Below are 226,357 nucleotides of genomic sequence, written 5' to 3'. Positions count from 1 at the left end.
TATTTCTTGCTTAGTAGTAATAATTAAGTCATATTCACAGATCTGGTTTAGCCCTAATTAAGACTGAAATAGTGGACCAGGTGGTTTTCTTAGGTGCCCCTTGTTTTGAAAAGATAACCTCTGTTCTGTGAGTCTGCTCTTAAAATCTGTTTTTGGGTTTAATCAAAACATCTGCAGTTGTAACTTCGTGAGGACGACTTTCACATTTCAACAAAACATGCACATCTGAGTCACTAAATTAAATTCCAGCTCTTTTCGTGCAGAATAAATCCATTTCCATCCAGTATCACTGACCACTGTTCAAAGCAGCGTGACAGTTTTAAGACATCTCAGACATGCACTTTCCAATTATCTTTAAATTATTTAGACCTGGCAGGATTGTGCTGTGGGTACAGTTAAAAATAACAAACCTTTGTGAGAATGATCAAGTGTAGCCTAGATACCACCTTTATTAATTCATGAATTTAAGTCATTTTTCAGTTTTGACACATTTGGACCTTTGGTATGTCAGGCTAATTATGTTTGAGTACAGTGTGTCCCAAAAAGTAACCAAAAAACAAGCAATTGTTATTGTTTACTGCAAAAACTAATTAAGTTATTTTGACCAATGGTTCCCAAACGGTGTTTAGTGACCCACACATAAGCCAAGAATGAAAGGCTTCTATTTATAGTGGTCAGTAGCAGGCCAATAGGGAAACCATAGTTTTGAAGACTTTGTACAAATGAAAGAAAAGATAGTTAACTCCAGTAACAAGAGAATAAAGAAACAAACTTTACACTGTATGTTTAAAAGAAAGCAACTCTGTGAATTATGGGTTAACTGATTGTTGTCCCTTATTTTCCCTATAGAGAATATTGTTAAAGTTGCACGGTGATAAAGAAGAGTATTGGTGGTTCACCCTTGATTTATGTCACTATCTTGGAAAAGATTCATGCACGTGAACACTATGCACCAAAGAGTTGGTGAGAGCTAAATTGGATAGACTTTAATACCTACTTCCTTCTGATTTGAGAATCAGGTACCTCAGTTTTAAGCAGCATTTACCTTTAGACTAAAAGATGCACACTGTAAATGAAAGCAGCTTTTACAATACATTATACAGTCAGCTTTGTTGGTGATTTGATTGTTGCAATCATGTAATTGATTACGATTGATGAAATCATAATCCAAGTAAAACAATTTGCAGTGTAAGTGGATCCAATCATTATCCCAGGAGGCAATCACACTTAATATTTAGTATCTGAAAGTTTTAATATGGAGTAGTTAGTTTGATTCTCTTAATATTTTCCAGTCCATAAACACACCATCGGGCAGTTTCGCTCAAAGCCACTGCAGTGTCTGACAGGTTGGGAGAAAACTGCCAGGTCAAATCTATACTGGAGCTCCATGCAGTCCCTGAGGAGTGAGAGCTAAAAATGACAGAAAAACACTTATTTTTTTATACATTTGTAAATGCAAAGTCAACATAAGCAATACAGGGGCCATTTTTGTTTAATTTGTCAGATCATTGAAGCAGCAGACAAATGGAAAAACAGTGAGGAGTCCAAGGACAGATGGATGGCTCATATGTGAAGGGTCTGTGCAGCCATTGTGTGTCAGCTGCCTGTCACATACTGGCTCGGGTTTGCCTCTTTTCTTGCCTGACAGAACGTATTTAAACAGAGAAAATGGATTTCATATAAGCCATGACAAGCGCTGAAGAATAAGTGACAGTGGCATTTCACTGCTGCTCGGGCCCTGACAGAGGAACCAGTGGTCAAATGTCAGGCTGTCCCGCGCCTGGCTCCTATAAACACCACGCCTGGTTAATAATGTGAAAATACGCACCGATGATCACACATATAAATACAACATTCACCAGACTGTGGACGGGTAGATATTAAATGCTTCATGTCACAAGAAAATGTAAAGATAAACTATTTCTTTCTGTTATGTGCTTTCCTGGTAGCTGGGGTTAACTCATTTGCAATATGTGAAGACTTTGGGGTTTTACCAGATGCCTTTCCAGTTGAAATATTTTTCATTTGTCCTTGTTCTTTGTGTTTCTGTTATTACCGAACTGCATCTCCCGAGAATAAATTATCTTCACATACCGTATAATACCATATTTTTTTTGTCTCAAAGGTCCTACATTATGCAAAAGTGCCTCTTGTGAGCTTTAAGCCATGGTAGAATATTGTTACCTCATCAAAAACACACCCAGAGTCGTGTTTTGTTTCATTCGCACACATTTGAGCAATCGTTTGTTGTTAGTCTGTTTACATCTCCAAAGCTCAAAATGCTCTGTTCCACATTATGATAGTAGTTTTCAAGTTAACAGCTTCTTTTACCTTTTGTTTTGTAGACATGGGCAATTCTAGGGGGTGAAATTATCGAAATGATTCCAGTGAAGGTGTATGGAATTTAAAAACACAGTGGAGTACGTCTTGTATTACCGCATGACATCACAAAGTGGAACAGAGTGTTTTCAGTCTGAGAAAAGAACTCGCAGGGTTTGTGTGTTAAATATGTGTGAATGAATGTACATTTATAAATGATAAGTGCATCCACTTCCACTTTTACAGCATATGGAGTACAGTTATTTTTACAAAGTGTCAAAACTGTCAGTGTCAATAGGATGAGTTTCAGAAAGATGCTGAGCTAATAATGTCTTGGATGGATACTTGTGGTATAGTCGCCCAAGTTTTTTTTTTTGTAATTATGTGGATTTATTTTATAAAGCACATATTTTTACATAAACATTAAAAAGTAAAGCTCTAAAGTTCAGCCAAAGTGAATAACAAATCATGAATCACTGCACAGTTAAATGTGTTTAAAATCTGAGACCTTGAAGGAACTTAGGTGTAAGCCAACTTTAACTGCATGTGTCAAAAAAGTCGGTGACAGTGATAGCACAGAAACTGGCAAACTCAATGATAAAAATGACTCATGTGGTGAATATTTAAAATAACGCACAACCATTTCTGAACCATATTGTGAAAATAAAAGAACCTCAAAATGTAATATTTAAAAACCATGCATATATTCATTGAATACCATAGTGACTAAGCAGTTGGATAGACTGCATTGTCTTTAGCATAACATTTGAAATTCACCACTAACATTTCCAGTTCATAATCTGTTCCCACATTAATATTACTAATGACTTTTATATCTTTTTCCATCCTCTCATTAGCCCGTATCATTGAGCCTGCTAACCTGGGTGTGAATTGCAACAGGAAGTCAAAAGAAACGAATACAAAAGGAGCTGAGCGAGGACAAAACATGAATGCACTAAAGAAGCCCTGTTGTCTGTGTGCCAGCTGTGAGGCCACAAAAGACAGACACCTGTAAAGAGCAAAACAAATCAGCCACTGTATTTTATTTTATAACACTGCTCTGAAGTCTCATTCTGCTGTGTGTTGTCTTTGTGAGTCTACTCTTGTTAAAGCAAAATGTCAATGAATGCCCAGGTGCTTCAGATTATATTTTTGTATTCATCAATCTGGGAGAAAATAACTGTATGGAAGATTTACTGTTTTGAAAGAAATATCAAAATTTTTGTAACTTGCTATTTGTTGAGATGGATTTGCTACACAAATCATATTATGGACACCAGTCTCCTGCTATTTTTGCTACTTATTTTCAATGTATTATTATATACTGCGATGAGTGAGCTACTGTGAGCAAACAATTTCCCTTGTGGCTCAAAAAAGTTTGTCTAAGTCTAAGTCCAAGGATTCAAGTTCTTTCCTTACGTAAATCCCCACTGTGTAACTTTTAAGCAATAAAATAAAATAACTTGTTTTCCATTTTGGATGTTTTTATTTCACTCAAAAAAACTTGGGGGAAAAAAAAGTGTCCATACTGTACAGCTTGACTGATCCAGAAAATCCAGATCACGAGATTTGTTAGACAGTTAAACGACAACTTTTTCCTCAAAATTCTGATCTCGAGCACAGTTTTACACAGAACATGCTCCTTGTTTCTCTTTCTAACTGGAGGAGGAGCGAAACGTCTTGACTTTAAAACCTTTGTCCAGTTGACAGAATTTTCTTTTTCTAACTGGATTATCTTTTGATTTAAAATATTCACCATTGTTTCCAATCTTCCTAAGAAGCAGACCAACATTTGTTACATTTGTTAAGTAATTTTAAAATGTGCTACAAAAATGATGAAACAATTTAAATCACATTTTAAATATGACATTTCACTAGTTATTGAATATTTGAGGTACTTTACATCCCAGCATCTGTTTTTACTTTACTTGGACCCAAAGCGACCAGCGCGCTTCCTGCCAGGAGAGTCATCAAAAGCCTCTCTCCAGTGAATTACATTTATGCAGCAGAAAGTGTGTGTGAATTTCAATGGTAACCTTGAGTTTAAAATGTCTTTCCAATGAACTCACATTATAGGGATTCAATTGTGCAAGTCAATAGCAAATGATGCAAAACCGAACTGATGGCTCTGACGGCTCTGATGGCTATGACAGTGTGACTTGTATTCTTTATTATTCTGGCGAGGTGTCAAATGATAAAACGTAAGAGGTGGACCAAGGCTTTTGGTGTAGAAGGTCAGACTGCATTTAAAGCCAAGCAGGCATGCCATTTTTTACAATGGGAGAAGTGAGGTGTGATGGACTGAGATTAAAAGAAGAGTAGTACAATATGCTATAGAGATTAGTACGTCAAGACACTAAAATTTCTGAGGAATAGACACTCGATATTGATTCTGATACCATAATGATAATAACAACATATAAAAGCACAACAAAATGTGATTTTCAACATTAAATTGTAGGGCTTTCTTTTACATTACCATGTGGTCCTCAGTTGTTCAGGTAGGTTCCTTAGTGGTCCATGGGCGTGTACTGTCAGTGTTGGGGAGTAACGGATTACATGTACCGAACTTACGTAATCAGAGTACAAATTATGAGTAACTGTATTCGGTTACAGTTACTGTTTCAGTGAGTGGTAATTGTATTACAGTTACTTTGTTGAAATAAATGGATTACATGGTGATATTTTCCTGTTGTTTTTTTTTCCCCCGGTAATTCTACTCATTGCCGGAAACTATACCAGGTCTAAACTAGATCTAAAACAGGTCTAAAACAGGACTAAACCAGGACTAAAACAGGACTAAAACCAGGTCTAAACCAGGTCTAAACTAGGACTAAAACAGGACTAAAATAGGATTTAACAGGATTTAACAGGACTAAACCATGCTGCGTGGACGTGTCTCCTCCTCTATCAATAATATTTTAAATACGGTTAAGTAAAGTCTGGTCTTTTTATTTTCTTTTAGCAGACAAAACATCTTATGTTACGATATCTTAGTCTTTGCTACTCTACTGCAAGTCAGGTTATCCAAAGTATTACGTTACTCACCTTAAATAACTTAATGGATTCCGTTACACACTACATTTTGGGGGTATGTAATCTATAATCTGTGGGGGTATACATTTTAAAAGTAACCTTCCCAACACTGTGTACTGTTTATGTGCTCTTATACTTGTTCTGACAGAATTTAAGATTATTCTAAAGATATCCAGGGCTACATTCATCGGATATCCGGATATCTGATGAATGTAGCCCTTTAGTATCAATAACTGCCCAAATGAGCATCTAGTTTTGATATTAGTTTTAGTTTTCAATACATTTGACAACCCCACCCAAAGTGTGTTTGGTGTAATTGATTAGTTGACATAATTTACTTTTGTTTTTTTGGTAATTGTGCACATTATTCTGTACCATTGCGAGATAAGGCTGTGTTGTTTAGATCTACAGGGTTGGAGAATTAAGATACACCCCCAGTCACAAATATGAATACTTTTCACTGTGGCTATATTGTTTGCATATCCTCTATATAATTTTAATCCAGATCACTGCTTTATATGTACCAAAAATAATATAATTTTCACTGCTTTTCTTTTTAATTTCATTTAAGGGTGAGAAAATGGTGGCGTTATGGAGCTGAAGTAGTGAACAGTGAGCAGAGGAAGTGTGGCCCAAACCAAGATGAAAGTGCAGGATTTCAAGGCCTGTCAGAAGTGAATACATGCACCTTAGTTTAAATGAGATGGACCGCAGATATCAGTATGTTTTTCTAATGCTGCTGCTCTGGTTTCCGGGGAGACGGTTTAGTGAAATTCACTCAAGAGTCGAGCACAAAACGTCGAGATGCAGAGAAGAGTTTGGGTCATTTATCAGTCAGTGACATCTGAAGTGAGTGATGCCGCCGTCTGAATACAAACATGGTACAAGTCGTGACAACTGTAGAGCACAGCTGCAGGCTGGAGATGACCAGTGGTAAGTTTATCTTGAATTCATTTCATCTTATTGAGTATGGCTCCAGCAGGAAAGTCTCCACTGAAAAACCTGAACAATAATTGTGCGATTTATCAAAGCTACACTATGGAACTTTTTTGGTGGATATTAGACTCCTGCTTCTTATCCTCATTGAGATGTTAATGCTTTGCATTATAGCATTGAGGTAGCCAGACATGTGACACCTAGTGCTTCTGCTCAAGAACCCTGGAAGTTGTAGACCACACACCTGCCAGGGACGTCAAACTCAAGTGCCTGTCTGGGTCCCTTTTGTGGTACAGCACAACAGTAAACAAAGTGGATGAGATGGATGTAGACGAAGCCGTACATTCTGTGTTGGCAACGATTCTGGAGATCGAGGAGTTAAAGCTGGAACAAAGAGAATGTTTGGTGAATTTTATCAAAGGGAAAGACGTTATTGCCCTTCTTCCTACGGGATTTGGCGCATTACATACGTCACGACCAAATAGCAGCGATTGGTTAAATAAAAAAGTACCCGTCTACCGTCAAGCGAACAAATCCTAATGGTGCGAGGTCAGGCAGTTTCCACGAAGTGAAACCTGCTGATGAATCAGGCTAGCATTAAGGTGCACTGTGTAACATTTCTTTTGCTTGTCTCTATGAAAATGTTATTGACTGATTCAGATTTGCGTACAGTCACCCTTATTTACAGATGACATTAATATATTATTGAGCAATAGAAACACCCTTAATGAATAAATGCTAGATGAATATGTATAATGTCATACTATACTAATATTGCAGACAAAGCAATAACATCTCCATGGAGACAAGCAGGTAGTGAACCCACCACCAGAAATGTTGCGCAGTTCACCTTTAAACCTGTACAACTGATGCCACCAGGTCAGGAGAAAAGTGTCTGCCCATAATAGTTTTTCAAAATATTTTTGAGCAAGAAAAAATAAATAAATCTGTAATTAAATAAAAGCCTGATAAATTACTTTAATGCCCTACTCTAGAACATTCCAGGCAGAATAACATTTCCATCAAGACAATCAGATGATGAATGCCTCTCCAAAAGTGCCCCTTTTAATATTGTTTCTGGCTTAAAATCAATTTGCCGAATATGAATACAGCTCTACATTTTGGTGAATGACATATTTTTCATACGTATTTATTTATACTTGTATACAACTGATTGAAATGTTGAATGATTCTGAAATATCCTTGATTTTATTTCTCCAGTGCCTCTGCTCCTCCTCCACATTCCACACTGTGAAAATAGAGGTAAAACTCACTAAGTACATAAATAAATAAGTCCGTCCTTGGACATGCCAGTAAGATGACACAAATCCCCTCAATGCACCACTAAGAGTATTTTCAGTATGTCTTCAATGGACAACTTAAGCAGCTACCAACACACACAAACGCCATGTTATAATTCACAGGACAGGCTCGCTCAATCATATGCTCCGATAGCATCACATTTGGCCCCTCCCCTTTGGACGTGTGCTGAGCGAGAGCTACTTCCTGCTCTCCATGCATGATAACGCTTCCAAAATGTCAGCGCCTCGTGATTTATAATGCACTGCTTAACGGAGAGGCTGTACATCACGGGCCAAACATTTCCTTGACAAGATGAAATGCCACATATTAACTGATTGCTCATAAGCTCAGTTTTTTCAATATTTCATACAGTGTCTCTCAAAGTCATTCAAATATTCAGATTCGCATTGTGACTGGGCATCTTTCCACGTAGAATATAAAGATGAGAAAGTATGAGTCACTGATACTGAAAAGAATAATGTGGTTGAATGGACATTTTAAAGAGACTATATTACACTAGTTTCTGTTATAATGTTGTTTCCTCATCAAAAACATATCCGGAGTTATGTTTTTCTTTATTTACACGTTAAACACACACACACACACACACACACTGCATATTTAGACTGAGTTGTTCTCTCAAACGGAAAACACTCTGTTGCACCTTGTGATGTGGTAATAAAGGAAGCTCTTCAATGTGTTTTTAAACACCATACACCTTCACCAGAATTATTTGGATAATTTTAGCCCTGGAAATGCCATTCTGTACTGAACAAAAGTTTTCATGACATCACAAGGTGGAAAAGAGCATTTTAAGTTTTGAAGATGTAGACAGACTAATAATAAAGGGTTACTCAAACAAGCATGAATGAAATGAAACACAACTCTGGGTATGTTTTTGAGATGGTAACAACATTCTGGCATGACTAAAAGCTCACAACAGTCAGACTTTGTGTAATATAGGAAGGATATAAAGTAAGAAAATATAGTAAAAGGGGAAAACATAGATTTTTTTTTTTTTACTTTGGCAATTTCTTTCAACCTTTTTGATCCAGTAATGGGTCAGAAGAGAATAAAAGGAGAAAAGGTCTGGGTAAATTTTTTGGGTGAAAGAAATCTAATTTGGAGTTCCTCAGAGGATGCCACTCAAGAAACTCACAAAAAAGTACCAAAAATGAAATATTTAGGGTATTCAACGGATTCTTGCAAATGTGACAGTATGTTGGCAGCCAGCTGTTTGAGTCTTTTGTCCAGGCCAAAATCTTGAGTCTGTTCTAAAATGATCACAAAATGAACAGCAAAATGTTATAAATTCATAACTGAAAACTTTTGGAACAATGTTTTCAAATAGACCAAAACTTTAAAATTATTGTTAATGAAACAGAAAAGCACCTTTAAAAATGTAATATTTTTATAGCATTCTTCCACTATCAAGGCAATCAAAGTGCTTTACGCCAAGGAACCACTCACAGACACATTTACAGACACAGTACACACACACATTAGGTGAGCTAAGTGTCTTACCCAAGGACACAACATTAGCATTCATTTGAGGGAGCTGGAATTGCAACGCCAACCTAGGGACCAGTAGCCAGGCTGGCGCCACCTAGTGCCTCAGCTCAATTTCATTTCTCTCCAGTGACTCTGGAATTGGAATACAATAGAAGGTTCTCAAAAACCCCGGAAGTGTGAGTTCGGGCACCAGCCAATCGGTGACATTCTGTGTTGTCAATGATTCCTGAGATCAAGGATTTAAAGCCGGAACAAAGAGAATGTTTGATGAATTTTATCAAGGGGAAAGACGCTGTTGCCCTTCTTCTTACAGGATTTTGGAAAAGCTTAATATACCAGTTAGCCCCGTTAGCGTTGCATTACATACGTCACGACCAAAGAACAGCGATTGGTTAAAAATAAAAAAGTACCTGCCTACCATCAAGAGAAACAATTTTAACACTGCGAGGTCAGACGGTTTCTACGAGGTGAAACTGGCTAATGAATCAGGCTAGTGGGCCAGTGGATCTGACTGCTCAGACAGTGTTATCTTTATGGAATCTGTTTATTTGGTGCATCAAAGACTCTTCATCCTCCAAAAAATTTACATACCCTGACAAGTCATCTACACAGCAAATTCAAAAGTGTTAAATTCACATTGTTGGTGTTGTTGTGAGTAAAGTGAAGAAAATCCAGATATGTTTCAACATAGTAAAGACTTATTTCAACTATGACACTGCTGTAGAGTAAAATAAGTAGTTGTTGATTCACTGTGTTAATGTCAAACACTTAGAAAGTGTCTATTTTGATTATTACACTACATCAGTGTTGGACTTTTGTAACGTTTCCAGTGGGAGAACTACAGTCCGAGAGAAAAGCCATATTTCACCGTCCGAAGCTAAGCGAAGCTAACAGCTTATAGCGTCTGTTTTTCAGCCGAACCTGAAGTCAACGACCCTCAAGTCCAACCACCTGAGCTCTCACAGGCCCCGGGTCAGATTATTTTACCTTTTTAGGACACTCTGCAGTTAATTTAATTCATAAAAATACTAAATATATTTAGTTTAATGCTAGTAGTAGTAAGCTAACAAACTTAGCTGTGACAGTCAATGTTGCCGTCACTGATGTTCATAAAACTTGGGTAAAATAGCCACAAATTGTACTAAATTAAGAGTAGTGTTACTTCAAAAAATATTTCTCAAGTTTAAGTAAACAGTAGAAGTCCAAAAAAATGTGTTAAGGAGCAAAGAGTAAAAGTATTTGGGGAAACTACTTCTCAAGTAACTTAAGTTAAAAGTAACTGGACGAAACATCTGATTTGTCATTTAAAGTTAATGCAGTTACGAGGATGAAACATGAAATAGTACTCATGTCTGGTATTTTCACAGTCGGAAGAAAGTACAATATCTGTAAATAGTTACTCAAGTAAATGTATTACGTCATAATACATGAGGTCATTGTAACGCTTGTGACACCTGCCCTACACTCTGTATGTTATGCAATGATTTAGGACAGTTATGACCTACTTATGAGCTATTTCAAGTGATAAATACAAACATATTGGTGGTAAAATAATGTCTCCTACATTTATTTCATTGTTTTTTTTTGTTTTTTTTTACATGGTTTTACAGCGCCTTTCTCCTCAAATGAAATATAAAGATAAATCAAAACAAGTTTATATCTCTTATGGCAATGCACAGACATTCCACGGTTGCCAGTAGTTGCATATATAAACCCCAAAATTTGAATTTTCTGCCATTCTCCGTCTGCGCTCCCAGAGGGAAGACACATTTCACCGGCAGAAGCTAAGCTAACAGCTAACAGCTAATAGCGTCTATTTTTCAGCCGAACCTGAAGTCAACAAGCCTCAACAAACCTTCACTATAGGCGAGTTTCAGCTGACGTCATTGTTATTAAAAGCCCGCGTTGCATGTTGGGAAATATTTGGTCGGAGGCAAGAAACACGATAGCGGTCAAACACAGTGCGTAACCTCGTGTATTTATCCCCAATAATGGTAAATTCCTGCTGCATTATCGGATGCACAAATAGAAGCACGGAAGAAGGAAAATGTCTTTTTCATATTCTGAGTGAAAAGAACCGCTAACGGCGAATTAAATGGATTTTAAACATTCGCAGAGCAAACGTAGAAGATCCTAGCAAACCGTGGACTCCAACCAGTTGAACAACGCATCAAGACTCTTGGAGGCTTTCATCTTTTCTGCTGTGAATGGCCCAGGAGTTTCCACCAAGTCATTGTGAATATCGCCAAAGTGAATATTTAGCCAGGTAGTTTGCGATTCTGACCAGAAATTAGGTTTTGTCCACCTTTTGTAGGGGTTGAAAAGGGTGATTTGGCGTCCATCGATGCTTATGATCAATTTCTGGTCAAATCGTCTTCGGTCCTCTGCCGTTAGAGTGGATAAATAACCGGGATCAATACCCTTTACGTGCTTTCTCACTCTGTCCGTCATGTTGAATTAGTGTTTCTTGCCGCCGACCAAAATAATTCCCAGCATGCAAAGCATGCTTTTGTCAACAATGAAACTCGTCTATACACTAGTGTAAAAAAATCAAATCTTAATCAGTGTCAAATTCAACTATGAGGAGTGTGGTTACATCACTCAACCTGTTGCACCCTTCTACACTTTCGTTTTAACTCATTTTATTGTGGACCCCATATGACATGGTAAAAGTGTTAAAATTTACAATATACGAGTTGAATTAACACTCTTGAATTTGCTGTGTAGTGTGTTTCTTCTTTACAATTCCTAGTATATATACACCACTGTTAAACAAGAATTTATACTTCCTACTTTTTATGCCACCACAGTTGTTGGAATTTCAAGTAGACTTAATTTATTTGCGCAAACTCTTCTAATTTTCTTGTAGATGTTGGCAAAATAATCACAGTGTTTGGCTCTGCGATGGACTGTTACTTAAAATTTCTGTCATGTTTGTGTTGATTAAGACAACAGAGGAGGCGGGAAACATTAAAGGAAAACCAAGTGTCAAAATGTCGCTCTGTTTCTCCAGTCTCCTGAATAAAATATCACATGTGCTCTTTCAATTATATTCAATTACTCTGAAACAAGCTGAAGTGATCAAATGTGGTCTGCTTTGTGTGCCTTTTTTCCATGAATTTTCCTAAGGGCAGTTGTTGTTGTTGCGTAGGAGTTTTTATTTTTGAGAGCTGATGAAATGACTAAAATGTGTGTATTTTAAAAAATTCTTTAAAATCCATATCACTTTAATGAAATGTGTTAATCATTGCTCTTGCATGCAAAGGGAATTGTTTGTGTGAGTGTGGTGTGATTGACATGTATCAGGACAAAAGAGCCCCTTTAAAAACATGAACAGACTTGTGTGTGGAAGGCATATTAGAGATATTTATATGAAGCCTGAATGAACATGAGAGCTAAGTGTTGTGTCGCTTTTCAGAATCTGCTAAACAAACACTTTGCAGGAATAAAGCCCATACCGGAAGCAGCCAATGAACTTCCTGAACAGAATGAAATAAATACATAAACTGCTCAAAAATGATCTAACTTGTTATTTTACTTTCCATCATTTTTAAATAAATATAATAATGTATTCTATTCACAGTGGGTGAATTCTCTTGCCCAAGGACACAATAGTAACCTACGCGCTGACCGAAGCTAAGATGTGCCAACCTTTGAAATTGTGGATAACTACTGAAACACTCCATTATAATGATCAAAAATGAACAAAAATAACAAATAACAGCTACTAAAAGGTTCTATATTAAGCCATGTTAAAATGTTGTTATCTCCTCAAAAACATATCTGGAGTTGTAGTCCATTGAGGTTCTTTTGGTCTTTCGATATTTTATGTTACTAGGTTCTTTTTTCAGATCAAGAGTTTGTTTTCATACCTGACAGTTTCGACTGCTCACTAGAGGTCTTCCTCAGAGTGGTCACATGATGTTGCTGTGACGTGTCCGGTCAGCTGATTTATACAGGTTTTGTCTTCCTACCCGTGGAGGCAGGACGCCAATGCCACCTGCAGTCCGAATTCCTCAGGACAGTATCTCAGGTGTGTAAGAGTAAAGTCCTTTGCCCACGGGACTATTAACCGGGACAAGGGGGCTTTTTTACTCTCACACACCTGGGATACTGTCCTGAAGAAGTCGGACAGATGGCGCTGTCATCTTGCCTCCACAGAACCTGTATAAATCAACTGACCAGACATGTCACAGCAACATCACATGACCACTCTGAGGAAGACCACAGGAAGCAGTCGAAACTGTCAGGTATGAAAACAAACTCTTGGTCTGAAAAATGAACCTAGTAACATAAAATATCTGGAGTTGTGTTTTGTTTCATTCACACATGTTTGAATAACCCTTTGTTATTAGGCTATCAACATCTCCAAAACTAAAATTGCTCTGTTCCACCTTGAGATGTCATGAAGCGGTATTTTTTTAAGTTAACAGCTACTTTTTTACCTTTTGTTGTGTAGAGACAGGCAATTCCAGGAAATTATCTAAATGATTCTGGTGAAGGAGTATGAAGTTTGTGCACTTCCTGTATTATCACGCAACATAACAAGAAAAAGAATTCAACCTAACGATGCAAGGTTTGTGTGAAACAAAAGACAACTTCAGATATGTTTTAATAAGGAAACAATAGATCAGAAATTATAGGCTACTATAGACCCTTTAAAAACTCTGTGCATACTTTTAGATGATCAACATGTTTACTGTTTGAGAGTTTTCTTATGGATTTACCCTTTGAAAAGCCAAAATAGAGGGGCACTTGGCTCTTCCTCTCCTCAAACTGCCCCGACACAGATCTGACCCTACTTGATCAGTCCTCCCTAAACTGCACTGAGACATTTGACTGAGACACAAAGGCAACCAAGAGGCGCAGTGTAAATGCTACTGCAGCAAAACTTGAATTTCCCTCGGGATCAATACAGTCTCTCTCTCTCTTCCACTGACTTGTGATAGCCACGATGGACTCCTTCTCCGACTCCTTTAAACCATCCTCGTGTGCAGTGGCTCATCTCACATCACACTGCAGCTCCTTCCTTTAGACGAGTGTCACAAGGCATTAGCGGCTAATTTAAAACATTTCCTCCATTAATTGCTGCAGACAGGGGGGCTATTAAAAGGAGCGCCCCGTGAGCAATTAAATCTACGTTGTCATATGTTGATAGCGACGCTGGCTGTCTCCTCGCTGTGGGGATGGTGCACTATATGCCAAGGTCAAACGGATCGGCCACATTACACTCATTATTCCCCCAATTCTGCTCATCTGCATGTCCAGGAAATTAAGGCTGCGACGCTAAGAGCAGGTGGCATTCAGTTTGCATATAGTTAGCATGAGTTATGATCAGACAGTGCACTTTAGGCTAAAAGCTGTTACAGGCTCTTCACCCACCTAGCATGAAGTCATCAGCAGAAATTAAGTCGTTTGTCAGCATGCCTCTTCACTATGTAGTGCACAACTACTGAAAGAGCTCACATAAAAGTTTAAACTTGGAGTAACTATTGGGCACAGTGGTGTATCTGCTTGGTTTGTGATTAAAGGGACTATATTACGCAAAACTGACTCCTGTGAGCTTTAAGTCATGTTATAATGTTGTTACCTATTCAATAATAATAATAATTTAAAAAAAAACAACAACACAATTCCAGGTATGTTTTTGATGAGAAAACAACATTATAACAAAGATCAGAAAATAGTGTAATATAGGCTCTTTAAGTGGCATTCTTTCTTCACCAAGAAGTGAACAATTTCATAAAAATCATAGTTTCAATAGTTGTCAAAGACTGTATGCAGAATATCCAGTGCATCTAGTCGTCTGATATACCACCTCTATGCCTGTCACTGATCCTCTGGCTCTTCTGCACTACCTACTGTTCACCACACTTGCTTTTCTGTGCATATGCCCATTTATGTAATGAATGGCTTTTATAATAAACTCTTTTACAATGAGCATAAAACCCTTGACGTGCGTGCTTTCTTCTCCTTTCTGTTGTGCTGATAACACAACTGCGACTGTAGTATCCATTATTCAGACATGGAATAAAAATTGGTGCTGTTGCTTTTGGATGTGTGGATGTGTGGAGCCTCTTTTTCTGCAAGGGAGCTGGCATTATGGTGGAAACATTATTTTTTTTTCCTGGTAAAGAATAAATAAATAAATAATAATGATAATTAAAGCCACCTGCAGCGATGATGGCCCTTGCCACAGATCCTCCATCAGAGGCATTACACAGTGCAGCTTTAAATGTTTTTTGGTTTTTTTTGACTGACACCCCTACTGTTCAACCATGAAAAATACCCCATGTCTGTAATACACCTTTTTTGCTTATAGTCATTCATAGAATTTAATCCCCGAATTTGTAACACATACGGTAATGTTGATGTTTCATGTCTATGGTAGGGGGTGCTACAGTGTCATCCTCATTCAGGGGGTGAAAAATGCGATTTTCTACCGAGAAAAAAAATAATAAGAAGAAACCAGCGAAGAACAATAGCCTTGGCTAGTCGCCAGTTACTCTGTTATTGGCTCGGGCCAATAAATAGAAAACATTAGCCATGTGTATTAATAATATTTATACATACTGTACATACATAGGGGACACATTTTTTTCAACATAGATGAATGTAGATTATCTTAAATGCTGTCCTCACCCTTACCCTAACAGATGGATAATGATGCATTTTTAGTCTAATCATTTAATACAGTCTTACGTACAAAAGAACTCAGAGCTTCTCTTCAGAAGAAAGACAAAGAGCTGAAGACCCAAATGAATGCATACAAGGAGTACCGATATCTGTATAACAGTCCAGTGAGAGGAAGTGTCCAGTTTTAACAAGAGCTATCCAGCACCAGTAAAGTCCTTGAAAAGATGAAGGAACAACTTAAAGCACAGGACAATATAATTGCTGAGATGACAAACACAAACAGGTCGGATCCAGAAGCCTGCAGAGACTCTCTAACCACTGGTATTGGAGTCGGTGGAGATACAATCCACAGAGACAATGAGAAACTGTCCAGGGAGGTGTAGGAGCTGTATTCTCAATTCTTCTCAGCCCATTAGGAGATACGTCTCCTGAAGTTGTGTTGTGAAAGTGAAAGAGCACCAGCCACCCAAAAGGAGCGGCCGTAGTGAAGGAGCAGAGGAAGGTGCTCCAGTGCCACTGCCAGCGCAAAAGCACCTCCAAACTTTACCCTTTACCCTTTGCATTATGAAAACTTAAACAAAAACTGCTTTAATATTATGTGGTTCTCTTAAATGTCTGTGGTATTCATTCATGTTTATTGTTTCAAATGTCAAAACTTGAATTCACGTCAGCCACAGCTGCAGATGCTTGATTTGTATTAACTGGTGAAGTTGAAATAGAAAAAAAAAATAAAATAAATATATATATATATATATATATATATATATATATATATATATATATATATATATATATATATATATATATATATATATATATATATATATGTGTGTGTGTGTGTGTATATGTATATGTGTGTGTGTGTGTGTATATATATATATATATATATATATATATATATATATATATATATATATATATATATATATATATATACATATATACACACACATATACATATACACACACACACACACACACATATATATATATATACACACTCTTCCTTTACTCTTAATGGTTCATTTGCATTTGTACGGGAGGGGGCACTCTAGAGTACACTTTTCATATGCTTCATAGTATATTATATTTAAGCTGAGATCACGCATTAGTGATTTAAATTTCAGCACGATCGGACTAAGTATGTGCATGTAAGATTTAATTGTGTAGGGGGGTGGGGAGCAATCCTGAAAAATGCCCCATGTCAGTAATATGTTTTTATGCTTTTTTCGTCATGCATAGAATTGAATCCCCAAATTTGCTACAAATCCGATAATGCTGACATTTCGTGGCTATGGTAGGGGGCGCTATAGTGTTCAGTTGTATTTGACTTCATAGTCATTTACATTCAGGCCAGGATCACCCCTGTGGCCGTGAGAAGTCATCAAAGAAACAGGAAATGAAGTTTGTTTTTGTTTTTTTATGCCAGTGCGCTACGGGGAAACTGTAAGGAAAATCTAAAATCAGATATTTTTTTGTGAACCTATGTCTCTAGATGTGAAGTGTCAAATCTGAGCTCATTTGAACCAAAACAACAGGGACTAGTATGTTTTACAAACACGCAGTCAACCTTGGCTAATTTTTTATCCAATATGGACAACTTTCTGTTCTCAACTTTTGTCGGGTCTTATTATTCACTATCACTGTTTCAAATTTCGCTTGCCTACCCCAAACTTTGCTTGTCCCTACTCCAGTAGGGTTCCACTTCTAGGCAGCGCTGTCAAGTTGGGTCATTTTGGGCATTGTCGCAATTCCCGCTTTATAACATTTTTCACCGGACCAGTCAATCCCATACCCAGTTTGGGGACTTTTTGTCGACGTTTAGGCACTCTAAATCTCGATTGTTTGCAAGAAAAAATAATAATAGAGAAGATGAAACGGTTGAAGAACAATAGCCCTCGCCAATTACTCTGTTACGGGCTCAGGCCAATAATAATATATCAGACTTATATAGCGGCTTTTTTGACACGCAAACAATAGGAGATGGAAACAGTAGTAAACAGCGGTGGAAATCATGGGAGTGAAGCCAGTTTAAACAGGTGAGTTTTTAGTAGTGATCTGAAGTGCTGTAATGAGTCCGAGTTCCTGTATTTGATTGCATCATCAAAGTACTGAAATCCAATCCAATCTAGCAGCATGGTTGGGACTTCTACTTTTGCATGACGTCCTTCAAACCAACGTTACGGCTGAATTATCACATTTATGACTTTTTCATACAACAGAGTGATGTAGTAGGACTCATGGTGACTATACAGACTGTGGGGGCGGTTCAAGAAATATCAAATTGCGTTTCTTGTGATGCAATGTAAGGAAAAGTCTTATTATGCAGATTCTTCCCTTTAATGTGTGGACTGATAGTGAGTAAGAGGCTTAAAGTGTTGCAGGCACAGAGCTCATCATATGTTTTTCAAAGGATAGAAATGAGGGTTACATACAATGCATGTTTGCACTTCATTAAAATGCACATAATACTGCAGAAGCGAACAGACAGTTGCAGAACAGACAGAAAATAATGGGCATATAAAGGAAGAAAACCCTGGCATTGCTTAACCTGCCTGAAATGTATGGGCAAACAAACTGATTCGACTGAAATGTGCCACAAACCTTTACTTAAGACACTTTCTAAGGCCAGTCCAAATTGAGTGACAAGCTGTGTTAACAGTGGTTTGGCAGTGGTGCAGGTGTCCTATTATTTGAAGGTTGGTGGTTATATTCTTTATTCTCAGAACATTCAGAATCTATGCATATGTAAAACTGATGCAATAAAAGAATGGGACAAGGGAATACTGTATATTCTATATTTTATAATGTAAGATTTTATAGCAACTTATTTGAGAAGTCACATTTAAAAAAGAAATGAACCAGTTTTTCAAATATTCCTCTCACGAAAAATCCTTTGACCCACATTTAATATTCCCATCAAACCCAGTCTATCTTTGACCCCCCCCAGTGTGCACATGATTAACCATAGGTTAAAAATTTATTTTGTTTAAATGATCACAGAAAGATATACATTATTCATCCAGCCCAAGATTAAAAAGCCCATATTACACTCCATAAGTCGTCTGGATCCTTCTGTCTGAGCAGTTGGAAGCAACAAAATGATTCCTTTTCATGTGGTTTTCATAGATTACTGCTGTTTTCTTTGTGGAATTTGTCTTTTTAATACAGACTGTTTCAAGTTGTTGACATATTTCTTGTATGAAAAGATAAAGATAATTAGGAAACATTAGAAGCACTGAACGCAGTGAAATTAGTTTTCTAAACAAGCCAATCAAATAAAAGGCTTATTATATTTGTCAGATTTGCACTAAAATAATCATTGTAAGTGTTTTACTTTTAGCATAGCCTTTAGATGGCTGAGATTCTCTCCTTGTTGAGTCCATACTTTGTCTCAGATGGTGAATAATCAATAACACATTTCTTTCTTCATGACCTTTCTGCATGACAAAGATTCATAACTGCCTGGACTGGAGCCGCACTACACACTGAATGTTAATTGGGGATAAGTTGACTAAACTTTGTCTCTAATAATCCAACATGGTCTGTTTATGGATGTCTTGTGGGTGGGCTATCGCATTTCTGTTTTACAATGACCTAGAATTTAAATTGTTGGACTCAAACAGTGATGAAAATATATTCTGTCCTTGGTCCATGACAGATTTTTCGTTCAAATCTCACTGAAATGTGATCATTAACTTCAATGTGCTTTGCAATCAAAACACAACCAACAGACAACCTTTGGTAAATATTTTTTTCTTTTTGGTAAAACAATAATGCTTGACATTCAGAGAGCATCATAAACACTCAAAATCAATACGCTATATTTCCTCTGAGGTTTGTCTCTTCCCAATCCATGTTCAAACGTGCTTTTTCCTGAATATCCACGCCAATAAGAAAACCGTGGAAAAACTTGCCTCATTAGACAGAGCCTAAAATATGCAGGGTGCAGGATGCTAGTTAGTCAACAAACAATTGCGCACATTAGAGAGTCAAACATTCATGATACCCTCTCATGTCATTATGCTCCACCACGCAGACCAAAAACCAACTTCTTGTGCAGCTCACCCATCTCCTGGTAAACATGACGAATTGTACACGGCAGCGGTGGAGATCAATAAGACTCTCCTGATCTTTTATGCACTGGAGCGAAAGAAAAAAACACCATTCGCTTAGGTTACAAAAGCGTGCCCTTCCATCTTTATGCAGCATGTCAATAACTGGGGCTGTGATGTTGTGGGAATGATTTCACAGTAACAAACCAGAGCTGCCTGATGAAAGTGTAGAATGGCCACAGGGCATCAGAGCATCAGAGAGCGGGTAAAACTTCTCCACATTGTACCTCCACAAACGGATTCTGTCCAGCACGTGTCTCCGATAAGCTCAGGCGCCCTCTCACGCTCCATCTCCTCATCCACTATCCATTAGATATTTGTAACACGCTGTGGAGTAACCTGGAGGGGGGAGAATGCTATACTCAGTCCCTCAAACCATTTTAGATATGTGGGCGGAGAGGTCAAAAAAAGGCCTGAATCCTATAAGGGAGCCATTAGGGAAGTGTAAACAGAATCAGATGAGTTGAGTGCAGTATATGAAAGAATTTTAAATGATGGTAGAAAAACATGATATAATTAAATTAAATAAATCTAATTCACTAGTTGGTTTGATCGCAGGAAGCACCCAAATGAACCAAAACAAACAAGGGGACCCCAAAGGATACACACAGATGGTGCTATGGACTTTAGCACAATTAGATCCTATTTGGTATTGATATAGAAAAGTGCCTTGAGCATTTGTGGATGGGAAAAAAATATGTGCTTTTAAATGAATTAAAATTAAATATGCTATTGCTCTGCTGCTCATTGTGACTCTTTGTCCAATCAGTTTGTTGTTTGTTTGTTCCCGTCTCTTTCTGAAAGCTTCACAGTGGCCACCCCAGACTGAGAACAGAAAATGTAACTAATTCTAATTACTAGTACATGCTACTACTTTACTCACAAGTATATCTACTAGGGATGTAACAATAACCAAAATATCATGATATCATATCGTCAAAAGTCTCACAATAATATCGTGGGCTGTTACAATATATCGAATCACAAGTTTCTTTGCTTAAATGCATGGTTTTATAGAAGCTTATAAACATAGAGAACTACATATCCCATGATTCATTTCAGTACAGACAACATGAATATGAAATATGTTTTTTACTTGAATTCTTGGGATTATGACACTAATAATTAACACCAAAATCTGGTCAAGGTATTTTAAAAGCAAAAAAGTGTCATATCTTTAATTATTAGCCTCTTCAATATATCTCAATAAATATTGTACCGTGGGATGCATATGGTGATAATATGGTACTGTGAGATTTAGATGTTGTTACATCCCTAGAATATGACAATAAATGTTGTACCAAATGACAGGCCAAAGCATTTTATAATGTCAGTATTGTTATTATGTATAATATCGTAATATTGTCACCTTTCCCATGATATCGCAATAAATATACTGTGAGGTTCATACGTGAAAATATCGTATCTTGAGACTTGGATATCATTATACCCCTAATATATACTGAAAATTTTTTTTCAATTACAGTAACAAGAGTATTTGTAAATACTGTATTTTTCAGACTGTAAAGTGCATGGGATTATGAGGCACAATATCAATAATGTTGAATTCTTTCATCTATTTTCATACATACTGTAAGGCACACAGGATTGTAAGGTGCATTAAGTGAAACAAAACAGTGAGCTAAGTCAAACTTTATTTTATTGGGCGATTTTGGCATCAAGCATGCTCAGATCCCTCTCGTCATTATCTGAGTCAGTCTCGTTGCTGTTATTTAGCTGTTCAATTATGATTCCGGCCTTTGTGAAAGCTTGGACAACACGTGAGACTGACACCTTAGCCCAGACATCCACGATCCATTGGCAGATCTTGGCGTATCTCGCCCAGTGTTGCTCCAACAATCCATCAAGTGGTGTGACTTTGTATCTTACCAAAGTTTTGGTTTTGACAGATTTTTGAGCACCATGTACCACATAATATTGGTTTGAAGTCAGTAAGCACAACCAGAATTAATACATAAGCCACACTGGATTATAAAGTGCACTGTTGAATTTTGTTTAATGCACTGAAAATTTGTTTAATTATTTCACATTTTTATGCTTGTGTTTTTGTCAGTGCAAAAATGGATTGCATTAAGGCCACATTATAATAAGACAGAATACATACACATATACATTTTCTCCTATCAATTAAATGTGTACTGAAGACATTTTCAGATCATCTGTTTTTCTTGGAGTCCAACAGAGATAAACAACATAAGCCTTTGAAAACCCCTCCTCCTCCCTTAGTCACTGCACATATCCACCTTTGGACCAAAATCTGCTTGATGATGCTTCTGACGAGTTTCAATGTCAAATCCTTCCGGCAAATATTTATAATCCATACATAAATCCGGGGCTCAGAGACTGAAGCTCAAACTTAACCTGACTCTGGGATCGACCCATTTCCTGCCAGTCAACAGTTGTTTGATTCATGGAGAGACGATGTGTGTCTGCTCCCGTGTTAATAATCCACTGCACTCTTGTGATTCATCTTGTTTGGTTATATAACGCCTCAAGAAAATGACTTGGCAAATATAGGACAACACTGGCAACACTTGAGCTATGGCAACAAGAAGAAACTGACTAACACTTTACAATAACTACACCTAATTATCCTAATAAAGCATGAAGAAAGGCAGCATTGTGTAACTTTTCAGGTAGACCGTCCATCAGTCAGCAGGCTGTCCTCAACACAGATCTTGGTCTGGTGGCATCTCCTGCTTGTTTCCATGGAAATAGTTAAGTTTAATACCATACTATGATCATCATGGAGACAAAAATGTAGGCAGACCCTCCACCAGAAAAGTTAGTAGTACATCTTTGATTCATAGCTAACAAATATTTATTAAGAATGGTTCAGGCTTAGTAAATACTTAATTTAGTTATTAAAGGGCCCAATTACACTTTTTTCTGATCTGTGTTATAATGTTATTTCCTCATCACAAACATATCTGGGGTTGTGTTTTATTTCATTCACATGTTTAATGCACAAATCCTGCAAATTTAGGCTTCTCCCAAACAGAAAACACTCAGTTCCACCTTGTGGAACTGAGTGCTCCATCATTTGGATAATTTCAGCCCTGGAAATGGCGCTCCACATACAAAATGTTCACTGCAAACTCGAGATGATTTCTTAGGCAGCCAAAGGTTACCTTTTTTGTCCTTCCTGTGTGTCAGTAATGCTCTTCACTTTCGCCTTTCACTATTTTTCAATTCTGCTGGGAGGGGGAACAGTTTGATCAGAGATTTGCAGTCACACAGATCTGATTCCCTTTTGCATTTATGGAGTTCGCAAACTTCCCAAGCTCATTTCTTGAGTCGTTTTTCACCGTTAGGATATCCAACAACCACACAATTACGATGTCTGAATCCCATAACTGAAATATGACAATATCAGAACCAGAAATCAAAGACATATGGTTCAAAAGACTAGACAAGATTGGCTTTGTCAATAGACGCATCCCACTGGGAAAAATGAAATGTGAAATGTGGCGGTTTGACGCTCACTTTTTCGGAAAATCCTTCCCAGTATGCATTGGGTGATGACCGGAAGTCCGGCATTCGTGATGCATGTATTGCCAATCTCTAAAGAGCTAAAGGCTCAAGCTAACAAGACTGGCACTAAAGCTAACGATCCAGGATTACTCAAACATGTATTTTCTAACATGGCTTAAAGCTCACAAGAGTCAGTTTGGCTTTATACAGGACCTTTAAATCTGTACCATTCTTAATCAACTACAAAAAAAAACAACAAAAAAACAAAACAAAACAAACAAAAAAAACAGACAAAAAAAAAACAAACCAATATGTTAATTATAATTTAACAGTTTTTTCATGCTTTATTACCAGTAAGGCTAACTGAGGTGTACTTATGTGTAACCAGAAATGTATTAAAAAGTGCAAAAACCCAATCTTCAATCATGTTTTTGAAATATATTTTTTAATCTGTTAATGAATTTTCACATATTTACCAAAAATGTTGACTTCCCAGTAAAAGGTTACTTCAAGTTCAGGGACAAAATTTCAGTCTGTGGTCTCAAAATGAATATAGTGAAAAGTAAAATCACTGTTTTAATGCCCCTTGTGGTTAAAGTTACTACGTTGGACTCTCTTGCACTGGTAGATATTTTACACATTCAAACCCTCACAAAGCAGTTAGTCTTCTTTGTTGCTGTAATATCATAAATAGTTCTGTTGTGCCTTTGATTTCTATCTCTGTCATAGTTTTACCAAGGTTTTCAGTGACCTCAAAAAACCTTCTACAAGTTTAAATACACAATAATGTCTGTTTTTTTTGCCTTAGCATGTCAAGACATTTCTTCACTTCAGTCATCTTACAGTCTGCAAGCTCTAGCCCAATGATCCCAAATTCACTCAGATGAAATGGTAAATGGGGCACATTTAAGGTACTTTTCTACCTGATTGCTACCCAGAGTGCTTTGCAATAACCTCATTCCTCCTTTTCACACAAATTCACACACTATTAAGGGTTTGTGGATGGGCCAGTCTAAGCACTACTCTTAAAAATGTTTTTCACACATCCATCATCTCACACATGCTGGGTTTCAATACTTTTTGGAGACAATATATTGATTTACATTCATTTCATGGAGATTCCAATTACTACTTACCTAACCTGAACCTAAATCCTCATCCTAACCTATTTCAATTCATAATTTAAGTATTTTTGTGAGAAGATACAGATATGAGTGCACTCCAATAAAGCCAATTCAGTGTAAGAAAGTAGGCTGATGTTTGTCACAATTAAACCTGGAGAGACTCAAAAGAAGACAATATGCATTAGTTGATACTGAATGTCATACAATTATGAATTATGCAGAAAATGATATACTGTATATAATGAGCAGGCTCAGGTGGGCAGCAGAGTTGGCTTCATTTCCCTCTATTCATGGATACCTGCCTCTCTTATGGGACAAAAATCAGGTGTGAGTGTGCATACAGATTTTAGTCCCCAAATAGACATTTTGAGTAGAGGAGACATACAATTTTATCAAAAATATTCATCATTAACAAGACAGTTTTTAGCAAGTTTTTTTTTTTTTTTTTAACTACATTATAGTCTTGATGTAGAGGTGGATAAAAAAAAAGAGTATATCTCTGACATGTCTGCTGAAGTGAGTTGAGTTGGACAAGACTCCCAAAGGACCTGTAGCTTATGTAAAAGCTGCAGTTTATTGGAAAGTGTTGCTTCGGAGTTGTACTGAAGGAGGAACAGATCCCCCTGAGCCTCAGACAGGACTCAACAGGTCAAAGAAGAGCGGACTGCCCAGAGTCACTGACACAAATGGTACAACTCTATAGCTGTATTTAAAGTCTTATTTTCTATAGTATAGCTTTAGAAATAATGGAAAATGTTACAAACAAAATTTCAGTTGGTGTTAGTACTGGAGTTTAGCATTAGTAGTAATGTGGAAATAAAGCTACTCGCATTATGGTTGTATTCACAAACTACCAAATATGGTATATCTGTAAAAAAAAATCATCTAAATGTGACTACAAAACAATTGACTATTGGTAAATTTTAGGCAATGATACTTAACTTTACCAAGTCTGTACCTTACCCAGAAATCCAAACACATAGACACACTAGGCTAAACCCAAAATGTGACAAAAATGAACAACAACATATAGTTTCATGATTTTTATATTTTATATATAAATTAAGGATTTATACATTGTTGATAAAGAAAAAATACAAAACATTTTTGATTTTACATGACATTTACATGTGAAATTTTACACAACATATTTAATAACTTACAAACTCTTTAATTTCCATAAAAAATATATCTCTTTACAAAACATTTTTCCTATGTACATTGATTTACATGTTTTTAATGGGCAAATAAAAGTGTGTTACATTTAAAAGCTTTCTAGTCTACTCTGGAGCTGGGGTGAAACAATAAATGATGTCAATTGCGCTTTTCTCTTTGTAACAAATATGAACTTGCAAAATATATTACATATATTTAACACAAGACATCTCCCAAAGGAATTCCATTAAGTATCAAAACTGTATAAATGTACAAAATGTAACCGCAATGACAACAACCAATGACATGGAACAACAGCAGCAGAGCTATATTCACTTTTTGCTAACATGCGCAGATATGAACGTCATCAGCACCCGCGGATGTTACTTCTCTGATCAGACTGTGTGGATCAATTACAATGAAGTGGTGGCTGACGAATGCAGTAAAAACATATGCCCATACAGTATTCAAGGCACTGCAATGTAGAGAATGAGAGTGCTGCTGAATCTGGTCCATCAATGATAATATAATAACTCTGGAAAGATGTGTGTGCAAACTTTTTCATGTTTACTGTACATTTGTTGGCAGAAGCTGACGGGTAAAAATCAAAATAAAGATGATACTTTTATCATAAAGAGTCAATAAAATTAGCCAGTAGTTATTTGTGTATCTCAGAGTAAGAGAGGAGAGCAAGGTTTTATTGATTCAAACAAGGTGTTCCAAAAGAATACACAAAAGATTGTAATATGAGTCTGTGGTAAAGTGCAGATGGTGTTAGTCTTTGAATGGCTCAAAAGGAGGATTAAATAACAACATAACCTCTAATCACTGTGTGTTTTGATTTGGGAAAAAAACACTTCAGGGAAAGTCACATGCTGATGTTTGGTCTCCTGCTGTGGGAGATGGGACATCGGCTAAAGTTGGAGATCATTTGGTTTAGTGTGAGATTATGCACCCCTTTTAAAGGTTAACAAACACAAATAAGAGTCATGAACGACATTACACAGAAGCATTATCCTAAAATGTACAGTACAGTGTGCAGGGCCTGTATAGTCCACAGGCCAGTCAGCAATTTAAACTCGCATATTTAAACAGGACCATTTCTGTCAAATAAAAAAGATCATTGCACACAGCTTGATAATAAACGCTAATGGTGAGCATAGCTCATTGGCAGAAAATGCACTGTTCTGTGGTCAACAATCTGCACTGGTACAATAAAACCCTCATTTGCAGCAGCTAACCAAAAACTGTCCTGCACTTCACAAATGAAATCCCCAGCTGTATTTCCCAACACGAGGAGGTAACACCCAATTAAGAGGTGTAAAGGACCATACGTTTAAACAGCCTTCATCACTCGCACTTTCCTCCTCTGTTCATAAATTTGCTGCTAAAAATAGACCCTGAACATTATATTGGTCAACACACAAAAGCTCTGCACTCCTTTAGAGAAAATAACTCATTATTATGAATGTAAGACATGGGGCCCAGTTTTGGGATGTTTTTCCATTGTATTTATCCATTTGGCTTTGTCACGAAGCCTCACTATATTTGTACTAGAGAGTATAAAATACTCTATTTTATCTATATGCCAGAGGCTTTGTCTCCCACACCAACACTCACAGAGTGTAGAGCACTTTCTCCGCTGAGATGTGCGGAGATTTCCCTCTAATCTGGATAAGATCCTTTGTAACTGCCATAATCTGAAAATGTGCTTTGTATTTCTGAGCAGTTCTGCTTTCTCAGACATGTACATAAAGTATTTGCATGTATAGTTGTGTAGAGTCACACCATAGTGCAGATGGTGTTGAGGTTGGGGTCGAAGCGGACCACTTTGCCCTCTGTTGACTTAGTGTTGGTGTTGTACATGGGGTTTTCAAAGGTGGCCTGTCCATTGTTGTTCTCATGCACTGAGCAGCCGGTGTACTGCGCTTTGTCAGTTTTCCTGCAGAAACAAACACAGGTGCTCATTAGTCAAAACTCCACATGTATCTCTCCTTTCTATTCAGTAAATAATATTGTGTGTGTAGTTCATTAAATCTTCAGAACCCAACAATACCTATAGGATGTGTATGGACCACATGCATTCATATTGTATGGGTATTTATTTGTGCTGTGCTGTGTGACTTTCAGCCAATTTGTTCTGATTTGAAGGCTGACGTATGGTGTTACATAATAAAGTGAACGCAGTAACTGCTTATGTGATATTTCATCAGTCTTTGATGCCTCGTATAGAGCGTATCCAGAGAGGGACACACACTCAGCCAGAGGAAGTGGGCCACAGTCTACCGCTGATCTCCCTCTCCTTCAGCTGCCTGTCCTCACATGAGCACAAATCCAGGTTTCTAAAACTTTCTTAACATTCACCAGGGAGAAAGGATACATGCCTCCTGTTTTTTCAGGGAGGACCAAACTCAGAAAACAACAAGAGTCTATATTTAGTCTGCAACAGTGGAGTTTGTGGATATGATGCATACCTCTGTTTGTAGAGATAAAAGCCAAGGCCTGCAAAGATGAGAGCGAAGAAAGGCACAAGGATGGCCACAGCCACAGAGCTGCTGTTACTGGAACCAGAGGACTCGGGGTCTGGGAGTGTCACGTTCTCTCTCACACTCAAACCTGCACAAAGATACTTCATTGATCCAGAGGAAAATCCAACTGTTCATTTCTGTAGTGGTCCTGATTACAATTTGTTATACTTTTGAACTATGAACACAATGAAACAAACTAAAATATTAAACTGCATTGTGAGATACGACGGTCTTGTAATTCTGTAGAGAAAAAAAAACAGATATGTTGTACCACATCACACCCCCACACTTTTGACCAGTACTAAAACATTAAAATGTTTCTGTGTTGACAGTGCAATTAAAAAGGGGAAACTAAAGTCATACGTATCATTGGCTGGAGCTGATGGCGAAGCAAACTGTGACAATGATGATGATGTTGATGAAGGCTATGACAGCGAGCAGCAGGACACAGTTCACACAGACGACAAGTGTAAATGACCAAAGAGCAAATGATTAGCACGTCAGGGAGATGGCCGTGGTAATGAGATAGGACAATCTAGGTCACAACAACACGCAAAATGAATTCAAGTCTTTCACACATCAAAAAACTACGCAAAACACACCGTACATTTAATGAGCAGGGCTAGCAACAGTTATAGACAGGCATTTAAAACATACATTTATAGTTTGACACTATAAAGCTATATCATTGCTGTATGGTAGACATGGGAGCTCATACCAGTATCTTTTAACCTAGAATTATTATCTATTTTCAGTCAAATATTTAAAGGCTTTGCCAATCTAAAATATTCATAACTGTTTTATTATATATGTGAAGGACTTAAACAAAGGCATAGTTTTTTAACAGCTGGACTGAGGCAAATAGAAGCACAGTTTTATCTTTCCCAAATGTCATATTTTCAGTTACTAATAAACACATTAATCCTTTAACATTTTTTAAACTGATTTAAGTTAAGATTCTTGGTTACTTATTTGCCATGGGAAATAGATAATATGGAAACAGTATATGTCAATCCATTTAAATTTTTATTACAGGACTTAAGCTTTGGGAAACACAGCAATACTAATATTTGTGTAGTTATATCTCTATGTATAATTCTCAGTACAGGGGATTGGAAAAGCAAAAACAAACAAACAAAATGAAATGAAGTGAATATAAGAAGGTGATATACCAAGTCGCTGCAGGCCAAACTGTCCGTAGTCTTTACCCCGTATAGAGCCTTGGAAAACATAACTGCCTCCCTCCGGCTCAGCTGAGACCTGGAACACAGAAGCACAAAGCGCCTCTATTCAAGTGCACGTAAAACTCTGTGTTTTTGCACTGAAGACATGAAATCAAGTATCCCACAACACTTCACCTGTTACATACACTGCATTTAACACAAGAGCCAGATCTGTGTTTGCCTCAGTCACAAATAAAGCTTTTGTCTTTGAACCTCATAGTTGCCAGTACTATCAATATCTCACCAGTGTGTGTTAGCATGTCGTGTGCAGTTTTATTAAGTGATACTTGAAGTTAATTGAAGCAAAATAACCCTAATAGCGCCAACACAATAACTCAGCAGTCCACTTGTTGCGGATTGGTTCAAAATTTCCCAAAGGCAGAAAAGCAAGGAGACAACACACGATTGCTATAGCCAGTGTAATATAACAATAAGTAACACATGCGGAAAAATCATTGCCCATTTATTTGCCTGGGAAGCTTTTGTCAGACTAAATGAAATGAATAGAGTTGTAATAACGGGGAAATATTAGTTTGGATATTGTTGAGAGATGTCTTAATGGAATCGAAGTTCTAACGACAAAACTAACTGCACAAACACAACCCCCAATACTACAAGCAGGGCAAAATTACGAGAATATTTTTCTTATTACATCCAAAAAGAAACTTTCATTTTCATAATACAAATTGAAAATTGCAGAAGATTGCTTTGAGCAGAGCAAATATCACATTAAGTGGGCTCTTGTATTCTTTTATTTCCACTTTTCTCTCAATAATTTTATTTATGTAAAGGGCACGCACATTGGACATACTCGACAATAAGCAGATGAAATTGAAAATGTGTTTTTTTACTCACACATTAAGAACTGAAAAAACAAAACAAAAAAATTACACTTTTCATCTGAATATTTAGCATCCTTTCAAGTAGCGTCTCATTTTGGCAGTGTGTTAATCTAAGTAATAACTATACAACACTCACCACATTTATTTTGGTGCAAAAAAAATTACCCAAATCTCCTTTCAATGGCACTATTATAAGGTTTAAAAATAGGTCTAATATTTTAGGCCACCATTACCCATGACTAAACCCCTAATACTTTTGTCAGTTCTTTCAATGATCATCTTTAATTCCCTGTGTACAACTCACAAATCCGTCCATAGCCCAGGTCTCTTCAGTAATCCGACCCAAGGAGCTGTGGGCCAGAGCTCTCATCTGGTACAGCAGCAGCGCTAACCGTGCCTCCTGGCGCTTGTACACTCCTGCAAAGTAGAAAATGATACAAAATGAGAGGCACACAGAGAAATGATGTGAATAAAGAGATTGAGCAATGAGGCCGCGCCATAAACAGGACAAAAAGACAAATGGAAAGCAGCGGGGAGGACACACTGGCAAACAGGGCGAGCTAAGGAGGGAACAGCAGAGTGCACATACATCACTTTAGATACTAAAGAATACACAAGGTCTAAAGTAGCTACTGTAGGTCTGTCACAGTAAATACTATTTCGACTTAACGTTCACTACATGACAGATGGAGCACTACTTTTTGGGAGTCAATATTTATCGTGGGTACTTTTTCTTTGTACTAATGGGAAATTTTTATTCATTTTCTGTAATAAGATGAGAATTGTGCCGCAAGGTTGAATTATGACCTTCTGTGGCTCATTATCGATACAAACTAATTACTAAAGTGTTTCATTCTATTATTTATTTATAGCAGCTCATATTTTTAACAATATTGTTCTAAATGTAATCCTTTTTGGGGTGATAATTTATTTTATTTATTCATGGTTTGGTCAATATTATCATTTATCATCTATATTTAACAATGTATCGCACATCAAGTTTTTTATCGTGACAGGTCTAATGGGCAAAACTATTATGTTGATGATAGTCAGGTTTATATTGCATTCAAGGAATCAAGCATTCGATTGTAGAGAAAACTTAACAGATTCACAATGGAAATGTGTCATTACTAATAATAGTAATAACTGGTTGAAGACTTTGTAGAGTGGTGTGACAGCTAAATTTTGCAACAGAAGAATGCCAAACAAAGAATATGTTTGTAGGCTGCCAACACCATTACACTGTCAATGTGTCTTTGCGCAAGACACTACACCCACATTTGCTGCGTGAGTATGTGATTATAAGTAGTCAAAAAGGCTGAGAGAACAGACTGCAGGCCACATTTGCCACATGTAACTCAGAGATGAATGTACCGCATAATGGGTTTAGAGATACTTTCAGTGCCTAGAAAAGGGCTGCATAAACACCAGTGCTTCATCATAGCTATATACTATGACAATATTATGTACTAATGTTTAAAGTCTGTAGAAAACTCACAGTGGGACAAAGAAACAAGTATAATGTAGATTATCGCTTCTTGCTGATGCATCAGTGAAGGCGACAATAGTTAATTTACACTGCCATGCTTGAGATGGCTCTGAGAGATTGACTGATTGACACAAGGCGTTCTCCACATACATGAAAAAGACAGAGGTACAAGGAAACAGTGCAATGATTTATAGATGACTCACCGGAGAGCAGAAACTCCACACTACTGTCACTTAAAGTTACATTGACTTTTCCTGTTGAGGCATTAAAGCTGGTGACTGTCAAAGTCAGAGGCTGTTTCTGGCCCTTGTAATCATAGGAGCCCTTCCACACAAAATCAGGTGCGAAGACATCATCAGGGACTACAAGGGATGAAACAAAGTATATATCATTTTATGACATTAATAAAAAAAACATGTTACCCTAAATTCCAGTCCAAGCAGTAGCATTATACTTAAAGGTGCATTATGTAAATTTACTGGTGGAGTTTGCCGCCTGCTTGTCTCTATGGAGATGCTATTGGTTTGTAAGTAACCTCTCCAAGGAGACAAGCAAGTAACACCACCAAAGTGACCAGACCAAATTACAGGTCAAATCTATGGAGAGGCAGCCTGCTCTCATTAAGAATGCATATTTTTCAAGGTATTTCTTTGTCTATAAAAACCTGTAATACAATAAAATGCAAAATAATGTTAATGCTATACTTCGGAATATACTAGGGAAAAGAATAAGATCTCCACGGAAACAATCAGGTTACAGACCCCCAGAAACACTGCATGGATAGTTCATCTTTAACTTTTGAATGCATCCACATTGTCTATAAGGTTTGCAGTACAGTCTCTGCAACCTAAATTTGTGTTCTTGGACAAGAGTGAAGAGAAAAGAATAACACATGACCTATCAGTTCTATTTTTAATTTTTTTCATTTTAAATCATGGAGTGGAATACTCATTAATCATACTGTATTTTTGAGGTGTATCTATTGTTTATTTTTTAAGTTAAATCCAGTACAGACTTCATGGCATGCTCATTAGTGCAAAAGTAGCCAAGCCGGATGAGGCCAAAACAAAAAAATTAAAAGAGCGAAAAATATAATAGCACTAAAAATGTGACAGCAAAATAAGCAATAGCCAAAACTATTGCACTTGCTGTGGGTTCATAAATGTCTAAAGCAAATGTCATGGCTATTAATCCTGCTGCTAAACCAAATACCACACAGGAGGAGGGGCCAGAACCAGATCAGGCATGGAGAGGCTGCGTGGGCTTTCTTATATCCCACATATTACTGCTTTGAAGTATGTAACCTTCATATAACATTTGCATTCAGTTTGAAGATACTGCATGTAATTACGTTTGCATATTGACAGAGACATAGATCAATTAGGCACATTATGACAGAATAACAATATCTGTAGGCAACTACACAATTATTGTAATTATTTTATTACTGTAAAACGGAGAAAGGATCAGATAAGTCTGACTTCTTGTTTCTTGCATTTGAAAATTCTGAACAGTCAACTATATCATTTGATTTACTGACTTGCATATTTTTATACCTACATGACAATATAAATAATTTCAGTTGGTAAATTGGCTGAAAAAAAATTTATGTTGGTTTTCTCCTATGCAGATAAGGAAGTCCAGAATGCTAAAGTGGGCCTACAAAGCAATATGAGATTTTTCAAACTGTGAATCAAGATTTTTAAAATATTTTTTTACATACATGGTTAAATGTTTCATGAAGATTCTCCAACCTACCATTTATTTTGGGGCTTGGTGTTCCTGGTATGGGTTTGACAGTTTTCTCGTATGATTTGGAGCCAGCTGAAATAAAGCATGAATATGTAAGGCACAGAAACGTGGCGTTACACAGACCTGCATAACAGCGGGGGGACGGTGGAGGAGTAAAAACGACTCAACTGAAACATCGCGCTGGAGTGGAGTGTGGAACATTAACATATCAAAGTTTAACTGTGGCTCTTAGCTCGGAGACGGAGAGGGCAATACCACGGAAACAGCTCCACAAGTGCATTTGATTAGCTTTTAATTGGACACTACAATAGGCACAGTAATAGAATGTCAAAGGCAGTTTGTACAACATGTGGTGAAATTAAACAGTTTAATTTTAATCATCGTTTTCTCAGGTTCCAAATCATTTATCAGGCGATGATAAAAAGATGTTTCAGCATATTTTCAAAGTAAACTTGAAAAACTGAAGTAAATTACTGAATGTTGGTTGTGATGCCTTGGCTGCAGGAGACAGAGGATGGACACTTTTGTCCTCAGGGCTGTAACTCTTCTTGAACTGCCCTGACACATGATCTGCTGACCAGTCCTCTTGGTAAACTGCACCTTTGTTTGAGTTCTCCTATTTATTCTTGTGTTTAACTGCTAATTGTGCCCATTACGGATAAATAAAGTTATATTGATTGACCGACTGATTGATAGTTACTTAGAAAGTTCTCAGTTGGGGTACAGCTTTCCCATACAAAAGCAGGATTACTGCTATCACTATATTTTGGAATACTTTGAAATAAGACAAAGCAGTGAAAATATTTTAATTATTGAAAAGTTAATTAGCTTTCAGAATCTAGTTTCTTTCCTCCTGTGCACATTAGTTGTTCTCTGTGGGAGGTTTTTAGTAGTTTTTAGTTTTAAGGAGAGCCTTAGAAGAGGGCAGCAGGGACAAGGTGCCCACGGGGAAAAGAATATCAGTAACAACGCATATAATCATTCAAATCCTAACAGCAAAAACTAGAAGTCAAAGTGGACAAAGCTCTGACCTAACATAAATCTTTCCTCAGGATGGAAGTTATTTCACACTTCTACCCTATTTCCAGGCCTCCTTCTCGGGCGGGCATGCTATTTGGGAGACCTGTGTTGTCCACGTACCTCTGCAGACAGGCACCTTGCCCGTCCAGCTGCCATCAGAGCGGCACACGCGGTGCTCCGATCCCCCTGAGAGGAAGTAGCCACGCTGACAGCTGTACACCAGAGTGTAGCCGTACGAGGGCAGGTCCAGACCCACCACATCAGCATTAGCCGGGCTGCGGGGCTGTTTGCACGAGTGAGCTGGAGGGAGAGACAGAGACAGCAGGACAGAAAGAAAGAGGGAGAGAGAGATGGAGGGAGAGAGAGACAAGTAGAGGGCACACTTGTTAGTGCAGGCACATCCACGCACACACACAAACACACACACATCCACGCAAACACTCAAAGGACTAACTAATCAAAGAAAAAGATAAAGAGAAGCCAAAAAGTAATTACGTAAAAACAACTAAAATAGAGAAAAACATATAACATATACTACCAAAATAAAAGTATAGGAAATACATAGTATCTAATAGCAAATACACAAAGTCTAAAATTCATAGTTAGAAAACAGAGAAGACAAAACTGTGCTTAATTATGGAAATCTGAGTTTCCATAATTAAGCACAGCAGCAGGATCTGGTGAGAGCACACACAAGTGTGTCTCCATTCTTCACAGTCAGTCCACAATATTCATACTTTGATAATTCCAACAGCTTTTCAGACACAATCATGTTTTCCTGAGGACCAATCTGTTCAAAATAAGGAACTGGGGTTCAGTCAATTAAATTCTAACTTTAACTGTTTTGGATGCATTTTGCGATAGCCAAAGACAAAACTAACACATTTCATAAAAATGAAATGCTGATTTCCTGTGCATCATGCATATTTACAAATGTAATCTAATATGGTTTTAATTGCTGTGTTTATACCACTGAATGCATTAAATGATTTGCCTTTGATCCTTTTAGAATTGAAATAGAAGTTAGTCATTATGTTTAATTACGAAGATTAAGGTATGTTCATTTCAAAACGCTATAGACTTTGGCAGCTACAAAAGGTTCGTAAATGGTGTTTTTCTTTGCCAAAATATATTCTTTTTAATCCATATCTAACAGTTTAATTTCTTCACCAAACTGAGCGGAAATACCTTCATCAACAAAAATAAACAAGATCTACACTAAACAAAACCTATGCAAATGAGTTTGCACCAGGAAGGCACCAAGGACTAAGAAATATTCCGATGCAGAGTCGTCGACAAAAATGTGAACTGGCAAAATAATTCTGCATCTTTTCAGGGAGAGAATGTGTTGCCAGCCGTCAAATGGGAGACAGCTGCAAGTGAGTCACAAGTAAATTGGTTCTTCATGGAGACTTAATGACATTAGGGGTAACACGAAGCAAGATCAAACCTAAAACTTGAGCTAGTGCTAATAATTCTACACCTGTCTGACATTTTTAGCATGTTTCTGACCTAGAAGACAAACTGCTCTGTCTGGCAGTGGGATTTCAAACCAGCAGCGCAGTAAATTATCAGAACTATAGTTTGGTAAGGATTTATCTACTTTGGAAACATGCAAAAGTTTTGCGGGAAGAGCAAAGACAGGGACAGTCATAAAGAAAAAGATGTTTTGCACCAGTCCAGATATATGATAAAAAAGCTCAAATAAGGCCACTGTGTGCTGTCTGCATCTAATTACAAAGCATTTTATACTCTGAAAACAAAGAAGTAGTGCTGTTAGCTTGCTAGTTGTTTTGAGCATTACTACAAAACTCTGCTCTAGTCCCTGAAAGTTGGAAAATGTACTTGGAAAATGTAAAATGTAAAAGGCATCACTGTGAATAACTAGGATGCTAAGTAGCGTTGTTAATAGCAGTCGCAGTAGTAGTAGTAGTAGTAGTAGTTGTAGTATTAGTGTTATAAAATTCTGCTCTGGTCTCTGAAAGTTGTGAAATACTAAAAAAATGATTTAGGAAAGAGGAAAAACTGTTTAAAATGAATTAATTACATCGTTCACATTTTAAGGCAGTACAAATAAGGTACAGGGCCTTTAAGCTATGAAACTAAGCCTTACTACTTCATAAAAAGGGCATCGCTACAGAATACATAATTACTGATACAAGTGTGGATAAAACAAAAACTACGCAACTTAAGGCGACATGCTGAAAAATTTTTCAATGGCACCTATTTCGCTTGGACTTCTGGTAACAATTCTGACAAAAGCGACATATAAGGCAATGCGAGGAAGGTGTGAATGAAGGATATCTTACTTCTGGGTACTGAGAGTGCAATGTGATTTAGCCCTCCCCCGTAGAGATTAATGGAGAAGTTTTTGGTTAACTGCAAAAGCCACTCAACATTTTTCAGAGCCCTGACAGATCAATCTTGCCTAATCTATAAATAAGTTTCTAAATATTAAATAAATCTCTCTTCTGGCTGTCGAAGCACAAGCGTGTGTAACCCATTTAAGATGACAAACTGTCTGCACATGTCCAGGGCTGGTTGTAGTGTCTGTGGAGCGTGACTACTGACGACACTTACAATGCCTGCGAATTGTCTTATCAAAGCCACGTCTTATCCCTCATCAAATTCAGCTGCCATGTTTATTTACACTTCAAGAAGGACTTTTTTTCTTCCCGGATTTCAAGGAGCCCCGACAAAGACATTTTCACTTTTGTGTCACACCGCTACATGTAATGCTCTTAGTTCAAAGCCCTGATAGAGACAGAGAGCCCTGGTTAGGAACAAAGACAGCAGCGGCAGATAGAGGCAGCAGCTCTGATTGATTTATGTGGGAGCCAAAGGGAATGGCCAGCATCACAACAACACAACAATACAACAGTATAAATAAGAACATTAAAATGGTTGCACACAGGTGAATCAGATCAATATTTTGTATATTTGCATCTTTAAAAGGCCCACATTACAATATTTTCTGATCTATATTATGTTTCATCATAAACATACCTGGAGTTGTGTCTTGTTTCATTCACACGTTTAACATAGAAATCCTTCTCTCACACAGAAAATACCATGTTCCACCTTGGTAACAAGAACTGCTCTACTGTGTTTTTAAACTCTATCCACCTTCACTAGATTCATTTGGATGATTTCAAAAGGTAAAATGTAGCTGTTCATTTGGAAACTACCGCTTCATGACATCACAAGGTGGAACAAAATACAACTCCTGGTAGGTTTTTGCAGGGTAACAGCATTAAAACATGGCTTAAAGCTTACAAGAGTCAATTCTGCGTAATATAGGGCCTTTCAGCATTAATACACAAACTGCATATTAATATTACACTTTCGTGGGTGAATGTTATTTTGCCTGGAAGGTTCACAATATGGCATTACACATATCAACCGCCATGGAGACAAAACTCCACCAGGCCAATTTACATGTCATATCTGTGGTTTGCTGACTGCACACACTAAAAATTAGGTTTTAAATGTATTTTTTGAGCAAATGAAACATGTATAATTAAACAAATGCAAGCTATATCCACCAAACCCCTACGTGTGTGGTGTTTGTTAATGATGGTTTGTTATGGTATTTATTATTCAGTTGACATGTTGAGATTGCCTAGTGTTTCATCCTAAACACATAAACGGTATAGACCTGAGTGAGTTCACTGCAGCTAAACTGTAGAGCACTTGGTTCAGAGTCTAATAAAAAGGATATGATAATTGGATGACGGCTAAACGTGATTAAACTCCAATAATATCACACTTTGACTTATGGATATTTAATCTCTATTGTGTCAATATGTTTCCTCAGCGATACAGAAGGCGGGCCTGTGTCTAAATCCAGTTAAGTGGGGTTCACAATAACAAAAGAGCATTTAATCATAGAGAAAGGTATTTTAGAGGATTTATGTGGCTGTTTTGACCAAGGGTTGCAGGTGTCAGGTGCCAGACAAAAGCACTTGTGCTTAAACATATATACATAAGCACAATATAAGCACAATGCTGGTGGGTGCACACTGGACACTCTCAATGGCACAAATAAGGTGAGTAAAGTATAACGATACACTGGCAAAATGCTGACAGTCCATTTTTCTAGGCCACAAAATGCAGTGTCTCTAAAAGCTGTTTTATACATTTTATGGGCCTGATTTAGTGAATAAAAAGCACACACATGATTTTCTTTGGAGACGTAATTAATGTGTGAATCAACGGTCCTTTCATCAAATCATTTTATGGTTATTGTGCAAGTGGGACGATAGTGGCTCAGTGGTTACAGCAGTGGTCCCCCAGCACGAAGGTCAGGATGGCCAAGTGTGAGGCATTAATATTATTACTATTATAAATACATCTTTACTATTGCACTCATTATGACTTTAACTATACACTGTCATCATTAGCACTACCACTTTGCTTTACTTACTCTTACTTAAATTGCATGGTGCAACTCTCTTGTAAATTGCGTGATGCAGTTGCTGAAACCTAAATTTCCTTTGAGATCAATAAAATATGTATCTAATCTTATCGGGTCCTGCATGCATACTATAATATAAAACTCACCAAGGGCACTTTCGCACAACTGCAACTTTTACAGACAAGATTTGACTGTATATGAACTTCCTGTTTGTTCTGTTACTTTTTGGGTAGAAATGAACACGTGATTTGTCATAGAAACTAACAGAAACATAGGCAAGAATAGTAGTAAAAGCAATTGTATTGTATTTATGTTATATAGAAGTGAAAGTTATTCTTAGTTACACATACATTATATAGTGCATGGCAAACACATCTGAAGTGGCCTCTTTCCTTCTGCACCTGTAAGAATTTTACAAATGTACTCCTCAGCATTTTTTTCAGCACATTTTCAGTCGAATGACCTCCAGGAAAACACCTGTTCACTTTATTTTGGTGATAAAAAGTAACATATTGAACAAAATGGAAATGCTTGAGGGCCAAACACAAACATATAGCCACATTATTGTCTACTCTACAGAACAAACATATGCTGCCTCTAAGTGATTCATTAATTTGTGAAGTGAAGTTGTGATATTTCATGGGGGAAATGTGTGAACCCAGAAACATGAATACACAGAGGTTAAATGATTAAACTGGTTAACAATAGTGTTTGATGTGTTGATACATAATGGATTTGGAAAAGCTGTTGACCTGTTAGCCTAAGATTTTTCCCATCAGCATTATGAAAAAAACGCCACAGCTCAAGGCCGGATACATCAACTGAATCTTAACTATTTCCACCACAATGCAGGCCATATTATTATGCATTACAGCAATACACCAAAGACCTTTTGGGAACTCATTTTAAATTTTAAAGGTGACTGGAAGGAAATGCAATTTGAAAGGTTAAGGTTTATCTTTTGCAATTATTATTTTGCGAATTATTGTAGAAGCAATGCGTGAGACATACATGATCTTGTTTGACCTAGGAAAGGTATGTCAACTCATGTCTCCTTTGGGTTGCTTGCATTAACAGCTCAATTACCAAAGCTGTGGAATACATGGTATGGCAGACTAAGTACTTGTATACAATACTGAATGCATGATCAGTTTAGTCTGACAGTTCACCTGCCTACCTACATATTCATATATTCAGTTTCCTGTTTATAGGTATCATTTTGAAGACTTTTCACCAAGCCAAAGCTAGACTATTTAGTTTTGAATTGTTAACTGCTATGGAAACAGTGCTATTTTTCATCACTCAACATGGACAGTGAGCTTAAAAAAAAAAAAAAAAATCTTATGATTAGCATATAGGCCGAGGTGAATTAAATATATTACCATACACAATGACAAAAAATAATGCACTTTTACAGCTGAAACTTCAACTTACGTGTTCATTTCACATGCTGAACATAAAGCTTGAATTTACAAAGGGCACAGTAACTATAGTAAAGATGTAAGTAACAATAGTAAAGATGTTTGTTCAGCGATTTAAAACTTGGAGCCCTACAGTGTGATTAAGTGTATCTGATAATCCTCCTGAAAGGTCCTAGAGCTAAAAAAGGATTGTACAATGCACTCTTTTAGACAGTTCAAAGCAGCACTTGGCGTCTCTGAACTACTCCTGCAAGTCTGTCCTAGTTTTGTGTGGGGTTGGTATTGGAGCACTTCAAAACCAAATTACTGTAATCGCCGACAGTATAAGTGACAGACTGATTGAGGTGAGAGCTGCAATTTAGTACAGGTTAAAGGTTACACAGGGAAAGTGTGGATTAATATAAAATAGAGATTAATAGAGCCTTCCGGTGATTGTACACAGAACTCATGCATTCTAAAGGCTACTGTTCCATACATTGGCTCCAGTGCATTTTCAAAAGGGTAGATACCCACAAAACATTACAAACTCTAAAAACCCAGGGCTGTTTTGGAGACTGACAACCACTCAACCACATAAAGTAGTGAGTAGTAGAGTAAAACCAGTCCCCATTGGCATAATTTATTGATTTAGAAATTTGCTGCAAAATTAGCATAGGTGATAAAACATTTCTTAAATTTAACGTTATGCTGGACAAACCATATTTAAAAAATATAATGAGTCACAGTTTAAGAAGTGAACTTCATAAAATTAAGATGGAAGTTAACTTAATGACTCTAAATACTCAGTGGCTAATGTAAGAAATATACATACATAAATACATACATACATGCATACATACATGCATACATGCATGCATACATAATACATAGAATTAATGTTTGCATAAATTATGAGATCTAATAAAGCTTGAAATTAATTAATTAATTTTGATTTGTTCTGTTTTTGTTTGTTTTTTCCATAGCTGTTTTTGTTCGCTCAAACTATAAACACACAGACACATTATTGTCTGAGACCTTTCTATAGGTCTCAGACAATAATAAAAAAAATACTTTTACTTTTCAGTCCAGTTAAAAAATGTAGTGGAGTAGAAAGTGCAGATACCTTCTCTCAAATGTAGTAAAGTCAAAGTGAAAAGTATCTACTTTAAAACCTACCTAAGTATACATACTTAAAATGTGTATTATGAAACTTTTCTGGTGGAGGGTCCGTCAAATGCTTTACTCCATTGAGATGTTATTGCTTTGCCTGGAATGTTTCACAGTATGACATTAAACCTATTTCTATTTTCATGGACCAATCTTTCAACCTTTCTATCTTCTAGGTATTTTTGAGCTGTAAAACCAAATGCAAGGTAAAGCTGTTTAATGTCAGATCATGGAACATGCTAGGCAGAGCAATGACATATTCAGTAACAAGCAGATGACAGACTCTCCATTAGAAAAGTTACACAATGTACCTTTAAGCACAGCATTTTACCACTTTTACTTTGCTACATTCAATAACTGCTACAGAGACGGTCTAAAGAGATGGGGAGAATAGAGGAGGCTTATAGGATGCTAGCAGAAATAGCCAGCAGGAGGGCAAGCAAAACAGAGGGGATATAATGATGAAACAGTGAGTAAACATGTTTCTATTCTGTACTCACGGCTGCAGGTAGGCTGAGTGCCGCTCCAGGTGAGGTCGACCAAACAGAGGCGTGTGGTGGAGCCCTGCAGTAGGTGTCCTTGTTGGCACTGAAAGTCCACTCTGCTGCCCACCTGTCCACAAACAAACAGCCGCACAAAGGAGAACCGGTCAATACGGTGATGCAAATGCCAATACGCTCCAAGCATCACATTTAAAGAGCCCACAAAGAGATACGGCGCATTCATGTTTTTTTTACCCGCATTTTAATGATTAGCTGTACAGCGTGGAGGCAGGTGGGGTATAATTCCTACTGGCTAGAACATGGACTCGAGTGATGCAAGCATTTGAAGTGAATAGGATTAATTTCAAGGTGGAAATTTTGACCAAATGGGTTTTCTTTTATTTTCATCTAAACTAATGGAAAAAGAAAAGATAACACAGGTACTGGACTAAACCTCATTAATCAGGTCTAACAGGGTCTGCACCCAATTCAAACCAAACAAAACAAACTAAATCAAAACAAAATTTGAAATAAACAAAGGAAACTCAAAAGGCAAAGAAGGATAACCATAAACCATGGCACAGACACAGTACTGATGATACTTCAATTTGTAATCTTGGTTCCATCCTGGTTGGCTGTTTTGTGACACCACTTAAAGTTTGCTTTCTTTACTTTCTTGGTTTTATTAATACACAAATAGCAACATTATAATGATGTTATAGTAATAAAAAGTTGGAGAAACTGAAGAGATATTCACATCAGCAACACTCCCAGGGCCACAGAAATAAAACCAACTCCTCTAGGGACCTGTACAGGACTGGCCTTATTCATTTCATTGACTGGAGCACAAAGAACCATGGCTGCAGTGCACACACAAAGAGCATACATTACTTACATTAGGAATATATCCTCATGACTTTTACAGTTACAGAGAGCAGCAGGAGCTCCCCTTTTGTTGTGGCCACCTGGGATAGTCCTACTCTCTCACACCTTGCCCTGGCTCATGGTTCAGGAAAAAGAATAATTTCTGGTACAGCTAAAAGTTGTGATACTGCAGCTGATGATGATAGCCTGTCACTGTGGAAAAAAGTTTTAGTAAAGGGTTTTGTAGCCTTTTGAAATACACCCACTGCACTCATAACAACATGTTTTACCAGATCCTTTAACAATGTGAGATAGAAGGATTGTGTGGCACCACACAATTGATTCATGCACTATTATTTTCACTATTGTAAGAGAAGTATGGATTCATGCTGGAATGCTAGGCTTTGTATTATTTTTTTGTTCTTAGACTTATTAAAAGGTGCATTAGTAACTTTTTTGCAACCTACCCATCACCCATCTGCTTGAAGATGTTCAAGCTGTGCCTGGAATGTTCCACAGTATGGCATTACACATCTATCTTGCATTTATTAATTTACAAGTGTTGTTATTACTTCATTGTCATGAAAAATCTGCATACATAAAGTGAGCAGCGTCACCTCTCCACAGATCTGACCTGTAACTTCATCAGCCTCCATGTAGATATTTTTAAGTTTTATTCGTTACTGTGGAATATTCCGTGCGGCAGGCAGTGGTCTGAACACCAGAAAAGTTGCAGCTACTTTTATAAAATGTCCAAGATTCAGCAATAGTATCATATTTATACAGACTCACTTTCTAATTTAAATTTGAAACTGCTCTGACAATGGTACTAAGAGTTAATGTGTCTTGCATATTGCATTTTAAAAAGCCTCTTTCAGATGTTGCTCTATCTTACCTTAAAGCCTGTTGTGTAATTCATGAAACCATGCTCAGGTGTCCCCGGGTTTTCACAGGTGCTTCTAGTAGGCTCTGGAACAAGAAATCACTGTCATGATGAGGAGGGGGACACCACGAGAATAAAAATGAGACCACCACACCGAGGCAATCATTGGTAATGACAATGCAATTTTCTACTGGTGTAACACGTACAGACGAACAATTACTAGAGAGGCTGGACAACAGCACAATCAAACTGATGAGTTTTCAGCCCACGTTTATAACTATCTAAAGTGCTATGCAAATGGTGTAAAGTACTGTTCCATAGACGGGGTGCCCAAAAGTTGGCACATTGTAAAGAGACTGGACACGGTGGAAATGGACTCAAATAAAGCAGAAATTATAAATGGCAGGAAGAGCGGAAATTGAAGGTGTTGAGCCGATATATATTGCTGTGGTTATTAGAGTGTTTGAGTGCTTCCGAGGACTGAGGCACTTATGAAGAAACATAAATCACACATGTGCACGTGCCTCTTCAGATGGAACAGGTCAGGACACATAGGACCGAGAGGAGCCAATACAGCCACTGACAATACCGCTGCTGTGTTCCTAATTATTTTATTTATTTGTTCTTTTAGTATACAATCAGTGCTCTTTCTCTTATGTAGACACTGGAATCATCTTCCACCTAATCAAATCAAGACGTTTTTTTATTTTCATATTCAAGTAGCAGTGGATGTGAGTCAGCTATTTGTTTCTTTATTTAAGTATAATTTGAAGGAACAATAAGTCATATCTTTTTTCTTGACATATTAGCATGCTATAGATTCCCAGTGACAACAAAGTCTGTTTAAAAAAAATCTTTCATCTCTTGTGCTGTGGACATCCTGAATATTGGAGATAAAATGTTTGAGTCACTGAAATGAATTGATGTTTTATAATGTACTTGCTGTATTTATAGGGCTACAACTGCTTCTATGCTATTTATGTTGTCCTTGTACTGTTTTATGAGGTGGTTAGCCAAGATGAATTCCTATCTCTGTAGACCATAAAGCTATTCTACTCTATAATTTTGTACCAAGAAAACCCCTGCATACTATGTGCAAATCTAACTGCTGCACCAATAGAAATAAGACAAATGTACCAGGCACCACTGACTACACACACTTACACTGGGGTTATAAAGAGGTCTCCAGTTTTTGAATAATTACTCAGATATTCACCTATACAGCGGGGTTGAGATCCACTCCATGTTCCATCATCCTGGCACATTCTGGTTGAGGACCCCACCAGCACATAGGGGGCGCCGCAGCTGAACGTCACCTCAGATTTGAAGATGAAACTTTGCCCTTCTCTGCGTCCTTTGGCAGGCACTCCTGGGTCCCCACAGAATTTTGCTATAGAGGAAGAACAAAAGGGAAAAAAAAATCAATATAATATTTGAAAATGTAATTAGAGTAGCTGCTTTTGAATCGTCTCTGTGGTATGTTCATATGTATATTCAACCTTGCTACACTTGAAAACAGAAGAAAGCAGGAATGTGAGTGTCAGATTGAGTTGACATTCAGTTCAGAAATAATAAGCTGTGTGGGCTGCAGCTTCACCCATACAGGATCTTACCATTGAAAGAAGTGTCTCTATACTGCTATAAAACAGCGCCTCTCTCCTCTTCATTATTTTTATTATGCCACTGAGTTCTCTCTAGCATTTCAGTTCAGTATATGAGGTTAAATTATTAAGCACTCGCAATCAGTTTTCATGTAAGAAGTCTATGTTTTACTGAATATATGAAGAATGGCATTATTTTGTTATTTTGAACAATTAACCCTGTGTGTGAGTGGGAGTAGTATAGCAGTTTTTCTAATTATTTTGCAGGCAGAAAAATAGAAAAGAAGGTCAATGCACTCAATTTTATAAATAAATAATTAATCATTTTAAACCCCCCCCCCAAAAAAAACTAGAGCCTCTTGGTTACCACAACTCGAGTAAACTGGCTACAATTTTTCCCTTTTCCAGAGCGTAGAAGTCAACAAACACAGTAAGAGTAAAAGCAAAAATACATACAAACATTCTGCTCTTGCAACAGCACTGTTTCATCTTAAAAGTTTTGCTCCATCAGTATGATAATGATTGTAAATGTTAACTATATCTTTCCTAGGGGTATAGGCAACTCCATAGGTATTTGTAATTAGAGGTGAGTAATATGCAAAGCTATACAATCGTTTTCTAGAGATTTCTGGATTATATCATAATTCAAGCAGCGTTTAGTATCTTTATCTTTATATACATTAAAAAAGTAACAAATCTTCTACAGCTCTTGAGACACACGATTGGCTAAATCTACCTGTCACTCAGTATGAGCCTGGCAAAAGATGAAAACGCAGGGAAAAAATGTCTATATTTGACCATAGAATAAACAGAAACAAGCAATATGATGATAACATAGCAGATCAGATCAGGTCACTTGGGTCAGACAATAATTGTATTCATATTGCCATACTGCACAGCCCTATTTGAAAATCTCAAGACTTTTCTGTTAAAATAAAGGTTCACAAAATAGTACAATCCATTAAAAACAACCATCAAGACACTTGGACATATAGAGCACCCGCACAATGGTGTATTTAATCAGCCGAACATAACCATAGCCCTGTACATGTCTGCTCTGAACCCTCTGATGTGAAGTCTTGTTTGCAGAGAGAGGCAGACCTAGAGCAGGGCTATAGATGAGAGAGCTGCTTCAGTCACGCAGCCTGAGCTCCACAGGATGAGGCTAATAACACTCAGACCTGACATATGTTACAGCTAAAGCTCTGATAAGTTCTGCTCTTTCCTCCATGTCAGAAATCACACACTCACACTCACACAGCTGACCCCCCAACATGACTGACAGCCCTGAGAAGACATGTAATCCCCAATACTAATACTTCCAGTCATATCAGTAGGAAAATATACTTATTACAGCGGATAGTTGAGAAAAGTTGTACAGAATTAACAAAAAATAATGTCATAAGAATATTTATGGTGCATAAGTCTCAAAATCGCTTCATGATTTCATGCATAATTCATTTACTCCTCACACTCAGTGGTGTTAAGCTACTTTGAGTTTGGGGGCGAATGTGCTACCACTTAGGCTAGTGCATTTTTTTATTTTATGAATATGTTAAGTATCTTGAAATATTTATCAGCACAATCCCTCATTCATCGACTAGTGGTCCAAAGAAGAGGTTTCAGAGATAGCAATCTGGACTATAGGTTTTAAGATCCAGTTTTGACTCTCACCCAGTCTTTTTAAATTTCTAACTGGGGAAAAATAGGTTCATATAAATTTGAAATATATCTGTATCTGCACTATGTAAACTAAAAGTGCAGTAGACATGACAAACAAATATTTACGAAAACTTCAAAAGTAATCCAGAGTATACTTTAGCTGGTGTTAGAACTATCCTAAGTTAGTATTCTAAGAGCATTTGTTTAGAGTACTGACAATACAGGCCAAACAGGTGACACGCACATCAATCATACACTTGGGGCCTGAGGGAAATAATGTAGTGTTTTATGGATATGTAAGAGAAAAGCCCCAGGCCAAACCAAGCTCAGCATATTCAATGTGCCCCCTGCATGTGTATGTGGGAGTAAGGGAGTATGCAAAGGCAGGCCAGAGACGAGAGGATCACAGACAGCCAAAGTTTTCCCACTCTGTCTTAAAGCCCTGACTCTTCTCTTGATGAATTATCAATGCTTTGAAGTAATCAGTATGCACAGGCCCGATCCAGAGTGAGATCACGGCTCTCCCCCACAGACACATGGACTGGCATCCTCAGTCTTATTTCTGGAGCCTGCACTGTTTTCCCTCATGTGTAGCACAACAAAATTGAATATGGATTTTAATTTTGTTGGTTACACATAGGAAATGAGAATCCTTTTTGCATTTAAAATAATGTGGAGTTGGCTAAGTAGAAGTGCTGAGTTTACTGCATTGGTGTCTACTGTCTAATATTGCTGTTTTAACACTCTTTAGTCATAATTGTGCAAGAAATATTCAAACAGAGCTAATCATTGTTAACACAACAGTTAACCTTATGTACTTGCAGTATACTAAATGTATTTTGTACGTGTAGCTTCAAGAGATCCATAAATGAATATGATCACAAAGTAGAAGCTATAGAAATGTACCCGGTGTCTATCTTCACTTGTAATTTCAGAGAATCATTGGTATAAGCTTCTTGGAAAATACTTCCTTTGGCAGTACTCCGTATAGGCCTTGGACTGTGCTGACATCACTTTGGTATTTGTAATTGGTTTACAACCAAGATATTTGGTTGCTGAGTTTTTAATGCATGTGTAATAGGTCCTCTTCTCAAAATATGCTCAGCACTCTTTTCTTATTTTCTGGCCCATTTGTCTGCCTTTGGATCAGGCTGATAAAATATGACACTGCCATGAGAAAATGTTACCTGTGTTTCTTATTGATTAGAAGTGAAGATAATTATAGAACACAGCATTCATTAGTGTTTGATTTGCTCTATTGGCATTTGTATGTCCGGTTAGGTGGATGTGACATATAAAATGTAATTACAACATCAGAGGCACTTGTGGCTCAAAGACATTAAACATGGACATCACATGAGTGAACATAAAGGTTACACAGCGCCAGGCTGTTTTGGGGGTGGCCATGTGGAAATGATTGCTTTGTGTGGGATGACACTCCTTGTCATAATGACAGTCGACTGAACGTAGACACACCACATTTACCAGCTTCAGATTCATTTTGTAACCACTAAACTAACGGTGACTACAGCTGTGCAAACAGTACAATACAATGTATTTCATTTATTGCAGAGCACATGGAACACAAATTATTCATCACCTAATACCATTGGGTTACCGACAATGGGCTACGTATACCCAACCCATTATTTGCATAGTTGATGATAGTTCAATACAGGTTATATTAACCATGTCACCAGCAATACATATCTGTATTTTTAACACAAGGTATAACCTAAAATCTTTGGTGGAAGCAGAAGGGCTATTCAATCTAACTTTCCCACATTAAATATTCTGCTCCATTTTACATAGTGTCAAACGTGAGCACAGAAATGTAACTTTATTTGTACAAGGCCAGAGAACTATAGACTGCATTCATGTTTTGAGCACAACTGATATTTTAAATAACATGTCCCTATTTTCCCTTTTTTCTGACTGACATACTGAAGGTTGACCCTGATCACAGCAGCACACACTCCAGTCCTTTGGGTTATTATTATGTTTGCTATGAACATTTCAGCTTTGTCTTAAGATGGCATGGAGTATCTGGCAACCCACTTGATCTGCCACTTACAACCTAATGTTCATCATCTCTATTGTATTGTTGCCTTAAGAATTAGAGGTCAAAGCAATAGATCGAAGATTACAGCTTTATACTGTCACAGTGAAGTGATATTCGGCTACCTCACCTCAACACATCCTCATATAACCTTTAGGTTTTCATACAAATCTCGATAATATGCTAATATGCTACACCAATCATCTTCTTTTGTTCCACTGCAGAGTATAATTTCATTTAACTACCCCACCCACTGTCTGTTGAATAATCTTTGATCTATTCATTTCATAATCCTGGCTGCAATATTTTTATTAAGTAAGATTTGCTTAAATGAATTGTCATGTTTCTCCACTGTCATCTGTTTGAGTAGTATTACAAAAAAAATCCAATTACTGAGGTGCATTGGAGGCATAATGGGCTATGGGTATTTTGGCCTTACTATTTCTTTCCTAGTGTTGATTAATATATTTTGTGCTGTGGTTATTTTAAGCATTGGAGATGTAAACAGACTAATTCCTAAACGAATTACTCAAACATGTGTGAATGAAACAAAACACAACTCCAGGTCTGCTTTTGATGAGGTAACAGCATTATAACATAGCAAAGGAGAAATCCAATTCTGCCAACTGGACAAAGGTTTTTTGATCGAATATGTTTCACAGCTCATCGAAAAGTATTTGAAAAACTTTTGTCCAGTTGACAGTATTGAATTTCTCCTTTGCTATGGATCCTACCGGGATGACTGAGGGATTTCACGAATAGCACTATAACATGTCTAGAATCCATTTTGTGTAGTATAAGACCTGTAAAATACAACTTACGCAGGCACTGAGGTAGTTCCCCGGTCCATGTCCCATTGCCGGTGCAGGTGAGGACAGCAGGAAAGGAGAGTTCATATCCAGGCAGACAGCTATAACTCACACTGCTCCCCCACTCCAGGACTGTCCCTTCCAGGAGCCCATTTGGGATGGGAGGAGGTGTGGGACACATCACCACTGTGGACAAAGCAATGGCACAGGGTTAGAGCAGTGGATAATTATTATACACTTATAATTGTACCCTTACTAATAAAGCAAGGTTTAATTTTAATTGACCTTTAAATTATAGTTATCCACTGAACTGCAATCAGACCTAACATTAGGTGCAGATTAAGCCTCAGCACTAGAGGTAATAGAACAGTGGATGCTTTAGATTGTGCTCTTTTATTGTTATCAAGAGGAAGCAAAGGATCAAATGCACCATTTTACCATGTGGGTGTATGAAATCATGAGTTTTTAGCCCTGAGAGATGGTTAAAGAGAAAGCACAGGGATTTTGTAGAAGACTTAAAGGGCCCATATTACACTACTTTCTGATCTATGGTATAATGTTTCCTCATCAAAAACATAACTGGAGTTGTGTTTTGTTTTGTTTGTCATTCACACAAGTTGAATGCATAAACCCTGCATATATTAGTACTTCTCTCAAACAGAAAACACTCACACACAGTTCCACACACAGTGTCCTTTCCACTCCATTTTCCCACTCTATACTGAACAAAAGGTAAAAGGTAGGTGTTAAATTCAAGACTACCGCTTCATGACCTCACAAGGTGGTGGTTGGAAATATTATTAGACAGACTAATAATAAAGGATTACTCAAACGTGTAAATGAATTAAACACAACTCCAGTTCTGTTTGTGAGGAGGAACAACATTCCAACATGGCTTAGAGGAAATTTTGTGTAATATAGGATCTTTAAAGAGAAAGCAGAGGGATTTTGCATAACACTTAATTGAATGGAATTTGTGCAAGAACAAGAAATGAAAAAATACCATTATTATTATATATATGTAAGGCAAAAGAGGTGTTAGTATGTGTGTAGAATAAAGAGTGGAGTTCTGACATACTTTGAAATGAACCTGTGGGGAGATGGGATATGGGTTTTAGGGACATGACTAAATTAGAACAGTAGCTTTGTACCATTACTCTTCTTTCTCACCTCATCTTTAAGTCTCTCTCAAGTCTTTACACACATTCACTTTCATGATGCAACATTGAACACACACAGATATATTGAATATAGCCCAGTGTTATGCAAGACTCTTTAATAAATTGAGTTGTTTTAAATGTGCTAATATCATTGCTCTAATGTGGTCAGTTTTGCATATAAAGAACAGTATGTAAATGCATGGAACTAAAGTTATGTCTCACTGTAGTTCTGTTCATGGAGCAGTAATTAAAAAATGTCCAAGGTGAATAAATTAAGGATAAAGACAAAAATGAAATGTCAAATGGAAGTCAATGCTGTATAAATGAGGTACTGATTACTGTACTGTATTACTGTAAAGATTGGTGCATATAATGAATATGTATTGCTTTTGTGCATGTATCCTTTTTCTTTGATTTCAATAAATCTGGAGCATGCCACAGTGGAATATTCACAATTTTTCCTCAAAGGTGAAACAAATCTTTTGTTCTTGGAAGTGAATCTGCAAGACTCCCATGTAGACAGGGAGAAGAGTATACAGTATCAAATATCTATGTTAAGGCACACTTTATGACAAAATGACACATATCTGCCTACTTCTTCTGACAAAAAATAAAAAAAATCAGCCTGTAGGAAAATACTGCTGTTAGTGTCTTATGCTCACTAATTTCCCAGCGCTGTGGCAATAGAAAATTGTTGAAAAACGTAAAATAGTATATAAACTAACTGAAGGCCTCGGTGGCAAGAGAGAGTTGAATGGAAAGCAGTGAGTGCCCCATTTTCATAAGTACTTCTAAGCAGCATTAGTGCCTCTCAGCTGAACACGCCAAACCTGGAGTCTTTTTGAATCTGTGCGGCGTGAGGCTTAGGCTGTGTCATCGCACCACACACACAAACACACACACACGCACGTGCACACGCACACACACACACACACACACACACACAAATGCACCGGTGCATTAGAAGCAAATGTACCCATATACAGCACTTCAGGATCACTCGCCCTGTAGCCCACTGCTGCAATGTCACTTCTCTGAAATGGCTCATATCACACAAATCTCTGACAGAATGACACCCGCTGCTCACCCTGTCCGCACCACTCTCGACCTTCAACATAAACCCAATCATGCAAAAGACAAGTCAAGTCATTTTATTGCCACTATATATTCGCAACATCTAAAGTGAAGGAAGGCATATTGCTCCATTGGTTTAGGGCTGTAAATACAAAATGTGATTGTATATAATATATTATTGACAGTTTTACAGTGTAAAAATTGACTAATCCAGGAGTTATAAGCCTGTTTTTATTCTTTATATTTTATTCTTTCTTTTAAATAAAAAAGGGAGACATTTAGTTTAAACCTATTTCCAAATCACTGCATGTTGTGGCAGTTGCTGGTACACAACTGTAATGGTAGAAAAAGGTTACAATGGTTTCAGGACAATGTTTTTGAAAATTGTGACATTTCAGCTGCGATCCAAAAGCCATTACCAATCTGAAAGTACTGCTCTAATCAAGTTAGATTTATGATGACTTCTGGATGGCAGCCAAAACATCTCTAGTCCAGATGAATGCCTCTGGAACCTTTTCCACCATGGACCACTCCGAGACAAATGCGGGATTACATTGCCTAGCAACCATGATGATATTTGGTGCAGGTCAAAAGATGTAGAATTAGGACTGAAGTAGGCGTGAGCAATAACGACTCACTAATCTCAATATGTTATATGTTGTTTCCAATAGGAAATATGGTATAACCTGTTTTTAATAAATCAGCTATTATATCTGCAACCCGCCCCTGGATAAAGCAGAAGAAAAGCAGAACTGTATTAGCTAAGATAGAACTATCAGACAAATATGAATGGACTTTGAAATTCCCCAAAACAGTGCAGAAATGATCAGTTTATTCCCATTTTTTCTCAATAACACGAAAAGAACAAACATATTAATAATTAAACGAATTAAACGAAAAGAAAATAATGGCATGTGTACTGTGAAATATGGCTATTACAACAGAATTGTATAACAAAACAACTCCTCAACCTTGTGTAGTGTTATCCAATTACCTCACACGAGAAAACCGCCATGTTGCAGTAGGGGAGCAGTGGCGCAGTGAAATTGAGCCCCCACCCTCGGCCTCCCTGACTAATGCACAGGTCAAAGTGGTCTGACAGCATTTAGACAGTGACAGCTCCAGCCAAGGGAGCCAGATTGGAGGTGTGTGAGCATCTTTATATGCATGAGTGACGTAAGGGTCTAATTGAATGTCCTCACTTGATTTTAAGAGCACTTTGCTGGGCAAGTGTTAGTGGCACGAGAGGACCACGCTCCCGGGTTTCGTTGCTTTCCTGCTCACCGCCTTCATCAGACCACAACCACGCTGGCGTCCAGGAGTCGGTAGCTGTCAAGGCTTAAGGCTAAGAGGTTAGATAGTAACACAGGGACATGCACACTCCAAAGAGCACACACCACCACACACGGACTCGGGCTTATGCTCCACATTTTAAAATGCCTTGAGTGAAATGGTGTGTCCATTGATTTTCCCCGGCAGTTTCAACATGTCAAGGAACAGGATCCATCAATAATAAAGCACACACGTGAAATATTACGAATGTGTGTCACTTTGAAGGATTTGAACTTTCTGCCAAGGTTAAACTGGTAATCTACACAGAGCAGGCTTGATGATTAAACGTTACATTATGTATTATTCAGGTTTTTTTTAACTACTAGACACCATAGCCTTGGCTATTCTACTTGTACTGTATAACTTAAAATGTGTGTGTATGGAAAACAACCAAAGTGGCTTAATCTTTACTTACACAGAACACAAGCAGAAGGTGCAAAGACTCCATTTGCTAGGGCAATGAGGAGTGAGGCGATGCAAAACTAAGCTAAAAGCAATAGCTGCTAACATTGAATTGGTTGGTTAGTTGCATATTAAAATTGGGATCCATCTCCTAATCTTGAGCCACCATGAAATCATACGACCTTTTTGCTTTGAAGCAAGCACTAGCACTCAGCCACCTTGCCTCTGATTTTTGAGCTCTAATTCAATATCATCATGTTCCGGTGAATATATCCATATTATATATTTAAAGGTTTGACTCTTGTGAGCTTTAAGTCATCTAAAGGCCGCAACACACTACAGGATTTATTGGTCTTAAACGATTTCTAAACCTGCGACAAAAAGTGCACACCACAGATACAAGGAGAATCTTATGAGATTTTAAATCTTCAATCGCAGAGACTGCTGTGGGATATGGCTGTGTATCACAGGCTACACAGTTGTGAGTTGCGTCAGCTGTTTCCTGTCTAGAATAAAATCACTCGCTTTAAGTTTTCAAAGGACCAGAGGATTGCACTACTGGTTTAGAAGTCAAAACTGTGTTATGATTTGAGAAACATTGTGAAAAATTTCAGATACGTGATTTTTAATTAACATAAACTTGGTGATAAAGACCACAGGAAGTAAAATCACTATCGCTAATCTGCAGCTTCATCCCGATCCACACACTGTGTGGATGTAAACAGGTACACATGAGGAACTACTCTCGCCTTTTGACTTTTGAAGAATGCCTCAAACTGATTTTCACAAAACAGCGCTGTTTTGTGGACTGGATGTCATTATTTGTGTAGGACAAATACTATAGATAATGTGTACGAGATGCTGCAGTTTATATTTACAACTTTTCGAGTGAGTAATAATTATTTTTGCTGTTTACTGATTTTGTATGTTGCGCCTCTCTGTCTGTCACTCTGTCTGCCCCTGGGCTCTGTTATTGGCTGTAGAATTGTTAATGTTTGGAGGTTACAATCTGACAGAGCAGTTCAGAGTCACTGACACCACACATGAAGAGCAAAGTGGCATAATCACACACGAAGACACAAAGTTGGGTCACGCCTCCACGAACTCAGGGAGAAGAAAATCACAACCTAAATCAAATAAAGTCTAAAGTCTCTAGTGGTTCTTTTTATGTTAACAGCTATCGTTAACCTTTAGTTTAATATAGATTCAAATGATGGTGAAGGTGAATGGAGTTTAAAAACACAGTGGAGAAATTCCTGTAAAATTACTGTATCCTGTATAGTTTTCTGTTTGAGAGACGAACTTAGCCTAAATATGCAGGGTTTGTGTGTTAAACATATGTGAATGAAACAAAACACAATTGATGAGGAATTACATTATAACATAGATCAGACAATAGCGTAATATGGGCCCTTTAAATTAACTTTCACTGAGACTCAGCCATGTTAAAACTAGAGCCCGACCGATATATCGGCTGGCCGATATTATCGGCCAATATGGGCACCTGGATACATTTCGGCTATCGGCCGATATGCTTGCTGATATGGGCCGATATTTCACGTGGGCATGTTATACCTCGTTATAAAGCTTAGACTCTCTACATTATGTTCATTTAATCCAATTTACAGACAGATAAGTGTCCTAATATGTGGCTCCGCATCAGTATTTATCTGCGGTGTAATTTGTCTGTGTCCGTACTGTCCCTGAACACACCCCCAGAGTGACGTCACTTCACTCGTGTGTGTTTGTTTACACCCACAGCGGTGCGCAACACTGAGATTATATTCTTTTTCGGACAATCGGTTTGAGTCTGGATTAAAAGGACATTTATTAGTGCAGACTTGTGATGTGAGGAGGAGCTTGTGTGAGCGGTGAGTGTTGGAAATATGTTAACTTTGAAGCTAGTTTAGGTTTTGTTAGCGGTTAGCTGCTGTAGCTCCCGCACATAAACAGGCTGTTTTCTATTGGTCTATTATAAAGTGACTACATTGGCCGTATATTTGTTACTGGACCTGCATTGATATGTAAATGAGCTGTGAATAGACGTGTGAATGATCCACATTTATGCATATAATTAACTACCGCGGTGTGCAGCATTTACGGCTAAAGGCTAATAGCGATAGTTTACTAGCTTGGAGTTATGGGTCGGTCGCGATCGAAGCGGCTCTTTGAGCGAACAACAGGAGCCTGCTTCTTATTGGGAGCCGTGTTTTATCTTTTTCTCATTTTTCTTTTTCTCACTTTTTCTCTTCATGCCGCATGTAGACCCGTAGTTTGACAGCAGCAGCGGCTGAAAACGAAACTTTCAGAAATCTGCGTGTGCATAGGATAAAAAAAGTGCATATTTGGCTGCAGTTCAGCATAAAATGAATAAACCAGGACTAATCTTGGGCTCGAGTGCAGAAAAGAGATAGAAACCGAGTCCCGACACTCAGTCCTGGTTCAGTTCTGGTTTAGTCCTGCTTGCAACAAAACAATCTCAAGAGTCGCTTGGGAGCCGAAAGAGCCAGCTGCTTTAGTGAGCCGAGCCAAAAGAGCCGGTTCTCCAAAAAAAAAACAAAAAACTGGAATACCCATCACTAGTAGCTAGAATGTGATGCAAAAATGCCATTAGGCCAATCTACTGTATGTAAATATGATGTAAAGAGTCAAAATAACAATAAATGTTGCCTAAATAAACCCAATTTAGAATCCACTAGAGCCAAACCTAAGTTTTTTAATCAATTCAAGATTTACAGTGAATTTTTACATCACTAAATATATCGGTGATTATATCGGCTATCGGCAGCTCCAACTCCCATTATATCGGTTTCATATCGGCCACAACAAAATCCATATCGGTCGGGCTCTAGTTAAAACCAGGACGAAAACCAGGATGAAAACAAGTCTGAATGCTGTTCTAAATCAGGACTAAAAATAGAACTGAATACCACTCCAGATCCACCCCCTGTACTCAGGCCAAAGTTTGAGAACCAGTGCACAAAAGCACTGTCATGTATTTGAAAGGACTGTCAAAAATAGGCCTCTAGTGCAATCATCCACAGAGGGTATACATTAGAAGATGTATAATGTTGCTTTAGGAGACCATTTCTATACATTCCTAGACAGACCCTGTCTTCACAAGAGCACACAGTTCCACATACACATGCTGGTGAAGCTGCTTCTGTCACACAGCTCTCTCTTTCTCTCTCTCTGAATGAGGAGCGAAGTGGTTCCTTAGCAACAATGAGCCATCATTTGCCTCATGGGCTCCTCCTTTTCCCCAAGTACTTTTGAACTGTCGCCTGCACCACTTAATCTGCCCCACAATACTCACTTTTGGGAAATGAACAAATCGTGCTAATCTCTACCTCCATTCAAGCATCATGAATCACAGAAGGATGTACTGATATTGGACAGCCACCAGTGTTACGACATGTCTATGCCTTATTTAGTCTTTTCTTTTAGAAATGCCCTAGTTTTCACAGAAATCTCTCTGGAGAGGACATTTACAATAATGGGACATATGGTAGCCTGTACAGATATCAGAAATGACTATGTGCCTACAGAACATGAACACAACTAACTTCATTGAAAATATGACACAAAAAACATCTATTAAGAAGAAACTCATATAACACTCAGATAACATAGATAACAGACGACATCAATAAAGGTGTAGCCAAAACAACAGCATCATGATGATTTTCGAGAAATGTGCTTTTCTGTTGTTCACAATGTGTATGTAGTATATATGATTATTGTTTCTCTCTTGGCACAAACTCGAAATAAAAACGAATCAATCAATCAATCAATCAGTCAATCAATGGTGAGGGTATATGTATAAATATATGAATGTACCAAAATGTGTCAGAGGAAAAGGTGCATTTATACACAATGCAAGTAAGAAACTAAACATATGGAAATATCTAATAAGGTGGCAAGATATTCACCATCTCTGAAAAGGTCACAAACAGACAGACAACTTTAAAAAACAACACTCGCAAAGATAAAAACATCTTATTAGAGGAAGACGAGACTAGTGCCAAGGACAAGAACTAGTGCAGAAGGATACTTTCCTTCTTTGTGCCACCTGATCGCACAGGGAGCTGCACATGATTTGTCTTATAAGTACACTTAAGTAAACAACATACCTTTAGTGACCACAGAGGAAGTTGTATGTCACCTTGCTCGCTAATCTCATTAGATCTGTGGGTGCAAGCATGTTGTTTGTGCATAGAATGAGAATGTGTACTTCTGCCAAGGTTGGAACATCTCGGTGTGATAGTTATCAAGGTCCTTTATAACATGTGAACAATGCCATATGTTTTTGTGTACAATGCTTTACCTTGGCATGCTGGTATTGTTCCACTCCAGGTGCCATTGTTAGTGCAGGTTCTTGTGAGACCGGAATCCACAGCGGCCATGACAAATCCAGGCTGGCACATGAATGTCACATTCTGTCCCACTGTGAAGTCATCCCCAAAACGAAGGCCATTGGCAGGTATCCCAGGGTCTCCACAAGTGATTACTGTCAGGAGAGGGAGCGAACAAGTGAGTATTCAGAAAACATACAAATGGAGCGTAAACAAGCTGTTGACTGGTTTAATACTACCAATGGGGATTACTGTTTAACTATGTTGGCCCTTGTGCTATATGCAAGCATGGAAAAAGTGGTTTTGGAAATTTAAGTTATGTTTTTCATAATTATTATTACTAATTTCAAATCTGTGGCAAATAATTATAGTAAATCAATAATGAGGAACAACTTTAAATGTAACATGAGTTGAACTCCAAGGCTTTAGTTATATATACTGTAGGTTTCAACAGTGTATGATACATAGATTTTAGTCAATAATTATGCTGAATCTCAACAAAAGGTATTCAAATAATGACATTAGAGTAAAAATGTAATCCTTAATAATGATTTCCTTTTTTACTACAGTATGCATTTTGACATGTATCACCTGTCACTGTCCAATGTAGCCATGTTTGAAAATTGTAGACGGTGTGACTTAACAAAAAACTGGTCTTCAAATATGTTGCTTCAATTAAAAAAACAAAAAACTTTAATTTTACACAAAGGAAGAGCTAAGAATGTCAGTCTAAAATTATAGAAAAAAAAACTGTTGAAGCTTCAAAACAAATCATCAGTATGGTGGCAAGTACATGGGAAAAATTCATGCTGACTAATCACTGTTTACTGTATATTTTGGAACTTCATGCCACAGTTCACTGGGCAAATCTCCCTGGTGTACTTCAGTTAATTTGCTAATTCCTCTTCTGCTCTATAAACCCTATTCTTCAGCCACTAAGCAAGTCAGGAAAAACAACTCAAAATGTCTGTGTAGTCGCTTGAAAAGCTTGTGATGACTTTGGGCTGGTGACCTACAGGATTGATTATCTGTGGACTGTGACAAACATTTCCCCTTTAATGAAGACAATCATCAAAGGTGCTAATGTCCCTGAACTCAGCACAGAAAAAAAAAAATAAAATCAGAGAAGTGGGTGTGAGGTTAATGTGATGATGAGCCGTTGGGCAGGTGAGAGCAACCCCATAGGGACAATGGATCATTAATATTTAATTTCATTTTTGATCTTTGATATCTGTTCTCTCCCTTGTCTTCCAGTAAATCCCAAGACTCATTTCATGTGAAAACTGAAAAATTATTCCCACACCATTTTACTCTAGATTTAATAGCAAGCAAAAGAGATGGCGAAAAAAGAATAATGGTATTTTTTGAGAAAGGAATGTGACGTAATTTTGTTTGATAGCCATCCCTCTGCAAATTGAATTTAGACTTCGTCATGTGTCTTAATTACTCCCAGCCTCATTTACAGAGAGATCCAGGCAATATAAAAAGATGACTGAGCCTTTAGATGCCTTGGAATGAGAGACAGGATTTATGTGGTATTTAATAATCTGTATAATGCTATTTTCTTTCACAGTGGGAGCAAAATATAGATATAGATTTTTCAGAGAAATTCACTTTGTGAGGCCACATTGCTCATGAAGCGTCACAGGGGAACTGATTAATAGAATTGGGTTTGAGTCATTGCATGTGCAGGTAATCTTGTTAAACATTACAGCATATGTTCCCAAGTATGCCCCAACATTTACAACAATAACAGTGTCAGTGGTGAGGAAAAACATGCTTTTAGAAGTAAAACACAATCACAATCTTGTTTAGCATATTCTAAAGGCATAATCATTTTGTAACAGAAAACATTTTATTGCTTTCATGACAAATTCGAATATGTAAGTCTAGAATTGGTCCTAAACACTTACAAGTGCAGTTTGGAGCTGTGCCAGACCAAGTGCCGTTGGCCAGGCACTGGCGTGTGGGTGAGCCACTGAGGAAATAGCCCTCCATACACGAGTACACGATGGAGTGGGAGAACGTGGTGCCGTCCACACGAGAGATCCGTCCATGAGCCGGAGTACCAGGATTTCCACACTGCACCGCTACAACACACAGATCAGGAATGCTTTCAAGTAACATTTTCTATCAACCTTACATCAGTTGCAGTCAAAGCTATTTCAAATATGCAAAATGACACAAAAGCTTCCAAACAGCTGCATCCTGTATCTGTGAACTAAGAGACTTCTGTACCAAATCACTTCTAATTGTCAAAACAATGCTCACTCAATCAGCTAATTGGCTGGAAAATCTGAACGTGGCTCTAGTTTGCAACAGACGTTTTAGGGGCACTGGTGATTTCTCAATTACCAAAAGCTAATAGAGGTGCAGACCTGTAACTCGGAGGCATCCATAATAAACCAGGTGCACCACACAGTTCAAATCTATTTGCCCGCTGGGATAACGTTTTTGTTCTTTAATGTTACATTATATGTGAAAATGAATAAGGATAAGAATGACTAAGGAAACTACTTAAGTTTTCAGTTTATTCTTTCACTTCCTGGTGCGAGCAGACTACTGTATAATACCAGACCTCTGAAGTCAGATTGAAAGATAAGATGAAAGGCAAAGTTTTAGGTAAATAAAAGTGAATAAAGTGAATAGAAGGGACAGATGGTGGAGTGGACAGGCCCTGGGAGACAGAGCCAGAACAAGATTATGATGAAGAAATCAGCAGAGAAGCAACAGGAGGGGAATGAAAGAGAAGAGAGACACATCAAGGAAAACAAGACAGACACAGTAAAGGCAGGCGTATAAAGAACAGTTCAGTGGATCTGGTCCAGCTTATTAAAATGGCACTGGCTTTGTGCCAAGTGGGCAGACAGTAAGTACGAGTGCCGAGCAGTGAAACATTGGCCTCAATATCCGGTTGACCCCTGGAGGTAATTTATGCAGAATATAGCACAGCCATTCTCTGAACTAATATCTGCAAAATCCACAATGATTCATTCATTACAACCCAAAGATGACTTGGCTTTAGGTGCTGAGAATAATGAATTTTTGGGTGCAATCTGGGAGTGAGTTACCACACCACAGGCAGTCACAGAGAGCAGGCAAAAGCAGACAGACACTTATCCATCTGCTGCTGCTCTGTGTTTGTGCACAGTGTGCCATACTGATCCAACTGCAATTCTGACTGCATCTGAGCTGCAGCCAGTCTGTTTCTTTTCAACAGGGAACACAGTAAGGCTATAGACTATAGCACAGAAAATCACGTCCAAGAGCTGTGAGCTGTAGCTTTTCATAAGCTTCTAAAGAAATCCAGCACTTTTTACTGCAGGGATGGGAGGGAAGGAGAAAATGCACCTACTTTGAGTTAGACTACAGTTTTATGTGAGTCTTCAAGCTCTACATTTAGTTAAATACATGAATATATTTTTTGTGTTTTTGGGAGTAATAGACACTTTTGTGTACTACATGTTATGTATATATCTTATTATATGCATGTTTGTGAACTATATACATTCTCATCCATTGCTTCCTCTACATTGAGACACAGCAGGCCAAACTTACGTTTGCAGAAGGGCTGTCTCCCAGACCAGGTGCCATTGGGGAAGCAGATCCTCTCTGCAGAGCCGTACAGAGTGTGTCCCACTGAGCAGGTGAAGCGGACCTTGCTGCGCACTTTAAAGTTGCCTGCCTCCCTGCTGGCGTGGGCAGGTGTCCCCGGGTCTCCACAGGTGCCCGTTGTGTCACCTGCAACAAGAGATAACCGCGGTGAAGCCAGTGAACACAAGAGAGTGCGAATGTGATCACTCTGAACTATGTGTGTGTCGGATGGTAATGTCAGTGAATTACAGCACAGTGCTCCAGTCTGTAAAGCTAAGGGACAATACAGGGAGGCTCAAAGTGCACAGCTCCAGAGACCTGCACAAAGCTATAAAACACACAATGCACCAATGAGCAGTTGTCACCCAGCCAACAAGCACAGGCACCATTTTTCATAAGGTTGACACCAGAAGCTTTGTGTTCATAAAACACTAAGGCTAGCATTAAAAGGCAACCAGCTGTGGGTCTGACAAACGATGAATATAGTTTGACCTCTGGACTTAAATGCATTTCTGTTTAACAACATTTTTTTTGTTCATAGAAGGTACAACCCTGGCCTGCACTGTGCAACCTTTTATATGAGCAAGTAATTTCACCCCATGTTTTAAGAAATATTTACTCTGAGTGGAGAAAGAAATGTGAGTAATGACAAGTGTAGAGCCAGTGCTGAGTGTGCTACACAATTTATGTAGTGATAAAAAGCCCCGCAACCTGAGTGGAGTGAGTGAGCGTAAAAGGGCTTGGCTTGTATACACATGGGACCTCCAAAAATGGAAAGAGGAAAAAGAACATGATCCAATGTGCATGCTTCATGCAGTGCTCAGGAAATCAAAGGAGAGACATGTGAAGGCTTATCAGATAAATATATTCACTCTGATGTTGTAGAGAGAAACTGTTGCTCTGCTTGTGTCTCCACATGACAAAGGCTGCCTATCTCAACTTATGGGCTTTAGATTTTATATACTAGATATACGTACATGAACAAGATTGACATTTCTTAAAAGTGCTTAATGTAATTTTTTTTAGTGAAGGGTGCGCCATCCACTTGTCTCCACAGAGATACTATTGCTCTGCCTTGAATGCTCCACATTACATCTGTTATTAAACCTATTCTTCTATAATTTGTTTAATGTCAGATTGTGGAACATTACAAGCATAACATTTCAATGAAGACAAGCAGGCAGACCCCTACTAGAAATGCTTCACAGTGCCTCTTGTTACGGCCCAGACAGTATTATGCTATGCCCTCCTGCCACTCGCCTCCTCTCTCTGTGCAGTTGTCCTCACCTGCCTGCTGCTCCTCTCACCTGTGACGCGCACATAAAAATGGTGCACTGATGTGCGCGCACTCTCTCCATGCTACCCTCAGGCCCGTCCATCCCTGCATGCACTTTTAGTTTGTCTTTTTGTTTTACACACCACACTCATATCGCACATCACACCGCTTTCATTTCATCACATGAACTACACCACCAATATTTACAGGATTCACAACCCAATACCTTATTTTTTGTAAATGTCTCCGTTGATCATGATTTGTAAATTAAACCTTATTTTTGAGCATATTACCTCTCATGTGGTCTCCCTCTTTGTTATGGCGTTGAGCCAGTCATAAAAACCTTTTTTGGCATTTCTGAAATGTATTACATATCTTGATTGCTAGAACCAAGAGAGGTTCTACTACAGCTCATACTTTATTGTTGCCTAGGTGTGCGCAAGTGTACATGTGTTTGAGTGCTGGTGGTACTTCATTAGTCTTATTTGGTAATTGAAGCAGCGTGGCTCGGCATGCACTGACAGCTATAATCTCACTAATTGGGATGGTGGTGAATTTGGTGTGAATTAGACTTAATGTCCGTTCACCAGGCTCTCTTTGTACGAAAATAATAAGGCCTTCAACTTAGCCATTCAACTGACGAGGACAAAAGGGGAATGGCTTGGCAAGCAGTTCCAAGTCCGAGCTTACTAATTAACAAGGGAGGCAGTGATGAGAGCAGGGATTGATGCATGAATGGAGAGCTGTGCTGATGCTACGCTAAAATGCAAGGAATTTATAGCCCATTATTTTCTTGTCTCTGTGTACAAAGCAAGACTACAACATGATACTTTTTCATATGCTGTTATGTAATAAATTATATTGAAAATATATTTTAAAACTTAACTTACTTAACTTAACTTACTTAAGATATAAAGCAGTTCAAAGTATACGGCAGTACAATTAACAAGATTGCTGCTACTGAACATTAACAGTAACATGTCCAACATTCATAGAAAACACAATGTATAGGTGCTAATATGACACCAGTTTTATCACTATCATAAGTTGTACAACATCTTTTTAAAATGTATTTTGAAGATGGCTTGAGTTACAAGTTAGCAGACCATGACAAGCTAGAAGTGAAAAAAAAAGCTTTTTCTTGAGGTATGCATTAAATATTCAGTAATCCAAGTTGTGGTGAAAGAAAATGGTAGTGCAAGTACCTGAGCAGTGAGGCAAGGGCCCACTCCAATGCCCGTTGAGCTGACAGGTGAGTGATGTGTCTCCAATGAGCTGGCGGTCTCCAGAGCACGAGTATCTCACTGTGGAGCCAAAGGTGAACTTCTCCCCAGTCATCACTGCATTGGGAGGGATGCCAGGGTGCCCACAGTCCACCTCTGCAAGGTTTGAAGAGGAAAATATTTTTAAATGTGAAGACAAAATATCAATAGATGCCAGTTGTTGCTGTTTGACTTAAATAGTAGATAGTAACATTTGTGTCCCTAGATATGAAGTAAACATGTTGAAATCATTTGATTTTACAGATTAAAGTTGTGTTGGTTTATTCACTACTATAGACTAATATAAGTTGTTTGAATTTACATTTACAGGTCAAATATCCATTAATAAAAAAAAAAAAAATATATATATATATATATATATATATATATATATATATATATATATATATATATATATATATATATATATATATATATATATATATACACACACACATATATATATTTCTTTTTTTTTATACAGACGCATACAATATAAAGTGCCTTATGAAAATGTTATTTTTAGCACTGGCACTGTACACATATACAGAAATATTTTTAATATTTGCTGTTACTACAGTCTTAATATAAGACAAATAAATGATTATAAATAATAAGCTCTGCAGTGACAGTAGACAGATCTTCACCAAGCCTTGGATAACAACAGCAGCACTTTATACTTAACCTCGATGCTTTCAGTACTCCTCTGAGGGGACATTTACAACTGCCTCTACAGCTGGTCCTTGACAAGCACTCAGCTTCTCAATTTGACACAAACACAACCACACACCAAAGACCATTCACGATTATATTAAACTGTTCAACTACTTAGGTTCAAATTTACAAGAGTTCTTGCAGTTTATGTGGTCTTTTATAGTGACTGTAGTGCGTTAGAACTTCCCATGCAAATTCTTAAAAACTGAGAAGTTGGCCACCTACCAAAGCACTCTGGCAGAGGCTTGTCCCACAGCCCCACTGGTTGGCAGGTCAGCACTGACGAGCCAAACAGGTAATATCCGGGGTTACAGTCGTAGAAGACCACACTGCCAAAAGTGAAGTTGCCATGTTCAATCTTACTCTCTCTGATAGAGTTGGCGGGGATCCCAGGGTCTGTGCAGTTCACCACTGCGGGACAAAGACACAAAAAATTTGTTATTTGAATATCATGAATTATTCAATTATCAAATTATAATATAAAACACAGTGTGCAGTCCAATTATTGTTTTTTCAGCAGGGGTGTTTTAGACAAGACTTTCTCCCTGTAATATCAAGCTATTACCTCTAAATTTGCATAGTCAAATGATTGTTCAACTAAATGTGGGAAAAAAGAGCCATTAACATGTTGTATTATTGCTAACAGAACTGGTCAGACTCATGTTTTATGGATAAAACAAATGTTTAAAAAAGTTCATGCATGTTCTTCACTATTGCTCTTTATGTGTCATAATAGTCAACACTTTTTAGTTTTTGTTAAATGGTGTGTTATAATGGAAAAATAGCATGAATATATTATGATAAATATAAAATATAACTTGTATAATTTCCTCCAACAAGATCTGTCACCATAACTATTTATACCAACAGATAACATTCATTTTTAGGGTTAATGTAAAAGACAGCACTGCTTTAATCTATCATAATGCATGCTTCCATGTCTTGGATCTAAAAATGAATTATTCTCAAAGTGAGTCAAAGAAAAACATTGATGATGGAGTTGGACTATTTTATTAGCTTTGTTTAGCTAGTAAAAGTACAATCCACAAGGGATCTGGCATTTTATGTCTGTAAGATGTGTTCCTCCTACTTTGATTATGTGTCTATTTGCATAAATTCTATAAGAGATCCTATATATCCATTATAATGTAGGGAAGCCTGGAAGAACTAATTCACATATGAAATAAAGCAAAGGGAGCATAATGTGGAAAATAGCAGTTGTTGTATCATATATAAGACTGACGACTTTGGGCTTTTTGTGGTCACACTCACAGCTCAGTGGCTTCTGCCCCCAAGTGCATATACGCAAGCACCACACTGAAAGGTGATAAACATGATTTTCAGTGCCCCAAATCCACATTGTTATTCCACCTGAGTTGCCGTGGTTGACATGTTTACTTGAGAGTTAATAATAGAAGTGCTGATATGACCTCAAACCTTTGTTTTATTGCAACAAAAAGTGAAGAGAATAAGTCCAGGATATATTAAGTTGAGTCAAAAAAGCAGCATTCATTGCCACTTTCAAAAACCACACTACAAAGGAAACTTATTGTCACGACCACAGTCACAGACAAAGCCTGCTGCTGACAAAAATGGTTTTCAAATGATTAATAAAGATGATAGTGAAATTACATTTAGACTCACATCAAATGAAATCAACAATGCAAATGTGAGGGAACCTGGCTTATTATGAAAAATGATTGTGACAACACATTTTGACAAAGGCAGTCATGACAGTTTAATAAGATTTGGTGCTTTTGATCTCCTTGCTGTTTGTCTCTGTAGTGCTCTTCACAGCAGCTAAAAGTCTGTCTCCTCAAAACTGGCTGCCAGTGGAGTTATGCCCATGAGAAATAATAACATCCAAATGTTCAAGGCCAAATTAAACTGTCTGTTTCAATAACAGAACTGGCCACTACACACTAATACACTAATACACACGTTGGTGAATATTTTAAAGTAAATTATGCCATTTCGTTTTAAATGTTATTACTAAGTGCGAAGAAATAATGTGGTAAGTAAGAACATAGCATTTTAACCAGTAGGGATGGGGTGAGAGATAATTCCCGCAAGACAAAATGAGGCATGAGATTTGGTCCTTGAGAACAAAACAATGTGAGATTTTGATTGAGAGTTGAAAAAAAAAAAAATCTCACAAGATAATTTTCCACATCTCACAATATCTTGTGGGAGATCTTGCCCCATCCTTATTAACCAGGTATTCCAGTTTCCATGTATACATATCATAGTTGTATGTAAACTGCCCACAACAAAAAAATAAATAATTTTAAAGAGTAAAAGGTTGTCAAACATCCTGTACATGTACAGAATATGACTCATCTTAGCTTTCAATGCAGTATGAGATAGTTGAAGCTAAATAACTATCTCTCACAAGCTTCATGTTTTTTTGCCCAAAGGCTCCATATGTTTATGATTTGCTCTGCTCGGAAACACTGCCCCATTGATGACTTGCCATCAGATCAATGTAAAGTTGATGTTGCTAGTTGTTCATGAAAATAAATTGGCAGGGAACTCATTGATCATGATACATCTGTTGTCTACTGGGTGATTATAAAGAAATGACTAGCTGCTAATTACAGTCTTTGATTTTCACATCATTAAAGAATGTCAACTGTAATGGGTGGACAGCTACACCAGCCTTTTATCCTAATATGGACTTGTTTTACCTCTGCATGTTGGTGGCTGGTGGCTCCATTGGCGATTGGCTTGGCACTGGGCAGTGGAGGGTCCTTCCAGAGTATAGCCTTTGTTACAGGAGAAACGCACTACGTCGTTGTAGTTGAAGCCATCACCAGTAGTGCGTCCATATATGGGGCTGCCAGGGTGGCCACACGTGACAGCTGGAATAAAAAAAATGAAAATATTTGTTAACAATGATATATGTGTACAGATTGAAATGAATAGTGTTTATAGGTTCTAATCCTGGTCAAATTAGGGATTACACTGATATAAATCTTAATAACAATGTTTCTAGTGAGGTACATGAGACACTTACTAAACTACCTGACTCAGACTCTCAAGGAATACTGGGAAAAATAGGACCACCATTTTTTGACCACCATTTTTTTTTTTTATGGCATATGGTCACATTGATGTAGTGATTTTCTAACTCTGCTAAACATTCAAAGTGCTTTTCAAATACATTCACCAGTGCTCACAGACATTAGGGGTGAAGGTTAAGTGTCTTACCCAAGGACTCATTGACAGTATGAAATAGGAGCAGGTATCAAACCACAAACCTTCAGATCAATGAACTAAAACCCTCTCTGCCACCTCACTACTGTTACTCTTATTTTGTTTATCTCTATATTAAGGGGCAAATAGATAAGAAGAGTTTAGATAAGATATTGTCTTTGCTCTGCCAACATGGTGGTGAAGTACTCACAGATGCAGACTGGGAGCAGTCCGGACCAGGTGTGGTCCTGTTGGCAGATCCGCACAGAGGAGCCGATGAGCCTGAAGCCTGGGTTACACTGGTAAACCACAGTGTCTCTGTAACCAAAGTTCTCTCCAATCACCTGCCCATTCACAATTGGCTCTGGAGTGCCACAGTGACCCGCTGAAGAAGAGAAAAGAAATACCCAGCTATTAGTTAGTATGGTAGCAGAAAAATGTGTTTCCACTTGAGATAATACCACTCTGATTGCATTATCATATTTGAATAATGGCTAACAGTAATGGAATTAAAAAAACAACATTGAAAATAAAAATCTGCAATGTAAAATTTGATAGCAATTCATAAATCTTCCCCTTCCCTTTTTTGCGTTAATTTCAGGTTCTGTTTTAAATTTTTCTCATTAAAAGTAGATTAAGACACACAGATGCACTTTTTCTCTTCACTGTGAGCTATAATAAATTCTATTTGGAAATCAGATTTTCCGCAGCCACTTAAAATCTGTAAAATTGCCAGTGACTGTGTGTGATTTCCCTAATTTACTCCTGTACCCGCAAACCTGGCCAAGCATTTTATTATCACTCGTTTAGAGAGCAGCCAGATAGTGTGTTCGATAGTGCTGAAGTAGGCAGGATGCTGAGAAGGCCCTGGCTATGTTAACCCTGACAGCCATATCACTAAACAAGAGAGAGGTGCCCTTCCTTTAATGAACTAGACCAATCTTGGAAGAGCTAGTGCCACAGGGTTGATAAACGGACTAATACATCTGCCAGGGAAACCATCACTTTCTGCTGTGGCTAGGCTCAAGTAATTACACATGTCTCCTTCCCTTCTACAGTAGGGAACAGTGATGGGCTGTGCAATGCAAGCCCTGGTACATTTTATTGTTTAGATCGCTCACCAACAGTTCAAATTGTGCGGCTAAACCTTGGCAAGTGTGCCGTGGTTCCAGGCCAGCTGAGGATCTATAGCCACTTTTGCCCTGACAGAAACAAATCGCACTTGGAGACTTTTCAGTACAGCAATCTGCTCCAGGGTTCGGACATTTCAACAACTTTTATGATCCTGCTAAACCTCTTTACAAGTTCAGATGCTGTTTTAAGTGTGTTAACCTAAGGGGAGATAGGGGACAGTGCAGGGCTACTTTACAATGTTATGTCAAGCAAACTGTAACAAGCAAGATCAATGGAGTAGACAAGGTCAAATGTGGTTCTACTCATTGAGGTTTAAGTGGATTGGACAAATCAGACTACTCATTTCAACTAAAACATAGTTAACACAATCTTGCCTGTTTTATCTATTTTTTTTTTGTATTTCTATAACTGTTACCTAGCAACCACAATGTCACCCAGGGCCTAAACTTGTCTACACAGTTTTTGTCAAATTAAACTGTGTTTCGACTGTCAGAAAACATAAACTGCCTCTGTATTTTTGGTGTTGATGACATATGAATAGATATTACATTATAGAACTCACTGCCACTTCCTGTATTATTGTACTTTTCTCCACTTTTTTCCAGAAATGATCAGTTTCCCACAGGTGCTATCCCACCAAACCAAGTAATAATAATTTGAAAAACATGAAAATCTGTTATACCTGTTACTTTTAGGTAAACAAACTCAAAAATCCATTTAATACTTAAATACATAACTTGGCTTCATAAAATGTTGTTATTATCTAGATTGGGAGCATGTTGTTCAAACCTTAAAGCTGAAATGCCAACGCGTCTAGTGGAGGTCATGACTACAATTTTGTTTTTGTAAAAGAACATTTAGCCTCTTCTCACCCAGACAGTGCGTCTCCATCCCACTCCAGAGCCCTGATAGCAGACACTCTCTGACTGGAGAGCCTGTCAGCACGTAGCCAAGGTTACAGCTGAATATGGCAGATGCTCCGAAGGTAGTTTGGGTGCCGATTTTCTTGCCGTTTGGGGGGGTGGGCAGGTCGCCACAGGAAATGACTGCGATGAGGTAAAGGGGATTAGAGAGGGGGAGGAGGGGTAGGAGCATAGAAGACATTTAGAGATCAGATGAAGACACATAGAGAACAAAGTTGGCTCATATTGTAGGAGTCAATGGGCGGAGCAGTCATTTATAGCCAGCTCACTGACCTTAATGTGATGAAAGAGCGACCAGGACTATTTAATAGAAACCATAATAATGCTGCTGCCTTTGTCCCTAGTATATTATTCATCATGCTGTCCGTGTGACCCTTCGCAATTACAGAAGCTTTTTGCCCATTTTTTATGGTTAAAAGTGTCTCTCATGACCGCATCAAAAGCATTAATTTTGACTTTTAGAAAGAAATGCATTCTCAGATGAAAAAAGAAAGACATTCAAATAACCACCCAAGAAAATAAATAGACACCTTTTTACCCACACTAAGAGAAAAGCGTGCTATAAGACTATCTGAAAAGTACAATCATCAAGTTAATGTAGCTCAAGTTGTGTACAAGACCCATGCAATTACAGGGGTTACTTTAAAAGTCATATCCTGGACCACACCAAAAGCTTAGGACTTCTAGAAAGATGAGGCTCTAAGGTGAAAAATAAACAACCCTCACCACAATTACGGACTTACTTAGCATACTCAACAAGCTTGGAATGATGAACAGATGCTTAGCCTCAGACACCTGTGTAATCCCTTAAGTGTCATTAACAGAGCATACCATTTAGGAGTTTTTATAGAGACAAGGATGACTGATGATGATGGGGCCTATGAGACAGTTGTTAGAGGTAAGGCAAAAAAAAAAATGTGGCTATTGTTGGGAAATCAGTATCATCTGTTGTTTGTATATTTGTACAATGGACAAAAATGAAGCTTCTATCTTAAAAATGCAGAAGTTTACACAGAGAGAATAAATCAGTTAGTCACAGTTATTTAGGAGGGTAAATTGAACTTTCGATAATTTCATGGTGCAATAATCTGATGTTATTAAGGGATATAGAGTTGATTTTCAGTGTGGAATGATAACATTGTGAAAGCTAATTTCTTCATAACTGCATGAAAATAAAGAAATAAAATAAAATTGAATAGGACAATTTCATCACATTTCATTTCACATTTTATCATCTGGAGAAATGTAATAAAGCTACGAAAAGAATCACAAATAAAAATCTGTCGTAATTGTCAAATATGCTACAACTTGGTTTTATATGTTTTATTCATGGGTTTCAGCTTCCTGTCTGTGGACGTCATTTTGAGTACCTTGCACCACTTGAAATGTTAATTGCCATGACAACCTTGCTAAATTTGTATCACTCTGAAACCCATGGATATTACATAGTTTTTCTTCACTGTACTTACTTTTACATCTGGGTCTTTCATTTCTCCAGCTCCACACTCCGTTGGACAGACATTGGATGGTGGCAGGGCCAACCCGGTAATAACCAGGATTACAGGTGAAGATGATTTTGGTGCCGTACTCGTAGTGTGATCCATTGACAATCCTCCATTTCCCATGGTCCAGTGTGAAGGAGCTGAGACTGGGGCATGACACCACTGAGGGGAATACATCACAAGACATGTAAGTGGAAAAATCAAGAGATGTGCTAGGCATGTTACTGCTGTTTACTGCCAGTTTTATTTTATTTAGAGTGATTGAGCTGATGTGCTTCTGTAAACATGAGTTTCAGTCAATACTAAATGGGCCTAAGTGCATGTAACTGCAATACAGTTTCAAGCTGATTCAGACTAGTGCTACTATTATTCAAAAAATATTTAAATGAAGGAATAATAATCAACCTTCACTGAACATTGATTGTTTAATGCCTTTAATGCACGAATATTTTAGAAATAAAACAGTGAACTCCAAGCAAGTGTCCATCCAAGCTTGTCCTCACTCCATGGAATACTTCAATATGGTTACTCCAAGATTACAAGAGATCTGCCTTTCCATGAAGAAAACACATTTTCTCACAGCCCCTTTACAACAGAAGCTGTTTAACAATGTGAACAAAATGAGCCTCAAATCGAACTCTTTCTGTTTTGCTTTGAGACATTTCGACGACAGGGACCAAACACAGATCCCCTTTGTAAACAGCATTGTCAATCACTTTTTACACTCATTCTTGAGCAGCTAGGAAATTTATTTATTTTTTTTTTACATTTGGCACAGTGCCACATAGCTACTGCTAATACCATTAATCAATTTTAATCATCTGCTCAAACCTCACTACTCTATACTTTTCAAAACTTTTGCAACTTTTGTAACAATAGTATAGCTTTTGTGACATTTGCATCAATACACAACTTTCCTCTTCTAGACAATGACTCAAGTTAAATCGGCGCAGGGAGGTATCTGTCAAAATGCAAAAATCAGATGGGTTAACTTGTCTGCCTAAATAAGGTTTGATAGCGCCCCTGGTCTGGTCGTGCACTCACCGATGCAGCGGGGGATCTTGTTGTGGTTGCTCCAGGTGCCGTCTGGCTGGCACACGGTGGTGGTCAGCTCTTTGGAGGAGAGCCGGTAGCCGCTGTTGCAAAAGTAGGTCACCCGTGTGCCCACCGAGTAATCAGCAGCCAACACACCTCCGTTCACCGGAGCACTGGGCACGCCACACGACACCGCTAAAGAGAAGAGGAGGCAGTGGGAGGCAGTGTCAGTATGCAAATTCAGTGAGAAGATTGGAACATGTGGAGAAATATGTGAGATTTTATGTCACATGAGTCTGCTGTACATGCAACTGTTTACACATATCAATACGTTCACTTATCTTGGTTTCATCATGTTTGAGTCCAGTTCTAGTCTTGGTTTAGTCCTGGTGTAGTCCAAACACACCTTTTGGTTAAGTCCAAGTTTAGTCCCAGTTTTGATGTGGTGTATGTGCAACTTAATGAACCCTTTTCTCCAGGCTAGAAAGTACTTTCTCCAGGCTGGAAAGTACTATGCTATTATACTGGCCTAATAAGTATAATAGACAATAAGAGAATTTAATGAGGAAGATTTTATAAAAATGCGCCATAAGTGTATTTCAACAATGTGATTTTTTCTATTAAATGAAAAAATCAATATAGCCTGCTAATGTGTGGTATAATGTTCTTGCCAAAGGAAATGTGCAACAAAGATCAAAAGGAAAAAAGGCAGTTTAAACAAATGAAATAAATGGCATTCTAATTACATCGTTAGCTGTCTTCATAATATAGAGCAACATTTTATGCAGATAAACCATAGGTTCACATGTGTGCATCACCAAACCTAATTAGACAAATAAAGGCCAACAGAAACCATCACTGCAAGCTAATTATGAGTTAGCATGTAATTTGAAGAAGTGGAAATTGACAGAAGAAGATGGAAAATTGATTTTTGTTTCCTTTCACCCTGGCAGGTTATGGGTTCTTAATCAGACTTCATCCATTTTAGGAGTTACTGGCACAATAAAAGCTTTTTTGGGTTTAAAAACATTTGCTCGCCTGAAGTGCCTCCCCTCTCCTGTCTCTCCGCTGTGCGCAGGGTGATGGAGGCAGTGACCAGAAGAAGAGGGGGACAAGGCAAAACTGTAGTCACAAATAAGAGGTTGCCAGCCCTGATGAGCTCACCTTGACATGCGGGTACCGGGGCGTCCCAGGTGTAGTAGCCAAAGGCGGTCTTCTTACACACAGCTGTGCCCTTTCCGATCAGTTTGTAACCCCTGTCACACGCCCAGCGCACCATGCTGTTGAGGTGACCGCCAGTCTGACTCACCACGAAGCCATGTTGGGGCGAGTCTGGGGTACTGCAGTACATGGCTACAGTGGAGAGGTGAGCGGAAGTGACAAGACATAGGGGGATAGTCACAGGGTTTAAAAGAAGTGCAAGATAGTACAAAACATAATATTATGCAACAAGATAAACAGCAGAAAAAGTATATATGTCTCAACATTCTCATATACATATAATAGTGCTTAGTTTTAAAGCTTTAAGTTGCAACAAAGCAGTTCTTCTTATATCATTTTGTTTATGTCTTGGCTATGACTACACAAACTGGTAATGAACAAATGCGTCTCGATTTATATTGTTTTCTGCAACTAGCGCACAACAAAAGTTTTATTTTAATATCACTAAACAGCCTGAGCATAAATACAAAAAGGAAGTCAAGTCGGCAAATTCTTGTAGACATTCTAAATCAGCAGTACTTGGAGATCACTGGGACTTGAGAGGAAAAGGCACTGAGGAGTCAGTTTAAATTGAAGTCAATCAAGTTAAGAATGACTTGGGCTTAGAAAATTCATCACACCGCCTGGCTCTCCCAATAACACACCCGTGTATTCAACGTAATGGAGGGATACAACATAAAAGATGAATGCCTTTTGTGCTTTTCATTATTATTGATGCATTTCTCTAACCCTCTTTTGCATGACACCACTTGCTTTATTAAAGAAGCAATTACGAATTTAAAACCTTTTGAAATTAAGCTGTGCAAAATAGCATGCAAGCCTCAGTGTAAGTCTATCGCCTCACACGATTTGCAGTATGAATACATCTCCTGCTAAAAGCCATAATCCATATTGTAAATCTATAAACTAAAAAAACGTCATGCAGAGTATACTGCAAAGATCAACAAGACAAAATTGTTAGTTATGATAAAAGTCCTGGCATAACAATAGATTTTAAGAACTTTTTGGGGAAAATGGTAATTATAAATAAACTGGTAGTGTAAATTATTTTATTTGAAGTTTATTTGAAGTGCCAGTGACTTTTATCACTTTGCACAAAATTAATTAAAATTGTATTAATAAAAAAGAGAATGATGATAAGCTGGATACATACTTTGATACTCACCCACGTATCTGATGTGGAAGCCGTGGCGGTTGGTGCCGTGATCAGAGGACCAGCGCAGGAGCAGCTGGTGCCCTGTGGTGGTCAGACTGAAAGGGGTCTCAATGTCACCGCTAAGAGACGCCAGGCTTTGGCTGTAGATGTTGGGACCTGAAAAAACACACCCTAATATTAACATATGAAAATAGATCCTCTGCAGTGACATCATGGTGGGGGTGTTCTACATGTATGTGTACTGGCATTATGTTCATCAGCTACCATGGAGACACAATGCACACATTAGCATAGACTGTCAAATAATTTTTAAGATCGCCTGAAAATTCAAGGGAAAAGAATACAATATTGATTTAAACAGCACATTTTCAGAAGCCTGTGATCGAACGTTCATGGTCCTGTTTAGTTGTTTGATTTTCAACAAAAGGGTGACTGACTGACTGAAAAACTTGTGACTATTGTTATCTGAGAGAGACTTGTTTAACATCACAAATCACCTCAATTGTTGAAGTTCCAGCTAAAACCATTCTTTCTGCTCAGATTGTGTTAAATTAAAGCTCAGTTTAAAATCTCAAAAAGCTTCAGACAGAGCGTGCTTACAGTTAGCATCACACCCCCAGGGAATGACATAAGCTGCACAGTATCAATATGTGAAGCACGGAATGAATTTGTACAGCCATGAGAACAGAAACGCAAAATAAACTAAAAGCATACCATCAAATATTTCTAAGATGTCAAACTCTTTCTCTGTCTGAAAGAGCTCAAAGTGTAGCGTGATGTTGTAGCCCTTCTCCACATTAATGAGCCAAGAGCACATCTGCAGGTTGGGATAGTTCTCGGGGTAGCCTGGACTCAGAATGACCCCCGTCGAATCAAAGCGCACCTCATGGGCGGGGCATTGAACTGTTGAGTCAGAAAGAAATGTTAGAAAAGAGAACAGAAAATCGAAGGCAGAGTTAGGTAGTACAGACCTTATTTTTCTTTTTGTACTTTATTTTAAGAGTACAAAAGGGAGAAATAAAGTAAAGCACTATATCTGTTGAAATTGTGTGTTGAAAATTGACCAAAATTAAGAATTATTTGGTATTGCCAGGCCCCTCATTATTTCTCGTATCTCCTCCTCCCTCTTGAACAATGTGTGCCCGTGTGTCCTCTCCCTTACCCTTACTCTTAACTGTGAGCCCTGACATTTACATTACATAGTCTAATAAAAAGATGGAGTTAGAGCTGAGGAGAGATAATACGTTAACTGCACAAGACAAGATGTAGTAGGAGGCAATTCACGTATTTACAAAAGCTGAAAATAATTATATTATTGGTGGCAAAACACAGAAAGCTAAGAATGGTGGCTCCCCCTCAAACAAGTGTGTCAATAGATAGTATTACTGTGTAGTGTAGTGGGGGAGGAAGCACTTTATCTGAGAATAGTGTTGGTGTGTGCCTCAATAAGCTCGAGTATTTTTCTATATTTGCTGTAGGTCGACATCTAGTTCTTCTTTCTTGTCGATTGTGCCGGTAGCATCAGTATGTCTCAGAGCCACTAGTGAAGAAACATGACGCATATGAAAGGTTAATGCGAACAACTGTTCATAATAAAAAGGTCAGTGCTAACATCCAGACATATATCAAGAGAAGAGACTAAGAGCATAAGAATGTAACACAAAGCAGGCAAATATTCTCTGGTAATGAGTTACATCAAAAGTTCAGAAACCACAAATTCAGCAGCAACATCTTCACAAAAGCATTCACATTTCTCTGGAAATGCATTCATAGTTTTAAAACGAAACCATTCGTTTCCATTTCTGAAGCCTCTTCATACAGTGTCATGTATAAAGCATGGGCTATTCTTCAGAGATACTCATTCTTAATCCTGTCTGTCCATCCTCATCAGTGCACAGTGCAGCCTCTTAAGCTTTACTTTACCCAGCTCTGCTTCCGTCTCATACTTTTTGTGCTGGTAGTAAAAGTTGTTTCCACAAAACTGTACTTCAGCATCTAAAAACTCATTGACTGACTTAAAATCTTCCCAATAAATAAACAGATTAAATCAAACTCCCAAAGTTTTTCAGCTAAGGTTTTCAAAGACCTTTTTTTTTCATTCTACTGGGAACAGGCAGGGCAGATTACTCATCCAGGTCTAATGCAGTTCAGACACATTACTTTTGCCTTTGTGGATAGTAACATGTGTGTCTGCTGTGTCCAGGGAGCAGCAGACTCGCTTGCTCATGATGGGGTCAGGACGAGGTTTTTGGTAAAACTATTCTCGTGGCTGTCTTTTGACCGGTGTATCACTTTTAACTTTAACTAAAACCTGAATATTTTCTTATTGCCAAATCTTGGGTCATATTTCCAGCTAAAAGTGAGTATTGCAAACTAACTCTTCATATTTGTACATGAAAACAGATTTAACTTTTTGTATTTGCTTCATTTCTTGGGGTGCAACTGCGTAGTTCTGCTGTATTCCTGTTGACAGTAATTTGATTTATGAATTTACACAGGTCAGCTTGAAACTATAGAATAAATAACAAATTGTATTGTATTAATGGTTGGATTTTTTGGCTGAAAAACGTAAAAGAGCATAATATAAAGCTTTGTGAAGGAATGCAGTTACAGTACTATATTAAATCAGTAATTATAGTGTGAATGTTGTTTTGAAGATATAATTTGAATATTGAATATTGTTAATATGTTTATTATAAATTTCAAAATGCACCTGTATAGCTACTATATGTTGAAATTCTGGGTAAGTTTTTATTTTAAAATGCATGTCCTATAATAAATGTGTGTCTTATGACGAATATGCCTAAGGTCACACTAGAAGAGCTAGCCCTATAATGACACAAAACACAAACCAATATTGCACTTCCATATATCATTTAGGTCAACAAGGGAGGAGGACCAGTAGGAATTGTCCCTTTCACAACTGTAAAGAAGCAAAAGTCTCTCAGATGTGAGGAGCGGGTCAACTTAAATTAAGTTCAACTTTACATGTCCCAAGGAGAGCAATTAGTTTCATGCTGGAGGTGGCACAAGGACAGTTCAGAGCCCACACAGAAAAATGTAATGAATTCTTTGCTACAATAATGAGGTGATCCATGAAAATGTCAAACAAGGAATTACCAACTCAAGCGTCCAAAGTTTCACTATAAAACTGTAATGCTCAGGGCCGATATAACAAGCTGTTGAATACAGCAACAGTGTAGCTCTTACCCAGTGTTTGTAAGAGTCCCTTTGCTATGACTAACATTGCATAATTTATTACCATGGTTGAATAAATCGTTTCTGAATCTAAAGAGAGTGCTTGAGACTACATTTGCAGCTGTTTGTTTGTCTTATTGCAGTGCATTGTGTACACGCGATGCCCTCCTCAATACAGCATCTTTTGTCAGTGGACACTGTTGCTGTATCATGGGGCATTGTTGTATGAAAGTATGTATGTGGACCATATGTGGGCCAACGGATGAAAATTAGCTCATGGTTACAAACTGACATTTGCAGCATGTATCATAAATCATGCTTGTTTATAAACATGCACCGAACAAATGAGATTACCTTTCTTTAGGGTGAACATAAAACATATACTAGTTGTTGGGTTATTTATGGTAAGTTTTTTGTCAGTAATATGTATGTCGCAGAAAAGCAGTTTTTGAGCCTTGTAATCAAATAAACAATACTATTTTTCAATTTCTGAGTACAAGGGCAGAAATTCTCATCAACTTGTAGACAAAGGCCTCCAGGGTCTTTGTCTCCTGTAATAACCTCAGAATAGAAGATTTCAGAGAGGTTCTGTTTTCTGCATCACAGATGTTTTGGCAAGACAGGCAGGCTGATGGCTTTTGTTTTGCTCTAAACAAAATCTCTCATGCAGACAACGCATACGTTTGTTTGTTTCAATCGCCCGAAAGAAGAAAAAAAGTATGGGTGGAAGATTTTACATCAATCAGCTCCTCTGAGCGAGGATTGTGAAATAAATCTGTTTGAAAATAGATGTGACCACGGATAATACCTTGTTATACTGCTAAAATGATACAAATGTGTTTTCACAGAGTCACTACAGCGTGTACAGAAAAGCAATGTTTTTTATAGACATGGGGGTCAATGATCTTGGGTCAGCTGTGTTCCCAGACAAGCTGTGTGTCATCATGGCGCTGCTATAAGGGGTCTCTAGCCGTCTGTTAAATGGTGCATCAACAGAGATGGGCTGGTGATTGTGACCAGCCCGGGCAGACTGATAACAGCAACAAACGCAAACACACACATAGATATAGGCAATGTGTTTGGGGGTATATAATACAGTCTTTTTGACTGAAGGCTGGCTAGAGCAGAGACCAAAGTTTGGATCAACTTAACATAAAATGGATGGTGCTTTTAGGAATATAGGTAGTGCATGTTTTATGCACAACAGTAATGGCACAAAACTATATGGCTGAACCCAATCTTTCCCATGCAGTTGAGCAAAATGTTGTCTTACCCCAGACAATGTTGTAAAAGCAGCTTTTGGGGTCAAAATGTGTCTAGTATGTGCTGTCTGTATTTAATTATAGAGTGTTTTATTGTTCAAGAATCAGAAAGGGCCCTGTTAGAAAGCAATTTGTTGTTAACATACAGTGAAATAGCAAAACACTGCTCTGGCCTTTGAACGTTGTGAAAAGCACTTGAAAACTCATCATTGTGAATAATTAGGATGCTTGGAATGCATAAGGTAAGTGAGGAATAACTGAGGCACTGCAAAATGGCTTCTGTTTAGTAAGTAAATATTGGTTGCAGTGCCTTTCAAAAGGGAACAACACAGAGATTAAATCAAAAATAACATAACAACATTGACTCTGAATGTATTCCATTGTTACAAGTGAGTACACTTAACTGACACATGTAAAGACAGAAACGTGTCCCAAAGCAAACATGTTTGTGTCCAATCTCACAGTGAAATAAACCAACCTTGACAGACTGGTGGGGGTCCATCCATCTGCAGCCGTTCTCCAAGCCGACAGGTCAAAATCTCACTGCCCACCAAGGTGAAGCCAGGCTGGCACGTGTAGCGGATAATGTCCCCTGTGAGGTCATTTACACCAGACGCACAAACACACAAACACACACACACAAACACACGCACACACACACAAGACCATTAACACATCTCAGAATGGTAATCAACAACACATTTGCTAATGAAGACTGGCATCTCCTTAGCCAGACAGACTAAAGACACTTCATTACATTACAGTGTCAATGTGCAAAGGACACGCACACACAAGCGAGTCTCAGGCATTACACCTCATTGCTTTGGCAGACTTGAACCCGCCATGAGCCATATGATCACCACTTCACTTTGCTAATTACGTCAGCGCTGAATATTTAAACGGATTACATTAGGAGATAATTAGCTACGCAATTCAAGTGGTGAAAGTAAAGTGTCAAAGAACAATACATGTTGAAACACTGGACTTAATTACCTAAGAATGAAAGAATATAGAACCAATGTGTTTCGGGTGTTATGAAATGAACAGAAAAGCACATTATGTCTTTGTCTGCCACTGTCTGACCTTTCATGAAAACAGATTTAATTCAGTGTTCTCATTTTTGGATCAAAAATAAATTGTAAAATGAAAAAGACAAACCTATTTCGAACTCGTCATCTTCGGTTAGTATGGTAGCATTGGCAACAGGTGGGGGCGGCTGACATGTTCTGAGCTGGTAAGCTATAAAAGAAAGAAATTTGTCACAAATACAAGGATGATTATTAACTCCCAAAATATGCAGACTATTAAACACAGTACAAAATTACTAATGGAGCAAAGACTGAAATTTTTTTACGATCTTTTGAAATTTAATACTGGATGTGACACTGGTAAGAGAAGTATCCATCATTTATCTGCAGCATTTTGTCAGCTACATGTGAAAAGGGAGGCCGCTACATAATAACTAGAAAGCTCTGCCTCTACCCTGTGAGGGGGCTCAAACAACGGTCACTGCGTTTTGTCTAACAAGGTCTTTGCTTAGATGTTATCAAAGGGGAGGTTACCGTAGTAATGAAGCACAAAGAAGCCACTGGTGCTGAAGTCACTGTGGAACTTAATGAGGATCTGATTGGCTGTGGTAGACACGCCCTCTTGCACCGAGCTCCCACTGAACTGACCTATCTGCGGCGAGGCTTGGTCGGGTCCGTCCCTGAGGAGAGAGAGGGGAGGAAGGGGAGGGAGGGGGCATGTGCATGTGATAAATGAATAAACAACAGTAATAGGTTGCAGGAATCAAAGAGCAGGTCCACTTATCCCCAAGCAAAGCCCAGCACCTGGCAGTCGATGTGAGGATCTGAGCGAGAAATTTCATATAATTAACTGCGTCAAAGTAGAAGTTGGAATAGTGTTAACTGATGAGGCTCAAACTTTTGACCCTTCTAGCCATGTTATTGATGCAATCTGAAGTTTACAAAGATCAATGCAGCAAAGTGATGTAAACAATATTTCTCATTGTGTAAAAATTTTGAAGTGCTGTGATTAAGGCATTGCTTAATCAAACACAATTGTTTTAATAAAGATATGACAATAAGGTTTTAAATTAAAATACCCTACTCTGTACTGCACAGCTAATAATCGCTGCCAAGAAGGTCTGCACAAATAATGACAACAGAATCAAAATCACAATTTAAATTGTCATCTTCAACTGATTCCAAAAGCAAAAGATTTTTCTATTAATGTAGCATATTCTAGACTTCTTTCACACATTAATGGTCCTGTACGTGTTAAAAAATGTGGACAGAATCTTGTTATTATAAACACCAATCAAAAATGTAACTGCAATCGCAATATAGAAGAATCGCCATTACAGGTGCAACTCTACCACCAAGCAAAACACATTTTGACAACTTATATACCAAGGTCCTGTCCTGACTACAATCACAAAAGGACTACTTTTGCTAATAATCCATCTAACATGCAGTGAGATTAATGGAATGTAATCTCTTCATTCATTAGTTCATCATCTGCATATCATTCAAGTTTACAGATGGTCGTATAACTATATATTCTAGTTCTCCCTCGAGTCTGGATATATTGGAACATAACACTACCACATATAAGTTGGCATGACCTTTCCGTTTTGCTGCAGAGGTGTTATAGTTGATCAGTGTGCCAGCAGCCACTATCTCCAACTCCAAAAAGAGCCAGAGCGACAAAGCCAGCATGAGATGATTGGAGGATTAAACTCTAACTGTGATTAAAACAGATAAGACATCATGCCAGGAGTGTGCAACTGCCACCCTGAGGTACTTAATGTCTCCCTATGAGTTACATGGGTGCCACTCTCTTCCTTCTGTCGGGATTTAAGTTAAAATATCTTTGGGCTGCAGTTGTGAGTTGTGGGAACAGCAGAATGTTAAATTGACAGCAGCATTGTACAAAAATGGCAGGTTAGAAGTTGAAGTTTTGCTGAAGGGGAACATTGTTGATTTACAGATACAAACATCTGAAATGAGGTGTTTGCAGAGCTCAGAGTGCACCTGCTGCAGCACCACTCAGCCTGAACAGAGGCGTCTGAGGTAACTCACATCTAATTAGGTATAACCTCCAGGAGGCCTCCCAGAGAAGCACTGCACTGTGACCGCCACAGGACAACAACAGGGCCATCACTGCAACTATCTATAGCTAATGTCAATATATATTTCAAGTCAATGGCCCGAGATGGAGCTGGTGCTACCAAAACATAAGTGAAATAATATACCCAGAATATTTTTCATGGACTTTTAGGAAATACTTCATTAAAACAGAGTTAGAATGCTTGCTGGGCAGTAATCAGATACAGTATGTGGTAACTAATGAGCATAAGACACATAAACCAATAGAGATAATTTTTCCATTTTTCCTTATCAAAACATTTAGTTAAGAAATGTGTTTTTTGGCAGATAATGATTGTGTCATGGACATTTGTTACCACATAGCTGGCTGTGCTTATAAACTCTTCATATTTGACTAAGGGAAATGGGAAATTTACATGGGAGGTTCATAGTGGTGCCCTCAGGTGGTATTCATAATTGATTTAAAGATTTATTCTTGAGTATAAATTACATTAGCTTTTGTTTTGTTTAGCCCACTGAGAAACAAACTATCAATCAATGTGGACTGTGGACTTGCTTATAGACAAAAAACTTCAAGGTTTTTTTAAACAAATAAATAAAAAAATTTGATTACATAAAAAACAAACTGTTTTACAGGCTGCCTTATTTTTCTTTCATGATGTTTTTCTTCAAAGGTAATGATGTATTTAGATGCTCAGCGCTTCCTGTATTTTGAACATACTATACAGTAGAAAAGACATTTTCATCCCCATGTGATCAAACAAAATGGTAGATGACAGTTGGGAGGGAACTGTTGCCTTCAGAGGACAGATTGTTGATGCACTATTTCATTTAAAAACAGTTATGCCGGTAGCTGCCTCTGCTCAGACTACAGTAGACCAACATGCTGCAAGGCTTTTCCTTCTCCAGCACTCAGGAGGACAAGTGCCTGAGGCTCGCTCCTGTACAAAGAGCTCGGAGAGGCAGAAGAAGGCAGGGCACACCCAAAGACAGACAGCTCCCAACATAAAACTTCACATGAATTACATTACCTCTGCATAATTATCTTAGAGTAAGACTTTCTATGTTGTTTTTAATGGAAAACTATACACCTAGTTAGAGCTGGTATGGTATAAAGCAATAAAAATCAAATTGTGATTAGATTCCTGAAATGATATGCTATTTTTGGTGAAATTGTGATTCACAGATTTATTCTTTGCATCTTTATGCACAAACACAAATTTGGTCAACCTTCATTTTGCTCTGAGTGTGAGACAGGTTGGCTTAACCAGTGTGAACATTCAGAAGAAGTAGATGATTTTATTTACCTCCTACAGACAGTAAATCTGAAATTGTAACCTGGGTCCAAGAAAATGTTGATAATATTTAATATTGCCCACCTCTACACTTCAATAAAGAGTAATTAAAATACAATTATAGAATTTACCTGTGTCTAACTTTAACCAGAAAAAACATACATAATTATTAGTGATCCAATTAGAATCTAAGTAAGCACGAGGCTACACAAGAAATAAAATGTCCCGATAATCTTCACTTTCTATATTATTAATCACTACCAACCAATGTCACTGAGCTAAATCCGCAATTAATAGCGTTTTCTGTTTAATTAGTTTACTTAAGCAAGTTTTGTCAGGTGAATTGCAAAGGCCAATACCACAAAATATAACATATAACCTTTTTTGGTTATATGCTATATTTTATTATTCAAGGACAATTTAACATTACTGTCAATAAAATCAGTATGTATTAAGACTAAGACTCAGATCAACAGAAGTCAACAGTATAGAAAACTTACCACACCATGATGTAGTCATAGATGGGCTCTGTGTTGATTACAGAGAAGTTGATGTAGATGCCATACCCAGGAGGCACCCGGACCGTCCACATGCAGTCCTGGAAGTGGGGGTACTCAGCAGGGTGTCCCGGGGAGTAAATTGTCCCATTCATGGATGTTATATTTCCACCACATAGAGCTGTAGGAAAAAAGGAGGAACTTTAGGGAACTAGAGACAGAATATTGAAAAGCCTGTCTGATTTACCTCCTGCTATAAAGTTACTGTTATGGCTGTTACTACCACAAACAGTGATGAAACAAAGCCATAACTGTATGTTATTGGGTTTTCACAGAGATGGTAAGAGAGAGAATACACCTGCCAGGGATCACCACAGGGAAAGCTGTCAATAAGATGACACTGAATGGTGTTAAAACTTTACAATAATTCAAGTTTAAAATGTATTCAAACTGACTGTGAACCCAGTGCCAAACCTAAAAAATGCACCTAAATTAAAGGAGGACATTCTGTACCTCCTCACAGTCTAAAACAAAATGTCCTTGTCTAACTTATGTAATGATGTAATGATTAATTGTACCTAAGAAACAACTAGATGGAGCACTTAAATTTATTAAGACAGACATAATCAGCCCTGTAATGCAAACTAACAAATGCCCCATAGATCATCATAACAAGTACTTTGCAATCTTATAAAGTGAAGTTGCTCATGGTGAGTCATATGCTTCAGTGCTCTGAAATAAAGATATATTATTTATTAACAAACTATTGAACATATGATTTTCTGACATGTTCAAAAGGCTTTACAGATCTAAGTTAGTGATTAAGGTATTATCAGGCTTTTGGGGACAGCTTAGTGGACTTAAGTCTTTGGTATATAATAGTCACTGATTAGTCAAACCAGTCCCTCATATTAGTGATCATATCAGGTAGATATTCTGTGTATTCTGGCACATTCCTGTGACAACCAGCATTAAATTCTTCACCAATATCCACAGATTACTTTAGCTTGAACCACTTGGGATAGATACTTGGCAGGCTTGTGTAAATCCTTTCTGTCTGCTGATAACACTTTGAGAACTTGAGACATTGAGAACAAAATATTCCTGCTAAAACTGCAGCTATGTATGGTCTCGATTTGTGTTGTTCACTTCACTAGTCATTGATCATATTGTTATGGCTGTTTGGGATAATGCCTTAGAGCTTGTACATGTAACTGACCTTCACAGCGAGGTATGGGGTGGTTCCAGTTGCGGCTGACTCCATGCAGACATGTAAGAGAAGGCTCTCCAATCAGAGTGTATCCAGGCAGGCACTCAAAGGAAATGGTCATTCCCACACTGTACTCTTGACCAATCACCAGGCCATTACGAAAGGGACGAGGGTCTGGGCATCTCTGCAACTCGTATGCTGAAATCAAAGAATAAAACTTTCATATTTAACTTTGATTGATACACAAAGCATGTATTTATTTTATATTTTTCAGTGATGGAAAAAGTCCTCTAAATCTGTACTTTAAATATCAGGGTAATAACATTTCTCTTATAGTTATGTTAAAGTGCACTATGAAAATAACTCTCCAACACATCTGACCAGTAATTTACCCTGGTTATGTCACCTGCTAGTCTCCAGCGCAGCAGACAGGGCACAAGGAGATCCTGGCTAAACTCATATCTGTGCTGGACCATGAGTTTTGCCCCCTGCAGGACACCCTGTCTGCTCTGGAGAACAGCTTCAGTGACTGATCCACCTTCACTGCATGAAGAAGATGTTGTGCAGGACCTCTTCTGCTTCCAGACTGTACAATGAACAGCCCTGTACATGCTCCACTTTTAGTGTTCATGTGCACTGTAACATAATGTGAACCACACCTGTGCAAAACTGTGCAAAAGTCAAAAAGCTGCACTGTACATAATCCTCTCTGTATTGCAACACTGTAATTTTTCATTGTGAGACAAATAAAATGAGGTTCTCTTATCTCATTTTATATTAGAAAGGTTTAATGCCATCCACAGGAACATTCTAGGCAAAGCAACAACATCTCAACAACAAGCAAGACATACCCTCAATCAGAAAAGCTCCATGGTGCACTTTAATATCCCAAGTAAAGTAAAAAAGTAAGTAAACTGCATTTGAATTGTCCAGACTCTTGATAATGTATGACTTTGCTTACCTTGGTATAGGATGTGGAAGCCAGGCTTGTTCTGCGAATAGTCACTGTGGAAGAACAGAGTGGTTTCGTGGGTGGTGCTAAACAGAGAGTTGGGTACGACGGAGCCACTGAAGCGATCCATCACTGTCCCCATCTCCAAGCTCCCGCTGCGCACCTCCAGGTAATCATGGACCGGCTCTGTGGAGAAGTTCAGGAACTGCAGATGGATCCCTACCAAGTGTCAAAGCAAGAGAGAGGGGGGATATATCAAGTCTATGTATGCATTACATCAGAGTATGTTTCATAAAAGTGGTACAATGCTATTACTTTTAAGTTTCTTTAATGATACTTTAATCATGTTACAGAATTGTTCCCTCATAATTAACTCACTCAGAATTGTATTTAAATGATTCATAAATGTTTTAGTAATCCTGTATAAATGTTTGAGTATTGTCCTGCATTTAAAACCTGAGTGCTCTAAATTGTTTTCACATACCTCCTATGCCCACCCACTTCTACATTTATTTAGTTTAAAAAGTACATTCAGAAGGAGCTGGAAGAGCTTCCTGGCGCAATTCCTATTTGGAACGTGGCTGCTAGTGCGTTCGCTGTGTCCATTTATATATACAGTCTATGGTTTGAACATAAACTTAATGGGCTTATTTATGTTATTAAGTAATTTTGATCAATTTTGAGGTTTACACTGAGCAAGAATAAAATAATGATCTATATATGCTATAATCTAATACTAAATACTACAAAAAATATAACATCTCCTTTAACATCTTGCACTGTTAAAGAGAGGTCAGGAAAAGCCAGTGACAATTCAAAAAAAAGATCAGATAGGAGTGCTTTGACATGCTGGTAGTGCTTTTAAACAATTTTGACAGTTTCCCAAACACTTCACTTACTAGAAGAAGGAATGATAAATTTTAGAAGATTGTCTTCTATTGTGTTTTTGGTGAAATGGAATTTGAAACCTAACCGGTGCCTTGACAAAAGTCCATGCACCTACTTGAGATTTGTTCCAATTATGTGTATTTTGAACATCTACTCCCCTTCAAGACCTATGCCCGCTTTATACTTTATATATAGAACAATTATGGGAAAGGAAGACATACCAAAGCCAATAGGGAGCTGAACTCTCCAGCTACAGTCCAGGCTGCTCTGGTAATTCCCAGGAAAGCCAGGGCTGAGGATAACACCACTGAAGTCTGTCATGGAGCCCCCGCATTGAGCTGTAGGAAACCAGCCAATAAGAAATGTCACTTGTTCTAACATACATACAGAGACAACACAAACTATCACACATACAGTACAGAGTGCGCACCTGTGTACATTTGCAGCTTTTAGCATAAACAGTCATTGTTCTGGTATGTGCAATTGAGGACCCCTATGGCTCACAGCATGGTTATGTGTTTATATACAGTATTTATATATGAAGACTGAAAAGGGTCTGTCTGTGGGCGAAGAATAAAGTGGTTTAAGAGGGTTTTTACTCAGCAGGTGATTGCGGTGGTGTTAGTGTGGACCACAGCATGCAAGCTGGTTTAACACCTATTGTGTGAATTGCTCTTGATAAACATATTTGCCATGTGATTTTCAAGCAACACACAAAAAATATAGCAATGAAATATATTATTTAGCTTTTATGTTCTTTCAAATCACAGCTCATGGTACTTCTAGGTTTCAGAGGACATCACAATAGAGCCCGACCGATATGGATTTTGCTGTGGCCGATATGAAACCGATATAATGGGAGTTGGAGCTGCCGATAGCCGATATAATCGCCGATATATTTAGTGATGTAAAAATTCACTGTAAATGTTGAATTGTTTAAAAAACTTAGGTTTGGCTCTGGTGGATTTTAAATTGGGTTTATTTAGGCAACATTTATTGTTATTCTGCCTCTTTACATCATATTTACAGACAGTAGGTTGACTTAATGGCATTTTTGCATTACATTCTAGACACTAGTGATGGGTATTCCAGTTCTTTTTAGAGAACCGGCACTTTTGGCTCGACTCACTAAAAGCTGCTGGTTCTTTTGGCTCCCAAGTGGCTCTTCGGATTGTTTTGTTGCAAGAAGGACTAAAGCACGTCTAGGACTGAAGGACTAAACCGGGACTTATTTATTTTATGCTAAACTACAGTCAAATATGCTCGTTTTTTTTATTTTTTTTAATCCTACGTACACGCAAATTTCTCAAAGTTTCGTTTTCAGCCGCTGTCAAACTACCACGAGTCTGCACGCGGGGTGAAGAGAAAAGTGAGAGAAAGAGAAAACACGGCTCCCAATAAGGATCAGTCTCCCGTCGTTCCCTTCAAAGAGCCGGTTCTAAGAGTCATTTCGTTCGCGACGGACCCATAACTAGTAAAGAAAGTAGCGCTATTAGCCTTTAGCCGTAAATACGTGCGCGCCGCGGTAATTAATTATATGCGCAAATGTCATAATTCACACGTCTGTTCACAGCTCATTTACATATCAGTGCAGGTCCAGTAGCAAATATATGGCCAATATAGTCACTTTAGAACAGACCAATAGAAAACAGTCTGTTTATGTGCGGGAGCTACAGCAGCTAAACCATAACAAATGACAAAAACTAGCTTCAGAGTCGACATATTTCCAACACTCACCAATACAATAATCAATACAGGCTCCTCCTCACATCACAAATCTGCACTAATAAATGTCCTTTTAATCCAGACTCAAACCGATTGTCCGTAAAAAGAATATAATCTCAGTGTTTGGATCTGTGTCTGCAGGTGTAAACAAACACACGTGAGTGACGCGACTCTGTGGTGTGTTCAGGGACAGTACGGACACACAGACAAATGACTCCGTAGATAAATACTGATGTGGGGCCACATATTAGGACATTTATCTGTCTGTAAATTGGATTAAATGAACAGAATGTAGAGAGTCTAAGCTTTATAACGAGGTATAACATGCCCACGTGAAATATCGGCCCCTATCAGCCTAAAGTTGCCCATATCCGCCGATAATATCGGCCAACCGATATATCGGCCGGGCTCTACATCACAACATCCCATTTTAATACAAATGGGGGGGAGCTAAAATTAATATTGTTAAAACTGAAATGTATGTTGTAAATAGCAAGCTGTAGGATCTACTCACTACATGATCAGGGTTTACACATTCTTAGATAAGTCTTATGAAAATACATGTAATCAATTGTCAACCATCTGCTAGAATAAAATCATCACATTGCAGAATCTGAAAAACCACCACCATGAAAAATAAACCATTTGTTCAAAGCAATTAGAAAGCACTTGCACTGAATTTTCTTCTCATGTTGTTACTATTTTGCAAGGAGAAAGGCAAAACTGTAGAAGATACTGTAGAAGTTAAGTTCATGCACTGGATGTTGATTTTGGTCATTGATTTTAAGATTGATTTGGGAGTTGTGCTACATGGGCTTTTAAATTGACATTGATACATTACATTAGACAGTGCTTTACCCAGTGTTAGATTGATTACCTAGTAGTAGCTGGTTTACCCTGAAAAACACATCCTCTCTACATTGACGGGCACCTTTTGTCTTTTTGAATGTTCTCTTTCACACAGTGCCTCCATAATAAAATCTGACACGATCCTCTGCATTTCCTTTTCTCTCACCAACCAACTTCATAGTGTATTTATTACAATCATAAATCTCCTTTGTCATCATCAAGTCTCCTGTCCTGGCAGTTCGAACCTTGGCATCTTTTATTGTCAAACTGTATTCATTATCCATCCTCTGGACATATCTAAGTCATCTCAATATCGATTTTCCATTTTCAGTTCAGCTACCTTCAGCTCTGCCGCTTATCTTTTCCTCAGTGGAACTGTCTCAAAAACATTCACGTATCTTAGGTAGAGTAGGGAGACTCTACCTTAAATCACTTTCTTGATTATATTTTAGCGCAAACCTAAAACAAAGCACACCTACAATCATCATAAGGACCATTGTGAAACTAGAAGCACCAGTTTTCATGATTTAGTTATGCTCTTAAGGGACAAGAGAAGCAAAAAAGGCAAACTAGCTTTTGTGGGTCATTTTGCTCTCTCAATATATAAGCTTTTCCCTGGAAACAACAACATTGCCCAGTCAGCACATAAAGATGTTTTATTACTTAATTTAATCAACGTAACTACTGTAACTGCAACTTCAAAGGCCATTTTCTCAAAAGGCATTTTTCTCCAATACAGGGATATAAAGAATAAAGTATTCAAAATCCCCTTCACATCTACTTTTTAATAAATCAACAAGATGATGCAAGAAATTTAAACTCTATTAAGTTTAAGAGTTATATATCATCAAATGTGTGGCTATTCTAATACATATGACTGTAAATATGACAACATTACAAGACTGAAAACTTATAATTTTACTTTACTTTTTCTTAAAGTTTTGTGGGTAAACAACAGATAAAGCTTCACATTTATATTTTTCCTATCTACCTGCAGTGTATCGCTCTAACGTTAAGAAGTGTTGACTGCTGAAAAGGTACAGACCCACCCACAGCCACAACAGCTTTTCAATGATTTAATTTAGCTGCCAGTGGGATAGTGCCCTAACCTCTTGAATCGTGCGTAACATTTTAAGAGGAGCGGAGTGGACAGATACTTATGTGGATGTTATGGTGTTTGTACAGGAGCATGCAAATACTTTGAAGTGACTTTATCAGCTATTAAGGCAACATAGAGAGCAGGGCGGCCGCGTGAGTGCATGTACTGCAAATGAGCAAAGTGGAAGTCCAGGAAACGCACTTGTCAACACTAAAGCTGGGATTTATGCCGGCAGTGAACTGTGAAACCAACGGGGACTTTGCATTTACATGATGAGAGCGTGCAAGCTTTCATTGGAGCAAAATGCATGTCTAGCCTGGATATGTGTGAATTTGTGCACACATGTAATTGGGGGCAACAGCGAGGCGAGGTATTATAAAGACAAAGTGGACGGCTGCTTTGGTAATCTCAGTAATGCATCACTATGGCAATCAAAATCACATAATGTCTCGGCTAAAGCTAGGGGCTCATCGGGTGCTATGAGGAATCAGACAATACCCCGAAATGGTAGAAAGCCATATTGATTGACGGGGAAAGAAGAAAATTTATAATCCGGGGCCGCAAAGCTTTTAAAGTCCACCATCCCCCTGCTTCTTTACTTACCATTGAAATTCAGCTTTCTTAATACAATAACAGACCCTACGTGAGAGCATTGATCTGTGTGTGTGGCTGTGTGGCTGTGACATTGTTATTGCACAAAATATCAATGAAAGAAGAACGAATGGAGGATGACAATAATACTGCAAGTTATTGTTCACATCGATGGTTATAAAACATTCTGTAGCACCTTCAAAAAACTGAAACTACATATAAACAAAAACATCTGTTTTATGTTATTTCCTCATCAAAAACATACCTGGGGTTGTGTTTTGTTTCATTCACACATGTTTAACACACAAACTCTGCATATTTAGGCTGAGTTTTTCTCTCACACAGAAAACACTGATGTATCTTGTGATGCCATGTGGTAATACAGGATGTGCTCCACCCTGTATTTAAACTCCATACACCAGGGGTGTCAAACTCAACCTACTTTGATCCCAAAGGGGCCGGATCAGAAAACTCATGTCATATATACCCCAAAAATAACAATAAGTTCAAATATTTGTGCAGAGAAACACAAATCTATTACAGAAATCTTTTTTAATTGATGAACTCTTTCTTTTACAAAACATTATAATATTATGAACAACCTGAAACTTTAAGAAAAATGCAATTTTTCTTAAATGTTTTAACATGAACTTGTATGCAAATAGGAATAAGTAAATTTTTCTTGGAAAATCCTGCACTTGGTGTCCACTTTTCTTTTTGCTGATGAGGTCCAAACAATCGTCCTTTAAGAGCATTAAGAAAGAGGCAAATCTTCAATTATGCTGTTCTGGTGGGAGGCGGCCACTATGCTAAGCACCACAGAAAATTACCAATATTTTAATAGAAACTATAATTAAAATATTTTAGTAGAAAATCAGCCGAGGGCCAGATTAAAGGTCTTGGAGGGCCGCATCCGACCCCCGGGCCTTATGTTTGACACCTGTGCCATACACCTTCACTAGAATAATTTGGATAATTTCAGACCTGGAATTGCCAGTCTTTACTGAACTAAAGGTAAAAGGTAACTGTTAACTTGAAGACTATGGCTTCATGACATCACAAGGTGGAACAGAACATTTTGAGCTTTGGAGGCAGACTAATAATAAAGGATTACTCAAACATGTGTAAATGAAACAAAACGCAACCCCATGTATGTTTTTGATGAGGTAACAGCATGATGACATGGCTTAGAGCTCACAAGAAACTATTTCGTGTAATATAGAACCTTTAAAGATGAATATCTTTAAATTGGTTGTTAGTGTCTGTTGTATTCTCACTGCCTTTAATTAAATTATGAACTATTGCACTTTTTATATCATTCTTATTGTGTTTTTAGGGTGACCATGTTTACCATTTGTCCAGGGACTACAGATGGAAAATAGCCTCTCTGGCTAATTCTGGTACATTTACAGAAATGTTGATTAATGTACACTGACCCTAATTAAACCAAATAAATACAATATAAATATGTTACTTTTCTGGTGTAGGATTCATCACATGCTTGTCTTATCTGCCTCATTATTTTTCATTTCTTAAATTCACATCTTTTCCATGGTGGCATTGCCTGCTTGTCTCCTTGGCAGTAGATAAATCTACTGTGATTCTGGGCAAAGCAATAACATAAAAGACAAGCAGGTGGCAGGCTCTCCATAAGAAAAGTTACAAGTTTAAAACAAAATGATTTAAACATTAGGATTGTTAAATATAGTTTCAGAAACATGGATCTAAAATGGAAACTGTATTGACTGTAAACAACAAGTTAAATAAGGCCATACTTTACCTAAACAGAGAGGCACCGGGTAGTTCCACCGTCTCACTGGGCCAGGCATACAAGTGATGTACGCATTCCCCTGGTGAGAAAAACAAAGGCATTAAACTCTGGCTCTGGACAATATTAAAGCAGTGACATGGAGAGATCAAAACAACAGGTGGGAGAGGCAGCTTTAATGTTAGCTTTGTGGATCTTTGGACTTAGTTAGGGTTCATATTGGGGAATTTCACAAAATCCTCTTCTTAAGGTTCTCTGTTTAAATATTTGATGGAATTTAGAGTGAGACAGGGGCCTCTCGCTGGTAGCCAGAGAGCACCACCTGTGATCTGACTAGTCAGGGTTGCATCGCTGCCTCAGAGAACAAAACAAAACAAATACACAGAGTTTGCTGTTGTTAGATGCCTGCCAAAAAGTTACATATGAAATATTTATATCAAGGTTGCAACCAATACTGACAATTTATCTTTATCTTTACAAGACTACAATTAAGGGTAAAAAAAATCTTCTAATATACTTGAGCAAAACACATGCTTTTTTTTTTGGATAAAAGCAGTGAGGTGGATCCAAGATGTAATGCATTACTGAGTGTAAATTTTCTCAAGGCTTAAGTAACTACAAACTCTGCAACTCTAACTATTACCACAATTGCAACTAACCCTGTTTCCACTTTAATGAATGTATCTGCTGTTTCTCTGACCAGAATCAGAAATGACTACTACGGACATGTAGTACTAGCGTCTACCATTGAAAATAAAACTTTGTGTAATATTCTGACTTGGAAAAACAAATGCAAATGTCAAAGGAAATAATAATAAAATAATAATACAACTAAAACTAATTTTAATAGTAGTCAATATTTTGCAATAATTGCTAAAGCTTACTATTACGCATTTCTGTCAATGATATACTATGTCTACTATTACTACCCACTTTCCTGTACTGCATTACATTTTCAACAGCTAATCTAAGACAAGGATTAATCCAGAGAGGATCTACAATGGTCTCTAGTATATATCTGATGTTCTCTCTATAAGCCTTAAGATGTGTAGAAGTTTGGTATAGTCAGCCCTGACAGTGTAAAAGGAAGTGAATTCTTGAAAAATAAAATAGAATCTGTATGGGATTATAGAGGCCACTGTCAACAAATCCATCGCCCATGGCCTTGGACGGTGCTCCCAAAGCCACAGATACACTTACAGAAAATAGAAATACGTTTAAGCTGATTTGTAGCTGACACAAATGCGTTCACACACACACACACACACACACACACACACACACACACACACACACACACACACACACACACACACACACACACACACACACACACACACACACACACACATACACACAAACTTACAGCATTAGACTTGTAAATCAAGATGCTGAATTCTGTGCAGATTAGAGTGTGGCTGCATGGGGGATGCTGAGGACACAGTTTCTAAAGAGCCTCAATCATAATAATATTTCAATAGTTGTGAGGATGGAAAGCAAATTATAAACACAATCATTTGGAAAACTCGTGAATGCATATTCAGTTCACAATTGATCATAAACAGCATATTATGTGTGGAAACTATACAATATAATAGAAGTTAATGACATATAATGGCTCATTTTGTGATGTGATGACAGCAACAAGTCTCAATAATGGAACAAAAAAGGATTTTTTTTTAAAGGTGCATGAAGGAAATTTTGAGATGGAGGGTATGCTATCAGCTTATTTCCTTGGAAATGTTATTGCCTTTCTGAGTATGTTCCACAGTATGGCATTAAATTTATTTATCATCATGGATAAAAGCCAGTCCCACCTGAAAATTACATTTCAGATCTGTTGAGATCTGCAAACTCACTCAATTTTAAAATCCATGTTTTCTGAGCCACAAACCAGTCGTAATTAAATAAACACTGAATAAACACGTTTAATGCCATATTAGGGAACACTGCAAGCAATAACCTCGCCATAGAGTATGGTACGGTATCCTTCACCGGAAAAGTTACACAGTGCACTTTTAATAAACATATAGATTCTAAATGAAGTACACAAAAGTCTACTTTCCACCACAGAGAAAAAAAACTAAACAAAACAAAAAAACTAATGCAACAAAAAAACACTGCTTATGTAGACACAATAAATTCGACCACTAACTTCTAACAGTATTTCAGTGATGTATATGTGATTGTTTTACCTGTATGCTATAGCCTTGACTGCACTGGAAGGACACCATGTCACCCACAGTGTAGCGATCCCCAATCCTCTGTCCGTTACTAGGAGGCAGCGGCTCTGGGCACGAATCTAAACCTATTGCTTAGGAAAGAGTCACAACACACAAGTGCAGACAGTCATTAATCTCCTGTTCTCCTGTTCTACCCACCCTCAATGCCTAAGTGTTCATTTCCCTCTTGTAAAATATATGAATCTTGTAACATCTGAATTTAATGAAAATAATTGTACAGGTAATTACACTTTCATTCATTTGTGCCTGTAATTCCATAATTAGATGGCATATTAAGAGTCTTTTGATTTTGTCTGTCTCCATCATAAAATTAAGAAAGTGGGCCAAGTCACAAAGCCCTTTTCTACTTGTGGCTTTAATCTCCAAATCTTTCCGACAGTGATCTAAAGCAATCAGTGTGAAATTACAAAACCATCCCTCAAGTGTTACTTGACAGAAGCGGTGAGCTCTATTGGAACAGAGTGTTTACAGCGGAACATTTTAGAAGTGCAGCCTCATGCGAAGTGACTTAAAGGTATTGTGATCCATGGCTTAGCATATAATGGACTTCAGGTTACACTAGTTAGTTAGTAAATGATTGTTGTTTACACTGAACCTTGGAAAAACATATGTAATTAAATGTGAGCAAGGATATGGCTAAGTTCATATAGATTTATTGCATAACGCCATCCCCTTGATTGGAACAGGATTGGAATTGGAACTAAATGTAAGGCTTAAAGTGTCACGTTAGAGTATGAGATATTCATTATGTGAACAATGCATATTCTCTATGCCGAATAATTATACTTATTGTTTTCTACATTTTGAGACTTTTCAAACTTATTAAAATTATTATGAATTCTTGATGAATACACAAAATTTGCATACTTATTTGAATATTACTATGAAATCCAAATTTTAGGCCCACATAATCCATAATTCATAAAAGCAGTGAAGAATTGATTTCACTGCTACACCCAAATAGACACATAATTAAATCAAGTTTTGGTGCATTCAAAATTGTCAAAAGTTGTTTCAATATTAAACAAATGCTAAATATTTGTGTGGGATGAAATAGTGACCATAAGGAAGGGGGCGCACATATTCACACCAGGAGTATGTGGGTAAAACTACAAATGCTCAAAGTTGTTTTATATAACATTAAATTGTGTGGAGCCAAATATATTACAATTACAGTCTATGGTAACTTGATATCATTTTTAAATGGCAAGTTTAAAAGAAAAAAGTTAAAGTATTGTTGTTAATTAGAAATACCACTACATAGTAATTTGACTACATTTTGTACTTCGCTCAGGGTAAGTGTGATTGCTGGCTAACAGATGGCTCAGATTCCCTTTGAGATCTAGAGGGGTAGCAGTCTAACTGTCAGGATACACATTTTGGCAGGAACTCTTTTCATCCCACTGTGAAAAGGTGAACACCCACAGCTTCCTACGGGCCAGCCATTTTGGAAGTGTGCCCGTCCTTATCAAACAGAGTTGGTATTTTCAACAGGGCAACATGGCTATTACATCATTCAGGCCAATTAAATCTTAGCCACGCTGGCCCCTGCAAATCTGTGTATGGGTAAGATTGTGGCCTCTGTAGTGAGCTGGAGTAAATAGTACAAGTAGAGGCTGGTTAGGGGGCCACTCATTTCATAGGAAAGTTCTGAGATATGAAACAGTTTACCCAGGAAGGACCAGAGGCATGCTGCTAAAAGGCATTTCCATAAAATTACATCTGCAAACCCCATGTCTGAGTTCTAACATATAATCAAGAATAGAAATGACAGGGGCAAGAAAATCACGCTCAAATATGTTTTTCACTTCACAGCAGAAGAGTCATATGTCTTATGTGCAGGGAGGCATACAGCTATTTGCATAAGTACAGTATATTGTTTGTGTGTAGCCTGTTTACAAGTTGAATGAGGACACTCATTTGTGTATTTATATTATATTATGTGTACAGATGCAGTCTTTATAATTAATATACATTTATTTAAAGTTATAGTACATAAATATGAAGGCATTACTAATGAAAAGTGTGTTAAGACTATATAGTGAAGTTTGGATGCACCTCACTTCAAGATCTATACGGATTGTCAGTGAAACACATTTAGTCATAATCTGTATTGGTGGAAGAGACAGACTAGACTACTAGACTGGTCTCAAAGGACGGCAGTCACTTAAAGGAAACAGATGGAAAGCTGTGTGACTGTCCCTGGAGCCTGCTCTTAACATTGTCCTCAAATGTATCTGCAGAAGCTTCAATAGATGTATAGAGTCGACACAAGCCATTGGCAGGAATAAAATACCAGGTGTCGGAGATTACTGCTGATGTGTATTCGAAGTATGCATTTCAAGTAAAGTGAATGCATGTATTGTATATAAAAGTGTCAACAGAAAATATGCAAGGTGAAGAACATTTAGGCGCGCACTTCACACAGCCAAACCAGGAGCGCGCAGTGAGACAGCACTGGAGTGATTCTCAGCAGTCGGTGAAGACGGTGGGGGAGGGTTTAGAGAGAAGAAAAGGCCCAGACACATGCACTGATAGAGCCATTGGGAGAGAAAAGACAGAGGTGCTTTGGGAAATGGGGCTCCAACTGCGACGGTTACGGCTGTGAAGGCTTGTTCAAAACTGACGGGACGCACATGCACTAACGGAGCTGACAGCAGACTGATACACGGCAGCATGGCATAAGTCTCCTCTGGTTTGTATTCAAGTTTTATATATATATATATATATATATATATATACACAAAGGCACAGGTACGTACACACTATTTGATTTTAGGTGGAGTATCTTTTGTACATGATGCAAGTTCAATAATATTATATTATTTATGGTTATACTGCAGAGTTGATACAAAATACCACTGCATATACATTTATGGGTTTCAGACATATCCATAGTCCTTGGTTGTTATCAATAGTGCAAATCAAAATATAATATAATATTGTTTCAACGGGAAAGACATAATTCACTGTAAGATTTCACTTTTGAAAATAATAGTTAAAAAATTGAGACATTGTAATAAAATTAGGGGTGTCAAATTATCGCGTTAATTGCGATTAATTAATTACAGTCATATTTAGCGTTATGTTTTTTAATCGCGTTAATCTCATTTTTAATCTCTAACTTTACTGTTTCTGTATGCGAGTTGCTTTATTATGAAACCTGTTTTTATGTGTTGTTGGAACAACAACACACACACAAAAAACACATTTATACATTTTTTTATTTCGGTAATTCCACTCATTGCCGGAAACCCACACAAAACGCGCGCAGTAAGAGCGATGTAAACGTCATTTTAACGTTGGCGGCGTCAGGCACAATGGACGAGGTCGAAGAGCCAGTAGAACAGAGGCAGCATTGCACAGGTAAAAACACATTCGTGTCTTGGAAATTATTCTCCCAACGTGAAATATAAAAGAAATAACAAATATAATATCGCCTACAACTTAAATGTCACTGGTGAAAACAACCTGCATAGACTCATGATGTCTGCACTACTGTCCTATAGTGACCTGCCACATGAGGAGACACGCACACAAACACACACAAACACACACACACACCTTCATCATCGTCATTAACCTGAGAACGCGCAGACCACGTTTCCTTCCGTAGACACTGCGCGGACACCGACGTGCTCCCGTGAGCCGCGTGTGGATCGTGTTTTCTCGCGTACGCTGGCGTAAACCACGCTTCCTCCTGTGCGCCTCTAAACCAGAACTAACACCAAGACTAAAACCAGGACTAATCCTGTCCAGGACTAAACCAGGACTAAACCAGGACTAAACCAGGTCTAAACCAGGTCTAAACCAGAACTAAAACCAGAACTAAAACCAGGTCTAAACCAGGTCTAAACCAGGACTAAACCAGAACTAACACCAGGACTAAAACCAGGATTAATCCATTCCAGGACTAAACTAGGACTAAAGTAGGACTAAAGCAGGTCTAAACCTGGACTAAAACCAGGACTAAAACCAGTGATCTCATATATATAAAGCATTTCTCTATCAATAATATTTTTAATATGGTTAAGGAAAGACTGGACTTTTTATTGTCTTTAAGTAGACAAAAGTTATTATGTTCAGATTTTCTAGTCTTTGCTACTTTACAGCAAACAGTTTCTTATTCATGGAGACTTGGGCTCAACAGACAATTTGGAGAGATTTGTTAAACAATAAATGACTTTATAAAGTCACTTTTTTAAATCTATATCAGTCTTTTGATCTGCCACAATAATGTAATAATGAATTTAAATGAAAATACCTCAAATTGAAGCTTTTCTCAGCAATTTTTAGGTGAGATTATAATGAGATTAATTAGATTAATTAATTACAGATCATAATTAATTAATCTCTCAATTTTTTTAATCGCATGACAGCACTAAATAAAATGTTCACTGTATTTATATTTTTAAAGGAAAAGTATGATCAGATGATCCCCCAAGCACCAAAGCAACTATTTGGTCTAATATTGGTCTAATTCACATTAGACCAAATAGCACAGAACTTGTCAATACTTTTCCACTCAGCAAACTTATTTGTCTCTATGTGTGTGTGTGTGCGTGCGGCACCCTGAGCAGCTGTCCCTGTGCTTTAGTGTGGGCAGCTGGGAGCCAACAGGAGACACACACAGACACACACACAGAGGCGAGTGACAGAGACGAGCTGACAGGCCGTCTCCCCTCATACCTGTGTACTCCAGGTGGAAGCCCGCGGCAGACACGCTGATGTCCGACTGGAAGGTCAGGTACAGGTTGTTGGAGGTGCTGTTCAGCAGTTGGGGAATGGTTGTACCTTTAATAAATAATATACACAGGAAATTAGCTTGAAAGGGCATAGTCAAAACTCAGAGAAGATGGATCTGAATAATGAATAATGTCAAAAAAACGTTTGGATGTCTGAGGCCATTGAGAATATCAAGTCTGAATATTTATATTTAAGAAAAGAAAAAGCTGACTTTGAGTTTTAAATGTTTGTTTTAAGGGTTTATTGTTATTTTATTAGTAATCTTTTAATAATTCAGTGATGTTGTCAGCTCTGTTGGGGGTAACACATTAGTTAGTAAGGCATACTTACTATTACTTTTTAATAAAAAGTAACTTAACTTGTTAATTTTGTTTCTCCAAGTTATCATATACTAGTTATTTTTAAACTTTTCCAACTTAGCGTAAGAGTTTTAGTGGAGAGGTGCTGTGTGCGCTCCCAAAGTCTCACAGACTAAATAAAGAGACATCAGTCTTTCCTTCAGACACACAACACATCGGCTGCCCCTACCCCTCCTCCTGTACAGTTATTAAAAGGAGCCTTCAGCGTTGCAAAAGATTGTCAATAGTTGCAATATGAGTTATAAATAATTCATGGTAATGTAATAACTTCATGAGTTAATTTTCCAGGGCAGTAATGACTAATGAGGTAAATTAGCAAGTTTCTTCTAAAAGTAATGCCACACTTGTTATCAATAGTGCACAACAGCAGCGTTAGTTTAAAAAGGCTTTATGCGTAGGTTAAATGGAGATTAGTAATATTGTAATTGTAATCATATTACCACTGTTCAGGTTGTACCAAACAAAGTTCAACAGTTGCTGGGATACCACCAGCAAAATAAATTAATTATTTTAAATGTCACAATCTCACTGCATGTTGTGCTGCTTGACTTGCACACATTTCTCATTTTCCAGAGTGAGATATTCAGCACTTGGTTAATGTGACACCTCACCTCATAAAACTGATTGTTCCAAATGGAAGTCATTATGCTAAACTGGCTCCTCTTTACAGCGACTAGCCACCTTAAGTTATGGGACGGCCTGTTTGCACTGGAAAGTCTGCAGCAAGAGTGCCTATTTGATTAGCAGGACCCCCGGGGCGCCCTGACACTTGTAAAGTTGCAGTCTGAAACAGGGCCTAGATTATGAAGATTTATACTGCAGATAGAAAGCAGAGGTTTGTCTCTTGCTCGACTTCTCTTAACTGATTTTAGATGTTGTTCTCAAAGGACACGCCAAATGTCATCAGCTCCATCACCACATCTGTCTATGGCTGAAACCTTGTGACGTTTGATTGAAACTCAGTCGGGGGCTGTCAGGCAAGATTCTCTTGTCTCACTTTTACCTGAGTAGCTGCCGAGCCTTGGAGCATTGCCATCGACCCCATCGAAAAAGTCCAAGGAGTCCCAGTTGTGCTCAGTAGCAAAGGTCACAACTTGAATCTTTAAGGGCAAAATACAGAGAACACTCAGGTAAATAGAGCCACTTTGACATCATAAGAACTATAATGTACTGTAAATTCATCAACATGTAGCTGCCAATAGACTTACTTGAATACCGGCTCCTTCTGGGACTGTGATTTTCCAGGCACAGTTGAGATAGTTTGCGTAGGGCTCTGGATATCCTGGAGAGAGGATGGTACCTCTGCGACCAGTCAAAACACCACCACATGGAACTATAAAATTTAAAGCAGGACTTAAAATTAATAAGATACATCTGCAACTTGTTATTATTTGTATAACTTATACAGCTACCCCTTCACAGCCTTTAATTCACATCGACAAGATGCCACCATCTTGGCAACGGGCAAAAAAAGTGATGCACCATTTTGTTATAATTTAACAGGGCCTTTGAGTGCCCTGAGCCATCAGTTAATGTAATTGGAAGAGTAAGATTAGAAATCATGACACTCATAAAAGCATGAATGCCTCTCACCTATCTCAATCTGCAGCAAGCTCATATGTCAGAGCACCGTGGGCAGAGAAGTGAAGGAACTAGACACTTTATTAGATCCAATTTTGGACCATATTATGAGCTGGAGGTTCAAAACAACTTTTAATTATGTTTTAATAACTTGGGTATCATAAAACACAAATGACGTAACTAGTATTAAAAGTATGTTCAACAAATAAGAAAAAGCTGTTTTATGTGAGTAGATGAAAAGTTTAAGTTATGCTTTATTGTCCCTGTAGGGAAATTTATTCTCTGTATTTGACCCATTCTTCAATTCCATTAGGGCAACCTGTCAAGAGCATTGGGCGCGCTGTGCTCGATGATCCATCTCCAGATCTTGGGCTTGGTCAGGACTATGTAAGTGGAGGATCTGATCTATTGTGCATGTTTTGGGTTGATGGGGAAACCAAAGGGGTCAGAGAAAACCATGCACAGAAACACCTAGGCGATCTGGAAATCAAACCCAGAACCTTCTTGATGTGAGGCATGAGTGCTAGATCCTCAGCAACTATGCCATCAAACAGAAGAGATTTAGCAGATAATGCTGACTGAAAAACAGGAGGCAGAGCTGGAGATAGCAGAGCTTGAGATATTAGGGTTTGCAATGGGAGTAATGAGTGACTGCTTATGTTGAACATGTTGGAGACAGACACAGGAAAGGAACTGCAAATTTGCAATACAGGTAAAAGAGATGAGACAAAATAAAACAAAAAAAGATTCAAACATAATTTGAGTGAGAAAGTATTCAGTTGAAATTGAGGCATTGTGTAGGCTAGGAAGTTTTAAATGCCCTTTATAAACTATAACCTTTCGATTTGCTTTGTTTATAGTGACAAAATAAATGATGTACGTATAACTGACCCGTAAGGAGCCACCCCCACAAGGCGTCTGACCCGGGATCAGCTCTGTTGGTCGGAGGAGATGGTGGACATGGCCTCAGTGCACTCCCACACACAGACACACACTCTTTAATTGGGCAAAGCAAGACTATATCCAAACAAAAATCCTCTGTTTCAAAACAAGCTCAGCGCGACACTGTTTACTTGTCGTCACCTCGGAAAATGTGAGTGCCAACTGTGTGGGTTTTCTCAGTGAGAATCTACTGTATATCACACCACACATGCATCATCCAGAATAGGTACATTTCCCTGAGCAAATGCTTGTCCGCGAAGCCCTCCAAGCAAACTCAGTAACACGTGAAGTATATTCTACTTAGAAAACCAAGTCCAGACAACTACTAAATCTTTGTTATTTAATAAATGCTGCCTTATATATTTCAGTAAGGTATGTTAATATTGCTGATTATGTTTTACGCTGTAGTAAAAAAGGAATGAAGGAAGTTAGGACTAATGGCAGTAGAAGTCATTTGTAGAGGTAGTATCTCAAGAGTTTCTCAACCTTCATCCAATAAAATTCAAAGTTAAACAGAGCTATAATTTGCCCACATTACTAAACACACAGATCATTAAGTAATACCTTGTTGTCTGTATGCCCTTTATGCAAAATTATGTCTAACAGCCTGTCCCATGACCACCAGCTATAAACAAAGACTATGAAGACCTTAGAAAGTGCAAAACAAATACATATACAATTGTCGTTGCAGGTGTTGAACAGTTTTATCTAACTAAACCTCACTACATTCACTAACATTGTAAGCGGCAGTACTTTGATGTGAATAGTTTAACCAGTTGAACCACTGCTGCTTCATAAGCCTACCCATTTAGAAGATTATTTCAGACAATTTAAAATTACTTCAGCAATTACACAAGAAATATTGTTACTTCATGAAAAAGATAAACAATGCACACTCCAATTCATATCCAGTCAAGAAGTAAATTATGCAAGCATCCGTCCGGGCAAACTATTTGTACGGAAAGTGCTGCACAGTTATTCTAAACATTATGCAACCATTCAGCCTACACTAATTAAATCACAATACGATGTTCAGTACTAACGATTTAATTCATTTGTCTTTGCCAATCATACAAAACAACTATGTGCAGGTATTTCAGACGTAAGCAGTGTGTAATGGCGACAACCCCTGTAAACAAGACTTGGGTAATTGAGCATAGTGTTTTTGTGGAAAGTGCCATAAAACTATATATATCCATTATTCTGGAGCACTGCACACAGCCTCTGGGAGAGAGAGATGCTGCAGCCAGATTGAATCTCCAGATAAGAATCACTGTGTTTAAAATGGGAGTGCGCGTGCCACTTCTATTCCCTCAACACTTGGCAGTAAACTCACATGAACCCTGAATTTGTTGTTTGGCATGGGTCCTGGCTTCCCATAGATCTTTTCTTGCAGCTCCTGTACTCCTTTATCTTCTCGAGTTAGACAGGTGGGAGTCGATGTGACACTAAGTTTATGACCTTTGAATAACAGTGTAGGCAATCTAGTCACGCATACTAATAAATAGCATATACTTTTATAAATCACAAGCCACTTGTTCACTACTGCTCTTGGTTTCTTTTGGTCATTTTTATAGAAAAATTTCCATAGACCAAAAAAAAAAAAAACCCCCAAAAAAACCACAAGCATTGTAGTTTTCACAGTAACTTCAGGCTAATCTTGAACTAAAATGTTTACTTTTCCCACATATTACGCATATTGTGCTTTTCTTGTACTTCCTATATGCGTAGATCATGTTTCATGTTTTTAAATTTTGTTCATGGTAAACAGCAACATTAATATAAAATGTCTTAATAAAATAAATTGATTCAAACGGCAGAACTAAGAGGCCCCACCCCTCATAGAGGAATTTTACCAAAGCAAGTGGGGTATTTTTATTTATTTATTATTTATTTATTTCAATAAGGAAAAAACTCATTACTCAAACATGCATGAATCAATAAGAAGACAACTGTGAGTAAGCTAATGATGAGGGAAAACCATTTAAACATGATTAAAAGCTCATAAAAGTCGAGTTTGCATAATAATGTCTCATTTGAGGACAATAGCTTCGTTATGACTAAATATGACTTTGTGGCTGTACATAGATGTTTCCTATATCCTCTTCTTGATCTACCTTTGCTATATGGGACTCTGTGTGACACTTGTTCACCCCCTGGAATTACTGCACCATGTAAACGCAGCCATGCATTAAAATGTAAAGTGTGGATTTTTCATAAATATTCATGCATATTCAATGTACATATGGTTGCCAAAAACCATGTAAAATGATGAGATGATTCTGTGAGCAGATGGCACACATATAAATGATTCAGGGGCTTTTTTTTTTTTAACTAGGTGGGATCTGTTGTGGTTTGGTGTGCTACAACATAAACAGAGGGAGGTGAGGTGGTCCGGAGAGGCTTTGTAGGAAAACCAGTGTATCTCAGAAAGTAGAGCAGATGAAAAACACGTAAAAATTCAGGTGGCAGATGGAGCATGTAATGGTCTGAAAAAAGTAGGGTAATTTTTAGTGCCACATCATACGCTGTAGATTGTTTATAAGGTTCTGTGCAAATGTATGAAAAGCAATTTGGTACTTACAATCTGCTATGAGCTACTTTGAATTGCGTCTTTGTCGTAACATTATAGTAGTATAATAAGTATAATTATCATAATAATGACTCTTCAGTCCATGTTTTTCCTATAGTAGTCCTGACCAAGCAGGTCAAGATCTGGGGATGGGTCCAGTCATGGCACTGTGGCACCCATTGCTCCTGACTGGTTGCTTTAGCAGTATTGAAGGATGAGTCAAATGCAGAGAACATAGGCTTACTTAACCTAACAATGCCTATCCCCTGTAGCTCATCATGTAGCCATTTTACCTACAGGAGAACTGCTATTGGTTTTATGCCCCATTCTCTTGCTGATACATTTATAGTTTATGCAAGCGTGGGAAAAACTTTGCAATCACAGTTATCATTTATGTTCTTTTTTTTTTTTTTTTTTTTCATTTTCTGTAAAATTATAAGCAACACACTATAAGTACCTGCATATAGTAAACACACTTCTATGCTAATATAATGTGCACCTGCTTCATCATTCTAAGACTGTTTCCTGTATTACTCATTCAAGGGGCAAAATGAAGTGAAATGCATAAATCTACATACAAAGACAAAACACAAAAGACAGACATTAGTGAAGCTTCTGAAAGAGGCAGAATAAACAGGCAACGGATGCACCTGCTCCTTCTTGTTAGTGCGTGTGTGTGTTAGAGTGGTGTGGCTGGAGGAGGCTCACCAACACACGTGGGCACTGTGCCATTCCACTGGGCCAGAGCATTGGGCACGGCCTCACACCTGATGGCAGTGGCTCCATGCAGCGTGTAGCCTGGATTACACTCAAAGAGCACCGCCATGCCCGTGCCAAAGTCGTTCCCGATCCGCTTCCCAAACCGCGGTTCGGGCACCGAGCTGCACTGTGTGGAACTGGTCCTGGGGACAGCTGCAGGGGGAGAGGAGAAGAAGAGTGTGTGAGGAGAGATAAAGAGCAGAGGTACAAAGACTACTATGAGAAAAGGAAACTGGTTCATTTAATAGAGGTCCAACTGCCTGGCCAAAACAGATTTATGCCCTAACCATCTCTGCTGAAGTCAAATGATAAAAATAACACAACTCTAAGAACTATCCTCCAGTGTGCCATAGACTTTCATAGTTACTTTCATTAGTTATTATTCCTCCAAAGGCTGTGTCTGTTCTGTGTACAAAATTTCTTTATTTTGTATGGGCTATTGCGCATCTTAGAGGCAAGGTAGCTGGTTAGATTCACGGGCAGTGAGGGAGATCTGAATATAATAAAAACAGAAACTTGTATTCTTTGGAGAAATATATCAGGTGAAATGCCTATGTTCCTGTCTTTCACTTTTTGTGTGATACTTGAACCTCAGCCAGGACATTTTGGTATTTAGTATTTCTAAAGATTGTAAAAATATTGTCAGATTGGATTAGTCAGAATTCCTACTAACCAAATATACTGAGATATTAATTTGAATTATTATCAACCACCCCTACTTCAACCTCAGTTTTAGCTTTTATCTTCACTGCGTAATGAATTAACTAATTCGCTAAAAAATGAAGGGCAGAATGGAGTTTTGTTTTTTTTTACTTTCAGTGTGAACAGTTAATAAACAACACATTCATTTAGTGGTCATATTTCCCAAACTTACCTTGGTAGACAAAATGAAATCCTTTTGCAGTTTCACTTCCATTTGCAGAAAATTTTAGTGTTATTTTATTTCCTGAACTTAAAGGTAATGTCTCGCCTGTGGATGAGAAAAAAGAGAAAATGTTAATGTAAGGTTCTGACTCCAGGGACACTATTGAATGTTAGGTGTATTGTGTTGCACTAAAGGCATCCTATCTTTGTATACATTCATTACCATCTCATAGTATCCTTAAAAGTCTGTATCTCTGCCCCAGTCTAAAAATACCCACTGCTTTTGGCATTAAAGCTGAAGGTTACGCAGTAAAGCTTTTACCTGAGTGAGATCCGTAGATAGAGGATAGAAGGGCAGAGTCTGTGGAGGAGCCATCATAGATCTCCACCACATCAGTTGTCAAGGTCTGGAAAAACACAAACTGTCCAAACAGCACTGCAAGAGAAAGAAACAAAAATGGTAAAAAGAGGTCCAATATTAATGCTTTATTGTCTAAATACTGACACTATAAAAGTATTACATTCTGGAGTCAAGAGTACATTTAAATAATATGTTTTGCACCAGAAAGTCTTATAATAATCCTTCAAAGCTGTTAATTATGAGTTATGAATTATGAATTATGGCTACTGCATTGTGACATTGTAACACGTGTTGTGAATAATGAAAATTTAACTGAATCCCACTAATCACAGTATATGGACCAATAAAAACTACAGCAGTTCTGTGGTTTCTTTTTATTATTGCATGGAAACAAGTTCGTCTGTTGAGGGGAAAAAAAGTGAGCAGCAGCATTTTTCAGTGGGGAGTAAGAACAGTTTACCCAGTTTTTAAATTTTAATTGAGATCGAGATTCAGTCATGTCTATTTTAGTTGAAGAAACTGGATTATTTCTGTGTTGAATGGTACTCATTAAAAGTCTGTCCTGTTTATGTCCATCATTAGTGAAAGCCATTTTTATTTAGTTTCTGAAAAGGAATCTAAACTAAAATTGAGATTGATCAATGTGGGGGAACAAATTTGATTTATATCGCCCAGTCCTAATTTATTGTAATGGCATTTTCAGATAACCTATATACCCTTAACACGTAGAAAAAACTCAAACCAAATCAGTATTTTGAAATAATGGAAGATTATCAACACTAAATCAACCACGATTTATCAGTCCAATATATAACTGACATATGTGAAGACAGTGGAATGATGATGTGTGTCTAGACTTTGACCTTTAAATTGATTAAGCCACCTCTGACTAATGACACAGCATGAGGGATCAGCTACGGGATCACAAAATCTTATCTTGACTACAGAGCAATGGGACAACTACACAGAGCTTATGATAATGAACTGGGGATTATTTTAAATACTGAGAGCATGAATATTTCCAATTAAACATTCTTGATGATATCGCTGTGTGCACATCCTTGAAAATAATGTGATCTTCCATTGTGTGTACAGAGAGAGATACGGTCTACTGGATCCTGAGAAGACCTGGGACTGAGGCTTGTTACATACAGTACAACGTGTGTATATTAAGAATGACACAAAACATTGTATTTGAGAGCCTTGTGCGGAATCATCCTGACATCCTTTGTGCATTTTCATCCGCTTTGAGAAGACACAGAACTAAACCAATCAGCGTTTATTTTTGCATACCAAAGCATAAGCTGTCCTGGTTGTTAAGGCTTACAATGGAGCGAAAATAAGCGTTTGAGAACAACTGCCAAAGTATTCGTATGAAGTCATTGATTCCAACTACCTACTTTTCTATTTTCCGCCTGTTACTTCCATCATCCATCCACCATCAATCCACTCTTTGCACTGACAGAAAGAGCAGATATTTGAAGAACTCACAGAGAAACTTCTTCTTACTTCAGAGTTATTTAGTTATATAAAATTGGCATGTCTCGCCATTGTCCTGGTTTAGGATTGATTTAGCTTCAATCCAATCCACACATTTCATAAACAAAACAGTTTCGAAAATGCAAACAATACAATGTGAATATAAAATAAAATTCTATTTATCTCCACTAGTCCTTGTTATGACAATAAAATTAGTCAAATCAAATAAGAGCAAAAATACCAATCGATAAAAAGTAAAAAAACATAAAATTAGAGGACCACACAACTCACGCAGTTAGTGCCTGGCTCCACCACGCGCACATTTTGACCTATGCATGCATATGCGTAAAACTGTAACTTTTGGATGCATAACTTTTAGAAGGCATTAAAAGTGAATGAGGGTGGCTCCACGGCATGCGATAGGCGAGCATAGGGAGCAGCACGTTCTGCATGCATAGATTTCAGAAAATAGGAGCCATCCTATTGAGAGCATGCATCTGTTGTATTTATATATTTACCATCAGCACAGTGTGTTCCTGGGGCAGTTCTATATCGTTTTAAAGAGCCCAGGAAATCCTAGTGTTTACTGTGGTCAGCCTGTACAGACGGTAACTACAAGCCTATTCAGCTGGTTAGTTTCACTGTAGTCTTGTTACAAGTGGCTAAACACGCCCAGCCAAGTTTGATCGCCTTTGCATTGACGCGTGACTGTGGTTTCGCCAGGTTATGCACGTAAATGCTGGTGCGTGAAGTGTGGCCAGGTCCTTAAAAGCCAGAGAATAAAAGTAGGTCTTGAAGTTGCCTTGTGTAACTTTTCTGGTGGAGAGGGCAACAAATGCTTGTCTTCATGGAGATGTTATTGTCTGGAATGTTTACAGTATGGCATTAAACCTGTCTATCATCGTGGAGACCAAATCAGGCCAAGACTAGGTCAAATCTGTGTAGGGGCAACCACGCTCACAGTCAGAATACTTGTTTTTCTAGGAATTTTTGAGCTGTAAAACCACCTGTAATTTAATCAATCTAAGGTAATAATTATGGGTAAAGTATTAATTAATGTCATTCCAGGCAAAGCAATGGTATATCCATAGAAACAATCAGGTGACAGACCCCCATCTAAAAAAACTACACAGTGCACCTTCAAGACAAGACTTAAAACACTCCACTGTAGGGGTTGTTCCAGAGTTTAGGGCCAGCATGATGAATATGGTGGCATTTTTCACTTCTTAAACTATATTATCCATCAAAAACATCTAATTCAGACTACAAACAAACTGTAATGTTGGCTTAGTAGAAGTAGGACATTCATAAACAAGTTTACGTAAATCAAAGTATTTGGCTTGTCATGGTGCTGCATTCATAACCCCACAACATAATCCACCTGAAACCCTCCAAGAATGTGAAAACCCCTAACAGACGCAAGCGCTAAAGGTAAAATATAGCGGCATATGTTGGTCCTTCTGGCAATGAATTATGTAGAAGCTATCTGTCATCTTGCCTCTGTAGCCGTGTGGATCGTCTCTGGCAGGTCGCCTCACAGTTTAGCACAATGAGACCATTATATCCACAACAACTAAGAAGGAAGGTCTCCAAATGACTCCTGGAGCCACTAGAGGCAGCGTTGCACTGTTTCCCGTGAGATTACACTTGTGACTGAGTACAAATGCCCAACCAGGTGTCACCACAAAAGAGATGGAGCGCTCAGAAAGGAAGCAATGTTTGTATGTTTCCATAATGAGATAACCATGTAACCTTTTGTTTGACACCAGACTCGACATACAAACTAGAAACTGCAAATACACAGACTAGAAGAGAAAACAATGCAATCCAGTGAGCAGAAGGTGTAGTCACAGACAACGGAGCCTCTTTATCTGTGAAGACGTGAGGACGCCTATGGCACAAGCCGATGTGGAATAAGAGATGGTTTTACCCCGAGGGACTGCTCACTGCTGGAGTATTAGCATACCAACACAGGGCTCTACAGTGCAGCGGCGTTCATTGTGCCTCTAATCCAAAGGCAGCCAACCATGACACCAATCTGCTCCTTTGCTGTAATCACGTCCAGATATTAAGTCAATAAATCATGGTAAACTTGTTGCCTAATTTATGCAGGACTGTGATGAATATTTTGTCCTCTGGGTCTCGTGGCAGTAATGTAATGCACTGCATATGAACAATGGGCAACATTATTATGCCACCATCTTAACCTTGATTTATTCCAAAATATAAAGAGATGCTCTTTACACACTCAGAGACAGTGGTTTAAGTACTGAGCAGGTATCTCTGCTCATGATGCCTGCAGGACTAACACTGTGAAATATAACTTAATATAATTCATGTTCATTTGATATGAATAGATTTTTACATCTCCTTAAAAAAAGTTGTTTTCAAGATACAATAATGTATTTTTATAGGAGAAATTGTTGTCTTCCACATTTCTTTAAGTGTTGAACAGAGGAGAAGGAAGCCATTCTTTACCTCTTTCTAACTCAGTACACACATTTCCTGCAGGTATTTGTCTCCCCGCTCACAGTGAGAAAACCCCACTCTAAAGGTGCTCAATTGGGCTGTGATTGGTGTACAGAAGCAGAGGAAATTAAAATCACTGTCATGTTCCTGCTTTGGACAATGGAGTGTTTTGTGACAAGAATAAAAAGACTTGTTATCCTGCTGCTGGTGATATCGACTGTAGAAGGAAACGAGGAAGCAAGACAATGACGCACACCTGGGCAGCTGCAAATGTCTACAATAGGTGTTTTTAAAAATCATACACAGCATTTGTAATACAGTATATAACAGTAGCATTATCCAAATGCTAAAATATCAGGCTCTATTTTGAGATAAAAACACTTGATAATCAATACAAGTTTTGAAAGCACAATGATCATGAAATACACTTATTTTAGACAATAGAATGTAATTTTCAACACTAAATAATAGAAGAGCTTAATATTACCATTGGGTCTTATATAAGTTCTAATAAAGACCATCCCAAACATTTTTTGAAAGGTCCAATGTTGTCCTATTCCTAGGTACTAGAATAGCAGTTATGTACTGGACCTTTTTTCTGGTGAGTATTTGGTTTTGATACAAGATTTAGTATTCATTAGTATCTGACTGTGCATTGTTTTGAAAACCCACAATGTGCGGTGACCAAAAATGTTTGATAAATAGTTCAAACACAATCACGAGCTTGAGATGATGTGTAATTGGGCTGTCCAGACTAGAGCAAATACAGTAAATTTGTACTTCACTTAAATATCAACAAAACCTACATCTAATGCCTAACAGACAAAAACTATACTACACTTTTTTGGAGAAAAGAAAGAAAAATACAGTCCCAGTTCCATGACAAATATGCAAACCTAAACATGTGTATCTAATTAGAGAAAGTAATTTCCTGTAATGTGAATAACTCAAGTTTAAATTAACAACAGTTGCAAAGCTGGATTCAATATGGTTGACTTGTTTCTCAATTTGTCACTCTGAAGTTCACTTTAAGCTCTCACCCTTGTTCTTTATCATGAGACTGTGGGGCCAGAGTCCTCTCCCTGTCACAACAAGGGCATGTGCAGATAGGATCACCACAATAATGCCCCGAAGAAAAATGTCATAATCCCTGGACAGGCTCTATCTCTGTCGCTTCACAGCATTCCATTCTGCTGCTGTACCATGAATAAACAAATGGTGCATCACAAGGAGACCACTGGTGGAAGCACTGGCCATGAACTCAACGAAATGTCTGATCTGACCAATGCCTCGGACTTCAATCAAACTTTATGCCATCTACTTCGCAGTTCACAGGCTTTAATAAGGAACACCTTAAAAGGCACCATATGCACTTGCGTTGCTTTGATCAAATTCAACCCTTTCTTTCTGCTACTTTTCATATTATAAGGACACACAGGTGCTTGGTTAAGGTCCTGGAATAGAACATGGGACATATTATGAACAGTTCATAATAATGTACCTTGTTCTGTGTATCAGTTTTTTTTTTTTCAATTTTGAAAGTTATATAAAATGAAAACAAATTAGACAAAAAATTAAGACTCCCTCAACCAACCCCTTTCTCTACAGAAAATTACACAAAAACAACCGGGTAAACAAACATTAACTGTCAGTCAAGTCCAGCCCTGTCAAGATGTTCAAAAAAGGTGCCCATGTCTGTTCAATGTCCAGTCGTTTCCCCTTACAGAGTGGAGAATTTTTACCATTTTCAAACTGTGAAAATAGGATTTTTGTTCATTTTACATTATTGCCCTTATCCCGGCATTGGTCCAAACTCATTGCAAATTTTTAATGCATTTCAATCCATATTATTGCCCTATATTCCAGAGTATAAAACCCTTCACACCCACCATGGCAGGACATCTGGCAAATAAATTGTGTAATCACAGCATGACTAGTTAGCTTTGCCAACTCCTGACAAAAAAGAAATCAAATGTTATTATGTGACATCTTTAAAAAATTTACATTCACATTTACTTTTTTTTTTTTAAATAATGGGAAAATCTCTTATAGCTTAAAGCAGCATTTACTGATTCCACATGTGTTGTCACTGTTGTTTTACATGCACACATGTATTCAGATCCATTGTTATGACATCTTAAAATGCATCATGCTATATCAAGAAAACTGTCTTATATACAGAGCTCATTTTCCATAGACATATGAAATCCATGTGATGGTTTGATAACCATCAAATACTTTTACAGTTTGCCGTAAATCAGCTAAGCACACATACTATCCGTAGATCATATTATACTGTGAATGGTGTTATGAATAAACTACCATGAAACAGCATTGCTCAGAATAGCAATAACATAACTGGTATCTGATCTCAAACCACTACAAAAGCTACACGTGCCTCAGGGCTGAACGTAGGCACGATAAGGCACAGCGCTGGGGTTTACAAAAGGTAAGCAAAATGGCAGCATATGTTTGTCCTTCTGCTGATGAATAATAGACGAGGAGCCTGTCATCTTTGCTCTGGTGCGGTCAGGCCTTCAGAGCTCTGACGGCAAACAGAAGCTTCATTTACTCAGGCAGGCGCACTGAATGACAGGGGCGCTGCCATATATTTTTAATGACCATAATCAACGGGCAATACCATCACATCTGTATGGCAAACAGTGTGGCTGTACCTTGGCACGCACTGTGTTTAGTCCATTAAGATTTGAGCTATAGTCCATCATGGTTATTACTGGACTGGTCACAATACAGGCCAGAAAACGAATGGAGCATAATTAGTACTTTATAGGCCTGTCACGATAACAAATTTGGAAGCACGATACATTGCTATAGAGGAATATTGTGATAAGGATAATACTGAAACAAGATAATACCAGTAAACCATTTTTTACATAAACAGTATCAGTAAAAAGCCTGAGCTGCAACCAGTGAATGGAAGAATGAACAGATAATTAGACATATAATTTGTTTATTCTACTCTACAGCTCAAATCTTATATTACTACATAAAAAAACACTATTGCAAAGAAAAAGTACCCATAACAATAAATACTGAGCCCCAAAATATATTGTTTCAGCGTTTGAGCAATAAGTCAATAATGTAATTACTGTGACAGGCCTAATTATATAAGATGTATATTGTCCTAGCTTTCATCTAGTTGCTAACAGTTGAGAAACTACATTACAAAAACCTTTTCTCTGTGTTGCTTTTGTAAACTTACATTTATGTTTGTCATTCAAACATTGGTTTTACTTTTTTTACTATTTGGAATAAAAGCACATACAGAGTTAAAGTTGACAGTTTCCCCTCTACTTCCTAGATATTACTGACCTCCTTGGAGCGTTAATGGAATTAAACTGATCTATCTTGTATATATTTAATTACAAGTGGTTTTATGGCTCAGAAATAACTTCAAAAACAGGCTTTCTTGAGTGAGGTCACCTCTACACAGATCTGACCTGTAACTTGAGTTGGCAACGTCACCTGCTTGTCTCCATAAAACATATTCATCCAGATATGTTTAAGGCCATGCCCTGCGAAATTCCATGCAAAGCATTAACTTAATTAATTTGTATGGAGACAAGTAGATGGCTGATGCTCCAGCACAAAAGTTGCGTGTTTAACTAATAAATGAACTCTTTTTAGTTTTGTCTTGCATATGTTTGCCTTATACTTGATATATTTGGTGTGTATGGCACATCCCTTACCAACATTTTTTTTAACTTACATGACTACATAAAAAAAAGTCAAGCCAGGAAAACTGGACATTGCCATTTTCTCCAGATGATTGCTTTGACCATTCGCATCGTTCTCTTGTACCTCACCCCTTTATCACTGATTATCACTGGTGGAAGCCTACTTTCATTTGATTACTCATGCGCTGTACCTTATGCAATCCCATAGATGTATTTCTGCAGTCTGTCAGGGCTTCTGTCCCGCCTCCTGTCCCATACTGTAGCTTGTTTCATCTGTCAAACACTTTCTTGTGCCAAAGGAAAATGTCATGTGTCTCTTATTTAACCTATAGTTTTAATGTCACCCTATACAATAGATAGTCTGATTAGGTTAATCTGATATAGATATTCTTGTGCTCCTGTGCAAGGCACTTTATTTCCCATAGAGACTATTTATTACAATTTATTTAACCAGGTGAAAACCCCATTGAGATTGAAATCTCTTTTTCAAGGATAACCTGGGCCAAAGTGAAACTGCAGCACACATCATGAAAAAAACATTTTCACATTGACACTAAAATAGAAGCAGAATAAATTATTTTCAAAGGACTACATTTAAAAGGACTACACACTTAATAGCCATTGCCACAAGAGGGACATCAGGTTTAACAACTTGCCAGACTTGTATCTGCATGGATGCTGTTAATTTTTCCATAATTAATGCAGGGTAATATGTGTTCTATTCAGAGGCACACAAATTTCACACATTTTATATAGACTACCATATGTGACTAGGCTATAGAAAATGTCAGATATCACAGATGCTGTATAACTAGGAAATAAATAGCTTGAATGCAATTTAGCTAACCCGTAGAGGCTAATTCAACCCGCCCTTCACTCATTAGCCTGGAAGCTAGGTCCCCACAGCTGATCCAAGTTTGTAATGGAGGTTTGCAATCTCCCAGCAGCAACAGAGAAACATGTTGGAAAAACTAATTGGAAGAATGAGAGAAGGAATAAGCATTAGGGAACACAGTGCAAACAAACGCTGTAGGCAAAGTACTAACTTGACTAATTCAAACTAAAGCATGTGTTGTTCCATAACGAATCTCACTCAACTGAGTATAAGTAAGTAGAAGACTATATATGATCACTAACAAGACCTTGGGCTAAAGAGCACCTCATATATACAGTACAATACAAAGGGTATGACAAAGCAATTACAGCGCATGAAAATATATGTTATAAAAATGTCTACTGGAAATGACAATATGGCAAGAAAAAAGTTTTACAGTAAAAACTTTAGGTCTGCTGGAATACAATATACATGTTTCTAGCTGGAGCTTGAGGCAGAATATATTGCATTAGACTTCAAACCATCACGATGCTATGGAAGTTCATTATGTGTATGCAAAATAAACAAGATGAAAAATGGAGTGGCAGAATGAAGTCCTGAAGAAAACACCACACACTGATGAACCCAATATATTTCTGCCAGAAGGGACTGGTATTAAACACCTTTCTTTCATTTTCACACAAGAGCTGGAACAAAACAGGCTGCACCACAATGGGCAAAGTTAATTTCTCCATAGTATTGTACAGTAATTTGTCAATGCCATTGATACAGCAGTAGCAGATCAAGCCTTTTCAAACTATAGCTTTATCAATCAGATGTTGATCCACATAGGACCATTTACAAGCTCACAACCCAGTGTACTCTTGTCAGTCCCAAGCCTGAATAAATTCAAAGTGCTGCATTAAAAACACCAACAAACATATGCCAAGTTAATCGTTACTTGTTCAGAGAGTGTAAAACTTAATTGGTATAAATGTTCAGGAAAGACTGTGGAAAAATTTACTTTTAGTTATTGTATTATAAGTAAAATAAATCTGATGTGTTTAAAATGTACTATTGGCATTCAAGACATTTTAAGAGCTTCACTGAATTTACTGTGGTCAGTTAGTGTTAATACTGAACTAAATTGTAGCAGAAATCATCTACATATCTGGCCATCTGACATTATAATAACCTCTGTATCCTTTTTGCCAGTGATACAATGCGTATCTTATGGCTAATGGTACACAGAAGACACACAGACTCTACTTGAAGCAATAAGAATTTTCAATTACCTGCATACGAGGCACTGAAATGTGATTCTCCTCTCACTATAGTATACCTACAGGCGGGATACTGATCCCAACCTGCTCTTTGCAAGAGCACTTATTTTTTATAGGTTTTAAAAGTTTTGCCAAATTACTTATTGTGTTTGATAGCTTTAAAGATGTTTAACAAAGACTTTCTACCACATGACAACATGTTTGTAACAAAGTATTCTGTTAACTAGACGGTCCTTGTGGTGAAATTGTGATATCTTTACGTTTACATAAGTTCATTATGATGTACTTGTAGTTTTCTTCTATTTACTGTATACTTACTTTGGAGTGACATTCCACAGCAAGTGGGAGTACTCTCAATAGCAATATAATTAACAATAAAGATAGTAACAAAAGTTCCATTTGAAAAAGTTACAATAATAACTAGTGCTGTCATGTGATAAAAAAAATTGAGAGATTAATTAATTATGATCTGTAATTAATTAATCTAATTAATCTCATTTTAATCTCACCTAAAAATTGCTGAGAAAAGCCTTCAATTTGAGGTATTTTCATTTAAATTCATTATTACATTATTGTGGCAGATCAAAAGACTGATATAGAACAAAAAAAAAGTGACTTTATAAAGTCATTTATTGTTTAACAAATCTCTCCAAATTGTCTGTTGAGCCCAAGTCTCCATGAATAAGAAACTGTTTGCTGTAAAGTAGCAAAGACGAGGAAATCTGAACATAATAACTTTTGTCTACTTAAAGACAATAAAAAGTCCAGTCTTTCCTTAACCATATTAAAAATATTATTGATAGAGAAATGCTTTAGATATGAGATCACTGGTTTTAGTCCTTGTTTTAGTCCTGGTTTAGACCTGCTTTAGTACTAGTTTAGTCCTAGTTTAGTCCTGGAATGGATTAATCCTGTTTTAGTCCTGGTGTTAGTTCTGGTTTAGACCTGGTTTAGACCTGGTTTTAGTTTTGGTTTTAGTTCTGGTTTAGTCCTGGTTTAGTCCTGGACTGGATTAGTCCTGGTTTTAGTCTTGGTGTTAGTTCTGGTTTAGAGGTGCACAGGAGGAAGCGCGGTTTACGCAGCGTACGCGAGAAAACACGATCCACACGAGGCGCACGGGAGCACGTCGGTGTCCGCACAGTAACTACGGAAGGAAACGTGGTCCGCGCGTTCTCAGGTTAATGACGATGATGAAGGTGTGTGTGTGTGTTTGTGTGTGTTTGTTTGTGTTTGTGTGTGTTTGTGTGCGTGTCCCCTCATGTGGCAGGTCACTATAGGACAGTAGTGCAGACATCATGAGTCTATGCAGGTTGTTTTCACCAGTGACATTTAAGTTGTAGGCGATTTTATATTTGTTATTTTCTTTTAGATTTCACGTCGGGAGAATAATTTCCAAGACACGAATGCGTTTTTACCTGTGCACTGCTGACTCTGTTCTACTGGCTCTTCGACCTCGTCCATTGTGAAAAAAAATGTATAAATGTGTTTTTTTTTATGTGTGTTGTTGGGACAACAACACATAAAAACAGGTTTTATAATAAAGAAACTCACATACAGAAACACTAAAGTTAGAGATTAAAAATGAGATTAACGCGATTAAAAAACATAACGCGCTAAATATGACTGTAATTAATTAATCGCAATTAACGCGATAATTTGACACCCCTAATAATAATACATTAGCAGTTTTTTGTGGTATAAGCCCCCATAGGCTGTAGGTATAATCAGTTATAAGTGTGATAATAGCAGATTTTTAATTCCATGTCTTTAATAATTGTAGCTATAATAATTGCTGTTCTGTAGACTTTTGGGTAAGTACAGATTTTTCCCATCTCAGCAGCAGTATTATTATTGCAAATGCTAGATACAGTATGAGCTATGAATCCCGGTGCCTTTGTTAGCCCTCCTCTTAACATTTCCCTCAGCCATGCCCCTGCACTTGTGTTGTTCATCAGCGCTGCCTCCTCTCTCCTGAGTCCATCCACACAGAGCCAGGTGGGAATGCAGCTCGCTTACCTCCACACTCCATTAAGCTTCACAGGCAGTTGAAGCGAGAGGGGCGCCGCTATCTCTCTATGCAATATTTATTAAAAACCTGTGGTCTCTCTGGATTTTTCTAACAGTGGGACATGGCAACCGAGGATGTAAGGTGCCACCTAGATCATAACACTGCAGTTTAATCTACGCACGAGTTTACAAAAAGCTAACTCTTGCTTTTTTCAATCCAACATTTTTTGAAATACAAACTTGGAAAACCAGGCAGAGGCGCTTCAAGGTCTTGCACAGATTGTTGCTGAATTATGTATAGGATAAACTGAAGGATCATGCATTTGTTTGCTTCATATATTTCTCCTAGAACTCTGCAGCCTGACCTTCCTCTCTATTATCTATGGTGCACAATATTTTTCATGTAACTGCAACCAATTTCTGTTTACCTTTCCTTCTTTGCCACAAGGTAAGCAAACCATTATCAATTCTGATTAAGGTCCAAATGTACTGTAAAAACAATGATAACAACTAACATTTAACACAATGTCCTTTTCAACGTTTTTCACCTAAAAACCTAAATAAGAATGACTTTTCAGACATGCAAGATAAACAGTACTGTACGCTACTCCTACACAGGTTTGAAGAAGGTATCATTCTAAATAAAGAGTTAATTAGCAAAATAATTAAGTGCTATTTAAAAAGTAGCATTGTAATTTACCGTCTGTGCAGAAGCTTTCAATTACAAAATCGGTTTTAGCCCAAGAAATATATTAAACTACTCCTTCTTTAAAAATTCAATTAACCTTTAGTTTAACTGATATTACAGCGTGAAATATCAAAAAGAAAACATCTTTTAAACATTTTGTACAAAATGCTGGGGTATGTTAATGCATATGAACTGCCACGGCAAATAAGATTACGTGCCTGTAATTTCTGATGAGGAAGAAATTAGAAGGAACAGATAATTAAACTTAATTAATTATTCTTAAGTTATTTCCCGTGTGGATCAATAAAGTTTGTCAAATTAAGTCTAATGTTATTAATTTTTTTTTTACTAAAAACTTACAATATGTATTTAGATTAGAGCATTAATTTAAACTTTACAAATTCATATGCAACTATAAGCACATGGCATTTCCTGCAATCTTAAAAGCTTAAAAATTTACAATAAATCGAGTGACAGCCTTGCGTTTAACTTCGCTCTGACTTTCTCTAACCATCAAACAAGCCCATTCAAAGAAAACAGCGATGTATGAAACACAAATTAGGACCCAACACCAGATGAATAATGTATGTCTCCAGTCTTTGTTTGGCAGTGCTCCCTCACCTAAAAACCTCGGCTCCATCTTTTATCTACATCATTAACAGTAAAAACACCAAACATGTATATCGCAAAGCTGTCCCAATTTATGATCCATTTTATTTCCACCACTACTCTGCTGTTCGCTGCAACAGAACAGTGGACAAGTAATTACAGTCTAAAAACCAATTTGAAATAATGCTTGATTGGGCTTACCGAAATCTCCCGGGACAAAAATGTCATAGACACAGGACTGCCCCCTGGTGTAATTGTGGGGGTAATTTGGGGACAGCACCGTTCCTTCTGACCCAGTGAAATGTCCTCCACACGGGGCTGTAGGGAGAGAAACATAGCATATAGTTAACAAACAGGAGCTGACCAGGTTAAAGGATACCTGGGGAAATAGGGCAGAAATACAATCAGCAAAGCCATTAAAAGTGGCACTAATGCAGGTGTAAGCAGTTCTTCGCACATCAGATAAAGTGACCTTTACACTGTACACTCCAGGCTTTTTAACATGTTAGATACTCACAGGAATATACTATATACAGCAATGTTAAACAATAGAACTCTATTAGGAACTGGAAAGTCAATGTGACACAAATGAACTGTGGGTAATATATAAACACAGCTTTCGAAAAGGGAGGGGGCACACAACCAAAATGGTCATTACCTAATTTGATAAAGTCAACCTTGCCTAGATCCACACCATTTATTTTTAATGAAATTGAATATCATGATCGATATGAGCCGTTGAAGGAAGCCAGCAGAGATGACATTGTTAGCGTGTAAAACATGTTAAGCTAAATGGATACAGCACCATCTCTAATCAAAACCACACACATATTATTTTCCATCTTTTAGAGTCTACATGCGCCATGGTCACAGCATGGGCTGACAGTCACTCGGTGAGTGGGTTCATTAATATAAACAGAGCTTTGTCCTGCACCTGCGTTGTGGCTCAGTGTCCTATCTTAAGCTGATAATGATGTACCTAATTTGTCAAGAGGCCTCACTAATGCAGTAGCCTCAGACACTGTGGACCAAGCCATCAGGTGGGGGAGCCTCCACTGTAAACAAACACGTACTCATTTGTCGAAGAAGAAATATATAAAGAAAAAAGGATCTGCCAGCAGCTGCTCTCAACTCCCCATGGCCCTCACAATGCACATGTCACTGTTGTTACGCTAAGACATGCGAGACAACGGGGAACAACATGCACTTAGGCGTTAAGGCACAAAGATGACTCAGCAGTTTATCAGTGTTAGCCTGAGCGCAGAAGAGGGCAAACATATGGGAAGCATGAAGCAGAACCAATGTGGGTGTTTGACAATTGAGTCAGTTTATGAAAAACAGGCACATTTAAATAAATTTGAATATGAAAAAAGTGCCCTTACTGACGTGAAACGCTTACAAATTTGCTCCAGTGTGAAAACGCTGCCAATTAATGGTTTTATTAGGGATGGATGAGTGATATATCATTCCAATATGTAATATATCAAAGGATTTTCCAACATATTTGATTCTAAACTGCCCCAGTCTCTGAGCGCCCATGTGTCATCCTGAGTTTGTCCAAAATGTATCAGATTTGTATTTTTGAACAGACTAATGAATAATAAATAATAAATGAAAAATATGTCTGTTACATATAGATTATTTTTTCAAATGAAATGTTAATGTGTTAATGTTAAGATAACATTTCGGGGCTTTACTATGGATTTAAAATCATAATATCGTTAGCGACCATCCCTAGTTATTCTAAAAATATGTGTATGCATCAGGTCTCACTGCCCAAATATGTACAATACATTTGAAACAGTGATTTGTGACACTTGTTGCACTGTTATTTCCATTACCCACTTTCAATACTGAACACTGCAGACTGGGAACAGCTCGCTAATGCTGACCCACTTATCATAACACAATTTTGTCAATCTTACTCAAGTACTTAAACTAACCATTTTCCAGCTTCTATCACAATGACTGTCAAAATGTTGCCTGACATATTCCCAATCTAACCATTAACTGGTTTGTCCATGAAGAGAGGGGGAAACAACACAACAATCTATAACAGGCCAATAATAGATAATACTGTAGATGGGGGGAGTTGCAGGGTGTAGTCACTAATATATGAAATGATCGGGTTCAACAGTTTGTGATTTGTAACTTTCAGATAATTCTTATGTGAATATTGTGTAATGAATAGAGTTTGGGATTGAACTTCAAGAATTATGTTACTGGTCAGATTATCAAGCATCCATACAGCTTCATTAGCAAAAACAATATGACAAAATAATAAAATAAACTGTTGTTGGGTCACTACTGGTCAATACATTTATCACACCATAGCGTCAGAATGAGTTTAGTATTTAGCATCTTACAATCTCTATTGGTTTCAACATTAGGCAAATTGAAAATTCAATGTGACAACTTCATTCCAATTTCTATGAGATATAAAATGGTCTCTTGCCTCCTTTCAGGTATTGTGGCATCTTCCCATTTTAGAACAGGAATTCCCTAATAACCGTTTAAAACCGTTTATCATAAAAGCCCTCTAAATGTAAGATACATGGTACCATAATGCAGATATTTTCAACAACTTTTTGCTCTGAGGATGACTAATCTACTCTGACCACTATTTAAATTAAAGGTAATATAAATGAGCAGAAGTTGGCCATATGTAGTGACAGCTGAAACGATTAGGTGCAGACTTTATACAGTGAACTCATCAGCACATTTTGGGTCTCTAAGTGAAGGTACTAAATGAGGAGTTGCTGATGGTCCAGTTAGTAAAACACTGAACCCCAGAGCTGTTTGCGTGACTTACTCAGGTGCCAACTGTAAAAGTAATGAACAGCTCCCCTGGTGTGAGGGAGGAGGTGCCCCTGTTACCTTATCTCTCTGAAATCAGGCCTGAATCCTAATGCAGTGTAGGCAGATGAGGTTCATGGAGGATGTCAAAATAATGTACAAAGTTCTGTTTTTCTGTTTATAAGTCATTTCTTATTGTTTACTCTTGTAATGAGATGTTATTTGGATATGTATGACAGTTACAATTTCTAAGTGGAAATTGGTAGGTTTCAGATCGCATCACAACATGGTAGAGTAGGGCTAATTTAGAAAAAAATATATATATATATATATATGCGCAATTAATGTTTAAATAGTAGGGTTCTGATAAAAAGACAGATTTTAAACTAACTTTTGAGAGACAGAAAACTGAACTGTTGCTTTTCATAGCATGTTTGTAGGGGTGTAGACTACACAGTTACTACATACTAGTACATAAAATGATACCTCGCCTGGTCCTTCCTGTTGCCACCTACTATAGTTTTCCTGGACTAGTCAAGTGAATAGCCCAGGGACAGAGGGACAGAGAATCATACCACAACCCTCAGAGAAGTGTCAGACCCTCTTAACCTCAGCAAATGCTCGGCATCTATTTCTGTCAATTCCAGGAAACTAAATTATTGTCCTACAGTGACACAGAGAATGTAGCAGTGTTTGTTCCACAGCACAAAATTACATGTTTCTCCACTCTTGCATTCAGGTTGAGAAAGAAAACCAAGCAGAGGCAGTTATACACAGCAGTGTCCTGGTATCACATTCTATCAAATATTGACCCAAACAGCTGGAGCAGAGTGCATGCAGCCGCGTTATCGCCGAAGTCGTCTCTCACCTTGACAGCTGGGCTTTGCTCTGTCCCACTCAGGTCTCTTGCTGTTGCCCATCACACATGTCAGAGTGGAGTAGCCCTGCAGCTGGTAGCCCGCCTCACAGTGAAATGTCACCATGGATCCCAGCTTGTAGTCAGTGCCCATTCGGGTGCCGTTCATCACATTCCCTGGATCAAAACAGGCCTCCCGCAGCTTGGCTGTCAATCAAAAAAGGACAAAGGGATCGGAAGTGTGGCGACAGTCCAAGATTAGAGGGCTTTCCTAATTAGTCTGAATGCTATATGGAGCTATGCGTATGGATTGCATAACATTGTGATTAAAGAAATGTCTACTACAGAGCTATAATAGGATTAAAGTCTTCTTTAATCAAGATAACAAAGAGAGCAGCATGAATTACGAAACACTGTGTAGGGTTTTCCATGTCATTCAATTCCCATTAGGGGCCAGTGGCTCTAGGAGCCTATTTCATGAGCCTAACAAGGACATACCCTTTGCAAAGTTATTAACCAAAAGGCTGACACACATTTATGGCACTCAGGGTTGTTTTAGTGCGCATATCATGTTAATTTAGACTTGAGTATATTTGAATTGAAAAAAAGTGAAATTTGAAACCTAAATAGTTAATGTTGTGGTGTTTTGTGCAAAAGTCTAAACCCCAAAGTAAAGTCAGTGAAAGCAGAAGTTGTCAGTACCTTTGTATTCTAAGTGAAAGCCAGTGTAGCTCACAGACCCATCACTACGAAAGGCCAAGTACATGAAGTTAGAAGTACTCTCTATCTTCTCGGGAAGTTTGCTATCTTGAAAGCTGCCAATCAGGTGAGTTGTGCTGTCTGGGCCATCGTAGATATATAAGAAGTCGTAGTTGGGCTCAATACTGAAACTGAAACAAAAAACAAGATAAAACAATAATTATTTTCTCAAGAATTGTACAGCTCATATGGGCATTCTAAATGTGGGTGACGCCATTGTGCTAGAAGTGTATCTTGCCAGGCAATTTGTTTTGCATCTTCTGATAAAAAAGATATTTCTCCCAAGAGGTGAGTGAAGATTAAATTGTTGTGACATTGTGGTGGCACAAAATCTTCCCAGACGACGCAGGCGATGCAGTGTGAAAAGATCGCTTCATAATGTTGCGCTGTATATCAAATCACATGGAGCAATGAGAGAGCAGGGCAGCATTTGTTTCCTAAATAATGAGTTAGGTTTATGACAAAAATGTAAATAGCTGGAAAATAATTGCGTTTGAGTTGGATGGAGGGACCTTCAATTTTGAATCGTAACATCATGCCTTCATTTGGTGTTCCCGTGAGCAGGAGCTGATTTGTGCTGACGAGAAGATGAGATGTGTTTGGAAGGACAACTTCACAAAGAAACTTTCTAAATTCAGACACCAACAGAACAAACTATTTGTATATATTTTCAACCTATTTTGAGTTGTAGTTAATTTGATATTAAATAGAATTAAATAGTCCCATTTTCATACTTGTATGAATAAATGTTTATACATGCAGAAAGTGTAATAAACACATTTTTGTGTTTCATAATCCTATAAATCATAAATATTTTGGCATGTATTTTACCATGTAATATTTCGTCAGACTTGCATGTGATTTGCTGTTTCCCTATCTCCCAGCACACCTGGTCTAAAGCCCAGGCCCACTGCCTTACACACATGACCAGTGCTGAGGCTGGTTCCACCACAGAAAACAGCTGTTCCAGCCACAAAACAGGAGTCTCAGAGGATTCACTGAGAAAAAAACTGTGTATGAACTCCCCAAGGATTTAGTTGTATCTAGCAAATTATTCTTGTGCACGTAATACATGTAAAAAAAAAAAAAAAAAAAAAAAACACAGCTCATATTAACTGAACTACTGGTCATTTTATATGAGCTGTGTTTTTTTTTTATTTACCACAATATATTGCTAGACATAAAGGTTTCACACATAAAGATTAGCTTGTTTCTTCAAAAGAAATGCTTGTTTATCACAAGTAAAATAACATAAATGTATTTATGTGAAGCACTGGGACTCTCGATTACCTTATGAAAGCCAAGGAGATGACATAGTCTGAATGGACAGCAATCAGCCAGTCACAGTCCTTGCTGTGAGGATAGGGATGTGGATAGTTTGGAGAGAGAATGAATCCGGACGATCCCGTCACATTCCCACCACAAGGAGCTTTAAAAACATGAAAAAAGAAGCAAAAGTTGAAAAAGCTTCTCTAAAACATTTTTGACATGTTCTTTTTAAAGGCCACTGCACATTTCCCAGTCATTAAAAATAATTGAGTTGAATTCTATAACCTTTTGTCACCTTCCATCAGCCAAGACAAGCACTTTAAAATTACAGACTGGATCAGTCAATGTTTGACTCACTTGATTTTCTCACACATAGATAGATACAACAAAAAGTTATAAATCATGAACATTTTGTTCAAATATGTAAACAACTGTTTAAGCAATTTAAGATTATCATTTCACTCCAGTGCTTCTGGCCTCCGTCTCTTTTTGTTGATCTGAAACAACCGCCTTTCTGTATCTATGAATTCAATCTATAGCCCCATATCACATCTACATGCTTCTTTCTCTGTCACTTACCAATGCAGCTGGGAGGGCTGGGCTGCCAGTAGTATCTATTTTCCACTTGAATGCAGGTGATTCTGCTCTCTCCCTGCAATTCATATCCTGGATCACAGGAGAAGGTCACAGAGTCGCCAGGCTCCCGCCCCTCTCCGTTTCGGGTGCCATTCATGGGAATACCAGGATCTCTGCAGGCTGTGGCGAGAGAGCCTGGGAGACAAACGGCAGAGATATACAGGCTTTACGACGTGCAATTTCCTAAAATGAAAACACATATATTCTGTCTGGTACATAAATTACAATAGGGTGGAAAAGGGAAATGTACCTGGAATTCAAATGAACAAAGGCAGAATTACAGTATCTGAAATATTTCTAAGCTTTGACAGATATCTTAAGTTGGAATTGTTTATTTTTGATGCCAAATCACTAGTACCACTCCTTCCTCCCTGATATCACATTTTTACAATATACAATAAATACAAACACCGTTACATGTTAATACACAGTACAGGTTTAATTAATTTACTGCAAATGAGAGTTTAATTGGTGCATCACAAACAACAGAACTATAAGGATTACATGAAACTAAAAAATGTACTAGGAGCCTATAGCCCCAGCAGACAAGCTGCAAACCCATGTTGACCTAAAGCATATGGAGGTTCATTTATCTGTCTTAAACAAAGCAACAGCTCAGCAAATAAAGCTCCTAAATAATGCATGAACTAAAGAGGATATACTCACTGGAGAAGTCTATGGCAAAGCCAGACTTGGTGATGTAGAAGTCCGTCTCAAACTGGATGGTGACCACATTGAGAGTGGAGTGAATGCCCTCTGGCAGCAGTGAGCCGCTCACCTCCTTCAGAAGCATCTCATTTTCAGGTGGGCCATCCCACACCTTCAGAATGTCATGGGACGCCTCAGTGTCAAAGGCAAGAAACTGCAGACTACAAGGAAAAGGGAAAACACATGTGGTTTGATTACGGTACTGTATACTTTACCCCACCCTTTTGAGGTACTTTTGAAATACATAAGCCATACTTTTTTTTTCAAATTGTGTGATGAATCATCAACCAAATTCAGCAGCTCTCCAAAATGCCCTGCATCCCAGAAACAGCTCCCCAGGACAGTGTCACACTGTCTCTCCTCCAAAAGTCCCTCACCCAACCATTTGTAATGTTATTTGTGGTAAAATATGACATTATCACTAGAATTCACAAAATATGCATAATGAAGGTGGCTTCAGCCACTGAAAAGATTTTATATTCAATCTAAGTTATCTTGAAACCATTGAGAAATGCTGTCTATAACATGTTCAATTAACTATATGTCAGACTTTTCAGACTGGCGATTCAGATTGGCCAAAACTATAAATGAAGATGATTTTTTTCAGTTGATAGAAAAGGGAAGCAAATAGCAATGCAATGGAAGTAACAGTTAGCAGTTACCTGCAACTTTCAAAAGAAAAGCAGTCTCATTGTCTGTTAAGGTAACATTACCTGACAATGTTGCCAGATGTGACCTCTATAGTCCAGGTGCACCTGAGGTTGTTGTCATAGGGAAATGGATACCCAGGAGAGAGGATCCTTCCTGTAGACTCACCCTTGAAGCTCCCCCCACACTCAGCTGCAAACAAACACAATTAAAGTAAACTCTAATAGCTTCTGTAACAGGTGTACAATGAGAACAAATGAACAGCACCTTGTGCTTCAACAAAAATTAATCATTTTCTGCAACAGGTAATGGGGCTGAGCAAGGACATACTTCCTGGTTAAAGACATCACACACACACACAAATGTGCTTCCATTTTAATGGGTTTGTAATGTTGTAATAAATTAATTTTAATTGACTGGCCAGAAAATATATTCACTTAATAATTTACAGACTAAAGAGGACACTCTGGAGATTTCAAATGATTGAAAGCACTCATCTCCTTCCATGGCAATATTGCCTTCCTATAAATATTGGTGGACTAATAAAGGTACAGACTGAACTGAACAACATTACAGAGGAGTTAGTCAAGCTAAAGAAAATCCAAAGAGCTGACTGAACATCAAAATACCAGACATTAATTGTTAATATATGCCACATTTAAAAACAAACTCTGATGATTACCTATGCATGATGGCAGGCTGTTGTCCCATGCCCTCCTCTCCCCTGTCATGCACTTGAGTATTCCACTGCCATGCAGAGTGTAGCCCTGGTCACAGCCGAATGTGATGGCACTGCCAGCAAAGTGGCCCTGATCACTGACTTTGAAGCCAAACTGTGGCACACCAGGGTCATCACAGTGAGACAGCTCAAAACCTGCACAAACACAGACAAAGAGAAGAAAGTTTAGAGACTTGGCAATATAATGACTAAAAGGAAGCTCATATTCTGCAGAGTGGTAGTAAGTTCAGACTTTATTTGACAGAACAAGGGTAAGACCAAGTAGGTTTAGTTGAATAACTGTAAAATATATACCGTTTCAAGAGACATAATTAAATGGTCAACTGAATGTGGACATTTACCAGAACTGAAAAATAGGCTTGCTGTTTGCACCACTTTGGGATAATAGAAAAGAAATAAAAGAGTGAAATGTTACAATAACTCGTCTGCGCAGAGCGCTTGGATCTGACCATGGCCTTTATAGCAGTGCTCTGTAGAAGTGCTCTACTATGCATGCAGCAACAGTGTCCACACATAAAAGCAGAGCGTAGATTTATGGGCTCTCCTCACCGCGCCGGCCGTGCCCATGCCAGATGTTATGGTAGTATTACAAGTGTCATGCCCAGTATAAATCTCCTGCAGTTACTGCTCACATTTAGAAAATTACCCCAGCACTTTTGGTCCAAGAGCCCTGAAAACATGAAGCCATTTTATGTTCACACAGGACTTCAGCCTAGAGTGCTGTCCAATGTTATTTCTTCATATTTTCACCTTCTGTGCACACCAGGAATTGTGGCTAAAAATCTTAACTTTAAAAGCAAATTTTAACATAAATGTATATGTATATTTGATATAAAAAGAAAACAAAATTTAGCTGGTATTCAACAGTGGACTTTTTTTTTTTTATTTTGTCATAGTTTGTGGTGTGCTTTTTCCACATTTTCTGTTCTCTCTTTTGGCCAAACTTTTTTTTGCTTGTGTCCACTCTCCTACAAATTAAGTACTTTTTAGAAATTCACTGGTAGACAATACCATGCACACTGCAAAACAACACGGAGAAAAATATAATGTTTCAAATTGGACCGCAAAGCACAAAGTTACCATGACAATTTGTGGTCAAAGTAATAAATTATAAGTAGTTAAAAACAATACACAGTCAGCAAGCCAATTAGGCGGAGAAACAAAAGCCATCTATTATGGACCTTTTCTGAGATGCATCCCCAACTTTCCATATAACCACACGCACACACAGCCAACCGTAACATAAAATGATTCCAAACAATTCAAACTATTATTCACCTGCTTTAACAAGGAACACTTGGGCAGACGTGAGCTCTAATTGCAGGTGTACAGAGCAAAAGAAAAAATCGTCAAGGGTTTTCACATTGAGAGACTGAGTGTACGCAAGAGACAAAGATAATTTCCTGTTGGAGTGGAGAGGAAATCCCATGCTGTGCTTAATAGATACAATGACAGTGAAAGACACAGCACGGAGGGGTGAGGGTCAATTAAAATGTTCTTCTAAATTCATTTCTTTGAAGAGGCTGGTTGACAAAGTGCAGCCAGACCCACTCATTTGGAAAAGCTGTGGGGATGTCTTCCCTTAGAGGAAATCACATGTGACTTACTATAGTATATGAGCCGGAACCCCACGGCAGTCTCCTCTTGGTCCGAGTTGAATTCTAGCCAAAGATTGTTGGAGGTGCTGGCAAGAGATAGGCCCTGCATCAATGTCCCTGTGTATGTCCCGAGGAGAGGGGCAGATCCATCTTTGCCATCGTACAGCTAGTTTGAAATAAAGACAAAATAGCGTTAGTATACCAAACAGATTCAGCGTGTACCAGCAGAAAATACAGCAAAGTAATTCTGCAAAATTTAAGATGTTATTTTTTAAAGCAAGTTCAGTACCTCATAAGTTTTAATATCAACTTTATGCAGTTTTATAATCTTTACAAGTTATAATCTCTCTATCCACGGACACAAGTCTCACAGCAAATAAGTACCAAGCTAAGAACTGCTAAAGAAAGTGAACGGTAAAAAGCACAGATAATCTCTCGTGTGGTTTAGCCTGAGCTTGCTTATATCAAAGAGGTTGCATTCAGACTAGCATTTAATGTTAAGTAAAATGTTGAACCAACAGAGAAACAGCTGGAGGGTTTGAATCTATGGACTGTTTATGTTATGGAAATGTCTAATTATACATAAATCAATGCAAAAAGATGCAGCTCATTTAGTATGGCAACACAAGAAAGCACAATAAAAGAAATATATACTATACTATAATTCTTCAAAAAAAATTTATTGTTGTAAACATCATTTACACATATATGTTTACTGATGTCTGTAAAATCTGCCAGGTTTACATGTATTATTTGAAGCTAGGGCTGGGAGATATGATGAAAAAATTAAGATCTGATCACTGATGTTATACTTTTTTGTGATACTTTTCTCCACCCACAATTCCTATTGGCCAGCTAAGTAAATAGATACCTCTTAAAGACAGCAGCTAGTTTATGTTCATCTATTTTTTGCTTTATCACCCACCCCTACTTAAACTTGAATTTTCCTTTTCCTGAAACATATTTATATAATCTATTTACACTAACATTCGCAACATGGTCTAGGGATATACTTATTTTTTGATTTATAGAGCTTATAGAGCTCTCTGAAAGCATTAGCCATCCAGTAAATAGCAGAGACCTTTAGGCCGTCCCCAGGAGCCAGATGGAAGGAGCTGGCTGTAATGTTGATGCCTTTGCCTGTTTGGACCTGGATGCTGTAGACGCACTCGTGGTTGTTCTCGTAGTTCATTGGATAGTTAGGAGACAAAAGGACTCCCTCATTGTTAGACACTGTTGATCCACACTCCGCTGTATGAAAATGGAAAAAATAAAACGAATCACTTAATGTGTGCTAGTAAATAAAGATGTTATTAGGAGGGAAAGAGAAGAAACTGATCACGTACCCACACACCTTGGCAGAGGGGCGCTCCACATGCGGCGCCCACCCCCCAAGCACACAATGCTCCTTGCCCCTTGAAGGCGATAACCAGTATTGCAATAAAACGCCAGCGAGTCCCCTATTCCAAACTTGGAGCCTGTGTGCCAACCAAAACGAGGCGTCCCAGGATCTTTACAAGGTTCAAGATCATACTCTGGAAAAAAATGGCAAAAAAAAATTATGATTACTTTCCATAAGTAGAAGTTAAGTAAGCTTTCAAAAATTCTGGTTATTCTGCCAAGATTTCTGAACAAATGTGTGAATGAAAAAGGAAGCTTTTAAACCCAAGGATGAGCCACAATTAATGTTTTTCCTCAACAGTGTTATAATGGAATGTGACTGCAGAGATTTTTAAATCATTGAGCAAAAGCCTTTTTAGGCAGTGTCTCTAAACATGGAGTGAAGGCTTTTTTTCTCCCCAAGCTGAACCCATCAAAACACACGCCAGGAGGCCAATGTAACTGTCAGCTCAGCACAACTGGCACATTTCCAAAGGTCATGTGAGGTTCAAATGTGAATGCACGTTAGGAATCTATAAAAGCTAATTAAACATAATAGGAGAACACGTACACACACCCTCAAATTACGTTTAATGAATATTCATGTGGTCTGAGTTATGCTTGACTTCAGATAACAGCAGGCAAACATTTAGCCAGAATGCTCATCAGCGACCCTCCCTCTCCCATCTTGTCTCTTTCTCTCCCACCCGTCAAGCGCTCTCTCTTTCTCTCATGTAATCCCCTCTCTCTCTCTCTCTCTCTCTCTCTCTCTCTCCCAGATTGCTGGTTTCTCCGCCCTCTCCATCAGCCCTATTCACTCAGCACCTCCATCTGTCTCTCAATCTCCCTCCTTACCCTTGCTTCTCTACCTCTTGGTCTCTGCATGCTGTTCATTATATCCATATATCCCACATGTCTCCGTCTCTATCTCCGCCAACTGACCCACACCGCGCGCCTTTGAAGATCATTCCAATCACAGTGAGACATCCACTGCCTGCATGACCTGCTTGTCTCTTAATTATCCTCTCCTGATCGGCACCGCCCGAGGCATGGTCCACCTTAAGCCAGCTCCCATTGAGGCCGACAAATCACTCTTCACATTACTTCATGCCTGCTTTAGAAGGGCTTAGCACTTTTGATCTTATCATCGAACAAACTGTCAATCTCTATGTCTAGAACTGAGCAACCCGCCTTACCAATTCAAACCACCAACACTTCAAGTGGCTTCTTAACAGTGAATAACCCTATACATATATTATGCAAAGAAAGTCTTTCAAATTCTTTTTTTAAATACCACACGGTGAATTTTCTACCTGAAAAGGAGATGTTGAATCCCTGCAGAGAGATTGAAAAGTCCGAGATGAAGCGTAGCTGGGCCTTGAAGTTCCCATACAGGCCAGCATTAACTGTGGCAGGTCTTTCGGAGCCAGTGAGTCGGGCCAGTGGCTGAGCAAAGCTGCCATTTTCTGTAATTAGAAGGTAGTCGTGGTGGTCCTCCAGGTGGAATGAATGGAAAGTGAACTGGACACCTTGAAGAGGAGAAAAAAATAAAATAAAATAAATAACAAAAAGTTTAAATTGAATTTCTATTGCAACTCATTAACTGCAGAGAATCAATTCTGACACATTACTTTTTAAAATTTCTCAGTGATTAAATATCAACCAAACACAAGGATATTTTCAATAGATGGCTCTATATTGGTTGCACACATGCAACTTACTTTTGGATCAAATATCCAATATATATTAGTAAATGAAGAAAGTACAGGGTGTCATATTTTTTACATGATTTTGATGCTCAAATTCAGTACTTCCATCATATTAATATAAAAACAGCATGAATATGAACACAGCTGATCATAATTAAACATATGAGCTTTTTTTTTTTAAATTATTACCTTTTCCATGGCTGACTTCTACAGTCCATGTGCAGTTCAGGGAGTTGGGATACAATTCTGGAAAACCTGGTGACAGAATGATGCCCCGAGGTCCTCTGATATCGCCCCCACATGATGCTGCATAAAGAAGAGCATAATGAATGATAACTGGAGGAAGACATATTTCAAATGAACCAATAAATCTTTCAACTTAAGACACTAAAGCAATTTGAATGAATAATGCATCCAGACTTGTATCCGGCGCTGCCAATTTTATGAGCACCTGTAATTCTGCCAACACCACGTTTTTCTATTTCTTTAATGCAGCCAATAGGCAATCAATTATGTATTTACCATCTACCTGTGATCTACCTTCTCATCCTCTGCTTTTAAATATAAATGCATGGGCAAAAAGATTATTTTAAGTCGTGTACATGTGTAAACACGCAGGGTAATCCTTGTGTCAGTCCCAAGCTCATACAAACAAAGACAATTGGTACAAAACGGCATTGAGTGTGAAAAAATATGGAAATGTTAAATATTTGTAAAGAAGCTGACAATGATAAAACCCCAAAGGGTAAAAGGAAAATAGAGATATGAATTATTATTTTGTCCTTTTAGAAGAAATGCTACTTTGTCCCCATTTTCCATAATTAGATTGCCTGTATTTTCTTCAGGGTCAATAAAGTATTTAACTATCACATCTAAATCTAAAAAATAATATATAATCAAGATAAAATAATTATCTTACACAACTTCTTTTATAATCCTTCAAGTTTTAAGTGCTACTCCAGTCAATTAACCCAATGTCATTTTAAAAACACCACATTTATGCAAATATTTGAAGTACAACCCTTGCATGTGCACATATTTTGAAAATAATAAATGTCAGATGATGTTTTGGATGATAACTAAGTTGCCTGAGGGCTCCACAGCTGTACACACCAGCCCCTCTCCTCTGCTCTCTCCTTCCACCCAAGAGCCCTTCAACCGACACAACACATCAAGGCCTCGATCTACCCACCAACAGAATTATATCAAATATTTTATTAATGAGCCCAAATTACATAAAGTCATTAAAAGTGAATGAGCACACTTGGCAAGGCATCTTCTTAAGAGGCTCCATAGGCATACCGCCAATGCATTTGGCACTAGACTGGCAAACACCTAACCATGAGTATATTCCAAGAATTTTTTTTTATTTAGGACAATCACAGGGCAATACATCAGAACTATTTCAGCTTCAGTCGTGCTAAAACAGGGGAGTATATTATTTTTATATTCTTTCAATTGAGTGATACATAGCATAGATAAAATATTTTAATGCCTGTACTCTGACATAGCGAGGTCCATCGAGGTCAACACATTGCTTTTTAGTGCGAAAGAAAATAGGACGCGAGAATATTTTATAGTTTAACTTTTTATATTAATTCTTTCTCTGTCTCTCACGCCTTTCTCTGATCAAGCCTGTAAAGCCACCAAAACATCTAGAGACGAATAGATCATTGAACTGTCATTACCAATTTTCAGTGACTTAAATTAACTGTGCATCTGTAATAAGGCCTGAGTACTGACCATCACATGTTGGAAGTGGGTGGCTCCAGAAGTGGTTCTTCTCACACACCAGCGGTTCCTCGTGGCTCAGTCTATAACCTGGATCACACTGGAAGGACACTGTAGCTCCAATGGACAAGTCATTGCTTAGTCGGGCGCCGTTCACCGGAATGCCAGGATCCATGCAGGAATAAGTATCTAAAGTGACAACTGAACAAAAGAAAACCTATTACTTAAACAAAAATGCTGTACTGTGCTTATGTGAGTTTTGGGAACTACTACAAATGGTTTTATAGTTTAGTTTGTTTATAATGTTCTTTAAAGCCATCTCATCCCAACAGAGAAAACCCAAAGCATTTAAAGAAAAATATACATCTTAAAACAGCAGCTAACACAAGCCTACAGTTATTGCTATTCAATAGCCTATAAACAAAAGAAAAATGCGCTTGAGAGTGAAGACCTAATAAAACAAAGACACTTGTGGTTTGCTTCCAGTCAATAATGCAACAATAATAAAGTATGTTATGAATCATTTCTGAGTGGTAATGGTACAGACAAACTGTGAATATACATCAGCTTGTGTGTGTGTGTGTGTGTAACTTCATACTTCTAAACAATAGTGTCAATAGTAATGATAAGAGAACACAACACTACACGGGAAAACAGCATTGCCATTATCACTGTTGGAATAACACTGCACTTTCAAAAGTCTTTACAGTAAATATACACATGTTAATAAAGCACTTTTCAACAGCCTTCTGGCACTCAAATGGCAACTTTTTACCAGGTTACATTCATGTACATTGCACAGGTACATGTGAAGGTCCCACCTTCATAGAAGATCTTGAAGCCACTGTTGGAACGGCTGTTGTCGGTGGTGAACAGCAGGTACAGATAGTTGCTGCTGCTGAACAGGAACTGAGGGACTTGTGTTCCATTGAAGGAGCCGATCAAAGGAGAGAGGAGGTTTGGGCCATCATGCACCTCCAAAAAATCATAGCTCAGCTCAGTCTGAAACCTGAAACAGAAAAGATGAAAGACAGCATTAAAACATCATTCTCTCAATAAGTAATTGATAGCTTCTATACAGGAGCGGTGAAAGGCAGCTAGCATTATCCTAGTACAGGCAGCATTTCTCTGTTAGAAGAAATTGTTCATTAATTTGGCAAAGAACAATATTCAGTTTTCACATTTTTATACAGCGCTTTTCCACCTTCAAGGCACTCAAAGCGCTTTACAACAAGAAACCACTCACTCATTCATACATACCAATGTCGAGAGCAAGATTCAAATCATGAGCCTTCTGATCATTGGATAAAACTCTCAACCAATTGAGCTACTGTCACCGTTAGGCCAGTTAATATGCAGCAATAATGTGTCCTACCACAACTATGAAGATGACTCACTCTGCCACTGCATCCAACAGATCAGTGTGTGGATGCAAAACAACTTTCACCAGCTAAACTCAGATAAGACAGAAGTCATAGTGTTTGGTCCACAGAAACAAAGAGACAGTGTCAGCAGGCATCTCCAGTCTCTCTCTCTAAAACCTTCAAATCAGACTAGAAATCTAGGGGTAATAATGGACTCAGACTTGAACTTTAACAGCCACATCAAATCAATAACATTTGCAGCCTTTTACCTTCTAAAAACATAGCAAAAATCAAAGGTATACTGTCTAAAGCAGACTTGGAGAGACTTATCCTTACATTTGTCTCCTGTAGGTCAGACTACTGTAACGGCCTCTCACTGGCCTCTCCAAACGAGCTGTGAGACGCTGCAGTACGTCCAGAATGCTGTAGCTTGGGTCCTGACTCAAACTAGGAAGTACGAGCACATAAGTCCTGTGCTCAGGTCTCTGCACTGGTTTCCTGTGGCTCAGAGAATAGACTTTAAAGCGGCTCTGCTTGTGTACAAGTCTCTTCATGGCCGAGCACCAAAATACATCTGTGACATGTTAGTGCCTTATGAACCACCTCGAACTCTGAAGAGCTCAGGGACCGGTCTCCTGCTGGTGCCCAGAGTCAGGACTAAACACGGGGAGACAGCATTTCAGATTCATGCAGCTAAAACCTGGAACAGTCTTCCTGAAGATGTGAGACGGGCCTCTACCGTTCTGTTTAGCTATGCTTATGACTGAAAGGTTTTTCATTTTTCATTCTGCACTCCTCTCTCTAATTTAATCTCTCTCTCTCTTAATTTTATTTTTTTTAATTTTTATTTGTTTGTATTGTGATTATATTTTATTTCATATTCTGTAAAGTACTTTGAATTACTTTGTGCTATACAAATAAACTTGCCTTGCCTACAATTGTAGGGTGGAGCCACACTACGTTATATAAAAGTGGTCACTATAAATATATAAAATACATGGGACTACTCAACATGTTAGTTTAAGCCTGTGTTTTTTGTGAATCTTTGTTTTCAGAGCTGAGTTGTGACAGCGCTGTCAAACTGACCTGTCAAAGCTGATCTTGATGGAGCGTCCCAGCTCAGCCTCGATGACCCACTCACAGCTCAGGGAGTCTTTATAGTATCCCGGCCACCCAGGGGACAGGATCACTCCGGACGGCCCCGAGTAGTGGCCTCCGCAGGGAGCTGCAGACACAGGGAGAGGAAAGAGTAGGTCAAAATGCAATTTTTTAAAAATGTATAAAGAAAATGAAAATAATAAATAAATAAACAGCTTCAAATAATATACAGTATGGGTGAACTTCATTACAGACATATTCTACAAAATGAAATTCTAGCACAAAACATTCAGAACACATAATGAATTCACCAAGACATAACTTTGCCTTTAATACTCCCACTTGTATTTTCACATCAGCGTTCTTACCTTCACATTTGGGTATGAGCCCGCTCCACATGACTTTGCCGTCCTCCAGATGGCAGGTGATGGTGTCAGCTCCCTGTGTCTTGATAAAGCCCTCATCACAGACCACTGAGATGGAGCTGCCCAGCTGGAAACTGTCCCCAAAGCGCCGGGCGTTCAGAGGCACTCCGGGGTCAGGGCACTCGTTACGACCAAACGCTGGTGATGAGGGAGAGAGGAAGTGACAAATGGTACTGTAACTGAGCAATGGAAGCTTTGTCTGGGAAAAATGGTCTGGGAACTGAGCTAAAGCATTATGATAACTCAGAATAATGGTGCCTAAATAGAATACTGCTAATACTTAACATTTTCCATCTTCAAACACACATAACATAAGTCTATTTCTGTCTACATTGCTGGTAGCGTGTGGTCGCTGGGGTCTCAGTGTCAGGCATGGTGGCTAGATGGATTGGATGGAAGATTGATATGTGAAATGTAGATACAATAAGTGCACTGTAAGCTGTTTGCTAAGCCTTTCATTTCCTTCTGCATTATTCGACAACACCAAGCAATAAATATAGCAAGATATCAACACATGATATGTCTGCATGTTATCAGGATATTGGATATTTGTTCTATAAACTGTCAAACAACTAGTCTTAGAAATTGAATTACGGGAAACCTATTATGCTTTTTTTAGGTATTTAGTACTAAACTATAACATGTTCACTGTAAACACCAATATTGATTTAAAACACCTTACTAATAGAAAGAAGCACTATTAAAAACATTAGAAATCAGAAGCTCCGCCTGACATTTCACCATAGCACAGAGAGGATTTTCATCGACTTGTTTTTGTTTTTGAAAAATAGCTATGCAACATTTTTTGAAATCTATATGGAGTCAGATTATTTTGTAAAACAATCACAAGTAAGTACAGAGCACTGGGTAGAAATGATGAAAGGTGAAAACAGAAAATTTTAAGAGCACTCAAGTGAAAAACAATGCAGGATTACTCAAACAAACATGAATCGATATATTGAAATATAACTTTGGGTAAGGAAACGCTGTCATAACATGGCTTCAGGCTCATAACAATCGATTCAACGTCCCCAAACGTCCTCTTTTAAGTTTGTGTCATACAATTCATCATTTCAGTCTATTGTGACTTACTACTATAGGTGATATTGAATCCTCTTCCTGACATGGAGTGATCTGCCTGAAACTCCAGCTGCAGCACATTACTGTTGGAGGTGAGGTGGGACGGCACTTCAGCCCCAGAGAAGCGCCCCAGGATGGTGGCTCCGCTCTGGTCTCCATCTTTGATCGTGAGGAAGTCATAGGGAGGCTCCAAGTCGAAATCGTTGAAGGCCAAGTGTATTCTAGACCCTGGCTCAGAGATGATCAGCCACACACAGTTCAGATTATTCCCATAGCCTTCTGGGTAATCGGGCGACAGCACTGTTCCCATAGGAGCCGTGAAGTTGGAGAAACAAGGGACTGCAGGGCAAGGGATTAACAAAACATATTATTATTGATTCAGCGCAGGCACAAGGAATTTTATAGGGGCCATTATCTAAGAAACAAAGGTCCCACTATGAGATTTGGCCATAATAATAACAAGAGCAAAAATCATAAAACTGTGCTGCTGATACTGTATAATGCAGTTCAGCAAGGTGGGGACAGTGCTGAATCTGGTCCCTGGGGGGTTGTGAAGTTGCAGAAAGCGACTGTAAGCAGAGCAATGCGAGGAATTGGCTAAATGTACAAGCTGTTTTGTAATATGAAAAATGTCTAGCTTTGTAGTACTGACTGCCAAATTTCAGAGAGGATTACAGAGGTTAAATGGTGATTCTCATAGGAAAATATTTGTGGGTCATTTTTATTTTTAACATCCATTAAAGGCCATTAGATATTTTTAAGAAATTGCTTGGAAATTTTCAGCAGATTTATGAGCTGTTGTTAGAAATAGGCTAAGTTTAAAAATGTTATATAGAATGTTATGTACAATTAATGGCAATATACATGTTATGTTCCTAAAATACTGGCAACAAAATATTTATTCCCAAATCAACATTTTCCATCTAGCTTTTTATACACAGTCTATGCTATTCATTTTCAAACTTCCGGGCGTCACATTGAACTTTACCATCAACAATAAAAACTGCACAATGTACTCACATATGCAAATTGGAATATTAGCCGACCACTGATTGTTGTTCTGGCATGTTATGGTCCTCTCTCCAATGAGCTCAAATCCAAACTGACATTCAAAACGCAAAACATCTCCATTTAAAAAGCCGCTGCCTTCCTGGTAGCCGTAGAGAGGTGTTCCTGGGTCACCACAACTTTCTTTGTCAATTTCTGAAAAGAGAGTGGAGAAAGTTACTTTTTGGCATTGCATAGGCATTTATTCATATGGGCCTTAAAGTTATCTATAAAAGTCCAGGAAGTGTTATGTTATGGTGTGGTTAAAAAGTTTCGAGGAGAAAATTAGTTCAGTGCTTTAAGGACATAGCCAGACATGGACAGAGACACTAACAGATGCTATCGCTAATGGCTCTACCTTTGTAGTTGATCTTGAAGCCAATGGAGCCCACGCTCTCGTCAGACTGCAGGTGGAGCCACATCTGATGGGACATGCTCACGATCAGGTCTGGGACAAAGCTCCCCGTCAGCCTGTGTAGTGGAGGACAAAGAGGTCATTGGAAAACAAAACAAAGAATACGGAGCTTTAGCAGTCAATGTGATACTCACACTTGAATAATTGTTTTGGAGTCCCCTACTTCCCCTCCATCACCAATTGTCAGTGAATCATATCCAATTTCCAAATCAAACTCCTCAAAATTGATCTGAATAACCTGTATTACATAAAAAAAATATATTAAATGTATTAAAAAGCCTTGATTCTATATTTTATTTTTATTTGTACATACATTTTTATATAATTATGCCTTATATTACACCAGTATCTTGCTATTGTTGCTATTTATTTTGAATTTATTATAAAATATTATATTTTTGCTCTTTGTTATTATACTGTATTGTGATGTGTGAGCTACTGTGTCCAAATAATTTCCCTTGTGGATTAATAGTTTGGTTGTCTAAGTCTTCAGAGCTTTCGACTGGTGCCATCATGATTATTATTATTTTCTAATTTAGTTTGTTATGTGAACTGCACATTACATCAGATGTCTTACTTAACACCACGCAATTTACAAGGGAGCATCAAATAGAGTGCACAAGACATTTTGGACTTGGCTGGGTTGTTAGTGACGAACTGTGTTAATCTGATTTATTAAGTTTTATTTGGCATGTGAATAAAGTTGTAGATATAATCATGTTCAACCAACTACAGCCACAGAGTACAACTGTTCCAACATTAAACAAAATCCCTGTACTCTAATTAAGAAGCAGTCAGATGATCAAAAACACTAGTCCTATTATTCTGAAAAGTGTGGCATGTTATGAGTACTATACCATAGCTCATTTCCTTCAGAGACTTTGAGATAGTGTGTGGCTGTTGGAGTTTGAGGACTATAAAGAGAATAGTCCCTATATATGTCTTTACATTGCTGACAGATGTCTGTTTGATCAAACAATACTGTAAAAACCAAGACTTCCTCCTCATTATTCAGAGACAGAGAAAGAAGATGATGATATTCAATCACTTTTTACTACACCTACTCAGAAATCAATGGCATAAAATGTTTTTTTAAAAAGAACCCACATGCAAAACAGTCAATGTGATTAAATCATGCTACAAAACACCAGTCTGTAACGGCTTCATTATAATAAGTCATAAAACATAATGACTACAATATCACTAATGAACCAAGTGTCAGAGCTTGGTACATGGTTTGTTATTTTGGCACCTGCCTGTCTCCGATGCTCTGGGTGAGTGGGAGTTTCTTACTTGTAGTTTGCACTAGAGTTGTTATTACAGAGGACATCCTTCTCACTACAAGGGCAGCTTTTCTACAGCAGGGTTACTCAGCAGCCCAATAAGAGGTGAATGCAATCTACTTCAGCTATGTAAATGAGATAATAAGACAGTACTGTTTAGCATGCAGATAAATGTATAATGTAACCTTCACAACCCTGTAACCCACTGTAAGATGCATTGTTATGTATGCAGCAAAATAATGCCGTATTATGTATGCAGCAAAATGATGCTAATGTGAGGTAGGAACAAATTATTGTAAACACCTTCAATGCAGTCCTAGAAATAGCTTTGAACATGTACTATATATAGTAAGGATCCAAAAATAGTAAAATAAAGTAAGGATTTAAACACTCTTGATCACAGTTGAGCTTAGATGTTGCTCAAAAGTAAAGTACCTTGTTTGGGTCACTGGCAGTGATGATCCACACACACTGGGAGTTACTCTCATACTGAATGGGAAAGTTGGGTGATGTGAAGGTCCCTGAAGGTCCTTGTAGGTTTGAGCCACACGTTTTTACTGCACAAAAAACAAATATTGGTTCATAACTTCATGAACATGGTCTGTAGGCTTAAACCATACAGTTTTTGGTGTTTTTGTGATTTTTTTCAGTATGCAAACTAACAAGAGGTACTAATGATTTGAAGTCTAAAATGGGGATGGGGGAAAGTACTCAGTGTCCAACGTTGTACAATGACGAAAAAGTAATGCATTGTTTGTGCAGAAGAGCGGGGTCTTTTAGCTGTCCCTCCATTAATCAAATTGTAAAAGGTGCTTCAGGTGTTTTGAAAACGAAAAAAACACTGGAGCATTTTGGAATGAGAAAGTAGGGAGCTGCGGCAGAGGCTTTCATACATAATTAACAGAAATGAACTTTCTTCTATCTGCATACAGCCTCTATCCACAGGCGCTGCCTTAATCAAACTGTTTTTATTAGCTGCTGGTGGGCAACTCACCTTTGCACACAGGCCTGTGGTCGCTCCAAGCAGCAAACACCTCAGCCACTCTCTGACATATAATAGTTTTGGAGCCCTGCAGCACGTGGTCTTCATCACAAGTAAACTGGGCCGTTGCCCCGATGCTGAGGAGATAATGAGCACAATGAATGACTGACAACTGTGCAATAAAGTCATACTCATGTATTTTAACATTTATAATTATTCAGTCCATTTTGCATAAACTATCCATTAGTTTGTCATTACCTGAAGTCAGAGCCAACCCTTTTACCATTCTCTGGCTCTCCGGGATCAGGGCAATAATTTGACACTTGTTTTATACCACCTTCATTCACTGTGAATAGAGAAAAGAAACAATTATACAATAAGACAGACACTTTAATTGTAAATGCTATAAGGTAGGAAAATGTGCTGAGCAGTAAGTAAAGCAGCTGTGATAGACACCACTGTGACAGGTCATAACACTACTGTTAACACATTAGTAAGCCATTATGAAAACCGTCTGTCACTGCATTTTCAACATGGCTGCTATATAAAAACACTCCAGTAAATATACAAATTACTCTGAATACACATTTCTTATCTGAGCTAATCCATCAACACAATCATCCAGCTTACGCTCAAACAATGCACTTGTATTTAAATATGTCTTCATGTAGAGAGTCTACTCAATGTGAACAGCTACTGGGACGTCATAATAAACTGTTGTAGAAGCATGCATTTGGCTATGTAAAAAAACAAAAAAAAAGATGGCATTTCAATTATGTTTATGTGCACAATGTACACTCGTATGTATTTTTTGTGTTTGTTTCATATACATCCTCTTTGTAGGTTTTGTTTCTTCACTTGTAAACAAAAGGCCCTACTTACAGTTAAATCATGTTTTATATCATGTAAAATTGCAATCTATGCCTGCCTTGTGTATTTTATGTGGTCTTCACTATGAAAACCATCTGCAAAATCAAATAGCAAAATGACATTGCCATGAAAAAAAAAATAACCAAAAAAACTACAATAAAAAAAAAATGTAATGTGAAAACTTACTCAAAGAAAGTTTGTTAGTGTTGTCCTTTCCTGGTAATACTTTAACTCCTCTGGATTTGAGCTCTCCAGAACTTTTCACTAAGAGCAAAGAGTAAAAAAATATATTATTATGATTATTATGATTATTATTATTATTATTAGAGAAGAAACTGCATGATTTGCCATTGTCATTGTGATAAGATTTGTGATTTATCTTTATGGCTGCTCAAAGTTCACATTTTAAGCACATCCAGAAGAACTGAGAAAAAGATTAGACAAAAAGATTTGCTAATTGCATCCATTCAAATTGCAGTTTTGATTAGATTGTGATTAATCTCGCAGCCCTACACATTAGAGATTCTTTCTCTGGATTAAATTTAGATTTGGCATAAATAATGTATGACTGAACATCACTTGCAGACAGTGGTCAATAGTTGCATCATTAATTGTTTTTAATTTCTCTTGGATTTGTATTGTTCTTATAGTACATATCTAACACCTATGTGGAGTATGTGGATAACACAGATCCGGCAATACATTATACAGGGAATACAAACATTGCAAGGGCAGCTGAATAACAAGATGTCTAATTAATCACATCAGGGGGCACAGACTTCACAAAAGCCAAATGATGCAACCCGTTGTCATAGTATTGAGGTATAAACAGCTAATGCCAATAAATAGTGTACCATATATCAAAACTTTATATTTTCTATGTCTTTGATCCACTGTATGTCAAAAATCTACAATATAATTACACCAGGGATCAAACAGGACCCCTGTAGCTGACCAGAGAACAATGAAAGGTTAAAAACACACAACTGGGCTGAATTTTTATGGAAATTTTGATTCATTTCTCAAACATTTCATTAGCAAAGCTCTTTGAAGTCTGTGGTCTGCAGCATGAACCAGCCTCTCTTGACAAGGGGCATTAGTCAACTGTTTAATATTCACTTATCAAAGATCAAAACATGTTGGCAATTACTGTTTGTTTTACTTGAGCTGATCACATTTCCTTCAAGTATAGGGGGCTCTTATCTCAAATGCACAATCAGTATGCAGTCCTACCTTGATACTGGGCCCTGAAGCCTTTGTGTCGGTGGTTGCTCTCTGTCACAAAATGCAGCCGCAGCCAGTTTTTGTTGCTAATGATCGGTGCTGGAATATTCATCCCTGTTAGCCTGAGAGAGAACACAACACAGTCAGGTTTTAGAAAATGATAATTAAATCCACCACCTAAAAACAACATACATCTTTGAACATTTTCCTTGGGGTTTTTCCTTTATATTTACACAGACCATGTAGTGAACCTTCATATTGACTTACAATTTTGTTACAGAGTGTAATTTAACAATAGAAAACATGTCAGATACTCAGCAGGTCATCAGTACTTATATAATCAAAAGTGGTCGAAGTAATGAGCTGGCAACAGGTGAAAGCACGCCTATGTGTAAAGAGCCAACAAACAAGCTATTGCCATCATAGTTAATATCAGGGGTGTGCAAAAATATCAAAATATCTTATAGTTTATTTTGATGATACAGTATCAATATTGTGGTCTGCTGTATCGAGTATTTATATTTTAGAAATTATTTTGTAGCAGCTCTACAACTGTGTTTCTAGTTTAAAGTAATGGAACTTGCTCATACAATACATTTGACATTCACTTTTTTGATTATTAAAATTTCTGTATTTTCATATTAACACACTGTAGCCTTGGCCAGGTCTCTCTAAAAAAAGAGATTCTGAATCTCAATTCGACCTCCTGGCTAAATAAAATAAAAAACTGCATGGCCAGAGGTTTAATAAAGACTTTTAGTATCACAGCCTTGTTAATTATGTGGTGAGCTTTCAGAACAATTAAACAGCATACATTTACTTTGTACAAGTAAATGCTGATCTTGTATTATGGTTGAATAAGCAATAACCAAAGAAACAGTTGTTTGTATTCTTCTTGTTAGTAACATGCATTAAACAAAATGCACTGTGTTGTTTTCATTCATCTGCAATTAATAAATGCACCATCAATGTTTTATTTTTGTGAAAATGTTGCAGATGATCAAATATGGGTGCAAAAGCCTTTATTTTTTACTAAACTGCATTGTTCAGTTTGTAATCAAAAGCACACTGTGTCGATATCAAGGACGTATGTATTGTATCATCAACTTCTACTGATACTCAACCCAAATTACTATTATGTTACTTTATGCTAGGTCTGGGCAATGTGGTGATAAAATGGAATTGTGATCTCTTTTCTGTAAAAATCCTGCTAGTTTGATCACAGCATTATATTGTAATCCACCATTTTTCCATTTTGTGCAGTTGTCAGCTCAGACACAGATGCTGTAAGCCTCTAAGTGAGTGAAAGCTGTATTTAACTATTCATGTGGAAGAAGCAGACGACTTTATTTACCTGTTAAGGGTCAAAATGAAATACAAAAATGCGATTAACTTGAAATTGGGATCTGGCTACAAGATATACATTTTGGAAAATAGTTTGCCATATTGGTGCACATAAGAAAATTATCATAACATTTTGCTAGTAGATATATATGAACTGTGCTCAACTTGATATGGTTAATATTTCATTGACTTTAGTGCAGCCAGGGGAAGATGAGAAGCATAATGACTGAAATGAGAAAAATAAAGTATCTGGATTTGACTGATGTGAGTAAACTCTGTGACTTCTCTCACTAGCTGTTAGGAGATAAGATAAGATTAAAGGCACCTCTAACAATAAAATATTTAGCACGAAAACTCAGGGGGAGCTTTGGTTGTTTTTAAAGCTCAGAATTTATGAACTGTATTTCAGTGAGAATGGGCACTATGTATTTTGTAGATGAAGCTCTGCATTTTCTATCACAGTGGCTCGAAAGGGTGAGAATAAACTCCCAATGACAATAGAGTTGTATCCATTCAGAGGAAGTGTGGTTGCTCCAGGCAGCAGCCATGTGATGTTATAAATAGAAGACAACTGAAGATAAATACACTGGATCCACAACCACAGAGGTCTGTGGAGCAAAGTAAGTAAAACATGACCCACTGTCAACTGTAAATATTCTGTACAAAGACTGCTGCATTCATGATATACTATGTGCTTTGGGGGCACAGTGTTATTGTACATATATGGTTACTAAGATCAAGCAAAAATATTATGACCACTGACATATGAACTCTTCTTTACATTGTGGTATTCGGTAGTGTGTAAGATATACATAAATAGGTTGTGAGCGCATTTTGACATTCAGGTTGATGAATAAAAAAAATAAAAAATACAGCTCATATTGGGGCACATCTGAAACGGTCAGTATATAGAGTATGATCAGACTAGTGATTGATGGCCATAATGGTAACTGATCAAGCAATAGTAAAGCCTAACCTTCCACCAAAAAATGCTGTAAACATAATGAATAATCAATATAAAACAGCACATTAGCTCATTCATGGCATGGAGTCATTTGGGTTTTGATGGGAGGCTAGTGAGTGCCTCTACCTTATTATCCCAGTGGAGTACAGAGCTACAGCCCATTTACATTTGTTCAATTAAACTCAGACCTGCTGAAGAATGTAGTAAACAATAGCTTTAGAAAACAAAAAACATTGTGCAAGAGACGATCAATAATGAATTCTTGTATGAAAACTTGTGCAACAGGGAAGGTCATTTAGCTACACGATGGGAACATGTTTCAAGAATTGCTTTACAAATGTATAAGATGTTTTCAGCACATACGTTTAAACTCAATTTCTATGCATTTTGCTCTTTGTACAGCAAAACCTGGGGGCACAGTGATGAATGCGTATCTTTCATGGCCACATTAAAAATACCACACACAGAAGTGTCCTTTTGAAAAAACGTGCACCATGGAATAAAAGGTCAAGTTATTGATGCTGGCTTTTGTGAATGGACTTAGAGGTTTTGTGTCCACTTTCTCAGTGATAGATGCTTAACCTCACCTCAGCCCTCCACACTGTCACACTCATGTAATCAATAATCTCATTTGTGAAGATCTGATAAAGGATCCTCAACTGAAAAAGAGATAATAGATAACCTGTCAACAAGAAGTGTTTTAACTGCAAATTGACCCCAATTTCCTCAAACAATAACTAAATATTGCTGTAAATCAAATTAACTGTAATCTATTTAAAGCCAAGTGACTTTTTTTTAGCAAAATATAAACTAAAATAAAAGACTGATTATTGATTATTCCACTGACATAGTCCTTATTGTGACCGGGCTTGCATTTGGTCTGCTTGTCTCCATGGACATAATGTTCCTTTTGCAAGAATTGTCTACATATGACATATCTAGATCCATGAAAGATGTTCTGGAGTATGCTTTTAACTTTTTAACTCTATTTCCATTTCTATTTCTATTTTCCAATCATGCAGGTGATGCGCATCACTGTACCTTTAAGTTTATGTATAAAGTAAACCAGAACACATCGCCAGTCTAGTAGCAGAGCCAGTAAAAAGATGTGTATTTAGGTTGAGGCCTGCATTAAGTTGATTTGCCTAAAAACATTATGCAGCAGGGAGGTTGAGAGAGGTTGGACGAGCCGACTCGGGGTCTTAAGCTGTCAGTCTTGGTTAGGCTGTTCTAAAGCTCAAGGGTAAATTGACAGTTTTCTTGTCAGTGCCGGCAGCAGCAGGAGCTGTATAAGACACAAGAAAGTTTGGCTGGCCAATGGCCTTGTGCACAGTCTGAAACTCTCATAAAAGACCAAGCTAGAGCAATGAAATTTATGAGTGAGGTGCACTCTGAATTCAGTTTGTCTGCTTGTCTCTCTGTTTACCTGTTCGGAAGCCATTACTCTAAATGTAGCCCCCTGTGCCCTGCTCAATGCCAGCCTTTAATGCGCTGACTTAAAAAGAGATATGCAACTGACAGAGCCTGACATTTGGACACACAAAATAACATGGTCACAAATTCACAGGTTTTATGGATGACTTGGATAAAGGCATTGTTGAACGTATTTTCATTTCAATAGTGCATTTTTACTACAGTTTTAATCTGAGTGCTATATTAATACACTTACAAATAGATTTAATGTGAACCTATTAAATGCTTTAAAGTAAAACAAGCTACCAATTATGAAACTGAAATTGTGTAGAAATTCCATGCAGCCACAAATTTTACTCTATACCACTACCAAGCCAGGGTAAATGGAGACAGCAATGTCTATAAAGGGCATTTGTCCTAACGACAAATCGGTTTGTGAAAAATTCTGCAACACCAGAAGCTAAAGGACAAAACCACAACAATTTGAATCTTGCTGAAAATATGAAAAGACCACTTAAAATTCTTACACACCACAAAAATCAATGAGAGGAACTGACTGTTGGCAACATAACAAGGCTACAAGTTTCACATTTCTCAGGAGGAGACTTTAATGTCTTCCCTTGTTTTACTCCTGGAAACACTTTTAACAGTTTCATAAATGTCCACTTGAAAACAGTTTCCGCAACAAAATGGCAGACTGTTATAACACGCTGGACCGCAATCACCAGCCCATCTCAGCAGATAACATAAACTCTGCTGTGGAGGTCACCCAGCTCTGTCCTGATCTGACACTGATCGGAAAGTCTCAGGGACAACACCATCAGCGCTCTCATCGCTCGCTGATGGACTAACATTTCTCTCCGCCAATTACAATGGATGCCCAGCAGAAACATATAGTGCTTACAGATGCCAGCTGATCAATAACCTTCTCCTCAAGGTGGGGGTCAGGCGCATTTAGACACTGCTGCTTAGTTTGCCTCCAGGATCATTTGTTAACTCATCGCTCACTGAGAGACGTGTTAGCGAGGCTGCTTTAAGCTAAAGAAGGTCACTAGCCAGTATCAGTAGAGAGAGTTACATCAGGAGACTCAAACCTCTGCCCAGACCTGGCCTTGTAAGGGAGCAGATGGCTAAGGCAATCACAGAAGAAGGAATGTGAGAATTATTATTCACTTAATATATTTCAAAGTGCATTTGGTCTTATCTAACCTAGAAACAAATAATAAACAAATAAATAATACTGTCACCTATTCTCCATTTTTTATTTATTTATGTATTTATTCGACAGAGAGAAGGCAATCATACACATTCACAGGCAGAGCATGTGTCTGATGCGACGCATATAGTGTATAGCTGGTGCTAATTCTCGATTCCTGTCTCTTGTTGGGCTTTTCCCCACACTAAACTGTTTAAAAGCACAATCTTTAAACACATTTTTACAATAGTGCAGTTTCATGTTAACCTAAATGTATTTTGTATTTGTCTGTTTACATCACATTATAATTAAGATTATACAAAGCTGGTAACATATTGGAGGAATGGTCTATTAGTGTAATATTTGATAATGTGACATCCCTAAACAGAAGGAAAACCAGTAGTTCCACTATGTAAGAATGCCAAGTCAAGTTTGCCAACCAATGAACACTAAATGAGGATTAAAATACTTTTATGAGTATGGTTATGGCTAATGATGATAAAAAAAAAGTCTTAAAATGTAAATATAAAGTAATTTTATTCAGTTATTACTGGTTTTAACATGTTGTGAAAAGGAAAAAGCCTAATATATTCAAATGGCGTGCTCAGTTCTGCTAAATCAGCAGCAGTCCAGTGTCACACAGAGACTCACCAGATGCTGGGCGGTTCTGATCCCTCCACTTCCAGATAGTCAGACTTCTCCTCCATCTGAAACTCTGTAAACACCAGGGAGATGGTGTCCCCTGGGTCGGCTAGGATGGTCCACTTGCACTCCCCGCTGCTGCCCAAACCTCCGGCCGCTCCTCGCCCACCGGCGCCACCACCAACCCCAGGGGAGGAGTCGCTGGAGGGCACATCGAAGCTGGAGATGAGCCCGCTGGAGTCCCTCAGGGTGCCCCCACATGTGTCCTCCGCTGTCAGACAGAGAAAGAGAGAAAGAGAGAGACAGAGAGAGTAAGGGGGGGAGGGGGGGAGAAGGTATTTGTAGGTCACTGGTAAAGACTGATGCCACAGCTTCGGCACTAAGGCAAATCATTTTAGCCAAAAATGTCCATAAAATAAATAAATTACATCTTTCAATTATATAATAGTGATATAATATTGATACAATGACATAATATATTTGTTTTTCAAAACCTGTAGATAATAACGCCTGTTACTGTGTTCCCAATCTTCACTCAAAGAAAAGAAATGTTGTACCTAAATTCATATATTATATAATGTTTTTCAAGTTAAAATCGAAATGGATTCATTTAAAAAGAGGAACTGGTGTTCCGGGAGAAAAGCCATGACATTTCTTTTGAGACAGGTAGGTAATAGCCACTAGGGGTGTAATGATATCCAAGTCTCACAATACGATATCGTCACTGTATGAACCTCATGGTACGATATTTATTGCAATATCGTGGGGAGGCTCACGATTAGGGATGTAACAATATCCAAATCTCTCGGTAAAGAGACTTGTAATTCAAGATATTGTGATGGTCCACGATATTATTGTGAGAACTTTAACGATACGATATCACGATATTTCGTTTTCGTTATTGTTACATCCCTAATAGCCACCCAACCAGTAAAGTTACATAGTGTGCAACATCTAAAGTATTAAGATGGAAAAAAGTTGACACATTAATTAAGTTTTTGATTTATGATTTTAAGTGGTAATTTCAAGGGCAAAATATGATTTTAGTTTTATATTTTACAGCAAAGCCATTTGAAGACTTAAAGATCACAAACAAAATTGTGCTAAAGATTTATTCACAGAAAGTTTAAGGCGATTAAAGGTTTAAAGTTTTCATAATGCAGTTTTTTACCACAATGTCTTTTCAACTGTGGAAAATAGTGGTGATAAACAAGCCTTCTATGGCTCTGAAATTCTATATTTTCCCAGCGTGGACCCACAGCACATCAGCTGAATGTTAATGCCCGCTGATATAACAGTGGCTTGCTCTTCTCTCACTCCATCCCACTTCGTCTTTTCATATCACGCCCCTCCTTTCCTCTCCTCCCCCTCTCATCTCACTATCTCTCCTCCCTCTATCCATCTCACATTTTTTCCTCTCTCCCTCTCCCCGAAGAATGCTAATGATGGCAGGGCTTTCACAGTTTTCACATCATTTAAGACTAATATGTGACACTCAGCTGTGCCAGTGGAAACCCTTTTGATAACTCTGCGACGCTCCTCTCAGGCCTGTCAGTGCTGCCAGGCTTAAAGCAGCCCCGCGTGCAGCATCTCGCCAATGGTCTGAGGAGTGAGGAGGTGGGCGGTAGCAGAAGAAGAACCGTATATAGGATTGAGATGACTCGGATGCTAGTTAACTTGATTTGTGCCTTTTGACATGGAGGCCTCGCCATTGATCAAAGGCATTCTGGGAAGATGGAGAGATGGTAAAATGATACAACATCAGTGATGTCCACATACTATGATTCCTGTATAAAAGGCTCTGATCAGAACAAGGACAGAATCTCATATGTTCAATGTATCACAACAAAAGCGAACAGAAATGTGTAGAAATTGTGCTGCCTGTTTTAAAAGAAACGTTATTCAGCATGCTAAATCAAGGTTGAAGTAGAAAATGCAGTATGCTATCTGCCTTGAAGGAGGAATGGATTGAAAGCAGAGTCCATTAAGGCTCCCAAAAAACAAATTTGTGAAAAAAAGAACATGGCAAGAGCTTATTTACTGCCAGTAAACAAAACAGATTGACCTTCTTGTGCCCCCATTTTAACCCCTGAGCCTTTCAAAACAACATGGTTTCTGTAGCTCTCAGCAACGCCATTATTTTCAAAGTGCACCACATATAACAAAAGAAAACTTGAATATCTGTTATCTTGAAAGCTTCAAATTGTCAAACAAAAATACTGGCTAACAACACAAGAGGTTCAGAGGAAGACGAGTGGGCGTCGAAGAGACAAAAATCTGCGTACATACTCATATCTTTTTTTAAATTTTGGTCAGATAAATTGTTTAAAATGACCAGCTACTGAATTGTTATGGCCTGGTTACAGATGGCCACAGCTTTCATCTTAACAAGTTGGAAATAAATGGTATATGAAGAAAACACCCTTGAAAGCATGACACAGTTATTTAAGCAGTTTTAATGATAACGACCTCACGCAGGGGTCATTAATGTGTGGCCAATTACACTGCACAAATTAGCAAATTAGGCTGAGAGGGAAGCTTTCATTAGGGTTCAAAAACAAGCCATGGTTGGTATTTTACATAGACCTCCATCCAGCATACTATGTTGTTATTTCTATGTTTTACTGTATACAAATCCTGTTCAATGGTAAATTGACTTTTAAAAGCATGCAACACAGCACCTTCCCATTAAGGGCATTTTTATTATTATTATTATTATTATTGAAATCAGAGGTCTCAGTACTGTACACGTACCTATGCTCTAAGCTTACTGTGAAATAGCATAAAAACTCAAATATATGCACACTAACAATCTTGTGACGGATACTACAGATGAAAAATGCATTTAGGCTACATGTGTACAACGTGCCAAACAAAGTTACCTGCCAATTTGAATGGAATCAAACTTCCAGTTTGCTTCTTTGTGTTCAGTCAAAGTTGATTCTTGAAACATTTCATTTTCACTGAAATATTTATAAAAAACTGCCTTCATTTCTTCTCCTTTTTATCTAACCTGCTGACACAATGCTTCATATAGGATGTGCTACCCCCTCCTGGGAAGCGCTGGTATTGCTCTCTCTCTTTGTTGAAATTCATTGACAGAACTCAAACGTGGACATGAACCAGAGCGATGACATCACGAGCACTGGTGCAGATCATGAGCAGACCATGTCCTCCAAACCACAGGCCCACAGACACAAAAGATGGACAATCTAAATATGCTCATCAATAGGAGGTGAGTAGAGTAAGTACACAAAGTCTCTGAAATGCACTCATATTAAGAAGAACAGATACTGGTGTGGATTAGACCTACTTTACCTGGCTCATTTACATCAGCAGCTTCAGCTCTCTAATGCAACTTGAGGAGGGATTAGGCGCACCCCCCTTGACTTTGATCAGATATAAAACACTTGTCTCTCTACTTAGAATAGTTCCCCCCAAAGGAGAGAGGAGTCGAAACTCATGTATAATTTCCACCAGTACCCAGGTTTTCCCTTTGTAATCATCCTGGTGTTAATGTGAGCCATGGAGCCGTCTACAGCGGGCCCTTCATTTGCAGCAGTGTGATGTCGTGTTAAACATTGAACAGGATGAGAGAATAGAGAGAAGTCAGTAATTGGAGCAGCGAGCATATTCCACTAAATAAGGTATAATTCAGATGATAATTTTAGAAAAGTTTTAGTGCAGGAGAATTAGCGTATAAACTGTAATAAGAAAATATATTGGGTGGGTTATAGTAATTAGTGTGACTACAAAAAGTTTTACACATATAATAGGTAAAATAATGAAATGGTAAAGAAGCTACTATCTAGACTTGCAAGGACAGGCTCAGAACTCCATTTTGTCTCATTGACTCACCATTTAAAACATGCATCCTAACTAGGGATGCCGGTTATGAATCTTAGTGCCGATCCAGGAAAATTTGCTGGATTGGGTATTGCTTCCATGATACTGGTTCAGCTGATATCCTGGTTTGACTATTTACTGACTGATGTCTCATGATGTTAAGATCTTCACTAGTTATTTGGAGGACACATAACAGTTACATAACACAATATGATTAATCTAGTAAATTAACTGTGTTTTGAGAGAACAAAAATACCATTTTCAGTCAGAACACTGGTATTGGTTAATATCCCATATTGGTATCAGAACTGAAAAAGCTGGATCAATGCAGCCCTAATCTAAAATCTTAACATGGTTACTTTTGAGATGTGATTCTTCATTGATTCTAGGTCCTATGGCATAAAGAGAGATTAAACTAAGGCTACTAAGAAGAAATGAATCTACTTTTGATAAAATCCTGCATCTGTATTTCAAAATAGAACAGAAACCCTGATTTAAACAGCCTATGTACCTATTAAGAGTAAGAAATTATTTTTGCAACAGACCGCAAATGATTTTCAATTACATTTGGCACAGTATCTGAACATCGTCATCAGTGAGTAGAATAAAGGATGCTCTATGCTTGTTGTTGTTCCTGAAATATTTCATGTAATAATGATAATATAAGGGAGGACTGAAAGTACAGGCAGAAGACCTAAAGCAGAAGTGCAGCGCTGGCAAATGGTACATCGGATGATTAGAGCTATGGCGCTCAGACATCTTTGTTTGTTCCATTGAACCAAACTGCATTAGAGAGGTTTTTGTGAGTCCTCATTTTGCTCTTATGCTGCATGGAGCTCTGTATCAATAGCCCATATTCGTGTGGCCATGCAGCCGCAGCCCCGTTCGCTGTCTCACTGCCCGCTTTAATGAATGTCCAGAGACAATTTAGATGAAAGTAATCGAAATGAGGTCTTCAGGGGCTCGGGTGCAACTCCCAATTACAATATCCATTAATTCTGGGCCTATTCTACTGGTCCTGACTGCACTTGTCTAACCCTTTCAGAGCCATACAATACGCCATATGGAGTACTATGATACAACAATATTATGAAGAGTCTATATTTGAAACCACTACTTGCATATAATCACCACAATTAAAACACAGAAATTACAGCATACTGTTCTATTCAAATGGGATTTTTAAATAGATGTAGTTCACATGAATAAAAAAAAAAGACAAGTTTTCTGTTAAATGCCAATTCAGTACGATCATTACAAAAATAAACAAGCACAGAATTATTTTTATGTGTATTATGTGTGTGGTTACCTTACTATTTCTACATTTTTCTGTAGTACTGACCTGTGCCTTTTGACTCTTCAAAATGGCACAGATAACAAGAGACAGAGAACTATAAAAACGACCCAGGGCAAAGAACTGGGCAATGTATCATCACACAACACTGAATTTTCAAGTATTCTGACACTATAGAGACTAGAAGTACATGTATTTACTAATGGTGACCCAGCATCTTGTCGTGCAACTGCTCTTTTTTTTAAAAACATTGTTCTGGCTAATGCATCGCAATGAGCTTTTGGCACTGCAGCTTCCAACATGGCAGATTTCCATGGTAACACTTGTTTTCCAATGTTCATCCCAAGCTCTATACAGTGGCCTTGAGGAGACTGTATGAACATAAAAGTGGAATGACGCCACAAAAGGAGGTGACATGTTGAAAGAGCGATGAGTCTGGACTGATGCAGAGCTGGAGCGAGCACACAGAGACTGGCCTGTAGTGATGAGTATTGTGTAAAACAATGGGCAGAAAGGCCAGCGTCTCTCAGGAATAAGATCAAAGGAGCATCTGGCTGCACTGAGGGTTTACAAAGTGTCTGGACCATGTGCGGCCCAGGACAATGGACATGTTAGCATGCCTTTGGCTAAAGGCTCACACTGTCTTTAAAAGGGACAGAGCCCTCCTTCGTCTTCAGTATTTCCTCGGAGCGTGTCACTGCTCCAGCATATGCTCCACCACTTCCTTTCTGCTGCGCTCGGCACTGTCGAATGAGTCTGCAAGTGCAAATTTGTTCTGCTGGCTTTGGGAATGCTCAGGGATGTATATCTAGAAAGTGGGCTTTTCTCACTTAATCCTCATGCTACTGTTTAGATGACGAAGCATTTTAACTGGCTGAAAGAAAAATGTGTTCAAATCGGCCATGACTTCTTGTTTGCCCAGTTATTTTACTCATTAGCAACTAGTAGAGATGGTCTGTCGAATGAAAACTATATGAGATCAAGATAGAGATATTGTCAATGCATAGAAGGTCTCGCAGTTTAGCAAATTATAAATAAATACCATCAGTATAGCCAAAACAAACATTGCATCAATGGCGCTTTCAGCTTTCAGCAAGCATTCAAATTTTTATGAGAACAAATAATTGATTTACAATAATAGCACACTCTATGCAATTGATAACTCCTCACAATTAAGACAGACACCTCATTTCCTCATGAGAGACCATTGCTGTTAATGTCATTTAGAAGCAAAACCAGATGAATTATAAACTCAGTTTCAGCCGTATTAAATACTGCCTATAATCGTGTTATACGTGTAGCTTATCCCAGTACTGATAGAAGCTGCCCTACAGGAATTTATTTCATTAACTTGCAAGGCTTCAGTCAACGTCTTCAAGTCAAATCAGTTCAATCTCACGAGTTTGGAATTAAATCAATATATCAAATTAAGACATGCATATTTAACTGTGGGGCAGAGCAGACGCACACACCAGTCCACAGTCAATCACGCACTGCAATTAACTTAAAATGTAATTCTGGGAAATCAAACAGTGAGGGGGAAAGTGAAACAATAAGCTGTCAGTCTGACATTTCTTCAGGGAAACATGTAGTAAATTTAACACTACATACACACAGCACTCTCCATCCTCATGAATCACTTTGATTTGTTGTGAAATTTGACAACTGGAAACAATTACAACCAAACAATAACAAGACTATATCTTTGCCATGGTAAAAGCACGAAAGCCTTTCAGCATTTTAAACATGCACAATGTCATTTGATTTATACATGCAATTTAAAGAGAGACACATTTCCATGTACACATGCTTTTTACCCCGGCAGAGACAGAGCATGGTTAGGAGCAATATGATGCTGACAAATGCATAGCTTTGTAGAGATGGCACCTTGAGTTAATAATAATTTTAATAATTTCTTAGTAGTGAATATCCATCAGTGAATGGCCATTTAAAACACTTTTTTCCCTTTAAAGGCTGGACTTACATGTGTGTTTGCCATATTATGATATATATTAATAACCACAATGAACACAGAGTAAAGGTCTTACCTCTGCAGAGTGGCACAGGAAAGTCCCACACGGACACGCCTCCAGTGTTCCTCACACAGGTGAGGAGGGAGTGGCCATCCAGCACGTAGCCACTCACACACCTGTACCGGATCTTATCACCCACATTAAACTGGGTCCCATTTAAAATTCCTTTCGGGGGAACCCCTGGATTACCACAAGCACTGCTTCTGAGTTCTGAAAAAGAAAACAAACAAAACAGCATACCTATTACTTCTCATATCCATACATTATTACTATAAAATCTGTCAGCCGTTCTTCTGACCATACCCTCATGTGCAAGGGACACAAGCACTATGCAGTTCTAGCTTTCACAGTTCTAGGTAGATTTTGTTTGTAATTACACAGAACAACACTGCAGTTTGTTTAGAGCAGCAATTAGATGCTATTTTAAACCATTCATATTGCATTTAACAGATGCGTCTGAGCCTTGTGGCTATTTGCACACCTCATCTCCCTTGTAAATGAGCAAAAAGCAGGCAGCTACAAATACAAAAGTACTACAAATACACAGCTAATGTTGTGTTGCTTTCAATATTTAAAGGTTAGGTGTGAAATAGCATCACCTATGAGCCTGTGTATTGCCTTTGTAAAACACCGTAAACAATAGCACACTGGAAAATATAATTGGAACAAACAGGCAGATACGCAATTCCCCCTTTAGCATTTAAAATTTGCCAAATACTGTGAATTTTATTGACACATTAAGATGCATAACAGCGTTTGTGGGGAAAAATCAATAGAAGTTAATAAGCCTGGAAAGATGCGGCATTGGCCTGTTGATAAGGCGAAAATTTCTTTCCGTCCTTGAGCTTGTGCTCAAAATGAATTTAAATGTACTTTAATATAATAAATCCATGGCTGTACAGCCTGCTGTAGCACACAGACAAATGTGTTATTGTTGATATCTCACAGCATTGTTTCTTAGTATGCTGTTTTTAGCTCATGTCAATATTCATGTTTAATACAGCTATGTGGCACAAACTTCAATGAGCGAGTATACCCAGGGCACCGTGTGGATTCTGGCTTCGCACAGCAATTGTGTCTCTGTGGGGCTCATGGAGACTGTGAAATCTAGATGCATTTGTATGAAATATTAAATGTACTGGGTTCAACAAAGTGTAGCTAAACACATCAAAAGCTAATCTAAATATCAACAGACCCCCTGGATATATGCAGAAGACACTGAAAACAAATGCAACTTCAAAACCATTAGCATGAAGAAAGATAATTGTTGTGAACTTTAGCAGAGTAAGGCCAAATGTTTACTTTACAATTTGTGTTGATAAAAGCTACTAACCCACAAGCCTTGGTGCTGCATTGCAATTAAAATGGACCAATCATCTTCCTTCACTTATTTGCATAGACATGAGATAAAGTACAAAATCAACAGTGGCCAGTTAGTTAGATAGATTAGTGTTCACTTTCTAGTACACATGGACCAATGCTGGAGTCAGGTCTGATGACTGCATTGTCTATCAGTTTGAGAATATCAATAATGCGTTAAGTCAGTCAACTGGGGTTATTGAGTTTATTCTTGGAAATAAGTAAATTGTTCTCCAACACAATATATTTTACAAGCAGCAATTTCTGTCAAAATCTAACTATTTTTTGCTGTCTCCATCTAATTGTAAAACTGTTCATCAATCAGGAACACAAAAGAAAAAGTTTTGCACATCTCTTTGTTGTGCTGTGGGATGAGTGCCTGTTGTCTGGGCTGTGCGGTCCACAGTTTCGCTTAGCCATCTGAAAAAGTTCTTTTAAAGTTGTATATGCTCCTGAAAAGTTAATGTTTTGTGAATGTTAGCGAAGTGTAAAAATATTTGTGAAAGCTGGGAACAGAGCTGAAGGTAACCATTTACTACCTATATTAGTACTTTTTTGAAAAGTTTGAAAATCATGTACCCCTAAATGTCTCATATTAGAACTTTGGTTTGATCAGTTCTTCTAATTCTTTTGAGTTAAACATTTGAATTCTTAGCATTTTTGGATCAGTTTATATGTGTTTATACTGTAGACTGTACTGGTATTGGCAGCAACAATTCACAAATTGTATACACCTAAATTATACAAAACAAATTCTTTTGAGCTTTTGGCCAGGTTAGAATGCTTGTCTTCTTATTAAAAACATACCTGGAGTTGTGTTTTATTTCATTCACACATAGAGTAGTCCTTTATTATTAGTCTGTCTACATCTCAAAGGCTCAAAACGCTCTGTTCCACCTTGCGATGTCATGAAGCAATAAGTTTCAAGTTAACAGCTACCTATTATCATTTGTTCAGAACAGATGGGCAATTCCTGGGCTGAACTCATCCAAGTGAAGGTGTATGTATGGAATTTAAAACACAGTGGGGCACTTCCTGTATTACCGCATGACATCACAAGCTGAAACAGTGTTTTTCATTTGAGAGAAGAACACAGCCTGAATATGCAGAGTTTGTGTGTTAAGTGAATGCAACAAAACATAACTCCATGTATGTTTAGATATGAAAATAGCACAAAATGCGTACTATAATTCTCACATGGCTCAATGCAACACAGGGAGGACATGGATTCCTGTTAAAGGGAGCACTGAGATTGGACATGCTGAGTAGACTATAGATAACATTAAGAAACTGCTCATTTAGTAATCCATTCATTCAATCAGCTTGGCGCCAGTGAACCTGAGACGCCCTCAACAGCGCACTCATTTTAGCTCCAGATGTTTCGGGGTCCAACCAGATTGCATTCAGCCAAATATAAAACTTAATGGCATAAATTAATTTGGCAACTTTGGATCACACATGAGAAACTTTTAATTAGCCAATAAGACATTTTCGCAAAACAAAGTAAATAAGAAAATGTTATAATTATGAACGGTTTCAGAGTTGCCATAATCTGCATAATTTGAGGAGAACCGTTCATTTAGCAAATAGACTTGTTCCACCCTACAGTAGTTGTTGTGGTGCGTCATTACACTGTGTCAGCTGTTTTTGAAGACTTAAAACAAAACAAGTTTTTCTCCAGTAAATGTTTGGAGTAGCTCACCTCAGGTCTCTAATTAAACAGTAATAGATTCATCCCAGTCTTAATTATAAACACAGTTTTTAGAGTCACTGCCTCTAGGTTACCGTACTGCTAGGACTATGTTTTCAATGGGATGAAGATATCACATTCACGGCATATGTAGACGATACTAAGCTGTAGGATTGAAATACACGTTGTGCATTTTATTCAGATTACAGTAGTGTTTACAAATTTAGTGAAGGCGCTGCAAACAGACTGTAGCCCTCATTAAAAAGGATGATCCACTTTTATGAGCCTCTCCCAAACAGCCTGGGGAATCCAAAAGTTTTAGGTACAGTAGTAGCTCAAAGCCAGCCAGTTTTACTTTCTGAAGGACAACCAATAACAGTGAAGCAAACTCGTGAAAACCTGCTGGTACAAAAGCACCTTCGGCTGCTGGTGAAACTAAAATTGCCGTAAAAAACTTCTAAAGTGAAGCAAGTATACAAGAACAACAACTCAAAAGTATGATCTCCAATGTTGGCACACTCTGAAATTTAAATAAAAACAGAATGAAAACCAATTATTTTGTACCATTTCATATAAAACATGACATATTGAATTCTATGCAGCATTTTTTTGTTTGTTTCCTCCTCCACCTACTAACCTGTATGAGATGTGCACCTACATGAAGGGAAGGCAAAATATATTACACAAAGTGGGTGTATTAGATAGGAAAAATGCATTTCTTTTACTTTTAGTTAGACCAAATTTTAAAAACTTTCAAGCCCTATTGAAACTTAACAGCTAACATATCAGTACCCGTAATCACATACACTCTGAGGGGGCTAGTAAAATACTGAATGAAGTGATGGGTGTGCCTTTTGACTGGGGTTAACTCTGTTCATTTGCCCTGTGTGTATCTGAGTGTATCTGATGACTGCAGCTCTTTGAAGAGGAGAGAGTCTGACGGAGCTCTCGGTGGGAGCGCTCAGTCCCCACAGGATCTGCAGTCTGTAGACCTCCTGTCTGCCTCCTGTCTCAGGCTCAGGCCGTATCCAAGGAAGTCTGACAAACACCAGGAAAAGGCTCAACGCAGGAATCCAGGCGCACACACCATTCAGGCAATCTCCACTATTACAGCATAACACAAAGAAAGGGAAAGTTTTGGGAGATAATTGGCTCATGTGCAGAGGCGGGTGGAATAAAAAATAAATAAACTGAGAAGAAGTAAAAAGTAGTGACCACATAATTATAAGTAAAAAGTATATGGAGAAACCACATAATTTTTATTTAAAATTTGATTTATGAGTCGATATAATGAATACATTCTGCTTTTTAAGGAATAGACAGAAAATTTGCAAACAGATCATATCTGAAGGTTGAGTCATTTAATATTGTCTCTGGGCTGGCTGGGGAACGCCTTGGGGACCCTCCAGAGGAGCTGGAGGAAGTGTCTGGGGTAAGAAAAAATGGGAGCCCCTGCTTGGACTGCTGCCTTCATGACTCAGACCCTGATAAGCAGAAGACAGATGAATGGAATATTGTTAGCATAAAGCTTGTTACTACACATGAACTAACAAAGGTAACCACATTTTTACCAATGCTGTTAGTTAAAACTAAACATCATTCAAATTAGAAGTAAAAGTATAGTGTCAGAAAACTAGTCCAAAAAGTATTTTTTTTTTAGAAAGTTATTCAAGTACAAGTGATTGAGCAAATTGAATATCTACCTCTGCTTATGTATCTTAAAATATAGCAAAAATAATTTGAAACAGCCCTTTCATCAAAACACATTCCCTAACCTGCACTAATGTGACCTAATGGGTTTAAACAACAGCTCTAACAGTGGAGCCAGCGCTGAGCACAAGTCACAGCTCAGAGCCAGAGGAGCCTGACCTGACGTGAGATTGACAGCTGCTCCACAAAATGAGATTCAACATGTCCCTGTCCTTTACTGTGTCCTTCATAAAATGCAAATCTAAATCCACTTAATTGCAGTCATGATTCAATCATCTCAGGGAATCTACAGCATCTCACGAGCTGCCATAAGAATGAGACTATTTCCATATTCATGTCCACAATGGAGCTAACCATATCAGCATAACAGAGGAGAAGCCGATGTACGCAGCACTTAGACAGCACTCTGAATTATGAATGAGAACACCGACTGAATATTTGTTTATTTGGGTTGGAGACATCACCCCTATAGGACCGGACTCCTTTGGGAAAAGGTTTATGTTTCGGGTTAGCACTAAGACCTTCTATGGCTTCGCATAATGTAAACACTGAAAACTGCAAAAATATACCTCCCCTTGATAATTGGTTAATTGAATTGCTTCCATTTTAATAGTAATGCCGCTAGTGGGTTTGTTTGGGAATCACCAGAAAGTAAACAGCAAAATGAATTGAGTGAGTTATTTGATGTAATGTATAGTTGTGAAGTTTTGAATAATAAACTCAGAGTTAAACACTTGGAGATGGAAAAACAGTGTATATAAAACAAACTGATTTAAATAAACAGTTAAAGCTGCAATCCAATTGAAATAAAACTGTATTTGTCCATCTTTATGATCTGTTTCCATATATCTTACTTTAACCATTCAGGCGTGTGATAACAATCATCTTTATCAGACTTGTAAATTACTATCACTCAATCTTGTAATATTACTCATGGAACCTGTCTGGGGAATATTCTCCACCACCCTTTAATGACCACCTTCTCTATAATGAAACCTTTACGCTGAAATATGAACAAATGGAGACAAATGAGCATGATCTAATTTAACCCCCTAAGTGCCAAGGGACAGTGCACAGACGGAGGGGAGAGGTGCAGCACTGGTCAGCTCAGAGGTGGGAGGGGGAGACTGCAGCAGAGTAGACAGGTCAGAGGCAGGTAACTGATGTGAAGCCAAAATAAAAAATAATTGTTTACTATTCTCCAAATGACATTCCGAACCGGAGCAGGAAGAGTGTGATAAAAGGAGGCCAGTCGCAGTTGAACGTGATTGAAGCCGCTCTCATCAATTTTGCCCTTAGGCCGGTACACGTGGACAATGATTGATTAGCTGCTGGGCTGACATAGATAACCATAAACTGTGCATGGTTTCACTGGGGGCTATCCTGTTAACACATGCATACCATTGGAGAGACAGGAGGCTGGATGAGATACCATTTATAACCCCACAGCAAAATGTGAAGTAAACACAGGCTTCATTTCAAAAGTATTGACCTTAGAATTGAACTTGCAACCTCCTTACTAAGAGAGGCAAGAGAGCGGAGAATATGGCACACTGAAATTAATCTCTTTACGGCAATTTGCTTAATATCCCTGCAATTATTCATAGAGAATTCATGCATCTATATGTTCACTTTCTAGAATTTGAAGATGTAATAGTTTCAAATCGAGGACAGGGGCTTACATAAGTCTGTGGGAGATTTAGTGAAAGAAATATCCAAACCGAAAATCCACAAATGTTGTTATAGATTGGCTTCACAAACTTGGCACACTAATCAACAGCAATCACATTTTTGAGGTTGAATAATGACACAATTTTCTGAAGCTATAATGAGAAAGTATGAGATGTCGTGCTAGTTTTGTTCCATGTGGATAGGCCCAGTAATTATAAAGATATTAACCATAAACTGGGCCAAAGAATTCTGACCTGACCTCAAGCTCCACAGGCCATAGACTATACTTATACAGTTCTGTAACCATATGTATATACCAGTACACTTAGGTATATATGTTAGAATGTAGGGTAAAAGAAAGTGAGTAGGATAGATCTGGTCACAGAAGGACAGTTCATATTTAGACAGCTCCCTGCTGCACTCTGCTCTGCTTCAACACACATAACTCACTACATCCATTAACTCCACCAATTCCCATCACCATCTGCCATGCAATTTCACAGGCACCTCTGGAGCTGCCCGAAAGGTCCACTTCTTCCAGGGAGTGGAGATGGATTTGGAAAATATGAGATGAGATTTGCTTACTTAAGGTACCAAATGTTTGACTTTATGATGAATGAAGGCAATGATGACTTTACAGTGGAGTCCTAAAGGAAATCAAATACACCTGGACAAATTTGGTTATGCTTTGGCTTTAAACGGGCTGTGCCTGCTTATGAAATCTGCAAATCCAATTGTCACGACAAAGAGATGAACTGAACAACACACAAAAACATGATCATCTTTTTCTACTCTTTTGTGTTGTTACAAAGCCATATTGATTGTAAGTTAATTGAATATGATCATATGAAAATGGCTGAGCAGACTACAAAACATTTATTTCAAGTTGACATCGCTTTTTACAGTCACTTTTGCATATTACACACAAAAAGGACAAAGCACTCACCTTCAAAAGTAGCTTTAAACCCATGAGCGCTCACTGCAAAGTCACTGGTGAGTCTGAGTGAAAATATGGAGCCGGAGCTGGTCACAGGCGCAGGAATAGTGAATCCTGTTAACCTGTGGAGAATACACACAAGACAGGAGAGCACTCAGCATCGGAGTTAAACGTGGGAATACTGCATTAGTTAAAGACCTGGGGAAGAGGGTTTTAGCACTGGAAGTAAATATTTAATAGTCACGGATCTGGACAGGCTTTTGTTCTTGAACGAGGTCTTAAGAAAAAGTAATACTGAGTTTCCACAAGGATTCAACTGGATTTGTGTTCATACAGTTACAATGTTACATTCAGTTCAGAGAGAATAAGTGAAATCCAAGCTCCAATATTGACTTATTTTTTATTATAAACCAACAAACAATTTGCTTGTTTTAAAAGTCTTTAACAAAAGTGAAAATACTGCACAATATTAATGTGATACTCTGGCCCACAACCACTGTCTTCAAGTGTTCAAACTATTTCCCATAACGCATTTAAATGTTTGACTCCAAAGTCAAAAAGTTACTTTAGTGGAATTTTGAGCAATGAAAATAAAATAAAATGCAAATCCAAGCAGTTTGAAAAGTTAAAAATTTGAGCAGTTTTTGGTTCACACACAAAAATGTATTCACTTCAAGGTTATGAACTTTTTATTATGCGTTTGTCATATTTACCTGCACAGATTTGCAAGGCCACAAGACAAACAATCAATGCAGAACAGAAAGGAGAGAAGCCAGCACTGAAAACAGAAGGAACCAATTCCCATTTAAAAGAATGACAACTGAAAGACCCCAGAGCCCCTCCGACCCACCAGCTCTGTCATTTTACCTCCAATATAAGAGAATGGCTTTGAGAACTGTGATGTAATTTGTCCCTCAATAATACAGTGAGTAGAACACAATCAAAACCCAAACGTAGACCTTTGTTCTGTGGCGGGGTGGTGTTTGAGGGCTGGCAGCTGCATTGTAACAGACTGCTTCATTACCGCATTTCAAATTAGGTGCAGATCCAAACAAATCCATTTACGTTGACGACGTCGTAAACAAGATGTGTTGCGGACCGTTCTCGTAGAGCAGCTGCTGATGTTGTATCGACCTCCAACGTTCCGAGTCGTGCAGTAGCGGATGAGCGAGACTTGTGGATCAAACGCAATGTCGTATTTCCTGTGACCGTCGTGTTCTCCATAGCTAGTTTTTGGGGCAGTTTGTGTGTGTCTGACAATAAGGCTGGTGAATAATGGCGGCAGGAGGCCAAATGTGGGGAAAACAGATATCCCCTCAGTGGCAGCAAAGAAGAGGATGCTGTATTTACAACTTCAATAGAGTTTCAAATTACAGCGCAGTGAACTAGGCTGGTCCACACAATTACTCTTGTAGAAGATATAGACCACAGCAGGCAGGATGCTGGACAACTCAGACTTCGGATGCCGATTTCAATATGTCTCTATAGCTTGGAAGTGATAAGGCACTATGGGAGGAGAAGAAATTTCAAACTGCTATAACACTAACAAACTGTACTGTTGTATTATTTTGCCATTTGCTTTTGGTGAGTGATATTGACAAACACCTCTTTTTTTTTTTTTTGCCTCATAAAGATAATCTGGAGATGTTTGTCAATCCAATGTGCTAAAATGCGTCTTGCGTATCAGACAAATGTGAAAGAACTGCAACATTACCCAAAAACGTACAGCAATAACACTTTATACACTTTTGAAAGATTACCACATAAGTTTTTATAACTTTAAGTTTATATATATATATATATATATATATATATATATATATATGTGTGTGTGTGTGTGTGTAGAGAGAGAGGGGAGGAGGGGGGGGGGGGATAAAATAATCCAAATTGGCCCTATATATCGGTCCAACAATATCAGCTTTGCAGCCATCAATTGCTTTATTTTATTTTTATTCTAAACAATCGGCATCTGCAATGAAAAAACCCATTTCTCTGTAAAATATGGATTTCACCAAAGAATGTTGGCTATAAGTATATCCTGGAGGACCTGTGCCGGACCATCATCAGTGGTGGTTACTGTCTAGCGCCTGCAGAGGATGAGCAGAGGGTCTTATCCATTTCCATGCGGGAGTCATATATTTCCAATGAATCACAATTTGAGAGCATGTGGTGCAGTGTTCAGGAAAATCCCTCCTCTCCACACGTGTGAGGACAGGGGACCCATGTGGGGAGTCATTACTGTCTGAGCGCCAGTAAAAGGGGCAGAATCGATGGCTGTGCTCAGCTTGTGGCACAGGGCTTAAAGCTACTCTGAAGTTCACCACAATGACCTTATCTCTGCAGCTGCCCATCTGAACTCTGGAACAACTATGGTTAAATAAACACTTCATTAACCACCTATTTGTGTGTCAAAGGAAAATGCACAACAGATGTATACAGTGCATACTGTTTAGTTGCAATAAATGAAAAAAATGCGACAAATTCAGGAATTAACCAGACCAATGAAATGTCAATTTTTAGCAAATCACAGGGATTAGATCACGATTTTTAGCGCTATGTTACCCAACCCTAATTGTATGTATATTTTATTCATTTTATTTATTTAGATTTTTTTCAGCTATAAACTCAGAGAGAAGCCTAAGTTTTTCCCATTGAAAAAGAATAATTAAATTTAATTAAACTGGCATCACTATTAAGTATACGGATCAAGTATCGTCTCAAAATAAAAAGGTAGAACAAAACAATGTCAAAATGTATGAAAGAAATCTGAAATGTAAATGTCATTTGAATTAGGTCTCACGGGTGACAACATATTTATCCTATGTGTGTAATGTAGACAGTCCATATAATCAGTATTATATTTGCACAGCAGTCAGCACCCAGCATATTTGACCCCCTAACACAAGAAAAGTAAGTAAATGCGGTTGTGTTCTCTTAAAACACTTTGTGACCCTGTTTTGGCACAGACACGAGTCTTTTGGGACTCTGCTGCCTGTTGCTTAGGAAACAGGCAGCGATGACGAGTCAACATGAAATAACTAGAACAAAAACTGAACAGTCCTTCCAGTGTCTTTGTATAAAAAAACAAAACAAAAAACATTAACAAATGAATTTCTGCAAACAATTCTTTGTATTCGCAAAAGTATTAAGCAATAATCACCTGTGTTTGTTAAAATAATAAAATAAAAATTACTTACTAACTAATGATGTGATCATTTTGAAAAACATAGTGGCAATTTTTGACAAACATTGCAATTATGATTAGGCTTGTGATTACCACTCAAGGAGCACAAAGCACATTTTAAAACTGTCTTCTGGAAAGATTCATATTTGAGAGAAAATTCAAATGTGAACAGCTAAACTGATACAAAAAGTACCATGCATTTCAGTACACAGCTTTTTGTATTTTGTTTGAAAAAGAGTCTGGAATTGGACCATAGAGCATGAAAGACCTCCATCCAAACTTAAGACTGTCCAACTAAAACTGCTTAAATCACGTGTCTCTCAAATGCGGAAGACATCTCCTCTTGAAAATTCAGAACAAAATGTATCTTCTTCTAATATCTGAGATAAGTAATAGTTTGGTGCTTTGGTGGTTGATTCTGAGAAAATCTTTGTTCTTTCTCAGTACTTTTAAAAATATTTTTTTCTCCTTTTTTACAAGTAAGCAGCCATGTGTGTTTTTTACATTAACGGAGCGTGTGTCTCCCTGATTGGTTAATCCACCTGTCAATCACACCCTCTGAAAGCCAAATCCACTCATCTTTGTAAAATTATGTCAAAGTGTGTGGTTCTGGCTGGCGAGGGAAGTACATGTCAGCTACGCAGGGGTGTAAAATACAGGGGTATGGTTTGAGTCAGATAATGAAGACAGGACATTTCTGCAGCAAATATTATCAATTGCTATAGACCCACTATGAAAACATAAAAGTGTGTATCACTGAAATAATATGCATCACAGATCACACATAATAGTAAATCTGATCAGGCAACAAAATCAAGGAACAATTGATTGACTAACCATCTAGGTAAATATTTCCAGTGTTACCTAGAGACTTGCTCCAAAAAGCCCGTATTTGAGGCCTGGTTTTTGATGGCTAAGGTGAGCAGGTCAGTCCACAGTGTAGGCTTGTGTCCCGCAGACTCGTCCTGTTATAGATGGGAGTGACACAAGAGTCTGGGCCCAGAGCGTGCCTGATTGGCTGGACAGATGCAGCCTCTGCCTCCACCTGAACACACTACATCAGGCCCTGGGCAGGTGGCAGGTGTCAGGACGTCCCCCATGATTAGTGAGGCGCCGCGAGCACACACCACCAGGGCGCGCTCTCACTGCCCCCCTCCCACTTGGTTTCACTTTCATGCCATGCAACTTCTCAGTGAAAATAAAACATGTTTACTTTGTTTCTTAGGTTATTTTCGAGGTCTTTATATTTGGACAATTACAAATGTCTTCTGTCTTGCATTATAGTCCTATCTAGAACTGAAAACTGTAAGGCTTACAGTTGATTTTATTATTATTATTTATTTATTTTATGTTTTTAGCACATTTTTGAAGCTTGTTTTGGAGGTTCTGATTCAAACATGTATCTGAACAGAGGCACTGTGGTCAGATCATCAGGACCATTTCTCATCAGTTCACACAGTTCTCAGGCACCTGACAAAGCTCTCAGCCAGAAACATTCATGTTCATTGAATTCACTGTGTTTTTTTTTCCAATACTACAGGGCAGTTTTCACATGGTAAACAACTTTGACCTTAACACTGTCTATTTCAATGTAAAAACTCAAACATACCAGCAAAAACTAGTGAGCACCTAAAATCTAACAGCAAAGGATTTCACACATGAATTGAACCTGGAGAGCTACAATGTTTTTAGAAAAAATGAAACTCTATGTGGAATTCTGTGTGAGCTGTTTTGTAAATTTCAATTTTGAATTGAGAAGTGTGTCAAAGCAATTGAACAAATAAATAAATCTGGAACTCAAACTGTAGTTTCATCATTTTGAGAAGCAAGAATCATTTTGTGAATACTTGCGGAAAAAAATAAGCCTGCTAAAAAAAATAAGATTCGTTAGTACTACTTAAATCGGATCAAATCCATTTGGAGTGTAAACAAAGAAGCTTGTAATATATTATAAAATGGTAAACATACTCAGGATGCAAATCCCCTGTACATAGGCTTTAATTATAGAATGTCAAAATGTCACACAGACTATGAAATCCAGCACAAATATGCACTGAGCAGCAGGATCAGTTATGGATGAAAAATGTCACCCTTTTACCTCACCCACAGTGACTTTGATTAGGTTTGATTTGAGGAGAACCATTTACTCGTCAAATGGCATTGTGAAAGCAGCAAATCAGACCTTCAGACTTCATGGGAATTCTTATTAAGGATTCAATCTGCAGGTCACAATGACAATCTATAGGTCAATCATATGCACGATACTAAAATTTAAAACTCGATTTCAATAAGGAATATACGCAATACTCAATGCCGATTGCGATATCACACTGATAATTAAAAAGACAACAAAATGTGATTTTTTATTTCATAAATCATAGTACATTTCTTTTATATCTGTGTAGTCGTGCAGGCAGGTTCCATAGTGGTCCTTGGGCATACACTAGTCTATGTTGTCTTATGCTTGTTCTGATAGAGCTCAAGATCATGAATAACAATACCTACTCAAATGAGTATCTATTTCAATACTTGTTTTAGTATCAATTAGTATCTGATTTTTGACACTTTAGATAACCCTAATGTTCACATTAAAACATAGTGTTTTTGGTTTTGCTTGGCTGGTTTGTACAACTCTCTAAAAGTTCTCAAAGGATTAAAGAACTAACAGAGTTTACTCTCCAGTGTATCTTTTCAAATATCAAAGCTGACATAAAGGAGGCTTTATTATACACAAGATCACTCCAAGTCAGACTCGTCAACAGTAAACAGGATTAGTTTTTTTTTTTTCAGTCACTTTGACATATTTCTCTGTTGAAAATTGACATTTGCAAAACAGCTCACACAGAATCCCAAGCAGGGTTACAGTTTTCCTAAATATCTCATTCATATCTCAGAAAAATTCAGGTTTACATTCAAAACTGATAAGTCATCCTCCAAAACCAAGTTTTACCATTAAAACTCTCAGACTTTGGTCATGTGCTCTTTCATTAATTTGACAGTGAGCTCTTTTTTTTTTGTCCGAAAACAGTTTATATAAGTCAAATGTTTTTGTAAAAAATATAATAGCAATAAATGTACATATTACCAATTTGAATAATGGATACATACTGTATGCTATTTTACTGCATCCAAATATTTATGAAGAAACTGTCAGAAAAGCAAAAACATAATTTGCTCTATGTAATGTGTTCTGGAAAATCAGACATTACACTGGATATACAAATATACTGAAGGATGTCTCTACTGATACAGTCTGCTCTCTGCTGAGACCCTTCTCCTTGTTTGATTCATGTGTGGAATCGTTTGTGTTAGATTGTTGTTAGATTTTAGGTGCTCACAAATTGTAGATTTTTGCTGTTATGTTTGAGTTTCCATAGTGAAAGTGACAGAGTTTGGACCAATGTCCTTAAACTCCTGAGAAGAGATCTGTAGTATTGAAAAATAACCCAATCTAAATTCAGTGGATGTTTCTGAATGAGAGCTGTGGCATGTGTTCTGAGAAATAGACTGAGAACTGATAAAATGTTCTAAATGCTTTGACCTCTGTGCATTTGTTCAGATAAATGATTGGATCAAACGATCAGACTAAATTAAGTTTAAAAAAAAGTGCCATAATAATTGAAAGAAAGAAAGAAAGAAATTTTAACAACATGGTAACTCTGAAGAATGCTAAACGTGAGCTAGGGTTAGGCGGTATGTGAAAAAAAATTAATCACGATTTTAAATAGTTATTCAAATAGTGTTTTACTGACAGAGCACTGACTGTAGTCCTCTCAATTAAAAACTCAACCATATCATTGAGAATTAGACATGACTGAATCACAGCCTCTCCAACTGTTGATTAATTGTCCAGACCTAACCTGAGCACAGGTTCACCAAGCACAATCCACTTAAAGGTTGTATAGAGGATTTTCCAAGGAACGAGAAATCCAGCGACTGTTCCTTTTTCAAATGTTGCGCATGCGTGAAACCACCCCCCCTCCCCTACAGCTCCTACGTAGAAACGCCTCCTCCCGCCTCCTCCTTACGCCAGAAACAGGTTTGTTTACAGCCGGTGCGCTGCACATGACTTGTAAACAACTAACTACAGTGTTGGTTAGGCAAGGCGGAGAAGTGAGGAGCGGGGGGAGCGGGTGTGCGGACATTTCGTTCGCGGACGAGAAGTGAGGAGCAGGGAGAAGAGCGGAGCAGGGAGAGAGGAGAGGAGAGAGGAGAGGGGAGCGGTGCGCGGAGATTCCGTGCCCGGAGAAGTGAGGAGCAGGGGGAAGAGCGGAACGGGCAGCGGGGACAGGAGCAGGAAAGGGGTGCAGAGAAGGTTGCGCGGAGATTCCGTGCGAATGAACTAGCTACAACACGCAGCAGCAAGCGGACTCTTTCTTTGCCTTGAAAATTACGTTTTCAGACATAGGATATCGCTTTCGTGTCCTGAAAAACGTTTGACTAGCTCTTGGAAATAAAGTACGTTTTCATAATAAGCAGAAGTTACCTGTCCAGGAGTAATTTGGCGACCTGTGCGTCAGTCTTTAGACCCTGTGTCTGCTTCAGTTGCGCCATCGCTGGAATGAATCTATAAGAATCACCTTAGTTTGGCTTCGCTGCTTTTCCCCTTGTCTTCTTCTTTCGGCGACCTCAAAAACTGACTTTCTTTTGCGGCTAACTGCTCCTGGATTCTTGTCTGCCATAGCAACAAAGTTTGTGCTAACTGCGAGGAAGATATAGGTCAAAAAAAGCCGCTAAGAACTGTTGCGTTGGTGGAGTAAACAGCGTCTGTGCGGCTTGCGTCTGTGGACTGCGTGACAGGCGTACGTAAACCACGTACCGGCGGCGCGCAGGCAAGTCAGTTACGCTAGAAACGTAGGGAGATTGATTGACAGCCTGTCAGCTAACAGATAACGAGGCAGTGTCGTTATCTATTGGCAAATGTTTAGCCCCACCACGTCCAGAGTTGATGAATTTTTATTCTCTTTTTTTTGGTCATCATAATTACAAGGCTACTGCACCTCTATAATGCTATCATTGACAACTTGAAACTAAAAAAAATCCTCCATACAACCTTTAATAACAAAGCAACTCTTATCAATTTGTTTTAGGAGAACTGTCCCTGCCTAGAATAGGCATCATGCAATTTGACAGAGACCCAGTAAAGACTGAAGGCTGAAGGATTTGGGGGGAAAATATTGTCTTTAAATGACAATATTTGACAAATGCTGACAAAGATTCAAGTCATTTTAGAGAAGACAGAAATTGGAATTGCTCTAAAGTTCATACACCATAAGCTCTTATGGACATTGGGAGTTAAGGGAATTCACATTGGGATTTTCATTGTGATAACCCCTAGAAAGTACAGCTCAAACTAAAGCAAAACTCAATAACTATACTCCTATCTGTTTTGTCATAATAATTACGAAGATATTCCTCTCTAACAAGGTTGTCATTAGTGCGGGGGATATAGTAGTGGAATCTAAGGTTGAGTGGAGCTTCATCTGTGACTTGAGTCCAGTAATGAGTGTCTGTAGCAGCTCTGCACACTGGGGATCGATCCTGGAGCAAGAGCAGCAGCAGCCGAGGAGGAAACTTCAGTCAGCAAAGAGAATACATACATCAATGCACTCAGTCTAATCACGTCCATCACCACACCATTCTTCCCCCTCTTGAATATTAACCATTGCTTTTGTCTGGCTCCCCTCTGAGTTATAGTTGTAATTAATTAAACACATTAATAAAGCAGGCAACTTCAATCTGTATCAAAGTTTCTATTTATAATTACACTGGAGGAGATGAGAGAAAGGGAACTGGCTTTACCTGGATGAGACAAGCATTCCCAGTTCAGAGCCAGGAAGAACAAGCGAGCACTGCCTTATATGGAAATGAGCTCCTTACAGAACTTTCATAACAGGTCCCTTTGACAAAGTTAAACAAAAGGTAAGAAAAAAGAAGACCTAAAACCGCTTTCCACTACTCCAACATTTTCCATTCGGCGAGCAGCATTAATTGCATACAATCGGGACCCAAAGCAAAGCAGAAGAAGAAATTGTATGAGTTTGAATCAGGCTTTTTCTGGCAGCAAACCACATAAACCCACATTATGAAGGGATCCAGTGCTGGGATAAACAACAGTGTGACTAAATGACAGAAAACAAAGTTGCTATTTAGAGGTTTGGGGCTGGATTAGAAAACACCCATCAACATTTGAGCTGTTTCTTCCTTTCGCGATGGAAGAATGACTGCTGCTGTGCGTCCCAGTCACTGAAAAGCCGGATTAGAGCTTTGGCAGGATCTCAGATATCAACTGTTTCATTTTGTGTCCATTTATTTGGGGATATCTGGTAGGAATTAGAATAGACTCAATTGTTTTGGAAAAAGGGCATCTGCGGACGTATGGTGTAATTGCATTCTCGTAAATGATTCGCTTTTTTAGTGGAGGAACTTTTCTTTCTGTGGTGAAAAAAGTGGAGTGAAGTCGACTAGTCCTGACAGTTGTAACAATAAGCACTAAGTAGCAGTAATAGTAGTAATGGGGCAAGACCTAACTTTGCTCCCGTCTGTCTCACCTGTTCTCCACAGCCTTCATCCCTCACTCCGAATACTCCTTCCCACTGCTCGCCGCATCTCCTCTTCATCCAATCAGTGCCCAGTTTGCCCAATTTAAAACCCCATTGCAAATGCGTGGCTGCTTTGGTGTGTACTGAGCCCCACCTCCTCCCCAGCATTGCCTCGGCTTCTCATCATCTCATCGTCCCCTTCACCCTCCTCATCCTCCCATCGTCTGCTTCTCTCCTTAGCCTCACCTCTACAACTTCCAGTATCCAGGCCCTTGGGGGAAGACATCTCCTAAATATATAGCTTTGGTTTTCCTAAATATAATAGCTTTGGTTTGAGTGCCAAAGCTATCGCATTCAATAAAACTACTGATACTTTCTCTTTTTGTCTGTCTGACTCTCTCCAGGTTGAAATAATAGCAGCAGTAGTTATAGAAGTAGTTAAGCAGCTGTGAAACAACAATCATGGTGCTAAAAATGCAGTAGCCAAAGAACCAATTGCTAGTGAGTGACATGGTAAATAATGTTGTCAACCTTGTCATCAGTATGTACTTCTTCCTGCCCTGGTCCCACCGAACATAATAAACTCATAAAAATGTCAGACTAATTGTAACAAGTTCCAATTAGCCAGCTCGACTAACTAACCAAACTCATGCAGGTGGAAAACAGTGTATCTTGTTGATTAGCACTAGTCATGTAGCATTCAGAAGTAATAGGAAATATTGCCGCTCATTGTCTTAGAATAGCACTGGCTGAATGCCTTCAAGGCAGGGCGTGAGGATTTCAGAAGGTTCATCTGTTAGTTAAATTTTACAGTCCATAATTTTCTTACAAGTGCAAAACCAACAACATCTGTAATCACATATGATGACATTATTCCTTGTTGCAGTGCTATTATGCGGGCATTAAATCCAAATCACGGGCAATAAAATACCTTTTGTTTACACAACACTGACGTGAGCTCCCGCTTCTGATTTATCAGTCATTCACAGACTATTGTAATTATGCAGCTGCCAAAGACTTACTCTGCATGCACTCTATAGATGAGCAAAGGCACAACAATGTCAAAAAAATACTTTGCCAGTATGCTTAATCACAACATATTTTAAGGATTATTTGGCAACGCGAGCAGTGAGAGTAATAACCATAATATGGGCAGAGCAAAGTGATTAGAAGTCATCAAGTATGAGGACACATCTTTACGAGCCCTGACCTTGGCCCAGTACGCAACAGAATGATACTTTGCATTGACACCACACTGGGGGTGTTCTACATATATACTATGGTGGAATGTTATTGTAGCTACCATGGTGAAACAATGCACACATTAACAAACACAGCCAAAAAAAAGAGTAAACAAGAAAAATACAAAATGAGCAACAACACTGTGATCGATATGAGCGCTCGTGATCCTGTTTGTGTTTGATTTTTAACAAAAAAAGTGAGCGTGAATATTTGAAAAGCTGTTGGCTAATTCTAGTTGCCGTTTTACTGTAATTTTTTGTGAGAGAGACTTGTTTAACAGCACAAATCAGCTAACCTATTGTACTTTCAACTAAACCAGCTCTTTCTAGTTAGATCAAATAAAGTTCAGATTCAAGTTTAACAAGCCTCAGACAGAGCAGTCCTCACAATTAGCATCACACCCCAAGGAAATGTTGATGACATCAGCTGCAAAGTGTGAAAAAACAGTGACTCCTGTGCTCCTCCATCACCACTGCAAGTGATAGACCCACCTTTGACCTCAGGGAAGGAACAGAGAAGGAAGACAAGTGAGGTGAAAGAGAGAAACAGGAGGGAAGGAGCAGGGGAAGTGGAAAGGAGGAAGAGGGGAGGAAAAGAGGAGGAAGCAGTTAAGAAGAGGGGAGCAGGAACAGGGAAGGACCAGGGTAGGAGAAAAGGAGCAGGGGAGATGGAGAGAAGGAAGAGTGGTGGAAGAAGGGAGTATAGGTGGAGTTCAAATGTCAAGTTTGTAAGTGTGCTATAACATTTCAGTAGAGGCATTAGCATTAGACGAGAAATACTGGGAATTATGAATAATCAAGACGCTTTTGGCGACTGGGAATAATTGACTGAAAGTGGTTAATGTGAAATTTATAAATGTCACGTTAAGCTGTTTTAATTTTATGTGGCAATTATGCAGCAACATAGCAATTAACTGAGACTAAATACTGAATATGAATTGGTTGGGCTTTATATGTGGAACAGACAGGTATTTATAGGAACGTGACACATGCTGCATTGTAATAATCATCAAGCAACAGCTATATTGAGCAACTGTATGAAGTAGAGAACCAGGTCTGGCTAAAACACATTGCCATAGTTATTGGCCAGTAAGTTAATTATAAGGGAATCAAAATTAACTGAGAGCAATGCAACACTGTATCCACAGCCAAATTTACACTTTAATAGCCAAAATTATTTATATATGATCATTTAAATATTTTAAACTTGTTTATGCAACACATTTGACATACACAGGAATTGGGTTAGCAAAGCCTTTTTGTATCAGAGTCAAGACTGAGATTACTGAACCATCTCAAAAAGATTTGAAATATATTGTATTGAATTGAATCGAATAGAAAGTGCACTGTATCGATTTCGTATCGTGGCCTATGAATCGAGGTATTGTATTGGCAACTTGTTAATGAAAAAATCAGGGTAAGTTCATTCACATTTTGTATTTCAAAGGTTTATAAAATAATCATTCTTTAAAAAATACGCCCAGTGCTTAAGCCAACATATTTCTTCTTCTCCAGGATTCATAGCATCCAATATTCAGTCCGATCCACTAATTACAATCTTACTATTTGGTCCAGGACAATAAGCTTCTCCGGCTCAAAATTATGGACTGTCATCTCAACAAGATTATAAATTTCAGCTCAAAATTCAATTACAGAAGTGTGCGCAGCTCTGTTCAGAGAATTTACTGTCCGAATCATGCCCACAATGTCCTAATAATTCAGTTGTGCAGGAAAGAAATACGACTAACAATGAAGAGAGTGTTTCTGTTGCGGTTGGATGTGTCCCTTTGTACAAACACAGAGTACCTTGGAGTGGGCAAAAGAATGTTTTGAGCTGTGTCCATCCTCTGACAGTGAAGCATTTGAATAGCTGACCCATATATTGCTGAGGTCAATGCAAAATGCTCATCTGGAAATAAAAGCTACAGATTGCTGGAAGCTGCCCGTGTCTTTTGGGGAGCTGGGTTTTTAGTCTGTGGAAATCCTTGCTCAGGGTACTTAGAAAGGACTTTTTTGTTTCTGATTTGAATATGTATGCACTTCTGTTTATAACACAAAGAATTAAAAAGAATTAAAATGAAAAATTAAAGGGTTAAAGCTGCTAGTAGAGCGTGTGAAATAACAATACTAGGGGCCAAGTTGAATGAACCTTCAAGATTCAATATCGATTCAGAAAAAGAAAATCCTCTGACATTTTTTCATGGACAAAGGATGATTGTTGTTAAAGTCACACAAAAAACCAAACAAAAAACCTTCTTGATTAACAGTGTATGAAAAGGTCACTTGTAATGTAAATGGATGCAGGAATTGGGCACACAAGGATTATGCTTCTGCCTGTTCTTCTGCCTGTCATATACAAAAACAAGTTATGTAAGATGAAATATCCTTCTTAAGTCCCATATGACTGAAACTAAGCTGAACTGATATCTAGAAATAACTCGTATGGCACATTAACACTCATCTTAATAAATAATAACATATAAGTCTACCCAGATCCAAGGCAGGTAACATATTTCTTTAAAGTGGCTCTGGGATTCTTCATTAAAGGGCCCACATTACTGTACTGTACTGATCTATGTTCTCATGTTGTTTCCTCATCAAAACATACCTTGAGTTGTGTTTTGTTTCATTCACACACGTTTAACAGACAAATGAATCCAAACACAATTCCAGGTATGTTTTACAGCTTTATAACAGCATTTTAACATAGACTAAAATTCACAATTCATAATATAAGACCTTTAAATAATTATTCAAATACTGCTTTTACCCTTCACTAAGTTTGGTTTGTTTTCTATCACCTGGTACTTGTGTGCTTCTTTTTTTCTTTCTTCACAGGACTCTCCAGAACATGCAATAGCTTATTACATGAAACACAAAAACCAGATTCTAGGATCAGACACCCATTCCATTCTCTATCATGTGGACATTAAAGATGAACTTTGGTCTGGCTGATCAGTGCTGCTCAGATCTCTCACATCTTTGGGCCCCTGCAGATTTCAAAGCAGAATGAATTCTTCCTTACCTCGTTCTGAAGTTGGCTGGGTGTGGATGCCCGTCATACAAAGATAAAAAGTCATATTCCTCCTCCACTGCGAAAGATTGAAAAACTATATGTATTCTGTTACCCTCTTCGGCCAAAATGACCCAGGTACAGTTCGCTCCGTTTGGATATCCATAGGGAAAACCTGGGCTCTCTATAGTCCCGTTCTTTCCTTTTAAAGTGCCTCCACATGTATGGATAAAACCTGCAAAGAGACAGAGAGAGAGAACATAGTCTTAGAACACGAAAGGGTTTTGAATTTTCCAATTATAAAGATGGGCTTCAAAAATGTATTAAAATGTTACCATAAATACAGATATGCAGTGAGGAAGATAAAAATGAAAGCAATTGTATTTTCTAACAATAAACTTTAGCAATGTAGTTTTATCTCAGACAAACTTCCTTTCAGAGCAAGATACCACATCACTACACCAACTAATTAGCTGTACTGCAGTTTACTGTAAAATTGCAAAATACATCTAGTATATAGCACATATAGTTACTAATTTCAAATGTAATGGCATATTATTCTTTATCAGCTGGTATTACTGCTATTACTATACAACCATTTTCTGATCTATGTTATAAAGCTGTTTCCTCTTCAAAAACAAACCTGGTGTTGTATTTTGTTTGATCCACACATGTTCAAACTCAAACTGAAAACACACTGTTCTACCTTCTGGAGTCATGTGGTAATACAGGAAGTGCTCCACTGAGTTTGTAAACTCCGCACACCTTCACTAGAATAATTGGGCTGCAATTTGATGACATCAACCCTGGAATTGTCAGTCCCTACTGAACTAAAGATAAAAAGGAGCTGTTAACTTGAAAACTACTGCTTCATTGCATCACAGGGTGTAACAGAGGATTTTGAGCTTTGGAGATGTAGACAGACTAATAAAGCAGGATTACTCAAACATTTGTAAATGAAACAAAACACAACTCCAGGTATCTTTCTGATGAGGAAACAACATTACAACATGGCTAAAAGCTTACAAGAATCCATTTCGAGCAATATGGGAGATTTAAATCGTTCACTTATAATGCCTGAAACATTATTTTATGTAGAAAATCAAAAAGTTTACTTTTTCCCAAATGTAAAGTGTTGTTGGGAGCTTCGTCATAATGGACTGATAGTATAGGGCCAGACTAATACATTATTGAGGTGTATTTTCTGTAAATAACCCGATTGCATCTGTGTTGCTCATTTTTCCAGAGGGCCTCTAACCCCAGAGATAAAGTCTAAGCAGGAAGCCGACACACAAACTGTGTTATATTAGCCTCACAAACTCTGAAGAGGCCCATATTACTCTATTTTCTGATCTATGTTATAATATTGTTTCCTCATCAATAACATACTGGGAATGGTGTTTTGTTTCATTCACACATGTTAAACACTCAAACTCTGCATATTTAGGCTGGGTTCTTTTCTCAAACAGAAAACACTCTGGTCCACCTTGTGTTTTTGATAATACAGGAAGCGCTCCATTGTGTTTTTAAACTTTATATACCTTCACCAGAATCTTATGGATAATTTCAGCTCTGGAATTATCAGTCTCTCTACTCAACAAAAGGTAAAAGGAGCTGTTAACTTAAAACAACTGCTTGATGACACCAGTAGGTGGAACAGACCATTTTGAGCATTGGAGATGTAGATCAACTAACAAAAAAGATTACTCAAACATGTATGAATGTAATAAAACACAACTCCAGGTTTGTTTTTGATGAGGTAACAACATTCTAACATGGCTTAAAGCTCACAGTAATCAATTTAGTGTAATATAGGACTTTTAAGAGCGGCCTTCTCTGCACTTCTTCGCACCTTGTTATACGACTTTAAAGACAGAATCCTTACTGTACCATTAATTCAATTTACAAGGCTGCATGGCTTTATACATTCCCTAATAGTGTGGACGCAATGCAAAAGAGTCGGTTTTATACCAGAGCTATCTTGCATGTTGTCTAATGGAACGCTACCTTAATTAAGATGCATAGTTTATCACTCACAAATGACTCTAGTGTAATTAGCTTTTCACACTCTTTAGGTAAAAAATGTTCAGTGAGAGTGGCACACACCCACTGCAGTATGAGTGGAAGAGAGAAGGCATGGATCACTTGGCATCTCCGCATCACAAATGGCCCCTAACAAGACACAGCAGACACACACTACGGTCATTTTTCTTTATAAGATGTACGCCCTCCTTATAAATCGACAGGAAGCAAGCAGTCCAAATGTTAAACAGTGAGACAAACGGGCAATTAATTTCCATCTCCCGTCAAGCTGCTCTAATTTCATTATTTTTTGGACAAAGTCTGGCAGCTGTTTATGGTTCTTCAGACAGTGGCGTTCTGGCAGACATGTGTGACAACTGGCACTGATAAGGTCATCAAATTGTGTACCTGAGTATAAGTACTGCGACAATATAATTTTAAGATCTGATTACTTGAGTAAAATCAGCAGTACTCAATGGTCCAGAGGTTCTTTTCCAAATACCAAGGCTATGTGAAAGCACCACCAAAAAAGCCCACTCTGGTCAGCCCAAAATTGTGTTGGTGCAGTTTGCTCTGCAGCACACACACCAAACTAAAGATCAACAGAAGAAATGCACTCAGACTAAACTAAAGAACAACAGAAGAAACGGATTTAAAAGCACGGTTTCACAATGACATGAAAACACAAAAAGCACACAGCTAGAAAGAACATGTCTAATACTCATCTGTAATAGACTTCAAGTTCTAAAAAATGCAGAGAACATACATAATAAAGATACCTGACAATGAATTAAATGGTTTCCACAATGTCGTTCTTTGTATTCAGTTAAATAACCGCTGCACACTTAGCATTTCATGAAATATTAGCAAGTCTACTGCAATTTATTCTCATTTTTATCACACTTGGATAAATTGCACTCTGCAGAGCACATCACTCCCTCCTGGTGAGAACTGGTACTGCATTCTCAGTTCAGGTCAGTATGACAGAATAAAAATGTGAACATGAATGAGACTGATAACGTCATGATTCATGAGCACTGTTGCAGATCGTCCCCTGAAGTGCACAGAGGGCTCCAAACTAGTGAGGGTGAACACGCCCTAAAAAGACTCAAAATAGGTTACTATCCAGAAGGAATGAAGTCTCAACACAGTGATAGAACTTAAAAGTGACATTAACCTGTGCCAAACCATACAAAAACAGTTTAAACATAATATAAAGTCAATCTAATACAAACCTTCAACATCTCACAACTAGAGAGAGAACTAAGAAAGACAGTACTGTCAGTGATAATAATACATAGGCTAAAACATTTCAAGATCCTTGAAGTTGCTTTTGGACAACAAGCAAGTACAAGACAAAACAGAAACTAAAAATAAGATCTTGTTCCAAAAATGTAATATATCAGTTCATAAAATCATACTTGAAAATGTCTACAGCAGTTTATCTCAAATACCTCCCATAGCATACTAAAGCTTCTAACCCAAAGCAGGTGAAGGAGCTGTTTATTTGTGCCATTGTCCACATAAATGCCCAGTCCACCAACACTAAATCAGCCTGATGTGGTGATCAAGCTGACTGACCTTCACTTTACGCTGTTGTTGATGCTATAGATCACCTCTCACAGGTTATGGGCTTAGTCTACTGCTACTGCATCAAACCACACCCCATTAGTCTGACTGTGCTGGGACCGGACTGCTGCCAAGTATTGTCCTGTGTCTAACTAACAATTATTTCTGTTACCATTAAGCAAAGGGGGTAATGATGGTGAATGTGGAGAACAGATGCACTGCCTACAGGAGTGAGAAAAGGCAACCTGTGACACCGCACATTACTGCACCTCCAAAGGCCAATTATAACAGAGCTCCAGCGGTTTGATTAGGCACCATTATCATGTAAAAAAGATACATTATGCCATATGTTTGGACTGGTAAGGAGCCCAAATGTGGATTTACTGTGTATTTGAACAGTGAGTCTGACCCAATACCAGAGTGTTTGTGAGAACTAGGATTGAGAGAGAGATTTAAAATTGGGAATGCAGCTTTAATTAAGGGTTTTAGAGTTTAGAGGGCCCACATTGCACTGCTATCTAATCTATGTTGTAATGCTATTTTCTCATCGCAAACCTGCTTGGAATTGCATTTTGTTTCATTTACACGTGCTTAACAAATAAACCCTGCATATTTAGGCTGTGTTCTTTTCTTAAACTGACAACAGACTGTCCCACCTTGTGATGTCATGTAGTAACTGGTAGTAATAGGAATTGCCAATCTCTACTGAACTAAAGAACTAACTAAACGTAGCTGTTAAGGTGAAAATTGACATGTAATCTCAAGGTGGAACAGAGCATTTTGGGCTTTGAAGATGTAGACTAATAATAAAGGGTTACTCAAATGTGAGAATGTTTTTGAGGAGGTAACAACATTATAACATGGTTATAAGCTCTCAAGAGCAAATTTAGCAAAATATAGGACCTTTAAATGTGAAAGTTAATTCAGTTTGACCCTATACCGCATTGGAACTATGCAGTTATTAAATAATATTTTCTTCCACCACTGTTCATATGGTAAGGTAGTATTTTCTCACTTTTGCAGAAAAGGTAGAAATTTCACACATAAAATGAATCAATAATTAAAATCTGATGGGTTAAACAATCTGTAAGATCCACATGAGATTTGTCATTTCTTGAAAAAGTGTGTGAAGATAAGAAAGGCTTTAAAGATAATGCAACATGTGGTTTCAATCTATAACGCTTTGTTGCAGGAAGTTAGATTTGAGATGTTTGCTGACACTATTTTTCCTTGGTCATATCTAGTGACACAAAGCAACCTGGCTTTTTGCACCAAAGGCAGCGTTAAAAGTATAGTGCTTGAGTCTGTTACCACACACTGTATTATCTGGACAATATTGCCTGGCCCTGACCAAAAGCACTATATTGCTTCCTAATGGAGAGAAACAAGCAATTTATAAAGGAAGGGGGCCCAGACCATACAACTCGTAAAAGTATAGGTCTGGCCTTTCTAGAAATTGCAAGGAAAATGAGTGTCAGTAAGTACAGTTTCTCTGTCTCCAAAAAGCACGAAAAGAAAGAAAAAAACTGAAAAAGCCGAGAAGGGCCGGCAGGCCACAACACAAGTCCAGAGTCAATAGTTTGTGTGACAGGCGGCAGCTCACGGGACACTGGCAGGAAGAAGGTTTACTTTCTCCTCAGAAAGATGAGGGGCTCGCACAAGCACATTGACAGTCAGAAAGCCTCATACAATGGTGGAAAAGTAGGTTGTCACAGCATGAAACAATGAGAAGTCCTTGTTATCCCTACTGAAAATGTTCTGCTGGTGTGGTGTGCTGACTGAAATCATTTTGGCTGATTTGCATGCTTATTGTTATTACTTAAATCATTATTATTTTCGTTTGTGAGATGGCAAGATAGTGTTCCATAGATGGAAAATTCCGGTGGATTCTGTTATATTGTGATGTTATTGATACTGTTTCTTTCTGTCTCTGTGGGAAGGGTAGAGCAGTCACAACATGCACTGCTGAAATGTAATATTGTATTGCATCATAAAAACATGTTTTCTGTTTTAAGTAAAATCACTGTGAGTCTGGTCGGCGCGCTGAATACAAACAGAATGTGCACATTAGACAGTGCAGAGCTAAAGAGCATAGAGAAGCATGCATATGATTGAGAAGTGATTGATCGAGGCGATAATGACTGCAGCCCTGTGCACAGCCACTGTCTGTGCTGCACCCTGACAGTAATGTAACTTCAGAAGCATGGCCTGTTTTAATGTGAAGTAGACCAGCACAGTCCACACTCTGCATATGACTGCTGTAGAAATTACAATGTTACAGATTACTACGTGGCTCTGTGTAATTTTTGTATTGTTTTAATCAGAATAATCATTGTTTAAATTATTTAGTCAAAGTATTTTTTAGAAGAAAACATTAGCTGATTCCCTAGCGTATACATAGGCTGAACTGCATGTTGAAGAACAGTACATTATGTTAATGCCTCCTCACTATACAGTGTTTACGCGCTTGTTACTCAGTTGTGTCTTTCACACTGTCTTGGCTCTGCTCATCATCTGCACCACTCAAGGTGAGACTCTTATCCAACTGTTGATGTTGATGACGTTTCTGGGAGCATTACGGCAGTGTTAAATTTAGAAATCACACTAAAACTGTTGCAGGTTGCTAGGCAACACTAAATAAGGTCAGTGTGGATTGACATAATGTGAAAATGATAGGGTTTGAGAGGTTTTGGCTGTGTTCCCTATGTACGAAGGATGTCTGTGTGATATTCTCACATTGTACAAAGAGTTCCTGTGTGATGTGACGTCTCTGTGCCTTGAGGAGAACAGGCTGTGTGTGAACGCTTGTCAGCCCTGCATTTGTCCAGGTTTCATCGTGTTACGCCCTCAGCACCACTGATACACCACTACACTTCTCTTTTATTCCCTCAGGCACACAAAAGGCTGGCAGCCTGACAGATCTAGACAAATAAGGTAAAACTCTATAATGTGTTGTATTGTCAGACAGTAAAAATATACTGAAAAATATATGGTCTCACTAATACAATTTCAGTGCACAAAGTAGACAAATGTATAAATGTACCATGACCCTTCTTCATTTTATCAGTGATCAAAATCATGTTATTCTCCATTAATAGAATACTTCTTTGTGTTGATTATTTAAACAGGTCTACAGAAGAATATGGAGGAGAGCAGGTCTGCCTGAGAAGGTCAGTCGCCCCGCTAATGTGCACTTATTATCCTTTTATAGGTTACATTTAATTCCCTTTAGTGGAAAAAGCTGAATCAGACTCAGTACGGGGAGGGAATGCATGACATTACTCCAGAGGAATACTAATGTCCTCCTCACTCTGTTGCTGGAGTCATGGGATTAACATTGCACTGGAGAGGATGGTCCCACAGAGCAACCAGGGATATGAATTGGTTTTTAAATTACATTTGATAATTACTTCATTGTGGACGCTTGATAGACTCCATAGCTTTACATGACTTTGCCACTAGAAGTATAGCCACTAAAGTCTGTGTCATTTTAATTGGCAATGATTCACGGTGCCCACGTTTTATGAAGATCAAAGTGGGCATCATAGTGTTTATAGGCCCCTTTTGCAATCACCCTGAGTTTATACCTACTCCGCATGGCTCGATTAGTCACTGAAATATTTCTCTGTTTGGAAGGCATTGAATAACTAATGTGCAGAGAAGCAGCGCCTTTCTAGTCAAGTGGCATTTGCGCGTCTGATTGTTCGGATGTTCCAGTGACAGAACAAATGCTGTCTCCAAGTGTCTGTATCCCTCTTCTGTCTCAGGACTACATCATATTTATCTCACATTATTACGGGATCTGTCTCACATATGCTCGGATATGCTGGGAAACTGGAAAAAGATGCTGTTGATTCTTTGCAACTGATGTCATCAACATTTCCTGGGGGTGTGAATCTAACTGAAAGCACTGCACTCAAACTGGACTTAATCTGAGCTTTATTTAAACACAATCTGACCAAAAAGAGCCAATTTAGTTGGCATTACAACAGGTGAGATGATCTGTGCTCTTAAAAAAATCTCTCTCACAGAAAATTACAGTCACAAGCTGGCTAACATCGCGAGTGTGCCTATGTTCCCACAGCCTTATGTTCCCTCATTTCCAATTTTTCCAAAATTAGGCCCTATGTTCCCAACTTTCCTTTATCATCAATTTGCATCAGATTTTATCCCAATTTCTCCCAATTTGGTAGTCACACCCAACCTACTACCCAGCACAGTTGAATACAGATGTAATGCAGAGGTCATGGTGCAAAGGACCCTAGGTTGAAATGACTCTGATTCATCCCTTTACATGTGGTATAAAAATAAAAATGACTTGATTTTGAGTTTCATTTTGAGAAAAATCTTAGAAATGAGGGAAAATAGGGCTGAGGGATCATAGAGCTGTGGGAATATAGGGCTGAATCCTGACATTAGCCAAAAGGTTTTCATTTAGAGCCTCTTCACAAGACAACGCTTGTGGGTAAAAATTACAAAATATTTCATTGAAAATGCCTTTCGTTTAGACGGTGACAGTGTTTTTAGGGCTTAAAAACGCAAAAATCTGAAACCACCATCCAGAGCGGAAAAGCTGAATATGCTCCACCATAGTGTTTTCGTCTACATTGCCCAAGATGCAAAACTCTCAGATCTGCTCACGTGGCGTAGTGTTGTGTGATAATGTATCACAGCACCACCTAGCTGCCTGGCATGCATACCCAATCGAATTCCACACAATTTGGCATCACCGTATGCACGTAGATTTCCTCACAAAAACTCTTGTCTAAAGGTGGAATAAAAGTGAAGACGTGACTTCTGTACAGACTGTTATCATATAAACGTAGCTTTAGTTTAACTTTTTTTTTTTTTTGGGTGAAAATCAAACACTTTAACCAAAAGGACCTAAGGACCATGAATGCTCACATTGATCACAGGCTTTTAAAAAAGTGCAGTTTAAATCAATTTTGTAATTTTTCTTGAGTTTTGAGGCTATCTTGTCTGTGTTTGTGTGCTAATGCGTGCATTGTGTCACCATAGTAACTGCTGAACATTCCACCAAATAGAAATACATGTGGAACATCCCCAGTGTGATCTCACTGCAAAGTATTAACTGCTTTGCTTAGAACATTTCACAGTATGGTATAAACTTATATATCTCTTATATTTATTTAATTGTGGGTGTTGTAGTGCTCAAAAATACCTTGAAAAACATGCATTCTTTGGAACTTATCGAGACGAAGCAATTACCCTTATGGAGACAGGTGACCTCCATCAGAAAAGTTATAGTGTTACCTGAACCTACTAATCATTTGACTTGAAACTATAACATTAAAATGATAACGCAGGCACTCATAAGTCACAGCACTGTATAAAAGCTTCCTGTGTAGTGAATGATAATTAAGTCAATTCACACATTTAGGACTGAGAATGAAAAATGTATTTCTTTTTGTTAGATCCAGTATTCATTTTTACAGTCCTTTGAGTCTCTGGTTTATGATCATCCACACCTTTCATTATCTCTACGCTCCATTAAGTTGCCTAAATCCATCTGTCCTTACTCTGCAACTTTCTCTTGCATTTTTTTCTAGCATCCTCTGTGTATTTTTCCCATAATCTGACCGCAACAAATCCCAATTCTTCCTTTTTACACTCAATTGTAATATTATTGCACTGTCATCTCCATAAAAGCGTCATCTACACAAAGTACAATTGTTAGCATTCATTTTGTAACTTCAAAGAGGAAAACCCAACCGCAATATCAGCGTCAGTGCACAGGAAAGTGGACATGCCTTTAATCCATTAACTCCTCAAGGATGCATTATGGGTATTTTTTGGATTTGCCTACTTCGACCCTTCATCATTACTCCAATTGCAAAATGCACTCCCGGGGGTTTTCATCGACCCTGTGTTAGCGCCATGCTACAACACCACCGACCATAAATTGTGATGAGAAACCAAATTAACAACATGCTGTGAGTGCGCAGTGGGGAGAATGCAGTTCAGAAATATGAATCAAGATAATAACGCAAAAGTCTGCCAGGATCGGGGCCCCAGCAGGCAGCAGGCTGGCTGACAGACAGCTCGAGAATGGGCTCAGCTGTTTCCCAAATAGTTACATTTAGTCGTGGCCTTTGGATATGCACACACATATGACACTTCAGTGCACCTTTGATGCCACTAACAGATTGTTTTACATTTGCTTTTGGGAGAATGAGATGCAGAAGATGGCAGTTGTGTCTCTGCGCCTGCTGAGCCTCTGTATGCACAATTAAAACCACAGTCATAAAATTTAAAAGCAAATAAAAATAAAAAGAGGTCAGCTGTACAATGACAGTAAAAATAAGCACAACTGTGAACTAAGTGTAACCCCAACAATCAAAATGAAACAGGAGAAAATCAATTGAATCACAGAAGGCACACCACTTTTCAATATAATCCTGGCTGATGGACATCTGGCTGGCAATGGGATAGCCACAACCCACTATAGGGATGCACAGATGCTGATATCCTGGAAACCTAATCTAGAAAAAAATTATAGGGAAATGGTTCCAGGATATTGGTCCAGGTAATATTTAGTAGAGCCGAAGTCTGCGCCAATATCTCATTATGATTTACATTTAACATACAACACACAAGCAGCTGTTCAGTTGTTACATGAGGGATAAATGGAGCAGTGATGGTTCCAGAAGTAAATTTCACATTCTCATTTTTTGCTTCTAAAACTTTATAAACCGTGAAGTTATTAAAACTTTTCAAAGAATCTTGTGATTTTTGGACTTAAAAATATTCGTGTTATGGATATTAATTAACACGTAGCTGCTTAGCCTCCTCCATGCCTTTGAACTCCTAATATCTGAAATTTTCAAAGTCTATGAGAAAAATGAATGGAAAATTTACTTCCTGAACCAGAGCAGACTTTGAAGTGGACGGGACTGTTGCGCTCCATACCAATTCCATCACATCTGGATCAGTTAAATGTGTTTTATGGAAATACATGTTTTGTTTTTTTTTCCGCACTGGTATCAACTGACATCAGGTAACTAAATACAACTAATAAAATAAATAAAATAATCAGCAGGATGTGAAGCAGATAATAGGATTGTTGATCTGGCAAAGCAAAGACATTTCCATGGCAGTTGTTTCATGTTCCCATTGAGTCTTCAAACTGGCCTGTCCCTCTCATAAGTGCGTTGAGTGAGTCCGAGTGCACATCCATATTTATTTATGTGCGGCGGCTTGGTCTTTTGTTGAGCTTGTTACGAATGCAAAGGGTGAAGCAATCAAAGCGCTCAATGTGATTCTCTTTTGGCTTCCTTTTGAGAGACCAAGAAAAATCCAGGAAGAAAGAAACCGCACTGATAAACCCTGGCTGAGTCATAAATAGAGCAGAGGCAAGCTATTATTCCCAGGACTTTTTCATTTGAGTCAAAATCACCAGAAAATACGAATACTTGTTACAGAAAAAAGACGTAGACATACACACACTATTACAGAAAGGCCCTTAATATCTACAGAGGTACAATATTTAGACCACAAGATAACAACAAATCAGATGTACTGTAGCTGCTTCCTGAGTTCTATCTTTCCTGTGTTGCCATGAGATTTGGACTGTGCACTTCCTCCTACTGTTAACATGGTTATTCCAGCAAAGTTTACTTGGCCATGTAAAGCAACAACAACAAAAAAAAAAACATAACATAACATTAACTTCAAGGCAACAAACATGAAAATAATAGAGAGTATATGTACTGATACTATCAAATGCCCCATGAATCATAGTCAGAATAAGATTTATTGCAATTGTCAGTGAACTAGGAAGTTGCTTTGGCGGTATGATGTGACATTAAACATTGAATAAAAATAGTAATATGGAATAAAAAATGTAAATAAAAATAAGGGAATGTATTAAAACAAAGTAATTAAAATAAGTTAAGGAATACATTTTGACTATGAGTATATACAAAATAAACAGTTCATGGAGGTGAATTATGGTTCAAATAAGTTGTTCAAAGTGACAGGTGTTATAGAGTGTTCATGAGTCTAGTTGCAGAGGGGAAGAAATTGTTTTTGTTTTTGAATGGACTGTAGCCTCCTGCCTGAAGGAAGTGACTCAACTAGTCTGTCCAGGTCAGAGGGGTTAGTTTTGATCCGACCTCCTCGCCCCTGAGCCATGGAGACGTGCAGGTCCTGGAGCGATGAGAGACTGCAGCCGATCACCTTCTCAGCAGAGTGCTCAATGCTTTGCTGCAGTCTCAGTCTCTTCCTGGCAGTGGCCCCGGTGTAGCACACTGTGATGGAGGAGGTGCGAATGGACTCAATGATGGCCGTGAAGAACTGCACCATCATTGGGGCTGGCAGCTTGGCTTTCCTCCGCTGCTGCAGGAAGTACATCTTCTGCTGGGCCTTGTTGATGACGGAGCTGATGGTGGGCTCTCACTTGAGCTCCTAGGTGATGGTGGTGCAGAGGAAATAGAAAAAGTCCAGAATGATGGGTGTGTCTGTCAGGGCAAAGGGAATGGAAGGGGGGCTGAATGAATGTGAAAAGTATCTGTAAGTCTGTAAGTTGAAAGCACATGACAAACCATAGATTTTTTTGTCTGTTGTCATTGTCTATGAAACTGGTCCTCTAGTGTGTGACCAGCTATATGAAATGAAACTTTATAAATGATAAAGTGAAGTTAAAGTGGCATAAACAGACAGATAAAAAGGACATTTAGGTTTACTTATTTGCAATATATGAATAAAAATGACTTTGCTTTAAAAATGTTCTTAGCCTACTTTTATTTAGGTTCTTGCAATTAGATTATGACCAGAATATTCACAATTATCAATAACCAAATAATCTTGTGCATGTCTATACAAGTAAGTGCTTAGAACATACTGATTAACTGTGGTGGTAATTGAAGTAGCCATTGTAATTTTAGCAAGAGGAGGTTCTGATTAACCAAGGTCATTGAACATAACACACTTCATACAACTGATGTAACCTTTTGGAGAAGAAGTGAAGCATTTATAGACTTTAATAATAATCCAAGCACAATACCAAAATCTGATTTGAATAAAAATAGCCATTCATTTCTTATGCATTGTCAATCACCTTGAACCATGGGTGCTAATGTACATTGTCCACCAGCTTCTTTTTAAAACGGTAAAACACGTTGCCTTTTTAATCCTTTTTGTATCCACTGACGTAAAATAACAGTGGTGGTCCCAATTTCATATCAGCTTTTTCAAACTTGACTGGACTGAAGTTATGAATTTTTCGCACAATACCAAAATAACCCAAAGCCAAGGAGAAAAACATTGATTTATTCCATTCATTTCTTTCATTTCTTTTTGTTGTATTGCGATAGAGTTATGGGTGGAAGTCTATCTATTCTACTCTTTTCTCTTTACATCTAAAAAACAAACTAAACTTTATATTAGTGATATCACAATACCAAATTTGAGTTTTATGTTTATTATGAGAAAAAATACAACCTTTTATGATTATTTGCAATTATTGGCAAGGAGAACAACTGAGAAATCCTTTAATACACATTGTCTAATTATTATTCCAGCATATGACCAGCTATACTTCCCAGGTTCTTATTTTAGTAAAATTTGAGGAAATTACTTATTAAACTCTCTCAAATATATGTTTGTTTTTATGACTACATGATTATATTATACATTATATATTATGAGTATATTGTAACCTGTATAACCATGATATTAATGTCCTATATTATGCTAAAATGACACTTGAGCTATCAGCCACGTGGGATTTGGGTGTTTAAGATTAATGAATGAAATAAAACAAAAAACTGGGTATGTATTTGATGAGGAAACAACATTATAACAGAACAGAAAATAGGGTAATATGGGCCCTTTAATCTTGACATCCCCATGTAATATACAACCAAACCATTAACACAATTAGCATGTTCTCAAAGTGTTTGCGTTTATGTATGAGAATGCCTTTTTCTAGTGTGGCCTAGAATGGGGAAACCACTACACCATCATTTTTCACTGTCGCCATGATTCTTTCGAGGGGGTGGAAGAAGAAGGGTGTTTAGCTGATTAGAATCTGCAAGCTCACCACAACATGCCTGTAAACCACGTACAATGCACTTTTAGCCCCTGGTCAAAAATTATAGCCTTGTATGTTAGTAAATGGCCAAAACAAACTAAAAATAAGGCCACAGTTTTCTACCATGTCACTTCAGGTATTAGATGAGGCAGTAAATATGTTGTTAGGTGCTTTGATTTATTGCGGCCGTAAAAATGAAGTGATTATGTGCCAAAGGGAGGGGGGAGGGGGCAGTTTACCCACATCCAAATTATTATTATTATCAAACAGACCCGCAGGTGATGGATGTGAGATGAGGGGTTTGAGTGATAGCCTGTCCCAATCAAATACGTTAATGCACCTTCATCAACTGTGCTTGAGAAATAAGTGCCTGACCCCAACTTCAGGTTAAAGAACCAAAGCTCTTACGCTGCCTGCTACTTTATAATCAAATGGAATAGATTTCAAATGCATAATAAACCCATTAATGTCATTATGTACAAGTAATAGTTCAGTTTCAAATTAAGTAATACGCTGAATACTGTGCATGCTTTTTTTTGTCTGTTTCTTTTGTTAAGACTGAAAAACCCAAAAGAGAGAGTGCATTTTGAATTCATTTCATGTGTAGTTTTGTTTTTAGTAGAATAGTCTTGGTTGAATATGAAAATGTTTTTTTTTTGTTTTTTTTTTCTTTTTTTTCGTTTAAATTCGTTGTAAAAGTGTCAAATGTCCAGCCCACACAACCCAATTATATTCCAAAATTGCAGCCTTGGTGAATGGGAACACTCTTCATGTACTTTGCTTCAACAAACATGACAGGTTACATATTAAACTCTGGACAAAATAACCAGTAACAATGGAGTGCCAGCACCAGTGGGGCATGTCATACAATTCTGATGAAATTAGATTTTTGAAACGTGACAAAAATCAAGAATAAAATGCAAAAAATATCACTGTTTTTTTACTTTACACTTGGGTTTTTTTTGACAAAGCATTGGTGCAGGGGCAGCTCGGTTTGTTCCTCTGTGAGGACACCGTGACCAGTGGCAGGAGCTGGGCACTGTGCTGGAGCTACCGGATACTTTCAAAGAGATTCTGTAAATGATATTATATGTATTTGTCAAAAACATTTTATTTTACTGTAATAATGTTAAAATGTCAACTACATTTATCCACATAAGGAGTGTGGTAATGTCTGGGAAATTTTTTTTCTCTTTTCTGTTTTTTAGAGATAGTTTTGGCTCATAGGCTTTATTCGCTAGGACAGCACAGCAGGAGAGGAGGGTAAGAACAGCGGGACACATTCTGCAAACTGGTGGAGCTGGATTTTAACAATGCTGAACTGCACATCTAACTGAAGAAGACAGCCTACAGAGGCTTCTCTGTGTTCTCTAACAGTGTTAATAAAGATCTTAGCTTGAATGCAAACCACCATGCACCAAAACATCGTCAGGCGCTTGGGTCTATCCTTGAATCAATATCCAATAAAAAAAAAAAAAAAAAAAAAAAGGGTTGCTGGTAAATCTAAAGAGTCAGCAAATGGTGGGATTATTGGTTGCCTGTTCATTAGGCCAATGTGCTGTCCCATACTGTAGTGCATCATCGAGATACCGATCCTAAATGGCTCCTACAACCTCAGAAACAGACATGAACTAGTGAATATCATTAGAATGATATTTGGTCGTCCACTGCTATGGGGAAGCACACCATTTTCCGTTGAAAAAATTTTAGCTCTTGTGGTGTGAATAGGACGCTGTGGTCCACAACATGATTCACTGAGGTGGTGAAAGAATACACAGACAAAAATAGCATCCCAAGAAGTGACATGCTAACAATACTTCCTTGTCAGTGAATTTTCCATTAGTAAAGTTACACAACTTCCTATGTGAATACACCTCTAACGCATATTTCAATGATTCTGTTGAGTTCAGTGCTGTCCCTGTTCATGTATATGCATATTTTACTCCCAGACTGTTAGATACAGAAGGTAATTTTGCCGTATTTAGCTGTGTGCATTGTGTACCTTTACTAGCCTGTCTTCATGGAGATGTGGTCTGGAATGTTTCACAATACGGTAATAAACCTTTCTATCCTCATGGAGACCAAACCAGACCAAGTTACTGGTCAGATCTGAGGAGAGTCAACCCCACTCACAATTAGAGTGCCTGTTTTTCTAGGTATTTTTGAAATATAAAACCACAGGTAATTGAATAAAAGTAAGGTAGAGCTGTTCAATGTCATACTGTGGAACATTCTAGGCAGAGCAATGATATATCCATAGAAACAAGCAAGTGACGGGCCCCAACCAAAAAGTTACATAGGCTCAAGTTGAAAATTTAAACCCAAACAAGGATTCATGACAAAGGATTTAGTGTCAGTAAGAAAAAGTACCTTCACTTTTTGTGTAGAAGTCCAATATGTCCACACTGGCATTTTCATTTCATCAGGATATTTACTATAGTGAAGAGGGATGTTGACTGTCAGTCTGTCTCACTTCCTGTTGCTGCTGGCGCATGTATCAGTCTGGCCTCGGCGCCTGATTCTCAATTTCCCATGAATAAGAGTAGCGTATGCTTAGTCAAGGACATCTCTTTTACGTCAATGGATTTCATCATTGTTCTCCATGATGGGCTATCACAATCAGATAGCGAGCCAACAGCACCACTCCCAGCAATCAAAGTTTAAGTGCAAAAAAACCCGCACTGATTTGCACCTGACCTTAAAGGTGAGTGAGCCAATATAGAGATATCCATCAGGCCGGGCTGGTTACAGGGTAAAAAAGTGAAGAGATAGAGCTGTTACTGACCAAAGCAAAGGTCAACAAACATCCGGGCAACTCAGCAGTCCAATCCACACAGCTGTTCCAATATAGACAGGCAGACAGCAGAAATGAATGATGACAAATATACTGCTGGTGTACATCAGTTTGTATACAGTCATTCAAACAGACAGTCTGAAGTATGACCAACTACAATAAGTGTTTTGTTGACCTCCAAAAGATGTCTTTTAAAATATCGTACCGTGAGATGTGTATAGTGAAAATAGCGTATCGAGAGATTTGGACATTGTTAAATCGCTATCTGCTTCAGTGCTGCTCTACTTTTTTTATTGGCCCGAGCCAGTAACAGAGTAACCATTGATCTTCACCCGTTTCTTCTTCTCTATTATTATTTTTCCTTGCAAACAATCAATTTAGAGTGCCTAAATATCGATAAAAAGTCCCCAAACCAGGTATGGGATTGACCGGTCTGGTGAAAAATTTTATAAAAAGGGCATAGCAACAATGCCCAAAGTGACCCGACTCAACAGCACCTCCTAGAAGTGGACCCCTGTGGGAGTAGGGACAAGCAAAGTTTGGCATAGGTGAACAAAATTTAGAACAATGATAGCGAATAATAAGAGAAGCCAAAAGTTGAATTGGCACGCACCCCTATGATAAACAGAAGCTTAGCTGGATAGAAAATTCACCATCGTTTTGACTGCGTGTTTGTAAAACGCTACTAGTCCCTGTTTTTGGTCCAAATGAGCTCACATTTGGCACTTTATATCTGGAGACCTAACAAAAATCACAAAAATGTAAATTTTTTTTAGATATTCCTTGCCCGTAGCACGCCAGTGAAAAACACCTTCATTTCCTATTTCTTTCATGACTTCTCATGGCCACAGGCATTGGTCTAGAGAGCTTAAATTCAAATCACAATTGTGTGATCCTGGCCTGAATGTAATGGACTATGAAGCCTAATACAACTGAACACTATAGCGCTAAAAATGTATTACAGTCATGGGGCATTTTTCATGGTCGATCAGCAGGGGTGCAAAGATTAAAAAAAAAAAAAAAAACATTTAAAGGTGCACTGTGTAATTTTTCTGATGAAGGATTTGTGGTCCTGGGCAGTTGTCGAGAGGCGGTCGCGTGGGAGGGGCGTGCGTGCCAGGTCGAGAGCCATCATGAATTATTATCATTATTATTATTATTTTTTAAATGTATTATATAACTTCTATTAGAATTTATATTCTGATAACTATTATTGTTGTTGGGTTTTTAGTTTTGTTTGCTTTTTTTGCCGAGATATCCAGGGGTAAATGTTTTTCCTGTTCATCAGGTCGGGTATAAACAACCTTCTCTAACACAGAGCTGATATGATTCCTTATGCCCTTTCAACACAATTCTCTACACTTTTTGGACCATTGTACTAACAGAAAGTGTTGTTTTTAATTCCCATTGTGGCTGAATATAATACAATATTATGTAACATTTGAAAAATAAAAATTGTACAAAATTGAAAATATTGATTTGCCTAAAAAACAAAAACGTACTGATTCTATTACAAGAGAGTCTGAGAGTGTGTGTTTAACCTAGAAGAGTTTTACTTTTGAAGGACACTGACTTGCAAAATCCCTTTTCTTGTAAAGATGTATTTCAATTAAACAGAATGCATAAATAGAACAAAAGCCTGAGGCAGAGTGTGTATTCTATATTTTCTTTAGACAGAGAGGAGCCTGCCACATATAGTTATACTTAGCGCTAATTGTTCTTAGAAGTCGGGCACACCCTATGATCTATAGTTCATATTTGAATTCATTTATTTGAGCAACATGAAATATTTTTTATCAATATGAAACATGATTGTACATATGCAGCATAACAATTACACTCGAAAAGGAGTAGGAACTAGTGTAAATTTATAAACTCCTACCTCTCTCATATTGTAGATGTTGACAGCTGTGACTATTACCAAATTCTACTCCTCAGATCTATGAAGAATTGTCAACATTAAAGATCCAATATTACACAAATTGATTCTTGTGAGCTTTAATTCATGTTACATTACTGTTGTGTTTTGTTTCATTCACACATGTTTGAGTCTCTTTATTATTAATTTGTCTACATCTCCAAAGCGCAAAATGTTCTGTTCCACCTTGTGATGTCATGAAGTTTTTGAGCCCACAGCTACCTTTTACCATTTGTTCACTAGAGTTAGGCAATTCCAGAGCTGAAATCATCCAAATTATTCTAGTGAAGGTGTATGGAGATTAAAAATACAAAGGAGCAGTACTTGTCTTACCACATGGCATCACAAATGTTTTCCATTTGAGAGAAGAACTCAGTCCAGATATACAAGGTTTGTGTGTCAAACTTGTGTGAATGAAACAAAACACAACTCCAGGTTTGTTTTGTGTGATGAGGAAACATTAGAAAAGAGAACAGAAAATAGCATACTCCAGAATTAAATCAAGACACAATCAAAAACAATCAAAAACAAAGAAGTCAGGATGAATGAACTAAAACTAAAACGGGTTTAAACCAGCATTCACTAAACAGAACAAAAGCCTGAGGCAGAGAGTGCATTATATATTGTCTTAGACAGTGAGGAGCCAGCCACTTCAATTTCTCTAGATAGTTATATTTAGAGATAATTGTTTTTAGAAGTCCGTGCACACCCTAAGATCTATGAACAGCCAGGGCAAATCATTTTTCTTCAGGCACACAACAAGGAGTACAATTAGACCTAGACCACTACTGCCATTAACAGGAACCTTTAATTGATGTTCCCAAAGTAAAGAGATACGTTATATGCTGTTACATTTTCTTAAGTAGTTTTTTAAAAAATAAAAGAAAACACAACATCAATGAGCCTCTTTAACGTTGCTCTTTTGATGCTGCAGGCTTTTTAAATAAAGAATTGTCAACATTAAGATCATTTACTAAGGCCTTGAAATACTGGGGCCAACGATGTAATCAGAATTTGTAAACCAATAAACTCTAATAAGTGTTGGTTGGTTAAACTGTCTTCTTATCTCAATGCTTGTGGATTTCTAATTTCAACAGACAACTTACCAGGAGCAGTGGGCACAGAAGAACCTTCTCGAGAGTACTGCCGTCATGTATTATAACTTCTCCTCCAATATTAAACCAAGACACAATCAAAAACAAAGAAGTCAGGATGCATTAACTAAATCAGAGTTAAACCAGCATTCACTGATGTTAAGTCAATAAATCCAAAAATATATTCAATCATTTCATTGCTTTATTTTTCAAATGCTATTATGTCCCAACGGGTATGAGAGGTTGAAGCAGTGAAGAGGTGAAGAGGTGAAGAGGTGAAGAGGTGAAGAGGTGGTCTATGTAGAGCTACAGAACAGCTGCCAGTACCACTTATTCTTATTCCTATGCTCCAGGAGATGAACTTTCTCCAAAATGTCTGCGTTTTTCTCTTTCTCTCTTTTCAGTTCCCCCTTCAAAGTGATCATCTCCTCCTCTTGAACTGTGGACGTCAAAGCTTGTTCGCCTCTTGGCTGCTCCAATACATGGACCTTCTCCACCAGACCAGTGTGAGCAGCAGTGACCTGCATTTGCTTCAATTCCTTGTTCAAGATACCCAACCTCTTCTCACACACAGTGGATCTCTGGACTTCTATTTTCATTTGGTCCATTTTCACCTCCAAGTCTGAAACATTGATTTCAAGCTTCAACTGAGCAACCTGCTGCTTTAAATTTCATTCATTTGCAAGTTAGCTTCCTGCTTCTCAGACATCTCAACCTTTTCAGCTTTCATCCTCTGCAGTTCCTGCTGATGGGACTGCCTCAGGTTTTTCAACTCTAGTAAGATGAGTGGCTTTTCGTGCTGAGATTGTTGCAGAGAGGTTTTTGAGTTTATAGATGTCTTGGGTGTTTTTAAACAAGTCGTTCCTCTCACGAACAACCTGGTCAAACGCCTCTTTGGTCTTTTGGATGACCACGGTAAAGGCGCTTCTCTCAGCTTGTTCTTTCTCTACCTTCTCCAAATCTTTCTCCAAGGAGGCCATTTGAACTTTGAGGTCATCTCGCTCAGCCTTTTTGCACAGCTGTTTCTGAGCAGAGACCACGCTTGTTCGAGTGTTTATCTCGTCCTGCTTCTGGTTAAGTCTGTCTTTAAAGTCTGGGAAGTTGAAGCTGTTGATGTGCTCTAACCTCTGCAGCTAAACCTTGGTCTTATCCAGATTCGCAGTAACAGAAACGGATGGCACTGGAAAACTACTTGAACATCATAGATGTTGAGAAGTGGCAGGATCAAATTGTATTGGAATACCTCTCTTAAAATGGCACATAAAGTATAATAAGGTGAAAAGTAAATTCCAACCCTGATGCCATTTTTCAAATAAATAAGATAATTTACAAATTTACTTACAAATTAGGCCTAAAAACAAATTACTTGCATTGTTGGATTGTGATTAAATATTTACTTTTGTGTATTTGTGTTGCTATTAGTTTCTTGCATACAATTTAATGCCCCCACCTCTCCATACTGATGACACAGCTGCAGTGGTCCTTACATGCTTGATGAAAAAGACAAAATGGCCGTCATACAAGAGAAACAGCAAAGAGCCTTTCCGCAGAATCACTTTGACTTTATGAGTGTGTGCCACCGCAATTTGGAGAGGGGCTGTGAAATATTCCATTTGTTGGTTTTAAATTGCTAGCCACTGGGGTGAGAAAATACTAAAATCAAATAGAGGACCACACTGACTGCAGCTGGCATGTGTGCCGACTGGAGACACACAAAGTATAACACAGGTTGTGCCTCTGCCTCACCGACTATAATAAGTGTGAGCCATGGTGTGTGTGCAACTGTGGCTTTTTAGCTACTTCCCAACAAATACTGTATTTCATGGCCAGGCACCAATACATCCTCAAAAAGCTATTGAGACATATTGCGCCTGATGCCACGTCACTGCTCTGCGATGCCGAGAGCCAAGAACACAATAGGATGTCTGTCTCCTCTGGCCTCAAGTGCTAAAATAAACACCCCCAAAAACAAGCATGAAAGAATAATATGTTTTGGTTTTTTTTATTTATCTATTTCTTTCAGCAAAAGCAACACAAGCTGACTGTGTGTCTGGTAAACAGCTACCTCCATTAGCTTCACACTCAGTATTTGGATGCACGAGCTGAGATAGAAATTTGGTCCCAATCCAAATGTAAAAACACTCATTAACATTTAGCAGGTTGCGGAGCTGCCAAGTATTCCGCATGGAGGACGGTTAAGCTAATGCTGGAGCAACTGTTGACCTGAAAACTAAGCCATGTTCACTCTGCCCCCTACAGGCCAAGTCAAAACAGTGGCATGAGAAGCTGGACTGTTGGAGCATATTCAAAACTCAGAAAAGACACACCAAAATACAGAGAATTTGGATGGGAACAGATTTGAACTGATTAACAGTGTTCATCAAAAACATATGCTTTTAAAATTATTCTTGTTTAGTCATTGAAAAAATGAAAGGCTAGTCTGGTCCAAACCAGTGAATTTGAACCATCAATTGACAAAAATACATAAATTAGAAATGGAAGTAATGGAAGCTCTATTGCTACTAACTGAGTGGTATTAAAACTATATTTTGCAACCTCCCACTACCACTGACTGTCATAGTATTTCCTCTTCCACTAATACAGATATTACAACTACCACTACGACAGATACTACAACTACTATAACCAGTGTTGGGAGTAACGTGTTATAAAAGTAACAAATTACTGTAATGCATTGTTTTTTGCTGTAACACAGTAATATAAGGCATTACAGGGAAAAATGTTTAATATTTTACTCAGTACAAATGTCTTACAATGCATTTTTAACCTGGATTGAAGTGGTGGGTATTTTGTTTTTCTTCATACAAATTCGCTAAAATCACCGTGATATCTGCAGTGGTGGAACGCCATTGGGACCAGAGGTGCGCTTGGGTAGACCGTCGGGTGACTGCGGGCAAAAGGACCGGCGCAGAGCTCAGTGCCGTCGCAGATGATGCCCAGTCACGCTTTGTGGACACTCTGTTCCACGGACTTGGGGTTCTCTCAGGGGTGGTCCTAGATTCAAAGTCCTAATCCAAGATTAGTCCTGGTTCAGTCCTGGTTCAGTCCTGGCTCAGTTCTGGTTTAGTCCTGGTTCAGTCCATATATGGCGCAAAAGTTCAGCATCTTTGCATAGTTATTTTGGTGAGAGTAACTTAAAAGTAATGCAATAGTAATGTAATGCCTTACATTTTACATACAGTAATATCATAATGTAACAAATTACTTTGAAAGGACAGTAACAAGTAATAAATAATGCAGTTACAGTTTTGAAGTAACTTGCTCAACAGTGAATATAACTAATTCAACAATACAAATACTATTACAACTGTTCAAATTGAAATCTGTATGGCCTGTATCCATTATAGTACTATAGTCTGAAGTTTTAAGAAGCCAACCTATTTCGCATTTTTGCAACTCAATACACTTATCATGTTGAAAAAAATAGAAAAGAAGTGGAATACTCATAGTAAAACTACTTTGCGAGCACATTGTTATTTTTTACCTTGGGACGTGAAGATTGCTGACCCAACAAGCAGCTTTTTACCACTTCAATATCCACCAATATTACTTCCACACAACCTGTATCACATTTATATTTGTATCTCTCTTTTTACTATTTTTATTTGCTTGTGCATCTATCCCCTATTGGTCTGAACTGTAACCGGGCCCTTGTACAGTAGCTATTACTCTCCAGTCTCCAGACATCAGCACATCTCCACCTGCAGCCATGAGGCACTGTACTGTTGCGTTTATTGCCCTTAAGACTCCACAGGTCTGGAGCTTGGGAAAACTGCTAGCTCTGCAAACGGCTGAAACTCAAGCAATATCTATCAGCTGCAGGCTTTGGTTCAGCTTTTCCCATACTGGTGACATTGTGTGTGTCCTTGTTAATGCAGTTATGAAAGCAAATTAAAGCCAGGATTCAAACTGAGAGGGGACAGAGATGGATGAATAAGTAGTTTAATAGATGCAGCGCCACAGGTCTGGGTGCAGCGCTTAATGTCCACAGCATAAAAACCCTGACGATGGCCGCTTCATCAAACCACACTGCAGAGGAGAGGTGGATCAGCAGAGCCAGCAAAACAAAGTGTACACTTTAGATTACTAGGGAATAGAGTTAGAAAGCAATTGAATATATGTAAAAATAAAAACTAATACCAATTGTGGGCATCTGTGTTTAGTTAGAGTACCCTTTCATTTGGTGGTATTCAGACTACAGTTACTTTTCTAAAATAAAAGGAATACATTGTGGTATTTGATCACACAGTAACTGAAAAAATAAGGTAAATTCTTCCATGTCTATTTTTTTCTTTCTCTAATTAAATGTTACAATGTTAATAATATGTTACAAAATACATCTTAAAGGTACAATAGACCCTACCACACTGGCTGACCCGGTCCTGTTGTATTCTCACATTACTGCAGTCTGACAGTGTGCCAGCCTTGGCCTGACAGAAGAAGACGGGGGAGCTCAGGTAAGCCTGAACAAAGGCTAGGGCCCTTTCTCAAACCAGTCCCTCTTCCCTCTCCCTAGCCCCTCACACTACACCCGCTAGGAAGTCCCCTTTGTACGTCCCTTCATCACCTCATACAGCACTCTGCTTTCAGACGCACTACACTCGTTCAGACTTTCACATATTGAGTTTAATGGCAGACGGTGTAGTAACCGCACCTTCTGGGGTCTTTTAGTATTTGTGCTGTGTATATATTACACTGAAAGTGTTAAAATAAAATATGAACTCCATGAATATTCACAAATATTCCCTTTTACACCAGTATCTTTATAGTTCTTTTTCTCAGCACATGATCTAAATCTTCACCAGTGAAACTTGCTTGAACAAATGTGGCACACCCCTTTACTGATGCATGTATGTTTAATTAGTACAGATCCAGACGAGCCTCATCTCACCACTGAGTAAAAATGTCAAATATATTATCCAGACCCAGATGCACAGGTGATCTCACTACCTTTTTCTCTTTTGTTTGTAAATGCATAGATGACCTCACCAAATCACAACGTGTACACTTCTAAATACATGTGGAACGATACTGGTTTGATGTGTTTAGCATGTGGGGATGTTCTCTGGTGCTACACATACCTGCTTAGAGACCATCCCCACCCCTCGCGTGTAGGAAGACCTCATAAGCCCCTCTCCCTCAGTGCTTTGCCATTTCGGACAGCACTCCCCTTCACTGTTACACGCAAAACCGAGTGTTGGGGAGAGGGAGAAGGGAGCTGTTAGGGAGAGGCCCCAGGTCAGGGGAGGGGGAACAGATTTCACATCTGCCATCTACTGGTAAAAAAAAAAAAAAAGATAAACTTGCAGATGGTAGCTTTAATACAGGTATTCAATATTCTGTAACCATATTTCAGTAGTGTAATTCAAAGATAAATATGGTATGCATTTGAAAATATAAAATACAAAAATATGTAAAGGAAAGTCAACAAAATATGCAAAAATTTACCAAATGAAGAAAATGAAAAATAATTTGAATGTAGCTGAAAGATATTCCCTTAATCTCATACCAGAAAAGAATCTGCCAAAATGAATAAACATTAAGATTCCCTTGAAAAGAGACGGACCGTTATCTCAAGGGGGTATTCTTAGTAATAAATAAATGATTCATGTCTTTAGCAAATGGAATGTATTTAGCAAATGCAATCTTGCTAATTGGCAACAAAATGGTTTACTACAAAATAGAAATGATACAGAAATGCAGACAGAATATAACATGTTTGCCCTGAATTACTGATTTTAACATAAAAATCTCTATCCATGGGTTTAAGGATTATGAGAAATGACAACCATAGCAGTCGACACTTTAAAACTAAATGTAGTATCTTTTGAATGTGGAAAAGTCCTCCAAATTTTGCATATATCAGGAAGGTGAAACATATTAGGGCCAAGCAAAAAAAGTGCTGAAAAAACACAGATTACAAGCTCAAGAGGCACTCAAGAGGAAATTAATAAGGCAAAAATGATGAAACTACTGAAAGTGTTATTCTTAGAGGGACAGCTTTGATAGTATTTGTCATGCAATCCAAATCCATGTGAGCTCATTTGACAACATCTCCAACATCTCACCAGTCCATGTCTCCTCTCAGTGCCACCCACACTGTTTAACAAGGAAACAGAGATTCAACAGTGTTATCTTAAACCACACACTCAGCTATCATTTTAATTGCTCTTGAAATGTGCCAGGCTAACACATACCAGCTGCACACTAACCAGTCTACCTCTTCAATTACCATCACATCTCATGACTTTGTTTCTCCGACTCTGGGCCCTCAGCTCCACTGTCACATATCAAAACATGGAGCTGTCAAAGCCAGCAGCAAACAAGAGCAGCACTGGAGAGGGCCCCGGGATTTATGAAGCTATGCCTATATACAGTTTGGGCTGATGGAATGCATTATAATGAATTGAAATATTGGAACGTATGTGGTAACAACATTGTATGGCATAGTGAAACCATTGAGATGTAAGTACATGATGGAAATGGGCAGTTACTCTTTATAAAAAGGTGTAGGGAGGCGCTGTGGCAGCCAGCGAACAAGCCAGGAGTATATTCTCAGACGTGGAAGTTATTCTAACATATTAATGTTATGTTGCTTTACAGAAATGGACTGATTGGTCAGTTTGACTGTAGTTTGCAGCATCATTTTGAGATGGGTATAAACTTGGCAAACCAAAACCAGCTATAATGAATTGCTTAACCGCTACTTATTTTAATTTGATAGAACTATAATGTTATTATACAGATTAGTTTTCTCACATATAGTTTCAATGGGTCCCACAGCACAGTCCACAATTCATTCACTGAGTGAGTGTGCATCTATATTGAATACATAAACATTGCACATTGTAAAAATGACAAATAAGCAAAAATAGTTATAGCCCAATAAACAGTGTAGAGATGTCTTTGCTTTGGTGCATCTAATTTAAAATATCATTTGTTCTTTGTTATTGTGTGACTTCAGAATCACACACAGTGCATTTTTCCTCATCTGATAGCCCTGTAAACATTTCTTACTGTTAAATCCGCTCTAAAACTAGCAACCTGCAGTGCATAAGATTTGTAGCCTTGACTGGGAAAGCATCCTCTCCACAAATGGACAGCGATTTTTCTTCACTCCAGACAAGATATTGCCAATCTCCCTCACCCGAGAGAACTGCTTATATTAAAAATGAAACCTGAACCAAGAACCAACTTAATCACAGGCTGCAAACTGTAACCGACCTGAGCAGAAAGTCAGAGGAGACAAGTTTGAGGAGGCCATGTGGTAAAAGGGCTGGGGGGAGGTGTACTAAGTTCATGTTCAGGAGGTCTCATTTAAAAAGCAAGTATTACAAAAAATGTACGTATACGACTTTATATGTTAAGTTTGTTATGTTTAGTTTATGGACAGTGCACAATATACATTAACTTTAGGAGAGCTGCTTTGTACCAGATTGTAGCACTGTTCAGTTCCATCTATAGTTCATATAACATCTCCATTTCCATGTATGTTATAATGTAAAAGACAACTTAACATAGAGGTAGGGATTCCATTTAAAAAACTCTGGTCTTTGCGTATCAGGGTTTTCATAGATGAGGAGATTATTAACAACTACATGTTAAGTTTTATAAATGAGACCTCAGAGCCTTAAGGCATCACGGATAAAAATCAACAATAAATCTTACGTTAATTCACAAATGCTGTCTATGTTTGAGATGATTTTCTTTTTTTAACAAGACAGTTTTTATGTTGATTTCACAAACCATGTATTGTTCTAATATACAATATGATATCATTCTCATGGTCATAAAAATGAAACACTAATGGATCGTACATTCCACAACATGATCCAACTATTTCTTCCTTTCTTTTTAGTATATGGAAGGCTCAAACAGGGGCATTTACACCTGAATGGCCCTGATGTCCAACAGAGGTTTATCATTGTCACGTATTTTTCTGCTCTGCTGACCCCTACTCCATGTTTACTCTGAATATTAGCCCAAATAAATTCTGTGTTGTTAATTGTCAACAAGAAATACCATGGCAAAATACAATCTAGTTTCATGAGTTACATCCAGGCTCTCCCCAGTCTTCTTGTTAACCCCCTGTGTGGAGAGGAGAAACCTGGAGGGCAGTGGTATAATGCCCCCCAGTCCCTCAAGATACTGCATAATTACACCGACAAATGGTAATCCTGATTAGCCCCAGCAGCCTCTCCAGCCTGTTTACATAATCACATCCAAAGAACGTCTTCATCAAGTGCTCAGTGGCCAGATTACTGTCCGTCCACCACGCACCTGATTACCACTAATTACTAAAGTGCCTCAGATTGGGTTGAAAAAAGAATAGTGTCCTAAATAACACGTGAAGACGAAAGTTGGAAGCGTGCATGAGGGGCAACAGATGGAACATTTGCACCAATCTGTTAGCTGTCATTAATTGATTTCTAGTGCTAATATGCAAACTAGCTACAACTGAGGTGCACTCTCCTTGGGTTACCTCAATTTAGGCCAGTGGAGGAAAGGGACTACTGCTGGGGTGTTGACAATACAACATTATAGACTAAGAATATTTAATAATACAATGTGCAACTATGGGCACAAATAAAAATGTAAAAATGTAGATTTCTGTGGCAACATAATGAGTTCTAGGGTCAGAAGTGGGACCAGGTCTTACTAAATTGCTGCATTCAACTCACAGCTTTGCTATTTATATTATTTTGTAAATTGCTCAACTCAAAAACTCATGATAACAAATAAAGAAGTGGGGAGGGACATGTTTTGCTGAGAGTACATCTAACTATAGAAACTGTCTAGGGAAGTTTTCCAAATACATTGTTTTCTGAGTCGAGAGAATTACCAGTCACCAAAATCATGACTCAGTTCTGACTCAAGTCCAAGTCACGAATTGAAAGTCTCTGTTAGTCAGTATAGAAATCATCAGGTTCAAAATGTCTGGATTTTCCTTTTGGAGATTGGAGATTTGGCAAAATACAATGGTATCACTGGGGTAAAGTGGCTTTTGCCCCTCAGATATTGTGACGTTACAATCTGAAAACCACCGATACACTTTTAGATAAGTAGTAGTGTAGTTTTCATATCAGTCATACAATCAGAAACAGTGGTACTAAAAGTAGTAGCAGATGTAAGAACAACTTGAGTATACTATTGACTAAATATGCTTTTTTACTACGTTTAAAGGTCCTATATTATGGAAAACTGATTAAGCTTTAAGCCATGTTATAATCTTGTTGCCGAATCAAAAACATACCTAGAGTTGTGTTCTGTTTCATCCACACATTTTCTCAAAATGTTCTTTTCCACCTTGTGACATCATGAAGCATTTATTTTAAAAACACAGAGGAGCTCTTCCTGTACAGCCACATGACATAACAAGGTGGAGTGTTTTCTGATTGAGAGAAGACTTCATCCTAAATATGCAGAGTTTGTGTGGGGCCATAGATCAGATAATCGTGCAATATGGGCCCTTTAATGGTTATTTTCATTTGAATTGTAAAATTAATCAACATTTTGTCTTCTTTCTCCCCATTCCTCCTGACAAGCATGTCCATTTCTTTGATTACACATCCGCCTTCGCAGCACAGAAATTAGCCTCACCGTGGTCCTAATAGTCTCTGAAATGGGCCCCATCTATAGCATTTAGCAGCAAATAGCCAGTTCGCATTAAGACCCTGTGCGTGGCTTCTTGGGTGCTTCAGGTTTAGAGTATAGGCACACTTTGAAAAAAGTCATATCTAGGTAATTTCAGATTACAAATTTTTTTAAAGCATTTTACTAGATTTCTGCAAATACGACATGACAAGGAAAATATCTACAAATAGAATGAGTCTTTTTTCTTAATTAAAGCAACACAAAGTCTAAACATTTGTTGTTTTTCTTTCTTTTTATCTGCACTAAGTAACTTCTTGGTTGGAGGTTCATCACTTGCTTGTTTCTGTCACTGTTCTGCCAGGAATGTTCCACAATATGACATTAAACTGCTCTACCTTACATTTATTCATTACAAGTGGTTTTATAGCTCAGAAATACCTAAGAAAAAATAGGCATTCTGACTTTAAGCGGGGTTGCCTCTCTGTAGATCTGACCTGTAACTTAGTCTGGTTTGGTCTCCATGAAGATAGAAGGACTTAATACCATACTGTGAAATATTCCAGCAAAAACATCTTCACGAGGAAAAGCATTTGACAGACCCTCCACCAGAAAAATTACCCAAGATGTACTTTTCTGTTTTAAGAACAAAAATCTTGTTCTTAGATATTATTACTTGTGAAGTAATAATAATTTTTAAACTAATAATATCAAGATGACACTTTCTTAAAGGCCTATATTGTGTGATTTTCTGAGCTATGTTATGATGTGATTTCCTGATCAAAAACATCCCTGGTGTTGTGTTTTGTTTAACACACAAACCCTGCATATTCAGGCTGAGTTCTTCTCTCACACAGAAAACACTCTGTTCCACCTTGTGATGTCATGTTGTAATGTAGGCAGTGCTTCACTTAAACTCCATACACTTTCACTAGAATCATTTGGATGATTTCAACCCAGGAATTGTCAATCTCTACTGAACTAAAGGTGAAGGTTAGTTGTTAACTTGAAAACTGCCAGTACATGACATCACAAGGTGGAACAGAGCATATTGACCTTTGGAGATGTAGACAGTCTAATACAGAAGGACTACTCAAACATGTGTGAATGAAACAAAACACAAGCCAAGGTATGTTTTGAGGACATAACAACATTTTAACATGGCTTATAAGAGTCTATCTTGTCAATTTTGTGTAATATAGGACCTTTAATTCAAGTCATTTTAACTTGGCTGGATTTCACTTTTCGCAGTGCACATTTTCACTGCTTACACAATATGTCGCCGGCAGGCCTGTCGCTGTCTCATTATTGTAACTTGACTGATTGTTGTTGAATCAATGAAAGCACTGTACTTGTCAAAATGAGAGGAAATGTGCTTTTGTACTCACGAGAAGATAAGGGGAGCAGTATCGGCGTAAAGGAATTCAATCTATCTTCAGCCTTAGACTTTTACTGCTTTTAAAAAACCTCCGGTCCTAAGCTTGTGTTTAATTTCAGGGTGATTTATTTTGGCAATGTACCAGTCAGGTTGAGGGGAAGCGGAAAAGCAAAAAATATATAGATTAGAATGAAATGAGGAAGCAATTGCACATAAAAGTCAGGAAATATAGTTATAATTCGATAACAAAAGAAAGAACAACTGACAGCACATTTTTACAATAACTGAAGCCCTTTATTTATTTCCTTTTTCCAAGGTCTGCGATGTGAGTCACATACCTGCGTCAAACTATTTCCTAATTACCTCAATAAATACTGTTGATACTCTCCAGTCTCCAGTCTAGTCTCTTGTAGGACTGATGTGTTTAGAATAGTTGCGTACACCGTCTTATACTGATACATTCTATCCTATTCATTTTAATGAGGCACAGAAATTAAAAGATTAATTAATTAATTAATTGTATTTGGTGTTTTTAATTTTGAACACCACAGAAATGAATGGCTGTTGGTTGTTTGCAGTGGTGGAACGTACCGAAGTACTATACTTTAGTAAAAAAAATCTAAGTATCTGTACTTTACTTGTGTACATTTTATAGTGGATACTTTCACTTCACTACATTTGAGAGAAGGTAGCTGTACTTTCTACTCTGCAACATTTCTGAACATGACTGAAAAGTAATTTTTTTATTATAGTTTGAGAAAGGTGCTGAAAAGGCTTAGGGCTTATTTGGAACACATTCATAATTTGAGCAAAAAAAAATAATCTGTTGTTTGTTTCCATTCAACAAAATTCTGCAAAATTTTGTATCAAAATCACTACATTTACAGATTTATTAGACCTAAAAATCTGTGCAAATTACTTTTACTTTCTACTCTTTTTTTTAACAGGTACATTTTTAAACATTTACAGCATTTTTGCTGCTGTACTTTTACTTAACTGAGTACTTCTTCCACCACTAGTTGTTTGTTTGATATTTGCCAATATGTATTAACACTAGCTTTCAGCTCCAGTTTTTAAAGTTCACTAAATTAAATTAGTTAGCTATGTTCACACAGCTCTAGTTTTTGTTGGATTGTAGGGTAATGGTTAAGGTTAGGCCAGTTTCTGAGATTATGTTTAAGTTTAGGGCCTAGATGAGTGAGAGGTTTATATTTTTACTTTTAAAAATATCTTTAAATGTGATAAAACAGGGCTGTGGGGGCATAGAGTCGTGGGAGCATATACAGGGTATGATCCCAGTTATTTAGGGTGTTTGATACAAAATTAAAATTGTTACTGTCACACTGTTGTGGTCCGCTATATTTTTGGTGAAATTTGTCTAGCATAGTTTACATTTAAAGGTCCTATATTACACAAAATAAACTCCATGTTATAGTAACCTACTTCATAAAAACATCCCTGGAGTTGAGTTTTGTTTCATTCACACATTTGAGTAATCCTTTATTTTGAGTCTGTCTACATCTAAAAAACTCAAAAGGCCCTGTTCCAACGTGTGTTGTCACGTAGTGGTAGATAACAGCTACATTTTACCTTTGGTTTAGTGGAGACTGGTAATTCCGGGGCTGAAATTATCCAAATGATTCTAGTAAAGGTGTACTGGGTTTAAAGACACAGTGAAGCACTTCCTGTATTACCACATACCACATCACAAGGAGTGTTCTCAGTTTGAGAGAAGAAATGCTTAAATATACAGGATTTGTGTGTTATATGTTTGAATGAAACCAAACTTCAGGTATGTTTGTGATGAGTAAACAACTTTAGAGTACAGATCAGAAAATAGTGTAGTGTGGGCCCTTAAAGAAAAGTAAAGTATGTGGTCTATGGTAATCTCTGCACTAATCACTCTGCATTAAGCTAAACTAAATAATGCAACACTTGTTTGTATATCTGTTAATGCACAATCACTTTACTTTATTATTCATGAAGTTATTATTTACTATTAACTCTTGTTAAGATTATGGTTGCTTAGGTAACAGAACTAGAATTACCTCTGCATATTATATTTGGAAAATTAATTTTGTCTTCTTTTTATATGTAAATTTTGTGTTTTCTTCTAATAAGACAAATTGTAAAAACTAAGAAGCTTATTTACCTGATATGTTTCGGCTGTAAGACTTCCGCCTTTGTCAGAAGGGTCAGCTGACTGCTGTGACATGTCTCTTATCAGCTGTTGTCCAGGCATGGTCAGTTTGATGGATATGGCTGATCTATCAGACTGACCACGCCTACCGCTATGTGGTGGTCTCTGGAGAAGTCCCATGGAACAACAGCTGATAAGAGACACGTCACAGCAGTCAGCTGACGCCTCAGACAAAGGCGGAAGTGCTTCCGCCAAAATATGTCAGGTAAATAAGGTATTTAACTTTTTACAATTTGTCTCATTAGAGGAAAACACAAAGTTTCTACCTCTACATATCTGTTGCCCATGTCCAACCAGGAAGTAGAATTATATACTTCACCATAATAATAATTTTTTAAAAATAGCACGGTGTTAAATCTTCCTCAAAATGGCGTTTACAAACAACGATCTCTGAAAATACCAGACATATTTATCCATGCATTCCCACCTGTGCTCACAATCTGTTTGAATTAATTAAAATGTCTAATCTCCAACCTTTAGTTTCAGTGGTGCGTACATTTAAAAGAAAGAGTACATTTAGCATCATGGTGGTACATATATCTCATTGATCTCCTTGGGGAATAGATGACAGTCATTCTAATTGAAAGGTTTTGCTGTGATAATTAGACTTAGACCCTTTACATCGACTTAATTGCCGCATTCTCTTCCTCAGAAGCCGTGCCAAGCATTCAACAGGTGCCAATGACAACTTTTAAGGATAACTGCTGTAAGCTCCTCCGCACTCGATCCATGGCTTAAATATTTAATTGGGTTTGTTCAAGTCAATGAAAAATCAGCAAAGTGGTGTTGAACAAACTTTCGACTTTGTTCCTAAGGCATTTCTGAAGTCTTATTATCTCAGCGGGGAGTCGGCGGTGCAGCTATGTATCTTCTTGTCATATGTCAAACCCAAGAAGCAACAGTTTCATATCCATTCAAGACTTTTCTCTCCTATATCTTTCTAAAACTTTCTGGCTAGGTCCCTAATAAGAGGCAGGAGCTGGTAGGACTGGCAGTGGTCCTATGGGTGCTGTGACATCGCCTTGCAGTGGGTGGTGATGAAACAGTGGCCCTTGACTTGGCTCGATGCTGTGCTGTGGGTGCTGCTACTCTGCATGCTGCACCTCTCATCCGCCCCCAATAGACAGACACCAGAATTACTCATCGCCTCTCCGATCTGTATGGAAATAGATCTGTGCACGCGCGTGTGTGTGAGTGTGTGTCTACGCTACGAGACTGGTCACTATAGTATGCAACAGGACTCCAATATCATAACATGTCTAAAGCACTTAAGGAGAAGAGCATCTGTTATAGAAGACTTAAATGGTTTCTAATCTAATGCTAAGGTGCTATTTGTTAGCAGTGAGAGTGGATCAGATTAATAATGAGTACATAACAGGGACAGCTTGAGTTAGATGTTTGGGACATAAAGTCAAAGAGGCCAGATTGGGATGCATTGCAGAGGAGGTTTAATGAATCCAAAATGGTGAGAGGAATGCTAAGATTGGAGCTAGAGGCCCAGTGGAAGACCAGACAACAGAATACACTAGAACATGAGGAAAAATGAGAGGAAATAGAGAGGAAATGGTTTTGAGGTACATTCTGAAATGCTAGACGACATGTTAGAAGTGAATATACAGGCTGTGATAAGTTTTGAGCAGGAGACCTAGAGGAATCCAAAATGGAGATTTTTGTAAGCCATGAAAGAAATTGATATTAAAGTCATCGGGGGAAGGCAGAGAGATTTTGAAATAGTGGATATATTGGAGTTGGAAGCCTTCTGAAATGACAGAAAAGAGATTTATGCATTCCCTAAATAAAGGTCTATGAAGTCTGCGCAAGGGAAGAGGATGCTGAATAGAAGTCTATAGGGTAATAATTTGGTTTGTTTGGATATAGATGAAGAAAACTATAAAGGGGGTTGGTCAGTAGGTGGCCTGGTTGATTTCACTAAACACTGCATCAGTATAAACATGGTCTAGACCTCATACTGAGTTCAAACATGGATTAGAAATGAAAGGAGGCTATAGATATAGTGAGTCATACAATCTTTCAGAATTGTAGCAAGAGAGAAGTGCAATTGAGATCTGAAGTTGAACACATGATTTGCTGTATTACTGACATTTGTCTCTGGTGAAGCATGATACAAGCCTGTTATATCATAGTTTTCTTTTTTTTTTTTTTTTTACAATGAATATCCAGAATAGTTTTTGCCTTGTGTTGTAGCAAGACCACCATTAGGGCTGGATGAGATGTAAAAAATGAATCATTGCTTTTTCTTTGTAGTGACTAATCTTGATTTCTGATGTGGCCAAAATCAAGTAAATTTAATCAATCAATCAATCAATAAGCTTAAAGGTCATAGACAAGGCAGCTTAAGCAACAAATTAATCTTTCCACTATACTGTTTTAAAATATCATTGCCATTTTATTCATCCAAAGCCTGAACTTTCATTCATACATGTTATAACTACCTTATAACTACATTTCAATAAAAATCATCGAGCTGATTGATAACATGAAATAATCGAATAAAATCCATTAAAATTCAACTAATGCACAAACCCTACAAACCGTACAAGTCCAGCAGCAAATTTACTTGAGACATGTCACAACAAACCTTCGATTTTCTAACACTGGTTCTGAATGTGAGGGAGAAATACGTAAGCAGCACCCATGACTTTCCTTGGTCATCTTTGGACGCTGTATTTAAACGACAGAGCATTGTGCGTGTAATAGTCACCCAGAATACTAACAAGCCCACCTTCCACCTGCCCGCACTGGCAAGTCCGATAAACACTAGTCGACAAATTGGTTCCACGCTGCTAATTACCAGGGTCTCGCCTCAATGCTATGAAATTCAAAACCCGCTTCCAAAACTCGACCCAGAAACTAATGGGAACGACATATAGCAACACTACCAGCTTCTAAACGGGACACAATCATATAGGAAATCTGCAGTGCACGCTCTTAACAATTCACGAGTTCGCCTACTAAGCAAAGCAGCTCACGTAGGCTATTAGAAGGAGCCGCAAGAATATCTATTGAGCGTTTCAAAGCCCGCATTCAGCGCTAAAGCAGGCGAATTCATCCCCTCCAAACTCCATCCAGCCAAAAGTGGGAGTTTATCTGACGCACGGCTGTAACGCTTTACATTTCATCTCACACATACATTTGATATGCGCCTTTACGCACGCACGCAGAGACAGACACAGAAAATACACAGAAAATACTGCAGTGGCATTTTTTTTTTTTTTTCCAAAAGCCGCGTTCGTTACCTCTGACACAAGTGAACATCAGTGAAAAGACGACGTTCCAAAAAACCACGCTCGCCCTAATCCTCATCGCTCTGCCTTGTGCAAAGTCCCCTCGTCCACATTTAACGCATCTCCTGTTGAAAACGTCCCGTAGTTCGATAGATCCGTCGTAGTATCCTTCTCTATAGAGCTCCTTCATGATCCGAACTATAACATGTGAGACAAGTGTCCGTCTTTCTGGGAGGGAAAAACGCACAGCACGCCGCGTTATGTCAGCTGATGAGAGAGCAGGAGAAGAAGTGGTGAATGGGTTTTTGGAGAGGACCACGGCAACCTGAACCAGGGCTCAACCATCGCTGCTCAAAAGGGGCATCCAGAAGTGGCGAATCTACGTCTCCAACATGCTTCGTCCGTGTTCTAATCCGCGTAAAACCGGCCGCTGGGACGAAGGAACGAGTCTACACTTTGAATGCTGGCTTTATCGATCAGCCGAGTGAGACAGAGTGGAATAGGGGTGCTGGAGAGGAGGGGTAGAGAGAGGGAGAGGGAGCAGAAGAGAGAGAGAGAGGGAGAGAGACGGAGGAGGAGAGGGCGTCCTGTGCATGGGATGAGGTTTTCGGCGTGTGGGTAACAAATCGTGAACACTGAGAAGGCGTGGGTGTCAGACAAGTAGGCGAATTTGCAGAGTCAAGTCCAAGAAATTGTAATTAAAAGTGAGTTTGAAACCGGGTCAGTTGGTATGATCACAAATTGCGGTCTATGTGGTTTAAAACGGATGTAAGTTTAAACCCATGATCATTGTGGGTTTGGAACTAAGAGGGACTAAAGGGGGGATTTTTAATAGAAACGGGGGAACTGGTGATGACGGCACATAAAGTGAACAGAGCTGCAGTGGGACTCTTCTGCCATCTAGCTTCAGACTTCGAAGAAAAAAAGCAAGTAGAAAGAGAGGAGCTGTGATACTGCGTTCACGCTAAGTCAAGGTATAGGACTAAATATAAGGTTGATTGAATATAGCCACATAAGGATACAGATGACGTGGCATTTTTGGAAGTTCGCCTGAATATTAATCAAAGTTGTCGAATGACCTCTGTCCAAATCAATATGGCATGTCTAAGTGTCGGCAGGATTTATTAGACAGGAGTCAGTGAGGTGAAGAGAGCTGTAAAAATGAAGCATAAGAAAATGAAGCATGGGCGCTCTCCATGGTGCTGAACTTCTTTACGAGGATTTGTCCAATTTCAAGCTGTTGTGGCCTGAAGAATTATGTCATTTTAGATTCACTGTGGTAAAACACACACATAAAGTTTGCAATTATAAAGTTTGATAATTATTTTGGTTGTTAATCATCACCTGCTTATGTAACAAATCATAAATAGCAAAATTGCAAAAGAAAACATTTTTTACAATTTATATAAACCAGGTCTTAAGAGCTATTCAAGGGCACTTCCAACTTATTTTCTTTTATTCCTTATAAACATGCTGAGATGCCTGAAATTCTTAAGAAATAGTGAAGAGAAAGTCCAAATTCTTTTGACATGCTGGTGAGACCCAGGAGATGAACGTCACTTAGATTCAAATCACATGCTAATTATAAAACAGCACAAATCTCTATCCCTGCTCATTAGTGGTGTCCAAGGTTAGTTGTCCAAAAGGGTGAATCTCCCTTTGCCCCCTGCTCTGCTCTGGCAAAACAAATGGGGAAACAGCTTGATCCTGTTGTAATCTTGTATAATTATGAAGCAGAGGAGGGCAATGGGATTGTTGTCCTTTGGACAAACATCGTCCAAGTTTAATTCCACCAAGGAGGCCAAACGGTGCTGTGAATAATACATCAGTGTTTGTGTCCATGCCATGTTTGTTTTCTGCACAACAGAGCTTTTCTTTATGTTGCGTGAATTGCAGTTTATTCAGTCGTTTTTCTGTCTATTCCAGATGAATAAAATAGCTTTTGGGTCTTTGTACAGCTCCCATTCTCCATGTGTCTGTGGAAGGCTGATATGAATCGGTCTCATTCACAGACTGCTGTGATGGATTTGTATCGTGCTTCTGCTCCTCAGTAGAATTGTTTATCTCCATGGTTTATGCGGCACAAGAAAACTGCTCAGCTTCTTCTGGAGTGAGTGAGATTTCTGTTTCCGGAAGCAGCTGCTTCTACGTGAGTCCAGAGGAGGGGCCCCTCTACAGTGGAATCGACAGGTGGGCCCAGGAGATCGGCCTTCAGTCCTATTGAGTCTGCTGCAGCTGATGAGCAATCACGCACACACTCACACACACACACTCAAGCATACACACGTACACATATGCATACACACAAACATGCACACAAGCACACACTCACGCACACACAGACACAAACACAAATGCAAACACAAACAAGCACAAGCAAAAGCACACACAGACACACAGACACACAGACAATACTGATCCAGCTGCTGTTGTGGTGGGCCTCAGATCCATGTATGAATGTTTAATAGTGACATGCATTCTCCTGTACAAGCACAGTGTGAGGTGTAGCAAGTCAGACAAGCAGAAACATTTAAACATTTTGCTCATAGTGTGTCTTTATAAGGGGAGGAAGCCTCTGCGTAGCCAGCCACATAATCAGTAAGCCAACTGCACAGAGCCACAGTGGGAGCCCACAGGGACGGTGCTCTGCTGTTGTGATTAGCCGCACTGGTGTATGAGGACTGACGCCTCAGATATGTCCATGTCACACAGGGGCCAAAGGTCCCCGTCACACTGCGGGGGGCCCCACGGCCCAGTCAGCTGTCTGTGTACAGTATGTGTGTGGAGGGACGAGTTTGAGCATTCTGCTGTAAGTGCATCCGTAACACATGTGCCCTCTGGGGATGAACACTAAATGTGGCTGTGTTGATGTGCTGGTGCTGGTGGACAGATGCACTGTGTTGTGGCATACATCAAGCTGGAATCTTCATGCATGGTTTCTGCTTTATATGTGTGTGTGAGTGTGTGCTGGGGCAGAGTGCAGCTGCAGGGGGTTGATAAAGTAAGCACTGGGGTGGGATTAGCAGGTTGCAGTGCCCCAGAGGGATCTGTGTGCATCTGGCCCTCACACACCACTGATAATCCACTGCATGGTCAGGCCTGGCCTTCAGTGTCCAGAGGGCAGGGACAGGTGAGGCTCCAAGGGGAGATATGTGCTCACGTGGGCCCCATGTCAGGGCTAGATACTGCTCAGGACTGCTGAAAAGGCAGTGTGAAAGCATGGACAAAAAAGCACATTTTACCCACCAGAATATCTTTATCTACATTTGAAGCATTAGATTTTCTTTTTCTTTTTTTTTTTTTTTTTGGTATAGCATGTAAAAAATGAACATACATGTATTTACAGAAAGTTTTCTGTTGACTTTTTTCTGTAGTATATAAATTGTGGTTGTACTAACTCTGACATCATGCCAGTGTGGAGAATCCTTTGGCTGCTCTGTTGCTCCAGGATAAAAATATGCAAAATTGCATTGAAAAAGAAACAACTTTTGCTTTTATTGCGTGACACAAAATCTGAAGCTGTACCAAAACCCAACATTTTTTGCTTAATCCTTTAGCAAGTTACATGTGGGTTCAGTGTGAGGAATCAGCATTGACAGCTTTACTGACATGCCTGCTACTATCATCATCACTGCAGCACTAGCATTTTAGCTCAAGGCAACACTCGGAGGTACGACCCATGGCAAATGAAGCTGAAAAAACGTGAATAAAAAGTGACATAAAAAACATCAAAACCATTCTGATCTATTTCGGGAGATTTCACAAAATATGAATTATGCAACATCTTGTCTTACCCCTGTGTAACCTATTGCTTACACATGGAAACCTATACTCACTGCCTTGAAATATCACCACCTTTAGCTTATTAGCTTGCCATGCTGCGTTTTTTACCCCGCTCATTAACTTTATATCTAGTCCCTGGGGAGAAGGCCTGTTTATGTGCTTTGTTCATCTGACATTTAACAGCCTTGCACCTTTTATCTTTTTATCCAAAAGAGTTAGTAGGTCCCGGAAAGGCGTTACACAGAAGAAAAGTGGAACAAAACAGGGTTAACTGTATTGATTGAAAGACATGAAAAACAAATGGGACACCAGCAGAAAAGAAAAGAGGACAGCAGCAGCAGATAGATAGATTACTAGAGTTTGTCTGATAAAGAAGCTAGGGGAGAAACAGGCAGGGGTAACGCTTTATATTAAGCGGGTGAAAAATAGTGGTGAGAGACGCAAACAGCAGTGCAACAAGAGGAATGTAATGAGCAGCCAATGTAAGAGATGCTAGGAGATACACTTGGGCCTACAATGCTTTGTTTTAAAAGTCTGCCACATTAGTTCTGAAAATGTTGCTACACTGACACAGAAAACCACATCAGGGATGAAGTATGGGGAAAAAAACATAACACTTCATAACACAAATGTTTAAAGGTCCCATATTACACAAAATGGAGTCTTGTGAGCTTTTAGCCATGTTATAATGTTGTTACCTCATCAAAAACATACCTAGGGTTGTGTTTTGTTTCATTCACATGTTTGAGAAATCCTGCATAATCAATCTGTTTACATCTCCAAAGCTCAAAATGCTCTGGTCCACCTTATGATGTCATGTAGTGGTAAATGTCAAGTTATCAACAACATTTTACCTTTAATTCAGTAGAAATTGGCAGTTCTAGGGCTGAAATTATCTAAATGATTCTAGTGAAGGTGTATGGAGTTTAAAAACACAATGGAGCACTTTCTGTATTACAACATGACATAACAAAAAGTGGAGAAAAGTGTTTTCATATGATAGAAGAGGAAGTCTAAATATGCAGGATGTGTTTTAAACATATGTGAATGAAAGAAAACACAACTCCGGGTATGTCTGGGATGAGAAAAAACATTATACAATAGATCTGGAAAAAAAAAAAGCGTAATATGAGCCCTTTAAATTACAGCTTGAAATCGGTGAAGGGTTACTCTGGGTTAGGGAGAATCTCTAAGGTGGGGAAATATAAGGACTGATGCATGCGCGTTTGGGGTCAGACCATTTAAAGCGGGGATAATTAATAGGTTGGAAAGTGCTCCCACACCAGCAATAATTAGCAAAACTCCATTCTGGCTGCTCACCAAAGCAACTTGGAGTGCACACAGAATGCAGTCAACTTCAAAGATACGTTCTCATCATATAGTGAAATGTAGAATGAACAGACTTAGTTATATGAATAAAAGATCAAAAGAAAAAATGCTGATTGAGATGAGAGGAGGGGAGTAATAAGCAAACACCAGCTATTTGATTCATTGAGCCAAGGGAGACAGAAAAATTCTGAAAAAACACACTTTAGTTGCTGCGCTCGAGACAACTACACTCTGGATGGGGGTGTGACTAAAGTCCATGGCACCTGAATGAACATATCTAAGAAAATACAAATCTGGAATGCAAAACTTATCTTAAACTGGGTGCTTTTAAAATAGGACACTGATGTCAAAAAAGTACCCAGGCGTTAGCAAATACAGGCAATTTGTACATCAGTGCCAAGTGTCTGATAGCGTGCATAACAAATTCAAGTCCCTGCTGGGAAGAAAATTACCCATTCAAATAGCTTTAATAAGTGAGTGTCATCTGTATTTGTACACTAGAGGGGTATTTTAAGCCGTATGCCTTCTAAACATCGAAATGGAATAGTAAATGGCAGAGTGGTTATCTCTTCTGTCTGTCAGTAGTATCATGGTTTATCTTTGGCTTCTTCTCACTCTTGAAGAACCTGCAATTTAATGAAAAAAGTGCCAATAATTACTGCAGTAAGAGTGTCAACCCTGGTACTGGTGTGATTGTCAAGGCTATACCCCCAGAGAGAGAGTGTGAAGTGCTCTGGCTTCGTCCTAGGCTTAACATAACCATGGATAGTTTATGATTTTTTCCAGAGGGAATTTGGGATCACATACAGTTTTATTATAATAATACATTGTTTTTTATAAAGAGCTTTTTAATGGTCACTTTTTTATTGCTCTTTTCCACCTTCGAGGCACTCAAAGCACTTTAAATCAGGAAACCACTCACTTATTCACAGACACATTCATACAATAGTGTGAAAATGAGCGGATACTGTGACGTGACTGTGAAGTGCTTTACTCAAGGACACAGCAACAGCATTCATCTGTGAAATATGGAATCACACTGCCAACCTGTGGGTCAGTGGATCTGACAGGTCTACCAATGATGTTTGTGTTGAGAGCAGGATTCGAACTGCCAGCCTTCGGATCAGTGGACAGTCCAACTGAGCTACTGTTTTCAAGGTATCTGAAAGAGTGTATGATTTCTATCTAACCGTTGTTCTCATTGTATCCTGCCTTATTCATGGCCCAAAGTGGCCTCTAGTCTTTTCCTTCCATCCAAAGACATTGGTGAAGTATTGTAAGATTTCTCATAAGATTGCATGTGAGAGTCAATCATTCTCTGTCTACTGTATTGACCTGAAAAGAACCAATATGGAATCCTCTCTTTCAGCCTATCCCACTCTCCCTCACCCAAAGGAAAGAAAGTAAGGTCCCTGTCACTCCACGTATGCATCCGACGGTCTATAAGAAAAAAGCATAAGCAGCTTAGAGGGTTCACTGACACCGGAGGTTGGTCCCAAGGTGAAATGAAAATGTCGGTCAGGTTATCTGTCTACATTAACTGGGGGTCACTGACTCCGAGTATACCACAAGTTCAGCCTTGTTTTTAAAGATGGTTCAAGGGTATGGTGTCCCCCTTCTGCACTATTGAGTTTCTTCACATATCACTTTGAGCAATCTTTCTTCGGTATAAAACAGCAATTGTGCATTCTGGAGAGCGCCAAAAATCAATCAATAGCCAGTTAAAGTACTGTACTTATTTGCCTACAGCAGCGAGGTTCTATTGACCATCAAACCTCTACTTACTCCCAGGTTTTATTAGCTATTACGCTTCTATGGAGGACTTTATGTGGCGTGAAATAGCAGTGGCCAAAAGGTGGGTTAATGTCGTTGCAAGAAGGTTATGATTTTACTGATTGCAATGTCAAAGGAAATAACAGGCTGCATTGGGCAATCGGAGTGGGGAGTGTATGTGCAGGTCTGTGCCAGTGCAACCTTGAACCCACTTAAATTAATGACAATATTAGTCCAGGAAATGCAAATATTTTCAGCTAAATGGGTAACGAAACTCATATTTATGCACAGTTTGGAGTCTGTTGAATATGAGCCATACGGGAATAGCTGACTTAGTCTTTCTTGCATTTAAGTGACAGATGCGGCTGTGAGTGAGATTTGCAATCCTCCATCCGTTCATTCAGTCATGCACTGCTCCTCCAAATGTTACCATTGTAAACTTTGGTGATAATGGAAAGATAAAGTGGTCCATTGTGGATTGAAAGAGTTGCAATTTTCTGAAAGATAAACAGTCAAAAATCGAGAACAAAATATTCTCAGTACAGTCAGTACAAGATGTGATGGAAGTGATGACACTTAACAGAAGATTTGTTTCATTTAAAGCTGTTTACTTATGTACTTAAAGATCTGCTATGCAATGTTTTTCTGTAGAGGGTACTCCACCTGCTTGTCTCTATGGAGATGTTACTTCTTTGCCTATAATGTAAATGGAATGTAGGTGAATGCACTCTCGTCTTCTGTCTGGCATTCAGTCCTAGCTAGACAGGATATCTTGTTCTTTTATTGCACTTTTCCTATGTATCACATTATCTGTATATTTGTTTTGCAGTTGTTTTAAATGTGCTATATAAATACAAACTTGAATTTAATGTTCTACAGTATGACATTAAACTATCCTGAGTGAGAACACTTGTCTCCATGGAGATAAATAAGATTAACACCTTACTATGAAACAATACCATTCAAAAATAATAACAATTGTATTGGGACTAGCAGGTGGTGGGCCTCTTATCTGAAAAGTTACACAGTGTTGTAATTTGCTGAATGAAACAGAGCTGATGTGGCTTTAGAATCCTCTGGGTAGTATTTCTCCCAGACTGCACATTTGAGGACAGCCTTTGTATTGACTAATAGACCTTCTACCACTGAGTCACTGTTGCCTCCCCACACGCTGCCGCCCCAGCACTAACTTCTGTTATTTAACCCTATATGTTCTGAAAATTTCACAGATTCAGTAAATAATCATGAACACGAATGGTCTATATTTGGATTGCAGTAAGGGTTGTCCTCCTTTATTGGATTATGTGAATGTAAAGTTTTAGCTCACGGGCTAAGACTACTCACTTGGTATAATTCCTATGATAATATATTGAATTAATTTACTCTTACAGCCCTGCTTCGAGCTCATGGCACAGATAAGGAAACGGTTAGGTCACAGTGTTCTTGCTGACTGAGATAATGAATATGCATTTAATGTAAGCAGACACATATGAGACATGAATATGGATAGACATTACACAATTTACATTTCTTAAAAGATTTACCAAAGTGCTCTGTGAAGTGCATTTGTGCTAAGTTCAGAACAATGTGATCATTCGTAGCTGTAATCGAATAATGACAAATGTTTGCCACTGGATTTTTCTTAAGTCACACAGCAGATGTACAGGCTAATGATGTTATTAGATGATGGATTAGCAGTCCTTATGTCAAACGTGTGGGAGGAAGGCCAACTGTATCCCGTCAGTCAACATCATCAAATGTCAGCCCACTCATGACCACTATCTTGTGAAGAGCACAACAGAACCATGATGAAAACTCTAACCATCTATGTACTCACTGTATGCACACACTGGGGGCAAGATGGGTTAACTATCTTGCCCCAGGACACAACGAGAGCATTAATCTGTGGGAACTGGACTTCCACTGCCAACCTGTGGGTCAGTGGGTCTGACCTCTCTACCAATGATGTTTGTCGTTTCGAACCACCATCCTTCGGATGAGTAGTCTAATATTCTACCAATGGAGCTACTGTCGCCCCATGTAGATAAGTTACAGCCAATTTAATAACCAGTTTGATATTCATTGTGTATTCTGGCAGATTTTATATCAGCCTTTTCTCCCCAAGTGCTTCAATTTCCACCTGCACTGCCTTCAATATTTGATAGACCTTCCTCCACATACAGAGTCTAGAAACCAGTAAAAAGTTTTCACCAATATCATATTTTTGCTGACTAAAACAAAATAAAAAGTAATCTTAATGACTGAAATTACATATATTTTTGTAAACTGAAAAAACTAAGGAGAGATCTTTTAGTCGACTAGAAGTTCCACTTTTCAATCCCAGAGCTCCAACCTAGACCATAACACAAACTCAACATCCAAAGCACATGTTTGTTGAAGCACTGACAATTTATCATAGTTGAATAACGGTACAGACTAAAAGTAGTATGGGTTTACTCAACTAAATTTGCATTCATTTTCAAGAGTAAAACTAAAGTAAATTATGTCACTAAATCTTGACTAAAACAAAACAACTAAAATTTTGTTTAAAAATGACATTAATACTGCTAGAAATACCATCATGTTTCAAATAGGAAGTGAGCATGGGGTCGCTTCTGGCTCCATCGATTGCAATCGAGTTTCATTTGCCTGGAGCTTAACTCTCCAGTCAAATGACTGCAAGTATTCTTTATATAATATTCTGTTCCCAATGCATCCCATCGTAAAGGAATGAGGAGGGAACTGGGAATTCTCAACAAGCAATGCAAAATCAGAGAGTGCAAAGGTTGGGTCTTTTTAGTTCATACAGCACCCATGGGATCATAAGAGCGATTCTGTTGGCTGGGAACGGCGAGGATAAAAACAGAATGGTGCGCTCTGTGTAGGGAGAGCAATTAGATTCACAAGGGGCGCGTGGCTATGATTCATGTGTAGCCCGATGGAGACGAGGTTGGCGCGTGCAGCACCAGAGATTTTCTCTCCGCTCTGTGGAATAATCAGCTAAATGATCATAGTTATGATAAGTGATATTTTGTTTTTATTTCTAAATATTGGGATGCTGTACTAAAAGTACAAATAATAATCAAAATGACAACAAAACATTTGATAAACAATTTTGATGCAAACAGAATATTTTGTTTTCTATTTTAATACATTGTGAGCTAGGTTCAGAGATGGATATAAGTGCAAACTTCATCATTCTGGGTGCTGTGTTCCACAGATTTTATATATATTTTTTAATATAGTTTATCATCTATGAAGCTAAGTGTCTCCTGTTACATGTTCAGTTGTTTTAATTTCAGTAAATCAAGGTTTTATCTGGTCATTCTCACAGACTATGCCTCATATTAACAAGACAAATGAAATGGGTGTGTTTGAGAATTGTAACAAATCTTACTTTATATTTTGGATGTTTAACTGTACTTTTTGTCAGTCTGGCAGTAGTCAACATATTACACTGGGAACTATCATATATTGAGATGGCTGCCATAAGACAGGCACATATCTAACATAATCACACATTTTCAGAAATAAGTGTACAAAAAAGAAAGACTAATTGAAAGATTGAAAGTGCAGACTGATTGGCATCCCACTAGATGACTCCCAAGAGCATTTCAAAGAATGAAAGAAATCACTGGTGTCCTTGAAGACATTTTCACAGTAAATTGCTTAATTATTTATTTTCTGGTTAGAAAAATACTCAAAACATGAACTTCTCCAAACTGTAACTAAGCTCTGTGTGGGCTGGCCTGTGCCTGACCTTTCCATGAAATAGTGGTTCTACAGTAGAGCTGATACAACCATGGC

The 226,357-nt window shown here is 38.1% G+C and overlaps 1 protein-coding gene across 1 annotated transcript; it reads right to left on the bottom strand.

The window, feature by feature from the left end:
• Nucleotides 1-27,294: 27,294 nt before the first annotated feature.
• Nucleotides 27,295-215,855, bottom strand: LOC110171456 (CUB and sushi domain-containing protein 3-like). The gene is made up of 71 exons (XM_020937169.2): nucleotides 215,678-215,855; nucleotides 179,792-180,014; nucleotides 165,809-165,921; nucleotides 158,448-158,642; nucleotides 151,462-151,530; nucleotides 151,269-151,407; nucleotides 145,711-145,823; nucleotides 144,664-144,741; nucleotides 143,866-143,953; nucleotides 143,620-143,744; nucleotides 143,061-143,182; nucleotides 141,477-141,580; nucleotides 141,286-141,398; nucleotides 140,901-141,083; nucleotides 139,893-140,219; nucleotides 138,744-138,938; nucleotides 138,364-138,502; nucleotides 136,735-136,922; nucleotides 135,926-136,114; nucleotides 134,372-134,488; nucleotides 133,787-134,002; nucleotides 132,440-132,628; nucleotides 132,175-132,344; nucleotides 131,103-131,259; nucleotides 129,439-129,630; nucleotides 128,822-128,948; nucleotides 128,067-128,269; nucleotides 127,344-127,535; nucleotides 126,786-126,924; nucleotides 125,439-125,626; nucleotides 124,749-124,943; nucleotides 121,286-121,402; nucleotides 107,999-108,112; nucleotides 107,687-107,782; nucleotides 106,762-106,965; nucleotides 102,167-102,291; nucleotides 101,962-102,058; nucleotides 100,543-100,647; nucleotides 95,806-95,924; nucleotides 93,623-93,692; nucleotides 87,800-87,916; nucleotides 86,700-86,909; nucleotides 85,748-85,936; nucleotides 84,532-84,709; nucleotides 81,186-81,331; nucleotides 80,782-80,862; nucleotides 80,102-80,215; nucleotides 75,878-76,066; nucleotides 75,173-75,319; nucleotides 73,951-74,139; nucleotides 72,796-72,981; nucleotides 71,719-71,913; nucleotides 70,199-70,372; nucleotides 68,404-68,577; nucleotides 67,685-67,858; nucleotides 65,223-65,408; nucleotides 64,227-64,400; nucleotides 61,710-61,892; nucleotides 60,065-60,241; nucleotides 58,124-58,306; nucleotides 49,841-50,014; nucleotides 44,914-45,087; nucleotides 43,710-43,783; nucleotides 41,969-42,080; nucleotides 34,605-34,784; nucleotides 33,471-33,536; nucleotides 31,916-32,074; nucleotides 30,528-30,640; nucleotides 29,331-29,418; nucleotides 28,105-28,246; nucleotides 27,295-27,572 (listed from the first exon to the last, which is right to left on the bottom strand). The coding sequence occupies exons 1-71, from the start codon at nucleotides 215,853-215,855 to the stop codon at nucleotides 27,413-27,415; spliced, it is 10,821 nt and encodes a 3,606-aa protein (XP_020792828.1). The 3' UTR covers nucleotides 27,295-27,412.
• Nucleotides 215,856-226,357: the final 10,502 nt, after the last annotated feature.

This window comes from Boleophthalmus pectinirostris, unplaced genomic scaffold (assembly GCF_026225935.1).
Source record: "Boleophthalmus pectinirostris isolate CB_2022bp ecotype Guang Dong unplaced genomic scaffold, ASM2622593v1 HiC_scaffold_6, whole genome shotgun sequence".
Taxonomy (NCBI): Eukaryota; Metazoa; Chordata; class Actinopteri; order Gobiiformes; family Gobiidae; genus Boleophthalmus; species Boleophthalmus pectinirostris.
This window is presented reverse-complemented; position numbering and strand designations above follow the sequence as displayed.

What these genes read in the sequence shown, in the direction of transcription:
- LOC110171456 (XM_020937169.2), bottom strand. Translation starts at nt 215,855, where the DNA reads ATGAAGGAGCTCTATAGAGAAGGATACTACGACGGATCTATCGAACTA. An exon ending in ATCAAGATCAGCTTTGACAG is followed by an intron (nt 136,923 to 138,363) that starts GTCAGTTTGACA and finishes TTTCTGTTTCAG; the next exon opens with GTTTCAGACTGAGCTGAGCT. An exon ending in CTTCAAGATCTTCTATGAAG is followed by an intron (nt 136,115 to 136,734) that starts GTGGGACCTTCA and finishes TCTTTTGTTCAG; the next exon opens with TTGTCACTTTAGATACTTAT.